The sequence below is a fragment of the Sebastes umbrosus genome, chromosome 8, assembly GCF_015220745.1.
Source record: "Sebastes umbrosus isolate fSebUmb1 chromosome 8, fSebUmb1.pri, whole genome shotgun sequence".
In the NCBI taxonomy this organism is placed as follows: domain Eukaryota; kingdom Metazoa; phylum Chordata; class Actinopteri; order Perciformes; family Sebastidae; genus Sebastes; species Sebastes umbrosus.
Genome location: NC_051276.1, coordinates 33,110,825 through 33,359,621, shown reverse-complemented (window position 1 = coordinate 33,359,621; position 248,797 = coordinate 33,110,825). Strand labels below are relative to the sequence as shown.

The 248,797-nt window shown below is 41.0% G+C and overlaps 1 protein-coding gene across 1 annotated transcript; it reads right to left on the bottom strand.

Moving 5' to 3' along the window:
• Positions 1-127,874: 127,874 nt before the first annotated feature.
• On the bottom strand, positions 127,875-228,745 carry antxr2a (ANTXR cell adhesion molecule 2a). Its single transcript, XM_037777582.1, has 17 exons — positions 228,106-228,745; positions 220,514-220,585; positions 216,854-216,925; positions 215,688-215,769; positions 215,489-215,593; positions 215,167-215,235; positions 212,865-212,945; positions 208,274-208,334; positions 207,320-207,415; positions 202,546-202,615; positions 191,208-191,286; positions 189,992-190,087; positions 183,390-183,440; positions 181,924-182,013; positions 179,716-179,886; positions 178,531-178,611; positions 127,875-130,420 (listed from the first exon to the last, which is right to left on the bottom strand). Exons 1-17 carry the CDS (start codon positions 228,279-228,281, stop codon positions 130,382-130,384), a joined length of 1,491 nt encoding a protein of 496 aa, XP_037633510.1. The 5' UTR covers positions 228,282-228,745; the 3' UTR covers positions 127,875-130,381.
• Positions 228,746-248,797: the final 20,052 nt, after the last annotated feature.

Below are 248,797 nucleotides of genomic sequence, written 5' to 3'. Positions count from 1 at the left end.
CATTGAGTGAAGGGTTAGGATGGTGTGCTTGTATTTAAAGGAATACAATTTTTTTCGGCATTATTTTTCTGAGCTTTCACACCACTAATAAATGCTTCAACCAATCACGTTGTGCGGAACTGACATATTCAGTATGTACACTATAGTGTACAACAACGAGGAGGCTCCATAGTCTGAACCAAGATGGCAAACTTTATTATTCCTTTCAACCTTGACAAAGGCAGCACAGACCAGATCCACTCCTTCTGTTCTTACCTTTCACAATAAAAGCACTCAGAGCATTTTGCTTAAAGGAAAATAAATAAAATATCTTACAGTAGTTTAGACTGTACTACAGTTTACCTCAGACAGACGCTGCTCTGGGTCAATAGGATCCTGCTAGTTGGTCCTCTGCCTGCGCAAATCTATTCAAACCTTTTATTAAAAATGTGTTGCAACTGCCGCAAATTTGCATCACTGTCGGTATGAAAAGTTTCGATGCAAAATATATTGCAGGTGAGTATTTTGCTTTTTTTTTGTTTCATTTATTCGTCCCATCCACCGGTATGTAAAGGTCAAATAAATATAGGACTTTCACTCAGGGGACCGCTGTTCATGTCCTGTGTGAAACCAAAAGTTTAATGATTTTTACTTACGACGTTATGACGTTCATCAAGATACTACGCAATGACTCCAAGGGCTTCTGCCCAAGTACCAAAATATGACAAGTGCTGTAGGGATGACATCACGTTGGCATTGGAGATATATTGCTGAGCAGCAACACCTGAACCCAGTGACCCCACACAGCATCTCTGCTTTGAAAACCCTGCACATTTTGCAAGATTTTTGCTCTGGAAAAAAGGCACCCTCCACCTGTTTTGTACCATAAAAGGATGCAGCATATTTACCTACAAACACAATATAAAAAATGCAGAATGGAGGTCACTAAAGACGGACATTGATTATTTTTCTGATGTTAAAATGTAACATGTAGCTCTGTTAAACAATCTGTTGAATATTCCCATTGGTTCTTTTGGTTTGCCAACATACAGAGGAGGACACGTCACAGGATGTAAACTGGGCTCCACCCTTCCTTCCTCTTGTTTATCATCAGTGCATTGCTACTGTAGTGTGCACAGTGACCAGACTTCATGCTTATTTTCCCTCTTTCAGCTGAACAGAAGCAGTTTGGCTCTGTAGGCATTCAGCTGCTGCTTCTCTATCCGCTGCGATTTACGATGCCTGAAACGGCAGAATGAGCTTCATCTCACAGATCACCAACGCTACAGTACGAGCACGCTCACGCTTGCCTTGGTTTGTATTCGCTGTGACACCCTCGCCCTGTTTTTGTCTCCCAGCCTGCAGCTGGCGGTGGAAGTGCTGATCATGCTAAGTGGCATGTGGCTGAGATGCAGAAAAACACGCTCGAGTTGTTCTACCTTGAAATTTGCTTTTGCTCTTTCAAAAAAGAAAAATGAGACGAGGGAGGGGAGCCAGATTTTCCAAATGAGAGGAGTTACAGAAGCCCTATTTTTAGATTTTAATCATCTCTCTGTGAATAGAGGAGAGCAGTTATTTTGGATGTCCAGGTTACTGGAAATAAAAGTCCCGCATATATCTCCACAGACAAAGTTAGCTGACTAACAGTAATAATAATAAGACACTCAAGATACTCAAACTGCTTTACATACATGCAACAAACATGTGGAGGTCTGTCAAGGCTTGGATCATACTGCAGATGTCATACTAACTTGTTGCGAAGGAGGCTAAATAACGCTCCAAACTTGACCTCTGACCTCCAGATCAGTGAATGTAAATGGGTTCTATGGGTACCCACGAGTCTCCCCTTTACAGACATGCCCACTTTATGATAATCACATGCAGTTTGGGGCAAGTCATAGTCAAGTCAGCACACTGACACACTGACAGCTGTTGTTGCCTGTTGGGCTGCAGTTTGCCATGTTATGATTTGAGCATATTTCTTATGCTAAATAAAATAATTTAATTTAATAAATAAAAAAAGAAAATATGTTTCCCTCAAAACATATTTAGGTTATGCAGTTTAGTTGTATGAGAATATAATTTTGTGGAAAACAGGGTTGGTCTTGGTACTCCTACACGGATAGCATGTTTAATAGATGGCTGCAACTCCTCCCACTTTGCGAAGCTGTCAGCCAATCAGAGTTTAGCATTTAAATGTCCTGACTCTGACGACAGAGTATTGAATAACTACCAGATATACCTCTTTTTAATAAATCATGCTATGACGGATGTAAACATGTTTTCCTGAGTCATAGATATGAATTAGACTGAATATTGTGTTAAAAGTAAAACACACACACACAAACATCCGTATATATCTCAAAACAGCCATCTGTACACGCAAACACACTTGATGGCACACACACTCTGAAGTGAAAATCACATCGCCGTTCTACCGGGAGGGGAGACTGTTGTGTGATTATGATGAACTGGTTAAACTGCAATTACGGCGGCGAGCGATGGGAGAGGAGACGACAGCAGTTTAGACGACAATTTGGGAGGCGGCTGGCGTGGCTGCTGCAGCTGGGGCCTGTTTTAATGCAGTAATTGATAGACTCTGCCAGTCACTAGTGGGTTCAGAATTAAAACTCAAATTATCATCATTAGGGACCCCCCCTCTTAATTGCTGCATCAAATGCACATCAGCGTTTTTGTTTTTCATTATAAAATTACACTTGTGTTATCTAATTTCATCAGCTGCATTGACGGCGTCCACTAAGGTCTCGTCAGTGATTGGAGGAGGATCTCTCCTCACACACACACACACACACACACACACACACTCCCAGATCATCACACAACACAGTTAATGAACATGTGATAGATGTCTGTCAGATGGAGGCCCCCCAAAATCACTTTCTGGTGTTTGATACACACCATAAACACAAAGCAATCCTACTTCACATAAACGCAGTACACACAAGCTGAGAACGCTCTCGTTTGGATGACTTATGGACGGCTGGGAAACGGGAGCGGCGCCCATTTAATGCCTAATAAAGTCCACTCAGTGGTAACGTCTGCGTTCATTGTGGTGACGGCTCTGCACCTTCTCAGATCACGCCGGAAAACAAAAGGACTTGATCCTCACGAAGGCAGCAGTGCGGATGGTAAAATATTTCCTATTGCAGAAATCACAGAATCATCATTTCTTTATTACACGTTTTTGTGGAATACTCGATTCTGATTGGTCAATCACAGCGTTCTACGGTCTGTTATTTCTTTATAACAGACCGTTGCTATGGGCACAAAGCTGATGTCAGACTCTGGCGGACCAGCTAGCGGGTCATTGTTGTGAAATAAACCCTGACAGGGTTACTAGCTGTACATTATCCCTTACTTATAAGACAAAACAGAATCCACAAGACCACCGCTTCCCAAAAAAATCACAATAAAACTACATCGCAACAAGGCTCAAACCAAAAGTAGTGGAGGCAAAAATATCAAACTTATAAAATCAGTCCACATTTTTCATGCAAGAATGTGAGAGGAGGTTTTCAGCCTCTCAGATGTGAACATTTCCTGCTCTTCTCTGTTTTATATCGTGTTGAGCTGGGTGTCTTTGGGTTTTGGACTGATAAATCGGGACGTCTGAGGACGTCGCCGTGAGCTTTGAGAGGCTGGGATGGACATTTTCACTGTCTTCTGATATTTTGAGGACTAAACGATCGGTCGATTGATCGAGAGAATAATCGCCAGTCTAATCAATGATGATCAATTGTTAGTTGCAACCCTATTTATTTATTATTATCGTTATTATTATTGACTTTCTTTTTTAAAGTTATTTATTTTTATTTATTATTATTATATTTTTTAATTATGTATAATTATTTTTATTTTCCTAATTATCTACAATTACTATTATTATGTCTAATTACTTTTTATGTATTGTATATACATATATTTTTCATATATATACAAAACAGAAAAAGTAATTAGACATAATAATAGTGATAGTAATAGTAATTGTTGATAATTACGAAAATACAAATAATTATAGATAATTAAAATATATAATAATAATAAATAGAAATAATTAACTCAAGTCAATAATAATAACAATAATAATAAATAAATACGTAGGGTGTCAACTAACAATCAGGAATGATTAGTCTGGCAATTAGTCTCTGATAAATGTGTATAATGAAAAAAATAAAAAAAATAAAATAAGTCTAAAAAACAACACTGAATCCACAAGACTAGTGCTTTTCTCAACATGCATGTTGGATACATATTTGGGATATTTCATTGGTTGCAATGTCCCTTAAACTTAAAACATATAATACTTGAAAGAAGAAGAAGCCTGCTCAAACTCTGCAGGTGAGAAAATGAAAGAAAAAATCCCGATAAAGCAACAACAAGGATCGAACCAAAAAAAATGGGGACCAAAACATGAAAGTTAATGTGGGCGTACAAGGAATAAAATCAGACCACATGCAGCGAACGTGAGGCCGAGTGGCGCTGACCAAAACAACGGTTAAACACTCTGCTGTCCACACAGGAACAAGGTTACACGTCACTCTGGGAACACAACAGCTAAACAGTTGTGAAAGCTACTTTCTCCTCCGATCCACAGAGTCTCCTTGCCCCCAGCTGATTCTGGGTCTTTGTCTGTGTGTGTGAAGCGTCCACACAGAACATACATACTGGAGGTTTCTGCTGAGCAAGCTGATCTTCCTCCAGACCGACAAGTACTGGGTGCATGTGTGTGTTTTTTCATGGGTGTGTGTGTGCCCTTGACAGCAGTCCTGACCTGCTGTTATCCAGCTGTAACGCAGTCAAACACTGAACAATCAGCCTCTGCAATGCTGCCAAGCAGTTAGCAAGATGTAAATTAGCATATAGGCTGTCACACAGTGGAGCTAAATTGGTCAAATGTAACACAAAACCACTGGTGCCTCCATGAAACCTACATTTCAGACATAAACGGACAGAGCTCTCAGTGCAAGAGCAGATGTTTAGCACCTATTAAAACATACAACAAATTAGGGCTGGGATGATAGACTTATCTCCTGATTCGATACTATCATGATACTTGGGTGCTGATTCCATATGTGTTGAGATTCTTAAGTATTGCAATTCGATATTGCGATTTATTGCAATTTTTATTAACTTTTTTAACACTAGACCATGGGGAAAAAGTTGAATCATACACCTCTAGGGCTTTTACTTTGGAAAATATCTAAATTAATAAAGTAAAAATGTTTGATTTTCAGCATGTATGTAGTCAGAGATGTCCTATACATATATGTATTTTGTATATACAGTTTGTTAACATCTTATTTTGAAAACCAGACGTAATCACACGTGTCTACTTCCTATAACTTCTCCAAGGTCGTCTCTAGCTCTCCCGTCAGCTCCGTTCTCTTTATCCATCCATGGTCAGCTCCATCGGGGCCGTTTGAATGTATTTAACATAAATGTCAGTATCTGGGTGCTCTACAGTTGTAGCATCGGCTAATTTGACCACAGAGATGAGAGTGACAGCCGGCTCGACCGCAACGTTACCGCAATACGATAACGTTTCCTGTCCATGACGGAGTTAGCATGCAGCCTTAGCCGTGATGTCTAGCTCTGCTTTTCCTGTCAATGTGTGAAACCCAAAGTGTTTCCATCCTTTACTGGATGTGTAGTGTTTACCACGCTGGATTCAACATGTGAGGGTGCAGGTCGTATCCACGTGGACCCTCCGCCATTTTTCTATTTTCTCGTTTCGGCTCGCTGCGGTTTGTTTTGGTTGACGGATACGGAACGGATGTGACGTCACATTACTCAGACTACAACAATAAAAGCGGTAACTTCCTCCTACCTCCAAATAGACTCAAATGAAGCAAATACATCAATTCTGGCATTAAAAATACTGTTTCAAAATTGTAAAAAAAAAAAAACAGTAGGTGAATTGATTTTTTTTCCCATCCCTTGTGATCCTTTAAATATGTTTTTTTGTTTTTTTGTTTTCATCTGTCTTCCTACTTTCAAAACCAAACCATCTCAGAGGGTAAAAACGTGGGATATTTGTAAAGTGTGACCTTCAGTCTGTAATAAATATAAATAAAAGAAGCATAAAAAGACGTGGGTAAGGTAGACAAAGCACCAGATTTGTTTGGAAGCTGTTTACCGAGGAAAAACATCGCAATGTTATTTTATTGTCTATAACATAAATCTGAATTTCCACCGTTCACAGTAGCATCTTTCAAAAGCTTCCTGTAAGCGGCGGCGTGTTCAGGGTGCCGCCGTTCTACACTAGAAACACAGAACAGTGTCTGCAAGAGCTCCGAACACAGAGTCCTTCTTCTTCTTCAAGAGTATCTGCCTCACTAAAATCTGGCCCAATTAGAGAATATTAATGATTGTTAAATGTGCATATGCTGGAGCTGGAAAATGGGAAGGTTAATAGACAGGCAGCGTCACACGATCACATTTATCAGTTTCTATTTATCTCTCCTTGGGAGGTGGCAGGTTTACAGTAAATACCTTCTGTCCCCCTAATTTCCTAATGATGGTGATAATGATGGAGAATGGCGCAGTCATTAGCAAGGACAGGCTCTGTGCATCACTCTGTCAGCTACGTCTCTCCCAGGCCCGCAATGAGAAGTGATGGGGCCCAGCTGTTCCCCACATCCTCTCCCCAAACTCAACCTCTCCCAGAGACCCAGAGAGATAAAGAGAGAGAGAGAGAGGGGAGAGAGAGAGGGAGATAAAGAGAGAGGGGGAGGGAGGGAGAGGAGGTAAGAAGAGGACAGAGAGACGCAGAAAGTACAAACATCGAGAGACAAAGAAGAGAAAGGAGACCTGAATACCTGCCAACCAACAGAGGACACAAAATGTCACAGGATTGTTATTAAGGAATTAGCCCATTAGCTGACTTAGCTCAACAAAACCATCCATGTGTCTCCACTAAACTGTTCTCACAGGTGTCCCCTGCAAACACAAGCACACGCCTTGTTCTCTGATAGCAGTCTGCATACTAACGCTTTGCTGGGAGACTGTTGGCTCCATGTTATCATGTTAGTATACGCCTTATTGACTGATAGTTGTCTACAATCTCACATTTAAAAGTAGCTAAAAAATATGTTGACAAAAGCTGCTTGCAAATGCTTCAGCATGCTGAGTGACACTAGCATCATGCAGGGTTTCCGCCAGAAAGGTTGTTAGAAGCAGCTTTTAGTGGCGAAGTGCGGCCAGAGAGGACCCACAGCCAATCAGTCAACAGATCCTGTGACTCCTGTAACATGTGGACCTATATGTTACAAAGAATGTCTTCCCACCTGAAACACATGAATACCCCTCCCGGCCGCAGAAGAATGTAATTATTGTGGCAAACCGCACTTCGCCGCTGCCTGGTGTGAATTTGGCGTAAAACAGTCCATAATTACCCAAATTGAAAGATTTTGTTACCACGATAGCGTCGCGCCCATGCAAGACGCAGTCACGAAATTTTATAAGTGTGTAGTTGAGATCAAAATGAAGGACACGTTTTAAGACGGGTTTGATCCGAGCAAGGGTGCCGGAAGTAGGGGGGTAGGAAGTGGGGACACCCCTGGCCTGAATTGCCGTCACGGATGGTGTGATCCCATTGCAAGATGGTGTCTATTTTGCATCTGTTTTAGAGTATATCAGGGATTTTCATAGTCTGCATGCTAACCCATCAGCATACCTCATGTTGAGTGGTGTTTCTGAGGTGCCTTGAATTTTAGAAAGTTGAATTTTGACATCACATGCCTTAGGCTTCATGCTAAAGTTGCCTTCACATGATAATAAATTTGCTCTTTGCTCACTGTAGAGTGCAGACCTTTGCAGAGGCACAGCACAGCGCAGGTGTAATATGCCATTAAAAAGTGTGTAAGGAACGCCATTCATTGTTTCTAGGTAACAACAACAGTTGCAGCAGTTATCTCGTTGGTTGCGCCGAGTCGGGCGGCACAGCTCTCCACATAGGAAAACAATGGCACAGTCAGCGCAGAGTGATTTTACTGCTGAACATGTGTGTGTGGCTGAACACTTTAGCATGCACTGTATTAAGTAACAGGAGTGTGCATGCTACTGCTTTAATATGCTGAGTGATAGTAGCCTCCTTTATATTGTAGGTTGTAGTAGAAAGCTTTGTACTAACACATTAGCTCATTCTCCTCCTAAAATGTCCTGTTGTTCTGTGCACCTTAATCACCACCCGTCATTTTATTTTAACATCTCCTTCTCTTCCACTCTCTCTCTCTTCTCTCTCTTCTCTCTCATTGCACTTCTTTTTATTGTGCACGCTCCCTTTGTCTCCACCGTCTCAATTAGTAGTCGACACCACATGCACTACTATCAGCCTAGCGGAACATGTTACAATTAGAGCTGATAGCCAAATATTCCTCTTTTCCAATAGATTAATTTGAGAGGGAGGCTTATCGGGGCAGGCCTTCCTTGTCCTGTGTTGCGATAGCTTTCAGTAAAAAGAACGCTGCTGTGAAGTCATCTGAAAGGAAGGCAACCATTATCTGAATGGACGTTAAACACTCGGGATCCACTCTATAAAGAGGAGGAGACTAAAAAAGAACATTTTCATTTGTCTTTCTTCTCCTATTAGCCGTCATTTTTTCTCTCGTTAATCTTTGTGTGCCAAGTGTTGAATCCTTCAGAGGAACGTTCTGACAATTGGACGCCGAGGCGCGGCTGATAATGCACTGTGTAAACCTAAAGTTGAATAAATTATGTCTGCACAAAAAAAATCAGTGTGGCTGTTTTAAAACTGGCGACGTTCAAAAATTTCAAAGTCACCTCTGATGAATAGCGCAGGGTGATTAATTCATGATGGGATACGCCACCTTGTCAGGCCGAGCTCTTCACTGGGTAATGGCAACACATGCATAATAGAACAGTGGTTCTCTGCCTCCCCTCGTTGTCTGAGTGACTTCAGAGGAATTAAAAATGGAGCCATCAAATTACATCTGTTGTGTTACTTTGTTCAAACAGGAAAGTGGATCATATCACTTGGGTTGTCTCTCTCTAACGCAGTGAAAGGCTGAGAGGAATAAAGTCAACAAGTTTGTGATAAAGGCTGTAAAAGGTAAAAATAAGAGGGATTTGATTTGGGTTTTGTAACGGGCTTGAATGCATATCATGTCCACCCACATTAGATCCCACACGGCAGTTTCTGTCGGTATACATCCCAGGAACAGCAGTTTGTGAAATAGTCACGAAATTTAATGTATTGATATACATACAAACGCAAAAGTCTGTCACTGAGAGATGAAGTTACACGATTGGTCGGCTGAAAAAAGGCGGGAACAGTCCTTTATGCAAATGAGCCCGTCCAGCGTGACGCAGCCGGGTCACTAAACTTGGACCAAGCTGTTAAACTAGGCGATCTAGTTGTAAAACCAGATATAGCAGTGGTATAGCCTATTTCTCCCTTAAAATGTATTCAGAAGTAGATTTCGGTGGATTGTTTAGACGGAATAACAGAAAGTTTACGAGCAGGCCACCATGTTGTTTACGGTTTGAAACGGCGAGCAGAAAACCAGGGACCACTCAGGTGCATTCCACGATAGGGTACGTCAACGCTTGAACGACCAGTTAAGTGGAGCAGCGCGTCCCCTAGTGTCCTCGCCGGACCTGGTGGACATGTTCCGCTGGATTTAACATTATAGACATGACCATTGACTATTAGTATAACAGTTTAGCCACAAATTCACAGACTGACCGTACACGGTCTAGACATGTATTTGGTTTTGACCAAGTCTTGTTTCGTGATGGTCAGCACGAAATCAATTTGTATGTAATACATTTAATTGTAAACCAGGAAGTATAAAGAGCGGCGTAGCAAGGAGGTCGGGGTGGATGGGTGGGTCCAATAACACAGGACCTTCACCCTCGTACCCCGTGTGAAAGCACAAACATTTATTTATTTTAATTTATGTCCGTAGCTTAATAACGTAACAAAAATATTTAGCCAAACCATGATGTTTTTTATTAAATCTAACCAAGTATTTTTTTAATTTTGTCTTAATTTACAACATAAATTTGTCGTTTGTCACATAACTTTCGTATTTAAGTTACAACACTTGCGGAGTTTCTTTAACCCAAACCGCAATCTTTTCCTAAACCTAACTAAGTAGTTTTATTTTGAAAAGACTGGAGCGGAAATTGACAAATGCATCACGTGTTGCAGGATATATTCGTAGGAAAATGCACAAAAAAAGATGTTATTGAAAGTCGTGCTGAGCATCACGAAATAAAATGAAATTTGTGTCTATGTTCACGAATCAAATAGATTAAATTTCGTGACTATTTCACGAACTGCAGTGAGACTGTGTTGCAATATATTACACTACAGTGTTTCCTGCATAACAAAATTCACTCTTTGTTATTTAATAATTGCAACAAAATTGATTTATTTTTGCATCTAACATCTTTGCTCTCTAATGTCTGATGGCTGATAAAAGAAGTTCATATTTTAAAATGATTTTTTCTTGTAAAATGAGTGTTAACTGCAGCTGTAGTGCAGCAGCAGCAGTCCGCCGTAATGACTGGACTCCTCTGTACGTCTCTCCTTCACTAACAGACTGAACAGTCAGTTCAGCAGTGGAGTGACCTTTTCTCTAAACCCTCCAATAACTCTCCGGCTGACAGGCCGAATGAGCAGATGATCCCAGACTCCTTCATGGTGTGTTGCGACTGCACTCGGTGCAAAATGACAAGTGAATCAAGCTTCTATTTTTACCTCGGGGTGGGGAACTTGTGTCACTCTCCACCACTGCACCCAAGAAAATCAGCCATGAAGTTTGGTTTTGGGCAATCTGACCGCTGACACCGCGGAGCTGTCACTGCGATGCCCTTCCTCTCCATCACCGAATCCCCCCGCCTCGATGTCGCACCACTCCTCACACCTGACTGGCACCAGGGGTAGCGTGCCGGGCCAAAAGCGTGATTGACACCTCGCCCGATCTTCTGTAAACACCTTGAGATCTCGGCACCTCCAGCGGGGAAGATCGGTGACTTGTGTGAAAGAGGCCTCTCCTCCTGGCCTCGGCTCAAGTCTGCTGGCGCTCGCTATGATGCAGCCTGACTTGTCAGAGGGAGTAACAAGATGCTGAGTGACTTAGCACCTCTGGAAATGTCAGCCCCGGAGCCAGCGGACGCCAGGCTGAGTGGAGTGGGGAGTGCGCAGACCCCACTGCGACTGGCTCAGCTGCTGCCTGTAAGAAGCAGGAAGGACGACACATACGCTCGACGAGACGAGACAAGCAGCAGAGATGAACCGGGCCCTGACGCCGCGCTCTCGCCCCATTCCCCCATATTTCTGCCACACGTCTTACGCTCGCTTCTCTTTTTCGGAGAAGTGCATCTGCTATCGTCCAGCTGCTGCTGCGGCTGAAACGGACCTTTGCTGCCCTAGTGCCCGATGTGCAAGAGGGTACGACAAAGTCCATGCGTGATGATGATGATGATGTGGGCGAAAGCAGAAAACCGGAGCACGCCTAAGTGACCCATTATTGCTCTGGTGAATCATGTTAAAGGAGACAAGGCGCCGAAGAGACACCCAACACAGAGGGGAACTCACGGCGCAGTCTGTCAGTTATTTACCATGCCGACAAACACATTTTTTCTCCCCCCGAGGAAACTCGTATAACGCAACATATTTAGTGCTACATATTTATAGAAGTCAAGCAGAAAGTCAGTTTGGTGAAGCATTAAGGAAGATGCAGAAAAGAAAGCTTTAGCAAAAAAAAAGAGAGACACTTTGGAGCGTGATGATGCTCGGTAAAAATCTAATGGGCTGTTTACTCACCGCCTGCCGAGATCCACGCTGCTACATTGACTCTTGATTTATATTTTCTGATTCATAGAGGCGCATGCATCTTACTTTAATCAAGGTTCTCCCTATCATCCCCCACTCATCCCCTCCATCTCACTGCCTGCCATCCTTTTTTTTTCCCCCACAATGCACATTAACAGCAAAAAATATAATCAGTTTTATGACAGACTATGTTTTTAGCACATGATGGGTGAATATAGCATTTTGAAAATGGCCCGTCTCTATCCTCAATCTCCAAATAGATCCGCTGGGATGGAAGGCAATATCAGCTGAGAGGACACAGTCTCAAGGGTGTGTGTGTGTGTGAACGAATAGCGGCAATCTGATGCCTGCTATTTTTCATGTTTGTTAACAAAATACAATTTGAGGGAGGAATGGAGTACACAGATAAGGACATAAGCACATTATTTGGCTGAGCTGACGAGTAAAGTTAGAAGTCTGCGTCGTGTCTGGGACTAACAGGAGTAGAACAAGAGTTTCCACGACTAAGTGGAGGACGTGTCTCACGCTGTCAAGTGTGTTTTTTTAATTTCAGTGATTGTATCATACATGCAGGGTCTGAAATTAGCATCCACCAAATGCGGATAAATTGTTGGCAGTGACGGATAAAATCCTCAGGCCAACCGCCACTTTGGCAGACAGGGAAAACGCTAGAGATGGGAATAGAGAAAACCGGTTCCTAGTTGTTCGATTCCTTAGCATCTCATACCTCTGTGTCTATCGATTCCTCTTATTGATGCTTTCCGACAGTTACGCATGCACAATGAGGCATACGCATGCTTTATCCTTCAGTTGGTTTGGGATCGGAGCCACGGCAGCACTCAAAAGCATGGTGCTAATACTACTAAATCTGAGGGAAGGTTGCGTAAACAAGGTGCGTAAAACAAGGTGCGTAAAACAAGGTGCGTAAAACAAGGTGCGTAAAACAAGGTTGCGTAAAACAAGGTGCGTAAAACAAGGTGCGTAAAACAAGGTTGCGTAAAACAAGGTGCGTAAAACAACGAGCGTAAAACAACGAGCATAAAACAATCTGAGGGAAGGTTGCGTAAACAAGGTGCGTAAAACAAGGTGCGTAAAACAAGGTGCGTAAAACAAGGTTGCGTAAAACAAGGTGCGTAAAACAACGAGCGTAAAACAACGAGCATAAAACAACGAGCCTAAAACAGCGAGCCTAAAACAACAAGCGTAAAACAACAAGCGTAAAACAACAAGCGTAAAACAACAAGCGTAAAACAACGTGCGTAAAACAACGTGCGTAAAACAACTTTGCGTAAAACAACTTTGCGTAAAACAACTTTGCGTAAAACAACGTTGCGTAAAACAAAGTTGCAAAAAACAACGTGCGTAAAACAACGTGCGTAAAACAACTTTGCATAAAACAACGTTGCGCCATATTTTTCCCTGCTAATGCGACACTGTGAACAACAAATCTGTGTTGTAATCGACAAGGGGAGAGTTAATAACGTTACCTGTTAGCAGCCGGTGGGCAGAACGGTCCTGATTGGCTAAATAATAGAGCTACTAACGTTAACGGAGGTTCCATTGAGTTAAAGTATGATGTGTTCAAGTTCTGTTCCCTAATAATTACTATTGGGCGAAGGTAAATTCTAACTTTATCATGATGTGTTCAAATGTAATCTCGGAAAATTACGTTTTTGGCGAGAAACTTGAATAAATGAATAAGTTGTTTGAAGATGTTTTCACGGCAATATAAACTACTTAAGATATTAGAGAGGGAAAATATGACCTGTTTAACTTCCTAACACTAGCTCTAAACAGCTTATAATACATCATTAAAACTAATACTAAGATTTCTTTTAATCAAAGCAAATATTTAAATAAAAATACATTTATTTCCTTATCATTTTAAATATGTTTTTATGCAAATAACCACTATAGATGGCAATAACAATGTACAGTACAGTACCCTCGCTCCCCTGGAAGCAATGGTGTAATTCGAACACTGTAATTTACCATGCATAAAATGTTTTTCTGTGTAAACTATATTGAACACTGAATGACATCAGATCTAAAATGCTATTCCTTCATTTAGCGCAGAGATTTCAAAAGAAAAATAGGCAGTGAAAAAAGTGAATTTCAGACCCTGTAAGTGTGAAACACACCTGATTAGATTGTAATTAAACACACATCACTGCCTCCAAAATAAATCACAGTGCATTTGTCACGATGTCAAACAAATAGCTGCTACCTGTTCTTAAAGAAAGTTTAGCTTCCTTCTCTCAGGGGTTAAGTTTCAGTTTCACTTCTTGCCAGCTGCTGTTAGCAGATATCCGCGAGGGCTAGAAGGCACAGGTTCGGCAGATTAAGGCTGGGGGATTTCTCTTGACCTTTCAGCCAAATGCCATGCTGTTTGAGGTGTACAAGCATAATTAGATCCGATCGTCCCGTTGTGTTCTAATCTTTGCCTGGACAATTTTTTTGTGCACCGCAAAAAAAAAAAATCGCTGTCGTTCATTAGCAGCGTTTAAGATGTGGAGGGCACAGGCTAATGACGAGAGCTAGTGAGGTTGAAATAATCCTGTTGTTTCTGATGATTCCACATGATGCCCACAACTGTTGCGTAGCTCGCTTTCAAGGAAGCCGCCCTATTAATGAGGAGGATGGCCTTCCGAGGGTCTGTTTTAGTGATGTACGTACATCGTCTGGGAGTCAAAAAAAAAAAAAGCCCAGCTAATGTAGCCGCCAATTCACAGTGACATTTGCCATTAGCTCCATGCTGAATTCGACCGGCGACAAAAGCAGAAGAAAAAGCTCAAATCATTCCCAATTAGCGGAGGCATCAAACAGTGAAAATCCTAGCAGGAGATTTTACGGGCAGTGCACGGAGAAAGGTCAGGCTCCAGTGGAACAAGGCAAAGTCACAGCATTTATTAGAACTAATGAGCGCTTTCGTTAGACCGAATTAACGCCGGTACACAAGCAAAAATAATAAATAAATAAATAAATAAATAGAGGAGTCTGAGCGTAGCATTTGTTTTGTGACACACACACACACACACACAGACTGATCCAGACTCAGACCTAAAGTTAATAATGCCCCCTTAAATATGTTAGATTTGTTAAATTGAACAGTGATACCTGCTTTTAAACATGCTGTTTGAGCTCTACAGTGGATACACCAGGACACACTGCAAACCTAAATCATAGCATTAAAACAATAATCTAAAAATACACAGATTTATTAACATTACATGAATGCAATTTTAGATTTTATTTTATTCAAATTAGGGTTGTCAAATTAATCACACATTTTTTATCTGTTCAAAATGTACCTTAAAGGGAGATTTGTCAAGTATTTAATATTCTTATCAACATGGGAGTGGGTAAATATGCTTACTTTATGCAAATGTATGTTTATATTTACTATTGTAAATCAATGAACAACACAAAACAATGACAGATATTGTCCAGAAACCCTCACAGGTACTGCATTTAACATAAATAATATGCTCAAATCATAACATGGCAAACTGCAGCCCAACAGGCAGCAGCAGCTGTCAGTGTGTCAGTGTGCTGACTTGACTATGACTTGCCCCAAACTGCATGTGATTATCATAAAGTGGGCATGTCTGTAAAGGGGAGACTCGTGGGTACCCATAGAACCCATTTACATTCACATATCTGGAGGTCAGAGGTCAAGGGACCCCTTTTGAAAATGGCCATGAGCGTTTTCCTCGCCAAAATTTAGCGTTAAGTTTGGAGCGTTATGAGTAAATAATGTGCCTGCTACCAACATACCATCACTCTCACATTGAGCAACAGCTTTCTTATTAAAATTACTAACAATAGACAATACTAAAATCTAAAGTTTTAATGTTTACAGATCAGTCATGTCTGTAAATGTTGGTTTTCATCATATTTTCCGGTACATAAAAATGTTTCCTCATAACCCAAAACCACCTGAGCCTCCTTTTTACATCTCCTCATTCTCCTAATGAGCCCCGAGCCCTTGAATAGAGGAGAGAGTATTTATTGAGATATTCAGATGGATTCTCTCCTCGTCTTTCTCTCTCTCTCTCTCTGAAACGATGGAGGTGGAGAGATGTAACGGAGATTGGCTGTGACAGCGCCAAAATGAGGCTAACGAATATGCCTAATGAGGAAATGCCAGCCATGTTCCGTCGTTCCAGCCGCACCGGATAGCTGACAAACCCGAGCTGCAGCCACTGACCTCTAACTGAAACACCAGCATGTTCACTACAAATCCTTCAACACGTTTAGTATGTGTCTGATTGTGGATCAAGAGTTTGTTCAGAGGTAAAACTGCTAGAATCCGGGATATGGATTTACATTTTATTGTTACCTAAAGTTGTGAACCTAAAAAGGAACCATATAAACCACATAAAGTTTTTCTTTGGTTGTTTCGGACCATCTTAGTTGAAGACTGAAATACTCCTCCTCTGTTTCCTGGGGCCCCTCAGGAGTCACATCAGGGACTCCTGGAAGTGCCCAAACCAAACATTTTGACAACCACTGTCCCACCCGGACGAATCACACTCCCCTTATATCACTCTGACGAGGCTTTCTGGATCCAAGACAAGGCCCCAAAGTGACGAGCGATAACATACTGTAGCATGCAGACGTCTCAGGGATCTCTGTGGAAGCTGGATTCCATTAGAGAACAACAGGGACGAGGACGAGGACGGGGACGGGGGCCCCTCGGTCCCTCAGGTCCTAAAGCAGCATATGACACGGAGCCTGAGGGCAGAGGAGGTAACTCAGCCTGACTTAATCCACTGGACGAGCTGCACAGGAGACACACTCACTTAATGTGGGGGAGATATTAACGACAGTCCACCGCAGCAGCGATACCACTAATATTAATAATAATGAATTAATAATATCAGACTTCTAAAAGCCAACTAGAGCTGAAGTTGATTAATTGATTCTCTGATCAACAGAACATCAATGGATAAGAGTTATAAGAGTTAATTTACTTTTTCTATTTCATAACAAGGTGTTTTGGCTGTTTATCACACAACATAAGACATTTTAATCAATGTGTTTAATGGACATTTTTCATTATTTTGGTCAAATTTACTTTAGATTGATAGATTAATTATGAAAATCTACAAATATGTCATATATTTTACATTTTTTTCCATATTTGTTTTTAGAATTGGCCACTCATCATGAGCAGTAATATCCCAAAAATAAACAACAGAAAGTCAAACTATTAAAAAAGAAAGTTCAAGGAAGAAAAGTCAATATACTGATTCATGTGAATTGCTGAGCAGAAACACCACAGCAATGAGCACTTAGGAACAATCAATGAACTTGCAGTGTTTCCATGTATAAATGTTTATATACATGTTTCTATTCTCCTTTAATCAATTTATCATGATGTCATGTCTATATATATCTTGTGTTTTTGTTGTTTTTACTGAACACTGTTTGTTCACCGATCAGGTTTGTAGTGAAGGAGAAAGTCCTGATTAGTGTGAATGAGACTGAACGTACTAAAGGAGGAGGAAATGGAAGCTAGAGGGTGTTTTACATGTGAAACCTTCTTCTATAGCTTGTGTGCATCCTGATGCAGAGACGAGCATGTTGAGGTTGGTTAGGATGGTATAGCGGTAGGAGGAGGAGGAGGCGAGGTGGGGGTGGGGGGGTGGAGGGGTTGGCATATGGTCACATGAGAGGCACTATCACGAGTCGGAGAGCCAAAGCTCTGCCTTGTGTATGATATGCATCGTGGCAAGAAGCATGGATCGCGTGTTTGTGAAGCGTCTAGGTTGTATGCACGGGTGGTGGATGGGTGGAGGGTGGAGGGCTGAGGGGTGAGGGGTGAGGGGTGGTGGTCGGGGGGGGGGTTACGGTTTGGGTACGTGTGACGATGGCCTGAATTGAAAAGAGCCACCTTTTGATTTTGGACGGGGCCCTGTTCCTGGCAGGCTGGCCGGCCATAAGGCGGGGTGGGGCCTGAGGATAATGGCAGCAGAAGGGAGAGGAGGCCGACAGCTGGCGAATTCTGCCCCAATATGTTTCCATGAAAGAGGCGAGGAAATTTCAGAAGACGCGATGCCCGAACGACACGCTCGGCGGCAAAAGGGAAGATTAAAAATAAAATTAGTTAACATCTTGCCCGTTTCACCCCACGATGCACATTTCAGCGCAGGAGGGGGAGGTGGGGGGGGAAGAGGGGGATGATTGCGACGGCCATTCACATTACACCAACAACCACAAAAAAACAAAAACCTTACAGTTAATTAGAGGAAGTCATGTGTCACCTCCTGAAGCTCGTTCAGCACACACAGATGTGGCCTGGAGTGTTTTAAGCCACTTTCCATCATCTCTCTCTCTCTGTCTCTCTCTGTCTCTCTTTCTCTCTCTCCTCTCTGCATACACATCCCGTTTCCCATCCGAAGCATATTGTGAATCTAAAATGCAAATGACTTCCTCTTTTTTTTCCCCTTTCCCTTCTTTTTTTAAATGTTTTTTTCTACCTCCAATCACCGTGTCTCTAATGAGGTGTAAAATATGTGCATTAATGACAGAAAAGTTGTTTAGATCTGGGGGAGAGTTAATTGGTTTTAATCACAGCCTACATCCATCTGGTTACGCGAGACAACAAACTACTTCATCCTGATGCCTCATTAGACATATTGTGAGTCGCTACGACTAAAAGGAGACGCTCGTCTTCAACTAGCTTCCTTTATACAGCAGCATTGTTCAGCTGCAGAGCGGTTGTGATCAGGATAAAACATATAGCCCATGAGCTCTCTGACCAAAAGAGGACACACTGGTAGCATGCTAGTTTTTCATATTGTCTGACAGTTGTCATTTAATGTACTACTATTTATTTATTTAGGTGAACATAACACAGTTTATTCTTTTACTTTAGTGTGTTTTAATTGGAGTTATTACACGGCTTTGTTGAATAGTCGATTCTGATTGGTTAATCACGGCGTTCTATGGTCTGTTATTTCTCTATAACAGACCGTTGCTATGTATAACAAACCGTTGCTATGGGCGCAGTTCTGATGTCGGACTCTGGCGGACCGTTTTTGAGTCAAACTATAGATTTCTTAAGTAAGTAGCCGTGCAATAAGCAGGATAATGTACAGCTTGTTGGTCATTGTTGTGAAAGAATCCCCTTCAGGGTGATGAGAGATCCCTCCGCTTTGCGTCAGGGTGCAGCATCGTCCTGTCGGGGATTCTTTCACAACAATGACCGGCTCTCACTGTACCTTATACCTTACTTAATTAACAAACTGCAACATGCTTTAGTATTGAAATTTTTCCCTGTGATCTGTCCAATAAAAAAAGAAAATGTCTAGTTTCCATTAACACCTAACAGTGACTTTCTATCGAGCAAGGCACCTCAGCCCAAATTTCCCCAGCGGAGATGCAGAGTTCAACTTTACAACACTACAAGATTCCACTGTGAATGTGTGCAGCTGTATGAAAATGCAACTCTGTCTCCTACAAAATTATGTTCCCATACAACTAAACTAGATCCTCAATTATGTTGCAAGGAAAATGCATTTCCTCCCGGATTACGGTCGCAGTTTTAAACCATTTTTAACAGTGTTAAACACGTGGTTAACGTTGTAAATTGATACAAAACAAAACAAAAATGCAACAAAACTCCTTGGTTGTTTATTATAAAAAAAAAAGCATCATGGTTTGTTAGGTTATTTAAGTAAGAGATAATGTTCAGCCAGCCGGTCATTGTTGTGAAAGAAACACAGACAGGGCGATGCAGCATCGCAACAAACATCACTGAAAAACACGTCACAAACATAACTTACAAAATTAACTCCCGGTTGAATGTCCTATGTTTGTTGGACCCATCCACCTCCCCTCCCTCCTTCCCTCCCTCCCTCCCTCCATCAGCAGTCTTTCTCACTTTTTATCCTACGTCACCAGCTCTGAGCGTAGCTTGTTTTTACACAGTGTGTTTACATTGAAGTCAGTACAGACTACATGGCGTACAAATTACCCGCCAAAAGCAAGAACGGCGTTCTTATTGCACACATTTTTTCCTCGCACATTATCGTGTCGTTCATACTCCTTTTCATGGACATTTGTAGGAGAACTTTTGGTAAGATATTATAGGAACTGTTGAATGAGGATACGCTGTTTTACGAGACGGGGTTGCAGAAAAGTTGACAATTATGTGCACTAGAAATGTGATATCTTTGGCCATTGTGATGCATTATAGATTAAAAAAACAACATAATCTTATTCCTTAAAACCAATATTAATGTGTACCTTCTTACAACAAAAGCTTCATAATCCAATAACAACAGTATAGTAGCATCAGGCATTTTATTTTAGACCTAATGATGCTTAAGGGGAGACACGACAGGTGAATAGGGTAAAAATCTTAATTAATACTGCAGATATCATTATGAAACTTCCCCAGTTGATTACTGACATTAAGACAATTATATTTTGCACAAGTTTTCTGAAATTTTATGTTTAAATAAGCAAATGAGGCATTATCTAACGCTAATGTTTGGTGAATTTAGGGAAAATCTACAGACGTAAGTAGACAAACTGTAATAAAATAAACACCAAAACACTCAAAATTGACCAGTGCCTGTAGTGTCTTGCCTTAAAAATACAAACTCTGTGCACAATAAGTTTCCTCTTCATCATCATCATCATCATCATCATACCTACAAGTGTTATCTAAACCCCCACAGAGCTGAACCTCATATTGACCGTCTAAGCTTGCCTTCATATGTCTCAGTTTTCATCTCCACGACATCCCCGAGTGGTCACATAAGTTTAAAAACAGACATTAATTATGCCTCAGGGGAACATACATTTCCGTGTCACCGCCGTGAAGAGTTTGTGTCGGTGTGTGTGTGTGTGTGTGGGGGGGGTCTCTTTAACCAAAGCACTCCGCTATCTCGCTGTCTGTCTCCATCCGCTAAGCCTAAAGATGCTCTCACCATCTGTTGGCAGTGTGACCATGTCCAAAGGACCATGTTTCTGTGGATCCTAACAGGCCAAGAACTAAAATGTGTGAACTGCAGGCCCGCTAATCTGAAGTGTTGATAAGAGGCTTGAAAACATACCACGTGTGACTTGCACCATAAAAACTAGGAGTTCACTGGGGACTCAGCCAAGACCCAGAGGGACTCAATACGCACCTCAGGGTTCTTTAAACACATTAAGCCCTGAAGAATTTCATGCAGAATCCCAATACGCTCTTAATTCTACACGTAGGGATTTAAAGTTTTCTTTATTTTTCAGTTGGCTGCCTGTTAGTTAGAAGATCTAAAAGTTGACCTCACACGGAGGGAATCATGTCATACTAAATGTTTTTTTTTAAGTTTTCAAAATGAAGGGAGCAAACTTTATTGCAGATGACAAGTGCACGTTGGGGGAAGAGTGAATCTGCAGCTAGGTTTACCCATGTGCCTCATTAATCATTAGCATTTGGCTGAGAGGCTGCTTTATATGCCCCTGTGATTCACATTGTCACTTACTGTAGTCCATCTTCATTTAATGCTGCGGGATTCTAATGAGCTCTGCTCAGAGGTGGCAACTGAAATGGTTTCATTCAGGTTTAGTCTCACCTACACGTCTATTTTCTACATATATATATATATTTTCTTCTATCCAAACCGCGGTGAAAGTTTCTACGTTTTTGTATTTGCTTGATTTAAGATCACGCTGCCCAACTCAAACAAACTAGAGTTGCATGAATGAACAAGCAGCTTACTCATTTATTGAACAGTTTGTGTAATCTGTTATTCCACCAGGATGAAACCACCGAATCAAAACTGATCTGACTCTAGTTTATGTGACTTTTAGAACTGCACTTTATTGGAAATTACTATTATTTTGTCCTATTAAATAGAGAAGTTACAAGAAAAACAGCTGAATAACCATTGTTTTTTAAATCACATTACCCCTCTGCTTGCATCACTGCATTGTCTACCTGCATCTTTTAGAATTTATCCTTTTAGTCCTTTTTCTTATCTACAAAGCAGGGCTATCAAAGTTAACGGCACTAATTTCTTTAAAGCATTAATACAATCGATCTTTCATAGCTTGTAGCGGGCTCAGTTTTAAAGCTAGAGTGAAGATACTGGTATCAGATGAAACTAAAAAACCTAAAGAATCCATCGGTACCAACCATGACATACTAGCTTAGTCGTGAAGGAGGTTAAATAACGCTCCAATTTTCAAAGGGGTCCCTTGACCTCTGACCTCCAGATCAGTGAATGTAAATGGGTTCTATGGGTACCCACGAGTCTCCCCTTTACAGACATGCCCACTTTATGATAATCACATGCAGTTTGAGGCAAGTCATAGTCAAGTCAGCACACTGACACACTGACAGCTGTTGTTGCCTGTTGGGCTGCAGTTTGCTATGTTATGATTTGAGCATATTGTTTTATGCTAAATGCAGTACCTGTGAGGGTTTCTGGACAATATCTGTCATTGTTTTGTGTTGTTAATTAATTTCCAATAATAAATATATACACACATTTGCATAAAGCAGCATATTTGCCCACTCCCATGTTGATAAGAGTATTAAATACTTGACAAATCTCCCTTTAAGGTACATTTTGAACTGATTCATTGATTCATTTGCAATTAATCACGATTAACTTTGGATAATCATATGCTTAATGGTGATTAAATATTTGAATCGATTGACAGCCCTAATTGATTTGTGTTGGGTCTGTGTTAGAATATAACATTCCCTGGATTAGAAAGAACATAATCCAGGCATATGTTTCCCCTTTAAACATATTTAACAAAAATGAATTGGTGGGATGGAATGTATGATACACTAATTACTTGTGAGGATGATGTCGTATTCAAAAGCAGGTCAAAATTCACAGTTAAATGCGTCTAAATGTACTGCACATATGGAGGACTTACAATTCAATTAAAGTCCCTGACCCCAAATATAAATGATTGTCCTAAAAAAGGAACAAATACCTTTATGTGTAGTGTTATGTGTTGATATAAACTGGAGCAATGTACAGCTGAGGTGACGAGAACAAGCTTTTATGTCTAAAGAATAAAGAATACTGTATTACTGTATTAATCAGTAGAAATAATATAGGACCAATAACAATAAAAAACATACATCCACAAGCTTTCTGTATGATAAAAGACCAAATGAAAGATACTGAAGCAGAGGGAAGATGAGGAAAAAGATTGCTAATGCAGCTCCGAGGCCTTCTGTTTGTTGTTGTCCAAGAAATCCAGTCTGATTAGAAAAACATACATGTTAATTATAGAAATCAGTATAGTTGCAGGCTTGTGCCGAAGAAGAAAAGTTGTGCAATTTAGTGATTTGCAGGATGCGGCGGTTAAACCAGCAGCAGCAGTGATGGAAATTGCCGTGGTAATAATTAAGAAGACCTTAGCATATTTAGATAAATTAAGCAGCTGGATAGGCTCTATATTTACAGCAGCGTTTCCTGCCTGACTCGCCTCGCGTCCTAATGTGTAGTGTCAGAAATAGTCTCTCTCAGTGTTTACGTTTCCTCTCTCTGCTCGTTCACTCTGATTGACATTTCTAAATGTATAGAGTCTACTGATTCACCAACTAACCACAAACTGTAAATGATGTGTGGTGACAGTCATTATCGAACACTGAACTTTGACACCTAATCATGAAAACAGTATGCAAGTGGTACTGGTAATTATCTGTGGGAGTGTCAGTGTGTGTGTGTGTTTGTGTGTGTGTGTGTGTGTGTGTGTGTGTCTGTGTGGGGGGGGGGGTTTCTTTCTCAAATGCATGTTAGTGCAGAATGCTAATCATCCTCGACTGTAAAAGGCCACAGTAGTTTTAGGAAGCATTAATAATAATCACATCTACAACTATCATTTTAGTACTGGAAGTGAAAGAGTTTCCAAAGAAAAGTCACTACATGAAGAATATAAAGCATCATGTCTTCTATTGATGTAACATCTGACAACCAAAGATTTAAATCACTTAAACAATTTGTTTATATCTTATCTATGTCTTTTTCTGAGAGAATAATCAATGTAAAACTGGACAGATAAAGCAAAGATATCACGACATCACGAGATATCATTAAAATGACCTTCTCAAGGAGGCCGCTAATCTTAACACTAAAAGTGTTCATAGAAGAGACCGGATCCTAAACTGTTCTGGGGAGATAAATTATCACTAACTCTCGTAGGCTACATTCACATTGATACGTTTTCATTTTAAAACACGGAACTTTTGCTACGTTTATGCCTAGCGTCTGCACTACTCCGGCATTTTAAAACCCCTAAAACGGTTTGAAAACTCTGGGGTTACGTTTTAGTCTGGACGGGCTGAAACGGAGACCTTTGAAAACGATGACACAGACACCCACGTTTGCTTCTTGATGGGGTTTTATCACAACTTGTCCTTTCCTGATTTGCCACGGCCCATCAAGTGAACCTTTTCCGGAATAATAGAGTAATTCTCTGGATCATGGTGAAGGCCTCCTCTCAAACAGCATAAATGTGTCCTTGCAGCAGCGTTGCATCATGGGAATGGATGTGTTCAAAAGGTTGATGGGGAGGATGCAGGCAAACACCCAGAGAGAGAGAGAGAGAGAGAGAGAGAGACAGAGAGCACTGAGGCTGTAAACCCACAGTGGATTTTTACATCTGTCTGGCCTCATTGCTATGCACGGAGCCCCGAGCACACATCTCCCTGCCTCCACCGAGGGGTAGAGCACATTGGCTACGCCACCGCCCTGACAGATTACCGCCCTAAACAGTGGCGCCTCCGCCAGCGAGAAAGAGGCCTGCCAGCAACAGCTGTCCTTTAGCATTGGAAATGCTAAGTTCCCCTTTGACGAAGACTGAACGGGAATGAGTGTCAACAATGCTTCGCCCCCGGAGTGGTTGCTAACATCTTGTAACTTTCTGTGCTCCGAACCGCTTCTGTTGGATACTTTTACATCAACACAGCAGCTCAGTTGTAATATGTATGATAATTTCTGGCCTCCTCTGCAGCCTGTTGTAGAGGATAAAGAAAAAAAAAAACACACAGTGTCAACAGCGCTCTTGAACTTGAGCGGCGCGTTAGCCGGCTGCTATGCAAATGAGGTCGGAGGAGAGGAAAGCAAACAAATCTGTTAATTGATACATCCCGTCGGTGAAGGGCCTGGAGGATTACCTGGAAGAGCTGGAGTGTCAGCGCCTGATGGCTGTGACACACTGCAGGAGTTTAAAGTGCATCTAATGGGGATGTTAGCGCTCGTCCTCGACAGGCTAATGGCGACCATTTCGTCGGCCGTGGAGAGGCGCCCAAGCTGTCGAGGGCCAGGCATTCGGAGTGACCGCGGTGACCTGCGGTGACCCCCGGCATGCAAGTGTGCGGGTAAGTTCAACAGCCTCTCCAGGAAAAAAGCCGTCCGTGGCAAGAAGACACTAATTAAGGTAACACGGGCGGCTAAGTCCCACAAGTGTAGCACACAGTTGGAGTGTATACTGAACCTTGTCATGTAGGTCACTTTGGAGCTTTTAGCAAAGCTATGCATATTAATGGAGCTCTGCCGCCGCAGCAGTCACTGCCTCGCCGCTCATGGGGGGTTTTGTGTACTAACTGTGGGGCTCTTTTCTGAAACATATGCATTGCAAATTGAGATTACGGCTGGTTACAGTTAGCGCAGGTCCCCGTGGCATTATTTAGCCACAACAAAAAAAAATTTGAGAACATGATGCTGAAAGAATTATGAGTTACCCATGGATGAAATGATTACAGTAAGAGAGGTGTAGAGAGATGACCGTATGCTTAGTAATGTGAAAATACATCTGCCATATGATCTGTGCACAGTTTGAGTGTTTAAAGCAGCTATTTACCTGAACATCAGGTGGCTTGTTGACTGCATGTTAAAGATATAGGCCACAGGAGTTGTATATGATTCCATATGGTTTCACGTTCTCGAAGGATTACGGCGCTTTTGTCGTTTGGTTTCAGAGATCATGTACAACACACAGAAGGCTGTGAGTGAGTGAGAATGAAATACACAATCTAGCAGTGAATAACTGGTGACTTTTTACTTAAAAACAGTTTGTACAGTAATATTGCAATAATTCATTACATTTCTAGCACCAAAACAAGAGCTTTGTAACAGCTAGATTGGACATAAATCAGTGAAGATTCAACTGATTTAAAGGTGAATTAAAGGTGCTAAATGCGAGATTAGCAGCATTTCTATTGCCTCAGCACGGCTGTTATCCGCAACGGCGCCATCGGTCGGTACGGCGTTATCAGCTGCCGTATGAGATCAGTGCAGAGCGGCGGCCGTGAGCTAGCCAGAGGGGCAGCCGGCTATATCAACAAAGCACAGAGAAGCTAAGATTACAACACACCCAGAGGGAGAGAGACTTCATTCTCTGCTCAGGTAGACATTACTCCTCTATATCTTTACATAGACAATAGTTGTTTGCTGCTATACTAATGCTCTGGATATCAAATAGAGCACCTTTAAAGGAACTCTTAATGCTATAGAAACAGGCCCTCTCCTGTTTAAACATGACAACGCCGCCGTGCACGAAGCCAACTCCATAAAGAAATGGTTTTCCCAGTTGACCGGTCTGCACAGAGTCCTGACGTCAACCCCATCTAACACCTTTGGAATGAACTGGAACGCCAACTGAGAGCCAGACCTGATCACCAACATCTGTGTTGGACCTCACTAATGCTCTTGTGGCTAAACAGGAGCGAATTCCTGCAGCCAAGTTCCAAAATCTTGGTAAAAGCGTTCCCAGAAGAGTGGAGGCTGTTAAAGCAGCACCACATATGGGTGCAATTTTTTGTTGACAAGGACATCTACAGTAAGGTCTGCTAGCATTTTTGCATAAGGTGAAAAAACCTACAGTATTACATTTCTGGTAGTTTCTGATGTTTTTGGTCTTGTTGCACAAATTCAAAATGTGCATTAAAATAGGTGGATTGAGACAAATGTACATATACATATATGTTGCAAACACAATACATGTTAAAGAGGACCTATTATGCTTTTGTGCTTTATCCCTTTCCTTTAGTGTGTTATATAGTTTTTTGTGCATATAAAAGGTCTGCAAAGTCTGCCTGAAACACCTTGCTTGAAGTCCCGCCTTTTCTTCCGTATCATGGTGATGTCACCAAGTAACACATTTGCATAACACCTGCCTAACGGCTAGTCTAGCACGCCCTCAAACAAAGCTAGTCAGAGCGGAATCTGAAGAGTTTAGTAAAGAGAGTTGAGTAAAGCGTCTTTTGAATATTAAAGCATGTAAACATGTTCTAGTAGAAACACAAAATACAAGTATGCACCTGAAATTAGCATAATTAGTCCTCTTTAAATTTGAATTAATCAGAATTTTTCATGACAATACACTAATAAATACAAGGGTTGAGTCGGAGTCAGGAATATGTCATAAAGCTGCATATGAAGTTGTTAATCAGGTGTGGTGTGACTGCTGATTTGACCCTCAGTGTCTTGTTCTGTGTCTGCCTTTACTCTGATATCCCTCAGTTCAGTGGCATGCATGTGGCACGGATCTTCAGCTGAGCCTCACAAATCGTCTGCCGCCGTGTCAGTCAAGCCTTGTTTACGGATCTCCAACATCCTTTTCCCTTCTCGCTTGGCTGTCTCGCCGCGAAAGTCGGTCGGGGACGTGTGATGTACATCATCGGTAATCAGATAAGTTGGGTAGCATCCTCCTTCTTTCTCTCCAAAACAACATGTCCACTGAACTGAAAGCCAGAGTGCAACTGTCACATTAGCAGCCAGAGAGTACTCACCCCGCTACATGCCTGGTAAACAAACCCAGAAAGATGTTTTGCATGACAGACAGACAGACTGACGGCGAGGCTTTCAGGCGAGGCCAGAGCGTCGCCGAAAAAGAGAGCCGCCATCCTCTCCTCTTTGTTGTCAGTTGAAACTCTTTAACCAATTAAAATGACAGAGCAGGGCGCATATTTGAATATGCATGACAGAATGTTGCATTTATGGAAAAAAACGCTAATTATGTGGTCAACAGTCTATCACGGAGCTGTTTTACCTTCTATTTAATTCACTCCTCTCATGACCTGCATTTTGATCTCACGTTGAATTGTGTAAGCTTTCAAGTGTGCCTCTTTAATGAGGCAGTTCATATTTACTGAAAGGGATTCGCTCAAAGAATAGTGATAGAAACCTCCCCCGTTCCCAGCTAACTGTTGTTTGTCACTTTTCATAATGAGCCTCGGCCTTGTTAGCTTCCCTCTTCCTGTAGATCATAATGGAGTCGTCACAGTTTTCCACCTCCCCTCAGCTACGTTCTCCTGTGGAGGCGACGCTGGGCGGTTAAAGTTATCACTTGATGAGTTTTTGCTCGGAGCACTCTGGCAAAGTTGGACAATTATTTTTGAATCCCTGGGCTCGCAGAGGAGCGAACATGAGGGAAACGGCCAATTATGGATGTGATTTATCAAAATGCTTTAAAAAAAAGAAGCAATTTGTGATGTTGTTGGAAATGTCATTAGACCAAATAAGAGATGTTTATGACTGTGAGACTGAATGAGTCATGCAGTTATGGTCACTGAACACGACATTAATGCAAATATTTAATCTATCCTACCAAATTCCAGTCGGTTAGACTGTTATCAGCTCATTAAATGGGCGTTATCAGCCTCATAGATATGAGTCAGAAGGGGCCTGCTACACCCACTAGTATATTTTATCATCGATTCACATGGGCGATCACCGGAAGAAGGAATCAAAGTAGACGACAGCAGCCTCTAGCAACCAAAGTAAGACAGGAGCAGAAGTGGAACTCATGCGCTGTAGTATAGACAGCGTGGAACTCCATATAAGGTGGAGGTCGGAGGTGATGGATGGGACACAAAACACAGGACTTTGACCCAGGAGACCAGGGTTCGCATTCAGTGTGGAAACCACAACATGTAGTTGTCTTTGTGTTCACAACCTTAAGTTTCATTTAAGTTTCGCCAAAGAGTATAGAAGCAAAGACACAAAACTCTGGTGCTTTTTTGACAACAGCCGCTAGATGGCGCTACGGTAGTAACGTATAAAGAGACATCTGTAAATCAGATCATAATTTTTTTTTTAGGTAAATCAACTTCCCAGTAGGAACACTTAAATAGTCTTCATTTAAATTGTTATGTCATAAAAGTTATAAAATAAACTAACAGCTGAATCCAGAATAATTTTCCTCGGCATAATGAACGTGCATCAGACCCACGGGACTGCACTGCCCTGCACGATCATATCACATATACAGCTTCCTGCTAGCTGTATGCGGCTGTAATAATGGATATATTGGCTGTAATTCATCACTTTTATTGTCTTCTAATACACCCATGGGCTGTATGCTGTAAGCCTGTACCGTGGTGGACGTATTAACATCTCTGTTCCCAAACAACCGGCTATCGGCCAGTAGCTAGTAGTGCTAGAAGCACGACATCAACAGAATTTAATGGAGTTGTAGGTTATTTACCTACACGCAGGGCAAAAAGCACAGGACACAACCTCTTATTCATCCATGGTCTGTGGTCTGTGGTAGTCGCTTACAGTCCAAAATAGCGTAAGCGTAGCTTTGCTGCTGGGTGCTGATGTTGCAATTGAACAAACAATTGGCTTTCACTTCTTAGCAATATACGTTCTTTGCTTTCGTTTTAACTTTTACAACGCAGTAGGTGTAGCAGGCCCCTACTGAACCACATCTATGAGGCCTATAACGACTGATAACGCACCTTTAATGAGCTGATAACAGTCGAATCGGGTGCTAATTCAGAAAGTACAGTTAATCGAAAATGTTTCTGACTGACTAGTCAACACTGACGTTAACAAAGCAGCCGTCAAATCACTGTACAAACACAATGTATTTACACAATGTCAATTCCACAACCACAGGGCATCCCACGGCCCAGCTGGGACACCCAGAGCCTTCTTCCCCCGTTTCTGAGGTACGGAGACAAAAAAAAAATTCCAGTCAGACCCGGCGCCGCTTGCCAAAAACACTGCTCATCCAAAGTCATTTGCAGCAAAGTCCATTATCATCATCACTTGTGGTGATGAATTCCCTATGATGGTGGCAGGCCCGCAGCAGCCTCCACTCATAATGACATTCTGCTCTTGTTGGCAGTCACTCCCCGTCAGATGGCTCATTCCCAACAGCCAGCGTGTCAGACAGAGCGCACACACACACACAATACTGGGCCGGGCCTCGCCGCCAGAAACAGGAATGGCGCTTGAAAGGCAGACTTCATTTGTGGGAAGGCCGCGGTGTTCGGTCTACTCAGCATGTTACTTTTAATGTAATCAGCTGTGACATTCTGATACAAGTACGTTTAGTTGAGCTGTTCTCTCACGTTTCTCTAAGTGTTTACACCTACTGCTCTAAATACGGTGGTGATGGGCAGGTATTTATAGGAGGAAATCCTCTGGTACACAGGAAGTGACGCAAATTCTATGACACATTTACTTCCAGGTCGGATTTTTTGCAATGCGACCTCAATCTGAGCAGTCATATCGGAATTCATGCAACTTTTACGTCACTCTAGATCGACATTCGTCACAATTCTGCGCTGGCGAGAGTCATGTGGAGAGGCGCTGACAGATGTAGTTTAAAGTAGTTAAAAGCATCCTTGGCATCCTGAAATGTTGGATGAAATCTGTTCCAGTGAAGCCATTCACATCACGATGCCACCACTCCTGGCTCTGACTCTGCATCCACACACACCTCCGTACAGAAATAGCAGCCACAAAAAGCCATAATTAAAAATGTGGCTCTCTTTCTCCTCGTCCTCATCATCATCTGCTCATGAATTTGCTGGTTTCCACTACACATTAACTTATAAATGAAGCGGTGTGTGACGTCGTTGTTATTGTTCTTTTGTGCATTAAGGATGTTGCTTACTTTGAACTTTAACGTTAGACGGCTGTGTCTAGCCTCTCCGGTCAAACTTTCGCTGCGGGGTCGAAGGTATCCACCTGGCACCGCCGTGCTGCACACACCGGCAGTGACAACTTTGTCGTCCACATGCCGATTGCCTCATTAATGTTATGGTACACTAATGTTCCCTTTTAGCATTGGTTTCAATCAGAAATATTGTGAAATAGGCGCGTTTGCTTGTCGCTTTGACAACAAATCCTCCGCCATCGTCTTGTCTGTCAACTCTCTCTTGTCAGACTCCTGCTGCTCTGAGCTGAGACTCCGTACGAAGCAGACACTTTCACTTCCAGTTTGTAGTGCCTGCTGTCCAACTATGTATAGATAACACGGCAGTAATACGCACAAAATTAACTAAATGGGTTTTATTTCTATAAAAAAAAAGCAAAACGACGGTGGGGGCGGTGGGCAAGTAAGGTAATCGGTGTGTGCCCGAAAACAATTTCTTTCTATAATATCTGCACCTACCAACTATGGTATGGCTGAGGTTTGGGAAGTAATGTGGTTATGGCAAATAAAATATGGTTAAAGCTTCAGTAGGCAACAAGTTATATCAAAAATCCCATAATAACCTTTCAGCATATTGTAATTCAAGTGTTCTTAAGAGATAACTAGACATCTGCACTTCCTCATGACTCTGTTTTCAGGCTTTAAAACATCTAGCCCGTGACGGGAGACTTTGACCAATCACAGGTCATTTCAGAGAGAGAGAGCGTTCCTATTGGCTGTGCTCCGGCTGGTGGGCGGTGCTTGGTATTTCCTCAACTGATCTCAAAATGGCTGCTGGGTCACAAACTTTCTCATTTTACAGCTAAACCGTGCACTACAAGATGATTCTGGAAACATATGAGGAGAGAAATAGACATTAACGTAACAGAATATTGATTCATATTTGATCAGTGCTGCCTAGTTTGATTGACTCGTGGCTCTGATAGACGGCAGACTCCAGATCAGCTCTGATTGCTTGTTTTCCTCCGGTCTGTGAAATCTTGCAGATGCCGTTTGGAGCACCGGAGGACACAGAGGAACATGATTTTTTTCAGATTACCTGTCTCATGCACTACTGTCGGGATGTAGCAACTGTTTTATAAAAATAACTTTTTTTCATATTTGCTCCATTTCTACCCCCTGCAGCTTTGAGGACAGTAACAGTAAACATAAACTGTTAATGGGATGAGAAGTACAGTCTCCAGCATGCGATGTAATCAATATTAAACATATGTAATGTACACAGGGGAGAAAACAACAGTCCCAGTGGCAAGTGGAATCAAATCCAACAGCCACAGTAAACGTGACAAAACGTGTTTCTCTTTAGGTACACATTCAATTCCCAATCCTAAATGAACACTAAATATAGACATGAGAAAATAGGCATCAGACTTATTAATATTTAGACTTGTTATGGAGGATGACTGTGGCAGATAAAAGGTTAAACTCACAGGTGGATGCTTCATAGATCGGTGTTTGACACTCCGACTGAAGCATAAAGAGAGACATCGTAGATGTGAAGTTCTCTCAGTTAAGTGAAAGGGAGGGACAATGATGAGCTTCCCTGGTTTCACTGCTGGACCAAATTAAGGTTGATGCCCCATGAAAAGGAATGTAAGAGGAGCTGCAAGGCCAATAATATTTAAAGCACCATGCGACTAAGTCATCACTTTGGAAATAAAACAGCTCTGTGGACACACGGTGAGTCTGCTCGCTCCAGCGCGCTCCAACTCAACGACTCAACAACTCCGTATAACAAATGACGTTCCCCTTTAAAAAGACCTCTAGAGGCACATTATTAAAGGTGAGGTCAGATTGGGTCTTTTGACGTCTGCTGGTTTGCAGCAAGAAACAAAACTACAGTACTTACACAGTTTTAACAAAAATAGTATTGTGAGCTCCAAGGTATGTCAGCACATGACATAAGAGTTTAAACTTAGAACTTTTCTGTTTTTCATAAAGTTATAGATGATGGTATTTTTAAGATTATAAACACCAGAAAATCAAAAAATCTGTCTCAGTAATTCATGCCCTAAAATTACAAACCAATCCCAAGAGGAAACAGTAGCTGTTTAAGATAAACATCTGAAAAGTAGGGCTGGGCAATATGACGATATACAGCGTAAAACAATATATTGTCAATAGACTATTTATTTATTTAATTACCAGGAAACATGCTATATCATGATATATATCTTTATCCAGATATGAGATGATTTATATTGTAATAGAAGATTTTAGCCATATCGCCCAGCCCTACTGAAAAGTCCAGCCTGACTATTGACTGTATATAAGAAGTGGACGTAGTCACCGTGACGTCAGCCATTGGTTTGTGGACTACGATTTTGAAGCCTAAAGTTCGGCATTTTGGCCGTCACCATCTTGGTTTTTGGAACCTAGCTAAGCGAAGTACAACCAAACGCTGAATAAGACATTTTTTTAGGCGAACAAAATGTTACAATTAACTTTCATGAAGTGAAAACACACTGTGAAAGGGTTACACCTCTAAGACAAAAACACGGACAACTCCCAGACCGGACAACGCCGTGGTAGCGACCTGTCAATCACAAGGTAGCCCCGCCCTAAAGCATCCCCTGCTTTATGGTCTATCTGACTCTAAATGGGACCATAATTTACTAAATGAACATCATGCTGTATTGAAGAAGACTTGAAACTAGCGATTGAGACCATAAACTCATGTTTACAATGTTTACTGAGGTAATAAATCAAGAGAGAAGTAGGCTCATTTTCTCATAGACTTCTATACAATCAGACTTCTTTTAGCAACCAGAGGAGTCGCCCCCTGCTGGCTGTTAGAGAGAATGCAGGTTTAAGACACTTCAGCGTTGACTTCACTTTTCAGAACCGGAGGTTGCTGCTTCACTCTGACCATAATTTTAGGTTCAAAACTACATTCATTTACATATTTTGGCAACTGGGGCCAGAAGAACTTCATATCAACCCTGACATATTGAATTATTAAACTACTATGGCTGACATCTTAGCAAACAGATGACTATTAACTCATCTAGCAGACACGGAGCAGCATTAACATTCATGTGGAGTTGTCCACCTGGTGAATACAAGTCCAATATTCACTCTCCTGTTTGCTCTGGTTTGGTCTCCACCAAACACTGGTAAAAATATGTCTCTTAAGCCGCTAGATGTCCACTTTGACACTTTTCCACTGACATGTAGTCATACAAATACTTATTAGTGGAGCTCTAAGGGTGTAATGGAGGATGTAATTTTCCGTCTTTCTATGGGATGATAATAAAAGATTGACTCGTAAGATAAAACAGGAAATTCCTGGAGGTGCGAAGCAAGATGGCTGAAGGTGACTCTAAGCCCGAGCTTATCGGGGGGATTCGGTAAACAAGAGGCCTGGCAAGCGCAGCGCTCGGCTGTTGACAACTGGTGATGGTGACCAGGTGGGATATGTTATCCTAACAGTCTGGAACTCTTGTGAATTATTTGCTGATAGATATAAACAGCTGTTATTCTTGGTAATGGAAAGCAATTAGAAACATCTGCATACTTGGCTGTGAGCGATGCCTCCGAATGGCGGCCGTGGCTCCCAGGTGCCACTGGGAAATAATTACATCATCAGGACGGGGGCCGGGGCTGGAGGACTGCTAGTGATCTGTGAAGAGCAAGGAGGAGAGCCCAAAGAGGGACACACACACTAATTTATACTAGTAAGACTTTCTGTTGATTAGATACATGTCAACCTTTTCCTTTGGTCCTAGTCCTAATCCTTAAACCCAAGACCTCACCTAAACCTAGTGTAAAATGCATAAAAAAAACCCTGGTTAAACTTAAAACCCACCTATTAAACCAGGCCTCTGATTAAGAATGGTTATCATTTTAACCACTCATTTTATTTTATTTAAGTTTTAAAATGTTATCCTATTTTATTATTTATTGATTCACTTATTGTATTTAAGTTGTATCATTTTATTCTATTTTATTGTTATTTATTTAATCACTTATTTTATTGTATTAAAGTTATATCATTTTAATCTATTTTATTATTATTCATTTAATCACTTATTCTATTGTATTAAAGTTGTAAATCACTTATTTTATTGTATTTAAGTCACATAAAATTGATTCAATTTTATTGGTATTTATTTAATCACTTATTTTATTGTATTTAAGTTGTATAATTTTAATATATTTTATTGTTACTTACATAATCACTTATTTTATTGTATTTAAGTTATATCATTTTATTCTATTTTATTGTTATTTATTTAATCACTTATTCTACTGTATTTATGTTGTATAATGTTATTCTATTTTATTATTATTTATTTAATCACTTATTTTATTGTATTTAAGTTGTATCATTTTATTATGTTTTATTGTTATTGTATTAACGTAGTTTTTACTTCACCTTGTTTTATTACTATTACTGTTATAATAGATTTTTATTTCATTTTATTACATTTTTATAATGTTATTGTCTCATATGCATTGGTCTCAAATGCCAATCGCTAGATCTCAAGCCCATGCAATGGAGTCGACCTTCGCATTATACCTACTATTGTTTATAGTTTGAAGACAACACAAACCTGATCAATATTTCTCAATAGCAGAGAACATCTGCAGCCACACTTTACAGTGTTTCAGTACATTCATCCATAAAGATAAATACGACACATTAATTAAAAAAGTTATAAATTTCCGCCGTAAAGGAGTGAGGAGGATTCAAAATATCCTCACGCTGTAAAACTGTCCTCTCACCAAATGTCTGAAACTCAAACTGCTTCTCACAGGCGGACAAGTACAAGAACACACTTCTAAACACATACACCCACAGACGAAGACAGCAGACATTTGTTATGGTGATAATTAATTCTGCTTTCCAAGCAATATAAAAGGTCTGTGTCTCTCTCTCTCTCTCATATCTTCTGGAGTATGAATTCACTCTGAATGTCGTTAAGTGAAACTCTTCAACCCCGATGAAGCCACATGGAGAACCTGAGCCAGAGGCTGACACAAAAACTGTTAACAGCGTCATTGGCGTGGCGTTTTTGTAGTTTATTTGTAGTATTTTTTGTCCCTTGTAGTACTTCATTTGTTGCATTAACAACAGCCAGCCATTCTTATATCCTTTTGGACAGTAAAAAAAGAGCAAAACAAGAAACAAGTAACTGGGCTGTACAGTCCGTGTATGTTTTTATAGTTTGTTTATTGGATCAAATCCAAAGTTGCAGAAGCAAGAAAATGACCCGCACCTTCGTCTCGTCCACCCCGCGTCCAGGAGAGAGACGGACCCGAGTCAGCGGCTGATGCAACTCAAATTCAGCCAGCACAAACCCCGGCGCCGGGAATCCCAGCAGGCTGGTGGAGTGGTGGTCGAACCTGTGTAACGGCAGCAACAGAAAGTTTGCTGATTGGGCGGGGAGTCGGGTCAGCAGTCCCCTGGAATCAGACCACCGGTGCTATGGTTTGCTCCTGCTGATTTCAAGCTAACTCCTAACTGAAGGTCCTTCCGTCTTCCAGAGCGGCAGCATGCTCTACTCCTGGTGAAGTAGCCTCTTGGTGGCGGGGAGGACGAGGTAAGGGTGCGAGTCGTTTTGTCGTTTCTCCCCCATGGACGTATTATTGACAAGCTCTCGGGGCAGCTCTACTCCTTCGTCCTCTCATGTTGGACAGAGGGCAGACTGGACGCTACAGTGACTCGCTATCGCTTCGTTCAAGTGGTATTACAAGACAGTATGGACCGGACCTTGCTGGTTGGCAGTCGATATCTCTGCAGCACAATACATTAAAGTATTTGACATAACGGCAAAACTATTTTTCTCCAAATTCTTTCTTTTCCTCTAATGGTAGTTCATTTTTTGAATGTTTTAAACTAAAATTCTGGCCAGATCTTACACATTACACGGCTGGTTAAAGGGTTTAAAAGACGGAACAGTAATAGTCACTAGTGCTGTGATGAGAACATAATCCCTCAACAGCTTCCCACAAACACATTATATTGTTTTAAACCATCAGAAACTACTTGTACCTTTATGGTGGATCAATAAATCTGCTTTCCAGTACAGACATGTACTTTTCCTTTATCACTGTTGTCTCTCCTGCCCATACTGTCACTGAGCCCTTTACTGGAAACGTCCTCTGTGATATTTGATTTGCAGTCAGTCACGCCACAGTGTGTCTTCTCTAATTGTGTTGTGTACGGAGCCGCTGACCTTCTGCCCCGGCCTCCTCCTCTCCCTCTAAACAATACTGCGGCTGTGAGAGCCCCGACTGTGCGCTGCCTCTGAATTTACCCCTCCTAAAGCATGACTGTGACTCTCCACATACATCAACGTGCGGGCCCCTACTGAGCGTGCTCATCAGCTGTAAATACCAGCAGTCTGCGCCGCCGCGGTGAAATGAGCAGTCTTGGGGATTTGACCGTGTTGTGAGGTGGCAGGTTGGGCCTGATGGTTGAAGTGTGCGTCCTGTAAGCAGAAGGTCACGGGCATGATCCGCTCTGCAGGCAAACAGTCCTGACGAGGTGTCCTTGAGCAACACACTGACCCCTGACATGGAGCCAACAAGTCTTTGTGCACAATGGCTTTAGCTATATGACTGATTTTAGAAATACAGAGAATGTGTGGAATGATTCAAATAAGCTGAGAGTCCATCTAAAAGCCTTTACACAAAAGGAAATAAGTGAGATGTGGTTGAAAGCTGTAGATGAACTTTGAGTTGAGTTTATTTAGTCATACGCAAATGAAAAAGCTGTCCCTGTTAAAGCATGCCGTTAGGCTTGAATTGGAGAAGATGGGAAGTCAAAACTGCATAAGTGAAGCAGATGGGTAAGCTAATTGCTAAAGTAGTCATCCACAAGCTTTGAAATGTTTTACAAATCCAGTGTCTACACAAAGCCATAACGTCTGTTGGAGAAATATCACTTTGATCGAGATCTACACGAGAACAACACAGCAAAAACAGAGGAGGAAAATCTCCTTTCCTACTGCAGAGTCTCTGCAGCAGACAGCAGAGAGAAGCAGCTCCAACACAAAACATTATGTTTGTGCCTTTGTTTCATCGGTGTTCTGTAATCCCTCGGGCAACAAACAGAAAATATCCGTCAGAGCGGATGAACCTCCGGGCCGGGAGTCGCGGCTGCTGCGGCCGGATATGTTGATGCCGACTGGCGTACCTGTCACAGAAAGCTGCAAGCGCAGTTCAAAAACGAGGTGGCTGGTGTCACATGAGTCTGCGAAGGGAGCCTCTGACGAATATGAGCACAGCAGCGCAGCGCACGGCGAGTCTGTAAACGTCAGCACTTCCTTGTCCTGACTTTTTATTCCTACTTTGTAGTGTGTTTGGGGTTGTTTTACAGTACATGAGGGCTAAACGTGTCCTACTGAGTGCTAATCTACAAGATGCTTTTTGCTTTTAATTTTCCTCCATATCTGTTGATAATCTGTGTTGCAAAGAGCTTGGGCAGACTATGAAAGTTCAGTGCTACCATCCCGTCAGTGAGCGGATCAGTGGGTAGTAAAGGGATTTATTTATAGGAAACCGTCGACTTCAAAGTTGTCTTTTTTTTCTCCACACACAAGCGACTTTTAGACAGAACAAAACCTGTATGTTTACATAAATTCACAAGTCCTAAACAGTGCAAAGCATAAAATTTCAATACAGAGTTTCATATCCACACTAACACATGTATACTCTATGTAGCACCATCTGTTTCCATTTCTTCTTGTACTGATTTCTAGCGTGCAAAAGTGTATTGTTTTGAGCCCAGCATCCCTAAGAAGGAGATACATATCGGACGATTCTGACACCTCATATTTTATGTGCCGACTTCAAGTGTCAGTGCAGGAAGTAGTATGCTCTCTCTGTGGCGAGGCAGAAAGTTACGCCTGGATTCCACAGGGCGCGTCTGCGATGCCTTCCGACTGCGTCGCTGGAGCGATCATGGCTACTCAATGCCGGTGATTCCACTAGACGTGACGTAGCACATTTCAGAAGCATCCCAGAAGCAGCTCGCCGCTATGCTCCCCTAAAAATACTATCGTTTATCTATTTTTGACGGAGCCGCGGGGCGTTGCACAGAGCAGATCGAGCCGTGCAGGAAGTGGAACAGCTAGAGCATCCGGTCAATTTTCAAAGTAAACACCCTTTGCAGACTCCCTATCGTATCACATCACTACAGCCACAAATCCATGCTGTTCAGAACTGGACTTTTAACGGTATTCATGTTTTCAGCACAACAAAGTAGGAAAGAACAATAAACACAATTAAAACAGACAAAAATCAACATAATCTGCAAAATGTCCTACTTCTGAAATGCTCTCGGTGTGGTATGACGCCGTGCGGAGGAGGTGTTAAGGTGTGGATGGAGGTGTAGCATGTTTGACATCCATGTAGGTGATCTTAGGTTACCTCTAGTCACAGATTGATGTTAACAGTCAAACCACAATCTTTCCCCATCCATAAAGAAATACTTTGCTTAAATTATAACCATGCCTCAGCTAGGGGTGTAAATCACAAGTTTCATCATGATGCGATATTATATTGAATCTTTGGACAACGATACGATATTTGCTGATATCACAAAGTCTGCCACGATACCATTTTACAATACCAAACAACTAAAATAGGATTTGACATTGCTATTACTGGTCTCTTCCAGACATTTACATGAAAAACAATCTATTCTTTTAATAAAAAGCATAAATAAGAAGTGGGGATTTCAAAATAAAAGGCATAACTTAAAGATGACTGTGTGTATCAATATTTTCACTTTGCATCAATGATATTGGATCGTTCATCATTGAATCGATCAACCATAATTTATTTGCCATGACAATGCCCTTGCCTAACCTTAACCACACAGTTGTTGCCATGCACAGATAATATAGAAAGAAAGGTGGCAATTAACATAAAAACACATCGTACATATTTGTGGGTGTGATATTTGTGGGCTGAATTGTCCAATATCAGCGTTCATTCTTGTCTGGTGACACTACAGGGTTGCATTGTTTAAGCACAAAAGAGAAGCCTCCAGTCGTGTGTTTTTATTTCCCATCAGTGGCATTTCAGGTCAACAGATTGCTGGTTAACATATAGTGAAGTGCACTTCTGCATGCAGCGACGGGAGATATCAAATCCAGGTTAAACCGATACAAGTGGAACAGCACAATCCATATCCTGGTGTTTGTACCGGCGTGCCCTTTGCGCAGGTTAAGCCTCCCACTCCTACAGTAAAACCATCGTACACGGTGAATAATGTGATTCTGATATAACTCGGACTAGTACAGTCTGTTAATCTATTCATAGAGGCTGCGGTGTCCTCATACTACAAGTCAAGTACATGATCAGATACGCTTTTGTAAATGCTTTTAAAGTGACCTGGTGGTCCGAGTTGATGAAAAACAATAATAATAATTGGTGTACAGTACAGCAGAGCGCAGTGGATGAAACCAAAGTACTTTCCTCCTCCCAGATGGTCCGTTCAGCCTTTTAATAATGAAATCTGCTTTTGTGTTATTTAAAAAATTACAATAACCTTTTCCGCTAATCCCCCGATTTACGACCCCGTACACCTGGATTTCTGCGCTGCACGTACGTCCGTAATCCCCCCGGCTCTTGATAACATATTAGGATTATATCTCGGATATGGTTCTTTAATAAATAGTTTAGATAAGCATATCTGTTTAATTTTATCCCCCGCCCTCCCTGCAGGCAGGATTACAGTGAAAGGGTTGGGTTTTTGTACCACAGTCTGCAGACAGAACATGCAAACATCTGTACAACAATTCATCAGAAAGAATTATGTATGGCAGACTGGAGGGCTCTAAGCTGTGTGTATTTCAACATCCCAGTGTCCTCGCTGACTGAGGCAGACCATAAATAATGGAAGCTGAATTAATTGGTTTATGCTATGAGCATGTGTTATATATATTGATGGCATACCGTTGGTGTGCTGTTGCTCTGTGCTGGACTGGACATGTATACTGCAGCTTCCAGTTTGATGAATGATCTCGATGTGACGGCTGGATTTATACGGTTTAGGTTGAGCTCATATTAATGCATAAAACTGATGAGGCAACAAAAACACTTAAACAAACAAAAATAGGAGCTAGGATCAATACAGATACCAATTCGTCAACAAAACTTTTTTCCGCGTTAGGCTAATCTTGATATTTCAGAAAATAGAGCGCTTTCGACTTTGTGGGAAGAGTTTTTGTGGAAAGCCCTTTCCTGTTTCAATATGTCAATTCCCCCTCCGTGCACAAAGCCAGGTCCATAAAGAAATGGTTTTCCCAGTTTGGTGGAGAACAACTTGCCTGGCGTCCACATTCTTTTGGCCGTGTAGTGTGTTTAAGATTCTCTGCTTGAAATTCATCTGAAGCTGTAGAACATACCGAAGTGGATCAAGTGGATCCTATTTTAGCAACTAAAAACAAGTCCATGGCCTGGCCAAGCCTTTTTAGAGTCCTAAGCAGAATTTAGTCCACCCATAGCCCTTTGAACACAACCGCAGGCAGAGGGAACGGTTAATCATTGCTGCACAGGGGCCTACAACATTACCCTAATATATAATATATAATATATAATATATAATATATAGATATTGAGGGATGCAACCCTACCACAAGACAAGAACTTAAATACTGGGTAATTCTGAAACAAGAAACAAGTAAATTTTTTAGGCTTTGTAAATAATTAACCACTAAGTTTTTCACGAATTTCACACATACAGTAACTTGGTTGAGATCTGAGGTTATGTATCCATATAGCCAGTAGGAGATTTGAGGGGGGGGGGGGATGCCATCATGGATGTATTAAGAGAACTGGATACAGCGTGGGAGGCGGAGCCTCGTTCATTCCTATGAAAGCTGCTCAGAGGCGCATGAAGCAAAAAAAAAGCTTGACTTCACAGTATAAAATTATCATCCGATGATCTTCTGCATCCATTGGGCCCAGAGAGCAGGCGCAGGAGCAGTAGCGTTTAATTTGACCACATCGGATCGGAAGTGCCTTAAACGGTCATTCTTTCTAACAACCAGCAGGGGGCGACTCCTCTGGTTGCTAAAAGAAGTCTGATTGTGTAGAAGTCTATGAGAAAATGAGCCTACTTCTCACTTGATTTATTACCTCAGTAAATATTGTAAACATGAGTTTATGGTCTCAATCACTAGTTTCAAGTCTTCTTCAATACAGCATGATGTTCATTTAGTAAATTATGGTCCCATTTAGAGTCAGATAGATCATAAAGCAGGGGATGCTTTAGGGCGGGGCTACCTTGTGATTGACAGGTTGTTGCCACGGCGTGTCAAGTCAGGGAGTTGTCCGTGTTTTCGTCTTACAACTTTAACCCTTTCACAGTGTGTTTTCACTTCATGAAAGGGAATTATAACATTTTTGGTCACTTAAAAATGTCTTATTCAGCGTTGGCTTGTACGTAGCTCCACCCTCTCGCGTCTGCTGGTTGCAAAAAAACAACGACGGCCAAATGCCGAACTCAAGGCTTCAAAAGGCAGTCCACAAACCAATGGGTGATGTCACGGTGACTCCATCCACTTCTTATATACAGTCTATGGGTGGGGGACATGAACTGGGTCCATCCCCCCTGTTAAAAATTAACAAACCGCCTACTGCATATAATCATATCACTGACTTTGTATAGATACTCTACTGGAAACACATGACTTCCTGCGGGCCAGATATTTTCCCCCCAGGAAAGATGAACTTGACAAAAATGGTTTAGAAACAGCAAAACGCAGAATATATTTATATTTTTCTTATTTTTAACTGGCTATTGATTCAATTAATTGAGTGTTTTTAGCATCGGTAGTAAAAATAGCCTTTCCATTTATATGTAATTATGGATTGGATATGGATTTTACTACCTGTGCATACTTAGCACCATAGTGTTTCATGGTCAAAAGAAAAAGTGTGACAGACCTTTAAATTATGCATGCTGCTCTTGACCATGAGGTCTGAATTTTCTAGGCCAAACACCCTGCTCTCTGTGGGTCGTAACCCCCCCCCGCCCCCTGCTTTGTTTTCTTACCTTGCGTGCCGGGGTAAATACCTCAGCACCTGCATGTTGCACTGATTTCACCCAGCCCCGGCAGATGGTCCTCACCCTTCACTGAACACACACTCCGGCACCTGGGACGCTGGGGAAATCCTTCCGTGCTCTCGCCACTCTGTCAGCGAGCACATGCACACATTATAAACACAGATGCAACGGCATGTATGCAGGCATGCGCGTCCGCGAGCATGCACATAAATGCAACGACGAGTGGGCGCGAAGACGCTAACAGGCATGCAACTTTTGTCTTCCCGGGTCAAAATTGACCTTTTAAAGCATACATTATAAATTATCACCCAATTCTGTATTACACCATTTTGGCCGACTTCATTACAACTCATTACCACAAGTTTTACACTTTTTTTTTGGAATTCATGGTGACTAAACCTGATTTATATGAAATTAAAAAAGATCTGAAAAATAGATCTGAAAGAAGTCTGAAAACAAAGATCTGAAAAATGTCTGAAAAAAATGTCTGAAAAAAAAGATCTAAAAAATGTCTGAAAAAAAAGTCTGAAAAAAAGTCTGAAAAATGTACGAAAAAAAAGTGTGAAAAAAAAGATCTGAAAAATGTCTGAAAAAAAGTCTGAAAAAAAAAGATCTGAAAAAATGTCTGAAAACAAAATCTGAAAAAAGTCTGAAAAATGTCCGGAAAAAAAATCTGAAAAATGTCTGAAAAAAAAGTCTGAAAAAAAAGTTTGAAAAAAAAATCTGAAAAATGTCTGAAAAAAAAGTCTGAAAAAAAAATCTGAAAAAAAGTCTGAAAAATGTCCGAAAAAAAAGTCTGAAAAAAAAATCTGAAAAATGTCGGACAAAAAAAGTCTGAAAAAAAAGATCTGAAAAATGTCGGACAAAAAAAGATCTGAAAAATGTTGGACAAAAAAAGTTTGAAAAAAAGATAAAAAAAAAAAAAAGTCTGGAAAAAAAGATCTGAAAAAAGTCTGAAAAAAAAGTCTGAAAAAAAAGATCTGAAAAATGTCTGAAAAAAAAATCTGAAAAAAAAGATCTGAAAAATGTTGGACAAAAAATGTCTGAAAAAAAGATCTGAAAAAAAAGTCTGAAAAAAAAATCTGAAAAATGTCGGACAAAAAAAGTCTGAAAAAAAGTCTGAAAAATGTCCGAAAAAAAAGTCTGAAAAAAAAATTTGAAAAATGTCGGACAAAAAAAGTCTGAAAAAAAGATAAAAAAAAAAGTCTGAAAAAAAAGTTTGAAAAAAAAGATCTGAAAAAATGTCTGAAAAAAAAATCTGAAAAATGTCCAAAAAAAAAGTCTGAAAAAAAAATCTGAAAAATGTCCGAAAAAAAAGTCTGAAAAATGTCGGACAAAAAAAGTCTGAAAAAAAAGATCTGAAAAATGTCAGACAAAAAAAGTCTGAAAAAAAGATAAAAAAAAAAAGTCTGAAAAAAAAGTTTGAAAAAAAAGATTTGAAAAATGTCTGAAAAAAAAGATCTGAAAAAAAGTCTGAAAAAAAAATCTGAAAAATGTCGGACAAAAAGTCTGAAAAAAAAGATCTGAAAAAAGTCTGAAAAAAAAGATCTGAAAAATTAGGTGAAAGACATCCATATTTATGATATAATGAAGTTTGATAACGTGTCAAATTTGACCCGAAGACAACAGGAGGGTTCATTCTTTTTAACCAGTTGCCCAATTGGGCGAGTTGCTAGATTTAGCTTGCCGACGTAGCATTTTACTTGCCCCAGACAAGCTGGCAATCCTTATTGTTGAGCCCTGGGTATCCTGTGGCTGTTTTTAATATTTTTCTCTAAACTGTAGCATCCGGTCAGGGACAGACATAAATAATGACCCTATAAAACTCATTTCTAAAAATACATTTTATCGGAAATCATTCTCTTAGTTTTACAAGTTGCTCTATTACTTTTATGTCTTTATTATTTTACGGTGTTATTATTTTATTCTGTGTTGGACATTTATTTTTTTATCTTGTCTTATCACATATTGTTTTGCTTCGCTCTGTTGTTTTATCGTAAAGCACGCACACTGTTTTAGAACTCTGTTTAGAAAAGTGCTTTATAAATAGAAGTAGGATTTTTACCATTATTAACTGCTGTAAAATCAAATATTACACATACAACACGTTGGGTTCTGATACCAGAGGAGTTAAATACTACATACACAGCGTACACTAGCCAGCAGCTCAGCTCCAGAGATGCAGGCTGGGTAAGAAACGCTGCTGTTGTTCCCTCACAGAGAATCACACAGTAAACAAGCAGCTGTACTCAGATTCGTTGTGATGAGGAGGAGCTGTTCCTTCCTTGAGCTTAATGTGAAAATATGCCCCACAACCCCATGACTGCGTGCCTGGACGGACGCGACCGCAGGCACAACGTATAGACAGATAAAGGCCTTATGGCGACTGTTGTTGCGCTCCTCGCTGATTTAATTAAAGAAGCCTTCTGTAGCGGCAGTGCGGCACAAAGGAATGTTAATGATGGAATTAATGGCTGCTGTTTACCACACTGGAGCGCCGCACCAGCCACACGCCGTCCGACAAGTAACCCTGAGCTGAATTACAGGCCGGGATGAGCTACTTCATATGGACACAGACTTCACTTTTCATATCTGCACTGTCAAAGTGAGCAGCGGAAAATGCCTTTTGTTTTTAGCGTTAATTAAAACCCCCACCACGCTAATGTGATGCATCGCTTCAACCACAGTCAGACTGTTGAGATGGATTTAACAAGCTGAGTATAAACAGCTTTTGTCAAGTGGAAAGCTAGTTTCTTCTGGGTTAGAGGCGATCACTCTGTTGCAGTTTTAAGGCGTTATTCAGCTGACGCTTCTTTCTGGAGGAATAGATACTGACTACATCATTAATCATAGATAAAGAAAACAAGCAACATGGATCTTTGTAGAATTATAATTCCAGCTTTAGTCACAACTACGTCATTCTTTACACTCAAAACAAGTAATCCTACATTTTAAATTAAAATGTAAGTTTAAATCACGCTACATAAAGATGATCCCAACAAGTCTTCTGAACTAAACAACAAAATTGCTCATTTTGTTATTGCCATCGAAAATGACCTGTTTGTGCTAATAGCAAATAAACATGTCAGAACCTGACCATCCAGAGCCCAGATTCACCTCCAGTAGATTTAATGGGTAAAAGGTGGTGATTCCTCAACATAAAGACGTCATTAAAGGAACAAAAGAAGCCGGGAAATTTCCTCCAAGCTGACATTAAAGTCAGTGTGCAGCCGTTTCCCCCTCTAATCTGGTAAGTGCATTTACCCTTGGCCTGTCTGGGATATTTACACACAAAGTGATGCAGAACTTCACTTCAGCTCAGGTATCATTTTTGTTCAACCTTTCCAGATATTAATGAAACTTCCCACAATGTTTATTCAAGAACTTAAATGAATCCGAAGCGGTAAATCACGCCCACGTGTCTGAAGCCCGCGGACACAGTCAAGGGAACCGGGTGATAAATCACTGGAAGAAAAGGTAATGTGGCCTTATACGTCAAAGTTTAATCGCCACGCAAAGAATCACTCTCTCCTCGCAGACGACCGAGTCAAAGATACTCTGAGGTCCAGACCTTCACTCCTGTCCCACATCAATCACACCTGGGCGTTTTTCATTTTCTGACTGTAGATCTCTCTGCTGAGAGAGAGAGATGTTACGGGACAAGTTATTTTTTGACATTAACTTGACACTCACCAGAGCAGCTGTTACATGTGGAGCTTTTTGTGGAACTACAGTGTAGGTCCCGCTATAAATGGTAAATGGATCTCTGAGAAAGTTCATTTTTACAAACTTACTTCCTCCACTTTTACAACCGTATCTATCCTCTGTTCTCAACTCACAACATGGTAAAAGTGACCCCTAGAAACTGACATAACCCCAAAACAGTACACTCCAATAGCTGATTCATTCATGAAGAGTGAAGAATATTGGAGAAGTATCGTGCAACACGTTTCATTTTGATGGACTTTTACTGAAAAGGCTAACAGCATATCCCGTTAACTGAGCAGTCTGACATACACCCGCTAAATAAAATATGCAGTCACCAATCAGCCCTTATCATTAGCACCATTTTGCTTCCCCAGTCAGATAAAAATGCATCACATATTCATTCACAAATAAGACAAGCTCATGTTTTCAGCCGTTTATAGTCAGTCTCACTCCCAACTCATCAAACACCACCACTCAGCATCGGAGACGGACGCACAGGGTCCCTCTCTTGGGTTCATTTTGGACGGACCAGGGACGGCGTGTCAATATACCCTCGTTACATGCATAGTGTCCTTTTAAAAATAAACTTCCGTTGTCACAGGAAGTTTAGGCAACACAACCACTTAGTTAGGGTTGGTGGCTGAAGCTTCATTGACTAGCGACTCACGTGACTCACAGGATTGACGATACCACCAAGTCACATCACTAGACTGATGCGACAAAATAAGGCAACATTTACTTTTAGTTTCACACGGGACACGAACAGCGGTCTCCTGGTTGAAAGGCTTGTGTTTGTTTGACCCATTCATCCGCTGATGTCGGACTCTGGCGGACCGTTAAGCCTTTGCCAATCACTTTTCTGATGTTGCATTAAAGATCTTTAACCCTAGATGATCTGGACATCATTTATAATCACACACTCGTGTTCTGTCTGAGGCTCTGGCTTCTACATCCGTTTCATCTTTTAAACCACCTCTTAAAACTTAATTTTATGGATTACGTAATGACCTTTTGTTTCACAGATTTGTTTTCATGACTCTGCCCTGTTCATACATTCCCCATTGTTGATTTGATGTTTTTAAATAAGTATTATAGCCATCCTTCTTCATATTATCATCATTATTATTATTATTACAAACTGGCTACAGATGGGAGCTGGGACATCGAGTGAAAACAAACGATAGCACGACAAGCGTTAGATTAGTGGATAATATCTCAAAGCACACGTTAATTTCACACTAACATTTTGTGTTGCCTGACACATGACTCAGTGACAGTTTACTACTCAGTGAAAGTTTCTCACATCTCTGTATGCTTGTGCAGGCCATGCTTTCTGTATCTTTCTCTGCACCCTAAAGATTAACCAAAGACCGCTGTGCCAAAATGATGATGATGATGATGATGATGATGATGGTGCAGTTTGGGGGGTAATAGATTAAAACCCCCTAAGCTATTGACCCATAACTAAAGTGATGTTTGAGCTCATAATCTGTTCATCTCGTGGTAAGTGAAACCCGCTTTGTTGGATTTTGACGGTCAGCAGACAATAGGGAGGATCATTTTAACATGGCTCCATGCTGAGTAGGTTGGAGGGGGGGGGAGGGATGCAAGCAGAGACTGGGGGTGGAGGGGGAGCAGAAGAGACCAATATTCACCTAATTGTATCTATGAGTCTTGGCGTGTTTTCCTGCACTTCCACCACTACAAACTGAGAAAGTCACATCTCATTTCAAATCTCCAAAAAACGCGAGCGCCGAGAAGCATCTTCAACGTCCTCCCGGGCTTTTCCCATTGTGTCTGGCAGCGCGATTGTTCCGATACAGCGATGCAGAGAGGAGGATGCACTGGGGATCCGGGCAATTTCATTACACCGAGTCAAGCTGTTTCAGTTCAGGATCCAGGCCTTTGTGCCGGTTGCCCAGCACTGAGAACTGGAAACATGGCACAAACAACATTATGTGTTATAGCAACTTCGCGCCGGGCCTTGTGATATGTCCATCTGCCGTGACTAGTGTTGCAGATCGCGCTGATGTCCCTGCCTCCCTGCCTGTGTTCCCTCGCCTCCTCTCACTGAAGCTCTCCAGGTTGCACCACCGCTCAGCCATAGTCGCCCTCGGTGCAAACTACTTTTGTTATTTAAAAAAAAAAAGAAGATTCTCAGTGCCGTTATGCTTTTGTGTGGATGTGTGGATGGAGAAGTTGTCACTAGCGAGGTTTAGCCTCTAGTGTGCTTTCTGGCTGCATCCTAGCATGATCATATCAGTAATTATAACTTATTCTGTATTACATATTGTGTCCAATCTGCATGGATGTATCATGAACAGCTGCTAATGTATGTGTGCATGATGGGACATGTAGGTACAGATGGGGCCGTCGCAGAAGTCCAACCTTCTGGTTATACTTGTTTTACTACTGAAGATTTTTTTGATTCTAGGTTTTGCACTCAGTTGGTTGTCAGAGCTTGGACACACAAAGGTTTACAGAAATTACAAATTTGAATAATACTTCTTTGGTTGAGGTTATCATCTTTGACTAAGGTTTGTCAATTAGCCTGATATTCATAAACTGATTTGTTTAAACTAGGGCTGTCAAAGTTAAGGCGACAATAACGTGTTAACGCAAATTTGTTTTAATGCCACTAATTTAACGCATTAATGCAACTTGAGATTTTTAGGTTTAGCGGGCTCAGTTTTAAAGCTAGTGTGAAGATACTGCTATGCTATGAAACTAAAAAACCTAATGAATCCATCTGTACCAACTATGTCGTACTAGCTTGTCACGAAGGAGGTTAAATAACGTTCCAAACTTGTCCACCAAAACTATCATGGCCATTTTCAAAGGGGTCCCTTGACCTCTGACCTCCAGATCAGTGAATGTAAATGGGTTCTATAGGTATCCACGAGTCTCCCCTTTACAGACATGCCCACTTTATGATAATCACATGCAGTTTGGGGCAAGTCATAGTCAAGTCAGCACACTGACACACTGACAGCTGTTGTTGCCTGTTGGGCTGCAGTTTGACATGTTATGATTGGAACATATTGTTTTATGCTAAATGTAGTACCTGTGAGGGTTTCTGGACAATATCTGTCATTGTTTTGTGTTGTTAATTGATTTACAATAATAAATATATACATACATTTGCATAAAGCAGCATATTTGTCCACTCTCATGTTGATAAGAGGATTAAATACTTGACTAATCTCCCTTTAAGGTACATTTTAAACGGTGCGATTGAATATTTTAGTCGATAGACAGCCCTAGTTCAAAAATGTTTTCCTGCTGCTCTAACAATAAAGATACCCAACAAGACATGTGCTTCAAGACACGACCTGATTCCAACTTCCAGGAAAAAATATTCATGGCGTTAATGCAAAATATTTCTACATCAGATATCAAAGTATGATCCAAAATCCAACCACCAGAATGCACCGACTGTCCAAAACCGAGCGAACGACAATCTGTCCCGCCTCTCAAGCTGTCGTCAAAAAAACACAAGAGCAGATCTCCAGCTCGTCACCTTCCAGCTACACTTTGATCTGATTTCATGTTGCTCCCCAAGATTACAACACCAAAACTACACCGAGCATATTGACGCATTTTAAAAAGGAGATGGTTACCAGATGCCTGATCTTTAAATCCCCCCAAAAATGAGGCGATGCTTAATTCATATCATGCATTTATTAGAGAGTATTTTTACGGGGTGGGGGGGTGGATGCGAATGAGGGTCGAGCTGCAGCATCTTACGGGCTAAGCTCACACTGAGACATATTGAGACTTTCATCTTGTGGATTATTCTGTCTTGGGGAGGGATGGACAGACGTTTGTGGGCAGATGATATTTTGAAATCTAAATAAACAAACACATGTCATGGGGTGTAATGGGGGTGAGGGGTGGGGGATGGTCCTAAAGAGCCTTCAGCTATCTGCACAAAGCTGATTATGCTGAAGTAGGGGATTCAACTAGACAAGTTTATGTCTGTATTAATCAAGGAAGAATAAAATGAAAACGATGCAGCCTCTGTTCTATGATCACCGGGTACATAATCAGATATCTCAGAAGGAGAGAGTTATCTCCAGCACGGTGGCACACGGTGATGAGAGCAATAGAGGATGTTCTGGCTGAGTGAACACAATAGTGTTATGATATCACTGCTGGGGCTGTTTTATGGGTTTAGTGGTTGGTCCATACAGCCGATGCATTAATACTACAGACAATCCAGCTCTTAATATGACAAAGCAGAACCACATTAGTAGAACAAGAAATCCTAAATGTTATCGGATCTTTTCTTTTACCCTCTGATAACGGAAATGAGAGCCGTAATCTGCAAGTAAGTCCTTTTGGGGACGGAGACAAAGAGCAGTAATAACGCTGTAAATCAGGCAGAAGAAAGACTTAAATAGTTTCCACATCTTTATCATTTCACCACTAATTAGTCCTTACATTTCACGGAGCCATGAAAGAAGAAGAAACTGACTGCTGTGTACATCCATCCAACAATTCAGTGCAATCCATGTGTTGATTGTTAGATCCAGAGCTCTGTTATAGACATTTACTTTAGTGAGAAAGCTGACAATTTGTACAGCATGTAATAGGTTTAGTTTTGAACAAACAGGAAGTTTAGTAACTGCACATCAGGTCAAACTGCTGTATATTAAAAAATAAAGAGTAGCTGCAGATATATTATCGCAGTAGTAGGGCTGACCTCGACCAACGGAATTCTTAGTTGACTAACACTCATATTTAGATTTAGATTTTAATTGTTTACTCATATAAAAAATGTACAAGTTGATAAATAAAAACATTAAAATGATTTTATCAACTAATCGATTAGTTGATTTAATCGACAGATCTGTAAATCTGACTTTCTCCACAAAGAATCACACAAAATCACCCCTTTGAATCTTTTGTTTACCAGAGATGTGCTCATAAGTTTCTTGAAAATAACGACTAATCAACTAAAGAAATCTCAGTCGAATTAGACGACCAATTATTCAACTAATCGACTAAGAGAGGGCAGCCCAAAGCGGTAGTATATCTGTGCATATTGTAACATATTTGTTCCTGGGGTAGTAATAGGTCTTGGTAGTTCAAAATAGTATATTATGTTATTGTAAGTTCACCATACATTTATGTCCTCTGTAAGGAGAGGCAACAGCGAAGATGGTGGATTTGTTGTGGAAGAATCAGCCTTTGCAGAGTTGAGGAAAAACCAGCCCAGGCTGATTCTAGTGATTCTCCATTTCAATGCATAAAAGCATAAATGTGGTGTGAAATGCATCACTGCCGGCAGAGAAGACCATAATTATTCACGCACATGAATGGACTTTATTGGCATTGTCTACCAGCACAGGTGCGACCCCATAAGCCATAACAAGCTCATCTACATTTCACAGAATGAAAGAGTGTCTCAGCCCCGGCTAATGTGTCGGCTTGTTTTACACTGCAAAAAAACAGAAAAAAAAACTATACATGTAATATTAAATAGCATTTAGATTTGACACTAAATATAACAGCTTTGCTTAGCATGGTGTATATCAAAGTGTTAAGGCCTTTACACAGCGGGGGTGTTTTAATCTATTTTTTCGAACTTTCGGCCTTTACTCTAAAGCCCTCGTCTCTCAGCTTATAGCTCAAGTGTTCTTGGAGCACCACAACTTTAACACCAAAGAGGCGTTGATCATCTGGATGGATTACTGCCACAAAGTGATTTAACAAGACAATCATGGATTCCTGATTATCCCTTTAATACAGCAGAAAATTCTAAATTGTTTCTGTTACCATGATGGAAAAGTGGGTCCCGACACCACCAGTCAAAGTGACTGAAGGAGTCCCCACCCCATCGTCGGGTAATAACCGCCGTCTTCCTCTCCCCAACTTTGACTCTAATGTATCTCCAAAGTCATCAATGGATGAAGCTCATTTCTGCTTTATGTTGGAGTAAGAGAGGAGAGAGGCACATTTCATCCGCCGCCGTAATGACATAAACATCAATCTGTCTGAACTGCTGCTTAAATGACTGTGTAACCTTTACAGCACTGTTAAAGAAAGATGTATAATTTCTGCATAAAACAGAGAAGCCGAGGTAATAAAAAGAGGAGTCTAGCTGATGCACTTTCACTTTACTGGACTTGCAGTCTTTTTTATGCCCAGTCAAAAAGTCGCGCCCCGAGAGTCACTTTGTAAAAGACTCACTGATATTTCCTGCTTTAAACACGCACATTAAGATATTCACTGAATTTTAACAGATTTAAAAATGGCTGGGAACAACAACAGATTGAGAGCCATAAAAAGTAGAATAAAGCCTTTATTACCCTCTGACATTCCTCACATAATGGAAATATTTTACAATGCCTCCCATTTATGGACCTCTAACCACTATAAATTATATTATGCAAGAAACATCATCATGACTGCTGGCATTAACTACTTTATATGAAATAGGTTTCCAGAGGGAAGGATTGACTTGCTATACGTAGCCTGGAACAAAATTCAATCTGCCGCCATGTTTAATGCCACATTTTTTATTATCTTGCAAGCATATGTTGGAATGGCTACAGATGATGAAGCTAGCTGCTGGGCAAAGTGATCATCAGGGCTGTTTTTTTTTTTTAAAGCTCTCTTAATAACAGGATCCGGCAAATTGTTTGTGACCTTTGTCAAGGTTTAGCTGGAAACACAGAGGCTAGCAGCAGCCACTGTGCTAGCCCGCGGCGTGTGTGAATATGCAAAGCTCCCCTGCTTTTATTTATTATTTTTTTTTTTTCCGTGCAAGGTTTCAACATGAAAACGTGAAATTGTTTGGAGACCTTTTGCCTTGCAGGGCCTTCATGGGGAGAAGCCACATAGAGCTGAGCTCTGCAAGAATGTTTGATGCCGCTTCCTTAGTTGAGCATATGCCACATTCTGTTGTCGGGAGGCTGCGTTGGTGTGGTGGCCTTTTTTCACAGAGCTGCAACTCTGGCCACCGGGGAGGAAGGGCTGGTCAGGGACAGCATCTGTCCAGCCCTCCCAGAGCATTATGACATGCATGACCTGACTGAAAACACAAAGGTAAGCAGAAACATACCAACAATGCTGCTCTTCTCAGATTTTACCCCGTTACTGTATGTGCTTTACAGGTTGGGCTGTGTATTGGCAAGAATCTGGCGATACGTATCATGATACTGGGGTAATGATTCAATATACACTCACCGGCCACTTTATTAGGCACACCTGTTCAATTGCTTGTTAACACAAATAGCTAATCAGCCAATCACATGGCAGCAACTCAATGCATTTAGGCATCTAGACGTGGTGAAGACGACTTGCTGGAGTTCAAACTGAGCATCAGAATGAGGAAGAAAGGGGATTTAAGTGACTTTGAACGTGGCATAGTTGTTGGTGCCAGACGGGGTGGTCTGAGTATTTCAAAAACTGCTGATCTACTGGGATTTCCACGCATAACCATCTCTAGGGTTTACAGAGAATGGTCCGAAACAACTTGTTGATGTCAGAGGTCAGAGGAGAATTGGCAGAGTGGTAACCACTCGTTACAACCGAGGTATGCAGCACGTCGAACCTTGAAGCAGATGGGCTACAGCAGCAGAAGACCACCCGGTACTAGCAAGGTGTACCTAATAAAGTGGCCGGTGAGTGTATTGTAGGGATGCACCGATCCAACTTTTTCAGTCACGATAGCGATACCTGGGTTTTGTGTATCAGCCGATACCGTGTACCGGTCCGACACCAGTGTTTAATTAATAAGCTGTATGCCTCACTGTGGAAGTGACTGAAATCCTTCTTTTATGTGTAAGGCAAAATCCAGCTTGACTTGAATATTGCTTTCCTAAGAAATAAATACATAGATATAAATTTACTGAATTGTTATTTATTATTAAAATAATAAATCGTACACCAGCAACTTGTATGATTGTTGTACGATAAACAAATCTTAAAAAAAAACCTTACAATGCAGGAACAAATTGGTCAAAACTTAAACAGGAATTCAAATTCCAGTATATAATGTATATAGTATATAAACATAGAATTGAATTAAATAGATCGGCTCCATTGTTACCAATATCCGATATCCGGTATCGATGCATCCCTTATATATTGTGATATATTGTGACGCTATAAGCAAAGCGATATATTGCAGTTTTTTTTACATTTAATTTTAGGAAAATTGTCACAGTATAAAGAAGACACCAGATATTACATGTAAAAACCACAAAACTGCATGTGATTATCATAAACTGGGCATATTTGTAAATACGAGACACCCATAGAACCCATTTTCATTCACATATTTTGAGGTCAGAGGTCAAGAGACCCCTTTGAAAATGGCCATGACAGTTTTTCCTCGCCAATATTTAGCTCAAATTTGCCAAATATTTAGCCTCCTTGCTTTTTAGGCGAGAATAAAAATGGAAAAATGTAAATTTTCCCTTTGGTTCATTACAATTTACTCAGGCAGAGTAGCAGTCCTCACTGTTACTGACACTGGGGATGAATTCTCTGAGGTCTTACCTATCCATAGAGACCAAGATCATGCATATAGACCTGGTAGTTGTGCTAGAGCTATTCTATGATTTATTTTGGGTATGTCAGTCTAGGGCGAACCACACCTTCCAGCACCCTAGGGCTTAAGAGGTTAAGAGGTTAATTCAAAATCAATACAGTGTTTTGGGGAATAGATACAGTATCGCACCACATAATATCGCGATACTCATTTATTACGATATTCTCTTAAACCCCTTATTACAGGTCCCATAAAACCTCCATGTCGTTCATGTCGTTGCTTTAGAAATGACACTGGGAGAAACATGTGGGTCAAAGAGGTCAAAGTGAAATGTATAAGAAGTTAAACGTACAGTAGACAGGAGGGAAGAGGCTTAATGGAGAGATCAAGAGAAAAGACAGCATGGAGGAAGGAAGGAGGAAGAAGGAGGAGGGAGAGGGAAGGAAGGAAGGAAGGAAGGAGGGACGGGGGGGCAGGTGGTAGGCATGGGCAAGGGTATGCTGGTGCATCTGCCTGCGGCGATGGTATTGACGGACATATTTCCCACAGCTCTGTGTCACGGCGGGATCATCGCACATGATTACGGGGGGGATCAGCATGATCGGCTGTCGCTGATTTCGCTGACATCTGTCGGTGAGGTGATACAAGCTGTGACAAGGATTGCCCCAGACATGAAATCTTGAGCGGCTGTTGAGCCACGGTGGACGAGGCTTCTTGTTCCTTTGAGCTACAAACGACAAAGCACCTCCGTGAAATGTTTTACCTGCAGAATGAAATGAGAAAGGACGTCTCCGTCTGCTTGTCCCAAAAACTTGGACAAGCCTCGCTATTCAGTGGTACTTCGGCACACACTTACAAGAAAATAACTTTAGCATGTATGCATAAAAGATAAGATACAACTTTATTCATCCTCAGGGGAAATGTAGTGCTGCAGTTGCAGTACAAAGTAGGAAAGAGTGCAAATCTAAAACATAATATAGCAAAAAGGTGCAAATCCAAAATATACACAATGCCAGAAAATATAAAAAGGTTAACGGTACGGATCATTCTTGGTTCGCTAGAACAGCTGAAAAAATGAAGTTCCATGGCCTCCACCATTTCCAACAACGTCAGCAAACAACTCGTGAACTCTGAGCTTTCAGAAGATTTCCATTTACGAGGTTGTGAATACAACAAGAGGGGGGCGTTCATATGAACTCTTTATCCGACCCCATTTGAAGCATAAGAACACACTTGACCAGTGAGAGTGAAACCGTCACAGCGAAAGCAATTCACACATAATCCACTGATTGAGCGTCCTTTGCTAAAGCCAATACAGTATCTGTCCAGCTTCAAAAGATGGATTATTAATCCCAGGGTAAGTAATTGCATGGTTCATAACAATGAGATTCGGATTAAGGAATTCATTACGGGTTTGAAGCGGAGCACAGCTTGTATACAATTACCTTTAAGTCCAGCCCAAGAGATGAAAAATCATTCCCTCAATATGGAGCGCCGGGACCGCTTTGATGTGACCCTCAACACAGAAAATGATCTCTCAGCTAAATCCTTTCTTCATTTCATCTCGGAGATTCTTAAACATATGGCTCAAATTGTTGGTAATGGCTCGGTGGCGAGTCATCTGGGGCAGAAGCCTGAGCCCTTTCTCATTTTTTGATGCGAGCTCTATCTTTGATTAAATGTCACATATGCCGGAAGAAAATCCCTTTTTTCTCTCCTTAGAGGGCCGTTCCAAGAATAAGAGATCAAAACTGCACCCTGACCACGATGAAGACATCAGACATAATGCTGCCATGCTTGTAATGAATCATCTTGGAGGTTACATTCAACAAATCAAATGACAGAAAAGCTTTTATTGCTGAAAAATATGTTCTAGTACATTCAAAGAAATAACTCAAGAAACGGTTTTGTTGGGCCTTTTAATGTCCCATGGTCGTCTCGGTTCAGTTTCAGAGGCTTTTCCATCCTGATAAGGATTCAACTTGTAGAAGAAAACATTTGACGGTCATGAATCGCAGTCTATCTCCAAATTCAGTCGACAAATCTGGCTTTCAAACATCAATTAATTGCGAACTATTTCGATAACTGATTAATCAATTTGTTTTTAAGGCAAACAAAGTCAAAATTCTCTGATTCCAGCTTGTGAAATGTGAATATGTTCTGGTTTCTTTACTCCTCTATGACAATAAACTGAATATCTTTGAGTTGTGGACAAATCAAGACATTTGAGAACGTCATCTTGGGCTTTGGGAAACACACATTTTCAACATTTCTTGACATTTTACAGACAAAACAACTAATCAATTAAATAATAAAAAGAATAATCGACAATGAAAATATCCATTAGTTGCAGCCATAACTGTCTTAATTTGCATAAATACAATGTAGAAGTAATGCAGCATTATAAAGTTATTAAGAACGTAAGATCTGCGGCATACTCTGGTGTCTAATCCAGCCGTCTAGAAGGTGTGTGCTTACAATTTCTGAATTAATCTCTCCATTTAACGCCTCGTTTGAACAAATAATGAATAAAGATTTAATCAGCATACATGGTTTAACAACAAACAAAGAGCTCAACTGCAAGTAAAAAATGTCACCACTGATAATGATGTTCCTTCAGAAGAAAAATATATTTATAGGATCCAAGAAATTTGGGAATAAACAGAGATTTATAAAACATCTAAATTAATTAATAGTTGTTAAAGACGTTTTGTGAGAAATGCAAAGCTAGCTGTGAAGCTGAAGGCTTGTTTGAGGTTGTTTATTGTGTATGTGACCAGTCATTTACATGAATAATGTCACCCCGCTTTACCACCACAAGTGTTTATGACAGATTAGAGGCCAGCATCCAACTGCATTTTCATTCCAGTTATTTTTGTTTTAATGCATGTGTGAATCAATTAATGCTGTCATAAAAGGCCACCATAAACTGTGTGCAGAAGTTAATGAGTCCGGCATTACCACATCATTACACCAGCTGGCATAATGGAGCATGTGTTGTTTGTCATAATATATGCTGCCATGCTTAACAGTCATAAATTGTTTGGATTGGGAAGTTTTGTTTTTTTGTTTGATGACAAAGACAAAAGGCTAGTGCACTGAGATTACCGTTCTAACAGCAGGTACGTACATGTGTACGCACAGGTGACTTTACAGCTGATGGGATTCATCAGGGGTGATTTCAAAGACTCAAAAGAAGCTAATAACGATTTAAGGATTCCATATACAGTACTTGATATTTGTAGAGGTGTTGACAAAGCTCAACACATTTTATTATCAAGGGGCTTCTTGAAGATGCCTTATTATGTTTATAGCACCCAATAGCATTGCTAACACCCTTTGAATCTTAACATACATGTAGTTCAAAGCTGCGTTTTGAAACGTTTTGAAACTTGATGAGCAGATGTGTCTCTGGGTGTCTGTTTGAGTTTATTTGCAACATAAATTATGCCATTTCTCTTTGCCAGAATTAGGGATGCACCATTACCGGATCGGATATCGGGCCGATACTGACTCAAATAGCTGAGTCGGGTATTGGTGACAACGGGGCTGATCTACTCAATTCAATTCTATGTTTATATACCATATACAGGTACATTATATACCGGCATTTTAATTGCTGTCTAAGTTTTGAGCAATTTGTTGCTGCTTTAAAAAGGTTTGAATTGTAATTCCTGTTAATTTTTAAAGATTTTTTTACCAAGTTGTTTGTGTACGATTTATTATTTTAAATACTAAATAATTCATTAAATTTATGTATTTATTTGTTTTATTTTGTTTTACAAAGTTAGGAGAGCAATGTTTAAGTCAAGCCTGTTGTTGTCTTACACATAAAAGAATGATCCCAGTTACTTCCACACAGTGAGGCATACAGATTATTAATTAAAAACTGGTATCGGATCGGTACTCGGTATCGGCCGATACACAAAGCCCAGGTATCTGTATCAGGATGGAAAAAGTCGTATCGGTGCATCTCTAGCCAGAATTCACTTCTCCAGTATTTAATCCAGTTAAGAACACAAAATACTACCACTACCATCACTACTAATAAATAGTCAAATATACCCAGAAACCCTTGCGATTTAGGTCGTTTCCTGTAGTTTGATCGCACAATGTCCTCATGCCTATTAAACAGTACTACGGCCTGACAGGGACTGAGTCACCTTCTTGTTTTTCAGTGTCAGCGCTGTTTATAAAGGTATTATTCTCACATGTAAAGACATTAAGACTGAACCTAAGGAGGAAAGGCTCCAGACTCAAACATGCTTGTATTAAATGCATCCTATCTGTGTCCACTGTTAAAGGTGAGTGTTGCTAATAAACATCTTTTCCAGCACACTAACACTGAGCTCAGTGGACCCTGCCACCATAAAGGCAGGTTAAAAATGCATCACAGTGAGCGCCACTCATGCAGCACATGTTTCGTTCAGTCACAAGCCGCACAAAATGTGCCTCCATCCATCGTCTCATAAGCAGTCTGCGGCACAGCGAGGGGGAGGAGCCCGGCCTGTCTCAAGGTCACCGGGCCCTTCACCACTGTGGCATGATGGGTAGCTGCTGCCCGTGCCAGGCAGCCAGCCAGCCAGGATCTGCCCGGGTTCGCCTGGCCGGCCTTACCTTGACTGAAAGGAGGGAGGAAGGCACCGGCGGCCCCCTGCCGCTCGGTAACTGGTACCAAATGGTGCCTCCCCTCTGGGGTCCTGACCTGCGAGCAGGCAGAGTCCCAGGACACCTCAGAGCCGAGCTGGAGGATGGGCAGACAGCTGTCTTCTGTCAGTGGGCCCGTGGACTTCGAAGATCATCTTTCTCTGCACACACACGGTCATTTAGCAGGAGACCTGGTCTGAAACCAGGCAGGTAAAGGACTGTTCAAAAAAAGTTACAGTCGCACTGCAACTAAAACTGTTTCTGTTGTGTACGTTTCCCCCGCAGTCGAAGGGCTGTACACATGAAATCCATGGTGGGTGCACCGCATGTCATGTGACGAGGAACAACCAATCACAGCCGGCAGATATCTTTTCTTTCTTCCGTAAATATCAGTGTAGGTTAAATATATGGATCATTTTAGTGCAGGCCTACCCAGAGCTTTACCATCTTACCATCAGAAACTTAGAAGAAATGTCACTGTGAGGGATTTGTTAAAAATGCATTTATCTTTGTTTTGTTTAGTTTAGTCAGTGAGGCTTCCTGCTAAATTACCGTTACTGAAAAAAAAAAAGCGTCACAGCTGGCGTTTTCAACACGTTTTTAGACGCAGCATGTGTAAGGCATGATTGTTATTTGATAACGGTACGTGTATTCATACTGAACCGTTTGGGAACATGAGTTTGGTTCAGTATGCAACATCTTTTCAGTACACCCTGTAACCCAAACAGATGTTTATGTCTACTACTCGCACATGTGAAATTCTGGAGGATGAGTTTTTCCCAGAAATTTTTGTTAGTGCACCAGTTGTATCGGGAAAACAATATCAAAGACTGGATGCAAACAGAGTAAAAGATAAAGCCAATTGTTTCTGTAAAAGAACAAGTATGCTTGGTTGACTTTCCCCGGATAAATAAAGGTGAAAAACACATCACATTGAGCTCTCTGAGTCCAGGTAACCTCTTTACATCTGTCTGAACAGTGAATGTAAAACATAAATACATTCTCTTTTAATTCTCTGGAGATCTTTCTAAGTAAATGAAGAGATAACACAGCAGATATAAACAGTCTTACTTCCTGTTCTGCTACCTCTACCTCTGAAGCCAGAGAGGCTCTGAGGAACAGTGTTATATGGATCTTGATGGGGAGAAGCTGCATAATTAATTTGTATATTCTAGCATGACAGATGTTTGATTTTGGCCGTAAAAGTAATTAATAAGAGAGTGGAGGGAGAGGCAGATTGCTGGAAGATTATTTATGAAGACTCCTCACCGAGCACATTGGACGGGGGGGAGGTAGGCTGTGTGTGTGTGTGTGTGTGTGTGTGTCGGCCCTTGCTCATGCCCCAACATCACCTGCTCCCCTGGCTGTCCCAGCTGTTAGCCTAGCTGCTACCACGGTCATCTCCAAACATTTGTTTTAATGTCCCTCTACGCCCGAGGTAACAACTCAAATGACTAACATACAACAAACAAACATTGCACCTGTGTATGAGATTTCATAACAACGTCGAGCCGGAGGATTTAATCGTGGTGAGAGGGGAACAAATTAATCAACAAATGTAAAACATACTCGTCTGATTGTTCCAAAGGGCCAAACCAGAACAGCTGCTTCTACTTGGAAGAGAGGAAGACGAGCGATTCAGAGGATTCAGACAGATGTCGACATCTGCCTCACACAGAGGTAGGAGGGAAAATATTTGCGGAGGCCTAACACTAGTGCACAGGTAAATGTGTGATAAGCTGTCTTTTGTGTCAGTTTGGTGTCTTTGGTCTGAACTACAGCAGAAAAGTGAACTGACAGTGCAATTACAAACAGACCAGGGCTGTAAACAGTAATACAGCTTGTATACAGACAAGAAGGAAATCTACTGGTTGGGCAATTATCCTCCAGGTATGACTACAGTTACAACTTTAAAACTAGGGTCGGTGATGCTGACTGCCAGCCCAGTGTTGACAACTCTTTTCCAATGAAAGTAGCTAACAGCACTCCAACAGCTCTAGAGAGAAAGTCACCAAGTCAGCAACACTGACTAGGGATGTCACGAGAACCGATACTTCGGTACCAAGTCGATACCAAAATTCTAAAAAAGTGACGGTACTCTTTTTCTACAGTACCGACAGTACCGTACGATGCCTGCAATGGTCACGGCGGTCGGTGGCGGAGTGTCTGGCCTCTCCGGTAGCGCTTTTGCTGCGGGGCTCCGCTGCGGCGGTCTACCTGGCACCGCTGCTCCGTGCACACCGGCTGTGACGGCTCCATCCACCTCGCGGCGATTACCTCATTAATGTTATGGTTCCCTTATAGCGTTGGGATTAAACGTGAAATATTGCCAAATAGGTGTATTTGCTTTTCGCTTCGACAATAAATCCTCTGCTCCTGCTCCTGCTACTCTGAGATGACGGACCAGATGCGTTCACGGTCAGTATGTAGCGGCCGTCATCTGACTATCGATTGATAACATGCCGGGGATACGCCAAAATGAACAAAATGGGTCAATTCTTTTTATTTATTTCCTAAAGGCTACGTGCCTCTGTTTTTTGTAATGTTGAACTATTTTTAATAAAAGAGTGCGTGTTGAATTACAGTACTGGGGACTTATTGCTGTTTTGTTTTGTTTTTACCGTGGTATCGAATTTGGTATCGAGATCCCCAACACTGACAGCCCGTTGCTTCAGGCCTCCGTCCCTTCAGCATGCGCGCAGGTAGGCAGGTAGATAGGTAGGTAGACAGGCAGGCCATCCATTCATTTCATTGGACGAGCTTATTACAGTCCTGCAACAGCCACAGATACCAGATTTTTTAGATTTTTTTTGTCAGAGCATTTGATTTATTGCTGTCGGGATGTAATGAGGATTTAAACGTTTACTGTAGAAACATGGCGGCCGGCTCCATGAAGAGGACCACAACCATTCTTATTTTCAGGTGATTATACACTAAAGAAAACATATTTATTAATATTATATTCCATTTCTGCCAAAAGATCCCCTTAATTGTTACACATTATTCATTTAAGAAATATGGACTTCAAGCTATCATCTCCTCTGGTATTTATTTCTAAGAAGGAGACAGAGGAAACAAAGCTAAATATAAGCATCTGTCCAGATGACGTTGTCGTTCTAATGAAGCTCATTACTGTTTTCTTGGAAGAGTACCAAGACTTCAATAGGAATTATTCCAGACTTTGAAAAGACTTCTTCAAACGTACTTGCCCTGTACGTTCTTACTTACTTGTGTGTGATGCCTCCTTATCTACTGACTGTCTTTCATGCATCCTGTTAGAATTCATCAACGGTTGTGAAGATATATTCATTTAATGCAACCTCTTATTTCACCAGTACTGTAAACTAAATAATCATATTAATGCAGTAATGTTCAGTAAGTAACAACAGCATGTCTACATGTGTATGCTTCATGTTTATATGCTAACAATTAGCATTTTAGCATGCAAAAGTTAGCGTATACATTTTCTTGGAGATTAATGGAGTTCAAGTAAATACAATGAAAGTCAAAAAGTGGAGAACATGAGTGCGTTCCAATCCACGTACTTCCAGAAGTACACTTCAGTGTAGTGCATTTTGTGCACTCTGCACTCACTTGAGTAGTGCGTAAATTTCAACGGGGTAGGGTCGTCTCAAATCGAATACTCTGCGGCGCACTGACCGGAAATGACGATCGAAACATTTCACCGCGGCTCGCTACCCGCAAAAATATCTTCTGAAAAAAAATGAAAGCAGAGTGGAAATTATGTTTCCAACGTCGTCGCCTACGATGTGTCCTCCTGTTGGCTGAAAATGCACCGGTATGTTTACGTATTGTTTTATTCTGTTATCTACGTATGTTTGAATAGTGGTCGTGGCTCCGCCCCTTCCGCTACGTAGCCAAGATGGCGACAGTTGAGTGTGGAAAGTGTCCAGCGTTCAACACTCAACGATCTGACCGTTTTGAGTACAACATCCGGGTACTTTGAGTGCACTGCATTTTGCCGTACTTCCCAGTGTGAACGCACTTATGCACTCAAAGTAGTAAGTGTAAGTACAGAAGTAGGCAGATTGGAACACACTCCATGAATGTGTTGTACCAAATTTCACGGCATCCGGTACTCGTCAAGACATTTCACTCTGGACCAACAGACCGATGGGCCGACCGGAGCTGCCACTTCTAGAGCCACGCTGCTAGCATGGCTAAAAATAAATCCAATATGAAGTCAAGCGGCACAACTTTAGACAACAAGTACGCCTGGACTTACAGAAAGACAGACCGAGGAGGAGAAACTAAATAATTAGATACGGCCAAGTGTTTTGCAACAGCAGGGACGGGACAATTTATGCCTCAATCTAGGCACAAACTTCCGTTTTTCTTTTTTTCCCCCTTTTTATTACAGAGCGGTACGGCTTCAGAAGATAATAATGAACTGTAATGGATGCCAAACAGTGAGGACAGGGAGTGAATGTAATTTTCTCAATGAGGGCATAAATCTCACACGGAGGCTGTTGCTGGAAAGTCTCGTGGATATTCAAATCTGCTGCTTTGATTGAAGCAGTCACAGTACATCACAGGTATTGTAACTCGACAGAAGGTTAGCGCAGGTGATCTGCCACAATGTGATCTTGTTCATTGCAGGTGTGGATGCTCTCTGGGTTCTTATTAGTCAGCAATGATTAAAAAAAAACAAAGCTTTGATAGCAGTGCAGAGGAAGGGGGCGATTTAATCAAACCCCCTCCTCCTCGCTGTAATATATATACGTTGTTGTGACAACAATAGGGTCTTGTTTCATTTAGCTGTGAAGTCTATGGGCTTACATTAATTCAGACCGCAGCCAGGGCCATGGATTATGGGAATTAAACATTATCTGAATAAGAATAGAGGTGGAGAGGAAGGCATGCATGGACAGCTATGGAGAGATTAAGGTCTGACTGATCTCTCGGTTAAGCCTTGTAGCTGCAACGTGATGAGACCCTCTGGTGAACAGCTTTCTCTACTGGCGTCTGCAGGTGTCACCAATGGTGGTTAACTGGGAGGTGCACCAGTAGTTATACATCTTTATACCTCAAAACCAAACATGTAGCCTCTGTAATGACTCCCTCTTGCAGATGTGGAAATAATGGCATGAAATAATGATCTTTTTTTACCTGTGCTTTCCAGGATTTAATCTAAGGTAAATTAGCAAAAAAAGATTACGGCCTGCAAATACTTAATTTCACCAAAACAAGGGCATGTTAAGACCTGAAATGTGATTGCAGGTTTCTAATATGGATAAAATGAGGAGATGCAAGACAGACACACTTTTGCTCTGCTAAAATCAAAACTAAATATAAACTTTGACAAAATCATCTTCATCTCATCAAGGTAGATTTTCCCCAAATTTTCAGCTGCATCTCACGGTCTTCATCAGGGAACAAGATTTGCTTGATTGTAAACAAGTACGTGGACTTTGAGTTATTATTATTTTGTCAAACTACTATTACCAAAGTCAAGAATGAGCTTTCATGCTCAAACACACACTGTGACAGCACTCTGAAGCAATCAATAGGAAACCGAGGCCAGAGAACTGAGGAGACTTTTAGTGCTTTTGTCTACACAAATCTGAGGAAATACCGGAAATAAACAAGTTGCCATTCCTGCGGTGGCACCTCCCTACAATACGTCCGCATTTGAATGCAAGCTGTCCTATGAAGTGTACAGAATAAAGTAACTCCATCAACTAACTGTGGCTTTATTGTGAAATCTAACATTAGTTGCTCTAAGGGCAACCTAACGATCACAAAGTAAACATCACTTGGTCGGCATCACAAACAGAACACGTAGCGTACGATGTTGTACAGTGTGTAACTGGTGACTCTCAGCCGAATGCGTTGCGGTTGCATGTAGGTGTCCTCGTAAAAGCTTAAATTTTACTTTAAGCAATTTTAAATACACACCCATTTACGTAAGTTACTACAAGCAACCACAGATGCATTTGGCTGAAAGTCACCCGTTAACACGGTTAGCAGACACTGAGTTAGACAGCGGAAAACAAAAAGCGGTTGCCGGATTCGTCTATATTGATATTTGTGTGATTTTTCTGTTGTAAAGAACCTACATAAATAGGTTCAAAGTACATCACCACTTCTACACAATCTCTCACTGGAGCGACTCCCTGTGCTATAATCTGACACAATATAAACTAGGTAACTGTGACTGTTTTTAATTCAGTGGTTTTGGATTATCATCTTTTAAAAATCAGACATTTCCACCCTTTTCATTAAAGTACAGTCTGGTGACAGCAGCCTTTCAACGGCTATTCAATTCATTCATTAGTAGTGATCATTTCACAAGAGGAAAGTACTGTTCACGGTGACAAAACATGATATTACAGTATATCTTAAAGGTATTATACTGTATATATTGTGTTATATTTCATGAGTCATCATGTGATTCACTGAGGTAAATTATCTTGTGTGACCTCTGACAGGGATGTTGAATCCCAGTTTGATCATTACCGGTTTAGTCTGCTGTGTCAGCTCTTTTAATTCCCAAATTTCAAAAACGACGAGCCGGTGAATGATGATAATTGATTTCAAGAACTCTGGGAAGTACTGTATGCGCACTAAAAAAAGTGATAACACTTCAACTAAGTAAAATATCACTTCAAATACTTGTTTGACCTCCTCCGAGTTGTCAAATTAAATGTCCTTGACAGTAAATGTGCGAGATTGCAGAACGGACAGGTACGTTCAGCCACTGCGAAAGAAATTGCGAGCGTATAATTGTACAGATGTGTCTGATTAATGGGTAATATATTTGAAATTAATTACAGAGCAATAAATTAGCGCTCTAACACAAGACGAAGTGAATTGAGTCTTTCTCTTTCTTGAAGGATAAATAGAGAGATGAAATATAATGAAGAAAGAAAGTGATCATAAAGAAATACATTTGCATACTAATTAAACCGGCGTAATAATCTTACCAATATTCTTCAAAGGAGTGTACTCAATAGAAGTCATTTCCATAACTTACTGAATTATTGTGCTACTGTCCTGGAGTACTGTGGGGAACTTCTGGGTAAGCCTTTTCCTCGTTGTTTTTAACTTTCCTGCTACTGAACTTTCATTCATTGTAATTCCCGGCACACCCTGAACACAGGGTTAAATGTCTTTTCAATCTGTTAATTGCAAGACTTTATAATTCAAAGGAAGGGATCCAAGACCTGCGATAAATCAAACAACCACTCTCCGGGTTTTAATGAATTCCTCCCAGTGACATTGCAGGTAGTATCGTCTAACCTGAAGACTCAACAGTATTCAGTAAGCACACTCGTCTGTTAAAAAGGGACTCAAACAAATCATCTACAGACTCAGGTGTCTGTTCTGCAGCACAACGGGAGTTTAAAAGAAGTTCACTCTACATGGATGAAGCAGGTGCTAACCTACATTCAGCGTAGCACCGTCCCTTCAGAGCAGAGGGAACATATGGCCCTCCTCCACAGTTTCCTAAACACAACCTGTCGCCTCCAAAAGGCTCAGCAGCAGACGGGGAATATTCACCTGCACGGGTTCTGAATCTCACCTGATCAGAGGATGCAAAGGATGAAATAACAATGTGACTGTCTTTTGTTTTGTTGACATTGTGCATTGTGTTTTTTCCACATAGTGCATGTTGTTAACTAGGGGTGTAACAATGCGTTTTTACAAAGATACAATACGTATCCATGGTTCCGATACGATTCAAGGATGATATTTGGCTCATATAGAGCGATACGATACGATTCAATGACTTGAAATCGATACAGTAACTTTTTTTTTTTGCCAAAAATTCAAGTTTTTCTTGTAAGGGAATCAGGAATAAATTAATTATGGATATAAACAAGTAAACGAGATACATACAAATACAAATACATAGACAAAAAGTGCAACTTCAGGACCTGCTGCTTCAGCTCTCACGATGCAAGGCAGTGCAATATTTAACAAAAAATAAAATAAACCAACTTCTATTCAAGTTGAATGAATAGTGGTTTAACCTGCTGCTTCTGTCCTCATTTTCAATATAAACAGTAGAGCAATAATATTTAACAAAAAATAAAGTGCATGGTCTCAGTAGTGGCGTGGAAAGATTTGTCACGTTGCTGTATTTTATCTAGCCTTTGCATATTCTGCAAACAGCCAGCGATTTATCAAGGACATCTCCCTTTTTGAAAAAGCCAAAATGTTTCCACACACTGGACCTCAAACGCGGCTTCAAAATGTCTCGCTCGTCTGGCTCTTCCTCGCCATCAGCCATGCTTCGTTTTGTTGGCGTCTTTCTGAGATTGGCGCTGCTGGTGCATGTCGATGACGTCATACCCAAGGAGAGTGAACCGGAATAACATTTAACATTTCTTTACTATTAAAAGGTATAAAAAAATACATCCATATAACGTTTGTAGTGCTTAAATACAAGATGCAAATTCTTAGTATTGATACAATAGATTATTTACCTTGCAAATCAATTTTAGATCGATATACGTCCCCAGTGAAGGACAACTTTCCAAGTACCTATCAATGTAGTTGGATGGTAGGAATATAAAGCAATACATTGATATAGTAGATGAATCGTTACACCCCTACATTAAACTGAGAATAACTACAACAAGCAGTGACATCTGATCAGACTCTCAACTGACTAATGATCTAGATTTTAGACCCCTGCTCTATGACGATGTATTTTAACAATTGTTTTACATTTGAAAAGTTTCTCAGGATACTCTATGTCCTACATTTCAACAATGTCAGATACACACTTTGTCAAAAAAAAGCCTTTAATCACAAAACTCAATCAACCCTGCAGTGTACTATTCTAACAGTTAATGTCCAAGAAATGAATGCGCTTTACTAGTTTGTTTTACAACATGAGATGACGCCAGGCGTGCACCAATGGACGGCAATCAAATTGTGACTAGTGCCATTACTGCTGCCAATTTAAAGCATAAAAAACTGCTGCACTGTCCGCATCTCTTTACAGCAGCTTTTTGTTTCTTTGGTTCCAATTAATAATGGGACATTAGTGCCAAACAAATGTAGTCTACAGCTTCTTTAAAACAACAAATATTGAAGCTTTTATGACCTAGATGTAGATTTAATCACTATTATGTTATTGCAACTGGACAATTATTTGTATGACAAGTCCTGCTTTAATAACAGGAACAGGAAATAGGTGAGTTTATACTGTAGTGAGATCAGGAGGGTCTGACGTCAAGTGTTGTTTGTGTGTGTGCCCATGCATGAATGTGTGTGTGACGTACGTCTGTCTTCTTCTGATATATTCTGTAAATTGGCCTGTTCTTCCTTTCACTTTATCCACATGGCAGTGAACGTGGATGCATTAACGCAGAAAAACTTTCACTAGTTGAGATTAAATAAATCCTTCTGTTAATTTTCTGGCCGTCTGTCCCTCATCTGCAGTCGCCAGGAGCGGCAGTGTGCCTCTCCGTCCCAGCGGGGTAAACCTCTCAGAAGCAATATGTAATTAAACTCAGAGAGCATATTCTTTAATCCTAAAGGCTATTATAGATTTATGGTCAGTGCATTGTCTGAGCTCCACAATGGCTTTTCCTCACTGCACTCTTGTGGATACCCTGAGCCCATATATGTTCTTAACTGGGTAGATAAAGGTTTTGTAACCCTTTTAAATCTGGCTTCGTAATGGGAGTGCTACAATGGCTTACTGCCCTTGTGGGGTAATACGATGGCTTTTGTATTTGTCCCGGGATGGATAGAAAAGCTTAGAAAGGATAGAGGAATCTGTAATTATAATGCATCAGCCGTCATCAATGACATATTTCTGAACCCATTTCCAGTCACATTAGAAACAAGCGGAGCCGTACATGTGAAATTGTAATTATGGTGTATTCATTTTTAGCTCCGGGGGATTAAAGTATTGAGTATGTTTAATTGTAAGTGTTCTACATTTGAGAACAGTGGGGCCCTGATTAAGAGTGACCTATCCCCCCGACAGGATGCTTTGAAATGCCATTAATACTTAACTTAATTGCTACTTTTATTTGCAATATTTTTGACTCAATCTCCGTTCTGTAGCTCTGAGGGGAACCACTGATGTAACGTTTCTCTTGTGTCCTAATAAGCGCTGGTGGAACAGGGTTTTTCTTCTCTGCTTTTTTGTGTCATCTTTTCATTCAGTTTCAAACTCATGTGTTTTAATCAGCTTTAGCATGTTATGATCTAATTACTTTAGATTTTGTGGTTTGTACGCTGTGTTTCTGTTTCTACATATTGCTGTGTCTGTATCTTTTATATTATTTTACTTCAACAATTGAAACGTTCAACATAAATTAAAGTGTTATATAAATAAAGTTTTTTTATTTACATTATCCAACAGCACTAAGTTGCCAAAAATGTGTTACATGGCTTTTCCAAGAGAACTACAATTAGGATGCTAAATGCAGTACCTGTGAGGGTTTCTGGACAATATCTGTCATTGTTTTGTGTTGGTAATTGATTTCCAATAATAAATATATACATACATTTGCATAAAGCAGCATATTTACCCACTCCCATGTTGATAAGAGGATTAAATACTTGACAAATCTCCTTTTAAGGTACATTTTGAACATGTACAAATGTGAGATTGATCGCGATTGACTATGGACAACCACGTGACTAACCACGATTAAATATAACTGACAGCCTTAGTATTAATGGGAGCAGTAGACAGATGATTTGGCAGAAGCTATTTTTTGTGCTCTGACATGTCCTCAATATATAAACGTACCTAGAAATAAACAAAATGTCTTGTTCCAGGTGAACTATATGCATTCCAAGCCTACTATAACAAACCAGATCTACAGTCTTGACCGATCAGGTACGTAGCCTCTTATTACCCGCATGACTTTAAGCACTTAACTGTATCATATTAGGAGAGACCACACATTCAAACAAGACATAACATTCATCATACATCACAAAGTTGCAACACATAGTTTGCCCTAATCAGCATGTCTTTGGACTGTGGAAAGAAAAATAGTACAAGGAGGAAACAAACTGTAAGAAAACTTTCAGAATTAACCACTTCTGACTTTTTTTCTTTAGTGATACATGAACGCCACAAATTTTTTTTTACAGCCAAGGTCAAGACTGTCCTCTCCAGAAAAATAAGAAAGGTTTACAATCTATAGTAAAGAATGAGGCATAAATCATAACTGAGATCTTTCCCCAATTTGTTAAGTCATTTTAGTTGCCTACACCGATGAAGTTTGGAGGGCCAAAACACCTTTTCCTGTCTTCAGTGTTGATTGCAACCCTCATTATCAGTTGTCTAAATGTGATTATGAGGCAGCAGATGAGATATAGGGGTCGTTTTGGAGGGCTCTACTAAACTACCTATTTTGTGCTCTGGGTTAAAAGACTTGTTGCAAATATCATAGAGACTCCTTCAATTCTTTGCCAGAACTACAGAGACTTGACTTGGATTTATTTTGTCATCTACCAGTAAAGTCTTGTTGGTGGAAATTTACCAGAAGCCAATAATGTGAGGTCACTAGACTTTAGTTTACACGCTCTAGTTCTCCAATAACAGGTATTTGTGAGCTGTAACGGACCAATTTCAAGAATGCAACCCAGTTAATTCCATGGATTGGACAAAAGAAACCATACCAGGTGTGATCACACCCTTTATGTGCCACAAACAAGTACACCCTGTTTGTCTTTTTCCAAGCAGCCGTTGGACCTCTTCGTCCTTCTCTGTCACACACACACAAGTGAGAATCATCAGGTCCTGGTGCCTCAATGATAATGTATTCTCTCTTATTTGACTTTTTAATGGGCTTTCACCTAATTATCATCACATGGTTCCTCAGATGTGTGCTGGAGAGAGAGAGCTCAGGAGTCGGGGAACAAAAGGAGGTCAGATTCAGAGGTGTTGGCACATGGCCTGATCCGCTCCGGTACCCCCCTCTGCCCGCTTGTGCCTGATGATAAATTTTCCCCTTGAACATGATGTCAATATGTTGATGTGCCTTCCTTTATTAAGATACCATCCAACTGATAACAAGTCCTGCTGTGTGTTACCAACATAAATAATTAGAACAGAGACCAAGGAACGGCAGGTGGCTTTTGGCACAAAGAAATAATCATACTTGATGTGGAAAATAAAGTAAAAGGACCCATCTGTTCACGGCGGGGGGAGGTGAAAAAACACGTTAACATATTGTCAGTTACATTATGAAATACACAGATAATAATTTAGTCATGGCACATGGCTCTGGACACTTGTTTGAGATAATCTAACAGAAGCGAGCCAGGGCCCGCTTCAAGGCTTCAAATTAAACGCACATTTGCGCACTCATGACTTGTCCACCGGCCATTTCGTAACACGCTCTGCCAATCATTCACCCAAAGGGTTGATGAAGAGAGAGGTAGCAAAAACATGTAATGCTGAAATAATCATCTCTGATATAAGATCAGCCAAGAAGCAGCAGCAGAAGGGAACTGTTGAGCCCTGAATTGTCTGTCTGTCCAATACTCCGATTGAACACCCAAGAGCTTAATTGTCTCCAAGAGCAAAGTGCATGACTGGTAACTTACTCAATTTAGCAAAGATTTACTTTGAATTATCAGATGTCACCTTGTTGAAAAGCTGCAGATGAAACCACTGAAAAATGTTTGTTAATTGTAATTCCTTAAAAGGGAGATTTGTCAAGTATTTAATTCTCTTATCATCATGGGAGTGGACAAATATGCTGCTTTATGCAAATGTATGTATATATTTATTATTGGAAATCAATTAACAACACAAAACAATGACAGATATTGATCCAGAAGCCCTCACAGGTACTGCATTTAGCATAAAACAATATGCTCCAATCATAACATGGCAAACTGCAGCCCAACAGGCAACAACAGCTGTCAGTGTGTCAGTGTGCTGACTTGACTATGACTTGCCCCAAACTGCATGTGATTATCATAAAGTGGGCATGTCTGTAAAGGGGAGACTCGTGGGTACCCATAGAACCCATTTACATTCACTGATCTGGAGGTCAGAGGTCAAGGGACCCCTTTGAAAATGAACATGACAGTTTTTCCTCTCCAAAATTTGGAGAGTTAGTTAGCCTCCTTTGCAACAAGCTAGCATGACATGGTTGGTACTAATGGATTCCTTAGGTTCATATGATGCCAAAACGCAACCCGCTACAAAGCGTTATTATAGCGTTAACTTTGACAGCCCTAATAAAAATAAAATATCAGATTAAACCGGGTATTGGCAGACACTTAGTAAAGGATCGGGTGCAAAAAATGTAATCATGATGTCTTTACTTTTGGCTGAACCCTGTTATTTTCTAATAAGAAATGTAAATAACGGTTTCTTCAAACAGATGCACCAGCTTTGGGACCCCTGGAGACCTATGGAGTGTGCGATATTCAATAAAGCAATACTTAAATGCATAAAGGAGGGTTTTTAGAGACTAATCTAAATGCTACATCTGTATGCACCCAGGCTCAGAGGCCATTTTGGATACACTGGAAAACTCAAATTACCAAAATGAAGAGGCCGTCTAGGATGGCCACTTGAGCCAATCAAAGTTCAAGAGGCCTCCAGTCAAGAGCTTCTCAACTGTTGTGAGGAAGCACTGGCACATTAAGGCCACCGCAGGCGCCTGCATTGATATCATTTCCTCATATTCTGCCGTGTACCACAACAGGTTCATCTGTGGACGGCCGTTCTGCAAATGAGATTTATTTACTTGCTTGTTTGAGATGATCAGTTTAATGTTTACCGGTGTGTGGAATCATCCTCGGTATATAAATGAGATGATTAAGGCCGCGGGGCTTCCCCCGCTCGGGGAGTTGAACAGCCGCCTCCAAACACAGCGGCGCCTCCACTATGAGACTAAACTTCCAATGCGCATCGTGTGCCTATCAGCTGGCGTCTTCTCGCAGATTTTTCTCTGTGAGGCTGCATAAAGACGCAGTCATTTCACTTTGAGAACCCTGCAGCCAGACCACTGATTAACAAACCTCTGCAGATGACATTCGGACTGAGAGGTTATAATCCACTCAGGATTCATGTATGCGTCTCTGCAGTATAGTTCATTTATCCAAAGTGTTTATATTTAAGGTTAAACAGGGAAGATGGGAAAAGAAAAAACAAACCAAACCTTTAAAATCAGTAACAGCTGCTCCACTGGATGTCTGTCTAAGATCAGAAATAGCGGTTCAGCTGATGCATATTCATCCTTGTTGGTGCTCGACTTGGAATAAAGAAGGTGAGAGCCAGAGCTCTACACCGGTGGGATTATTTTATAAATAGTTGTGGATTGTTTATTTTCAACTGTGTGACTGTCAGGCCGTGGTTACTCTTGTCTTTTTAATGAGAATTTTGTCATCCGATCATGCCAGGACGCATTAACTGTCAAGGCTGTACGCTCTGAGATTGGATTTTGCCGGACCACATGCCGGGGTGCCCTTCTGACCCAACATCCTTGGCGGAGATCTCATCATCTGACTTAAAAACATTTATCTGCACCTTTATTCATGTTTAAAACCATTTACATGTGTTAAGAAATGACCAATGTATAGGCCTATGGGAACTGCCAAAACGCTTAAAATGTAGATATAATTCCGGCACGAAAACTTTTGCGTGCACCTAAATCATGTGCTAGTGTCCCTAAATGAAAAAGTGAGGCACACCAGTGCAACCAATGTAAAAAGTTAGTCTGGAGCCCCGTCCTTTGTATGAGAAACATTTACAAACGCTGGACTGATGCAGTCTCAGAAGCTGCTTATAAATAATTTAAGATCATTTCAGACGTATTCAGGCTGTCAAAGTTAACACCATAATAACTCATTAACGCAAATTTGCTTTAACACCACTCATTTCTTTAACGCAAATTGCGATTTTTCGGTTGTAGTGGGCTCAGTTTTAAAGCTAGAGTGAATATAATGACACCAATATCATATGAAACTAGAAAACCTGATAGATCCATTGGTACCGACCATGTCATACTAGCTTGTCGCAAAGAAGGCTTAAGGTGCGCTAAATTCTGGCGAGGAAAAACTGTCATGGCCGTTTTCAAAGGGCTCGCTTGACCTCTGACCTCCAGATATGTGAATGTAAATGGGTTCTATGGGTACCCACGCGTCTCCCCTTTACAGACATGCCCACTTTATGATAATCACATGCAGTTTTGGACAAGTCATAGTCAAGTCAGCACATTGACGTCCATTGTGTTCTACGGGGTGTTAATTGACACAACGCTCTGCAACGTAGCCGGTGTGTGTTGAAAAACTCTGGACTCATGAAACCCTTTTAAAACTGTTGAACTCAAACATGTCTGAGCATGACACTAGAAGAGTTCCTTACTTCCATGAAAGTTTAGAAGACACTGGTTAAAGATATATTATATAACCAGATCCTTTTAAAGAAGAACCACTGATGAACCTCTAAACGCTCATACAATGACTATGTGCTTTCAATTTAAATTCTAGGGTTCTTTATCAATTCATTTATTATTAAAACTATTGGCTGAAAAAAGCAAACAGACAAAAGCTCAACAAGCTCGCCGTGAAAAGTGCTGTAGGACTTGTCTAATAGCTACATCTCCAACATGAAAGTTGTTATTCTCCTCTAACTCAGCTTAACTCATTATATTAATTTCCCCTTTAACAACACATTCAACTCAAGGCTCTTTCCAATCTTGTTTCAATTAAGGATGACATGTTCAGACAAGATGCTGAGGTGCAACAGCAGCGAAAAGGGGAGAAAAAACCCAGCCCTAAAATGTCTGCTCCTGTATCCCTCGCAGGGAAACATTATTCCTAATAAAACTCTTTAATAAATACTTGAGGTCCTTGGAGAGTTCCTTGAACCTGAAAGGAAACACTGTCTATACCCAGGAGCAAAGAAGGCCATTACAGCTTGTACTGGAAGATTTAATAGGTGTCATAATTTATCATGTAAACCGAAAAGTGTTTCTTAATTAAGTGCGAGCGTTAATGAATTTTTTAATTTGATCCCTGTAAGTACTTTGCCATGCTAATTGCAATATTCCACACATTAGTTATCGGCTATTGCCCTTGGCTATTTGCTGTCGTGAGGAGGGGAGCCCCCTTCTCCCCTCAGCTTAAGTTCATTAAAGCCGTGTTTCCACTGCTCGGTACGGCTCTGATTGACTCGACTCCACTCACTTTTGATACCAGGTCCTTTTCTCTGTGCCGTGTTTCCACTGCAGATAGTAACCTCTCAGTGTACGTGGGATTCTCAGCTGATCGCCGTAGCGACGTCGCATGAAACTGCCATCACCTTCAACATGACACTCACTGAATCTTTTCAACGGCAACTAAACAGAGGAACGTGTGCATTTCGTAGAATTGTACGGCGTAGTGAACACTTACTGTGTCAGCCCGGTTGCACGAAAAGGTAGTCTGTACTGACTGCAATGCAATGACGTAGAATAAAAGGAGAGAAAGACCCTAACGGCGAGCAGGAGGAGAGATGAATGGGTCTAACAAACACTGGACTTACAGCCAGGAGACCGGTGTTCCAGACCAGTGTTTTGTTAGGTTTTCTGAGGTTACGTTTGTGATGTTTGTCACGTCTTTTATTTAGTTGAAGTACTTATTTTAAGCCAAACCATGACGTTTTTCCTAAACCTAAGTGTTTTGTTGCTTTAACCTAACTAAGTGGTTTTGTTGCCCTCTGCTGGTAGGCTACTGCACCTTCATACACGCTTGTAATATTCACGCCTCGGCGAGGCAAAACGTGACGCTGACACGCTATAATCTGGTGGCCCGGCAGGTCTATTACACACTTTGGTGTAATATTGGGTTGACTGTGTATGGCAGTTTTGCAAGCTGACATTTTTAAAAATCTGGGTCAACTGAATAAAAAATTGCGGTCGCTATTGACGGGAGTTGGGCTATTTAAAAACGGCATGTTGGTCCAGGATGTCCTGTGTCCTGCTAGTCATGATTCTCTAAGTGTTTTAACTCCACCTTCTAGTATCGGCTCAGCTCGCTTGGATCCATAACCGAGATGGTACCAAAAATGGAGTGATTCTGTCGGTACCATCCACAACCATTGCTAATAGAGACGCAAAATACAACCGTTCTAATGTGTAAAGAACTGAACTGGACTGCTCGGTGGTAACGTGCAATAACAGTCTGAGCCTCCGGCCCACACTACTTTGGCAGTAGTGATGCGCAGGTCAGGGATTTTTATAACCCGCACCCACCGACCCATTATGAGAGCCAATCTGCACCGCCCAACCCACATAAATATGGGTTAATCGACCACCCCAACCCAACCGGACCTGCAAACCACCAACTTTAAGCATTATAGTAGCACAATATCAGGACTGAGGTCTGAGACAAGGACAGAGACAAGTGGACTCGAGCGCCGCGGCCCACGGTTTGTGTGTGCAACGTCATCTCACAGGCATATGTGAAACGACCACGACCTCTGGACAGCGCAATACGTGGTGGTGGCACAGAATGTGTTAAAATGAGGTGCCACCAAATTTCAAAGTGAGTGTTTCAGAGAGAGGAGAAGAAAGGTGGATTATTGCATGTTTCTATAAGTTATTAATAACTTACTTGGACAGTGCTTTGTCAATTTGTCACCCGAACCTGCCCGACCCACGCATCACTAAGAGGCAGTGCTGAAAGTCATGTATTTGGGTCTTACATTCTAGTCAACAAACAGAACACAAGTCAGTGTTATCTGATTCTTTTCTCACTGACTGAACTGACAGTGAGTGGATTTTACTGATGTAAACGTGTTTTGTATTGATAAAGTCCAATCAGTTGTACTTCCTTTACTAGTTTGAGCATCTGTGAGTTCATAGCAGCACATCCCCGTACCTCCGACTGAAATTGTACACGAGAGTAATCACTGAGTGAGCTATTTAAAATGACTAATGCGATCCGGGCTCAGTCTTGATGACTGCCTTTGTATCCGACGTCTCGCTATCACCGGTGGCAGGCTCATATTGTTCACTGCAATTAATCTGTTTGAGAAACATAATAATGGAGTTGCCAACTGCTGCCCGCGCTAGTATTTTATTAATCAACTGCAATTAGGCAGTGCCGCTATGTCCTTAGGATGACTTTTCATTCGCCTGCGAGGGGGAAACTGTTCGCCACCACAACAACAGTGCACTCAGTGAGATATACAGCTCGCTGCCACAGAGATCACAGATGGGCTCAGACAGACATAAAGTAGCAACAATGTGGGGAAATTATCGTCAGCCACAAACCAAATGCTAGTGCGTTTTGGCTGTGGCTGTAAAGTTTGTCTACTTTATCAGTGACTTCAGCAAATAACAGACGCCATTTTGAGGCTGACTTACACTCTGAAACTCCAGCTGGCGGCTGAGTTTCAGAAAGTAGCAGCACTACTGTCGCCCGCAGATCAAGAGAGCTTCACATCCCACACTGCAGTTTAGCAACTCACTACAGCTTATAATCACGGACGGATTATACGATGATACCTTGAAAACTCCTACCATCTTTTTCAGCACATGCTGATGATGCAATTTGCTGTTTTGTTTTAAGTCTATGACTCGTCTATTTTATGTTTTGACTTTTTGCTGTTTTGTGTTTGAGTCTGTTATTTGTGCTTTAATGTCGGGATGCACCGATGCCGATACCAGTATTGGGTATCGGGTCTGATACTGTACTCATGTAACTACTCTGATGCAAGCGATACCACTTTACGGCAACATGACGTTAACCAACAAGATTAATTAATTCCCTTAATCCCCTGGTCCCTATATCTCCTAGATTTTATTATCCAGCACTACATCACTTTTTGCACTATATTCACATTTTGATCTCAGTTGTTACCCTGCACTATATTTCAGTTTTCTTCATCTCCTGGTATATTTCTTTTATACTTTGTACTACTTACTTGTGCCTTTTTACTAACATGTTTGCACTATGGAACTGAGATGCTGGAAACTTGAATTTCCCTCAGGATCAATAAAGTCACTATCTATCTATCTAATGCCTTGCATGCAACAATAACCGATGCACAAACTAAATCCGTCATTTACCACCAGCTGCAGTGTATGAAGGGGTTAACCCCGAAGCTAGCAACAACTACGGCTCAGGCTCACTTAAGGTGGGCTGACCTTTTAAGGTGGATCAGCTATTCTCCTTTAAGTGGCAAACAACTTCTCTGAGTTTTGCTCAGCTTTTTTAATATTTAAATGTTTAATTATTAACATCCCTACTGCAAACTATGCTCTGTTTGCATCAGGAAAACAGAAAGTTAAATCTTAAAATGTCAGCAACAGCTTCATGTTATACATTTAATTTGTTACAGTCAGAAAGTGAGGAAGAGCTGATGAAAATAAAAGATGTTTTCAAAGTCACTGCTATAACTGGAATGGTATGGTATCATTAAGTACTCGTATAAGGACTTGTACTTGGTCTGAAAAAAGTGGCATCGGTGCATCCCTACTTTTATGTGAAAGTCTGTTATTGGTGCTTCTGTGTGTGAAACTTTTATGCTGCTGTCAACTGGACGATCCGGGATAGTTCAAATACAACAATAGGACGGAATAATGAATGTAAAAGATATTCAAACTAATTGAATTAGTTGATACTGCGTACTGAATGAGACCTTCAGAATGACCACACTTGTATTATTCTGCACAATGCTGCAGTGAGTCTCTCCTCCCATCACCCCTCGCAGTACAGTCACGGTTAAGATGGATTTGCTAAGCCCTTTAATTTAGCCAAAGCCAAAGGAACACAAGGCCATTAACACAGATTCTATCCTCAAACCCCACCCTCTCTGTGTCATGACATTCAAGCATAATGGAGAACTCAGCAAAGGCAAACGCTTCCCCATAAATGTTTCACAAAGTAATTCCACCCATATGAAGAAACTCAGAAAAAAATCTGTTGACATTATCCCGTCGATGTTGTCGGAGCATCTGCAGAGGAAACGTATTTAATATTCACAGGCCGTCTTACACTCTGACATTAGCCGAGGAAGATAATCCCTCAAAGATTAAATTAAATGTAGGCTGGAGTGTTTAGTGCTGCTATTGTTTTCATTAGTGCAGAAAGGAATTGTACTCGCTGCGTATGATATTAAATCGTGCTGCTGGGCGAGCACTTGACATCTATTCTCCCCCACCCCTCTGATAAAACATAATGTCATTCAGGGTCCATAATCTCCAAGCAGCAGGTTAGCATTATAGTTTTTAACTACACTTAGCGGTTACTGAATATGCATTTGTGGCATTAAAATAAATCTCCTGTTGAGATAAAAGCAGAAGGTGCACTACACTCCCTGGCTGCCTCGAACCATTTGTTCATCTTCACTTTGTGGGGGTGGCGTCGGATTGCGAGGATGATAATGCAACATTTCACTATTTATTCAAGTAATCAGATGTTCTCTGTTGCAAAGGCTTTTTGGGGAAATGTCAACAGGTTGCAGGAAAGCAACATCTGCGAATGTTGATTAATTATGGTTTGACAGATGTTACTAAATGTCTGCAGAGTCTGGGATTTGAGAAAACAGTAGAAAGCCTCGTCCAATCCTGTAATCCACACTGAACAAGTCGGGGTATAAATGGACATCAAGCTGCAGCACAACTTTCTTTCACAGTTAGTAACATGGGAACTTTTGTGCACAGTTTATGGTATATTCTATTATTTGATTAAATATGTACGTTTAAATTTAACACCATTGTTCCCTATGAAGAATGAGGGTCATTACAGTAGCAAGTAACCAGAAGTAGGACAAACCAGAAACAGTTAAAGAGAGCACATAGGGCTTATATAAATATATATTTATAGAGATAAGTATACAAATGTAGATCTAATGCAGCTTAAATGTATGATTAAATGTTAAAAAGGTAGGATTTCAGCTAACACAGGATGTGAAAAAGTAGTCTAAGCAGACAGTTTATAGGCGTTTTTGACAATGACTACGTTTACATGCACAAAATATTCTGTTTTTTGCCCTTATTCCGAAAAAGACAATATTCCTACTAAGCTGTTTACATGACTAATGAAAATGAATATTCCACTAATATTCACGTTTACATGCAGCAGTGCATACTCCGATTAACATAACCGGTGGCGAACACAGCCTCCCTCTTTCATTCCTTCAACCACCTTCTTGAAAAGGTCGCCGTTGCGCCATTTGCGCATATAAAAAAAACTGTTTATATCCAAGTTTTTCATGATGTTTAAAAGTAGGTGTGTTTCTCCTTTTCTTTTGGGCATGCATCTCTGCAAACTGTCGGCTAGTTGGTTTGTGTACAACGCACAAAGCTGACCGTAAACAAGCGTGTACAAGTTGTCAATAAACCTAAGGTAAAAGTAGAGTAAACTCCGGTGAAGTTGCAGGTCATTTGAGTGCTGTGACACCTGACTTTCTGAACACTTCAGCAGCCCTGGTTTTCATGCTAATTTTTAAAATCATGAAGGAGAAACTGAGTTTTTCAGTTCTTAACCAAACGGCTCCCGAAGGACTCTTTAAAAAGCCACAAAAAAAAAACAATGACTCAGGCAAATTTGCACTATAAAAACGGCCCTAAAAACCATGTCCTTCCCTTCTTCCTGAAGATGCTCACTAAAAGGTATCTTCTGGGGACACAGAGAGTCTTGATTGACATCTGTGAGAAAGCTCAAGGTGCAGCACTGCAGGCCAGTTTCAAGGTGATGTGAACACACAGCTTTGATAGTTTGTCTCTGACTCGTCGTGCTACTGAATTCAGAAGGAGGCAAAGTGATCCCAGCAGGTCAGAGCATGTCAGTAATTAACTACAATCACATTTAATAAATGCAGGTTTTCTATTTACTTGTTTATTTGTTTCTGTATATCATACTGCTGTTTTGGTGTTTAATCATTAAAGATGTAGGAAGCAGACACTGTTAAACTCCAGTTAAACGTTCTCCTACATTTCATTTTTAATGTTTTCAGATGCATTTCAAGAAGCATACTTTAATAGCAGTATACTTTGTAAATCTAAATCTTTTGTAGCGTGGCGATCTACTGTGCATGTGTGGAACGCGTCCTCCAAGCCGACAGTCTAAGCAGAACTACTACGCATCTGCAGTTGTCCGCAGTTATTTGTGTATGCATCCATTGGGGAGTATAATCAAGACTTAACGCGATACAATTCAACAGTACCACCCCTCTAAATGAGCAGTTTCAGGTTTCAGATGAAGGACTGATGTTTTATGTTGTTATGTTACCAAAGCAGGTGCAGATGACTTCCCTTTCAACAGAAGTTTTAACTTGACCTTGAAATTGGGGGTCAAACTCCTGTGGCCCCTCATGTCTCAGACAAATACAGTATCTTTTCATTCTGACATGAAAACCCTTGTAGCGGACACTCACCTTGGGTTGGTGGACTGTTGGTAGTCCAGGCGGGGTACTGGACGGTCCACCCCCGTCACCAGGGTCGGTCTCTTCCACCTCAGGATCCCTGACATGGAGGGCTGCCCCCTCAGTAAGCCTGGCGTGGCTGATCAAGCTGTTCCAACAACTGGAAGACATCACAAGTTAAACACTCATTATTTTAATTTGATGCTAATCATGTGTTAATGAGACTAATCCTCGCAATGATTCAGGTAATTTGCTTAATGGCTCCAGTCCAGATTACAGCAATCAGTCACGTTTGATAAGACGTCTGTTGTGGGGCAGGGGGGAGAACTCGGTGGAGGAGCGGAGGACAGGGAACAGGTGAAGGCCAGCAGGCCTCCGGGAGACTGAAGACATGCTAGTTCACCAACCCGCTCACCTCTGAGCCGTTAATGTCTCCGCTCTGCAGGAAGGGGAGAGCTTTTAGATAGTTCCTCTTGTTACAACGCAGAAGGCACCAGGAGTGAGGGAAGCAACATAACTCAAGCGGGTAATTTAGCACCATTTAGCAGTTTAAATATCAAATACAAAAATACACAATTTAGACAACTGAGACCAGTAAACAAAGGGAAAGGGCTGCCAGATCAATTAAATACATATATCAAACTCAACTCAGTATCACATACCTGGACATACTGTACAGTATAGTGTACTATACAGACAGTAGGAAACAGTGGCCCAACCGGTGAAGAGCATCCCTCAGCAGAGCACATGCAAAGTCCTAATATATCAATTTTCTATTAAGTAGAATAGAATATAAAATGCTTTATTGACTACTTGTTTGCATACAAAAGGCAGACATTTGTTTTTGGTTGGCATGTGCAAAACCTGCTATTAAAAAGGGTACATTAAAACACAACATATCACATCCAGACAGGACACAATAAAACACATTTACATAACAACACAATAGAAGCTAGATTAAAGGGAGCACCAGGTACTTGGTGGTGAGGACTGACTCAAGGTTAAATAAATAAGATGTCCCTCAACTGCCCTGCTGTTTATCATAAAGACAATTATGTACAATCAGTTTCTTTAGAAAATACAATAGCCTTAATGGCTTTCATCATCATTAACTGTATGATTTACTGTAGTCATAAAGTGACATACTGTTCAAACTTGCTTAAAGTTACCACACTGTTCCCTTTGATGTGGTCAATTAGACAATAGAGTGTTATATTCTGGAGATATATCTAGTAGTTTAAATGTTATTTATTGACATGTCTTGTTATCAAAACTATTGATAAGTATATCATACAATAGTATTTTTCACATTTTATATTAACATTATGCCTCTTTTTACCCAAATGTGAAAAACCCATTGAGACATGCTGTATTTCTTGAATATTATTTACCAACATCACTTCACTATATATTTTGTTCATTGATTTTCATAGAAGGAATTTTATTTATAAAATATTTCAGATCAGTACTGAAATCAGAATTAATAACATTGATTAATTTAATGGGCAAAATAACAAGCCAGTACATCAGAGTGCAAGTTACAACTAACTACATTTAAAAAAAGAGAAATGGCAGTGCCTTTTTGGATTCATTTTATTCATACATGCATTCAATATTTGTGTTTTGCTGGCCATAAGCTTCATAATATGAGTTTCTTCATGTCTTACCTCTTGACTTCTCCCATCAGGCTTCAGTCCAGGCTTCACATGATGATGTAATCAGCTGCAGCTGCTACAAAGTTTCAGCTAACAAACTGCTAACAGCACAAGTTAGGCAGTGCTAGCTGAGGGGGGAGGGACTTGTGTATTTAAGTGACTGGGTCGACTCCCATTTACTCAAAATACAGTCAATATAAAGCATAATTTTATATTTCGTATGCTTTTATATGTTCTTAATGACTAATTTATTTTATGAAAATGGGCTCTGTGGTAATTTAATATCAATAACTCATCATTTTAGGAGTGTGTCTGTTTGATTGACAGCACTATCAGCCAATGACAATCTATGGTTTTTTCAACGCACCTCAGCTGCACCATCTTTCCTCAAATTATGATTTTCTGGCTCCAAAAACTGTATTCTTTATTTGGAAGTGGTTGCTAGTCCTTTTGAGGTCCACATAAAAAAAAATATAAAAATCCATTTTAATTTAGTTCAATGGAAAAACAAACCAAGCATAAACATTAGAAAACAATTATATTAACAGGTAAATATTCAAAGTTTCCACTTAAAAAAACAACAGCAAAAAATATCATTATTGTTAATGTTTATTTATTAACACATATCAAAAATGTAAAATATAAAATATATAATTTGCAAGAGGATGTGAAGGAGAATTGCCTAAAAACATTCCAGGGGGTTGAAAAGGGGCGGTAAATATACAGTAATTACAAAATACACAATTTATAAGTATCTATCATCATCGGTTATGCAAATATCAAGAAGACTCATTCATAATTCCCTGTCAAAGACTAACTTAACAAACTAAGCTCATGCATGATATGGCATAGAGTTTTCATAAGACAAGAAAGATAACCAAAATCAAGAAATACTTTATCCCAAAAAGCACCGCTGAGATGGACGTGAGGTGTAAAATCATACAGTAGTATTAATAAATAAATAAATAAAGCGTAGGGCTCTTAGAATTACAGATGGACCCCCGGTGGGAAGACACATTGCCGAGCAGATCCGTCCATCCTGAGAGGAGAGGAGGAGTGAAAGAGTGAGCTCTCTTCCCGACTCAGATCAAGCAGAGGATGATGCTATACGCCCCTGACAAATGGCTACAGCATAATGACCTGTGAGTGCTAACAAATATAAATCGTTTTCTCTTGCATTTTTACTGTCATCAAAACAAATGCTCATTAGCCTTTTATGAGGGATTGTGTGAATAATAAATAGATCCTAATTACCCCCTATCACAAATGCAAATGTGTGAATTAAAAGCAACGGGTAGTAAAACAATAGAGCTTCCATCCCGGCCTGATATTATATGTACACTTACTGAGTTATTGAGCAATTAATGGTTTGAATTAATTTTTATGTCCAGTTGCTTTACTTTATATTATTGTATTCACTGATTTAATCCATCCCACTGAGTTATAACCATTTTAGTCTATTCTAATTGTTATAAAATGTTATTGTTGCTATTGCTCTGACCTTCGACCTCCTGACGATTAATAGAACAAATGTTTTCAGAAACATTATGTGCCTAAACATGTATGTATTAAAAAGAATGTGGTTTATGATATTTGGACTTATCAACCACAGCTATTTGCATATTCTTCACCAAACAAACAAACAGCGTTATAATGGAGGAAGCTTTAAAACAATGGCACTTAGTCAAATCGCCATCGCATTTCTACGAAGCGCATTTGTCACCTAAATCAGAGGATAACCTATATTTTACACACTAAGCTGAGCTAAAGCATGTCAGATGCCTTTACAGGGGGCCCGATCCATTGTTCAGGCCGAGGGCTTATCCATGTTTCACATGCTGAGTGACAATAGACTTAATATGAGTCAGCCCAGTTGGCCTCTGCAGCTTCTGACCACGCAGTCACCAGCTTCTTTTCAGTGCTGCATGTGTTAATGCACACACACCTTCTGGTGATGCCTCATCCCACTGCAACAGCTAAGTTCACTTAGAAACACACACACAGAAATAATGCAATCTTAACTTTATTACAATTCTCATATACATACATGCAATCTGACCTTTGCATTTAACCCATCCTAAGCATAGAGTGCTCCAGGGATGAAGTAGTTTATTTTTGTAACCTCCTCTAAAATGAAAATTATCTTCTGCAGGTTTGAACAATGCTTGTTCTGCACGTTATGATTTAGCGTTTAGAGATCTGAAGGCTAAATGTGCAAAAGACAGGGAATTAGATTTTGCATGTGATAATCAAGTTGAAGCTCGGGTTCAAACAAAGAATCTATCCGATGAATGACACCGCTCAGCCAGCCTGTTTTCATTCCCAGGGTGTCAAATACCGACACTTTGTCGTGGCTGTCGGCGTTAGATACCGACGCAAAAGGCACCCTTGAGCGTCGGTATGAGACAGCTTTCCATTAACTACAATGCAAACCCATCTGCAGCAATATTAAGGGGAAAGTGCTCTAGTGACGTAGTTTAAAGAGACAAACAGGGCGAGTGGGAGTGGAGGGGAGGTGGATGGGTCCAACAACACAGCCTTTCATCCAGGAGACCGCCGTTCATGTCCCGTGCGTTACGTTTCACTTTCACGTCACAATCAGCTGTCGTCGTCGATCGTTCGTGTCCTGCGTTCACAACGTTCAGTGTCATTTTCACTGTACGAACGTAGTAGTTTTAAGCCCAACCATGTAGTTTGTTCCTAAACCTAATTATAGTGGTTTTATTGCCTGAACCTAAGCAAGTGTTTTTGTTTAATTTACAACATTAAGCATGTGTTTACTGCAACAGAAAAAGTGACGCTGAGGGGTCTGACAAAAGTGTGTGTGATGAGTTGGGATGAGAACGTGTTGGCTCAGCTTTGGTATCAAATAATCAAGATGAATAGATATTCTGTATCCCATCTCGTGCATGGTGTTTGCCTGTGAGAGGAGAGTTAATTTCATAGTTGGAACTAAAATCTGATATTCATTTAAATGTGATGAAAATGTGTTGGAGTGAAAGTAAAACCTCTCTGACTGAGGTGATAAACGCTGACACTATAAGGTGCTTTAGATAAAAGCTGATATAAATTCCCTCAGAGATGACGGAGTATCTGACTTGTAGCGACCCCCCACCGTCCTGCAGATTACGCTTTGTCCTACAACACAAAGCTCTTTCTCTCACATTTTAACACATCACAGGGATTATTATTATAAAAAAGGTACGACTTCCGTCTCTGCTATTGTTTGTGAGGCAGCTGACCCAGCTCAACTGTAACTATGTGTGGATTAGATCTGCCTGATCCATTAGATGGATTACGATTATTACTGCGTCACAATATCATTTCAGTTGTCACACCGCAATACCTCGGTCTACATATGGGCGCTTGATTTATCTAATGGGCAGACTGAATACCACTGATATAATGTGCAGGACAGATGTGGCTGTTTTAGATGAAAAAAGTTGTACAAAGTCTTCTGTAACTCTGGAGGGAGATTTCTGAAATCTAAAATAATAGAGTGCTGCAGGAGTGAGTCCTAAAACCCGGATATGAGTTAGCATTTTAGCACCTCTGGTTCTCTCGTCTGGAAGTCAACGGGGTTTTAGTTAGATGCCTGAAATAAGGTCTGTGGTGAACACGAGCTGATGAGATTTTAATGTTTTGTTCTACGATATAAAATACATCATTAAATACCCCATTCGTGAATTTTGAAGCCGTGTAGTAGTGCAGTAGCGTCCGCTCGGTCACATGACTCTGTCCCAACATCACACCGTCATCACAGCTTGCGCTCCATCCTCCGTCTGGGTCTCAGTCACATGAACGGAGGAAGGGAAATAACTCCTGATTCAGCTATTAGTGCATTTTACAACTTTTAGGACCTAATGATTTAAATAAGGACTATTAGAGTGTTCGTACTGGGAAGTTGATTCACCTCAAAAAAAATTATCCTCTGAGTTACAGACGTCTCTTTCCCAATGTAAGTCTAGGGGAAAAAGTATTTTTGGCCACATTGGCATCACGTGACGGACACAGAAGTTGCAGTACCGCCTTTTGGCCACTACAAAAGTTGGGATCGACAACCGCGCACTCCAGAACGGACAAATCAAACACTGGCTCTAGAGAGAGACTTTCACGTTTTCGCATTGGCCACCGTTGTTCTTCTACACGCTTGACACACGGTAGAAGTTTCAGTTGGTTGTAATCTGCCACCTCACCGCTAGATGCCACCAGATCCTTCACACTGCACCTTTAAATGAAAATAAAAAGGGAGAACAGCGAGAGAATCTTTCCCCAACTATCAGTGCCAAAAGTAGGTAGTGTATTAAACAGAATACAGCCCTCAAATGACGGTTGGTTACCTTTTGTGGCACCGAACTAACATCCCTCCTGTAGTTAAACCCCAAACGCTGAGAGGCAGAAACACATTCTCCTCTTGTTGTGAATGTGACGCCGCTCCCTTCACAGGTCTCTGCAGGAAATGCTCTGCAGCTTCTGCCTCTCTGATCACTGGCCTGATTAATAGGAGGCTGAATTGGAAATTTAATTGGATGTGGTTACAATTATAAAGCCGTGCTCTCCCCGGAGCGCCAACTCTGACTGTCGGACGGCGCCGACGGGGGAACAAGATATCAGCGGGGGGAACGTGTTCTGTCACACAACCCCCACGTTACTCCAGCAGCGAGGGACGTGAGGTGTGTCAGATCGGTGTCGCCCACAGTGGAGCCGTTAAAACAGCCAGACTGCTCTCATGATGGCCGCCGTTGACCTCTGTGATGGTCTCCCCTCAATGCCCAATTTATCACCGACGGCCGGCGTGGAAGCTGGATTTCAACGACTTTTTGCACATTTGGCAGCAGGTTTTACTGCAGGTACAGGTGACTTTCGTGGCTGTCGAGGTGGAAATTTGTACAATATGGCAGCATGAAGAGCAGAAGCAACACTTTACTTCACATCCAGCAGAGGTGGAAGAAGTACGCAGATCCTTTACTGAAGTAAAAGTAGAAATACCACAGTGAAGGAATACTCCAGAACGTAAAAGTAAAGCCCTGAATTAAAAATGTTACTTAAGTAAAAGTAGTATCAGCAAAGTGTACTTAAAGTATCAAAAGTAAAAGAACTCATTATGCAGAATGGCTCCTCTCAGAGTGTTTTATGATTATATTATATTATATTATATTATATTATATTATTCTGTTTTTATCACTAGGTTCAAGGTTCTTTATTTGTCATTTGTCAGTTCCAGCAAAGCAGTCATTGGCAATAAAAATCTTTGGTTCCTTCAACAATGCTCATAAACTATGTATATATAAAAATGGAAATCACACAAGTAAAATCAAAATGATAATCTAAGGCATAAAATAGTGAAGTTAAAATAAATATATACATAATTAAATGTAAAATAGTAATGTAAATGTAAATTTGTTATTTAGTTGAAGACATTATTTCAGATGGGAAAACTGAATGTAAACAGGATGTAGTATGTAATAATGAGAAGTACGAAAAACATATATACAGAGGTGTAAATAGGAATGTGGTATGTATAGATAAGTAGTATATATACACAGAGGTGTAGCAGTTTGCAAAACAGTATGTAAAGTATATAAAGGTAAATAAAGGTAAAGTGACGAGTAATGAGCTCTAACGAATACATGAAAGAGTATTTTAATGATGTAGTTTGTCGAAGTGGAGCAAATTTATATACTTTGTGTACTACTGGGCGGATTAGTAGGATGGTACTGCATCATATCATGTGTTTCTTTATGTGACAAGTAACTTTTTTTACATGGTTAATTTGATAGGGACAAATACAATGTACGTAGACAACTTAAAAACGTCTTTCTGATGCAAGTAACACAGTGCTTATAGCGGATGCTAATTTGCAACACCTGTCTCTAGAACTAGTATCTATATCGGCAAATAAATATTTTTTTTATGTAAAATGTTAATCTAATAAAGTTACTAGCGACTACAGCCGTCGGATAAATGTAGTGGAGTAAAAAATGTAATATTTAGCCTACCTCTGAGATGTAGTGGAGTAGAAGTAGAAAGTAGTAGAATATGTCTGTACTCAAGTAAAGTACAAGTACCTCAAAATTGTACTTAAGTACAGTACTTGAGTAAATGTACTTAGTTACTTTCCACCACTGATATCCAGAAAACACAAAATGCTCTTATCACCAGCACAGTTAAACACATCATCACACCTGAGAGCTGCAGAGTACAACATCTTTAGTTTTATAGCGAGCCGCTGAGCAGCTCCTCTGAACCAGTGATGTGCTGCTGTGCTCACTTGGAGCCTCACTGGGAGCCTCACTGGTAACCAGTATGCTAAGCAGGGCTTGTGCAGACATGCATGTTCTCTCCCTCTCTGCATCATTTTCTCTCCCTCAACATTTCTTCATTATGAGTATATCTGATCCATCCACTCACATTTTCCAACCCATAAACCCTCTTCCACTTCCTCTCATGCCCCCCTCCCCTCAGGCCTCCGGAGGTTGAGAGAGCCCTCTTTTGGTGGGAGTCAGTATCACACCGTCACCACAGTTCAGATCTCATCAGTGAAATGGAATCACTGGGATCATTCCACCCACTTCTGACTGGCACAACCATGCGTGCTGTTAGTCCAGCGTACATTATAATCCCTGACATATGTAAGATCCGTGTCATGCTTCTTTTCTTTTTTTTTCCTCCATAAGCTAAAAAACTTAAAGAGGATGAATTTGAAGCTCCCCCCGTCTATAAGCTGCTTTTAGCAGTCTGCAGCAGCAGCAGCACGGACAAATGAAAATGGAGCAATTATTAGATTGAGGCCAAAAAGTTTGTCTGTGTCAGGCTGGATCTCTAGCTTATACTGCACTCTAGAAAGTAAAAGGACTTCTAGGAATTTATAAAAGTTACTCAGATTGCATCTCCTCTATAACAGACTTTTCATCTTGATTTACGCATGGACGTCTGAGTTATTTGAGGAGATTCTCGTCTTATTCATTAAACCTTATTTTTAATGTGTAAAGTAAGAAAGACTGAAGGTGGATGATCCTGCTGTAAAGCCAACCACATCAAATTTGCTTGGACTAAAGTAAAGGTTAAACAGCTTAAGCAAACTTTTTGGTATGGTTGAATAGGGCCGTCAAAGCGTTAACGCTGAATCCGTTTTAATGCTACTAATTTCTTTGACGCTTTAACACAACTTGCGATTTTTAGGTTGTAGGGGCTCAGTTTTGAAGCTAGAGTGAATATACTGGTATCATATGAAACTAAAAACCTAAAGAATCCATTGGTAGCAACCATGTTAAACTAGCTTGTTGGAAAGGAAGTTAAATAACGCTCCAAACTAACGCTCAATTTTGGGGAGGAAAAACTGGCATAGCACATTTTGTATCTGTTTTGTATCAGTGTGTCAGTGTGCTGACTTGACTATGACTTGCCCCAAACTGCATGTGATTATCATAAAGTGGACATGTCTGTAAAGGGGAGACTCGTGGGTACCCATAGAACCCATTTACATTCACATGTCTGGAGGTCAGAGGTCAAGGGACCCCTTTGAAAATGGCAATGCCAGTTTTCCCTCGCCAAAATTTAGCGTAAGTTCGGAGCGTTATTTAACCTCCTTCACTACAAACTAGTATGACATGGCTTAGGTTTTTTAGTTTCATATGATGCCTTAGTCTGAACATTTATAGTTTACACTATTTAAGTAATATTTTTTTGGGAGAAATTATAGTGAGTTTATTGAAGTTTGATCCTTCTTCACTAAGGCGGGGGCTCTAACTCCATATGGACGGAGAGAAGCTTCAATGTCAGTCAGAACAACATGAGGCTGAAGCAACAGTGTGAGTGTGTGTGTGTGTGTGTGTGTGTGTGCTGCAGTGTTTACATCCATGTGTGCACAGACAGTATGTGTGCATTATCAAGTGACTTCTGTGACCGGGCTCATGGCTAGTTAACCATGTGTGTTCCTCAATGAATGTCTCTGTCTCTCTCACCCCCCCCCCCCTCTATTGTTGTCATGCCAAGCTGATAAAGAGAACGTTTCATTTCATGCCCGGCGTCGGCACCACGGCTGCTCTGCATGAGCGGCTCGTCCGTCAGAGCGTACGACAAGCGAGGAAGATCCTCGAGCAGCCAGAACTGCAATGCACAAAGTGAGATACTAAACAAATGGGCCAAATACAAGAAAGAGAGAGAGAGAGAGAGAGAGAGAGAGAGAGAGAGAGAGAGAGAGCAGGAACCAAACATATGTGCACACCGGAAAGTCATGTCCTATTTAAGTGACTATTATTAGAGCGGGTCACCATCTGCAAGACTAGATAAAGCAAAGGGGGGGGGACTGCAGAAGATTATGCTCCAAAACAAACAAACATATTAGCACATGCTAATGCTAGCTTGTTAGCAGACAAGCTGAAATCTAACATATGTCCTAAAGTGACTTCTCAGAGACGGCAGCCACCTCTGCAGAGGCCTCTTCGTGCATTTATACGGCTTATATTCAGAGTGGTAGACTTTTTTCTTGGATACTAGAAAGCTTTCATTGAGCTGAAAACAATTTAATCATAAACATATTAGTTGTATATGAATGGAGATGACACGGCAAAAAGTCCCTCCCACAAAGCGTGGTCAACAAGACGGGGTCTGTGTTTCCAGACAAGGCGTTGCCGACATCGCTGCAGATATATCTACATAGAGGGTCCTCCTCACGGAGTCCGCCATCTTGCACTGCCATGTTGCTACCAGCCTGGTTGCACCAAATGGCGTATGAATGACACGGTAATCTGTAAGTCATTAAGTGTGCAATAACAACGTCTTTATTGCTGGTGTGTCATGTGTGCACCATGTAGTCTGTACTGACTATCTGCAATGCAAATACATCCACGTAAATATGCTACGCTCAGAGATAGTTATGTTGCCAGTCTAAGGCGGGTGGGTCCAACAAACACAGGACTTGCGATCAGGAGGCCGATGTTTGTGTCTCAAAGTTAGTGATATTTCTGAAGTGTTTTCCTAACTTATGTTACATTGTTTACGTATGTATTTCACTTAGTTTACGTACTTATTCTAAGCCCAACCATGACGTTTTTCCTAAACTTAACTAAGTGGTTTTGCTGGCTAAACCTAAGCGCGACCATTTGGACGTGGCGTTGAATGACACCCGAAAAGCGGTTTCACAACGTTAAGCCCGTGGCGTATAAATGACACGGGAAAAACCTAAAATGCGTTATCGTTACACACGGAAATGTTGTGCTATTGAAACACCTTCCTATGAGATTGGTTTCTACAGTAGCCCAGAACGGACAAACCAAACTCCGGCTCTAGAGAGAACCTTTCATGTTTTTAATTTAACCGAAGGACACCGTAGTTCTCCGACAAGCTTGTGAAACTGTGGTAACGTGAGCCGCAGAGTGCAAAACCGTGGCACCGCTAGCGGTCGTCTGACTTACGTTGCTCCTAAAGTAGTGTTGTTATGGTAAGGATGACCTCAGAGCGAGGTGAACGGCGTTACTACGATTTTACACTCGCCGGCTCACGTTACCACAGTCTTGGAAAGGGAGGAGTGAGCGGAGTGGTACTCAGTTGGTTGCAATCTGCAGCCACACCACTTGATGCCGTAATCCTACAGACAGTACCTTTAAAGCTACTAGCGAGGGGAAACAAGATGGAACACTGTATGTTATGGTGTCAAAAAAAACGTGTAAGAAAAAGTTTGTTCGAATAATAAGCTTAAGGATTCTTTCTTTTTGCCCTTTAGGTCTGAAATAATAAGAAAAGTCTGTCTAACCCCAAATGTAAATGATATGAAAATGAATTCATTACTGAATGTTTTGAAAATGCATCAACAAAACTCAAACATGTATATTTTTTTTCCTAAACGATATCTCTCGGGTATACATGGAGTCGGATGGCAGCAGCAGCAGCTGAGCAGCGTCGCATTAAAGAGTCAGACCTTTGCAGCGGCTCCAGTGTTGAGCTAATCGGAGTGGGTATGTTGTTCTCAGAGCTAATGTCACCTTGCTATGAAGGCACATATTGCGCAGTGTGAGAGCAACTGCTTTTCAGCCCACACAAACAAAACAGATGTTGTGGGTGTCAGGGGTCGCCGTGCAAGCTGCACGGGCCTTAATCAACTATTTAAACAGCTGAGAGCTAATGACGTCATTACAAACACAGATTTACAGGCACTTTCAGCTCCCTCTGGTGCGACCGGACACATTTTCATTTTAATTCATCTCATTATTTTTGTATTATGCCCACAGTGTGTTTACTTATTCTAGTGGCCAGTTTATGTTCATGTCGGTTGTCTTATCTGCTGTGTGAGGTCACGTTAGGCATTTCTCAATCATAGTATGATGTGTCAGCACCCATTAACCCAATACGTTTATTAATATGTTTGTTAATATACAGGTTTTAGAATTAATAACAGAAAAACTGAAGAACAAGGTAAAGTTAGTTAGTTAAATTGAAGAAAAAAAGCTGTCTGCATACATATCACACATCACAAGTAGTCTTTTTTTTATGTCCGACCCAACCCGAGTTTGTGTTACCCTGTCACGCAATTATTGTTACCATGGTTACAGCTTGCCGGTATGCCCTGGTTACACACATGTATGAAGTAGCCCAACCCAGCAATTTTACACTACAGTATATACTCACTAAAAAGAACTTGAAGCACCATGTCAAGAAGGTCGAATCCGATCCGAACCCCAATATCATCAACACTGACAAAATATCACTTTCTAAGTTGACACAGTGCACTTGAAAGCCGACATGGACTAACATTTGCATTCATTTTGAATCATGTTTGTGTCCACCTGGTGAATGTAAGTCCAATAGTAACTCCACACAAGATATATATAATCCCTCCAGCGTGTTCTGGGTCGCCCCGGGGCCTCTTACCAGTTGGACGTGCCCAGAACGTCCAGACGTAATCCTGATCAGATGCCCGAACCACCTCAGCTGGCTCCTTTCGACGTGAAGGAGCAGCGTCTCTACTCCGAGCTCCCTCCGGATGTCTGAGCTCCTCACCCTATCTCTAAGGCTGAGCCCAGCCACCCAATACGGAGGAAGCTCCTTTCGTCCGCTTGTATCCTCGATCTCATTCTTTCGGTCACTACCCAAAGCTCATGATCATAGATGAGAGTTGGAACGTAGATGGACCGGTAAATCGAGAGCTTTGCCTTCCGACTCAGCTCCCTTTTCACCACAATGGTCCGGTACAACACTTGCATAATTGGTGACGCCGCCTGTCCATCTCCTGCTCCATTTTACCCTCACTGGTGAACAAGACCCAGAGATACTTAAATAAATACAAACAGCCCCAGTGCGTGCTGAAGGTTATGGTCTAATGGAGCCAACAGAACCACATCATCTGCAAAGAGAAGAGACGCAACCCTCTTATTCCCTGGGGTCTCCTTTTAACTAAATTATGCTCTCCATTGACTTGTACTGTACAGTCTGTTTTACTGAAAACAGTGGTCTGCTTGATGAGAGCTGGTGAGACTAAAACCAAAACAGTAAAATTTGAGGCCAGAATGCCAAAACAACAAGCTTAAAGATGCTAAACCACTCCAGGTCAGTTTCATCCTGGTGGGTCTTTATGCAGCAACTGTGATTGAATTCTAAGTGGATCAGTAGACGGCCTCTGTTGAAACTCATCGCTCTCAGGATGCTCGTAACCCCGCTGTACGCACCTCCTTCTCCTTGTCCTGCCTCAACTTTTATTGTAATTGCACCCTCTTCTCCTTTAAAGCACGCCGCTCTGATAAGTGCTTAGACAGCAGCACCCATGAACACAGAGCAGGTTGTGTTTTCCTGAGAATCCCACCGCAACCTCAGACAATTAAAGACCAGATAGAGGAGATGGACAGGCAGGCCGAGCCTCCCATTGGCTGCTGCTTCAGCAGCGATGGCGGTGGCCTCTCGTCTCATTAAATGACAGGACAGTGTGGCGGTGGCGGAGGAGATATCAGAGAAGTGAGACGGACAGATAGAGAGGAAGGGAGAGGGAGAAAGAGCCTGGGGGTTTTGCAGTCAGTTTGTCAGAGAAACTTAACGGCCACCAGAGCTCCAACCTGCGTCACTTTGAATTCCTGGTCTCGCCACATGATATCCCACCCCCCTCCTCCCAAAACACCCTCCCTACCCCGTCCTGTCCGCCTGGAGATGGAGGATAGATGCCCTGGCTGCGAAGTAAGGCCGGCTGTAACAACATGTAGGCCCCGACAAATGATTGATTCCCTCCTAATTCCCTCAAATAGGATGTATGAGGATGAGGAGGGTGAGGGGGGGCTGAGGAGACTGAGTGGTGGTGGATTGGATGGGTGGAGCTGCAAAAGAAGAAACGGGGCGAGAGACGATAAGTAGGCCACCCTGTGTCAGGTAAACTTTGGGCTTGTAGCTAACTGGACGTGTCAGGGCAGCTAAATGTTGAGCTGTCGCCGTGGAACAATGGGGTTAAAGATATATATGGCCTAAAAATCTTATGCTAGCACCACATAGAGAGAGACATGAGGAGGGAGTGGGAGATGGGGGATGGGAGGAGGGACCATGCAGAGTCATGCAGAGAATTACTATTATAAGTTCAGATGCACAGGTTATTTGTTTCGTAATCTACTTTTTAACACATTAAAAAACCTCGAGATCCTCTGGAGAGTTATCCTGATAATCCAACCTGATCTCATGGGAAGGTGTATAAATAACACATCATTTCAAGGACATTTCACGTGTCATATGAACGCATTTTAGGCTTTTTGCGTATCATTTTTACTCACAAACGTCACTTAAAACATGTCACAAACGTCACTAAAAACACGTCACAAACGTCACTAAAAACACGTCACAAACGTCACGTAAAACACGTCACAAACGTCACGTAAAACACGTCACAAACGTCACTAAAAACACGTCAAACGTCACTAAAACACGTCACAAACGTCACTAAAAACACGTCACAAACGTCACTAAAAGCACGGCACAAACGTCACGTAAAACACGTCACAAACATCACTAAAAACACGTCACAAACATCACTAAAAACACATCAAACGTCACGTAAAACACGTCACAAACGTCACTAAAAACACGTCACAAACGTCACTAAAAGCACGGCACAAACGTCACGTAAAACACGTCACAAACATCACTAAAAACACGTCACAAACGTCACTAAAAGCACGGCACAAACGTCACGTAAAACACATCACAAACGTCACTAAAAACACGTCAAACGTCACGTAAAACACGTCACAAACGTCACTAAAAACACGTCAAACGTCACTAAAACACGTCACAAACGTCACTAAAAACACGTCACAAACGTCACTAAAAGCACGGCACAAACGTCACGTAAAACACGTCACAAACATCACTAAAAACACGTCACAAACATCACTAAAAACACATCAAACGTCACGTAAAACACGTCACAAACGTCACTAAAAACACGTCACAAACGTCACTAAAAGCACGGCACAAACGTCACGTAAAACACGTCACAAACATCACTAAAAACACGTCACAAACGTCACTAAAAGCACGGCACAAACGTCACGTAAAACACATCACAAACGTCACTAAAAACACGTCAAACGTCACGTAAAACACGTCACAAACGTCACTAAAAACACGTCAAACGTCACTAAAACACGTCACAAACGTCACTAAAAACACGTCACAAACGTCACTAAAAGCACGGCACAAACGTCACGTAAAACACGTCACAAACATCACTAAAAACACGTCACAAACATCACTAAAAGCACGGCACAAACGTCACTAAAAACACAACACAAACGTCACGTAAAACACGTCACAAACGTCACTAAAAACACGTCAAACGTCACGTAAAACACGTCACAAACGTCACTAAAAACACAACACAAACGTCACGTAAAACACAACACAAACGTCACGTAAAACACTTCACAAACCACAAACCACAAACAACAAACCAGAAGTCAACGTTGATTTATTTGTCATGTAAGTTACTGTTTTGTAAGATATCATCCTACATTTCCTTCAGGATCAATAAAGTATCTTTCTATCTATCTATCTCTATCACTCTATCTACGAACCTTTGTCTGAGTATACGTTGCAACATGGAAAGGCTGAGGGATAAAAGCAAGAAGATCTAACCCACTGTACTGTAAAGAATTAATCATTTAGTCTATAAAATTACCAGAAAAAAGTGAATAATGCCAATCACAAGTCCCCAGAGCTCAGTGGGATGCAACCAACTGTCTAAAAATATTCAATATACATTGATATAAAACAGAGAAAAACAGCAAGTCCTCATATTTGAGAGGTTGGAATCAGAGAATCGTTGAAATGTTTCATTTATAAATGACTTTATGAATACTATAAACAAACCAACTGGTCAATAGTCCTTTCAACCCTTTGACTGTGACTGTTTTTATGTTCCTCTTCCCTCCAGTCAGCGGCCTCTAGCTGTTCTAATAAGTCATGCAAACGTATGGGACCAACAACAGTGATCCGGGCTCCTCTACAGAGACTGGGCATCTGCCTTCGTTAATCAACAGACCCTTCCCCCAACCCCAGTACCAATCGGTATAATGAGTCAATTAATGTGCTAAAACGTCAATGAGAGATAGCAGAGAGAGAGAGAGAGAGAGAGAGAGAGGGGAGGGGAACTGGAAAAGACAAGAGAGAGAAGACAGGGACGCCATGTGAGAAGGAAGGAACTGAAAGGGAAACACAAGAAATAGACTGTTTTATTGATAATTGACTGTCTGTGTATCTGTGTGTGTGTGTGGCAGCCAGCAGTTGTTTGCAGTTCTTTTTATATATATATATATATACATATATATATATATATATATCACATCCACAGAGCCACACCACAGCGTCCATGCATGACTGATGGTCTCGGCTGACACCCGCCTCCCCCGGCCTGTCTGTCTTAAGTGAGGAACCCCCGGGTTTAATTGCAAAGGGCACATTGGAAATGAATCATCAGAGAAACGAGAGAGAGAGAGAGAGAGAACGAGTGTGTGGTAGAAAGCGACAGTAAAGTGGTTTCACTTTAAGTTAACCAGCTCTGCCGTGTTTATTTTGGAAGCATTTTGTGATTGTGATGTCTGAAAAGACTCAAATGTTTTATGTTTGACTGATATATTTATTGTAAGAAGTAGATTATTAACTCCGCTGGGAGGTTATGTTTTTGGTTCGGTTTGTTTACGGAAAAACTACAGGCCCCATTTTCATGAAATTAGGTGGAAGGGAGTGTAGCATAGGCCAAGGAAGAACCATAGACTGTATATAAGAAGTAGACATAGTGACTGAGAACCCGAGTTCAGCATTTTGGCCGTCGTCATCTTGGTTTTTTGCAACCAGAAATGACACGAGAGGATGGAGCTAAGAACAACCTGAATAAGACATTTTTAGGCGACCAAAAATTTTATAATTAACTTTCATGAACTGAAATCCCACTGTGAAAGGGTTAAAGTTGTAAGACGAAAACACGGACAACTCCCAGACTGGACAGCGCCTTGGTTGCAACCTGTCAATCACAAGGTAGCCCTGCCCTAAAGCATCCCCTGCTTTATGGACTATTTGACTCTAAATGGGATCATAATTTACTAAATGAACATCATGCTGTATTGAAGAAGACTTGAAACTAGTGATTGAGACCATAAACTCATGTTTACAATGTTTACTGAGGTAATAAATCAAGAGAGAAGTAGGCTCATTTTCTCATAGACTTCTATACAATCAGACTTCTTTTAGCAACCAGAGGAGTCGCCCCCTGCTGGCTGTTTGAGAGAATGACAGTTGAAAGCACTTCAGCAGTTGCCCACTGGGCAGAACCCATTATATTTTGGAGCAGATCTGAATCACGGGGCGGATACACAAATTATTTTTCACTTTTGTTAACATTTCGAGATATGGCATGGCCTTGGCGGAGGTATTTTCTTCTCCGAGTGCCCTTCTAGTTTAATTAGTAAAGCATTTAATCTGAATCCATACTGTACAACACGATGTTGTGTGCAGAATAGCACACAGAATTGTGTTGTACCACAGCTGAATAGTTGTGTATTTGGAAGGCTTAATGTTATATTTCTTTTCTGGCTGTAGTGAATTCCTGCAGTGACACATTATGAGGAGATTCTTCTGATTCAGTTCATCATCTGATGTCACCACTGTGGCAAGGAGGAAATGAGGCACTAATTGGTAATTTCTGACACATTTAAACAAGGTGACCAGTCAATATGGAAATATAACGGAGGGGTCAAACCACAGCAGGCAGTGGAGAGAAATGATCCGCTATCAGTACACTATCACTACAGTAGTTCGTATAAGACACAAAGCACATTTCTAGCTTTATCATGAGCTAATGCTTTGGTGCAAAGGAGTGTCCCTCTTCCTTCCTATGCCTGGTAACCCCCCACGTCTTTCAAACCTTCGCCCCAGTTTGAAACACAGCCTTTCTGTTATAAATGTATAGTCCCAAAGCTCAAGCAAAGATGACATCACAATGACATCATCAGGGTTATTTTCTGACCAAACTAGTCCTCTTCATGATGAGTAAACTGACCTTTAAAGATACTGTGAGGAACTTTTAATTGTTTAAATGTAACACTGAAGCCTCTATTTGACCTAAATAAGTAAACGAGACCATCAGAGAGAAGATTGGTTATTTCTATATAGTTACTCTTAATGCTTGTCATCAGGGAGCCAACACCGACACCATGCTGCTGGAGGTCCAGGCCGTATTGCCGGGGCCCGCTAGAGGGAAGGAAGCCACGGAGAACCAGAACCAGAACTGTGAGAAAATGAGAGGTTTTCTAAAGGGACTCTGGTGCTTGGAAACACGACTGCTTTTGTCCACAGGGACCGCCAAAATCAACACAAAATGAAAGTTACTCCTAGTAACTTTAAGTGCATGCTAAGAAAGCAGAACAATAACAAAAGTTATATCAATAAATAATTTAACAACAAAATACAAAAAAAATAATAACCTGTTAACGCAAATTTGTTTTAGCGCCACTAATTTCTTTAACACATTAACGCAACGTGCAATTAGGTTGTAGTGGGCTCAGTTTTAAAGCTACAGTAAAGATACATACATATATGAAAAATCCATTGGTACCAACCATGTCATACCAGCTTGTCGCGAAGGAGGTTAAATAACGCTCTATGGGTACCCACGAGTCTCCCCTTTACAGACATGCCCACTTTATGATAATCACATGCAGTTTGGGGCAAGTCATAGTCAAGTCAGCACACTGACACACTGACAGCTGTTGTTGCCTGTTGGGCTGCAGTTTGCCATGTTATGATTTGAGCATATTGTTTTATGCTAAATGCAGTAAATGTGAGGGTTTCTGGACAATATCTGTCATTGTTTTGTGTTGTTAATTGATTTACAATAATGAATATATACATACATTTGCATAAAGCAGCATATTTGCCCACTCCCATGTTGATAAGAGGATTAAATACTCGACAAATCTCCCTTTAAGGTATGTTTTGAACGATATTGATGTGCAATTAATTTGGGATTAATCACGATTAATTATGGACAATCATGAGATTAATTGCGATTAAATATTTTAATTGATTGACAGCCCTACAATAATTGTTAACATTAATGATTAAAACCAGGATGAGTGTTAAGACAGACAAGTGATGAACCAGCCAAAGTAAATTACTAATAATTGCTTACATCAAAGTTAAAAATATAGACTATTACTGACATTATCATTTGCATGATGTGTTATCAACTGATTCACATTTACAGTATTAACACATAGAAGCTGCTCAGTCAAACTACATTCTCCTGCTGTTAACCATTGAATGATTAATAAAGTTTATGCTTATTATACGTGGTCCCTGTCAAATAAACTTGCAAATAAAAATATATAAAATGACTGAGATAATCTGTGTTTAAATGCAGAGTAATCACTGCAGTTCTCTTTAACCTGGAAATAATAAATCTGTTGGGTTAAAGCCTGATACTGCGTGCCGACACCGCCGTACACATGTGGCATTAAGAGACGCTGGTATTACAAATTGGCTGTAAGTGTAATTACCCCTGTTGCTAATTGTCCCCCGTGAACGCGGCACTGCCCATGCCATTACAATCCGCAGCCACTTCAACCTCGCTGATCAATTATTTCCACTCTTGAATAATTAATAACTGCTTAATTGTCCACATCGCTGGCGAAGAGTCGGGGCCTCATTTACATCGACGGCAGCGGCTCTGCAGGACAATTCTTTATTCATATTCCTGTTGAGCGTGATGTTTCTGTGAGAGACGCTGTTTTTCTTTACAGCTAAACACACAGACGGAGATGAGGAGAGTGGTTATAATCCACCGCCACGGCGACCTGACCGATCAATTATTCAGAGCTATTTGCTTTTGACTCAGTCACTGACACACTGCTCCGACGACTGGAACTTGTACAGCTAGTAGGAGAACACCAGGGGGTCCGGGCCCCAGCGGAGCTTCAGGTTCACTCGCATGCACTCTTACTCTCAGCCTGTCACTAGGAGTCACCGACGACCTTTAATGCTCTCACCCCCCCACCACCACCACCACCACCACCCCTCTCGACGCTAAAGTAAATTAGCATGTGTCCCCGAGGAGCTCCTTTACAAGGCGAGGGTCTTTTAAGATACAGCGTGTCTGATGAACGTGTGATTGTAAAATGGAAGTGGAGTCGCTGTAGCGTTCAGGAAGAACAGGCAGGCGGGAGGTGATAGCTACAACACTGCAGGGTGGAGGATAATGTCTGGTTAGGAGCGGGACGGGAGGCACCTGAACGCAACATCAATGAGAATCAGTGTGTATAGCACCACACATATTCAACCCGGTCACACTCCCAACTCGTCTGATACTGACGCTTTGGTCAGTGGCCCTCGGTGTCTGATACCGACCCACCCTTTAGCGTCTGTATAAGACGCACTGGTCCACTGGTCTAACTTCAATGTAAACCCATCCATGTTATTATTAGACGGTCAGAGCAACTGATGTAGTATAAAGAGCGAGAGAGTTCGCTTAAGGTGGGATTGGAGGTTGGATGGGTCAAAAAAAGCCAGCCTGGTCGCACCAAATGGCGTATGAATGAATGACACGGTAATTCCTGAGTCATTCCGCATGCAATAACAATGTCTTTGTTTTAAGTTATTTTAAGCCCAACCAAAGACCATTTCATGATAACAACGTGGCGTTAAATGACACATGAAAAGCCTGAAAAGCATTATCATGACAAACAAAAATTACATAATGTTCATACGCCTTAACATGAGATCTGGTTGAGCACAGGACTTTCATCCAGGAGACCGCTGTTTGTGTCCTGTGTGAAACCAAACGTTGACTTATTTTACTGTAGTTTTGTTCAGTATTTGAATGCTACGTTTTTTTGTGTTTTTTTTTTTATATATAAGTATGTAATAATAATATATAAATCCCAAAATTGCCCAGAAAATAAGGAATAATCTCAGAACATTATTCATTATTCATATTCAACATAAGTTATCATTAGTTATTCTCAGATGAATATCGCTGTTTGTTATGCGAAGAGGTGCGTGTGTGTACAGTAGTGCGGCCGTACCCTTCCTTTGAACGCAGAAGTTTATTTTGAAAAGCCAGTGCATGTAACAAGCGGAAACTAACATGCTGTCAATGAGCAGCTCCATGTCAGGTAAATGTCACGGAGCATGCTTAGCAAGAATATGCAACTGTATGTTTTTTTCATGTGCTTTTATACATTTATATTAAACATATATATATATAATGATTGGCAACAAAGGCAACACCCCTTATTAGGATAAATATATTACTGGTTTTGTTGATTAAATAACACTAGTCTTATGCCTCCACTGTCTGTCATCTTAACAGCAAACAGTATAATTTTCTTTTCTTCCAACCAGTTTACTGTTTAAACTTTTAGTAGTAGGGCATCTTGTACACAACACAACTCATCCCTTTCAGCTTTATTCACTCCTTAAATAACGCTCTCTGTGTAATTTCCTTGTTTGCATTCAAACACACACAAACTACCAAACAGCAGGACAGAGAGGCCTTGAAAGCCCTTCTCCTCGTCCAGATGTTGGTGACATCTCCGAGGCCATTCAAGCCTCACACAGACCGGCTGAGTCGCCCAGAGACGGCAGTCAGAGGGGAAATTACACGAGGAATAAGAGCCAGTTTGTGTGCTTTTTTCCATGCAGGCTTAAGGGAACAGTGGGGCGGGCGCTTTAATAGACAGTGCGAGAGGTGGTGCGATGGCACTGGATCCATGGCAGCTGTTTCCTTCAATGTTTCATGCTCATAGCCACAGCTGCTCTCCAAATGAGAGTTAATATTGCAGGGGGGCCGTCCACCCTGGGTCGAGCCTTGTCGCATGGTCTGAATGTCAAACTCCGCCCAGCAGGGTGACACCGGCTCAAAGGACACACTGTGTGTTTTTTCCCCTTCTCTCCTCTCCTGCCCTCTCCTCCCTGTTGATGTGTCTTTCTGCCTCATTGGATCTTTTCCCCCTCAAACAGACAAGGGTGAAATCTCTATTTTTCATGGCACACCAATGTGGTTTCAGCTTCAAATGAAAAATAAATGAGGAAATCAAAGGTGGTTGTCTGGCTGTAGCCGGGTGTTGGTATTGGCATTGGACTGGTATGTGATTCTGAAGGATGTCACTGATACTAACGTTGCGTAGAGAAGCCTAAACGTTGACCCTGCAAAGGATTTATGTTCTTATGCAAAGATTCAGTGTTTCGTACATACATTTGAACATGTGGACAAACTTTTGGAAAAAATGGACATGAGTATTGGGCACCTTATAGGTTTACTGCTTCACACCATAAAACAATAATAACAGTAGAAGCATGTTATTTGTACAGTTATTAACTGCAAGACTGCCACCCAAAAAGCACCTCCTGTGATTCACAACCTCTCATGTATAGAGACGGGTCTAGCTGCAGACGTCCGGGCTTGCAGAAGGAAGTGAAATTGTCTTTGCCAGAGACGATCATCAGGATATGATAACATACGTACATTAGTTTGAATATCCACCAATAACACCAAGGTAAACAATAGCCTACAACCTTAATATTTAGATAGAACTGTAACTTATAAACTTCGGTATTGTAATGTTAAGCAGCAACTTGTACTAACCTTATGAGTTGCTAATGTTGTTAGCAAATTAACATCAACTTTAGCTGAAATAATTAGGCTACATTAAGCTTTTTTTCATTCAGGTGCAAAAGGGTTCCTTATGCATTGATATCACACGCCGAGAGGCGTGACAAAGTGTTGGTATTTAACGCCATAGGAATGAGAATGGGCTGAAATATCATTTGGCTCAGGTGGGACAGTTTGCACAGGAAAAGTAATCTAGTAATCTAGAAACTGAATGGAAACCAGTGGGGGAAATTAACATGACAAACATTCATCTTTTGAGCTAATCATTATATTTTATACCACCTCTGTGAAACAGAATGACATTTCTGGCGGGATAGGATGCAGGTTATTCCCACTGAGGTGGTTTTATTGATGTGACTTAGCTTTTGTTCTGGATATATGAGGAATAAAAGCATCCGTGTCAACACAGCTAGTGCCACGCTCCTCCCACACATAGAGCAGACCTGCGTTTCCTCTGTGCTGATAGTATCCGTAGTGATAGATGTAGGGTGAACCCTCGACTCTCTGTTGTGTCTCACTGCAACGTCGGCCACTAGATCCCTCCGGACTGCCACACACACAGTGGTGGCAGCGATGAGCATGATTTGAAGTGTCCTGTCTGCGGCGGTGCAGCTGCATAAAGGAAACAGCTGCTGAAATATCACAGGCGGCCCCCCCACGTCTCCTGGTATCTGTCACACACACACACACACACACACACACGCACACACACACGCACACACACACACACACACACACACACAGTGGCCAGCTCAGCCTAGAGAGAGAGAGAGGACACAACAAAGACATCTGCAAGATGGCCTCGGACACACAACCCCACTGATGTGTGTGTGCACTGCTGTGATGTCGTCTTCGCTGGGCGGATGACAAGCGCACCGCTGTGATGTGCTCTTCTCCGGGCTTCATCCCGCTCCTGCTGTGTTCTCTGTGTGTTGTGTGGAGAGAGGATGACACGCAAACAGGGAACGATGTTCAGAGTCTTTGTTTGGAGCATGAAGGAGCTTTTCTGATGCTGCTGATCTTTGTCTGGTTTAAGGATGGTCCAGGCCTTCCTGTCCTCTTCCCCTCTGCTCCTGTGTGTCTGATTGTTACTACCTCTGATGGTCTAGACCTCCTGGAGATGCTGCTGCAGTTCATGTATGTTTACATATTGAATATAAAAGCGACCCTGTAAAATCCCAACTAATCTTGACTACATGGCATGCAGCAAAAGTGGATGTCAAAGCAACACATTCTCACTCCAAACTCATTAAATATCATTAAATAGCAGCAGGTCAAATATCTCCCCAAAAGGAGCACAAGGAACGCCATTCACTGTTTCTAGTCAACAACAACAGTTGTAGCTGTTATCTCATTGGTTGCACTTTGAAAGGTCAGCGGCAACCAAGGTCAAAGTTGAAATAATTTGAACTTTGAGCACAGCGCTTGGTGGCGATTTTGAGCGATGCACAACCTAGTTGGCTGGCATCGCTCTCCCCATAATAAAACAATGACACAGCCAGCGCTGAGAGATTTTACTGCTGAACATGTGTAGACGACTTAAACGTTCAATGTAGGTTTACAAACACAAGGAAACAAAGAAACACAAGACATTCAATCAGGAGACAGCTGTTCATGTCCTGTGTGAAACCAAAAGTAAAGTTGACTTATTTTGTCCCGTCGAGTCGTTAGTCACCTGAGTCGTTAGTATCGTCAGTCCCGTGAGTCGCTAGTCAGTGAAGTTAACATGAACTACGACCGTTTCCTAACCCTACCTAAGTGGTTGTGTTGCCTAAACCTAACTTCCTGTGAAAACAGAAATTTAATTTGAAAGGGTACTATGCATGTAACAAGTTTATATTGACACAGCGTCCAAAAGAGGGGTACCCCGTGCGTCGGTCTCCGATGCCGAGGGGCACTGACAAAGCGGCGGTATTTGATGAGTTGGAAATGAGAATGTGTTGGCCAGCAACATGGACGGAAACATCGTTCATTTGAAATCTGCAAAGTTTCCCTTTAAAGCACTTTAGAAGGTGTTCTCCACTAAAAGAGAAGATGTGAACATTCAAGTTTTGAAAATGTTTTATGAAGTAGAACGCGTTGGTTTGGCGTTAAACACAAAATCTGATTTGGGCAGAAACACTGAATGTAAACAAAACCATATCTGATTCCAGTGGAAACTCCTCAGGGTGCCTCTAATGATACGCTGCTTATCTGGTTGATAACAATGAAAAACAACAATAAATCACCAAACATCTGGTTACTTTCAGTTAATGACTCACGTCCCATTACACTCCATCATAGTCCAGATAGAATAAAGATCAGATTTCTCCAGGAAACACTTGAGGTTTACGTTTCACCTCATCAGCTGTTTAACTCTCAGTGGGAGTTTCAGGTTCCTGGAGTCTTTCAGCTTTCACAATCTACCGTCTTATCACACAAACCTCTGCCAAGTTATTTCTCATTGACACCCCCACACCTGTTGCCTCACAGCTCCTTGGGGGATGCGCCATAATATACTGCTGACAATCACCGACATAAAGAAAAGTCAACGGCATATGGATCCTATTTGGTGGAGTTGAGCTCCACCAGATGTTTTGGCAATCAATCCAACATGCTGGAAGGTGGAGTGTGTTATTCAGACAGATGACCCCGTGGCCTACACCAGCCAACGCCTTCAATCATCTCTGAAAAATGCTTTTCCATATTTAAAAGTTCCTCTCACTTCTAGCAGAATCCCTCCTTTTTTTCTGTCTGAGAAAACTGGTCTGTTCATTCATGCTTTTACCTCAAAACATCTGTCCTGCAGCTATTTTATTGACAGAAAGTTCAACAATACAATACCAGATTCTCTCACAACAGCTTTTTCTTGGGGCTGATGCAAGGATGCTACAAATTTAGGGTTTGAAAAGAGGAGTTTCTACACTGGATCCAAGCATGGTTTCCAGCTGATTGAGCAGTCAGATGTGGTTTAATGTACTCTCTCTCTCTCTGGCAGCCATATTGGAGATCTCAGGTCTGTGGCAACAAAATTACTTTTTCATGACTGAGCTTTTTTGTCAAAGGTCTACTGTTGGCTGAAGTCATGCAATTTTTACCAACTTAGCAGTGGAAACACTGCTTGTGGAACAACACACTATAAGGAACTATGCTGGCAACATTTGTTATCTGCAGACTTCTCATAATCAATGTCTTGAAAGCTAACTAAACATGTTTTTGATTATGTTTTTGATGTCAATTGTATTGCCCTAGCTTTAGTGCTAACCACAGAGTAACAATGGGACTTGCACACCCTATATTTCAATAATTTCCCAATTTGGGATCAATAAAGTACATCTATCTATCTTTCTATCTATCTATCTATCTATCTATCTATCTATCTATCTATCTATCTTTAGCCTCGCAGTCTTACAAAACAGGATCCATCCATCCATCCATTTTCAAGATTCCTAAATTCTTTGGTTTTGGCTCTTTGACATTGCAGCAATAATAGCAAAAGACTATAACAATAGAAAGACATTAAAGGGGACCTATTAGATTTTCCCTTTCTTTTAGTGTGCTACATAGTTTTTTGTGCATGTTAAAGGTCTGTAAAGTTACAAAGGCCAAAGTCCACGCCAAAGGAAGTTACTCTCCCCCACGGACACACTGCTCAACACTGCTCCTGAACTGCCGGAAATGTCTTCATTGAAGTGCCGCCTTTTCTTCTGTAACATGGTGATGTCACCAAGTAACACACTTGCATAATACCTGCCTAGCGGCTAGTTTGGCACGCCCTCAAACAAGACTAGTTAGAGCGGAGTCCGAAGAGTTTGGTTAGAGTTTGACAAATCCCAACAGAGTGAGCCAGCTGACCAATCAGAGCAGACTAGGCTTTTTGTGAGGGAGGAGCTCAAACAGAGCGTTTCAGACAGAGATGAAAAGAGGTGCTGCAGCACAGCCGCTAGGAGAAAAAAATAAAGCGTTTTTTTAACATTGAAGCAGGTAAACAAGTTCTAGTGGAAACCCAAAATACAAGTATGCACCTGAAAATAAGCAGAATAGGTCCTCTTTAATCCATCTGTCTATGTAGTTTGCTATCTAACCAGCTAGCTTACAGCCATTGTTCACGGGATCCTGCTGCAATGATGGAGCCGGAGACAATCCGCTGCCATTATAGCCAGCGTGTGTGTGTGTGTGTGTGTGTGCGTGTGTGTGTCCATTGTGTCCGTGTCCTGAGCATCTTCATGCGTCGGGTCTATTTTTGCCGGAGCAGCTTGAGTCACTGAAGTGTGAAATCCACTTGTGAATGTATATAAATGCTCAACACAGCTACACAGATCTGAAACCTACATCGACCCTAACAGTGAGTTCTAACTGCACAACATCATTGACGGTTTTAAAACAAATATGTTGACTACATGATATCAATCCATATTTTCAAGTAACCCACCAACCGCCCAGTATATCAGAGATATATCAGTGAGACTTGTCCACTGTCTGTCTGCGTCCTAGAGGACCGTTTGTCTCCCGTGTGCTAATCTCTCCATGCTACCTCTCACATATGGCCTTCCTCAAAGAACCACATCTCTGCTTGGAGCCACTCTCCCATCTGGCAAAGTCATATCGAGCCTCTCGGAGCAGAGCTCGCAGAGGTGACGCTGAGCTATATCAACAGTGACAAAAGTCTATTGAATAATTATCTTTGGAATTAATACATTAGCCCAAACTTAAGTAAATGTCAGCAGATGAGGATGTGGGCGAATGAGGAGGGCGAGCGGAGGAGAAATGTGAGGGACGCCGCGCTTCATTAATCCCGTCTTCTGCAGTAATGTAGGCAGATGAAATGATTCTTACAGAGAGCTGTCATTACAATCACACTGGTCATTCGAGATATCTAATTCACCATTCACCACCGCAATCTCACTAACTAGATGGGGGGCAGACAATTAACTCATTCAGTGCCGATTACCTCCGAGGAGGATTTCTATCCTGTTGACACGCAGGCATACGTGGATCAGAATCAGAATCACCTCTATGGTCAAGTATGTGAACAAGGAATTTGACTATGGCTTTTGTATTGTTCTCAATATACACAGAAATAACAGCTAAGAACAAAGACAAGGTCATATATAAAGGTAAAACCAACCTGGTCTTACGTGAAGGAGAATAAATAGCACAACATTACACGGACATTCTGCGTGTCATGAGCGCGCATTTAGCCGTTTTGTGTGTCATTTGTACGCCACGCAAACGTCCGCAGTTAGGCTTAAGCAAGAAAACCACTTATGGTAAGGGAAAACGTCATGGTTCGGCTTAAAATAAGTAAGTAAACTACAGAGAACACGTCACAAACGTCAATAAAAACGTAACGTAACGTAATGTAACGTAATTACAAAGACAGCCTTCTATCACCTGAAGAATATAAGAACAATTAGAGGACTGATGTCTCAGCAGGATTTGGAAAAACTAGTCCATGCATTTATCTTCAGCCGACTTGACTACTGTAACGGCGTCTTTACTGGTCTTCCTAAAAAATCGATCAGACAGCTGCAGCTGATTCAGAACGCTGCTGCTGCTAGAGTCCTCACTAAGACCAAGAAAGTGGATCACATCAGTCCAGTTCTGAAGTCTCTACACTGGCTGCCTGTCTCTCAGAGAATTGTCATTTTGTGAGTAAAGTATTCCTTTAACCACCACACCTCTTACAAATGTCATCCAATCTTTTACAAATTTACTACAAAATATATTTGGATGACACCCAAAACTTATTTATTTGTTTTCTGATACACCCCGTTGTTTTCTTTTTATTAGTTGACAAATGAGTTAAAAATGTTCCCCCTTATTGTTAGATTTCTTCACTTGATGTAAGATAACAACTAAACATCAATTAGTAAGACAACAGTATTGAATAGGTTACTGTCTTGAATTGGACTCAAACCCATTTGGATTTCTGATTTGGACTTGTCATGGACTCAACTTAAGCATTGTTGACTACCGCGCTGTTTCAAAGGTTGGAAAGCACTAAAAAGAACTTGAATGTCTAAAAAGGGACGAGTGTTGTCTGCATCTGTATACTCATCCAGAGTTAACCCCCACAGTGAAACCTGATTGATATCTCCTCTGACACAAACATCAGTTTGTCGTGAGCTGAACTGAGTCGCACACGCCCGAACCAGACCCCGCTCGCTGAAGAAGTGTGTTTCCATTATTCACTGGTATGAATAAATCACTCCCGACTCTTGATTGTGCAGCATATGTGAGGCCTAAGTTGTGTTCATCTGCCATTCCCAACATCTGTTTAGCCGCAGCTTCGGTAGTGACCGAGCCCGAGCCGCCGGGATGAAATATACATGACGGGTACGGAGAAGAAAAGACAGAAGTGAGTTGAGGACGGTGGGTTATTGATGATCCTCCATCCTGTCTCCTGAGCTGCTCTCCCTCTTATTCTGCTTCCCAGAACTTCTCCATATTACATGACGGCTCCGGGGTCACAGGGTCTCTCTTACATTTATGATTACACTTTAGTATCGGTTGCACGCAATGCTGATAATCTATACAACGTATCCTCACACAACGCATCCTCATACAACGTATACTCATACAACGTATCCTCACACAACGCATCCTCATACAACGTATACTCATACAACGTATCCTCATACAACGCATCCTCATACAACGCATCCTCATACAACGTATCTTCGTACAACGCATCCTCATACAACGCATCCTCATACAACGTATCCTCATACAACGCATCCTCATACAACGGTTCAGATGATATCTTATGAAAAGTTGTTGAAAAGACAAAGACAAAGATGAAGACGAAGAAGAAGAAGAAGAAGAAGAAGAAGAAGACAAAGACGAAGAAGGAGGAAGAGAAAGAGACAAAGACAAAGAAGGAAACAAAGACGAAGAAGAAGTAGGAGAAGAAAAAGACAAAGACAAAGATAAAGACTAAGAAGAAGAAGAATAAGAAGAAGAAGAAGAAGAAGAAGAAGAAGAAGAAGAAGAAGAAGAAGGAGGAGGAGGAGGAATAGAAGAAGACGAAGACAAAGACGAAGAAGAAGAAGAAGAAGATGGAGGAAGAGAAGAAGACAAACAAAGTTATTGAATTGATCCAAAAGGGCCTCAGTTAAAGCTACTATAGTGTGTTGTGTAGAGTTTCCCTGGATTGAAACGACGGGGTAAAAGTAAAGAAGCCTCTCTACATGAATCTAAACTATTCCTGGAGGAGGAAGAAGAACCAACATGAACCTGATCCTGTGAGATAAAGCTCAGTATGAGCTGAGGGAGCAGCCAGACAGACGGTCTGCAGTGTTAATTCATCTAGATGAAGTTGTCTTGATCCTGTTCAGAGTGTGACCTCCTCCATACAGTACAGCAGGTGCTGAGGCAGGTAAAACGCTCCCCGGATGATTGATGCCTTTTCAATTAGTCACAATGTGAGACCTTCACACGTCACTCTCTCTTCCTTATTAATGACATGCTGAGTTAATACTGGGCGTGTCACCGAGCCTCCGAGTGAGGTCGGTAATTAATGTTCAACGGCCTTAAAGACATAAGATCACTGAGGGATCATCTGATAAGAGCTGGAGGGGTTTTAGACACTTAATTATCTACATGTACTAGTTCAGATATATGCACACAGCTCCACAGAAGTCAGTATTGACACGTACTACACATCATTTATAAGAATTATTTTTTATGTTTAAATAAATTAACCCCCAGTTTTAACGTTTGATTGATGAAGAAAAAGTTCAATTTCCTGTCTCCCTGAAGCGTCCTATAATCTCTGATGCATTAACATTAAAGGGATAGTTTGGGTGTTTAGAAGTGGGTTGTATGAGGTACCTAGCCAGAGTCACTGTATTAACTATAGTAGATGACGGTCGGCACGCTTGGAAAGCGTTGAGACGCCTTCCGTCAACGGATCTGGTGGAAATGCGCTGTAATACAACAGCCTTGGCTGCAGCTTGTGATGCTGTTGAATTGCATTGAGTTATACCAACACAGAAAGAACTAGCAAACAAATAAAGTGCCATGTAACAAAAGCAGCATGTGCCTGCGAGTGACGAGTCGCTCGTCTCCAGTTTCATATAGAAAAGACAGATTTTAATCTTGTCACATTTTTAACACAAGAAGTCTCTTCCTGTATGTTTTCCAGGCATTACAGTATTAAGAATATACTAGAAACCAGTTAAGCTGCAGAGATGCCCCCCTCCCCTCGCGTGACTTCCGACCACCACTAAGCTGTGTAATATGTCAGCAACAGATTTTCATTTGGGCCTCATGACAGCATCAGTGACCTGATAGCCATTGATCCTCCAGTGGAAGTTTGGAGGTCACAGAAGTTTGGTCACGCTACTGGAGATTACAGCAAGATCTCCAGACAAATAAATATACTGGATTATACAGTACATACACTACAAATGAGAAACAATATGTGTTCTCAGTGCACACTGTTAGATAATACCACAGGAGACACCTCTGACCTCTTTACAGCACTGGCTGAACTTCTTAATGCAATCAAGACTTTGGCTTTTTCATTGATCCTATTGGCTGAAATCCTCTTAGGCAGAAAACGCACAGCACTGCATTACACTCGACATGGAACCAAACGTGACATGGCAGACTCAGGTACTGGTTGTGTTTGAAATATATAAGAGTCTGCTAAAAATGTTAAGACATCCATCCTTTATCTGGGTTTAAAGACGTGTGAGATGTTTGTGTAGCCGTTTCAAACCAGCCTCCGGTTGTCAAAGTTGGATCAACCAATGTTCTGTCTGACACGCCGGGCCTCACAACACAATGCTGCGATTAGGAAACGGCACACGTTGACTCCTCTACAAACCTTTGTGACCTACAGTTACACATAAAACCCTCCGCTGTGTAGATGCTTCTTTGCAGGACTACAACTACAGCCTAAAACCCATCGCACACCTAGTCAGTACTTTTCATCTGCACTTTTAAAAATAATTACGACCTTGCCGCTGTAAATGCAGATGCCATCATCCAAAATGGCATCTGATAAACTGATTCATTTCGTTCGTTCGTCTCCCAGCAAAAAGCACTCTACGACAAACAAAGGAAAGAATACAGAGATGCAGAATTTAAAGATAGATTGTGGCAGGTGATCGCAGAACAGCTTGAAATCGGGGATGGTCGCAAAATGAAGTATTTAGGAAACACAGTAGTGATTGTCCTCCAGGCGGATAAACGAGAGCTTCCTGCTAATGCCATTCATTCATTAGCCCCGTTTGGGACTAGCACTGTCCATTCAGCTAAAAATTTAAATGTGAAAAAAGTTTTGAAGGAAACCTATTTTGTTACATTTGTTTTTGACGTATCACAAATATCTTCGTAATGACGTATTTTACCAAACCTCACCAAGTAGTTTTGTTGCATTACTTTGTTTTGTTTTGACTTACATTGTTAACTACGTGTTTAAAACTGTGAGCGTAATCCGGAATGATCCATTGCACCCACGTAATTAATTCAGTTCTGTCTTGTATTGAGGATTGAGACCTGGTGTGCAAGGCTTTAAGGCTGTGTTTAGACAGACAGTACAGCCACGTCAAAGCTGCAGCCTCACCACAATGGTTTGGCCCAGCGTGGGTCCAAAATACAGGGGCTCCTCAAAAAAAGTCACACCTGGCTTAACTTTTGCAATGTGTTGGCAAATCTAGTATGTGAAATCTCACCTTCCTGGTAGATGACTTTGTAACAATAACAGTGTAATGAGGTATTGTTCATGATCATGTAGTCATCTATTACTCAAACTGGGCTTCTTGGATCTTGACTTTTAACGTTATTTTAGGTCTAAACATGGATGAAGAGTAACCCCGACTGATATTCTCAGGCCAAAAAATATATAATTTCCCCACAAATAACTTGAAAGTGAGACGTCCTGATCAGACGATGAACTACTTGTTTCAACACTAAAGAGCAGTCTAACTCCTCACAGTCTGAAAAACACTATCTGTCTTATAATAAAGAATTACATGATATTTATTTTCCTGGTGTGAAGGAGCTTAACAACTAATCCTATTTGAGCAACTGAGTAAATTGTTGCATGTTTGAGCTGGATTCAGAAGTCGGTTATTTCTTGAAAATTACACATGGCACCTGATAACAATAACAAGTTGATGCCGGCTGCTTTTAGGGTCCAAAAAGAGGAGCCATACTGGTGTCGGATCTTTACAGAGGACTGTAGAGAAGGCTTCATATCAGTGACTGAGTTTCTCTCCAGCAGAGACGGAGGAGTGACGGTTTGGTAGTGAAACGAGTGGCTGCGGAGGTCGACCGGTGCCCGGAGGCTTCCTCAGGTGAGAAGACGTCAAGGAAAATCTGGAGCCGGAGATGGATTTCTTCACCGCGGAGCCATTCGGAGGCCCCCGGGGGCCACTCTCACTTTGTCTTAATGTCATCCTCTTTCATGCGTCCAGGCAGGTGAGATGATTGAGGCTGTCCCAGCCAATTGTCCGAAAAGGATTTGATAGAAGAGCGAGTCAATGAGGAGGAGAAATGTACTGTAATATGCAGGCAGGGGGAAATATTCACTGTCACTGGGAATGTGACAGCTGGATGGTAGTTATGTGTAGAGTAAAGGTGTATTTGTTACTTATTAATGCAGGAAAATGACCAGATATCTGTTGATATTGTTTTACATCCCCTCGTATATTAAGGGAACAGTTCAACATCTTAAGAAACAGTTAGCCTGACTCTTTCCAAAGTAAAAAAATGTGCCCAACACCTCAAAATCTCACTAATTAAAATGTTGTATCTTGTTTTTTGAAGCCGTGCACAAAGAGACATGGTTGAGTTACGTGGTGGAGATCTTCAGGCTGTTCTCATTCACTGTTTGTACTTATACTAACGAAAAGTAATGCACTCTAATTCGTATATATAACACTTAATCGTGAGCCAGAACGTGCAGGGCTGCCTCTATGGAAATCAAATGACGTAGTATAAAGAGCGACAAAGTCTGCGTATGGAGGAGGTCGGGCTAGATGGACGGGTCAAACAAACTCAGGACTCTCACCCAGCGAAAAAGCAACGTACTTTTTTCCAGAACGAGGTAGATTTTCTGAGCTTTCGCACCTCGAATAAAGGCATCAACCAATCACGTTGTGCGGTTGTGCCAAACAACAACACGGAGGCTCCGTAGTCCGAACCAAGACGGCAAACTTTATTACTCCTTTCAACCTTGACAAAGGCAGCGCAGACCAGATCCACTCCTTACGTGGGACAGATGGGGCTATGTGGTTGGTTGAATTACATGCCTGGTGAACAGCACGTCTTCAGTATTTTTTTAAATGTACATCTATGTTTCAGTCAGTTCTTGTGCCGTTCTTTAGGAAAAGTGTAAAAAGTTGGTCACATAAAACCTAAAAAACATGGATTCTGATCTTCAGTTTTAGTCTAACTTGGTGACCAAAATCTGAACTCTCTGAGAAATCCCATCTTGTACTATCTACTGTTCATATATGTTTACGAGCATATAAATCCTCTGTAACTATTCCCTCGTAATCTGCTGGACTGCAAAACAGGATAATCAGGAGGATAATCTCAATTATTAATATGATGGTACAAATATGATTCACTGACCGATTGTTTGGACACACGACAGAGTCGAAGCCAAACAAAGGCGGGCCAGCGGGGTTAGAGAGGGAATTATCATGTATGTGTTGAACATGATCAATCTGGGATCAACACTGGGACGTGTTTGGGGAATATTTGCCTCTGAAACTGGCGCTCTATTGGTCGACTGTTGTGTTGTTGATGTGGGAATCTGACCTTGTTTGATTTAAGGTACTTTTTCGAAGGATTTGAGGATCAGATTTTAAACGTGGAATTAAATTGATTCTTCTATACGTCGTAAAGAAATACTGCAAAACAGAGCGGGATTCAGTCTTCAGCACACACTTCAGATGGTGGCACCCGACATGCTGCCAGCCTCATGAATAAATTATTTCCCTCCTCGCTGCCAAACTGTGCTACAATGAGCTAGACTGTATTTTTGCCATTTAAATTTCGGAGCCCATTTTCATGCAAATGGGAAATTTATTGTCACAAACCATGTAACGCTGGCAGTAACACCTTATCTTAATGAATATCAAGTGCGGCTGTATTTCCCCGCTGCAATAGCTCACTAATCAACTTTTAGTTGGAATGTGATTCATAAAGGGACGATTCATGGCCTCTCGACTTACACTCAAGACTCCGCGGCCTTGTACGACGGCGTTATCAGGATTGATGAAGTCATCCGTCAGATTGATCGCCAGCATTCTCCCAAATGAAAATGATTATCGAATTACTGCGGCCGAGCCGTTAAAGGACCCCGGACTCGTAAAACTGGGGAAGTTAGAGCTTCTCTGAACCCACTCAATTAAAAAGTACGAGGTAATCGCTTATACATGCTGTTAGTTTGAGTTATGGCGGTTAGCTCAGTCTCTCCTCGCCGGACTCTATTGTGCAATTACTTTAAGAAATGAAGCATTAAACCTTTAAAAAGTACCAAAGGTTTAAGTTCAGGTGACCTTTACAAAGTGTAGTAAAGTTAAATAGAAAGTTGGACTGTGAGGTTTTTTTTTTCTATTAAAACGGCTCAGCTGCTGATGTGAAATATAATCCTTAAGCCTCCCTCCGCTGTCTGTAGCGTGACATCAAGTCTTAGTCCATAAGCCAAATATTGATATTAATCAAAACCTGAAAATGAATTAAGCCTCTTTACTTGTTTATCGATTTGTTTTTGACCTTTCAACAGTCGGCCTGACTTCATTGTTTGATCTGAACTAAATACTGAAGATACGACGCAATAAAAATGTATTTAAAGGATACTCTTTTATCCAAATGTAAACAAAAACACCCTTTTGGTGTCGTAGGCAAAATTAATTATTAGGTGAAAAAAACAAAACTCTAACCCCGTAAACCGCAGCACACACATCAGACATCACAATGGTTTTAAGACAAAAATTAAGCTTTTTATTTTCATAAATAACTGTATTTATTATAATTTAAATAAACAATTGGTCCCTGATATTGTTCACTTGAAAGTCAGTTTCATTACAGCGAGAGTTACAGGGGTGAAAAGTGTCTTTTTTTCTTTCTATTTTTTTCATTTGTTACCTCAGTGTAGAAAATGAGGAAGACGCATACTGGCATTTTTTTTTTATTTATTGAAATTTATTTATCAATTTATTTTTGTATTAGAAGGCGACCAGCGCCCCCCAGAAGGTGGCACCCCTAGGCGACCGCCTATATGGCCTTAAACCGGCCCTGGAAACAACAGGAATAAAGAACATCCACCAGCCTGACTTCCACACCTTGCTAACAAAATTCATCACAAAAACACAAACTCAACCTGCTGGAACTTTCAGAATAGATTGACGGTCCTGTGGACAGACAGGTGAACACTAGAAAACAATTAAATCTATATTAGCAAAATGTTCTAATGCTGTCAAACATTATTATTTGCGAACACAGCAGTAAAACATCTTTTTTTTTTTTACCCTTTCACTTCCTGCCACGACACTCCTCACTACGTGTTTCCTGCCCAGTATATTCACATATGAAGTCTAAAATGAAACCTAGATTTTCAGTCTCCCATCATACAAGTCTCTTCTCTATAAACCATCACCATCAGATTTTAACAGGAGATCTGTTGATTTGGTTTAAAATGGTTCTCCAAGTTCAAACAATACAACTGGTTGAGTAGGATTTCATCTTTTTTCTTTTTTTTCTTTATGTCAACACAAATACAGCATGTAACAAATACAAACTGCATAGTCCCCTGCATAGCCTGTATGTAAGAAGTGACTGTGGTCACCGTGACACCGTTGGTTTGTGAAGCCTCAACTTCAGCGTTTTGACTGTCACCATCTCGCTTTTTTGCAACTAGAAGTGACACAAGAGGGTGGAGCTAAGTACAACCAAACGCTGAACAAAATTAACTTTGATGAAGTGAAAACACACTGTGAAAGGGTTAAAGTTTCTAAGACGAAAACACGGACAACTCCCAGACCGGACAACGCCGTGGTAGCGACCTGTCAATCACAAGGTAACCCCGCCCTAAAGCATCCCCTGCTTTATGGTCTATGTGACTCCAAATGGGACCATAATTTACTAAATAAACATCATGCTGTATTGAAGAAGACTTGAAACTAGCGATTGAGACCATAAACTCATGTTTACAATGTTTACTGAGGTAATAAATCAAGAGAGAAGTAGGCTCATTTTCTCGCAGACTTCTATACAATCAGACTTCTTTTAGCAACCAGAGGAGTCGCCCCCTGTTAAGTTTAAATTTGAAGGCACTTCAACGTGCGTGGGCTTCACTTCTCAGACCCCGGAGGTTGCCGTCTGCCTGGTCCCCTGTTAAACTATTCTGCTTTTACCTAATTTGTAAAATCATTATTATTGCTTATTTCACAAACTAATAATATCTAATTAAACCTCCACAAGTAATGGCTGCCTTTACTATTTCGCAAATACAAACATGTTAAAGTTAGTTACAAATTTGTTAAGAATTAAAAATATTTGAAGTTAAAAATATTTACTTTGATGATTGAAACACATAATTACTGTATGCAACACGGCCTCATTAATTAAAGTTCTCCTATGATGGTCTTTTCTGCAACCTTAATGGATACATGCTGCCTTTTTGTTCACTCCCTAACAAGAAATCAAATCTGGGTTACAAGAAAACATCTGCTACCAAAATATTACAGCCATTAGAATATAACAACATTATGAGAGCCTTCTACAACAACAACGCTACAGCAGTATATGAGTATGTGAGAACCACGTCAGGTTGAATGCAGATATTTTTGAGAAAGATTTCAAGTGATGAAAAACAAAAACATTCACTCTCATAAAGGCAAACTAAGCTTTTAAGTCCTGTTTTTGGTTAACAATCAAACTGATCTCACCTTTTGTCAATAAACATGCTGCTCTATCTGAAATAAGAGCTTTAGCGTCAACACAAATGATGATTGGAGGTGGACGACAGCAGCAGTAATTCCCTGTAGGACTTCTGTCCCTTTGTTTCTGACAGCTACTTCAATTACCAGCATACGAACACTGGGGACAAGGTGACAAACATGTTGTTGTCTTTGTGCACATGGAAATTGTTTGTTTGCTTTTCACAAACCACCAGGTTGAGCTAATACCTCGCAGCCTTCGCTAGATTAAACAGTCTGGGAGGTGTCGGTCGACGGCCCCGCCTCCTACCTGACCTGTGGACCAATAAGAACGCAGCGAGGGGAGCGTCGCCCTCCACCTTTCCCCCCCTTTCACTCTCTCTGCCTCCCTGTCCTCCTCTCCCTTCATTCACTGAGGATCAAGCCTCCATAATCCCAGGATTTTATATCCACCAAAACAGCTTGGGCCCATCAGCAAATTGCAATGGCATATGGTATAGGTTTATGATTCATCTGGCACATGCATAGCAATGAGAGCCTCATCATCCGTGGGCAAACACCGGGAAAATATTGTAATGTTAAACGATGCCAGCCACGGAGAGAAGTGGCATCGGCCGTGTGGGAGAGCTGTGTTTGTTCGGCCCAGCGAGTGCAGCAGCTGAGGTTGTAAACAGCTTCTCGGATCTGCCGTCCCTCCTGCGGTCCGGGCCGGATTAGAGACTGGGTCGGACGCTCCGACGAGAAGAATCTCCAGAGGGAGGACAAGATGGAGAAACAGGCACGACAACAGGACTGAATATACTGTATATACATATATACAGTATATATATATAAAACCCCCAATACCAGTGTTTCATTAGCAACATTTTGGCCGAGTTTTAAAGTTTTAGATTTATAATGCATTAACCTCAAACCTCAGTTTAATAGAGTCACTGATTTACAGCAAGATCTTAAAGATCAGATATCTATACAGTAGCAGTAGAAATACAGCGTTCATGTTACAGTAAGGTAAACTGTAAAGTTAATGTACAGTACAGTAAAGTAATCAAACCAGTCGCCAAGAAAAAATGTTGGTATTGTATGTTTCTGCAAACCACTAATACATTAAATATCAACGTTTTTGCATTTGGTCAGAGTGAGTGACGTAGTATATCAAACGATTATTATTCAAACCGTTATTATTTGGTATAATAACGAGTATAAAGGGCGAGAAAGGGCGTGTGGGAGGGGTGGTAGATGGCTATGTAAGAAAGTCAGCTAAGGGCGGTTGTTATTTATTTAAAGTAGTTACATTGTTACATTGCGTTGTTACGTTACGCTGTTACGTTGTAACGTTACATTGTTACGTCAAGCTGTTACGTTACACTGATTAGTTACACTGTTATGCTGTTATGTTGTTCCGCTGTTACGTTCCGCTGTTATGCTGTTATGTTGTTACGTTCCGCTGTTATGCTGTTATGTTGTTACGTTACGCTGTTATGCTGTTATGTTGTTACGTTACGCTGTTGCGTTACACTGTTTGGTTGTTACGATGTTAGTTTCCGTTGTTAGTTTCCGCTGTTCCGTTCCGTTCTTACGTTATGTTATAATTTGAACACAAACAGTGATGTTTTGTAGTTTGTAGTAGTGTTGTTGCCTAAGCCTCACTAATCGTTTCACAATGTTAACCACGTGCAAATGTGCGTTTCTGCAAGCACGATACGAGGCTGATAGGAAATGTATTTATGCTTGAGAAACATCGACATTCATCTGTGGTTTGCAGAAATGTACAATGCCAAAAAAAATTCTGGCAACTGGGTTGAAGTAATCTAGGAATGTGTGCTAACATGTATCTGGCCAAGTTGAGCCTGGTTCAACTCTGTGTTGACACCCCCACTGCGTCCACGGACTGGATGAGTGCATGAATGAGTGATGAATGATATGAATGAGAAGTTCTGCAGACTAAATGCATTTTTAAGAAGTTATGGTATAGGCACGTAGCCACTATAGCTAACTGGCAATTTTCTTAAAATGCAACCACACATCAGAGCTGTAGAGGCTACACAGACATCATGTGGAGACAACAAGACCTGTGATTGGTCAGCTTGGACTGCTTGTGTTTTCTAAATCGATTGTCGCTCACATTGCACAACATGTTGACACAGAGCTTCAAATTAGCTAAAATAGGCAGGTCAATTTGATACCTTTCTACTGCTTTCTTAACTCTGGCACCCGGAGGAGCAATGAGCCAAATAGGTCGTGGTAGAATTCATTTGAAAATGTAAGTATAATGGAATAAATTGAATTTTTACTCGGCCAGTAAGTGTAATTTGAGTTAAATCAAATATAACGCGTCACTGGAACAGCTGATATGATTACAGTAACGCTGCTTATGAGACATATTTTATGCATATATTTCGGTTAAAGGCACATTTCACCCAAGCAAACTCAGTTGTCATTAGTATCAGTGTTGTTCACCCACAGACATAATCCACAACATTAGCACCATTTCCAAACATCTGCTGGAGAAGTCAGAAGCGATCTGCTGCCTCCTCTCGCCTCTCTGGAAATGTGACATGATTACACACAAACACCTCCAGCCAAAGTTTCCCTCTGCCTTCATTAAAGCGCGACGCAGAGCGCTGCTGGCAAGGTGACTCGACCCGGCTCTGCCAGGGCTCCACCCCCCCGCCGGGCCGGCCCGGGCTCACACGGCCCCACGCGATTGGCTCAGAGGGCCTTCAGTCAGCCGCCGCGCCGGGTCAGCGTGGGTTCAGACGCGGAGCAGAAGCGACCGCGGCTGCCCGCGTGGATCTGCAGCTCGGAGAAGGCCCGCCATGAGCCAGTATGTTGGAGGTTTATCATTAGCGGGCTCCAGACGGCCCGTCGGCCCCTCCGGCCGGACAGGTGATCTCGCTCGGCCGTCTGACTCAACATATGCCCCCGCGGAGCTTCAGCACACATATTGTGCCATCATTATTTCATACCTAGCAGGAGCATCTCTGAGCGCGGCACAGATTTAGGTGCAAAAGCAGGTTGCTGTGAGAAGAGTTATTTATTTATCTCTGTGTGTGCAGCAATAGGTGGGAGAGGGAGAACGGCATCTGCAACCTTCTACATGTGCTCACCATCTGTTCATCTGAGAACACGCTCACATAACATCTCAAACATTAAAGTATTCTGAAGGAAATGAATTTAACAAAACAACTAGATCTGCTCTTTTCCAGTGGGAGAAGTAATCAGATCATTTACTTGCTGGCTTTGCTCTGCGGTACATCTCTGACCTGCCTATCAATTATGATCCTCTTCTATGAAATATGACTTTCTACTGTAGGTCATATTTTAGTTGTTCCAATGGCCAAATCAAAATCTGGTGAAGTGGCTTTTAGTGTTTAAGATCCTAAGAACTAAAGCACACTGCATCTACCCTGGAATTAAATTTGCGATATAGATCAAGTTTTGTCTGCTTGTTACCTCAGTATAGCAATACTACAATGTACAAAACAAGTACAGTATGTTTGGTAAAGCATTATGTACTTATCAAGGCTAAACGTAGCCTACTTATCATGCACCATGGCACCTTTCAGACTGTTATATCGTATACAGTTCTGGTCCGCCAGTGCCTACATTGGTATTTTTGCTTATTGTGATGTCATTTCTTGGAGTATCTTCAAATACTCCATATCCCTAAAATCTGAACAACCTAAGTTATGTACGTTTAAACATTTTTTTTTTTTTAAATCGGACATGTTTTTCATAAAATGTTGCGGACTTTCTTACATAACAAGCGTAAAGTCAACACTTCATTTTGGTTTCACACGTAACATGAACGGCGGTCTCCTGGTTGAAAGTCCTGTGTTTGTTTGACCCCTCCCTGTCACCTTTGTTGACTTTCTCGCTTGTTATACTCGTTATAATACCACTTAAAGGCAGGGTTGACGATGTTCTCCAGTCTCCACTATCTGTTATATTGGTTGAAATGGTCTTTACACCCCGACAGCTGTTTTCCTAGTGAACTGGGCTGATGTACGCCGGCAACGTATCCTCATATGTATGAAAGCTTTCTTCTTCACAGGAAAAAAACGTAGTTAGGTTTAGGATGTACGGAAGTTATGTGACAAACTAATCAATGTTGACTTTTTGTTTCACATTGGACCTGAACGACGGTCTCCTGGGTGAAAGTCTGGCGTTTTTGACGCACCCCTCCACCCCGACCTCCTCCCTACGCGGCGTTCGTCACTCTTTATTCTTCCTGGTTCACGATGACGTGGATTACATACAAATTGATTTTGTGGGATATATATACGAATTATAGTGCATTACCTTTCATAGGTCTAGCTACCAACAGTGTATGAGAACAGCGTGACCACTGCATTTCATTATATATTTACATTTTTTCTGCATGTACAAGTACAATACTTGGGTAGAAGTACTTAGTTACAAGTCTGTTTTCTAAGTAAAGCGTTTGGAAATACACATTTTATCGTCTCACGGTTCATTATGATTATGTTTTATTGTAGTGTGCACAATCACCCAGATCCTGCGTGTAATAAGATTGGACTTCTATTACACATACATATGTGGGTTTCCGCTTCCTCGCATGCTCTCTTGAAATAACTGTACACCATCACTGACACACAGTCTAATCATCTTACAGGAGTCCTAAATCTTTATCAGCATATATAGTATATTGGGCTTTAAATTTCACAGGGAGCTCACAGAAAAGAGCATCAAGATAAAGCTCCGAAATCCCGAACCGCCGAGCTCTCCTAATCCCCCCACCTGCATTCTCCGCAGCCGTCGCTGAACAGCAGCCCTCCGTATCGCCTGAGAAGGGGATTTAGTTGTAATGCTCTCAGAAATACAATGCATAAAATCAAGTGTCAACTCTAACAAGCTGTTCTTAGGGCGCACGGGCTGCCCCTCCGGATCCGACGGGGTCTGGGCTCAGGCTTTTCAAAGGTTAGCGGGAGTATTTGATCCCACAGTTACCCAAAAATTTCAGAGACAACTGTGCAAATCGGGATAACCTGGGAAAGCCAGACGGGCTTTCGGGGAGGGGGGGGCAACAGCTGCTTAAGTCCGTTCGCTGCCTGCCAGAGAAACTTTATCAGGGGAAGTGGAGGTTGAAATTTTATGGCGGCTAAGCCCCCTCCATCAAATTGCGAAAACAGAACCTTGTGGCACAGCTCAGGATGGATTTAAGAGTTTGCTCGGTGTTTTCTTGGCTGTGAGCGTTAATATAAAAATAGAAGAAGGATGCTGCCGTCCTCATGTGCCTCTTTTATTCCAATCAGTACGTTAGACAAGGGATCAAACTCGTACAAGAGTGAATTGTTTTCTTCTCAAAGTTGCTGCGGCGATGCCTGACGTGTGAGGGGATGTGAGTTTAATCAACTTTAGTCATAAAAATTAATTTTCTTTTCTACAAATTGATCATCTTGTTTCTGTTTTGTTTCATATTTGTGAATTCATTTCCTGCTGAAATAAAGAATATTCGCAGTGTCTAAGCTTCTTTAAACAGGCAACATCTTTTTGGGTAATTCAGCTGCTTTATTCTCCTTTCAGATGTCTTTTCATCTCCAAACTATTCTGTTTGTTCTGGTACATCAGTGTGTCTCTATGCACTGAGCCCGTTTACATTACACATGATGTATAAGCTTGAATGGCAGCGTCGTATATGAGACGGCTCCATTGTGACTCTCTCACAAAAAGTTGTCGCAAAAATAACGTTTTTATTTGCATTGAAAGTTTGTTAAAATTGTAGTTACAGTTTAGGAGTTATTTTTGTCTTTTAAAGATTGTTTTTATTGACTATAAGTAATTAATTAAACAGTAAATGTACAGTGAAAAGATTTTGTTTTGCCTGACAACTCGCAAATCTACTCACAGGAGTTATTTTTTGAGGATGAATGAGTTGTTTCTTGTCATATTGGTAGTTTTTACCTTCTTTTAGTTGTTCTTTATTTGCACTTCTTTCCCACCAACTGTTCACCCACTTCATGTCTTTTGTTTCAGTCCATTTTTATTTGTCCCCCCTGTGTGAATACATTCATCTCGTCTGTTGTAGATATTCTTCGTCCACTTTTTTGGGGGGGATTTAAAGCTGCAGTAGGCAGAATGTTTTTGGCATCATTAGGCAAAAATTCCATAATAACCTTTCAGCATATTGTAATTCAAGTGTTCTGAGAGAAAACTAGACTTCTGCACCTCCTCATGGCTCTGATTTCAGGCTTTAGAAAATCTAGCCCGTGACGGGAAACTTTGACCAATCACAGGTAAGTACATTGAGAGAGAGCATTCCTATTGGCTGTGCTCTGGTCATGTGACCGGTACTTGACGTTCCTTTACCAGATTTCACAATGGCGGCGGCGTCACAAACTGTCTCATTTTACAGCTAAACCGTGCACTACAAGATGATTCTGAAAACATCTGAGGAGAGAAATAGACATTAACGTAACAGAATATTGATTCATATTTGATCAGCGCTGCCTAGTTTGACCGTTTGGTCGGAGTTCAGAGTGATTGACAGCCGGCTCTCATAGACGGCAGCTGGACAGCAGACCTCAGATCAGCTCTGACTGCTTGTTTTCCTCCGGTCTGTGAAATCTTGCAGATGCCGTTAGGAGCACCGGAGGACACAGAGGAACATGATTTTTTCAGGTTACCTGTTTCATGTACTACTGTCACGATATAGCGACCATTTGTACGTCATTAAAGTTTTCAGAACAGGTTCTATTTTCTGCGTTTTTTCGCATCTGTCAAAAGGCAAAAGAGGGTTGTTTGACTCCGAGCCACCGTCCATTCCAGTGTTCAGGAGATAAACGTGTGCAGTGTTGCAGGCGAAATTATAGAGATGAACTTCTACCATTCATGAACTTCCAACTTGTACATCAACTTATAATGCTGCTAGTAACAGTAAAGTACAGTAAGACAAGGACGGGTTACGTGATGTCTGCACAGCGGTCGTGCACCAGACTTCAGTCTAGAAACGTCATCTTTAACAGGATGAATATGAAAGTGTTTCCTGCAGCCAGCTGTGTTTAGCTGCTGATCAGAAGCACAACAGGGAACAGAGCAGATAAGCAGATATTAAAATAAAGCACTTTATAAAAGTCTACGTAACGTCTCCGATGCTGGTGTTGGTGTTGTGTGTGTGAACTGGTCAGCAGTAATCAGCTTACGGTGGCGGTTTAGTTAGTGAGCGTGGAGCCGTCCTGTCTGTGGATCACAGTGACACACACAGTAGAGGATGTTTTTAGTCCACTTTATACAGAATCAGCATTATAGCTTCGGGGAACTGTGAATACCCAGACTCGTGACTCACTGGTTTTATGAGGTTTTTCTGGTTTCATGCAGCTGTTTGTCAGTAAAATGTTTGTAATCAAGACTTCAGCAAACTAACAGACTGATGACTTCAGTTCTCTACTGCTCATCATACAGCTGGTAGAACGACGACGCAGCGGCGTCTGTAGGAAAGCTTGGTTTGAAATATGTATACCTCACTTTATATAAGGTAATGTGAGTACAGTGCTTTTTGTATGTGATGTTTGAATGTATCTAATGTGTGTCAGACCCCAGGCAGCCTAGCTGGCGTCGTGGCGTCAGCCAACGGGGATCCTAATAAACTCAACTAAACTCATTTATTGAGACTTTTAGTGTCAGAAATGAGATGAAAACCTGAAACAACCTCTGTGAGAGGAGAGTTTATTCTACAAACGAGTGGGATCTTTATGACATCTAAAGCTCCAACAACGAGACATCGCTGTCCCTCGCTCACTGCCAACATGGAGGAGGGGTTATTGCACGCACACACACACACTGACCCCCACACACACACACACACACACACTGACCCACACACACACATCTCAGCTGGCATCTTGTCACAGCATGCAAACATGGATAAAGCAGAAGGTGTACGAGCGCATATTTTTACTAAATGCAAGACCTCATTTTTGGGGCGTTGAAGACCTCGGAGGGATGCTGTATGTGTGTGTGTGTGTGTGAGTGTGTGTGTGTGTGTGTGTGTGTGCGCGGTGCCTCCGGTGACTGACTTCACAGGGGGAAGCGAGGCTGCACACTGTCCACTCCTCTGTCCACACACACTCCGTATAATCACGTTCCCTGTCGGGCCCTATAAATCTGTGAGGGCCCAATTAAAGATGGCCTTTAGCATGTCCACCCCTACCAGCACACACACACACACACACACACACACACACACGCAGACACACACACGCAGACACACACACGCGTGTTGAAAAAGAAAACCACAAAAAAAACACTCTTTGCTTTTCATTGAATGTATATTTGACACAACAGACTGCAGTGTAGAACAAGAACAGAATAAAAACAGTGTAAAACTCATAAAAAAAGGCTTTGATTTTTGCTATTTTTGGGTTGCAGCTCACACACATTATGTGCAGCCTGTGTGGCTCCAACCTGGACTTAAAGGTGCAACTGTACGTGGATATAAAAAAGGCACAAACTGTACAATTTTAAAGAATATAAAATGATAAATTACACATTTGTTTTGCACCGTAAATGAGCTGATAATGATGTACTAAGCAGAAAGTAGTGCATGCAAATTAATCTGTAATTTTGAGAGATGAATGAAATGAAGATATATCAACAATTATGACTATTTTGTGTGATTAAAAAAAACTCATTTAACAAGTGCAGAAATATAAAAAAATACTTTTAAATCATTTGAAAAAAAGGCACAAAGATATTCAACAATTTGTTTTAAATGTACAACACTAAAAAGTGAATACTGTGGTGTGTAACGCTGTGTGGAGAGGAGGGGACGGGTGACGTGTTATTAGCAGTGTTGTGACTGCTATGTAAATATCTCATTAGTCGGGTTAATACCGTTCCTCTGCTCTTGGTTGTAACATTAAAAAAAAAAATCTAAAAATCTCCTCGTCGGTCCAGAAAGAGGCTGACGAGCCCATTAAATGTCAGCGGGAAAAAAAATTATGCAAGAGGCTAAAAGCGTTTAAGTCGGACAGAAATACCAGCACACCCCGAGGATTTGATTTGGGATTATTTACGTCCCTGCGATCGGGACGAAGACGAAACAAAGGAATAATAATTAGACCGGCGTTGTTTTGCGCGCCGCCCCCGTCCCGCAGCGCTCGCCCGCCGAATGCAAGACCCGTTCCCCCCCTCAAAACTTGATGGTTGTTGAACTTATTTTTAGTGTCATTTGATAAGCTTCCCTGCTTGCACGGAGACATCCCACTGACCCAGCCACTGGTCATTGTCTATACCGCTTCCCGTCAAAGCCGGCCGCGCTTTGTCAGGTTTCGACTCGAATATCCATTTTGCATCTGAAGTACGGTATCCGAAGTGACTGGATCATTCGAGCCTTTTTCTTCAGCTGCTGCCCCCTTTTCCTCCCCCACAGTGTTTCCGCTCACACTAACATCATTTGGAGATTGGCGTCGTGACAGCGCGCTTGACAAATCCACAATATATATATATAAATACATATATACCCTGCTTTGCTTTTTTGGGGGGTGAGGCAGTTGGGGGTGGAGGAGAGAGAGAGAGGGGGGGTGGGACATAATTTCTGGAAATGAACAATACTTATCCGTCCATCGCATCCGTTACTTTGGGTTTGCGTTTTGGACGTGGCGCACCGTCACCGTGGCGCCGTGTCCTCTTTTTCCTGTGAGTAACGCAGTAATAGGTCATTCAATGTCAAAAGACATAAAAAACAGACAGCCAGGTCTTCACAGGCTGCTGCTTGCTGTTGCCTTTAATTATTTTAATTAAACTTTGATATTCTGGTGAACTAGTGGGTTGTGACGCGGCCCGGGAAGCCCCCTCGGAGGATTAAGACGGTGGGAGCCGAGGAGCATTGCGGCGGCCGCCGTATCTATATCTTAAAAAGTCCTAACTGATGGGCCTGTTTATGGGCGGTGATGTGCTACGCCTTGCTGAGCAGAGAGCAGACTGCGCTGAAAAACAGGGGCAAAAAACACCAAGCGCCATGTCAAGGTCTTGAAGGCATCAATCCCTCAAACGTAGCTGGAGATCCTCCTTGGTCCTGCGGTCGAATAACGCTCTATTAATTTTCTTGTCCTGAGTGCATAATGAAAGGGAAGGTGTCTTAAAAAAAACAAAAAACACAACAACGATAAAACTACAGGGCAAAGTCTCGGTGCCGTCCAATACCTCGGGGGCATCCTGTCTACAATTTGTCATGCGTGTGCACTTCTCAGTGTTAAAATGACAAGATGAGCCAGTCAGAGGGCGGCCGGCGGGCGTGCAGCGCCGCTGAAGTTGGAGAGGATCTGTGATGAGACATTGCCAAGAGGCAACGGACTTCTGCACTTGTGAGGCCCACTGGGATTATTCCGACTTCCACGCCAACGGCAAACAGCCCCCTTCCTCCAGCTTTTTTTTTTTTTTTTTTTTCTTTAGATAGCTTCCGTCTGTGTCCGTGAAATTAGGTTTTTCACAGAAGGCACAATATGGTCAGAATATGTTGGGAAAGAGTTCTGGGATGCTTTTTTTTTTCTTAATTTAAAAAAATGGTCTCATATATAAAAAGGTAGAAAATAACTTAATGAATAAGATATTAACATTTCACCCGGTGAGCAGGAAACCAGAAAGGGAAACTTTGTGCTTATAGTAGAGCGGAGTGAACAGATAGTGGTTTCAGCTGCAGGACGGAAAGATCTTCAATAAAAACAAACTGGAATTCTCCTTCTGTGGTCCTCAGCGATCAGCACATGGTTGGTTTACACACCGTCGTCCTTCTCTTCTTCTCTTCTCTTCTCTCCTACTGACGCTGCACACGGCTGAAATTAATACACCGACCCTGCAGAGCACACAGAGACACAAAGAGAGAGTATTACTACTTCTATAATCAAAACGTTACTGCAGTTATTCAAGTACTACTGAGTAATTAACACCTTTTGTTTTACATGTGCTAATATTTCTAATGAACATCTCTATTTATTTCCCTATAATCTAATTTACATAAAAAGTGTAGGCATCATGATTTGATTATTGGCTCTTTGATAACAGATATTTCTATTAAAATAATACAATGATCTTTATTGTCTTTATTGAAATTTTGCAGGCTTCTCTCATTGTAGTTAAGAATAAAAATGAATAAATAAAAGCAGCGATTAAAGCAGAAATAGCAAAAAGATAGTTAACTTAAATTTGAATTTACACTTTTACATATTTACAGAGGTACAAATGTGGAGGTTAATAGATAAATGTTTAAAAAAACATATTTGTTTATAATAATTACAAATAAAATATAAAGATAAAAATAAAGAAAAATATTTATCCATATGTATTAAATGTCTTCCGATGCAAGTAAAATCAAACCAGGAACACAATAAACACAGCTTAATAATAAGAGGTCGTACATAATTAACGTATACAAAACTAAAAGAATAGAGAACACACTTTTCAGTAGAGCTGCAACGGTTACTCGACTAATCAATTAGTCGATCGACTAAAAAATAATCAGCGACTATTTTGATAATGGATTGATCGTTAAAGTCATTTTTCCTGCAAAAGTGTCAGAAAATTCTGTTTTCAACATCTCAATTATGAAGATTTGCTTTTATATCATATTCAATTGAATATCTTTGGGTTTTTGACTGACTAAACAAGACATTTAAAAACATCATCTTGGACTTTGAGAAATTGGGAAGGACATTTTTTACTATTTTCTGACAACTTTGTTAACTGAACGATTAAACGATCAATCTAGAAAAAAGTAGGCAGATTAATCGATAATGAAAATAATCGTCTACTTTAAATAAAAATAATTAATGACATCATAATTTCAGGACAAATAAAGTCAAACAATCAGCAGAAATCATATTTAAATCACATCAAATGAAGAATCAGCTGGTGAAGCAGCAGCACGATTCTGAGAATACTGACAAAAAAAAGACGTCTCACTTTCATCCCTGTGTGCATGGTCTCACCCAACATGTGTACTTATACTGTATGTGTGTGTGTGTGTGTGTGTGTGTGGGCAGCTGTCTGAGCGTCTCGGTGCAACAGCAGCAGCGTCCTGCTCACCAACAGTAGGCCGACTGGCACCAAGAGGGAGCTCTCGCACAGCGAATCCCCAGCAGCCAGCCGGCCTCCAACCTCCAACACACTCACATAGAACTCTCTGACTCTGCTCCTCTTCATCTCTCTCTCTCTGTCTGTCTGTCTGTGTGTGTGTTTACATGTGCTCACTGTAACCTGGTCATCACATCATGACGGTCTTTATTCATTAATCCTTTCTGGGAACTTTGGTCCTCTGCCTCCTTTGACTGTAAATATTTAGAGGCGGTGAGCGGCGTCATATCTGCAACAGCAGGAGTGTTACTAAAGGATCAGTTCACCCAAATCACAATAGAAAAACCCACTTTGTTTTAGTCACATCCATCCATACAGATCACCATTCAATGAGGGTGAATGGAAGTTTGTTACTCAACAGCAACATGTTTTCTCACAAACAATAACTGTTCTTACAAAGACAATTTCCTGATTCCTCAAAGGTTTAAAATCACAAGTGATAAGAGAGATGTTTTCTGACCCTGTAATGTGCAACACAAACATCCTTTGAGGTGAGAGGAAAGCCACACAATCATAGGCAGAAATTTCAAAATAAAAGCCCCCAATTGGCTTTGAATTCTTCACAGCTGTGTGTTTGAGTGCAGGTTAAAGGATCAGAGAAACCAGCTTAACAGAGACACATTTCTGCTGGAGAACCCGTTTGTTTTTGCTCACATAGATGCATAACTGAATCTCTACTAGGGAGGGGAATCGAGAACCGGTTCCATATTGTCCGATCCATTGGAATCGTACGCCTCTGAGATTATCAATTCCTTCTATCAATGCCGCCACGTTTTTCTGACAGTTGTGCGTTGCAAAAACTCTGAGTCACAACATCAAACTCAGCGTCTACGATGCTGGAAACTTGCAACAGGAAGGAGTCATGACGGAGAGGAAGACACGGTCCAAAGCGTGGCTTCATTTCACGAGTAAAGATGACAACAGTGCTACTCTTAATATCTGTAAAAATAAAGGGTGGAAACACAAAGCAATATGTTGAAACATCTTTCGATGCAACATGGGCTGAAATACTAGGAATGCCAAGTATTTGACACTCTACGCACGAGGGCCCATCCATCACCGAGGGCAAATATCCTACGTTATAATAACGTTAGCGCCACGCAGACAGGCTTCGCAGATTTATTCTTTGACAAAGAAAATTGTTTATTTTTCATCAGTCAGTTTTATATTTGTTTTCCAAGTTATATCCTTTATAGAAAAGGAGCATTGCAATTTATTTTAACACGTGCAAATGTTACTAGGCCGACATTCTACACGGTGTTCAATAAAACAGCTGAGTAGATACTGAAAACCTGTGTAGGACTTTTTCTCCTGTCACAGGAATCAATAAGGGAATCGATAAAGAATCAAACCGATAAACAGAATCATTCACTTTGATATCAATAAATCCTTATCAATCCCCATCACTCATCTCTAACTGGTATTGTGTAAGTGCACATGTACATGATAAAGACTTCAGTGTGCCAGGATGAGGGAAAAGACTCGTAGCGGTGCATCCTCAAAAATAAGACGATCCAAAGTCCCACTGAAACTGATATGAATCAGTCTGAATGAGACGGTGTGCTCGCTCTACAGAGAAAGAGACTGTCCTCTCACTGTGTCCAAAAAAAGATCAGGCTGCAGCGTCATATCACAAAAGCAGGACACCTTCAAATAGACTAAAAATGAGCCAATGGTGGTTCAAAATGAGGGAAACGTCCTCACTGACTAATGAGAGTAAATCCAACACGTGTAAATACGTCTTCTGATTTCCTCACTGAACATGATTTCTCTCAGTAACCTGGTTTCTGCTTCCTGCTCTCTGGATTTACACATTGATTCACTCTCATTATCCAGGCATGATGTCCAGAGACTCATCGTGGTTGTGGACGCAGTACGAGTGTTTAACTGATCACAGCTCAAGTTGCATTTGAGTTGATGAGGAAAAAAAGTAAATTTGGATTTTAATTTGGGTTTCAGAGGTATGACAGGACATTTGTAACAGGAAAGTTTCTGAATTAGCACAGAATTTGATTTTAAAAACATCTGATTCATGTGCTGAATTTGCATTAAATTGTGCACATATTAGATCTGCACATCTCTTTGAGAAATCCTTGCACGTTCAGGCCTCCCACAGCGTCCCGCTGAGGGACAGAAATGACCAGGATGTTGTCTCCAGAGCTGCAGAGCGACTGCAGAAGTCAGCAGCCGGTTCCTCTGGTGTGGGAGCTCTTACAGTATATCTGCACTACAGTCTGGCTCGGGAGCAGAAGTGTGCACGGACCGACTGTGACGAGGGCTTTAGACAAGCTGGAGAATCTTCCATTCCTCATTATTTGGCAGGGCTGGTGGGTGTTTGATGGAGGGGTGGGGGCTTCGCTCCATCTCTGCATGGTAAGCCCCTCGACGTGTACCCTCTGCAACTAATCTCACACAGTCAACAAATAAGGCACATCAGATGCTGTTTTGGCCGCGGCCATCAGAGCGGCTAAGTTCAGTGGATTTTACGGGTTTTGCGGCGCGGGGGCTCGGCGAGGGGAGAAGTGCTCTCCGCGGCGGGCAGAATGGCGAGGCGAAGCAGGGGGATCTGGTGCGAGGGCGAAGCAGGTGCAGCACAATACGGTCAAACCCATTCCAGCTCCCCTGTTCCCGGATGAGCGGGGCCTGACTTGGCAGGGAGCGCCGCCTTGTAACTGGGCCATGTTGGAGAGACGGAGGCCCACCTGTGCCACCCGGAGCGGCAGAACAATAGTCTGAATATGTCAGCACGGGATGTCAGTGGAATCTCATCAGACGGACGCGAGCGTGACGGCGGATAGACGGGCGGATGAGTCAGGTGGGGAGATGGAGAGGTGAAGAGACAAGAGGAGGGGGGGTCAGAGAGACTTCCAAATGAAGACTGTGATTAATAAGGTTCATTACTGACACTCCACCGGCTTCCTATTCAAACTAATGGAAATATATGAAACCCTGATATCAAACTACACTGATTAGAATCCATGTTGATATATCGGACACGTCCAACACATAATAGTAGATAGTTTGCTGTACGGCTGCACGATTATGGACAAAATGATAATTATTTTGATCAATATTGAGATCATGATTATTCATTGATTTTCGGTACACAATATTTTTATTGCACTTTCACATTTAAATCAACAGAGTGCTGCTTTCACTTTTACACTCTGTTATATTCCTGCTAATGCACAAATTTTTGCATCAAAATAAAACTTAAAATAAGCTTCTTCTTCAACTGAATTCAGTGCATTTTGCCCCAAAAATATGCGCAGATCGGGCATTAAACCGCCCCAGATTGAGGCCAAAACATCTGGATCGCGCCCTGGTTACTGGCTGTTAGTTTAGGAAGGGCTTGATTTGATATGCAGCAAAGTTTTCTATAAGAGGAGCACGAATTTTAAACTAAATATTGCATGTTCATTTAATTGTGGGAAACCAAAATCGTGATTTGCAAAATTGTGATAGTTTGCAGCAGAGGTATGAAAATCAATACTTAAACTAATGATTAGCTATATTATCAATCAACTCATTATTATTATTAGGGCTGTCAATTGATTAAAATATTGAATTACGATTGATCAGATGATTGTCCATGATTAATTGCAATTAATCACAAATTTTGTATCTGCTCAAAATGTACCTTAAAGGGAGATTTGTCAAGTATTTAATCCTCTTATCAACATGGGAGTGGGTAAATATGCTGCTTTATGCAAATGTATGTATATATTTATGATTGGAAATCAATTAACAACACAAAAAAATGACAGATATTGTCCAGAAACCCTCACAGGTACTGCATTTAGCATAAAACAATATGCTCAAATCATAACATGGTAAACTGCAGCCCAACAGGCAACAACAGCTGTCAGTGTGTCAGTGTGCTGACTTGACTATGACTTGCCCCAAACTGCATGTGATTATCATAAAGTGGGCATGTCTGTAAAGGGGAGACTCGTGGGTACCCATAGAACCCATTTTCATTCACATATCTGGAGGTCAGAGGTCAAGGGACCCCTTTGAAAATGGCCATGACAGTTTGGAGCGTTGTTTAACCTCCTTCATGACAAGCTAGTATGACATGATTGGTATCAATGGATTCTTTAGGTTTTCTAGTTTTCTAGCCCCAATTATTATTATTATTATTATCATTAATTAGTCTGAAAATGTCAGAAAGTAAAGTAATATTCATTGTCAAAAAATAAAAAAAATCAATAAATGATGATATGAGGCGGAAAAAAGCTGCAAAGTGCCACGCTGAAGAAGCTGGAACATTCTGTACAAACGTTGGCGTTTTATTGGATGAACTACTTAAAACGGTTAATCAATTATTAAAGCTGTTGATGAATTTTCTCATCAATTCATTGACTGCCCATTGCAACACTAATAATATCTTTAGTAAGACCTTTTTTAAAAGAACTCACAACGTAACAAAGAGCTAACATGCTGCCAAAAATCACAGGATTCCTGCACCGTTTATTACAAATTGTTAAATCTTGTGTTGTCAATAATCTCAGCGTCTGAAATAATCCTCTCAACAGGAGTCCCAACTCATGCTCATGTTGAGGAATACTTCACTATCTGACCTGAGTTGTTTTTAGCCACCTACACTGAAGCGTGTTGACACTCTCAGGAGCTGCAGAGGTCCACGTTTGCCCAGTCCTCACACAACATGTTTGTCACTGGGACCGCTGGCTTGTTACTGGAGGCAGAGCTCCAGAAGTGAAGTGAAGTAGAGAGAGAGAGAGAGAGAGAGTGACTGACTGTGTGTTTGATTTTCATTCTCATCTCTCATCGCAGCGTTCACACCCTGAGCAGCTTGAGTCCCCCTGAGCTGCAACTCTCTGAGGAGCTCTGATGCAGCAGCAACGTAGAGCTCCGACCAAACTCTGGGCCTTTTGATGTGCTTTTGTGCTCTTGATACACAAACATCGTAAATATTAATTATACTATTGTTTGGGAAAGAACCGTGTTGGTACAGAGTAATATTTTTCTTTCTAGTTGTTGAATATTTGAGTGAAACATACATAACAATCTCACTACAAATCGGTTACCACATGCATGGGTGGGGTTTTTAAGACCTATAACAAGATCATTTGAACATCTGGATCCTTCACTTCATTACAGAATATTTCATTTTTTTTATATTCTGCATAACAAACAGGGGATGTTTAACCCAATGAGACCGGTCCGACTGGCTGTAGCAGGTTCATTTTAAGAGCTAGATATCATATGAAACTAGAAAACCTAAAGAATCCATTGGTACCATGTCATACTAGCTTGTCAAACTAGAGACCTAGAGCATTCAGAAGATGGATGGATCAAACTAGAGACCTAGAGAATTCAGAGGATGGATGGATCAAACTAGAGACCTAGAGCATTCAGAAGATGGATGGATCAAACTAGAGACCTAGAGCATTCAGAGGATGGATGGCTTTCCTAGCTAGATTGACAATAAGGGGGTTTATGATCAGTTTACACAACAGAAGCGCTCGCCATCCAATCGCCGAAAAATGCAATTCTTGCAGAAATCTCCAAAATGTCAAAAGTTTTTGAAACCAAATCACAGCATGGCTTTTTCTACGGTGTTCCTCAAGGTCTTGGTGTCTTAATGTGGTATTTTGGAGGGATTATTGATCATTTTTAGCATCTCAAGTGGTATAAAATGGTTACATTTAGCACAAAATCTGTGTAACAAATGGTTTCAACCCAAACATTGCTATAACAATTTATGAGACATAATAGAGCATGGGGATGGCCGACATATACTACTTATCATCATGTTATATGCTATTATACACCACTTCTATGTGATGTATACTGTTGACCTGCTATCTCCCCCTAAAGACCCCCTATACGGGTCTATTGTGGGTCTTTCCAATTTCCTGCCCTCAACGTGGGACTTGGGGGGGAAAAGATCACTTGAGTGAACAAAGGCTGGAAGGATGGTAAACGTTTCAAAAGACGTCATACAGTACAACCACAGGAAATGCTGGCTGCATTCATGGGTTTCATGATAATTGTGTACAGCACAATCATTCCCAAACTACACTGCTTCAGCTGAGCGCACCTGTTTAAAAAGCCACATGTGCAAACAATCATCCAGGAAATGACGTAAAGTGAACAATGCCTCCGTCATTGACACGAATACAGCTAAAGATGAAACCTGAAGCGTTTGAAATGTTTGTTCAGAGTGCATGAAAAGCTTTTAGTGAGCGAGCACAGCTGCAGGTTGCAACTGGACACAACTTCCAACACGCCAAAGAAATGGAAAACGAACATTAGTTATGTGAGCTGAATCCATTCATTGTGTGCAGGTACTGAATCAGAGGGGTTTTAATACAGCGGTGGATGCTGCCCAAAGTGTCGGTTCACCTTAAAAACTCTTCGGTCATGTTGTAGTCTGGAAGGTCCAGTTCAGAGTCAGGCCATGGAAGTTACTTGTGTGTTTCAATGGATGTTTTTCTCAACTTTCCATCTAGAATTTAGAGAATAATCTAGAAATCTTCTCTAATCTATTAGTTCAACAAAACTACAAGTGAAAGAGGAAGTTGCCATGTGTTCGTCTCCTCTCAGAACCAGTTTCAAACGAGTCTCCACAACCACTTTTGGGAGGCAAATAAAAACACAGCTGATGGCGAGTTAACTCCCTTCCAAATATTTGTATTGGCTTGTCGTATTAATTGATTGTATAGTTTGTCACATTTATCAAAAAACACAGAAAAGAGATGCACCAAAGAAGGCACCCATTTTAGGTTACAGAACGAATCTCCCATCTGGACTGTAGTGTGAAAACACTTGCAAGCATGAGAGTTGTAATCCAGTTGCAAGATGCTTATTTTGCAGTGATAAGCTAACAGGCTTTGAAAGATTTTATTACCAGAACAGAGACTTTTTTTCCTCCACATTAGAGCTTTGCAGCCTATACAGTATCTTAGTTAATCTAGGGATTACTTAATCCAACAGCAACAGGACGACTGCAACACTCATCACATTACTCCAACACTTGTTGTGTTGTTCTGACAAAATGTTAGTGAGCTCAACAGCAACTCCATACTGCATCATATAGCTGCTGTACACTTTGTACTGCATGAAGTACCTACACAGCCTGTTCTCATACATCGTTCGTAGCTATACCTTCAAAAATGAATGCACTGGAATTCGGATATATTCCATGAAAGCAATTAGTATGTAATCCATGTAATCGTGAATCAGGAAGTATAAAGAGCAACAAACGCCGCGTAAGGAGGAGGTCGGTACGGAGCCCCTCTACACCGCCAGGAGAAAAATGTATTAACTCGTTCCCTCAAGTTAGTTCCCTCATAGTGCACTGCCTCCAATCATTCAGTCAACTCATTGACTTCGGATCAATAACTCATAACCGAAACGTTGTTAAAACACAAACGATAGCTCTTTCTAATCGTAGTAAGGTGGACAACGAGCTACAACCTCATTTTAATCAAAACGAGCCGTCCTCCGATCTGGACACACTACATTGGTCTCTATGTGCAGCCGGCTGTGAGACGGCTGGTCAGGGACCATCTACAAAATGCAACGCCGAAAAGAGATGCTATGAAAATATTCCATAACTTCACTATTATACAGTGTAGTACCACCAACATTACCTCACACATCAATGATTTACTCATAGTTGTACTACAACACTTAGTTTGGAAAAATATGCTTTGCATAATTTTGGTAATTTTTTAATTAATTTAGTTACTAACTTGAGGGAACGAGTTACTAAAACTTTCTCCTGGGGGGCTGTAGGTCGGGGTGGATGGCTGGGTGAGAATAAAACTAGACTTTCGCCCTGGAGACTGCTGTGCGTGTTCCGTGTGAAACCAGAGGTTAATGTTGGTTTATTTGTCACACTTCCGTAGTTATTTTAAGCCAAACCACGACCTTTTCCTAAACCCAACAAAGTAGTTTTGTTACCTAAACCTAACCAACTTGTTTCCTGTGAAGATGGAAGTTTATTTTAAAAAGACTGCATGCATGTAACGTGCGGAAATTGACACGTGTTGCTGGATATTCGTAGGAAGATGTGCGAAGATATCATACGAATCGTTGTATGAGGATATGTTGACCTACAGTATAAACTACTGCTACACTTCAACCTGAAAAGGGTTGAAATAACTTTTGGTGTCTCATCGGGTTGCAGAACCAAGTTTACACAAATCTTTCAGTGCTTTATGTGGCTATTAAATAAAGTACAAATAAATAATAATACTTGACTTCTCAGAGGTAAAGCAGGGAACTCTTTTCTGTTCAAGGAGCACACAATCAATGTTGTTGATTTTGGGTAAGGGCGTTTTCACATTAGGTGCGATCGATCCGTACCGTGCCCGAGTACGATGCGGAGCGTTCACACTGATCAATCGAACTGGACTTTGGGGAAAAGTGTACTCGGATCCGGGCCCGGGTCTCTAATGTGAAAGCACCCTGAAGATACTAAGGGTGTGTTGCACCTATAGACTATATATAAGAAGTGGACGTAGACACCGTGACATCACCCATTGGTTTTTGGACTGTCGTTTTGAAGCCTTGAGTTCGGCCTTTAGGCCGTCGCCATGTTGGTTTTTTGGAACCAGAAGTGACACGAGAGGGTGGAGCTAAATACAACCGCTGAACGCAGAATAAGACTTTTTTAGGGTGACCAAAAGGTTGAGCTGCAGTTTGCCATGTTATGATTGGAGCATATTGTTTTATGCTAAATGCAGTACCTGTGAGGATTTCTGGACAATATCTGTCATTGTTTTGTGTTGTTAATTGATTTCAAATAATAAATATATACACACATTTGCAGCATATTTGTCCACTCCCATGTTGATAAGAGGATTAAATACTTGACAAATCTCCCTTCAAGGTACATTTTGAACAGATAGGAAATGTGAGATTAATTTGCAATTAATCACGATTAACTATGGCTAATCGCGATTAAATATTTGAATCGATTGACAGCCCTAATTTAAACTGATAACTGCTGGTGCAATCCACCCTAAAAAAGTGTGAACTGTCCCTTTATCAGATTAACATCCATCCTCTGTGGTGGAAGCAGCAGACTTCTACAAGTTAAAAATAAATAACTCCACACTCGGTGTCATCGTCCCTCTCCGCGTCCCTCTCCGCGTCCCTTCCTGTCGAGCCTCAGCCACCAGACATGTGTTCTGTTTTACTCCGTGTCCTCTGCCACATATTGAACAAATTAAAAGTTCAAGTTGGAGGGAGAAGCACAGCTGCACGGGGACAGAGGAGAGAGCCAGGGTGTGAGCAATCCTCCCTCCACGAGGCTGCTGGCCCTCTTCACACAGCCCCTCGTCCACACACACACACACACACACACACACACACACACACACTGCCCACACAGCGCTGCCATCTGGCCTGCTGGGAAATCAGAGCCACCTGAGACTCGGCCAAATACATGATGCTCGCTGACAACTCAGGCAGTTCTTCTCATTGTAAATAGATGAATAAAGATTATACAAGCACATAAGGTACATGGGAGGAAAACATTTAGAGAAAAAAAAAAAACCCATCCCTTTCACTACTATGAAGTTTAACAGACATGCTGGAAAAGAAAGGATGCCTTCAGGAAGATAATTTGTTTCCTGCTCCAAAATAGAAAACAGTCTATGCTTGAAATCCATGTTATAAACGCATCCATGTTCATATGTATACACTAGGGCTGGGACGATACACCTATCTCCCGATTCGATACCATCACGGTAGTTGGGTGCCGATTCGATATGTATTGCGATTCGATATTGCGATATATTGCGATTTTTGTCAACTTTTTTAACACTAAACTATGGGAAAAAGTTGAATCAAACACTTCTAGGGACTTTTATTTTGGAAAATATCTAAATTAATACAGTTAAAAATGTTTGATTTTCAGCATGTATGTAGTCAGAGATGTCTTGAAGTCAAATATATCAGTTATAGTCTGTGTTCCAGTTCATCCCAAAGGTGTTGGATGGGGCTGAGGTCAGGACTCACTTATCAGCTCATTAAATGTGTGTTATCAGTCGTTATAAGCCTCATAGATGTGGGTCAGTAGGGGCCTGCTACACCTACTACGTTGTAAAAGTGAAATCAAAACTTAAAAGCAACACGTTTTAACACGTAAAACTGAATGAAACACAAACAAAACAGCTTCTTTAGGTTTAGGCAACAAAACCACTTTGTTAAGTTTAGGAGGAAAGAACATGTTTTGGTGTTCTAAAGGTACAGTGGGTAGAATTTTGCGGCATTTAGTGGTGTGGTTGCAGATTGCAACCAACTGAGTATCCCTCTGCTCACTCCTCACTTTCCAAGACTGAGGTTATGCCGGTCGCCTCGCTCAGAGGCCATCCTTACCATAATCATAGCAATCATAACTACTATGACTGCTAGAGGTCGTTGTTGTCTTCTTTCATTCCTTCTTTCGGTGATCGGTAAATGGGATTAGATGACGATACCTACTAATGGGTGTAGTAGGCCCCTTCTAACCCACATCTATGAGGCTGATAACCACTGATAACGCCCCATTTAATGTCCTGATAACAGTGTAAGTCAAGTTCTTCCACAACAAAGTGGGAATCCCATTCCTTTATGGAGCTGGCTTTGTTTACGGGTACATGTCATGTTAAGATAAGATAGAGACAAACTTGATCATACTATGCAAGATCAGAGTAATGTTGATTCAGACAGAAACCAAATCCTGAGTGATAACAGCAATAATAAAGATTCACCATCAAAACATATGATGGTATAAAAATCCAACCTCTGACTAGCATATTTATGTCTCAGGCCTTTCAAACAGCAACACAGCCGAGTCACAGTGTGAATAGAGTGGTGGCTGATGGGAAACCGGGCTCTGATGGCTACTTCACTGACCCTGGGAGCAGAGAGGGAGTGAGTGACAGCTTGCAGTAAAAAGTTATGCTAGCAGGCAGCAGCATATGGTCTGCAGACTGTCAGAGCATCGCTGGCTCCCGTTTCCTGCAGACAGGAGAATATTTTACTGAGTGGAGAAAAGAGAAGCTGGTGGTGAAGAGAAAGGTCGGGTGCTTTGGTCCCAACCATCATGCTAGTGTTTCATCCATTTCTGTTGGTTGTTTTCTTGAGGTTTCCACGCCATTTGGAGACAATGATGATCAGACTTCAGCCTGTGTAGCTTTCGCTTGTTGGTGCAGCACTCTGTTATTTCTCTTCTTGTTCGATCATATCAGTCTGAACTGTATGGGAGCTGAATACAGCATTAGTAGCAGTGTTTCCATTGAATTGTAAAGCAAACTTGAAGCATATTTTTCAAATGACGTAAAAAAGAAATGCAAATTAGGAAAATTTCCAACAACTGGTTTGGAGCGAATAAACTGGGCTACAGCGTAGTTTGGTCAGAAGTCGGTGCTATAGGCTACGTATGGCTGTTATCCGCCAGTAAACAGAGTAGAAGAAGAAGTAGACGTTGCAAACTGTAAACCAAACAAGTCAACTTGGTATCTATCCATCTAATGGCTGGTTCAGACTACATGATATCAGTCCCGACACGGCTTTCGTAGGCTGTCGGCTCTAATCGGGTACGACAATGAGTCATGCACGACAATCGATCGTTTTATCCCGTGTAGTGTGTCAGAGTGTCACAGAAAGTCTAGCATGTTTGATTTTTTTTTTGTTCCGTCATGGCCGTGACTTGCTGCGCAGGCTTGCACAATAGTAAACAATGGCGATGCGAAAGAGAAAACCATATTGGTGCTGTGAGTCTGAATTGTGAAAAGAAAAAGGAGGAAACATTTGTGGAGCTGTGGCAACACAAATCCAGCCTTTTTGATGGTTCCTCGAGGGACTAATGTACCGCTACAAAAAGCTGGCGTGAAATAACAGAGGCACTTCAGCAACCCGGTGAGTAGGCTACTGCCATTAGCATGAAGCCTCCTTCCTGATGACATCACACACTTCGTGAAAGCCAGTGATGATTGGTCAGGGACCGACGTCTTGTCACGTCTTTTGGCCATGTCACGAAGGAATGATAGGAATTTGTTTCAATTGGGCAAGTTTTTATTGCTCTTTCGTGTCAGCTAGTATTGGCCATGTTTCACGCTGTCTGGAGACGAAGACGAGCATTCGCGCATTACGGGAATATCCAAGAACACGCCGACAGCAGAAACAGCTGATCAGTCATGTGAGTTAAACGTTTCCTACGTCAGAATTTATTTGCCAAAAGCGTTTCCATAATCCACGAAGGCACAAAACAACTCAAGAAAGCCTAAAAACGTTTTTGCGTAATTGAGGAAGTTTTATCGAAATTTGCTTACTTCAAGATGCGGATAAAATTCATGAATGGAAACACGGTTATTGACTCTAATATTTGCATCCTTGTGTCACTGCATTTCCTGTAAACTGATCTGAGCAGCATCGAGTCTAATCCTAAAAAAACATGAAAAGTCTGATCTGCCTGTCCAGTTTGTATCCCAGGTATTGTGCATCAAGAGCAGGTTGCCAGAGAAAAGGATGAATCTGTTAAAGGGTTAACCATATGGCCACGTCACAATGGCAGCATATTATTGGTGACATGGAGTTGTCTGCTGTTGTGAAACAGGAAGATGATTAGAATGCTCGCTTGATTTCAGAACAGAACCGTTTACACCTCCTGATGCACGATGACCGGGTGGTTTGCAGGTTTCATTCCGTTTCCTGTTGCAGCATCTGTCAACCTGTACCTGCTCACTCGTGCAGTCATTGTGTGCAACACTGCCAGCTAAATGTCTAAAATGACACAGCTCTTGACTCTTGTATCAGCTGTCTGCTGTTGCAGGGATAAGTGGTATCTCCTGAAGCTTGAACATGGACGCCGCAGTACTGTAGGTGCAGCTGTTTCCTGCCGGGGCCTCCTGCTCGCTTCCACCCCCCCACCCCCACCCTCTCTGTATTTCTTTTTTTTTTTTCAGAGTAAGTGCACATCATTGGCAGCTAAAAGCTCTGGGCACCGTCCCTCTGGTTGTTCCAGAGAAATGCCAATCGTTTTGGCGTCGACGGGGCCCTCACAGACGGCGCAGGAAGGCACAGATGGCACTAATGGACGAGCAGAATCCAACCGAGGGACCGGGACAGAGCCACACCGGAGCGCCGTCCAAATAACTGTAGTGTGAATGTACTGTATGGCCAACGCGCCGCTCTGCTCTAGCGGGGACGATGCCACGGCAATGCGGCATAAAGAATTCAAAATGATAAAATAATCATAAGAGAGGGAGATCGTGGGAGGATCGGCGTGGAGCGGTGCCAGGAGGATCAGACAGAGGAGAGATTGTTCTTGGGCTGATATGTGCATGAAGTGAGTTAGACAGACCTCGTCCAAGTCAACCCACTCCAGCTAGACAACTGGGTTTACAGCTAATGGACTGACTGAGACGCTGTCTGTCAAGGAAGAGCCAGTTAATCGACTGCACCTTCATCTTCATACAATGGTACTTTTGTACGACGTGTGAGCCAGCCTGTTTTTACGACCTGTGAGGCGACAGACTTTTTTTTTTGTCGCCCAAATCTTTCCCTTGCATTTCCCAACGTGCTGCACATTTGAACATTTGTTGTGCAAAGCATTCACAAAAACATCCCTGTGTCTTCTTTTTTAACTTAGTAGTGCTAAGCAGATGCTTGTAGGAAGAACTAGTCACAGCTTTTTAGTGGTGCCACTGAAAACCCGTTTGGAGCTCCGTGTTCTTTTGATAAAAGTTTAAATACTTCTGAAGGGTCACGGTACCTTAAGTTTGAGCCATTTTCAGCCTTCTGTGTGGTTGCTAAAAATGCGAGCGGCCTTCAGAGCCGAGAGGAAAAGCAGATAGGTGGGCAGATTGGGAAAATTGTAGTGTGGCGTTTTAAAACTCTGCAAAACACCACAATGTAGATAAAAAGTTTGTCAAGCTGGCGATAGAAAAATACAGTTCAAAAAGCAGTCCAACATTAAGTAAGTAGCACACTACGGATGAAAACATGCAGCGCCCAAATTCCACCCAAAAAAAGGGAAAAAGAAGCCAGTTGTGCAGCGGACACACAGCTGTTCAGTGTCCCAAAAGCTCAGATCTGCCGTACAACACGTTCAGACAACATGTGCAAGCTCTCCGAAACAAGGACGCCAAACACAAACCCAAAATAAAAAAAGGGGGCCATTTGTTAATTTTTTCTTCCGGGTGCCACAGCGTATCAGCGTCCACGGAGAGCCAGTGGGCTCATCTGTACTTTTAAATTACGTGTCATCGGCCGCAACTGTCCTCCCAGAGAGGCCAGCAGAGACGCCACAAACACTCAGAACTGCACTTAAAACATAAGCTCACATCATGTCTCCAGGCCGCCGCGGCCGCCGCCCCGTCAACCAAACACTATACTCTGATATTCAGTTAAATAAAGTATGTGTAATATTTTGCCTGTTAATACTGCACCGTAAAATGTTTCTGTTTCATGCTAAATGGAATAAATCTCACTCGCTGTTGCTTAAACCTCCGGGTTTATAGATGCACACAACAACACTGATGATGAAATATGTATCAACAGCATCCAGGATTTCAGTGTCACACAGGACACAGAGCAAAATGTATCCCCCTATAGCAAACAATGTGTGCAGAAGAAGATCCTCTTTTCTGATCATGTGCACGTTCTCAACATGTTATAAAACTGCCATCTATATTATAAACAGCAGTGACAATGATCTGCTGCAGTCGGAGCAAAATGTAAACACCAAGTCTCACAAAAGGCCTCTCCCTGTGATGAACAGTCTTTCTCTCCCTGTGATGAACAGTCTTTCTCTCCCTGTGATGAACAGTCTTTCTCTCCCTGTGATGAACACAGTCTTTCTCTCACTGCTGTAGAAGATAGTAGATTTCAGAACTGGGTTTTTTATGTTAATTTGACTTCTGTTGTATAAACTAGCAGCTTTTTTTTTTTTATCCCTTAGGTCGATATAAACATCAACATGTTAGAGTGGAGAAAATTCCCCATGTAAAAGGAAATGATTATGTTATTGTTTTATTATTTTTAAGAACTACTGTTGAAGGTACTAGTAACTAACTACTGAAGGTGACCGGGCTTTAGTCGTCCAGGCCCCTCAGCTGTGGAACTCAAACTCAGTATCTTCCTTTAAATCTCTTCTTAAGACTCACTTTTATATTATGTTTTTTTCATAACTGATGGTGCATTGTTGTAACTATTTATCTGATTTTATTTTGTATTTATATGATTTTATTTTGTTTAGATTTTAAGTTCTGGGTGTTAATTATTTTTTTATCATGCTTTTATTGGAAAGCACTTTGTAACCTTGTTTTGAAAGGTGCTATATAAATAAAATTATTATTATTATTATATTATTACTGTCTCACACTCAACATGTGAATTTAAGGATGTTCATGCATGAGTCTATGTTTGATATATGTTCTATGCATGTACTGTATGTACATTGTGACGTTGGTATGTTGTGTGATGCAGCGGCTTGGAGCCCAAGACAAATTTCCCTGCGGGACAATAAAGTATATCTTATCTTTATATTAATATTAATATTAGGAAGCAAGAACAGAGTTGTTGGCGCCTCTTTGTTAAAATGTTAAGGTGATGTTTGCCTTTATGTTCAGGGACAGAATAAGTGTGTATTAAAGGTTATATTTTTATTCTAACCTTATAATAAACTTTGAAAACTTGATAATAAAATGTAGCTATTTGCTTTTCAGACACATTTATGATGTGATACGGAGGCTAAAATATGAGTTAAGTAGTTGTTTAAGTTGTTAAAGTTATGTCTGGTTAAAGGTGGGTGGATATTTGGGTTGTATTTATTTTTATCTAACCTTTATCAGGCAAGTTATTAAGAACAAATTTATATTTGCAATGGACACGTAATATTTAGTTATGTTTATTTATGAGCATTTGTTTATTAAGAGTTTGCTATTTGTTTACTGTTCATTTTATTTATTTATTTATTATTTGTTACATGTTCTAAATAAATAAATAAATAAATAAATAAATAAATAAATAAATAAATATATATATAAATAAATAAATAATAAATAAATCCATTCAGTGAATGCAACTAATGTTGCTGTAATTTAAGTGCGTGGCTTGTTACTACTGTACATGGGTTTTACTAGAGGACCTTCACTATTAGCAGCATTTTACCGTCTGCGTCTTCAACGAGACAGCCTTTAATATTAATCACTCGGAAAAACAAACTGTTTCCTTCCAAAAATAAATATGCTGAATATCCATGTGGTCTAAACTTTGTTGCCTTAAATTCATCTGTCAATATTTAAAAAAAGACACAGATGATTCAATCCTCAGGAAACCTATTAGTAAACAAAGGTTTTTTAAGATGACTCATTAGCAGCAATGTGCTTTACTTTGATGCCAGTCAGAGCGAGCGGAGAGATTTTTCAAGTGCTGAAGATCTCAGTTTGGAATGAAGCTCTTTGATTGGCCTCATTTTTTTTTGGAGAGCGTCCCTTCGATGTGTGAGTGTGTGTGTGTGTGTGTGTGTGTGTGTGTGTGTGTCACTACTGCGGTTCCCTGCATGGTTCCCCCTCTTCCCCCCTCCACCAGCGGCATGCTGGACGGGGTCACATGTGATCTGCTCTTAGCGGAGATGCAGGCCATGCGACAGGGAGGGCCAGTAATTGGAGTGAGCTGTCAAGACGGGGCGGTGTGTTTGTGTGTGTGTGTGTGTTGTGCACGTGCCAGGGAGGCTGCCCTCCTACAGGGTGGCACATATTAAAGTCCCTGATGAGACTAATGCAGGAGGAAATGGGTTTGGCGTCGCGCCCGGTCGAGAGGTGAAAGGGAAGGCTGCTCTGGGTCGACCCTGACCTGAAAATGAATCTGGAGCAAGAAGAAGAAAACGTTGATTTGTTTGTTTCTCTTTCATGTAAATTGTTTTTTAATTGTTCCACCGGATTTGATTTGCAATGAATATTCATATTTAAAAAAAAAAAAAAGATTTTCCCAAATCTAAAAAAGCAACATCTCATATTTGTATCATTACTGAATCATTGATCCTTCAGACGCAATTAGCGAGAGAGAGATCAGCGCCCTCGTTTTCTTCTTTTAAGAGTTAATCAACTCATTAAAGATGCAGATTTTGCAGCTTAACGACGCGCCGACACGAACTGCCAAAAACATGCAACGCTTTTCCTGCAGTTGACATGATTAACTACAATTACAGAAAAAGGTAAAACAAAAGAATTAATGTGTCTAATCAAAGACACAAAAGGAGATAATTGCGTCGCGGGTTGATGAATTAGTTATTATTAGTTTCTCTGACAATTGTGGTTTGTTTCATCTTCGCCAGTGCGTGAACATCTGTAGCTGCCTTGTTAGAAAGAAAAGTTACTTCTTTTTAAATTGTTTAATCAATTCTTTAAGATCTTTAAGGTCTTCTTTTTTTTATTATTTTATCTTTTGATAATTATGATAAGCCCCGTTTATTCTTGTTCAACCCAAAATATAAGGATTCAAGATGTGAAGTATGGTGTTAACATCTACTCAATCTTACTCATCTTTTGGTGTCAGTGTGAAAAATCTTGAAAATGACATATCATCTGTGAAAAAATATCAGTTTAAAATTGCATAATTCCTTAATTATATTAAGTGTTTTGACCCATAAATGAGATTTCCGTCATTTGAAAAGATGATGACTTTGTACCCTGTCAGGAAAAATAAATAAAAAGCTTAAAAAAAGCACCAAGTTTAATGCAAAACACACACTTTTAATGATTTAACTACATTTTTTTTCATCATTTTGAATATTAACTCTGTTGTTGTGCTGTATATTCAAAATGTGTTCTGCTTATTTAGCAAAGCTCATAGTTGATTTACACCAAAGGTTCTAGCTTCATAATTCACAACCAAAATCTGTCTTCATGTTCAAAGTTAAATCTGATTTTACAGCAAAAACTCCAGCTTTAAATCTCAACAGGAGAAAAAGTTGTTATTTACGAGGCTGTAAACTAACGGTGGGGGGAAATACGAGCGAGCGGCAGCGGCGGTGGCGGTGACGGCGGCCTGCTACGCCGGGTGGAAAAGGCTCGGTGATAAAGCATCTTGTTAGCTCTACTGAGGAAAATATGCTTATCAAGCCGCATGTTAATACAAGCAGTAAATAATGTGATCATCGGCCAGCGATGCTGGAAATATAACAGCGTGAAGGAGCCTGAAGCCACGCTGACAACAGGGAGGTGTTGTGTGTGTGTGTGTGTGTGTGTGTGTTTTTTAAAACATGAGCTACAAACTGTGAGAACTGGGTTAATGTGACCTGAGCAGTGAAGACATGAGCAGCAACACACACTGGGTGGACCGACAACAGGCAGTTTACCAAACACACGCATACACCGAGCTCACAAACCGTCATACAACTGTGTGAAGACAGGATACATCATTAGAAATCAATGTAACATGATAAATCAATGCACAACACAAACTGGTAACTGATGAAGTTGTTACTGGATGTCTGCTGCTGCACTGTGTTGTTTTCAGGTGGAAGTGAAGCCACAAAAATGAATAAACTAATACGCAAATTTGCAAAATCTTATACTGATCATCTTCATGCCATTTGTATACGTGATTCAAGCACATGTGACCGAACTCTGTCTGTTGGATGTCTTCTCTTTGTTCACGTTTCCTTGATTAATTAAAGGTTATTTATGCCTCAAGACTGCATCCCAGTATGACTACCCACCCATGTTTGCATAATGCACAAGACAAAATAAGCCTGGAGGACACCACAAGCACAATATCTTTAACACTGACAACTACTACTCTTTCTTTGAACTCCTTGTACTGGATGATATTAAGAGCTATGAAGCCATTTCAACCATTAGGAGACAGAAAGACTACAAAACCATCTCACAGAAAACACGGATGCACCACTGACTTATTAAGTTGTTATGGCTAACGTGTTATTACTCAATCTCCTTTTAGTCTCCACCAGCTCCTGAGAACAATATCTAACTCTTTAACTGCTGGAAGTTCCCTTTTCTTCACCAGCTAGTCGCCAACTTTGTCTGTTGTTTGGTGCTTGGTTGGTGAGAACCTGAAGGACTCAATCATACAGTCTATGTGCAGCCGCAGTCACAATAAGGAGGTCAACTTTGCATAGAGCTGCTGATTGATTGGAGCTCTTTAGTTTTGATTAAAATAACCACAAAGCTTTTACCATCCTGTCGCACTAACCTCCCATCTTCTCAGTTTACGGTTGTTACGTTACGGCAGTTACGTTACGGTTGTTACGTTACGGCTGTTATGTTAGCCATCAAACCATCAATTATCAAACCATGATCTTTTTTCTAACCTTAACCAAGTACTTTGTTGCCTAAACCAAACCAATCGTTTCACAACGTTAACCACGTGGCATTGTGTCTTTCTACAAACGGGCTGATATGAAATATATTTATGAAACGTATTTTTTGTTTTCCGAAACGTTGACATTGAACGTATCCCGCGGTTTGCAGAAACGTACAATTTTTTTTTTTTTTTTTTCTGGTGACTGAGTTGGGAAAATGCATGTAAACCTTACATTTAAAATAAAGCTTCATACTTTACTCACGTTTCTCTGTAACACTCACAGTGATCCTGAATGACTGGAGGGTGGAGTGAAGTAGTACTCCTCCTGTCTGTCAGTAATCACGCTCGGATCCTTTCCAGATCAGTGTCAACGTAAATCATCAACGAACCACCATGTGATTTCTCAGGTGATGGAGCCAGATTCTCACCTTGACTTTCTACTTTCAATTACACGCAAATTAGTCTGTTCTCACTTTCCAACATTTTCTTTTAAAAATGTGGAATCAACAAATAAATGTTATTCTGCGACAACTGGGTTGGGAAAATACATGTGACCAACTAAAATGAAGCAATCACATCTGTTTTTGGTCTTATTTGCCTCATCTTTATGGTTATTCTTATGTGCTTGAATCACTAAAACAACATGCAAAAAGGACTCTAAATTGCTGGTTTAGTTAGAGTTTGGTACTTCTTCATTTCTGGGATTGTTTGGTGAAAACGTTCCACCACACTCCCTGATGTTTTATTTTGAATACTACCCAGTAGTCCCTTCAAATTCTTTAATTTCCTCCCAGCTCACTGTTGATGAAGTGAGACAAAACTGTGAGAAGTTATGCAATTTAAGAAAGCCACAAGGAGCCACACACACACACACACACACTTAGCGGAGGTCTTGGAGTGTGCAACATCTAAATCAGATAAAAATAATACATCTGCTTTTTTAAGGAGCCGCCCTCTCGAGCTGAACTGACTTTCTCATGACCGTTCTTCGTCAACGCTCCTGGCTACGATCGTGGAAACAACGACTGTGAACTTGAGTCAACTCCGGTTGACCTGGGAGTTGGTAGAAGAATGAGGGTGGGGGGGGTCGGAGACTTCATTTGCAGGATGCAGAACTGTCACACAGCATGCTCAAACCTTCCCCGAGGCCCAGCGGTGAAACTAACTAGCTTGGCAGGCCGACGCTGCCCTCTCAGGCAGCTCGCACTGTGTTGCTTTGCGAGAGGAGGGCGGGCACTGCCTCTTTGTCTCAATGGAGACAAATCTTGGGCGGACTGTTTGTTTGGGGAAGGGGGTGTGAACGGCGCACAAGTCCATCAAATCAATTAGAGTCTTGTGCAGAGACGGCCTGGCTTGGCCTGGGCTGAAGGAGCTTGGCCAGATCTTTTGTGAGGGGTTATGTGAGTCAGAGTGTTGCCACAGCCAACAGTCATGACTCGTGTACTCACAACACCAGTATCAGTGTGGGGAGGAGGGGTGAAAAGCTTGCATATGGCCAGAGCCAGTGTGTCACATTTGGGCTAGAGTTCACATTGGGCTCAGATGCTCACACCAATGAACTCGTGAGAATTGTCGGGCTGCAGCACTGCGGTCGTGTTTGAGGGTGAGATTTACCAGCTTAGAAGCGACGGGTAGAAAACTGCACTGCGTGTACGCCGACATCCACTGTGCAAGTCCAACTGCATGCTTTATCCTCCATCTTCTCCTTAACTCGTACTGCACTCGTTCTACGCATGAATCTTATATTGTGAAAGAAATTCAGAAACCTCTGAGGAAGAGTGGACAGTACTCTTTTCCACCTGTCATTTTCTATGCTTTGTCTTATTCTGAATGACTTATTTCCAAGAAACGTATGAGCACATCTCTGGTAAACACAAGATTTAAAGTGGTGCTTTTATGTGATTCTTTACGGAGACACAGTTTCACAGATCTGCTAATTAAAGTTGACAAAATCGTATGAGAATTTCTTTGGTCGAGGACAGCCTAACTCTTTTTTACACTGTACACTTGCACAACACCTGCTCCTAACTATGGGAACAGTTCAGCTACTGATCTGTAACACTGGAATAAATACTATTCTGAAGTATTTATGCAGGATGAATGTTAGTATATACATTTTCTGAGTGCATTTCCGTAGAATCAGAATGGTTTAAAAAGGAGAGGAGGTTATGTAGGAATAGCAAACAGTTATGAAGTAAACTGTGTACCTTAAAGCACCTGCAAAATGATTTAGGTTTAGGATTTTATATGCAGAAACAAGCATACATGTAAATGTCAAAGACTTTTTGTTTATATCTCCTCGTGTAAACCAGAACTAAACGTTGACTTTACGCTTGTTATGTAATGTTACGTAAGAAAGTCCGCTAAGGATGGTTGTTATTTATCATCAGTAGTTTTGTTGTTACGCTAGGTTGTTACTCTTATTTAAACCTTACATGTGAAATAAAGCTTCATACTTTACTCACATGTTTATGTACCACTTATTGTGATCCTGGATGACTGGAGGGTGGAGTGAAGTAGTACTCCTCCTGTCTGTCAATAATCACACTCGGATCCTTTCCAGATCAGTGTCAACTCAATACATCAACCAACCACCATGTGATTTCTCAGGTGATGGAGCCAGTTTCTCACCTTGGCTTTCTACTTACACAAATAAGTCTGTTCTCACTTTCCAACGTGTCGGATTTTCTTTTTCTCTCTTTAAAAATGTGGAATCAACAGATAAACATTATTCTGCAAGAAGCAAATGGCTGCATTTCATGAGCAGATGTGTGTTGTAGTGCAGCAAATGCACTACAGTGCAGGGATGGACATTATGGATGTAGTTACTGGGATTGGTACATGTTTTGATACGTCTTCCTCTTTGTTGATTCTGGTGAAGAGTTTGAGTTTGAGTTTGTCTTTGTGTGGTTCTAATGGTCCATTTAGGTGTCAGCCTCCTTCCTAAGAGGTTTTGTGTCACTAATAATAATAATAATAATACTAGTCCATCTTTGCTCCTGACAGACAGGAGTCAAAATCCACACAGCTAGATCTTAGTACATAGAAGTTTTTAAGGCATTTCAACGAGTCACTGATGTTTTGTTTTTCTTGTGAGGGCAGTCTTAAGATAAGATAAGATAAGATAAGATAAGATAAGATAAGATAAGATAAGATGAGATAATCCCTCTCGCTTGTTTATATTTTCTATTATCTTGTCTTTCTAATGACTGTTTTTAATTGTATTTAAATGTCCTTATATAACGTGTTTCTTTTGCACTTGTTCTCGATGCTTTTGATGTTTTATGTGAATTGCATCGCTGCTGAAATGTGCCATATAAATAAAGTTGCCTGGCCTATAATATCTGCTGTAGTGCTGAAACTATTACTCCGTCGTCACCTATTTTCATAATCATTTTAATCATTCTGATCATTTATCAAGCAGAAATGCAAGGATGTGCTGGTTCAGCAAAATAATAAAAAACAAATAAAAAGAAGAAAAATCAACAGATTAATAAATAACAAAACTGTTCTTTAGCTGCAGTCTTGGTTTGCTGCGAAAAAAGCCAATTAACAAAAATATGGGTAATAATAATACCATAAAATGCTACTTTTTTTTGCCAACATAATAGGCTAATAGATAGACATTATTCATAACGTTTACCGCTACAGCAGCTTACAGCAATAAAGACAAAGATAATGAGCAATATTGATACTGAAATATAATACTGAAACATCTATAATAAGCCAATATCGTCTGATAAATCAGCCGATCTCCCGTTAGCAACTCACAACTTCTACATGAGAAGAAGAAGTTTGTGCCGCTGCTCTTTTGGTGCTCTAAAGCCCGGCAGTAACACTGATTGCACTGTTTAACTAAGCAGGTTTTCGTGCTCTGCAGTCGGTCAACACTCGTTTCAACTTCTGCTGCTGCCATGAGCACAGATCGAGAGTGCGATCTGCATTATGTTAATTTATTTGCATATGTTGGGGAACTACAGACATTCACAGTCGCCTGAAGCCTCATCTCAAACACTCAGTATTAAGTGTAATTATTCAACAGTGTGGCGCGGCTCCGGTCTCGACTGCACGGCATTAAAAAGGCTAATAGAACTGCTGTTTTCCTAATGGCGAGGTTGGTGGCCATGTAATTCATTTACTATGTGCACATAATGGAGGATATTTCACCAGGAGGACCCACATATGATGTTACGTTAACTGGCCCCGAGAGCGTCTCGTTGCAAGTTTCCAAGTTTTTCCGGGGAGTCAAGCTGTACTGTTAGGGTGACATGCATGCTAATCAGCGACGCCTCATCCTCTAGTCTTTTATTATGCGCCGTGTCAAGATGATTTTGTTTGAAGGAAAACGCCAGCTGTCATGTTTTATGCATTCGCTTTTCAGTTCAATTTCTCGTCGGCGTTGCTGTTGGAAAATGCGGCTTGACTCGTGCTTCAGCTTTTATTTTCCACAGCGTGCAGGTTTCATACATTCGCTGCAGATGCTTAGGCCTTGATCGTACGCCAGCAGACCGGACGCCATACAGCGGTGATGGGATATGACACCAACGTAGCGTGTTGGGATACAGCTTAATTTAGTTGAAATGATTGTGACTAAACAGTTTGTTTTTTCCTGAATAGGTAAATGCTTTTCTGGGTCACTTCATAATTCAAAGATGTTACCTTAAAATAAAAGAATGACAACAGGTGAGTCTTAAATACAAATGTTTGTTTGCGGTTTGCAAACACTGAAAAAATAGTTTTAACCCCAAAGTATATCTGTTGTAGTCCATAAGACCGACCAGTCATCTTCCCAGATATTATTGTGATGTAGTCTAACACCTGGAAAGAGCTGTGTCTGCTCAAAGTACAACTTTTTGACAGATGATACGAAGGTGCTCGCAACCAATATTTGTGGCAGTTTTTCAACAAACACACTGATGAATATGTTTGGGTGATTGATATTAAAATCAATATCGATGACGATACAATACCTACGTTTCAGTACCGTTAGCAACACACTTTAAAACTGTTTTCTAGGCTGGAACCTCAATACATAGAAGTATTGAAAAATCATGCGGAGTAAGCTGGCATTAAATGTTTTGTCAGGTCTACTTTACATATTCTTAAATTATACATTTATTGATTTAAGTTCTTGTAATAGAGAGAGAGAGAGTTATAACAAGTCGGTTTTCTTGAAAAAAGGAAGTTTAGAAAAAGAGTTTGGAAATAAAAACTAGAACATGTTTGTATTACTCACACTCAGGTATTCAAGTATTGTTTCTTTACCAAAACTCTCAAGACTATCGTGTTGACATCAGCATCCAATTTTTGTTGATGTGGTTATTTACTTTTGTATTAGGTTTTTCTTTTAAACACAGTTAAACAAAAGTGGTGCATATGTGCCAACTGGACACAAAAAAACACACTTTTTGTAAAAAAACAACAACAGGGTTGCTATTGCTATTTGTAGGTTAGAGACAATTTTGCCCAAATTTGTTTGTAACATTGAACATGACTTCTTTTGTCTCGTGGTGGAGACGATTGTAGAACAGAACTGGGAAATATCTGCCGTTTCTGGGCGTTTTTTTTTGTGTTTCTCACTCTGCAATGTACTGTCATTCTACTGCCTTGATTCCCAGTTTGAAAAACTTTTTTGCATAAAATACACCGAGCCTGGTTATGCATCTCGTTGTAGCCGTTTCAGCTATGTCGCCAAATCTTGGTTATTTAGCCAATATTCGTTGGATTTGCCTTTCCCCATGTTGTCCAATGTACAGGGACAAAACGATTAATAAAAATCGTACTACCCACGTGTTTGCATTTTCTCAGCCTTTTGAAAGATTTATGACATTTTCATACCAATTAAGGCCCTATTTTTAGATTAATAATTCAATGCCTTTTAAGACTTTGTAAGGAGCCACAGGAACCCTGGGTGAAAAGTTTCCTGATATCGGAAATATCAGTTCAAAGAATAAGTAAACAAGACTCGGACCGAGCATTTACTGCCAACTTGACTAAATATCCAGCTCGATTCACAATATTGGTCAGACTATTTCCACTATCAGTATACTGTATATGACGATAAGCATGCAAATGAACTCCTCACACGTGCACTTTGATAACTATTTATTTTTTAACTTGTGCATTTTGTAAAGTATGAATCACATCATCATGATAAGATCCCACTGAAAGTCAATAAATGATAATATTGATTAATCATCACTGAGCCATTAGAGTGATGTAACATCATGAGAGCAGCGGACAGCAGGACGATCAGATAGACTGCATGAGAAAATGGACCGATCAGTCTCAGTGCAGGGCAGCAACTCTCACGTACTCGATCTGTCTAATTGACTCAAATATTCTGCCCTGAAATCCCAAAAGGCCTTTAGAGCCAAACCTGCACACACACACACACACATATAACACACACACACCCCCACTCACACACACACAGAGGCCCCCTGTCCCCTTCTCTTCCTCCTCCATAGCCCCGGCTTCATTAGCAGCGGTTTGCATCATCCCCGGTGAAAACGTCACATGTCATCAGTGACTCCATTCTTTATCACTTCCTGCGGTATAGACAGTGTAACCTTCAGAAACCTGCTGCCCACAGTTTTACGTCTTAATTAGGAGCACTGTCAGAGGCGCCCGGCAAACCCTCGTCCCGATGCGAGCGGACAGAGAGCGATGGAGACGGAGTGTTAGAGACGCAAGAGGAGGACAAAGTCAGACACCGAGGCAGCAGACAAAGACGGCAAGAGAGAGAGAGAGGGAGAGAGAGGGAAGGAAAAGATGTACAGTGGAGGAAAGAGAGAGAGAGGAGAGGAGGGGGACGAGGGCGAGGAGACGAGACTGGAAGTTGTGACAATAAAAGGAGACAAGAGGAAGTAGGTAAAGAAAGAAGCAAAGTTTCATCACGGCTGCTGTGATTGTCAAAAAAGAGGAATACAAAAACCTCATCTTGTGATGCAGAAAGAAACACTCAAATAAAAACTACAACTTCAAAGACATGACATTTGTAAGGCCAGATATCATTTGAAATTTTGGATACTTGTGTCAATACAATACCTGAATTTTGGCGCAATACTAGAAGAGTACTTTTCATATTACTGTACTTATTAAATACCAATTTTTATACAAAAATCAAACCAAAGTTCTTAAATGTTTAATGTTGTCTCAACACAAACATACAAGAACTTTGCTAAATGTTTTATTTAAATCAGGTGGAGCTGCAAAGATTCATCTATAATATCAACTATTAAATTAATCGCCAACTATTTTGATAATCGATTCATCAGTTTGAGTCATTTTCTCAGTCTAAATTCTCTGATTGCAGCTTCTTAAATGTGAATATTTTCTGGTTTCTTTCCTCCTCTATGACAGCAAACTGAGTATCTTTGAGTTATGGACAAAACGAACTAATCGATGAATCGAGAAAATAATCTATAGATGAATCGACAATGAAAGTAAGTGTTAGTTGCAGTCCTAAAATCAGGAACTATTTAATCAAAGAATATAAAAACAAGATAATAGCTCTGATCAGATTTTACATGCTAAAGTGTCGGTGCTTGACAGTTTTCACTTCAACAGGCACATTCTGTCACATTTTTTTGTACCAACAAAGTATCAAGGTTTAATATGTTCCAAAAAATACATAAATCTCAAACATCTAAACATTTAAAAGACAAAAAAATGTCCTCCAAACACACAAAACATGCAGAGGCCATGTGATGCAGTCCAGGAACTTTAAGGTGCTGTTGAAGTTGAAAAATAATTGGGTGATGAAACCTTGTGCGGTGTTTTAAACCATTATGTTCAACTAATTACAGGCTTCTAATATCATGTTTCTCCTTGCTCTGGCAAAGAGTGCCTGAAGGATGTTTTGTGTCTGACCAAAAACAACTTTAAAAAAATAAATAAATAAAGAATAAAAATGGAAAAACATCACATCTGGAGTTTCTTTTAGTCAAAGACAGCAGCAGTGAGCAGGAGATACAGAGAGAGAGAGAGAGAGGAGAGGAGGATGATGGGAGACGAGCAGAAGCGAGTAGGAACTTGTGTTTGGCTACTCGCTCGGGCGAGAAAAAGAGAGTGAAAATCCGGCTTAGCGGCAAAAACACTGGAGACGCTTGTGTCCTCAGTTTGGGGACAGCTGACGGGTTAACACTATTAAGACTGCAGAGAACACAGGACTGAATGTGCATCTGTGCTCCCAAAACAGTGGGATTGAACGGCGCTTTCGAGGCGTTCGCTCAGACACAGATAAACAGACAGACGGACCGCAGAGAAGCGACGGCAACGACGACGACGACGACTCGGGAACACAGATACTTTTTGTTTTCTTTTGTTACCACGCTTCTACGGCGGCTTCATCTTTTTGGGGGGAGTTCATCAGCAAACACAGCTTTAAGATGAATTAAAGATTTCATCTGATGAAAGTAGAGCATCACAGTATGCTCCGGTTTAAGCTGTTCTGGCGTTTGCCAGTTTTGATTTTGTTTAATTTGAATTTTAATCACCTCTAATTGCATTTTTTAACAAGTTTTGTTAATTGGGGTTTCATTTACTCAAGCATAATATACATTTATGTTTATCAAATGGTCAGAAATAATAGGAATATGCATAGTTTTCTGTCAAATTAGGAAACACAAACTCATTGCCTTTGCCACTGCTTCGATCATGCTTACTGTCGTGCATAGTCCCCCCACAAAAGGCCCATTCTGAGGCAGGAAAAACCCTGATTGCATGTACAGTATTATGCTATATTTCATCTTATTTACGCCCTGTACATCTCTACCTTAAGATGGGTGAATATCTGCTGTTGTGACCCAAACAAACAGTAATATAAATAAACCAGTGGAGCTGGCGAGCTGCTGTACAGCCATGAAAAAAGCCATTAGAGCACTTAAGCATTAATTAAATCTGTATCATCATTACTCAGTATAATTGAAGGTGAGACAACCTATCAATTGTAAAAGATCACACTGTCATTAAGGTTAATAAGCTGTTTTATAAACTATCGTCATTAACATCAGATACATCTATTATAATGATAAATGACATATTGATAAAATAGGTGGAAAAAATTGTTCTTCAAAAGATGGCGTACGGCGGTGGACGGCGTGGACGGCGTGGACGAGGTGAGACAAATGAGACCGACGGAGATGATTCTGCATTTTATCATTTAAGGCTTTTTTTCCTGCAGTAATGAGGATGTTTCACGAGGTGGGACAGAAATGACAACTACATCTGGAACCCCTTCAAGAATGTTTTCAATTAGCCGCCGGGCCGCTTTGCCAACTATTGTCACATCTGCATCTTTTTCTCTCAATCAATTATGAAACACTGTAATTTATTCATGGGGATACTCAGTCTCCAGTTGTGACGAAGAATTCAACCTCGCGAATGAGAGGAAAAAAAAAAAGAAGCATTCAGCAGCATCCTTAAAGAAGACATCTGTTTAAATCACCAGACGTGGAGTGAGGAGATTGTTTCCAGTAAATAAAAACACTTTTAACGGTGCGACCGCAGAGCTGCTGATGTGTGTTTTCTAACAGCTGCACTAATGCCAGAGGTCACTTTTGACTTTTTATTCCTTTTCTATAACAAACATATAGAAGTGGAAATGTCTCTCTTTTCTTCTCAGCCGAGGTCACGTCACACTAAATTAATCAGTGTCAAACAGGAATTAAAGCGTCTTTAAATAGCTGTTGAGCCTACAGTTTAGGATGAAAGAGCTCGGGCCATTTGCATGCTTAAGCTCATTAGCATAATTAAGCTCATGTTTAAAAAAAAAAAAAAGAAAAAGCAAAAGGGCTGGCGTTGAAGGAGTTAACGAGGTGGAGCCAGTAATTGGACGAGGAGTGACCCCTTTCACCGCCGCTGACGGGGACGCGGCTAATTCACTTAAATGGTCACTGGAGGCCGATCCAAACGCATACAATTAACATCTCGGGGTGTCGTAACAAAAATATATAAATAAATAAAATAAAAAAGCACAAGTAACCACATCTGTCAGCTCAGCGTTATCGAAACGGATGTCTAAATGTTTGTCTGATTTCAATGTGTTCATTTTCATGTGGTTGCGTGACAGTAACTTGTTACTCCTCTTTCAAGGAAGTACTGCAGAAATATACAATAAAATGTCTTTAAAATAAGCTCATAGCCGATCCATTTGGCATTTTTGGGTAAAGACAAAAAAAAAAGTCCCAAAAGATGCTCTGAAGAGCAAAGACATGTTGGACCTCGGGGTGAGTGACGTCAATCAGTTCAGAGATGTCAGGCCATTAATCTACAATGTCAACATTTACCTATTTCTGTGCTGATTGTGTCCTTATACCAAATCTAGGATTCACTGACTGTAAATTATTAGATATTTTCCACATTTGAGTGAAATGATCTCAGACACTTTGAAAGCAACACGTTCTTATATACTGAGGCTTTGTCAGGACCCCTCGGTGTCACTTTCTACGGTCGCCGTAAACACGTGGTTAATGTTATTAAACAAAAACACTTGCTTAAGTTTAGGCAACAAAACCATATAGTTTTGTGTAGGGAAATATATCATGGTTGGGTTTAAAATGATTACGTTTGTACAGTGACAAATGACACTGAATGTTGTGAACACGGGACACGAACAAACAGCTGATTGTAACGTGAAAGTGAAACTTAACGCATGGGACACAAACAGCGGTCTCCTGGATGTCTCTTTCACTCTTTAAACTTTGTTACCACAGCGCTCTCTCTGAGCGTTTACTGTTGCCATGGATGGGTTTACATTATAATGAATTGAAAGCCTGGTGTGTTTCATACCGCTGCTATAGGGTGCGTTGGTATCACACGCCGAGGGGCGTGACAAAGCGTTGATAACGGGATAATGCCCTGGGAACGAGAACAGGCTGGTGTGACCCGACCTGCCCACTAGCCTTGACAGCGCTTCAATTCTGTGTGTTTTTTTATACAACGCTTATATGGACAAGATTTTTTTTTCAAATGAAGGAGGAAAATCCCTGTTTACAAAAATCACCTTTGTATGTGCGGACACAGCTGGCTTACATTCAGTATTGCTATGTAGGGATCATCCCCAAATCCCAGTCTTTTTATTTTGCATAATATGTGGAGGCCTGCATCACTGACTGCTTGACTTTGATTATTGATCGTTTTATTTGGCTTGTCATTTTTTAACACATTAATGCAATCGATCTCTCTTTTGACCTCTGACCTCCAGATCAGTGAATGAAAATGGGTTTTATGGGTACCCACGAGTCTCCCCTTTACAGACATGCCCACTTTATGATAATCACATGCAGTTTGGGGCAAGTCATAGTCAAGTCAGCACACTGACACACTGACAGCTGTTGTTGCCTGTTGGGCTGCAGTTTGCCATGTTATGATTGGAGCATATTGTTTTATGCTAAATGCAGTACCTGTGAGGGTTTCTGGACAATATCTGTCATTGATTTGTGTTGTTAATTGATTTCCAGTAATAAATATATACATACATTTGCATAAAGCAGCATATTTGCCCACTCCCATGTGTATAATAGTATTAAATATTTGACAAATCTCCCTTTAAGGTACATTTTGAACAAATAAAAAATGTGCAAATAATTAGCGATTAATCACGATTAATAGTTAAGCTTAATAGTTTGCTAGTTTAAAATGTTCAGATGGATATTGTCATACAGTAGTCAGCCATATGGACCGGGCCTTTTGCAAAGTGAAGCTACGATGCTTCGAATCAGATTCACCTCTCAGAAAGTGAGTGACCTGTAGGAGTTTAATCAGCTAGCAGCTTTAGAGGAGCAACAGGACGACAACAGAGAGACGGACAGAGGAGCAAAGAGGAGGAGGAGGAGGAGGAGGAGGTATGTGAACAGACTCAGGCCTGCAAACCAATGAATAGAGCCACATTAGTGACACTTCACTGCTCTATTCACAATAGAGGAGAGAGGCTCGGAGGGGAGACGCTGACAGTGTTTTCTTACCAAAACAGATTTAAAAACAAATATGTATCTCTAATAAGCTTGACAATTAAATCAAGAAAAGAGAACAAGAGACTCAGATTAATACATTATCAGTGATGGTAAAGCTTGAGGATTAAAGTACAAAAAAAAAAGTGTCATGTTGTACATTCAATATGAAAATTACAATCTGAGGCTCACATGTTTATTCATAACGCACGTCTGTTATCAAACGCAAACATTTGAGGGCGGATCGTATTACATGTAGCTTCATGCGAGGGCCCTTCACTACATATTAGCCGCCGCCGTCACGCCGTTACATTTATGTATACAAAATACGAGCAGGCTAATTGAATATTCACTGTGAACATATTCCCTGCATAACATGACTCCCCGCTTCCATCTTTTTAAAAATTCAAATCGATGGGAGGAGGAGGAGGAGGAGGAGGAGGAGGAGGAAGAAAGAAGGGGGGCATTAGAATACATTACTGCATGTATGTGTGATCCTCCTCCCCTCCTTCGCCTCCCTCCTCTATATGTCTGTCAGGAGGTGAGGCGACGAGGAGGAGGAGGAGGAGGAGGAGGAGGGCAAAGTGCACGCGACAGAGCCGGCCTCGGCAACGCTGACGTTAACAATAATGTAATTTAATTAAAGCCAAGATCCCAGCGGTCCTCGCCAAACGACCGACGGGGCTTTGATTTTAATAGGTGATGAAGAAAAGGCTCGGCACACGGCGACACGGCCGCCGCCGCTCCAACCAGTCTGAGGGGTTCTGGGAAAAAAGGCACCGGCAGGACATCAGTTTAGATCGTATCAGGATGGAGAGGAGGGAGGGAGGGAAGGAGGGGAGGAAGGAGAGTGGGTGCAGGTACCAGCCCCGGCCACCCAAATACAACAACACCGATCAGCTAATGGAGAGGAAAAGGGGACACCTCCAACACAGGGGGGTGGCAGTCCCAAAAACAACACAGAGAACAACAACGATGGAAAATACTTGATTGGATCTCAAAATACTTTAGTAGCTGAATGTATAAATCTGCGTTCAAAGTGGATTTCACTGCAGATTTAAAGGGAAAAACAAGAGCTAATCCAACACTGACTGAGGAGAGATCAGAGTCACAATCTTCACATGCAGATAAATGACATTAAATCTGGAAGGATATTAAAATATCCATAAACAGCTTGTTTTTTTCTTTCTTTTTTGGGGGTGACGTTGCTTGACAAACTGATTTGCTTTGTTGTTGTTGCTGTAAATCCAATTTTATAATAATACTTTTTAAAAAAACAACATAAAACCTTAGAAAGAAAAGATTTTTTTTGTCATATTTGTCTTTATTTAATGACCTCACAATACGCTCTAAGTCTGGGCTGTAAAATATATGTGCATATGTATACACGCACACCCTATTTCATTCTGATTTAGGTGTTTATATGGAGCATTTTTATTCTACAATTCTTCAATTTTATTCTTTTTATTATACTTTTAAATCGATTATAAACGGATACAATCGGATAACACAGATACATCAACGTTGGAAGATCTCTGAATATCATACTGTACATTTTATGTACATTCAACGAGCTGTTTAGTAGCTGCTTTTTCAAATAATTTAACCACAATTAAGTGTTGACAATTAAATTTATACAAATTTGAATGTGTGAAAGTGTCGTTTTTTATGTAAAGACTTAAATTTGTGAAAAACTAAATGGGATTTGGTAAAAGATATGTGCATATGCATACATGCACACCTTATTTCATTCTGATTTAGGCGTTTATATGGAGCATTTTTATTCTGTTTGGGCTTTTAAAACTAATATAATCTGACAATACAGATACATAAAAGTAGGAAGATGTCTTAATAACATACTGTACATGTACACAAAGCTTTTAGTAAAACTGTAGCTGTTTTTTTAAAATTCATTTTAACCAGAATTAAGTGTTAACAATTGAAGTTATATACATTTGAAAGCATGAAAGTGTTTCAATGGTCGTAACAGGAGGTTTTTTAATGTGAAATCTTAAATTGGTGTAAAACTAGATGGGATTTGGTCGTGACGTCTCACTAATCATTTTCTCATTATTTTTCTCTTTTTCCCACATTAGGTTACTTTTCACTTTACTCCTCCAACCGGCCGCCACCAACAACAATTAGCTGCCTTTCTCCTGGTCCAAGACACACACACACACACACACACACACACGCACACGCACACGCACACGCACGCACACGCACACACACGCACACGCACGCACACACACACACACACACACACACACACACACACACACACACACACACACACACACACACACACATGGGGAGGGTCCCCTCATTGGTAATCCTGTTACCAGCCAGGTCCCAGCCTGGACTTGCCGTGCGGGGGCATGGATGAGGAGGGGAGGATGGAGGGAGGATGGAGGATGGAGGGAGGATGGAGAGGGGGGGGGGGGGGGGGGATTAACATGGCGGTCATTATCAAATTTACAACCAGTCATACAGACATCTGCCCTACTTTTCCTCGGTTAATGTAAAAAGAACTAATCTGGTTAAGAGAGCACGGGCGCGGCTCATAAATCGGCGGTGCTCTCCGCCGTAGTTAAAGCTGTCACTTCTCTTGTGGGGGGAGCGGCGGCTGAATGGAGCTGTCAGCTGGCTACTTGTTAGGGCTAACAAGGCCGTCCACTGATAGGACTAATGAGGCCCAGGGCTCGCCGCTATACCCCGCACAGCCCACCGCCACCGCCACCGCCACCACTACTGCTGCTGCTGCTGCATTATGTGCTAGATAACGTATAAAGAGCTGCAAGGTGTGAGAAAGAACAGATCAATCCTGATTAATAGGGACAAATAAACATACTTATAATGCATTATAGCACTGTATAATTATAGTTATAATAATCAAAAATAATCACCAGCATCCAATGATCACTTAGAGTAACCTATAATCACATTATAATGCCTTATAAAAGTAATTATAAGGCATTATAAGAAGATTATAATGTATTACAACTATGGGAATTATAATACACTATGATCCTTGCACAAAAATATGTCAGTGAGTGACCAGCAATTCTGAATTATTAAGATACTTGACGTCAAAGTCATTATGAAATGTTTTATAATGTGTTATGATAATTGTTATAAATTAATATGATGAATATTTATGAGTGCTTATAACTATATTCTACAATGGCATAAGAAGATTATAACACATACGTATGTTTATAATGTATTATAGACATAGGCGTCATAGAAAGTGTTACCAAAAAAATATATAAATGTTCATCCGTCTGAACAAGTCATTTCATTTCATGAGGAAAAGAAACAATAATAAAGCAGATCACTGCACATGTAGTATCAATAGTTTTTTATTGTTATTAGAAAAAGGGGAGATAATCTGGCATAACGTTTGCCTTGATTTTGAGAATGATTAAGACAGAATGTCATATCAAAAATACTGTAGACTAAATTAGTTAAGGAAATTATGTTTTGCAATGCACTCAGTATTTTTACTGTAGAATAATCTGCACAACATATGACTTGAAACAGCTTTCTTGAGCACTTAATACCTTCATATACAATGAAATGTGCCATGAAAAATTGCTTTAAGTCTTAAGACGCTTCTTGTTTTGTTTTTTTGGATCATGTCATATGTGGGAGATTTTCTGTTGTGTATTCCATATTGTCGCCTGGATGGAGGTTCATTTTGGGATTGTTTTCAGTTTCTTTTAAATATAATATTTTTTCGTTATCTGAAGAATGCGTGACTATTAAAAGGTTGCAGAGTATATTCATGGTTTTAAATGCACATAATTGGTATTTTAAAGTATTAAACTCTGCAGCTGCACACAAATTGATGTATGTTATGTTATTAGAGGTGGAAATTTGAAGAACCGGTGTATTTGAAATAGCAAAAAGCCCCCAGGAAAAATGAGACAAAGCAACTAGGAACTTCAAAATCAGCAGAAACCCTGCATTAGAATGTGATTTTACAGTGGCGGTCAGCTATTAATCCTGCTGTAAACCCACACAACATTTACGCAGTGCAACAAAGAAGCAAAAAAAACAGTAAATAAATTCCTCCCCCCGTCAGCACGGTGAGATCAATGTGACGCTGGTGGTCGGGGGGTTAAAAGTCAAGCATGAGTAGCGTCTGATTGTTATTTTGAGCTTTGTTTTCCAGAGTCAACTCCAGCCTTTCCCAATGAAGCCTTGTCTCTTCTCCCAACGCTTCATTATTGGCGACGCTCTGGTTTAATTCCAATTACCCCTGTTAATTAGGAAATCTCATGCTCTCTGATCCAGGGGTTCGTTTCAACTTAATGTCATTTGCCAGGTTGTTTACTTTCCATTAAAGGCTTTTATTGTGAAATTAAGTGTTACATTTGTCTCAGCGAAGGTATTTATCCGTGTGATGGTAAACATCCTGACTGATGTCAACATGTACATGTCCTCCCGCATGCATTAGCCATGTGTTTATTCTGTATTAGTGCTGCTGTCGACTCTTTCTATAGGAATATATTAGAACTGCATTAGCATATTGTCTTATCAGACGTTTAGGTACCAAATTATTCCTCTCAACGGCTGTGGAGAGAGCAAAACGTGGGCCTTCTGCAACGCCGTAAAAACCTTCAAGGATGTGTCATCTTTTGGCTCTTCTCAGGCATTTATTTCGGCACCGAACAATACAGTTTGACGGCTTTTATTAGTTACAGGAAAGATGTTCTCACCATATTCAGCGTGGCATTGTAATGCGACGAGATGAAAGGAAGCGTGAAAGGATGAGTATGTGTGCATCTGTTTAGGTTTTTTTTTTTTTTTTTTACATTACAGAGCAAATGTTTGCTCCGCTTTACATTCTCGGATCAAGTGACAAAAGATGCAAAGAAAGAGGCTGCTAAATACATCCCATAAGTATACGACTGAATAAACAGTCTGTTGAACGGATTTCACTGCTGAGCACAGATTCAAACGTTCACCCATTCTCACTGTTCTTTAAAGGTTCTATATAGGAAACTCAGAACCACTAGATGTTGCACTCTCAGACCAAAACAAATGGGCGTGTCGGACACATTCCCGCCCCTCCCTTTGTAGTCTCACAGATAAACGCGTTAAGCACACTCGGCAAGCAAGAAGATGATGTACATCTTGGCTATTATTTCGTTGACTAGATTTTTTACAGTTATTTTAATAATATTAGTAACATATTTAGTTCGGTAAGCTTGGTAAGGACCTATTTCTTCGATCTGCCGACCTAAATCCATGCAACATCAACACGGTCTCACTCCCAGCGCGTTAAGTACCGATGCTTGGTCAGTGCCCCTCGGCGTCTGATACCGCCGCACCGAGGCACCCTTTACCGTTTGTATTGGACGCACCGGGCTTTCAAATAACTCCAATGTAAACCCATCCATGTCATTATAGACGGTCAGAGCAACTGATGCAGTTTAAATAGCAAGAAAGGGAGGACGGATGGGTCAAACAAACAGTACTTTCACCCATGAGACCGATGCTCTTGTCCCGTGTGAAACCAAGTCAAGGTTGACTTATTTTACCGTAGTTTTGTTACGTAATTTACGTACTTAACTAACCCCAATAAACATAGTAATTTTACGTAACAAACATACTTATATTACCCCGAACCAAGATCTTTTCCTAACCCTAACCAAGTAGTTTTGTTTTGTAAGTAAACCTAAAAACTAAGCAAAACCTCCGTTGGAAGTTTATTTTGAAAAGAGACTGTACGTATGCATGTAATAAGTGGAAACTGTACATTTCCTGTGAACACAGAGGTTTATTTTGAAAAGACATTATGTATGTCACGTGCGGAAACTAGACTAGAGTATATTTCTTTTGATGAACAAGTATTCTTCAATGAAGGAAAAACCAAAACAAAGCAGAAGAAGCTCTGACTACAACACACACAGAGGGAGAGTGACTTCATTCTCTGCTCAGGTAGACATTACTCCTCTATATCTTATATCTTATATACAGTAGCTCCTTTAAGATCCTGTGGCCATCACAGCTATTCCACCTCTTGTATTATCTAAGTGGGTCATTGTGTATCTCTCAGGCCACAATCAGCCTGCCTGATTTCCTGTGAGGCGGCCATTTCCTCTCTTGGACCGTTTCCATGTGACCAGCCTGCTCAGTACATACTGATACACCAGTGCAACCAGTACGGCAGCCAGTTTGTTGCTGATCCTATGGCATGGCTGCAGTCCAAGATGTAAATCTGTATTTAAATCTGATTCAGTGGAGTAGAGAGTTGGGTTTAGCTAGTCTACTGCTGGTGATATTAGTCAGCCCGTATGTCAGTACAGTATGTCAACAGATCAGTGATACTCTGCTCTTTAAACGGCCAACATGTTGCCTTCCTAAAACCCCTATATCTACAATTTATATCATCTTTTTAATGGCACATGTTTTCACTTGTAGAATATTTTTTGCAGACTCTTTTGTGCAGTCTATGTGTTGCCGCCTTCAGCCAATTCATTCTGAACGATTTGGCTTAAAATTCATTTGTGTCTCTATATGACAGATGACACCATGTTCATCATGTTCCAAGTAAATATTCACACCAGCAGAGTTGCATGTTCACTGCATTCAGTCCACAATAAATACAAACTGTGTACATTATTACTGATGATCTTCAACAGCATACCTTACATTACACAACCACTAACCTACTTTCTACTAAATCACTGATTTTAGTTAAAGGGATAGTTTGGATTTTTTGAAGTTGGGTTGTTTGAGGTACTTATCCATAGTCAGTGTATTACCTACAGTATATGGAGTTTGGAGAAACAGACAGGAGTACCAGCACTGAAGCTGTATTCTATGCTCTCTTCAAAGCCACCAGACTCCATTGACAAAAGCAGTAATTTTACCTCACAGAACACGTGAGTTGCTGATCTACCGCTACATCGATCGTTAGTTTGGTTGTGCTACTGTGTGTCTTTGGTTACCACTGCTTAACCACACATTAACCATTATTACCACTAGTTTTACTTGCTTTTTGGTTTGTTATGTTCACTTGCAACTACTTTAAGCTGTGTTGCTCCCGGTTGCGTGCGCACAAATGCTGAAACATCCAACTTTTCATAATTGGCTACCATAAACAACTGCTGACATTTAAACCAAGAACACAAATAATATTTACCTATCATGGATGTAATCAAAACATAAATTTAAATTATAAAGGTTGCTGCATGGCTCTGAAATGTTAGGTGTCTGAGCGTACTTGAACGCATCACAGGAAGGGTTTCAAAATGGTCTATTGTCACAAATATACGACAAGTAACATTATAAAAAAACATAAAAGCGACTACTTGTTGTTCAGTGATGGATTACAAATCTCAAGTCAATTGAATGAATAGAAAGTAGAAGGTAGGAAATCAGTTTAAAATCATGCCTTGCTTTGGAGACATGGTAGACATTAATGTAAAGTGCACGTGTGTTTAGAAGGTATTGCTCCTAAAAGACTGCATTTCCCATAATCCTCCTCAGCTCTTGTTACAAAGATGAAGTCAAAGCTTTCCTTTCTGAAGACGATTAAGATATTGGAAAATATTTTTTTTCCCTCCACCCATCAGCCGTTCACTCCTCCACCATCTGCCATTGAGAGAAACTCTTGAGAGAAACTTGAGCTTCCATTTCCCACAAAATGTGACCCGGTGGCTCGCGATGTAAAAAAATGCAGCGTAGAGGCCAGAGAGAGGCTGCCAATCCTCTCAGACACGGGCTTGTTTGTTTACAGTAATTATACTCATGGTAATTACTGATGACTTACTGATGTTAAAGAGCTACATGCAGCAGCACCTTCATGCCAGTCAAATATTGAAACTGAAAAGCAAATATCTCCGTTGCTCTTGGCTCTATTTCCATGCAAACAATCACCTCGCAGCATCCTAATTAAGCCCTGAGAAACCGAGACTAGAGCTGCTGAGGAAGGAGGAAATAAACCCAAGCATGTATTGCCGTGACCTCCAAGGACAGCTCTGCCGTGCCATGCCGTGCCACGCCAGGCTACGCCAGGCAAGCAGACTGTCACCTCTACCCTCGGTGGCCCTCGGCTCATGCCAGCCATGTCCTCGTTTTTTTTTTTTCCACCTCCCTTTTACATCGATCCCTTCCTCTCTGTGACGGGACTCTTCCAGAGCAGGTCCGTGGAGTCCCTCTGCTCACAGTCACTTAATTAAACGCTCCCACAGCACCGTCTACAACGTGACCGACGGCTGTTAAATTAAGACGCTGTCACAGCTGGGCGCCGCCGCCGAGCGCTGGCAGGGGCGAAGGAAAGATAAACCAGCTGAGGGAAGAAGAGGAGGAGGAGGAGGGAGAAGAGACACAGAGAGGTGGGAAGCTTTACTGCCTCACATGTGTTCTTCATTTGTACGGTTTCTTAAGAGGCGGTTTAGGGGGAAAATCTCAACTGTCTCACTCATGAATAGCCTCCTGCTCTACTTACTCTAACTTCTCTCCTGATATAAAAGAATAAGGTCATACCATCCTTCCTCACCTCTTATTTCCTTTAGTACCACTTATATAATAATTGTATTGTCATGGGAATACTTTGTTGCCTCTAATATTAGAGTAAAGACCTTTACACACTGGGGGAGTGACAGATAAATGACACAACATTGAGATTCACACAGGCTATTGATCCAGAGCAACGTCCGGCAGTCTCTCCGAGGTAAAAGTTATTTTATTGAGCATTAGATAAATGTGAATTTGAGGACTTTTATTGTGAAAGGTAAGAACGGAAGCAGTGGATCTGGACTGCACTGCCTTTGTCAAGGTTGAGAGGAGTAGAGTAGAAAGGAATTTGCCGTCTTGGTTCGGATTACGGAGCCTCCTTGTTGTTGTTTTACTCATAACCCTCGGCTACACTTTTTGAATACGTCTGCACATGATTAGTTGATGCCTTTATTCACGGTGCGAAAGCTCTTTATGAAAAAGGTTGCTTTTTCGCCATGTAATATTGGCATTCTGTATGAAAGTATCCATGACAAAAACAACTGTTCTAAAAAATATATTGACATGCGAATTAAATGGAAAAAAAGGTTGATTATTTTCATTATTGATTCATTTCTTGTTTTTCATTTAGTCTATAAATATCACAAAATAATAAAAAAAGAGAAGAGCAGTGAATCTTAACTTTTGAGAAGCTGCAAACATGAATGACTTTAAAGATTTATTATTATTATATTATTATTATTATTATTATTATATTATTTATAAGTATAAACATTATATTTCCCACTGACCGACTAATCAATTAATCCACAACATTGTTTTAGCACTATATACTAATAATAATAATACTAATACTAATACTAATACCTTTATTGTCAGGATGCTGCAGCTTTAAATCCTCCACACTCTTCTACTGGTTGTTTACAGTCCAGAGATTTACATTCTTTCTGCTGATGCACTCACTTGTGTCTTTACGCAAGAGGATTATGTACATGTAAATATGTCCTTGATTCCAACATCGTTTCCACTTAGTTGACACTCTGTTATTTAAAATAACTAATAGTATGATGTCACATGTTTATCTGCATTTAAGACTGCACATATTATGTACAAAGCAGGAAATAATTTACTTCCTGGAAAAATAAAAAAAATGTTCTCAGACAAGTAGGGGGGTTAAAACCAAAGAGGATAAATTAATCCCAAAAAAACATTGTTTTCGTACAACTAGGAAGAGTATTTGTACCGGTATATCAATTTGTGGGGTGAATTTATGGAAAGATTTAGATGAAGACACAAACATAAGTTAGTACAAACATAAATCAATTAAAGAAAATGTATTTAAAATATGCGGAGGAAGGAGCCGTGTCTCCCTCGAGACTTTGATTCTTGATGTTGATGTTATTGTTTTTTTTTTCTTGTTTTATATATTAAGATGATTATTTATGTGTATACGGTAAGTGATAAACATTAAGGTCATTGTTTAAGTTACAGAAAGGGGTAGGACCTCATAAGTGTTTCCCTCTGTCTACTCCTTTTCAAATATTTAATATTGATTTACTTTGTTTAGAATTTGCTGTTTATGTTTACTGTTCATTTTATTGGCTATTTTTTTGTTTTGATTTCTTATTATTTGTTACATGTTGCAAATAAATCTAGACAGGCTAGGACAAGAGGAACGAGAGTTACTGAGAGGTGGAAGGATTTGTTTTTTTTCTATTTGGTTTAATGTGTGCAGAGGTTGAGCTAAAATGACGTTTGAGACCTTGAGAAATATCCAAGATGCTTGTAGGAGGAGACACACTGCTTCTGTTTTTCGTCTGTGTTTTCACTCTGAAGGATCAGTAACTACTGTATCACCTCATCAGTATTTTAAAGATTCACAAAGGAACCGTCCCCATAACAAATACGCTTTAGCAACAGTATAAAAGTCCATCAGTTAATACAATTAACCTCCACACACTCGGCCCACTCGTCCTCCTGGTGAGGAACAGATGAGAGCGAGAGGAACAAATCCAACAGAGGGCTAAGAGGAAGTTTCTGGCTTTCCTACCATGGTGAGTCTTCTTCTGTGTGAGGGTTTAATGTATGGTGGTGATGCATCATTCAGTGCACACCTTGTTTGGACATTTTGTGGACAGCTGCTTTTAGAAAACAATACCTAGAGCGTGAAGAAAAAAAATGCATTCACACCACCGCCTCTTCAAAAAGAGCCTGATTGAGCACCAGAATAAGGCCAACCTCCCTCCCTCCCTCTCTCTCTCTCTCTCTCTCTCCCTCTCTCTCTCTCTCTCTCTCTCTCTGCCACCTTCCTCTACCTGCTGTCCCCAGTCGATCCCCGGCAAAACTTGGCGGCAGATGTTGCCGTGCTAAGTTGGCTCTGAAGTGCCTCCCCGGCTCCCCGGTCTCACCGACAACACAGTCAAACCACATTAGATCTCTTTATTTGTGCCTGGGGCAAGTTCGGCACTGCAGCTGTGTCCACCCCCGCTCTACCTTTGGTGTTGAAGGCCCTCGGGCGCTAAATGTGAGACCACAAAAAAAAAAAAAAACTGTTTCACTCTCATTTTTTTTTTTGTCTCTCTGTCTCTCTTCTGCATCTGCTGACAATCCAGCAGTCTGGCTCCGGGCGGCAGCACTGAGGGAGGGAAGAGGGGGTAAGGATGGGAGCTGGGCAAGGAGAGGGGGGGGGAGAGGCGTGGACACCCGGGTCCCCGTGCTGAACAGATGTCTGCGACAACCTGCTTCCTTACACCTGTACGAGTCCTTGTAACCCCGCGGATGCAGCCCGCTGAAAAATTCATGACCCTGGAGGTTTCCTGTCCGCCATCAAAGACCGCTGCCCTCCCTCGCCTCCCCTCCTCTCCCTTCACCACGTCACCGCTGACCGCTCTGCCATCTACACCTAACCTCCCACCGGACAGTTCACACTCCTCTCACTTTGATCAAGTCAAGTTTATCTGTTCAGACCAATATCACACACACAAGTCTCATTGAGGACCAGGCTGGAGGCCAACAACAGAAGAAGTTACCTCGGCTATACTTTCCACAAGGTCGGTCGCACGGACATGAGCTGACGTGGAATCGTTGCGAGGAAACGTATGGATATTTTATACTCTCCGCCCATCCGCATAGTTAGAAACATTTGGATGTGCACAGACAAACCTGCTGCAGAAAACCCCCACGAAGGGCCGTGTCTGATGGTGTGACGTCACTTTGATTTCAAAACCCTGCCTGCGACCCGCACGGATGCTGCAAGCTTAAAGTCCAGCAAAATGTGTCCAATGAGAGTCTAATATCAGGTAAATGAAAAGAGGAAACATGCTGACGCACGTATCAGTCTTACACGTGTTGGTAATACATCATCGGACGGCTCTGATTTGTCTTCCACTGATTTAAAAACTCTTATCTTGGACAATGAAACCACAGACCTGCATCAGTCATCGTGGTTTGGTGACTGATGCCAAGTTTCCATACTGTATATCCGAGTCTTTGTTTGATGCTCTGCTCATTTAAACCACACGCTATCTTCACTATGGAATTGTGTTAATCTGCAATTAATCTGACGGTGTTGAAAATCTATAATCTGTAAAGCAAACTAAGTAAATTGCCTGAAAGTAACATAAAAATGTTCTCTATATGTACTTCAGAGCATTTTTATTGCCTCCACACAGCTCTCAACATGGTGACGGCTGATCCGGCAGCTTACAGCTGACAGCGCTAACAGTGTTAACCTGAGGGGGGAACCGGAGGGGTTGGTGCTACGCTTCTGCGATAACGCGCGTCGGTTGGGACGGCGTTATCAACTGTAACCACCATATGAGTGCAGAGCGTCGGCCGTGAGCTAGTCAGTGGGGAACGCTCACATTCACGTCCCGGCTTTGTCAACAAAGCACAGAAAAGCTCTGATTACAAGACACAGAGGGAGAGTGACTTCATTCTCTGCTCAGGTAGACATTACGCCTCTATAGTTTTACATAAACAATAGTTGTTAGCCGTTATATTAATACTCTAGATATCGTATAGAGCACCTTTTCATCTATGTAAATCATAATTTAATGTAAATTTTAGGCGTTTCTTACAAAAGATATTTAGTTGAAAGTAGTCAAAGTTCATTCTCTACCCTGGAAACAGTGTAACAGTACATTTAATCTTTGCTGAAAGTCCAAATACAGTTGGATTAATCATAATTTAGATGTTTGCCTTTTAATAAAAAGTATTTGTATTGCTCATTGTGATGCTGGGAATAAGCTGATGGGGGATTTAAAACATCATGGCTCACTTAGAAATAAATCATTTCACTAATATTCAGTTTCCATCCACTGTTGTCTACTACTCTGGTTAAGATGTAACTTCAAACACACACAGCCTCCGCGGCCCGCTGTTTGATTCTCCGTGTCCGCCGTGTCTTGATCAAAGACTTAGACGTGGAGTTTGGCGCAGTGATCGGCATGTGAATGAAGAGAGCCGGCGGTGCCGGGGACGCCACTGAGAGCTTTCCTTACACATCCCCCTTTCTATCCAAAGTGCTCTGACACAACTGGTTTACTCACCAGTGGGCTTCACTCTCCGTTTCCTACTCTTCCAAACAGTTTGCTCGGAGCGACTGAGGTGACCTCTTGTGCGGGAACATCTATCATCTTCTACTCAGCGGGGGCTGCAGCCATGATGTTTCCACATTCTGCCTTGGATGAGTGCTGGGCAGGGGGATTGTTGTCATTTCAACATGAAAACAGGAGACTTTCCAACAAGCGTACTGCAGGAAAATATGCAAGTTTGGTCGTCTGATGAAAACCTTGGCCTTATCACTAAGCCTCATGACACTAAATAAACAGCACCATTCCATTTAACAAATTATTAACAATTTATCATGGTAGTGAAGCCAACTCACATCACACTTCAGTCCTTTCTGCCCTCACAGAGAGAAGTTTCAACAGTGACTATTAAAGGCACTAGTATTGCTTGAGACTAACAAACAAAGCACTGATTCAGTGATTCTTAGGTCAAGAGATGTCTTGATGACATCTAACTATTGTTGAGAGCACTTCAGTAACTATAGTTTAAAGCAACATTATACAATAATTGGTATTTTTGACGATCTGGCGCCCCTACAGTTTCACTGTCAGAAATAAAAGACGCTGGGTAGCGTGTTTAAGCTGCAGCGACGGGGACCGCAGGGGATGTCGGAAAAAAAAGAAACAGCAGTGCATGCGGCAAAAAGTTGAAACAGAATCAACTTTTGAAGAAACGCAACCCGACGTCACGTAACCAGCGATCCAGAGCTGTTCAACCCTGCCATGAAGGAACAAAGACGCTAATCACCGTGCAGTTGCTGGGACATTAATAAGTGACACTCCCAAACCGCCACACAGCGCTGCGCTAATAATTTACTATTGCTCGGCCGCTCTCTTTCTCTTCTTTGCTTCCTCCGTCAACGCCCTCTTCTTCGGTCTCTTTGCCTCCGCTATAATGTCCATACTGAGAATACCAAGCTAGCTTCTTCTTATAGCTAGCTGGTGGTGTGTGACGTAATGCCGTAAAGCGATCGTACCCGCTCACCAAAGGTACACAGTGCAAGAACAGGTGTTTAGGGTTCGTAGTGTGAGTGAAAGAGGTGCCATCCTCCCTATTACGAGTCAGTCGAGCATCAAAATGATTTTTAAGCTGTTATTGTAAGGTAAAAAAAACAAGTTTCATAATGTTGCTTTAATGTGTAGCAGGTTCTCACCACATATTGAAATATAGTTACTGACTGAAGCAGTTCAAAAAACGGTGATATGCGACCTACATGTCTAAAAACTTTAACATTTCAGCCAAATGGAGCTAATGTTAACCCTGATATCTGGACATCTTTCCACCAAAAGAGGTTGATGTTTATTTCTCATGGTGCATCTTCTGGCAGTTTATCTAAAGAGCACTGTGACGCCCGGAGTAGCAACTGGCAGCCTCACAGCTGGCCCACCGGCTCGTTGCTTTTTGTTCCCTGTTCTTACGTTATTTCACTAGAGACGTTTGCAGTCTGACATCATTCTGTGAATGTTAAAAAAACCTCTTATGGTTCCTGTTCTCAGAGCTCTGTGAAGATGATCAGCAGTGCCCACCACAGCGGATAAAAGACACCAGGGACTTAATTTATACAGTAGGCATGTACTGTATGTACAGATGAGTCATTTTTTCCTGTAAAGCTTCTGCTATATTTTATCAACGAAAATCTGTTTCTAATAAGAAATGAAAACTTAAACGCTCCGTCACTTCTGCAAACTGATTCTAATGTTTGAGATATAGCTCAGTGTCCAGAGCAGATGGTGTGGTTTGTTAGATTAACCGCTGCTTAAGAACATATCAAAACTTCTGGTTAACTTGGTGGCGGTTTTGCGAGCAGCGCGCTCTCCTAACCGCCTGCAGGGCGTCAGGTTTCAGTGCGTCGGTTTGTGGAGCCGATAATGCTTCCTCTTCTCAGGCGGAGGATGAGAAAAGTCAAGAGTTTGACCATATTAGGTCGTCCCCTGTCACGCTCCTCTCAGTGAGCCGTTGCAGCTGCAGCTCACATCGGCCCGGTTAGGGAACAACAACACAACGCTCAACTCAGGCCAGCAGCTTCTTCCCCTGCTGCAGATTACTGCACCTCCACAGCTGTAATTCAATACTGCAATAAAATAATGAGCTGTAATTGTGGTGACTCAAAAGATTTGGATGGATAAAAATACTGTCATGTTGGGGATTTTAGAGCTTTTATAGAAGAGTTACAACAACATTAAAATGTCCACACTGCTGACTGATGCAGGAAATCCTCTATTTATATCCGTGAATACGACAAACTGCACAGGTGACCACTGATGAGTCTTTGACTCACTCCCTTCAGGCTGCAGGTCCATGCAGCTAAAAACACAACACCACACTCTGACTCTGATTTACTGTATCCCACACACACACGCGCACACACACACACACCCTACAGTAAAACACCCACGTACTCTTCACTGTTTATTCAATCCTGCGTGCCTCTGCATATTTTCTATGTTCCTGTATTTTAGGCCTCTCTCTGCAAAATAAATTCTCCACTGGGAACAAAAGTGTCAGGAGCTGGAAGACGCTGAGGTTCTGTTCACTGACTTACCTTGTCTGCGTCTGTGGGTCGCATGAGGGAAACTCGGTCGTACTGCCGCCCCAGCAGAGCCCACAGAGCGTCCAGACGACCCTGATGACAAAGAAAAATGGGATTTTAGTTTAGCAACATATATTAATATGAAACTTTGAGTACTGTAGGTCATTTTTAAAGGGGACCTGTTATGCTTTTTTGCTTTTTCCCCTTTCCTTTAGTGTGTTTTTTTGTGTATGTAAAAGGTCTGTGAAGTTACAAAGCCGAAAGTCAACTCCAAAGGGAGTTACTCTCCCCTACAGAAACACTGCTCCTGAACGGCCTTGCTTGAAGTCCCGCCTTTTCTTCCGTAACGTGGTGCTGTCACCAGGTATCACATTTGCATAACAGTTAGTTTGTCTTGCCCCCAAACAAAGCTAGTTAGAGCGGAGCGATGGTGAAAAGAGATGCTGCAGCACACCCGGTATGATCATTTTTTTTTGCTTTTTTTGAAAATTAAAGCACGTAAACATGTAACCCAAAGCATACATATGACATAGAAACCCAAAATACAAGTATGCACCAGAAAATGAGCATAATAGGTCCTCTTTAACCTTTGGAACAGAATAATCTAAGCTCAAAGGACCACCTACTAGCTTTTAACCGCATCTAAAATAGTCTTTATATTCAGGTTGCCGTTAATGGAGCAGGCTCATCACATGACTTTAGTGTGAAATTTTGTAACCTCTGTCTCGATTCAAAGATGATCTTTAAGGTTAAGATCTCTCCCTTCATATCAGAACACTTCTTATCACTTGAAATTAAAAATAAAAAAACATTTGAAAAAAAAAATCACTTGACCGAAATTCCACACCGGGGCCGACACGAATATTCGCATTCCGTGTATTCCACCGAAAATTAAAGTTTGGCGCCGTCACACAATTAATGATTCAGTTGTTAAAGTAAAGTTAAAGTGTAAAGTTGTTTATACAATAATAAACAAACACTCCAGACTGAAGAAGAGTTAGAATGTGGTCCCATTTCCGTTTACATGAAGACACTAGAGCCAGCTCCATTTTCTGAATGAAGACCACGAGAGGCTGTTTAAAGCTAGTCAGTGGACCTCTTACATAATATAGTAATATATCAAGTAACATCATTAGTTAGAGGGAAGAGAACTGAAAAAGAACACATCTTTTGCAGGTACATGTCTGTAGCGCTCACCTTGATGGGAGTGTACCACTTGTTCTGGTTTTGATGGTGGGTGGGGGCGGCCTTCGGGGGTGGACGTCTGATCATCGGCTCGTCTACATCCTCTGGTATGGACACGACGGCGTTCTTGGCTTTCTCCAGCCTGGCCCCCTCCTCGGTCGAGCCCTTCTCGCCCCAACGCACCTGGACAGGTAAAAACCACACACAGAGCAAGCTTAAGAGTCAAGAATTAAAGCTCATTATGTTCATTTTACATTACAAAATATCAAAATGACATTAGTGTTGAAACTATTAGTCCAGTAACTGATTAGTTAATCGTACGACTGGGCAGATAATCGTAATCTTTTCCTAGTTCCAGCTTCTCAAATGTCGGGATTTTCTTGTTTTTATCTGTTTGATATAATTGAAAAATGAATAATATTTTGGTCTGTTGGTTGAAAAGAAAACTTCTTGAGGACATCTGCTTGGAGTTTGGCATATATAATGCCAGAAAAATTAAAAACGGCCAACACCATTTCCCAAAAAGTTTACCAATTAATAAAAAATAAAAAAGTGGAACAACCATATTGCAGCAAATTAGAAATTAGAATTTAATGTGAAAGTGCAGTAAAAATATATTGTCGCTAAAATGAATGAATAATCGTGATTATCATTTTGGCCATAATCGTGCAGCTCTACTATGTAGATATGAAGGGCTCATTCTAAAGTAACGTAAACACAAAGATTCTTAGTTTCAGGTGATTATACACTAATGAAAACATAGTTATGGATATTATATACTAACAGAGCCCCCTAAATGTTAGACACTGTCCCTTTAAGAAGGGAATTGGACAACTGTTATCACTATATTATCCATAAGAATATGAAATGACCTGAAAACCTGTTTTTGCTTTTATTAATAAGCCCATTTACATGTGGTATAATGTGTTACTGTGTGAGCGTGTGAATGCAGGCCTGTGTGTTAGTTAAGCTGTCCTGCTTTTTAATTGAATTCATCACATCTGTTGCAAGGAGGAGATAAAAAAAAAAAAAAAGAATCCACCATCACATGAACGGGGAGAGGTGATTAATTAGCGACACAGTTTTCAAGCTGTAGGTTAAGCCGTGACAATATAGAACAGCTTTTCAGACTCATCTCTGGGATACATCCCCGGCCTGCCGCATCCAGTAAAGGAAGAGAGGGCCGCGATGAATAAAAGATAACGTTGTCACCTCGGCCCGACTCGATACGCGTTTGAAATATTGGCAAGCGGCGAAGCGGCGGAGGTGGAGGTTGTTTTTTCTCAGCGTGGCGTCTTAAATGTGGATGCTAGGGGGAGAGGGCAGGTTGATCTTAACAAGCACCTCGCTCTCCCTCCGCAGGGGGGAGGCTTCAGAAGTGGAGACGGGCCTGTCGGTGGGAATCAACCTGCTGCAGGAAGAAGACAGGAGAGCCGGGCTCGCAACACTCGTGGGGAAAAAAGTCAAGAGATAGGAGCTCCCTGAGGATGCTGGGAAATCCCTGCAACGCCACGAACTTCCTCGAGGCTGGGAAGCGGTAGGGGGTAAAAAACAAGCGAGAGGAGGGAGGAGGGGAGCTCGCCTTTAAACCTGGAGTCCCTTCGGAGGAGGCGGATAACAAAGAGGTTTGGGAGTTGAGACGGGGGGGGAGGTGGAGAGGAGAGGTGGCTGAGGTGGATATGTCAAGTTGACAGCGGCACTCAATCCTTCATCCTGGAGATGACTTGATCCAATCAGGCTCGCACGGCCAAGGACGAGATGGCAGGGCCTGTCATGTCGGAGGCATCAGTGGACTGACGAGGACAGCGGCCCGGCCGGTCAGTCAGCCTCCTCCTCCTCCTCCTCCTTCTCCTCCTCCTCCTCCTCCTCCTCCTCCTCCTCCTCCTCCTCCTCTTTCTCTTCCTCCTCCTCCTGCTGCCTATGTAACTCCACAAACTTGTAGCTTCAGATAAAACACCGACTGTCAGCACTTTTTCTCTAAACGTGGTGCAGGTTTACATGATAACAGCTGTCAGAGTCCGGCTGTCTGGGACTTTGTAGTTCTTTTTTGCGGGAGAGAAGATGCCCTCATGTTTTAACATTTGCTGCTCACATCGACGAAGCTTCAAAGAGCCTCGTGTGTCAAACACAATGGAGGAGACGCGTCTTTGTGACTGCGATGAAAGTGTTTCGTGTTCCTGAAAAGCAATATGTCGGGGGGGATGATATTTAGGCTCTGACCTCCATGCGTCTGATCCCTCCAGCTCCTCTTCCTCCGTAGTAGGAGGCGTCCACAGTTGGCCACTTCATCTTGGACAGCTGCTCCGGCTCCTTAAAAAGAAAAAAAGGGAAATTAGGAGAGTCATACTTACATATATGCAAACTGTATTCTTGTAAATGACTACGTTAATCACCTCTACTACAGAACAGAACAGGAAAGACTCATTTAGGTCATTTCTGCAGGAAGGAAGAGACACTCATGTCCTGACATCAGTTCTTTCTACGTGGTGCAGATGAATCCAGTCTAGCAGAAGGAGCTCCTAACATCTAGTGATTATTAAAGACCAAAACCTGTTTGTGCATATTGCGATGACGGAGATATGAGTCAGATTTCTTTGATATGATGATACCATTTTCCAGAAAGGACAAACGGCTTATTCAACTTAAAAAAGGTCATAAAAAACAAACAAATCAGCAGAAATGTCTCAGTGAAATGTCAGCAGCAACTTCTCAAATGTTTTTTTAAAGGAATAGTTCAATATTTTGGGACGCATGATTATTCATTTTCTTTGAGAGAAGAAAAGATCTCGAACTTTTCGCGTGGCATGATTACATACAAAGTCAATGCAAAGAGGCGAATAGATGCAAAAATGTGCGTGACGCTGTGTCGCAAAGGTCTATCAGTGTTGAGATTCTCCTCCTGTCGTCATTGACGTTCTGACGTTGTTGAATCAGATATGGTGGAAATAAATGTTGTATGTGTCTGTGGTCACCCGGAGCTATGATAGTACATCATATCTGCACAGAGACCAAACTCTGTGTATAAACCACAGACTGTCTATGGTAGGAACAACAACGTCGCTGCTGTTTTTATGCCTAGATGACTTTATCTTGGGTGTTGATGCAGCAGCTGTATATCCTGGAACTGATCGATCCAAACTCCATTCAGAAAACAAGCATTTCAAAAGTTGTTTACTTGTCCTCTGGTAGACAGACTTCACAAATCATGAATTCACACTTTTTTACAAATCAACATCATCATGTAGTTATTTCGGCATCCTTTTGGTCTGTTTATTGCAATTACATCTCAGTGTAATCTGTTTATTTTGGGTTCATATCGCAATAGCAACGTGTGGCTTTGCTAGATACAGACATATATGTGAAAACAGCTCGCCGCTTACCTTTCAAATGAGACCAGATATATGCATATAAGCCTTATGGTTGAGGAGCAAGTCCTGATTTATGTTGGGAAGTCATTTTAGGCGTTTTAGACGAAAATATACACCCGTTTTTATAAAGTTAAGAAAAATGTCAAAGCTACATTTGTGTTGTGAGTTATATCCCATGTGGTAGCCTATAATGAAGTGCAGTATTTGTTGTGTGATATTTGCTCAATGACTATTATGTTTCATCTACAATAGTGTAATGGTACACACATTTTATAGAAATAGTCTGGTGTTGTGGCAACACTGTAGTGATGTACTCACAGGTGGTGGAGGACGGGAAGGTGGAGGAGGCGGCGGCGGGTCTTTGATGACCTGGATAAACAGAAAAAGCAAAAGAGCGTCAGCACAAAGTCCATCAGGGGACGTACACACACATACACACACTGGCTCGAATCTTGTCAAGCACAGATGAGGCTGACGGAGGTGATTCGTGACAGGTGACTGAGTCAAACAGAGACGTCCCCGAGCTCGGCACACAGCGGAGACACCGCCGCCGCTGCTGCCAGGCTGCTTTGTAACTGCAACTGGCACCCCGTCGCCCCGCTGACTACTGATTACAAGGATTCTGCTTGTAAACCAACATCAGGGGCCCCCCGTGCAAAATAAAGAAAAGCTGAAAATCAACTTGTTGACAGGGGAGTCTTTGGGGCGAGCGCCGCTGCCCGTTTAGCTCTTAATTAATTGGATGGGGTTCAGTGCTCCCAAGCAATCCCCCCAATCATAAAGTCCTAAGGAGTTAATTAGCTCCAATGAGATACAGAGGAGGAGGCTCGGGCTCGGCTCCAAGCCCCGTCTGCGTGGAAGATGAGTGGCGGTGTACACACACACACACACACACACACACATATATAACCGCGGCACACCTCTCCCACGGCAGAGTGACCAGCCCGGCGGCATTGTTCATGACAACACCGGATGACATGGCACCTGAGGAGCAGGTTGTCCACAATGTGATTCCACTCAAGGACAAGATGCCTCTACTGGGTTTTTACAGATGTGCACCGCAAAGCAAAGAGCAGCCTGACAGCGACATTTGTCAGGTGTCAGTCAGATGCTTCACATACTGATGTCCAACTTTTTACTGCAGGATTGCTGAAGACACCACTGTCTGCCACTCACTGCAGCCGTCTGTGAGAGGGAAAGATGGAGATTACGCTTCTGTGTTTTCAGTGTTCAGGAGATGTAAGTCAGAGTCACTACAGAGAGCAACGCTGCAACTGAAAACTGTGGGATTTAAGTGACCGTACATGCAAAGAGCTGTATGCTACAGGAGCGCCCCATGCCGAAATTATAAGTTCATTAATTAATCAGTCAATTGACAAAAAACTATTTTGATAATCAATCAGCTAAGTTATTCATCAAGAAGAAAATGCCAAACATTATCTTTATTTGTATCTTATTTGATATGTATTTGTATTGCTGTTGCTCCCAGCATCACTAGAGCATGTAATTAACTACTAAATGAAAATTATTAACAATTAAAATATACTATAGGTGCAGAACAGAGCAGCCAGACTGCTCCTGTCTGTGTTTTTAACTCACACACACTCACTTATGTCAGTTTTTTTCAATACCATAGATAACCAAATGTACACGGTATGATAACCGTCAACTTTCATACAACGGTATACTATTACAACTGATTTCTTTCTCTTGTGAAGCACTTTGAGCTGCATTTTATGCCATGAAAGATGCTATATAAATAAAGTTTATTATATAATTATTACTATGATCTTGTTCAAACTTCACAGATGTGAGGATTTAGTCCTTTTTTCCTATTTAATATAATTTGAATTGAATTATTGTTGGGTTCTGGATTGTTTTTGGACAAAGGTACAGTAGCAACTAAATATCTAAGGTTTATTGCAGACATGTCAAGTCAGGACAGTTATATTTATATAGCTCAATATCATAAATCACAAATTTGCATCAGGGGGCTTTACAATTTGTGCAGCACACGACATCCTTTGTCCTTTATGACCCTTGCGGTGCATGAGGAAAAAACTTTTTAAACAGGGAAGGAGGAGGGATCCCTCTCCCATAGTAGATCCTAGATGACATCACGTTTATTGACAATGTTTATTGAAGATGATAAGGAAATGAGGTTTAGTACTTTGACCATCAGCAGAGAGCTGATAAGAGAGGAAGGAGTGTTTCCTGTTGGCTTCTCCGCCCAGATTTTGCCGGGGTCGGTCTGAGATAAGCCTCCTTTCTCTGCTCCCCCTCTTACACAATACAGAGTACAGTAGCTGGCCTATAAATATACTGTACATATAATTACAGCGAGGACATATCTCAACCCGAGGTGTGCGGTAAAAGTGGACGGCGGCAGACCTTTGTCCATTAGTCATCAAAGACGGAGACTTCACCGTCATCGCTGGTTGTGCATTTGCTAAATTGGTTTTGGGAGGAAAAAAAGGAGCAATGTAATAATGGCGTATCATAGATCCTAACAGCTGTTTCATTCACTGGGATACCATCACACTCCCCACATACTGTTGTCATTAGAATAATGAGAAATAATCAATTAGGGTTAATTAATTGCTCTCTGACACACAACTGGCTGTAAGCAAATCCAGTAAAGGTCTACTGGTAGCCTCTCCATACGCTGATTAACGTCACACCTTACGCTGACAGGATTATCTCTTTTTATTAAGTAATTACGCAGCAGATTTCCTGGACATATTGTGGGATAAATACAAGCATTATATTAAATGACGGGGCTCTGCTGCTCTTTTCCCAGCTACCTGATGGACAGATGTGAAGAGAGGAGCGCTCGGCAGCGTAATTAAAAACTAAAACTGCGGGAGCCGTCTGACACCAGGCCCCGGCGGCTCGCCACCGCCGCAGTCACGACTCCACGGGGAATCGGACCAATCAGAGGGGCTCGGGTGGGCCATCGTCCCCCCCATATGGCTGCCTCCGACCGACTGGACTTGATAATCCGTTCGTTCCCAAGCTCAAACCGTGTTGTGTCAAGCTGTTTCGGGAGGCTTATCGTGATGGATCGGTGGCAGGTAGCATATTTAGAAATTTAATTTGTGCTACAAAATAAAAAATGATTGTGAGGGGAGCAGAAAGTAAAGATCTGCATCGGAGAGAAACGCTGACAACTTCTCACATGAAATCAAATGAAGTAATCTGAGATTATTAACATATTAAGCACCAACTGAGTTGAAAATGTGTCCAATTTAGCAGCGATTTGGATAAACTGGCGATGTAATTCAAAACCACAACTCCGATCCTGAATCCTTTGATTTGAACTAAAGGCTACGCCACTCTGAGTTTAATTTCCAAACAAATCATAAACAAAGAAATTACCACTCCACAGCTTGTGTGACCTCTCGCTTGGCATCAATCCATGTGGGAGAGAGAGACACAGAGAGAGAGAGAGAGGGATTGTGGGAAAGAGGTTGGGCATGTGTGTGTGTGTGTGTGTGTGTGTGTGTGTGTGCGTGGCCTCATCCCGACTGCTGAAACCTGGCAGACTGGGGGTTTAAATATTAACAAGCCACACATGGCCCTCCTCTTCTGCCGCGTCCCTCGATGGAAGGCAACAGCAGCTCTCTCCACCAAGACAAACACGTCCGCGGCCAGACATGCTGCAGGGGGTTTACATTTTAATGCCTTTGTTGGTTTTCCAAAATATGCTTCCATCTCATCCTGGATGGGCTCCCTTCAGGTCCACAAAGCCAGGTGACGTCTATCATTTAAGGGGCGGCGCGCGGGGCGAGCGGGTAAGCGGCGGTGGAGGGTAAATTTGCCTTTATCAGATCTCAGTAGAAAAAAAAAAGACAGAAAAAGAGCAGGGTGCACCATCTGCAGCCCCTCGCTCGTAGCCCCAAACGATAATCTGTTGTGGATTTTTGTAAACGGTTAAGTGGGTGAGGCTGTTTTTCCAAAGGGGATGAGAGCAGTTTTCATGAATATCCAGACTAAAGAAAAGTTTAAACAACGGATTAAAGGAAGAAATACCTTCAATCAAACTGGGAGACGATGAGGGAGAGCTCAGAGTTTCATTGCAGATTCAAGGTTCCTTAATTACACAAGTTGCACCTGTTCACGTGGGACCAGGAACATGTGGCGATCTGTGTGTGAATTAATGAAGAACCTTCGAACCTCCACATTTGACCTTACTAATGAAATTCTCTTTAATCACCAACAGAGCCTCTGGACTTCAGTCAATATTATACATTTTGTCCTCCAAAATCTCCTGCACACTGTCATGTATTTATACTCAACGTTAAAAAGCCTTCAGTGTCAGATCCGTCATGAGTAGGGATGGGTATTATTAAGGGGAGACACTACAGTTACCTCCTCCCTACGCGGCCTTTGCCACTCTTTATACTTCTGGTTCAAGATTATGTGAATTACACAGGAATTGATTTCATGGGATATACACAAATTACAGTGCATTACTTTTCACAGGTGTAGCTACGAGTTTTTAGCAACATGACGTAATTTTTACCTCCGCCAAGGCCGAAGGCCTAGGAAGGAGGTCTTGTTTTCACCGGCGTTGGTTTGTTTGTTTGTCCGTTAGCAGGATTACTCCAAAAGTCTGCGATAGATTTGAATGAAATGTTTTGGAGGATCATGATCCGGATTCAGGAAATTTTTTAAGGATTCCAATCAGCCAGAACATGAAGACCTCTGGGTATAACACGTGCACAGTGTAAGTGATGACGCGTTGATGAAGCATGACCCCGCCTCTTTCCTTCAGAGAGAGAGACAGCGAGAGAGCGGAGGGTGGAGTGGGGGGGGAAGAACTGTAGATTCTGCGTTTTTTTCACATTAAACTTTTTTTTTGTTTCTGTCCAGTTTGAATCAAGTGTTTTACGATGCTCCGTTATGTTCAGCTGATACAGTGGATGATGGCGCAAGCTGAACGGAGAGGGGGGGCAATCGTACTCGGGAACCTTGGCGCTCTCTGGGCGCCATTGTAGTTTCTATATGTACTTACTGTAATAGAAAGAGCTTCGTACCATTTCTATTGACCTTCATTTGGATGGATGCCAGGAGGCGGGGTTGGTGTGCTCTGATTGGTGAGTTTCTCCCAAGTCAAATTTATATATACACCGATCAGCCATAACATTATGACCACTGAGAGGTGAAGTGAATAACATGGATCATCTTGTTACCATGACACCTGGCAGTGGGGGGGATATATTAGACAGCAAGTGAACATTTTGAACTTTGAACTTTGTGTTGGAAGCTGAAAAAATGGGCCAGTGTAAGGATGTGAGCGACTTGGACAAGGACCAAATAGTGATGCTAGACGACTGGGTCAGAGCATCTCCAGAACTGCAGCTCTTGTGGGATGTTCCCGGTCTGCAGTGGTCAGACTAAAGCACCAAAAGTGGTCCAAGGAAGGAGAACCGGTGAACCGGCGACAGGGTCAGACCCGAGGCTCATTGATGCACGTGGGGAGCGAAGGCTGGCCCGTGTTGTCTGATCCAACAGAAGAGCTACTGGAGCTCAAACTGCTGAAAAAGTTGATGCTGGTTCCAACAGAAAGGTGTCAGAACACACAGTGCATCACAGTTTGTTGCGTATGGGGCTGCGTAGCTGCAGACCGGTCAGGGTGCCCCGTGCTGACCTTTTTACATCATGTGGATGGCAACGAGTTGGAGGTGTTGACTCGGTCTACAGACCTCAATCCAATGGAGCATCTGTGGGATGTGCTGGACGAACAAGTCTGATCCACGGAGGCCTCACCTCGCAACTTACAGGACTTAAAGGATCTGCTACTGACGGCTGGGTGCCAGATACCACAGCACACCTTCAGAGGTCTAGTGGAGTCCATGCTTCCACGGGTCAGAGCTGTTTTGGCGGCAAAATAGGGACCTACTGAATACTAGGCAGGTGGTCATAATGTTATGGCTGATCGGTGTATATATGGTGCCACTGCTGTTTGATAAAATCTTACTTGATGAAGAACTGAAACATCAACAAGAGCTTTGTTTAAATAGTAAGAATTTGCCTAACCCTGATTTAGCAAAGATTTCCTCTCTAGATTTAGATACCGCCTCCATCCTTGATGAAGAGAGGAAGTTAGTAATCACCAAAGAAAAATAATAATAATAAGTGATAAGGCCTGAAACAGAGTGCAGCTGAAATGAAACACTCTGACAGGATTAGTAAAAGAAGAATTCAGTGTTTACTAAAACAGAGTAAGTATTTTAAGCCGGGCATGACAGATTCAAATGTGATTAAACCATAAATAATCTCTGTGATTATTATTAATCACTTCAGTCCCCAGGTAGGCCCAATGTTAGTCCTGAGCAAACACAGATTCTGTTAACGTTCCTGCAATCTGTCACTCACATTCTCCTCCTGCTTATTTATCTCTTGTTTTGTTTTTAACTCAGTTTGTTCACATAAAAACTGACTTCATCTCTTCACAGAACTTGTCACGCTGATGCTGTGCAGGATGTGGGTTTCTAACTTCCTGTTTGAGGTTCTTCCTCTGTGGTAAATGGGAGGTGACGGGGTTGAACGGATGTTTCACACCACTTCCCTTCAGAGCCCGCTGGCTTACGAGCAGCCTCGGTTAACCTGCACCGACCTGCTGGTTAGCTCTGGTTTATGGTCTTTCTAAGTGGCCATAAACTTCATATGCTTTGCACCACTTCCCCAACTATATTTTGATTTAAAAAATACAGTTTTCAGTTGAATCGATTTCGTAAGACGAGCTGCGTTTGCAGCAACAGGACGTTTGTCATCATCAGAGCTAGAGAAAATAGCAGTGAGTATTAGTTCTATATTAGGCAACATACAGTATCAGTTATTTGGCAGGTTTTGCCAGCACTCAACCTGCTGTTATCTCCACGTAAAACCAGAGTAAATGAATCTTCAACACTCACCACTTTGCAGCAAAGAGGAAAGAACCACCACATGAGGGCCAGAGCGACGAGGAGCAGCAGCACCAGGAAGACGATCGCAATCACAAAACCATTCGACTACAAGGAGAAAATGACAAAACGTTCATCACTTCATTCATCCTAAAAATAAAGTTTGGTTTTACATCCAAAGACAAAATGAGACTCAAGTCACTGCTGTTTGTTACTGGACAGTAAACAAAATGTCTGGTAATTATCTAGTGGAGAAATATTAGCAATGATTTTTAATGGCCAATTTTAACATCAGGTTGAGGGACAACAGCTGAAAAAGAGCCTTTTAGACTTATACTGGCACATTTAGAGTGGTGTTGATCAATGTGCATTCAGAATAAAAACAATAAAGTAAAGATGAGATGCAGAGGAAGAGGTTAACAATCTTTCAATAAAATAAAACTCTAAAACCCCACAATCGTTTGGTTTTAGTTGATCACACACAGTGATGCAAAATGGCACAAGTAGAACTTGGTACTAAAAAAAAATAACAATAAAAAATAATAATAATATTATGGATATAATATGTATACACGTAGAGGCAACTAAATGAGAAAAAAATTATTAAGATAATTATTTTACAAAGTTTTATTATTATTATCATGTAAAAAACTGTCTACCGTGTAATAAATAAATATAATGCTTTAAGGTGTAAATGTAATTTATTGGACATATTTGACCTTGTTTGACTATTTTATAACGTGAGAAAAAGTTTCAGTGTTTCCATATTGTGTGTTCAAAATGCAGTGAGAAACTATGAAGTCACTGTTGGAGAACTCATCACATGATAAAGATGGATGAGAGGCTGATTTAAGTTGTAAATTTAATTTATTGCAGTTTCTTTCCCTTGTATTAACAATAGATTATCTTCAACGTGAGAAAAAGTTCCAGTGCTTCCATATTGTGTGCATGAAAATAAAAAATAAAGTGAGAAACTACGGAACAACATGACAGGAGAAAAAAAGACTCATCACATGATGAACATGGAAGAGAGGAGTAGGGAGGGACGGAGACTATCACATACTCAAAACCACAATATGAGCAATGTGAACTGAAACAGGATATCAGGAAATAAGGCTGAGGTTATGAAAGAGAGGTGTGAAGGAACATGAAAGAAAGCTGTTTTCATGTTAGAAAACATCTCAGATGCTTCATTTGGTTTCAAATATGGAGGTTAACTCAGACTCACACAGGTGGAGGCAGTGATGGTGTAGGCGCTGGAGATGAAGGACTTGCCGTGGTTTAGACTGATGAAAACGTCCATAGTCCTGCAGAGAAAGTAGAATAATTAGTGTCACTGTAATATGTTCAATTAAACTGCAGAAACTGCAGTGCAGACATATTGTTCTATGTTGCATTTGTATGTATTTTGTGACTCTTATTTTGCTAAATAAAAGGATCGGCTGTGGCTCAGGAGGTAAAGCTCCTCCTGTCCTCATGTCCAAGTGTCCTTGGGCGAGACACCGAACACCAAATTGCTCCTGATGGTCAGACCGGCACCTCGTATGGTAGCTCGCTGCTACTGATGTGTGAGTGTGTGTGTGTGAATATGTGTGAATGAGAGTCACATTATAAAGCGCTTTGGATATAAATGCAGCCATTTATCATTTCAAAAAGCACGTTGTATTTTATCTATATTTGCTCTTTATAATTAATTAATTTCCAGCTTACATTGTTTGAATTTACTCATATTTTTGCTGTCATATTTTCAATCTCCAAGAAGGACACACACATTCTTACATTTTTCTTTTTATCCGCACAAAAATGCTTCTCTTTCTTTTGGATAGAGACAACAGCAGTGGACAAACAGGTATGGACACAAAAGGCTTTGTCAATCATGTCTACATAAATAAAAAAATCAAAATAATAGGTAAGGAACAAGGAGATGTCTTTGTCACAACTCTTTAACAACTGAAATATGAGGGATAATAACCACAATTGTTCGTGTTTTTGAGTAAAAAAAGGAAACTAGCTATAAATACTGCAAGTGTTAAAAAGGAACATTAGCTGATTTATTAGCATTAGATTTACTTTTTTCAATATCAATATCAGTAATTTTCCTCGGTAGCGTTCTACAAAACATCCCTTATGACTTCCAGTGACAGAATAAAGAGCTAAACTGTTTTATTTCACAAGGAAATCCTGTTAAAAAAAAACGAGTAACAAGTCGGGTGCTCACATTATCACAGCGCTCAGTAAAAGAACACAATGGGTACAAACTAAACGGTCAAACTCAGAGGGAGGAAATCCTCTCATTATCACGGCCGTCAGCGCGTGTGGATGAAGTAACCTGACTGGCGGTAACAAGCCTCGTGAACTCCTATGACTTATTTAGAAGGGGGAAAAAGGCGGAAGCCAAAATGGGCACAATTAAAACCCTAATGATGAACGGCACCGCAATTTCCATATGTCTATTACGCCCAATCCAATTACGGTAGGTTTAATGAGAATTCAGGATACGGAACGGCTGAAATGCAACACAAAAAGAGAGAGGAGAGAAAGAAGTAGGCAGAGTGGCATTGTGTGTGTGTGTGTGTGTGTGTGTGTGTGTGAGGGGCCAGCTGTGAGTGTGTGGTAGCGTACAGGGGAGGCCGCCATTAAAACTGGTGCTGCGGAATAATAACAAGAGAGCTCTTTGCTTTGCTTTGGATTTCGCCCGAGGCAGCGCCTTGGGCCACCAATTCTCCCGTGGTTCCCAACAGATGAGCAACCAGACCATGTGTCCATTACTATGCAGTGGATTCTAAATATTCTAAAACGACTCCTTTGCACCTTTCCTGATTTACCCACGATAAATATTTTAAATGCAATTCATGGAACTTTTAAACCGGATCAACTTTGACACTTCACTCAACTTGTTGATGTCTCCACTTATCTTTTTATTTGTTTATTCTATTATCACTGTTTTTAATCAGGTAGTCTTTGTAGAGATCAATATCTCTTTTTCATTCAAACCATTTAAGGTGAGACACTACGGGCAAAAACATAATTTTTTAAATGCAATTTGGGTTCATTTAGATATTTTGGGCTATTTTGCTTCTTTCAGACAAGAAGACAATGACAACAATGTAGTAGGCAGTATATATTATATTATAATTCAAGTGTTCTAAGAGATAACTAGACTTCTGCACCTCCTCATGGCTCTGTTTTCAGGCTTTAAAAAATCTTTGACCAATCACAGGTCATTTCATTGAGAGAGCGTTCCTATTGGCTGTGCTCCGGTCATGTGACAGAAACTTGGCGTTCCTTCACCAGATTTCACAATGGCGGCGACGTCACAAACTTTCTCATTCAGCAGCTAAACCGTGCACTACAAGATGATTCTGAAAACATCTGAGGAGAGAAATAGGCATTAACGTAACATAATATTGATTCATATTTGATCAGCGCTGCCTAGTTTGACCGTTTGGTCGGAGTTCGCGAGTGATTGACAGCCGGCTCTCATAGACAGCAGCTGGACAGCAGACCTCAGATCAGCTCTTACTGCTTGTTTTCCTCCGGTCTGTGAAATCTTGCAAATGCCGTTAGGAGCACCGGAGGACACAGAGGCACATGATTTTTTTCAGGTTACCTGTTTCATGTTCTACTGTCACGATATAGCGACCGTTTTATAAAAATAACTTTTTTTTAAATCATATTTGCTCCAATATCGCCTACTGCAGCTTTAAGTAAAAGATCTGAGTACTTCTTCCACCACTGATGGATGAAATGATGAGGCAGCGTCACAGTGACATTAAGCGCAGACATAAACGTTTTATAGTTTAGAAAAGACATAAAAGCTTTCAATCTAATACAGAAAACATGATTTTATTTTGTGTTAAACATTAGGTTTGAGTATTTCTACATCTGTGTTTACACACACTTTGATCTGCTCTATGTGCCCTATTTCTATGTCAGGTGTTTGGTTCGTTTAAAATGTTTACACCTGATCCTACCGACCTGTTTAGAGTAAGTTGAACTGTGCATGCCCATTAAAGAAGGCACATGTGTGATTTCTACTTTTCTTAATTCTTTTGCAACATATTCATGTTTAATCATGAATGTTTAAATTCCCAACAAATGAGAACACTATTTTAAAACTAATTCTGAGTGTGAACCAGTTTTCTTCTATCAGAAAACGTCCCTTTGTGTCCGACGTGGACCCGTGAAGCGCCGCACGCCTCTGCGGCTCAGCGAAGCCGTTCCGGGTCCGTGCATGTTAACGAAGTGCTCGTGCTGAATGGGTGAGGGGAGAGGCTAATTTAGCTGACACCCTCAATCCGTGATAATGGTGGGCAGGTTGTTAATCAAGCTGGAGGTGTGGACCTCGGCGTGTGAAGGAGGAAAGCTCCCAAGCGAGTTACACTGACGAACGCCCGACCCCCCCACCCTCCCTTCCCTCGCCTGACATCGCTGGACATCCTTAACGCACCACAACCCAACCACAGTCAGCGAGGCCTTTTCTCTTCCTCGCTGAGACACTGACTGCTAATTTAACGAGTTACTGTTGAGTAGGCAGAATCTGCTCCAGCACAGAGGCATAAGTCATATTAGGCTCTTCTCTTTTTCACCCTTTTATTTCCAGGAAGATTAACAAAAGAATGATTAGTAATTGGGTGACAGCGTCTATTTAAAGTGGTTGTTCTGTGCCACTGTATTACAATTAGCCAGTGGCTTGACAGAACATTAATCTACAACTATTTTGTTAATCACCTAATTGTTTAAATCATTTGTCAAGAAAAAAAAAATACTAAAATTTTATAGTTTCAGATTCTCAAATGTGACGATTTGCTGATTTTCTCTGTTTTGTATCACTGTATATTAAAAATCTGTGGAGTTTGTTGGTCGAACAAAACAAGACATTGGAGGATGTCACCTTATGTTCTGGAAACTTGATATGTTTGCTTTATTACACGACTACTTACTTAAGAAATCAATAACTTGACACAAAAATGGTCCTTCAGAGTCCGACATCAGAACTGTGCCCATAGCAACGGTCTGTTATACATAGCAACGGTCTGCTATAAAGAAATAACAGACTGTAGAACGCCGTCATTGACCAATCAGACTCGATTATTCAACAAAGCTGTGTAATAAGATCAGAATAGTCACTCTTATGACTCGTATTCACATTGGACTCACTTCATTAGTGAATTATAAAGTACAAATAAACTATTCCCCATTTTTCTGGAGACCCCTGGATCTCCCTCGATGACCCCTGGGGGTCGCCGGACCCCTGGTTGAGAACCACTGGCCTAGATGATTAAACACATAGTTTAAAGTATTCTTGATTCTTATTGGAATTTTTACAGCCAGGAGAAATTACCTTCAGCAAAATCCATCACAGTATCATGAAACTGTCTGAGATAATTATGACTAAAACATTGACTAAAAAAAAAATCTATATTACTATAATATAAAATCGTGGTTAAAAAACCCCCAAAAGACTAAAATGTGATTTTCAGTAAGCGACTAAGAGTAAAACTAAATTTAAAGTTGTTGTCAAAATGACCACTGTGGTGCACCAAAACATATTTTCTGCTTGTTCTTTTTTTGCAAAACCACAATGAGAGCCATAACTGATGTAACACAGGTAACATCAAGCACAAACAGGAAGTAAAGCAGGTCAAAAAGAATGAAAAAGAGGCCACTGAGTGACTTTAAAAAGGAGTCGGATGAATAATTGAAAACATTGCTCGCTGTCATTCAACTGTGCCGTGGTGAAAGCCAGTGAGTGACACCGAGGAGAGAGCTGCAGCTGCTTGGTGGGTCGCTGGTTGTGTTTGAATAAATGGGAGATGAGAGGGCAGATTGTCACGGGGCCGAGGGATCAGTCAAAACCTGGGTAGAAAGCGACACAGGCTCCCAGGGACACCAGTTGAATGGCAGAGGGCTTCTTCCCCGCTGCAGATCTCTGGCTCCGCGTTGGAAATAACTTCGTCCCCGGGCTCGCTATGATCTGTCAGAAAGTAAGGCCGCCGTGACACTAAGCTTTGGTGAAGCGATACAGCTGGAGCGGCTGACAATGGTGACGCTAATGGCTTTCAAACTTCCCTTAAAGATGTGGAAATTGAGGAGGCTGAATAATTCACGGCGGAGCATATGCAAGGCCTGTCACTCGGCATCCAGGAGTCATCACTCTGCAGCAGTTTGTGTGGCAGAAGTTCTGACGGAGGGGAAGGAAACTCCAGGCCTCACGAAGCCTGGGGACCAGATCTGAGAAGTTGTGTTCCAGAGTGAGACATCCACCATTTGGAAAGAGTGACATGCACTCTAACAAACTGACTGATTAAAAAGAAAGTGATGGTTTTATGGCACGGCAGCTGGTAACTTAAAGGGCCAGACCACTGTGTTGCACGATACAACTCCTGAACCACAAATCTTTTACTTTTTTTTGGGAGTATTTTCCAACACACGTGTACAGTTTTTGATTTCTGGATCTATTTTTCCTACAAATCCAGGTCGCCATTTATTTCTATTGATTTATATATCAGTTAACTGACTTACTTCGTCTTATTTTTGTCAATATAACGTTATTATGTGATAATTCTGTGAAAAAAATGCAGATTGATTTGAAAAGATTGTACTGCATTAACTTAGAATAATAGTGTAATGACAAAAATTGCCCGACATTACACAACTCAAGCAAATTGCTAATATATTTTCAGATCATACAGAAATGAATGGAAACCCAGCTGCATGATGATTCCAAACTGATTATCTGTGATGTTAAGTTTTGTTTCATAGGGGTCTCAAGATAAATCACAAAATGATTAAAAGGGGTGAGAAAAAGAAAACTAAATTCTGTTTTGTTTTTTCAGACATACAGGGCACTACTTTCAGGCCTTTTAAACTATTCACAATCATTATTTTGGATTTGAAAAACAGTCTTTGGTTGAACTTCTCATAACTCATATCCACTCTAAAAGGCAGAACTCGTGATGAGAGGTCACATGTGGACATTGCATCATTCAAGAGGTCACAAGCTAAAACATGTTGGGAACTACTGATGTGATTTATAGTCAACAGGCTGAAACAAGCATCCTTTGCATTTGTGAAATGTCACAAAGTGTGTTGAGTTCTTGTACAATTTTAAGTCTTTAGTTGATGAAAAAATAAAAAATGTTTGTTACTTGGTGCAAGTTGAGAATTTTCTGAGTTGTATTATTCAGTCTATTGCTTATTTTTTGTTTTCCAGTACCAAGAAGAGCTTGAATCATCCAACATTGCACATTTAAAGGTGCAGTGTGTAGGATTTGGCGGCATCTAGCGGTGAGGTTGCAGATTGCAACCACCATAAACTTCCCCCGTGTGCCAGGCGTGTAGGAGAACTACGGTGGTCGAGACGAAAATGTGAAAACGCAAATGGCTAGAGCTGGTCGTATCTTAGAAGGTAACCCGCAAATTGCGAAATCTGATCTGAGATCTGCATAAACTTGCAAAAAACTTGCTGCCCGACAACCTATACTAACCTTAACTATTCAAGATCAATACCTAACCTCAACCATCTCGCGAGAGTTTTCCCAATTTGCGGGTTCCCTTACAGACACTACCATCTACAGCCAGTGTTTGGTTTGTCCGTTCTGGGCTACTGTAGAAACATGGCGGTGCAACATGGCGGCTGTCTCCGTGAAGAGAGGACGCGCTCCCTATGTAGATATAAACGGCTCATTCTAAGGACATGCAAACACAATGATTCTTAGTTTCAGGTGATTATACACTAAAGAAAACATACTTATTAATATTATATTCCAGACCCTCAGACACACGTTGCTCCCTGCATTCTTCAATCAAACAGAGTTGGCTCCAGTTTCATCATGCAGCAATCAATGCACATCCAACATGTCTGTCCCACAACATGGAGGACAATCAAACAACAGGACGTCTTCATACCCCCACCGGAGCAGATGGAGCGATGCCGCTGCTAGCAGCAGCCCTGGGACAGCCTGTTTAATTATTGACTAGCATTAGCATTAGCTACTGTACCTGCTTTGTAAAGCAGGTGTCGACTTCCCCCTCAGTTATTTTTTGCCCTGCACCGTTATTGTGAAAACACCAGGTGAGGACATGCTGCTGCAAGAGCGCAGCCACTTAACCTCCCGATCGACGCCCCAGCAGGGGATGCTGGGTCTCCTAATGGGGATACACAGAGGGGGGGATGGAGGGAGGGGAAGGAAGGGTGCCAGCAGATGCCAGTGTTTCAAGCCTGATGCCGCAGCTGTCAGCACAGATGATGCCTCCGCCGTGAGTGCTCCTACACAGCTCGATGACCGACCGAGGACACTGATTCCTGGACATGGAGGCTGAATGTGGAGCCGCCTGCTCAGAGTTCCCGGTGGGACAGGAAGCTGCAGCTGAGCACCTCAACTCCAGAGACCGCTGCATCTGAAATATGCTCCGCAGCAAACCATGTTTATGAGGTCAAGAAAGTCGAACAGCACTGAGGAGAAGGCCTCGCGTGCAACGAAACATGGTTGAAAAAGGGGGAAACGGGGAGAAGGAATGCGCAGCGACGAGGCGATTCTTCTTTCGGCTGAGTAGAGCCGTGTTAACGGAGCGCCCTGTGCGCCGGTAGCGGTGATGGAGCAGAAGCAGACAGATGGACGGAGACGGAAGTTTCCGGGCTCCGCTGTTCCATGCAGGTGGTCCTGGGTGCAGGGATTGTCAGCGCATGGTGAATTATTTAAATGGGGAGCGTGGAAAAGGGAACGGCTGCATCTGTCGCACATCCTTTTAAAGCCCCTCCAGCAGATGTGTTTACTCACCGCCCGTACCAGCTAACTACTTAATGGGTCACCGTCGGCAGCCAAGAGTTAATTAAGCAAGGCCTTTTGCAAATGGCGGGCACGTAGCATCAGCATCAGCATCAGCATCAGCATCAGCATCAGCTCAGGTCCTATCAGGTCCTATCAGGTCGTAGCAGGCGCTGTAGGTCTGTGGTTTACAGATGTAGTCGCTCAAGTTCATCTTTTTGCTGCATCCTTGTTGAGTTGGTTGAAAGATTCTGTTTTGCTCTCCTGATTTCTGGAGAAAGCAAGATGGAGACGACTCCAGTAGCTGCTACTGTAACACTGATAAGTGAGGAGAATCAGGTGACTGCAATCCCACTGCATTGTGTGAATGTCCTATTTTACTGAAAGAGATGCCAGCTGGAGAGAAAGTGTCAAATATAGTATCGCTAGCAGCTGGAAGAAAAGAAGCAGAGACCTGCTGTGAAACCAAAAATGGAAGGACGAACTCTGAGAGCAAAAACCTCAGAGGATGCACAATCTGTTTAATGTGTTATTTCATTAGCAGAAAATGTTAAGAAATTTTAATCTGCATCAAAATGCAAAGTAACAATAAAGGGACACGTGTCAGTTTCAAAATTCCATCAAAGTCCATCAAAATTAAATAAAACATTGCAAATTTTTTCTCCGTACACCATGTTTTATTCATTGTTTATTATTTGTCTGTCTCCCTTCATTAAGCTGTTTTTGTGTTTGTTGTTTCCTTATATACAATGCATATATTGTATACATACGTGATGCTTTTTTCTATGTAAACTGCTTTTATATGATATGGTGCTATACAAATACATTTGAATTTGAATCTAACAAGTGACTTGCAGTAAACCTTAGATAAGTATGCAAAACAACAACACCATTACCTTTTTAGAATCATTTTACAAAGTACTATATTTACTCTCAGTGATAATTCTGATGGATTTGCATCGAAGCTCAATCTGCTCCTTTTAATGTGTGTATTCTCAAAGTTAGAAATAATAGCAAAAATGTTTAAATGTTTAAAAATGCCCCTTCTTGTAATGTTTTTATTTTTTAAGTTTTTTAACTCCCAGATCTAAACCAAAAACTAAATATCTATTAAGGGGAGGTAAAAACATTGATATTGGTCTATTTTGAGATTGCTATTTTGCTTCCATAACATCTTCTTTCAGACTATTGAAAAAAAAAAATGCAAACATTTTTGCAAAAGTCTAGTTATCTCTATTCTCTCACTCTGAGCCAGAAATACACCAAACTTTCCTGTTTCATTTCTCTCTATATTTTGATGGTTTGTGCAGATTTATATAATTTGTTATTCCTAAAAACACAGAAAAAAATTATTTATTGGCTGATGACAGTATTTTCTGATTTCTGAAGCGATACAAAGAGATATCCATAATTAACTCTAATATGTCGACAAAATGAAACAAGAATTTTTAACCGTGCTTTATCCAATGTTCACATTTCTATTCTGGAAATGGATGCAAATTAGCTCATATTTAATAAAGATTCTGCCTCATTTGCATATCTAAACATAACATTTTAGAAAACTTGTAATACAAATAATAATTGCCTCAATATCAGTAATCAACTGGGGAAGTTTCATGATGATATCTATGAATTAAAAATTTGAACGTATCCACCTGGAGTGTCTCCCCCTTAATTTGCTCGAGGCCTAACTTCCCATTTCTGTTTCCTATCTGTTTATTTAACAGGGACAATACAGGTAGATGTGTAAAACGTGTATAAAGAACGTGTAGCTGAAGCTAATTTGCAGTCGTGGTCACCGGTTAGACTTTTGAATATCGGGTTAAAACAACTGAACAGATTGATTGTGTGAGAGTTCAAATGCTGTATTCACAATATGCACTGCACAGGACTGTGTGTGCATCGACATACAGGTGCAGAAGAGTGTTTCTCTGTGTGAGAGTGTATGTTGTGTATATAGTGGATGTATGCATAACTTATTCAGTGTTCAAATGTCTGTTGTTGTTCAAGCCATTATTTCACTTGTGTATTAAAAACTGTATTTGAAGAAGGTTTAGCTAATCTGCTCACGAGCAAAGAAACAAATAGAAGTGAAAACATGAAAACACGTCATGTTTTATTTCCCTTCAAAAACTCATGTTCCTGTTTCGGCACCGCCGGTCGGCATCTGGCAGAAAAACATGTTATCATGAGCAGTTTTGGACGTTGAAATGAGAGGATTATGTGAGGTGAGGTTCAAGTTGATTGGGGAGTAGTTACAGCATCGCCGTCGTCGTACAGTATGATACATAATCTGTTTTAGAGCCTAAAGGCCTCCAGGAGCCAGCGGCACTCATAATCATACATTTTTGATTGGATTGGAGTCATCGAGGACATTAAAATCTGTTGTTCCGTCTAGAACGCCTTAGCGATCATCTGTTATGGTTTGGGATTATAAGAGATGACGTTAAAAATCAAACAATAGCTGTGCAGCCAGGAATAAATGCATATTTACACTGTTTTCACTTAAATCTTTGTGGGTTGTATATATACGTATGGGATGTTTTCTTTCCGTCGCGCTCCATCTACAATGTTTACTGCGTCTCTACGCTACACCAAACTCTTCATCCCTACGTCTACTGTTTTAACATACAGCTAATCTATAGGTTTAGGAGCTGTTTATTTGCACAAAAAGAATAAAGAAAAAAAACTGTGCACGTAAGAACAAGAAGAACCCAAAGGATTGAAACGTCTTATCTAAATATAAGCGGTGCGTGCGATTTAAACAGGAAAACAAATCTAAAGCTGAACACAAAAATAACAACACGCCTGAAGAAAAAGGGGAAATTAAATAGTTGTGAAAGAGTCCTGATGATGGTAAAGTACAAGAGGAAGTATCTGTGTGTGTGTGTGTGTGTGTGTGTGTGTGTGTGTGTGTGTGTGCGTGTGTGTGTGTGTGTGTGTGTGTGGTTGCATAGAAGAAGAAGAAAGACATGATTCACTCCGCCGAGATAAGCTTCTTGATTTCTAGATTCAGCTGAAAAACTGACAATGTCCAGACATTTAAACGACACAATACTGCTTTTCTTTTCTTCACTTCTCCATGACAATATAACGATTTATAGGAAAACTATTATTGTAATGTATTGTTTTGTATTTTATTGTGTGTATGAAATCGAAGTGTGCTTGACGTGTAACTTTGCTGCCTTCTTCGCCAGGTCACCATTAAAAAAATGTATTTTATCTCAATTAGTTTTATCTGGTTGAATAAAGATGAAATAAAAATTAAAACAAATCTATTTCGATGGTCCTATTTGAGTAGTCATTAAAATATCACACATTTCCTGTTGTCCACGTGCCAAAATCAAAACTTAAACGACAGCAGAACGAAATGAACAGAAACGATGCCCTCATATAAACTACATATCAGTTATTTTAGAAAACTTACTTCATGAGAATATTGCTATATTTTCCACCGATACTTTGCATATTTCCATCCATTTATTAGTTTGTATCAAACTTACTTTATAGAAATTTCACTACCGTTTATACCCACTTAATAGCAATATTTAGCTGATTAAATGCAAAAAAGAAAAATGAGAAATGTGTGTCTTTATTCTTAATAAATAAAATCTGATCAAATAAAACTGCATTACATGTTAACCCTGAGTTTTTTTCCTGTGTCTGTGGTGATGGAGAGATCTGCACCCCTTCAGCAGTCGACCACGTGATATCTGACAGTGATAATATTTAATTAAAAGTCACCATATGCAACATTAACAAGCAACAGAAACAGAAATCCAACTGGTTACTTACTGTCCCACTTCATAGAGCTTCGGTGCAGGACACAGCAGATAGTCATTACGCACAATGCTCGGCTTTTGAGCTGTAAAAAAACATAAAACAGAAGACAAGACAGCGTGTCAGAATTTGTTCTCAATGAGCTCTGCATCAGGAAATGTAAACTACAACAGCATTAAACCTGTAAACAATTCTCAAAATGAAATGGAAACTTCATTTTCATAACATTATGTGAGCTATAAAACTTTAGTTTTAGTTGAATGACAGAAAAATACTCGCCAACATTGTGATCATTTATTAATCGTTAAAAGTACTTTTTTTTATACTTTATTTTTTCCCCTTTTTTTTTAGGTTGTTTTCTTCTATGCAATTTATAGTTCTTAATTACAATAGTTTATAAACCAATTTTTAAGTAATTGAGCTTAGAAAGAAACACAATAAGTACACAAGAGAAAACATCAGCATTCAAAATTGAAATACAATAAAAAAACAAAAATTGAAAATAAATAAAAGATTATTATTAATAATAATAATAATAATAATAATAATAATACAAAGAGAGAGACAGAGAAAAAGGGAAATAATACAAATAAATAAATAAGTTAATAATAAAAAAAGAAAAAGGGGGGTTGTAGAGATATTTTACTACTTATGTAGATTTTTTAAATATCTATATAATGTAATTTGCTTAATGAATTGTATATATACAGTATGTCTTTGCTTTTATTTTGTTCTTTTTATTTCTTATAATTGAATTGACGCTTTGGCAATATTGTTCACCTGCCAATCATCATGCCAATAAAGCATATTGAATTGAATTGAATTGAAATATAGCAATATAATTTACATAAGCCCACGCATGCGTCCGCCTTCACATGTAAGGTCACTTCCAGGCACATGTTTATGTGTATGCGTGCTAACACATGTACAAAAGTACATTTTCATGCAAAAGTGGCAGAAAATGTTGTTTTCAAACTCTCAAATATGGAGATTTCCTGCTTTTCTTGGTTTTATATCATATTAAAGTGAAACTACAACTAAAAACGAGACATTTAAAGACATCACCTCGGACTTTGAGAAACTGGGATGGACATTTTTCTCTATTTTCTAACATTTTATTAGAACAAATGATTAATCGATTCATCTAGAAAATAATCAGTAGATTAATAGATAATGAAAATAATCTTTAGTTGCAGCCAATGCAGCTATTTGCACCAATAAGTTGATTACTTTGAAATATTTAAACCCTAAATATCCTTTAATATGAAATAAAACCACAGTTATTATGACCTTATATTGTAAACTTATTTTACTTTAAACTTAATTATGATGCAGTCAGGAAAGTCTTATTAATACATTGTGTCATATGTTTGATATTTCTATCGCTGGGAGTTGCATGACGGATAAAAAAGAGAGAGAAAGATGACAGACTGTGTTCGTCAGGTTGACGGAGGCCTGAACCGTCTCCAGCGACGGAGGTCGTTCAGATTATTGATATTTTTTTTCCCGCTCGTCAGCTCGGAGCTGCGACTGGTTCGGTGATGGAGAAGACGGTAGCATCTGTTCCACATATGCGCTGTGTGTGTTCCATAGTCGCCATGATGCCTGTCCATAATTATAAGGTGCCCCCACTGTTAGAAAGGTCTGGGCTGAACACATGCAAAAGCCAATAAGGGAATAAATAGCCCCAAGTGGGCGAATGTGAGACAGCCTAAACTGAGAAAGGACTAACAGGAAGACATCTGCTAATGGCCACTTCCTGAGTCGGATGGAGTTCTTTTTTAAAAAAGGGAGGAAAAAAAAAAATATGCTCAAGTGTTTTTTAGTCAAGTTGAAATGTTGAAAATCAAAAATAACTTGTCAAGGAGGGAAGTGTTGTCATTGGCAGTCGTCGATCCCACAAATCCCACGGCCAAATGAGAAGCTTGAAAAGATTGGCTCTCGGTGCCAAATCCCGTTTGCTTCCTGAAAAAGGATTTCTCGACAGAACAGACTGCGAGCTCAAAATAAGGAGCACAGTGACCTACATAGCCTCCTTTCTTCTGTTCTGATCGTATAGATATGGAGCTGCTAGGAGATAACAGATATGTTGGGGGGGGACATGGGCTTGTTTTAGCCTGGTCCTTCCTTTGAACACCATCAACTCATAACGTTCAATAAGAAGATGTGGAAAGAACAACCAGCAGGTCTGACTGGTCTTGTTTGCATGTCTAGCAGGGATGAGAGAGACAGGTCACTCATATATGAGTGATGATGAATAAGCCATCGGACAACGATGGATATCGGTCTCCACAAGCAGTCCGTTAAGCCGATAGTTGTGTTCAGTGGGATTTGAGTTTTGTTGGTCAGCTCAGATCCAGTCCTGTCAGACTGTGTTGACTCTTTGAGTTCTGTTTACCGTGTCACCGCTCTGGCGGTCACCACTTCTCTATATTGTCTATAAACAGATTCTGCATTCATATATAGAATCTTTAGGCAACTGGACAAGATGTTGGTATCTGAAGCATTCTGGTTTCCATTTGTAGTCCGAGTAGTATTGACCAATCACGTTCAAGCAGGATTTGATTGAATGCACATTATTTTGTTCGGCCTAGTCCCGCCCTACTGGGTTGTGACTGGCTAGTAAGCGTTGCCTCAGTGCGTCCTTGTGATTGGATGTTTTTCTCTTGCTGTCGAAGCAGTGAGACTGCTGCCGGGCGCAGAGCTCTCCACCTCCAGCCAGAGCAGCGAGGCTGGATCTGGGTCTCTCCGCGGTGGAATAGTTCCTTTTATAAACCACAAAGTGGTGTACAGTTATTGTAACTGTGTATACCTGCCATGCTCTATCTATTTAAACTCCAGATTTAAAGTGTTAGGAGCCGTGAGCCACGCTGGACCGGGTAGTTGTGACACAGGGAGAGAGAGCACAATGACTGCACCTTTTAATGTATACAGTAATATTTTCCCTTTTCATATAAATAAAATTGTGCATTTTTTGATTAGTCATGTCTCCAAAGCATCCAACAGTTGCTCTTCAATTCCTACCTAGGATCATCTCAAGCATAGCTTCTTCATGTTGACGCAATGCGTTCTAGCCAATCACAGCACAGCAGGGCGAGGTGTTGAATGATGGTAAACAGTCCGTGTGGAGAGCAAAAGAGGCAGAACGCATTAGCTGAAATGCAATCTGGGAACCCACCGGCTATCGGCTGACGGTGATTTAGCTTTTTATGGGCTTGTAAACTGGCTACTGAAACAACCTGGTCGTACACGTCATCTCTCAACTCCAACTCCAGTCTCACATCTCAAGTTGCTAATCAGACTGTAAACAATGAGCAGCACACAGAAAGGGAAGTCTTGGGCCCAGAAATAAAGCCCCTTTACCCCCAGAGGCTTATCATCATCAAACCGATAGCTGATGGGCTCAGAGAGCCGTTTCTCTGACTGCTGAGCTCCTGAAAAGCGTGTTACTATGACAACCGGCAACAGTGAGTTGTCATGAGTTTTTTAATGCGGTGATTTTGATAGTTATTGACTTTTCCTGTTTGAAAACATTAAACATAGTTGATGTGTTTGTGTGTTTTGTTCCTGACGATATTCCTGCACCGATGTTTTTGTGGTGCGCTGCGCGGACAGAGTTCAAATTTGCTGCGTTGACCATTTTGAGCGCAACTAATGATTGAAAACTGTGCCGTCATTTGTGCCGCCAGTTAAGGCCCTCAGCTCTGAACCCTTAGACACTTTAACGGACATCACATGATCAGCAAGAGTCAAAAAGGAGGCAGCGGCTCCAAATAATTTACATATAATTAATAGGATAGCACTTTGTGAAACTAGAAGCTATCTGGACGGATGATGATGCCGTCATATTCACAGTGCTTGCTGCTGTGAGCATGTAAACTTCCCCTTCTCTATTTCTAATATTAGGACACTATGAATCATGGGTAATCCCCTTCAGAAAGTCTTCAGTTCTGCAGAAGAAAAATCCACATGAGTCCTCACAGATTTATCGGTAATGCGTGACATTGAAACCGCACTGTTGACTCTGTTGTTTGATCATTTAATAACAAGGAATCCTTTTACTCAGTGACTGTAGACATCATGGCTGAAGGCAAACTGTGGGCTCTGTGTGGCGATCAGCTGGGTAACTAATGCGAGGCACGATGGGGCTATGTTTTGGTGAAAAAGATGAAGCTTTATAGACACAAACATCTGTAGAAAACTTGAACTTCAGGTCTGAATCCAGCTCACACGGGGTAGTTTACTCATCCAGTCAAACGTCAGCTCATATCTGATAAAGTGACAGCAGTGTTGAACAGAGATATTGTATAAAATGTAAATGCTTCATTATTGCATTAACAAACCTCCTGCTTTTACAAAGACACATTACAGCTACAGAGTGGCATTCTGGGTTTTCACTAAATTTAGGCATCTCCATAAATACCAACCAGTTTTTTTTTCTCACTGTCTTTTGTTGTCCTCCGTGCTCGAGCTGGCCCAGCCTGATGTAAGATTTATGGTTTATTTATTGTCATAACAACACCCACTATTTCCAGTTTGACTATTTTAATTTGTGCGTGCTTTGAGATAGCGATTTAGAGAAACATATCAGCGAGGGCCAGACAGGAATTATTATGTGACTCCACATTTGGCTTGTTTGCTGTTCATAGTGATTAGAGAATATCAGAGGAAAGCTGAATGAATTCAGCCTAAAGGAGCCCCGTGTGGTTAAGAAGAGACTCTGCTGTAGATTTAGACCAACTGAATGCAAAGTGTGCTACGGTCACTGCTAGTGACTCCCACCACTTACTGAAGGTCTGCTGGTCGACTATGAAGCTGCAGACGACGCCTTCGTTGCTGCGGCCGATAGCGAAGCCGTTCCCTCTGAGGACGATGTCGAAGGACTCTGAGGGATGGAAACAAACGGGAGATAAGACTGAGAGGAGGAACCTACGTATAGTATATACTGTATGTATGGAGAGTAGGGCTGTCAATGGATTCAAATATTTAATCACGATTAATCGCATGATTGTCCATAGTTAATCGTGATTAATCGCAAATTAACTGCACATTTTTTATCTGTTCAAAATGTAGCTTAAAGGGAGATTTGTCAAGTATTTAATACTCTTATCAACATGGGAGTGGACAAATATGCTGCTTTATGCAAATGTATGTATATATTTATTATTGGAAATCAATTAACAACACAAAACAATGACAGATATTGTCCAGAAACCCTCACAGGTACTGCATTTAACATAAAACAATATGCTCAAATCATAACATGGCAAACTGCAGCCCAACAGGCAACAACAGCTGTCAGTGTGTCAGTGTGCTGACTTGACTATGACTTGCCCCAAACTGCATGTGATTATCATAAAGTGGGCATGTCTGTAAAGGGGAGTCTCGTGGGTACCCATAGAACTCATTCACATATCTTGAGGTCAGAGGTCAAGGGACCCCTTTGAAAACCACTGATTTAGGTGGATCACCCCTTAACGGGTTTGGCGTGTCACGCTGCAAGATCTGAGAAATCTGAAAGAATCTAAATTTTCTGAGGTTCTGTGGAGAGTTTAAGTGTCCCCCTGATGCCCTACATGATTGATCTACCACTCATCTCTAAGAAGACTTGCTACCTCACCACTGCTTGACAGTGTTACATGTTTCCAAAGATGTCATAAGTTCAGTAAGGAAGACAGAAAAAGCAGGATTCCTGCAGAGAAAGAGCCGACAGTATCTGACTGCAGCAGGAGGATCCACTCACGGTTCACACAGACACTGGAGGGCTCCACACTCAGGATCTCTGTGCACGATCGCTTTAATATCTGGAGGACGAGAAAAAAAAAAAAAAAAAAATGAAATGGGTACATTATCGCTCGAGGGCCGAGAATAAATACATCAAGTCCAGGCCGTTATCGGCTCTGTCAAGTTTAGAAAACAGATTAGGGTGCAACACCTGAGAAATGTCTCACTCCTGATCGGGGCCTGGCGGCTAAAGGAGGGCACTGAATATCAGCGGCGAGGAGAACAGGGAGGGAGAAACGGCAGCTGTGTCAGCCTTTATGGAAAAATTATGCAAGACTATTACATTCCTCAGTTCTATTAAAAACCTCCGGGATCCTGCATTATCATATAAAGAGGCCCGTGTGAGCCCACTGTCATAGAGCCGCACTATCCGCTGTGATTCAATAAATCAACAAAGGACAAACTATGCAAATCCCAGTACACAGTCAGTAAAAAGAAGCATATTAACTGCAATATAGGACACTTGAACCTTTCATTTGATGTTGGGCGAAACTTCAATCTGAGGAGAGGAAGAGGGAAGTGTTTACAGCGGCCTTATTAACTATGATGGTTTGATATGGAACCGTTAAAAGGGGAGAGGGTTGTAGATGACAGCTGGGAGGAAAAGGATCTGCTGCTGTTCCTCTGAGCCACTATTTTCCCCGTCTAATTACTTCCTTGGCAGTGCCGGAGAAAAAAGGAAAAAAAAAAAAAATTGACTGTTTGCCTGCGTAAGCTTAAAGTGATGAGGAATGACATTGTTTTCCCATTAAGGGTAGAAATGCGAGAAGTTCTGCTCTGCATTTACTCTTAAATATAACAAAATATCTAGGGTTGGGATGATCCACATATCTCCCAATTCGATACTATCACGATGATTCGATATGTATTGCAATTCAATATTACGATTTATTGCAATTTTTGTTAACTTTTTTACCACTAGACCATGGGGGAAAAGTTGAATCATACATTTCTAGGGACTTTTACTTTGGAAAATATCTAAATTAATACAGTAAAAATGTTTGATTTTCATGTCCTGAAGTCAAATACATCAGACTTTGTCGGGAATTATTTAAACAAAAATTCCAGCAACCCAAAAGAATCAAAGAATAAAAGCATTTCCCTCACAAATTAGTGGTATTTGCTTTTGAGTTCATAAGGGACATTTAATGTTTTATACTTCTGGTGAATATAATCCAATCAATCTTATTTCCATAGATGTATTTTGTAGATACAGTTCCCTTTGTTAACACCTTATTTTGAAAACCAGACATAGTCACACGTGTCTACTTCCTCTAACTTCTCCAAGGTGGTCTCTAGCTCTCCCATCAGCTCCATTCTCTTTATCCATCCATGGTCAGCTCCATCGGGGCGGTCTGAATGCATTTAACATAAATGTGGTGCAGGACGTATCCACACAGACGATCCCCCATTTTCTCCTTTCTTGTTTCAGCTCGCTGTGGTTTGTTTTGGTTGACGGATACGGAACGGATGTGACGTCACGTTACTCAGACTACAACAATAAAAGCGCTAACTTCCTTCTACCTCCACATAGACTCAAATGAAGCAAATATATCGATTCTGGCATTAAAAAAATCTATTTAAAAAAATCATGATACAAAGGTGAATCAATTTTTTCCCACTCCTACAAAAATAAATATATTACTTTTTTAAAGAATTTTGGGTAAGTTCCTGTACAGGGTTAGAAGACCTCAGTGTTTTGGAGATATTAAACTATAAGCTCTGAACGCTGAGATTAGAGGCCTCAGTTTGGTTGAACTCAAACAGCAGCTCTTCATTTCTCTGGGATCTGGTGACAAACACTATTTACAGGCTGCAAGGGGAAAACGGAGGCAGTCGTCCAAATACTCAAAGTCATCCGAATATCTCAGCCAGCGCCGTAACTGGTGGGGTTTCTGAAAGGATGAGGCTGGTTTAGTCATTGAGTGGAAATAATTAGGGTGGAAAAGTTGGTGAGGGTTTTTCTGTCACACATTACTTAACAGGAATGCGTCACAACAATGTTGAAATCGGCGATACGGTGCAGGTTGCTAAAAGGATGTTAACAATAACGATGTGGCTACTTTGCAATCTGGGGTTTTTCCCAAAAGGTTCCCAGCTCAGACAACAAAGGTCCAGTGTGGCACAGACTAAAAAATAAATAAATGACCTAACAAAGGGTGCAGAAACTTCAGCGAGCTCTTTCTGTGAGTTTTGTCATGCCGGTCAAAGAGACCGGGGTGGATCCTGCAGCAAAAGGCTACACAGATGATCTCAAATCCTCGAAATCCAACAGAGGAGTGAGGAGGCCAACTAGTCAGGAATCCAGTATTACTAATCAGAGAAGAATGCTCCATTCGGATGCTGGAAGCGTCACTGTGCTCAGAGCCTCTGCAGGACTGATGAGCTCGTACAGGCTTTAAAACATTCAGAAAAATATGACTTTAATGGGAAGGACGACCTTGTGTGTGCATGCTCTTATAATAAATAATAAAAGATTGTCTTAGCTCAGCACCAAACAGATTAGAAGCATATTTTCTTCTAATTATAAATAATGAAATCAACCCTTTTATTTTAATGTTAATTATTACAAGCTGGATTCGCATGCTCCTTAGAGATGATAATAATCTAGGTCATTTTTTTCCTTTTGCCTTTTTCTGGGTGCTAGTCGTGGTTACTCATGCTTTATAATGATCCAACTATTACACCTGTTTTGAATGAATCATGGTTGCATTTTTTAAATAACTTTTTTATCATTTTGCTGCAAAATATATGAAAGATGCATCACCTAGACTCAGTTTAGAGCACGCTAGGTGACATTTGGGGGTCATGCAATTGTTAGAATAAAAGATATTTCATGCCATGTTTTAGAGGAGAGGAGAAGAGATTTCAAGTGTATAGTCTGCACATTATTTTCTGCACCGAGGCGTCGTCACACAACAGACTGAGAGAACAGAAGACCCTCCTTCGACAGTCCTGTTCAGAGCAACATAATCAATCATAGTTGTTGTACTTTGAATCCCACAACAGAAACAGGACACGCCCTTTGGCTCCGCGTCGCTCCAGCTGCATGTCTGACAGCTTCGTCTTCGAGTTCTGCCTCTTTTCCTAAACACTGCCGGCCTTGTCGGCTCTCACACAGATGCGAGTCCAGCTCAGGTCAGTTGAGCTCCGCCGGGCTCCGGGCTCACATTCATGTTCAAAATGTTGCCATACAAAACCCCCGCCTTGGCTGACAGCGTTTAGGCTAAAAGCTGCAGCAAATGGAAACTATCACTAATTGTCTGGCAGCGGACGAGGAGGGAAACTTCATATAAACACTGTTTAGGGGACTCTTATGCTCTGACAGCTATTCAGTGATTACAGCATTACACTGACAAGATTATGGAGGACGGAACCGAGGAAGGCCAGGGGACCCGCTCCCACACCAACACAGATTTGATGTTTTATAATATACATTTAGATAAGCCTCCATTTCACTATGCAATTTTGACTGTCACCGGGCACGATTCTGGAAAAATAAAAGTGAGCTAGCATTGCTAGCGCACTAGTTTATCCAATGGCACGCTTTGTTTGAAATGCAAAGGAAAAATAATGCATTAATAAATAAATAAATAAAATAATTAATTAATTTAATAATTAATTAATACATTTAAAAAATACATTTAACATAAAAATAATTAAAATGTATTAGTTAATATAATTAAATAAATAAATACATTTAATAATGAATAAATACATTAAAATAAATCACAAATAAATAAAAAATAAATGCTGAATTTAATAGTTAATATAAATAAATAAATAAATAAAAGGGAAAATTAAGTAGAAGAGTAGATCAATAGGGGAATTGATAATAATAATAATAATAATAATAAAAAATATTATTATGTATTATTATAAAAGCAAATTAATTTATATATCAAGTCTTTTATTTATTTATTCTTTATTTTGGCAGGTTCCGTCCTCCATACAAGATGGGTTTGATGCGTTACGCTAGCTTTAATTCTGAAGTTTTCATCTAAAATATAAGCATTAAATGTATTGAAGCCGCTGCTGCTGCTGAACTGTGAGTTTTGACACTCAACACAATAAAAACACTGTGAAGAAGATGTCATATGGACAGTGACTAACTGTCAAGCTGCTCCCATTGCAGCGTCTTAATTTGCTACAGTGTGGCGAAGACATTTCCTTCTCCGTCTACAAACTGAGGACACAACGAGCAGTTATTTCCACAGAGGTTTTCCATGCAGCGTAGCAGGAAGTTCACTGAGGTCTTGCTTTAATTTGTGACAAACTTCAATGAAGCAAAGGCGGGGAACTATTTATTTGCCCATCTACCCACCTGATCGCCAAATTAGCCAACAATCTGCACAGTTAGCACCTTCAATTATGCTAAAATAAAGAAAAAACATTTAAATGATTACCAAGTTTGTGCATAAGTTTTAAATTCTGCTTATTGATCTCATGCATCAACCTCAAACCTGAGCTGACTGAAGCCAGTCCAACAGCACACACACACAGACTCACACAAACCAACGCCAACACCAACAGAAAGTAGGCGAACTTACAGAATTGACGATGCCTTTGAGTGCGTGGAAGCCATCTTTGACAGGAAACACTTGGTCCTTGGTGTCCGCAATATCAGCGAGCTGTCGGAATCATGAAAGAGTGGAGTAAACAACAAGTACTGCTGATTTAACGCTGCTTTCTTCTTTTTCTCTTTTCCTCCTTATGACTGAGCACTGTCTTTCCTTTCATATCATGGGCAGGAGGAGACATAGCAGATGGCATGACTGTGGCAAACACTTTGCTCAACCATAAAAAAAAAAAAAAAATCACTGCAACACAAACTGGGAGCAATATTGCCTTTGTTTTTGACTTAATAAGAGCTCATCACAGGATGGTTACCAATGGTTACAAGGGACAGGCCACCATGTTGGAAGAGAGACAGTGAAACTACAGACATCAGTGACACAAGGAGGAAAAGATTCAGACTGCAGCTCAGACTGTCTGACATCCTTCGTGTGAACAGTGAGATGGGCAAATAACGGATTTAACAGCCAACAATGAATCAATGGTGATGCCTTTAATCAAGAGTTTCTACTTAAAACGGCTCACTATGTAAATGTTCACAGTACGCTTTAATAATTACACATCAGAGTTTAACAGATTCTTGATAACATGACAATGCTGGCCTGTCCATGTCTAAATAATATACAAAACAAGGACCTACACTCTTAGTGAGTACTGGAGACCATAGATGTGCCGGAGCAACGGAGCAAGTGGAACAAATGCATACCCATTATTCAATTAGGAGGAGCACAATTATAGTCTAGCATTGTCTTTTTAAAAAATCAACTTATCATACAGTTTTTAAGCAGAGTCAACGTTAGCTCGCTGATCGGACAGGATTCGGCTGTGGAGGTGGGATGTTCGCAAAGGATCCAATCAAAGAGTCATCTCTTATAAGTGTAACTATTAATATTTTGCATTAGCCCTTTTGATTTGATTATTTGGGATGTAGTGGAGGGTTGATCCAAGAAGTTAGGTGGTGTAAAAATGCAAGAAATTTGTTTTAAATTGCAATTTCTTTTTCTGAGTGAAGACCTCCCCGCTAATTATATAATGTACTGTATATCTTTCCAAGTTTGCTGCCCCATTTTAAAAAAATAACTAGGTGCCCACGCTGGAGACAATATTGGGATTTTTATCAGGAAATTTGTAAAATAATTATCTGATTGAAGTAGGGATGCACCGATACCACTTTTTTTCAGACCGAGTACGAGTACAAGTACTTACATTTGGGTATTCGCCGATACCGAGTAACGATACGAGTACTTCTCTGTGCCTAAAGACCTTCGTTAACAGCCAGCTGGAGGGTTTGAGCGACACACGGCAGGCTGGGGAGTCCCGCATACGAGGCGGTGTATCGCGCCCAGCTCTAGGTCGGCTTGGAAAGGCTTGGGGCGAAGGTGGCTCGCGGCCGCAGCTTTACAGCGCTCCACACCCAGACCTCGCCGCACTGTGATGGGGCCCCCTGCTCCCAATGCCGCAGCCCACGTAAAAGGCGCCAGGGGTCTGTGGCGATGTCTGCAACCCACCCGACACGTCTTGAAACACGGACCAATGAGTCTAACGCACGCACGAGTAAGAGGGTGCAAGCAAAACCCCGTAGCGCAATGAAAGTAAGGGCCGGCGCGCGCCGGCTGAGGTGGGATCCCGGCCCGCGGGTTCGGGCGCACCACCGGCCCATCTCGCCCGCACTGTCGGGGAGGTGGAGCGTGAGGACCCGGAAGATGGTGACGAGAGGTTAACGTTGCGCTGCTGTAAAGTGATATCGGTGCCGTTGTATCCCGATATCCGATAACCGATACTGGTATCGGTATCGGTGCATCCCTAAATACAATTATATATCTTTCCAAGTTTGCTCCCCCATTTTAAAAAATAACCAGGTTCCCATGCTGGAGACACTACACAGCAAAAAAGTATTAAAAATAAATGAATAAAAGCAACCACTAATCACTGTAGCTAACAGGAAACCAGGAACTAAACTAAAATCAGACTTTATCCTGAAGAAATCTCCAAATATAGAGATACTTCCTGTCCTGGCTGGGAGCTATTTGGAGCATACTGAAACATGCCGATGAACATCTGAAAAGTGGATTATGCCGCTTTATTGATATCACTTTAAGACGTGGATTTTCCATACAGGTAATAATGGCACTCGCATTACACGTGTTTACCTTTCTTGACACTCTTCCAACACGGCAACGTGTCTCTCGCTATGAAATGTAATCGTTCAGCATACATTCAGAGACAGACGTCACCGGTGTTTTTACCGCCGCAGATTAAGACGGAAGCTTTTCTTACCTGCTGCTCGTCGAAGTCCTTGATACCCACACAGTAAACACGGGCGCCATATTTCCTCGCCTCCTCAGCCTGCACATCAAACAAATGTGTAGATGATGTAAAGAAAAGAAAAAGATGTACCCATGCAGGATGTCCAGGCACCAAAACATTCAAAAATGAATAAATATGCCACTAATTAAATACATTTTAAAAAATGGGATGTTTTTTCTGCTATTTTCTCAAAAATAATAAACATATATTTAAAAAAATATAATTTAAATATTAAGGAAAATTGAATTTGTATTTGCAGTTAGATTACTGTTTGAGGATATAATAATCTCACCTCTTTTATTGTGAGCTCGTGAATGTAAACGTCAAGTTTCCCGTCCGTCAAAGCCAGGATGATGCTGGACGACTTGGTGGTTTGGGCCCGTATCTGAGTTGAGGCCTGCAGGTGGAAATGACACCAAAACATTTCATCACATCTCAGTCGTTTTCTATATTTGTTAAAAAAAAAAAAGCTAATTGGTTTTAAAACTCACCGCTTTTATTCCCTCGTGCATGTAGGTTTCACCTGCTGGTTTCACCTCCCGCAAGCGCTTCAGACCCTCTTCTATCTCATACCTTAAAACGCACAGAAAATATATGTAATCATATCAGAATTACAAGTATTGTTTTCACACTGTAGGTTTCTGTATCATGTTACAGCTACTGTACTGTAGCTACATGCTGTGGTGGAAACTTGTGGTGATGGTCGAGCTGGAAAAGAGACTTTAACAAGTTGTTCCGGTAATAAAAGGTGAAAATAGAAGCTGTTTATCCAGTTTGGCATTTAGAGGCCCGGTGGGAATTAAACCTCCAACTTCAACCTAATGTCACCACGCAAACATGTTCAAGTTCATTTTAAACCCAAATCAACTAAACACTTTCATAGTATGTAACTACAGCAAGGTCAAATATATAGTATAACACATAGTCTGTAAAATATTATAATAATAATATAAAATGATGTTATTAGCTGATGATATTATTATATAAGCGCATACTTATATGTGAGATCACAATTTATTATAACTCACAGCAATTTATCTAATGAGCAAAATCTTACCATCAGTTTAATGTTTTTAATATTATTTAATACTATTGTACATATCTTTAGTTTGTCAAACTTACTAAGAAACAATATCTGCTGCTCTTCTATTATTTTTGTTATTTACAATTGTGAAGATTTTTTAAACAAAATTCATTTGTTTCCTTTTTGCTGGTTTTAGAAGTAAATTAAGGGGATTTGAGAGATAGAATAATAGCAAGTAGTAGGACAGGGCAATATGGAAAAAAAACAACTTTATATCAGTTTTTTTAATCAGTTGAAAATCTGTTAATGTATCAAGCAACTACACAGGAATGTCGTTTTGGGGCTAATCTAGTTAACTACCTGATTAATTAAGTTACTTTATCACAATGATGCAAACATTTTGTATATTTCCAATACTGCTACAAAACAGTCCCAATCATTGGTTTACAACATTAGAGACTTTAGATGGGAGAGATACAAGGGTTCACACGGTACAGCAAAATCTGTAACAGCTGACACATTTATGTCATCTCACAACTGTTGCTGATAAAAACAAACATATATTAAAACAAAAGTAGACAGAATTGACATATTTAGACCATGTGTTATTTCACAGTTTCAGAGTTTCATTACCTGTCTCCAGTCAGAGGCAGCAGGACCTTTGCTTGGGCCGAGAACACGATGAACGACACTCTCATTCTGGGGCTGAAGAGGAAAACAAAAGTCAAAAATTAGGAATCAGAAATGAACGATGTTGATACGTTTTACACGTAGTGACTCCCCGGGACCAACAGGTGCTCATTTGAGTTGGTCCCCAATAAAATGTGTTCCTTTGACACTTTGTAGCGTTAAACTCGTCATTTCCTTCTTAACTCAGTTGCTTCCCCTTCTAGTCTCTCACACATTTTATCAAATCAGAATATCAGTATATTATTTAATAATAACTTTATTTGTATTCCAATCAACATTTTGTAATATATATAATTCTATATTTTTTTCAGAATCTAAAAAAGATAATTTAAGTGATTCAATCCATAAAAATGTAAATAAGCTACTGTATAAATGTAATTGTTCAACATTTTGAGAAATATGCTGATTCTCTTTCTTCCTGAGAATAAGTTTTACGTTTTCCTTTCACTCTATGAACAATCGATCTCATCGTCTGGCACGAGATATACAGTATGCGCAGACGACAAGAAAATGGAGGAGACATGAGTGTATACAGCATTGATCAGCGGCCACGTGATAATTTTTACCAATGCCATGTTTGTAGTTGTGATTGTTGAAATGAAATCTGTGCGGCGAGGATTGGTCTTGTTGCAGCGACGGCGTCTAGTCTCTACTGCGAAGACTGAGACTATGAGAACGCGATCTTGTCTGCGCTAGATAGACGCTCAGACGATGGTGGTCGGTTTTTGGATTACTTTTTTGGACGACAAGGTTTCTTTTGTTTACATCTATGAGTTCAACACAGCATTATCATTAAAAAATGTTATGATTTTTCAATGGAATAACACTAAGCTGAGACAATATGCTATACTATTGTACTATTTCCTCAGGTTTTCTCCTTCCTCACTCCATAACGTCATCACTTCCGCTCCGTCGTTCATCCTCTTTATCGACCGCCCACACAGCGTGACATGTAAAACACTCAGGATGGCTATTAAGGAGTCGGTGTGACTGACAGTTTTATATAAAGCTCCTACATGGGTTCAGCTCAGTTCAGGAGAATGAAAAGAGGCATGTATAATTAACCAAACAGAAGGGGCTCTTTTAATGTCAACTAATATTAGTGTACGACTTAAAGCAGCTTCTGTGGAACTGGGGGAAGTGATTAATCAATTCACAGACAGGAAACATGTTGTGCTGATGAGTCACGCATAAACACACACACACACACACACATCCTGTTACACAAATATATACTTTGTACCTGTGAGTGTTTAAGGGTGTGAACTGACGCTGGACACTGAGATCAGAGTCTTCTCTGTACAGCCAGCACTGTTTACATTCAGTATCCTTCTGTAACATTACAGCTGCCTCATAAATATTCTGTTGAGTTTACGTCTTGCTGAAATTTGTGAGCACAGAGAGAAATAAAATGTCGTTTCTCTCATCTCCCACTGTAAAAAATGGACCTGAAAACGTCACCAAAAACTAATAAAACTGTTCTAGCTGTTCTATTATTTGCCTTATATCCACATTACTGATGATTATTTATCAAAAATCTCATTATTGTATAATAGTCAACCCTACAATATCGTTGCAGTATATTGAGGTATTTGGTAAAAAAATATTGTGATTTAATTGAATTTTCCATATCGCACAGCCCCAACGTATAGTTGCTGAGGTTAATAAAAAGGTAACAACGCTATCTGAAAAATAACGGAGATGCAAAGATGAATCGATTAGTTGTCAACTATTAAATTAATCGGCAACTATTTTGATAATCGATTTGAGTCATTTTTTAAGAAAGAATTCTCTGATTCCAGTTTCTTAAATGTGAATATGTTCTGGTTTCTTTCCTCCTCTATGACAGTAAACTGAATATCTTTGAGTTGTGGACAAATCAAGACATTTGAGGACGTCATCTTGGGCTTTGGGAAACACTGATTGAACATTTTTCACCATTTTCTGACATTTTATAGACCAAACAACTAATCCATTAATCGAGAAAGATTAATCAATAATGAAAATAATCTTTAGTTGCAGCCCTAAAACCTAATATAACAATATAATTAACATTTGCACAAGCCTAAAAAGTGTGTTAGATACAGTACATAGTTTAATCTACAGCTTACACACAGAATAATAATACCAATCATGTCTACACAGTTTACCGATTTTAAATTTAAAAAGAAAGAACAGCACTGATATATGAGAAGTGATATATGGAGAGAAAAAGTAGGATCTGAGCATCTCTATTTAACATCTTAAATGATATAAGTAACCAGTAAGTAGTCTCCCGAATACAGTATTAGAATACTGAAGTACAGGACTTAGATATACTCCGTTACTTCCCATCTCTCGTCACAAACGCACAGCACACGGATGCCATCCCACAGAGCGAGTTTAAACTTCAGATAGTTAAGCGCACAAGTGTTTCCTTCAGAGAGCCGAAGCCTTTCGGAGCATAAGGAGAGGTGCTGATATTTCTCACCCACGTGACACATGGCCCAGTCGCGATCCTCCCCCGCAAACATAGCACAATCTTTAAGCCACACGGCCAAATTTGGCTGGTGGCGGTAGCAGCCCGTATACATCCACATCCTGTCTGCAAGTTTTCAGAGTCATATGTGGTCTAAAAAACTAACCGCGCTCAAGTCAGAGATGATAAACCGTGGGTGGGGACTTAACGTCAAACTTAAAGGCTTCCAGTGGAGCCTGTGATTGTATATGAAGCAGTATGGAAAGAGGACGGATAGAGAGGCGGCGATGCCAAGGACATATCAGAGGGTGGTGGTGGTGGTGGGATTCTTTGGAGGATGGGAGGGTGAGGGGGGGGGGGTTGGTGAAGTAGTCCAGTTCGCTCCACATGGCGCAACAGAAGAGCTCTTGGTGAGCGAGCATTGTTTAGCAGATTGTCCTCGTCGCCTTCCAGTGTTCTTTTGCTTTACTGTACATTGTCTGCCTGTCAGCCGTTCTGTGGTGGAGAAGCAGGGGATAAGTGTGGCGCCGGACCCCCCCGGTGCAAATGGCCATTCTCACAGCCCAGAAGACTGCTCCTCTCTGCCACCCACTCCCACCTGGTGCCTTTGCTATTTTCTTCAACCAACCACTTCATTCTGGCTGGGTCGCCACCGTCTGTACTGTGCTGGCAGGCGCCGTTTGACTCAAACGTTATGCAAGCCGAACGTTTCAAGCCGGTTTCTCCGGTTTTTAATGAATTATGTGCAAAAACGGGATGTCGTAAATTTTGCAATTTGATAGTTTGTAAAACAGGTGGGAGCTGCAACGAATGTCATAAGCTCTTAAATGTATCCGACAAAGCAGCCATGATAATATTAAATATTAAACACATGTAAAATAAAGGTATCTTGTTATGGATTGTATTATTTCTGCAACCAATCAGCTCATTTGACTTAATTTTTAAGAGATGCATGAATATCTTTTCTTATATTTTCTGCTTTTTTATATGCATTTTAAATCATTGCTTGACCTCTCTCCATGCAATATCTGCAGGTCTAAGTCTGCAGAGTAGAATTTCACAAAATATAAGCATTATGAAACCCTGAAACTTTTGTTTCCAGAGAAAGTGTATGACGTTGACTCTGTAGCGACTTTTGCACTCACCTCACAAATCTGTCGGTGAGGTTCCTCACAAACGAGTAAATCTCGACCCAGTCAGCGGAGACACTTCCAGACCTGAAACAAGAACAGCAACAGTCAGTTTGCAGCTCGTCAGCGGCAGCAGATTGTGTGCTGGGGAGTAAAATAACTGTACAGTTATTTGTGCTTTGTAGCCCAACCACAGTTGGACATTAACACCAGCCACATGCTGGATAATTGTGCTGATAAGTCTGTGTACTATAGCAGCTACTTCAGCTGTTAGAACACTCACATGTTCACAGAAGCTTTGTCTTTCTACAGATCTAGTTGGATGGTTCAGTTAGAATTTATTCTCCTGAATAAACATAGAAAAGTCACCAAAGTGATACGTCTAAACCAACATTAGCAATGGGTCCCAATAAGGCTGTTAACATCAGATTTTCACTAAATCGTGGCCAAAACAATTCATGATAACGATATTATTGTGACGTCTATAGAATATTTGATAAAAATAACAATAATGCTATCAGTCTAATTCATCTTTCTCTTTATTTATTGTGCATTTTGTCTCTATTTTGGCAAATTAATTACACTTAAAATACGAGTGTAGGGAGGTGGAGAGTCCGCAACCATGATTGTACAAAAGCATGCCTAAGAGGTGCTGGATTATTTACATGATATTATTGCATGTGTTTTATTAACATGGTTAATATGGTTATTGTCATACAGGTATATCATGACACCCCTAGTTCCCAACTCCGTTACGCTCTCTAAAGCCTGCCTACCAGACACTAGAAGACTTTGAAAAGACTTTTAAAAGACTGAAGTCTGACATTCTCTCACATCTAAAGACATAAGTCACAGAGTTTTTAGTCACAGACTATAAGATTTTGAAAAAACTGGGTAATAATATTAAACATGTTTGATTTTATCGGAACGTCAACACAAGAAAAAGACTAGAGACAGCTTGAACTGAGTTTTATGACCACCTTACACTAAATGATCAGGATCACGCGAACGCGCCACAACTCTAGCAAAACTAGGGCCGCCCCCTCCTAGTCGATTAGTCAACCAATTGGTCGATTTGCTCTTAGACGAGATTCTGTGGGCGGTCGATAAAGAGAATGAACGAAAACGGAACGGATGATTTTATGGAGTGAGGAAGGAGAAAACCTGAAGAAATATTACAATATTATAGTATATTGTCTCAGCTTACTGTTATTCCATTGAAAAATCATAATATTTCTTAGTGATAATACTGTGTTGAAATCATAGATATGAGATTTCTTCAGTAGATTAGTCGTTATTAATGCTGAATGACTTATTTCTAAGAAACGTAAGAGCACATCTCTGATAAACACCAGATTTAAAGTGGTGCTTTTGTGTGATTCTTTTGTGGAGAAACTCAGTTTTACTGATCTATCCATAAAATCAACTGATGGATTATTCGAAAAAATCGTATAAGTGTTAGTCGACTAAGAATTTCTTTGGTCGATGTCAGTCTTAAGCAAAACTCTCATGATTTTCCTCCAATGTTGGAAATATGTCAGTGATAGTTAAATTGCTTGAAAAGTTGTTTGGTGTAAGGTCGGCATAAGACGACATAAAAACTCCTCAAATAAAAGAGAGCATGAGGTCAGAGAAAGATGGCCAGATGTGCAGGAGGAGCCTCGGGCAGGAAAAGGCCATTACAAAAGACAAACAGGAAATGTCCTTCCATGTGCTCTTCTATCAATCCTTCTTTCCTTTCGCTCTTATGAATGAATGAAAACTGCAAACAGGAGGTTTTCCTTTGAGGTATCTTTATTTGAGTAAAAGCACTTCTTCCACCTCTCTTTCGTCTCATTAAAACTAATTAAGACTTAGTAATTGTTGAAAGCGATGCATAAATTTCCCGCTGTAACGAAGGACAAACCAATGTTAGGAGGGTGTCACCCTGTAGCCCTTGGCCCTTCTCACCCCTCCATAAGTCAACCTGACCACAGTGAACACGACGTGTAAAATCATGTGCCCTTGATGTTAACGACAAAGAGGTAATTAAAGCAATAATTACAATTCAATGTATGTGCGGAGAACATAAAACAGAAGGGTTTGACCATTAGGAGGCTCATCTTTCATGCCACCTCTCCGCTGCCCAGAGACAAGGTCACACAGAGACGGCCGCGAGGGTAAAGGGAAGTTACACTGCACTTTGACAACATGGTGTCAGCGGGGAATAATTAGCGGTGGTTAATTGAGTGTTGGTGCGGCAGTTAACTTAATTTTATTGCTCCAGAACACATCGGTATGGTGTTGATAGCATTTAAGCTGCTCTGGCTTTTTAACTGTATTCTGCATTTCTATAACTTTCCATCCCACTTTACCAGTTGATTACAAATACGCCAGGAGCTAGACAGGGGCTATAAATCACTGTAAGTTATATAAAGTATAGTGATAAAAGATTCAATATCATCTGAGATTTGGTTAGCGGAATTTCAAGATATACTTTAAAGCTGTAGTTGGAAACTTTGAGTAAATATGATTAAAAATAAAAAGTCATTTTTATAAAACGGTCACTATATCCTGACAGAAGTGCATCATGAGACAGGTAATCTGAAAAAATTCACGTTCCTATGTGTCCTCCGGTGCTCTTAATGGCATTTGCAAGATTTCGAAGCCCGCAGCTGTCAATCACTGCTCGTGAAACTCGCAAACTCTGATCAAACGGTCAAACTAGGCAGCGCTGATCAGATAGGAATGAACCCGACATCAAAGAACTAGCAGCGACGAAGGCCGACTGTTGAGTCGCCTCGCTTTGCCTTTGTCTTGGCCAAAAAGTTGCATTTGAACACAGACTAGAGCCGACGGTGCAAGACACACCGCAAAAACTAGATCAACAGACGCTCACTGACGGCCCCAAACTGGCCGTCAGCTTGGTGTGTGTCAGGGGCTTTAGACCCCGACGCTGCAGCTCAGTTATACCAGCACATCAGACTGGGAGCGTACTGGTCAGCTTCCAGGTGTGAATGTGTGTAACCGTGTGATCAGGGCGTTCCTGAAAAAGGGAGCTTGGCTCTCAGTGAAACTTCCCTGAAGAAAGACGGCTCAGTGACATTAGACATGTCACCTCACAGGACGTTTCCTTGGAAAGAGTGTTTAGAAAAACCAAAACAGTGAAGCTTTCATTGACTGGCCTCAGACTGAAACACCATCACTCGGTGTTAGAACACCAAAACCGACGTTTCTTTGTACAGAAACTTGTACTGCTGCAACAAATCTTGCAGCACAAATTGCTGACGTTAGGATCTTAGTCTTATCGGTACAATCAGGAAGTCTGACTGTGGAGCTTCTTTATCTGCAGGGATAAAGTAAACTTCCTTCAGAGAGACGTGCTACTACTTGACACACTGACAAACTGATGACTTGGCACAATCACTGCAGAATAGGCTTTTTTGTGTTTCACAAATATAAACATGCATATGTAAATCAAACAGACCATCAATTTACAAATGCATACATGCACTTGGTCAAACTTTTGCAAATAATCTCAGTCATCATCCTGTAATTTAGCAATTTAGAAATAGGGTGGAGTAGCTTGGAAATGGGTCAATGTTTCAACTCAACGGCCCTGAGTAATGGCACGAGTCCAAGCCGGGGGAGGACAGGATTAGAAACAGTTGCTGTCAAGGCCGTAAACTCTCTGAAATATATTAGGAGACCTTTTTTTTGCATGACGCTACTGCAAAGTGTTGCTGAGCTGACTGAATGTGGCTGTGTGCAGCAGTATCTGTATGTTTGACGCCTGAAGCAGCACTTTGAGTGCATACAAGAAACAGGAAGTGGTTGCACTGCCAAACGGTGATGCAATTCTTTCTTGGTAGTTTGCATGATTAACACACAACATTCAAGGACTTCTCAGTGATGATTAAGATCCTATTTTGGGTCATGTTTGAGGACTCAAATAGTCATACGTTACGGTGATATACTGCTAGTTGATCTTATAGGACAGAGAAGATTCAAAGACTATTCATTTAGTAAAGTACTTTAAAGTAGTAAGCATTTTCTTTGTCATTGTGTGGGAGGAAGAGGTGACAAACCTCTATTCTTCTGTTTTCATGGTCATTTCCCGACATTGGCAGTATGTCTCATGAAAGAGAGACAATATATAGACAAACCTCATGACACCATGTGACCAACTATCAGTCCTTAGAGACAGCATGGTTAAGGCTTGGTTAAAACTACTTGGTTAGTGTTAGTGTCAGTGAGTAGTCATGGTCATGGTTAGACCTGTGTTGTGGTTCCATGAGGTTTTGTCAGAGTACTCTCTTCCTCTCATGAAACCACTGAGCATCACATGTCACCAGCAAATCAGGGACAGGCCTCGGGTATCTATCAGATCTGAATAGTCACAAGACAGACTGGACCAGATACAACCTGACCAGTTTGAGAAGGTTTTAACTTTCCAAGTCAGGCGTAAACATGCACACCTATCTCCAACTTTGAGGGACAATACAGGTGTTTTCATGTTGTCTATACTCACTTAGTATACGTGACATTACTGCTGTTAAACATTTTTTGAAGCGTGCATTCATTTCAGTTGGAAAGTATAACTTGAGCCTTGAGAAAAGAAGATCCAGCACATTGTTCTTGCTTAGCATCACAATTTATTGATCATAATAACGTTTCCTCTGGACCTTCGTCAAGACTATTTACACTATTCATACAGCATTGATCTTAATGCTCCGCCCACTCTGTGTGCACAGGTGTGGGACAATTACTCTCCTGTGGGAGTGTCTCTCAATAATTGACAGCAGCAGGTAAATAATCTGCCACAAAGTTCCACATTTAAGAGATGCTGTCTTGACGAAGGTCCAGAAACATTAGTATGATCAATAAATTGTGATGGTAAGCAAGACCAGTGTGCAGGATGTTCTTTTCTCAAGTCTCTAAACTAACGTCCTGAAACCTTCGCAGATCTAAAAAGCGTTAGCTGAGTTTGTTAATGCGTCCTCATAAAGTAAAGATCATGTTTGTTTGTACTTAGCCAGAGTTGCTGTGGCTGCAGATGGATTTGAAAGGTCAGAACTGTATTACAACACGATTATAACGTCACGTTCACATAGCTGCTTTGTGTACTAAATGAACTGAAACCAAATACGGTCACCTCGTTATTCAGAAACATAAAACACTGTGGTGGATGAGAACATTATGGGAGTTGGGTTGACTTTTACTGCTATTATACTTTGTTGTGCTGTGTTTCATGTAATTCATTGTCTTTTCATTGTTTTGTAGTACATAACCCTTACTGTGTTGTAAAGCTGCAATGATTACAATCAATTAGTTGTCAACTATTAAATCAATCGGCAACTATTTTGATAATCGATTGATCAGTTTGAGTATTTTTTTTAAGAAAAAAAAAGTCTCAATTATCTGATTCCAGCTTCTTAAATGTGAATATGTTGTTTACTTTTTGTGCGGCACTTTGTAGGCAGACGTTTTACTGGCGTCCGACATGGATTTATTAAGAGAAGTGGATACAGCATTGGAGGCGGGGCCCCGTTCTTTCCTATGAAAGTTGTTCGGTGGCGCATGATGACAAAATGGCTCGACTTCCGAATGGAAAAGTACCCGGATCTTCCTGCGTCATGCTGTCGTCACGGATTGCTAACTCCGCCTCCCAGCCCTCCCTCCATCCTCGGTCTGGGTCTCATTCACGTGAACGGGGGAAGGGAAATAACTCTGGATTCAGCTATTAGTGCGTTTTACAACTTTTAGGATGGACACAGAAGTTGTAGTACCGCCGTTTGGCCACTAAGAAAATTGGGATCAACGGCCGGCGCTCTTCCTGGGGGCTTGGCGTCCGGTAGTTGTTTGCAAACCAAAATAGCGGAAGCATAGCTTTGCTGCTGGGTACTGATGTTGCAATGGAACGAACAATTGACTTTCATTTCTTAGCAATATACGTTGTTTGATACCAGAGCCCACATCCACCTAAATGGATCAGAGCCATAAATAATGTTATTAATTACACCTGTGTTCACCCTGTAATGACATGTCAACATGGCTAATGTGAAAAGGGCCTAATCCAAAACTATGGGCAAAGAACGTATATTGCCAAGAAGTGAAAGTCAATTGTTTGTTGCATTGCAACATCAGCGCCCAGCAGCAGAGCTACGCTTCCACCATCTTGGACTGAAAACGAATACCTGACGCCAGTAAAACATCCGCCTACAAAGTTCCGCACAAAAGTAAAAGTAAATTATTTCTATTCTATTGTCATATAACACATTGTTATATACATATAATAAGCATTCAGTCCAAAATGGCGGCAGCAGCTGCTGTCAAATAAACACTGGAGTTGTGTCTCTTTGCTTCTATGCTCTTTGCCATGGGCATTAATCTGCCGTTATAACAGCCTCCACTCTTCTGGGAAGGTTTTCCACAATACGTTGGAACCTGGCTGCAGAGATTTACACCCATTCAGACACAAGAGCATCAGTGAGGTCCAACACTGATGTTGGAGGATCAGGTCTGGCTCACAGTATGGATTCTAGTTCATCCCAAATGTGTTGGATGGGTTTGAGGTCAGACTAGTCAACTTCTTCCACACTAAACCAGGAAAACTATTTCATTATGGAGCTGGCTTCGTGCCCTTGGATGTGGTCATGCTGAAACAGGAAATGGCCTTCCCCAAATCATTGCCATCTTGGCAAACTGCAGCATTTACACTTCCTCCCTTTATTAAAAGTAGTGTTGACACCCCTACCATGACCACATGGTGGCCATAAGTCAGGGGTCAGCAACCTGTGGCTCTTTAGCCCCTCTCCAGTGGCTCCTTGTGGATTTTTAAAAATGGAAAAGAATAACTGTTTTTTGTTTACATTTTCATTTTTACTTATCATTGTTGTAGGTGTATGGATCTGAGATTTCGAGAATAAAGTCGTAATATTACGAGAATAAAGTCACAAGTTTAAGAGAAAAAAGTCATAGTATTATGAGAATAAAGTCAATATTATAAAGTAGTAATTTTACTACTTACTACTTTTTTTCTCATAAAGTTATGACTTTATTCTCGTAATATTCCGACTTTATTCTGTAAATCTCAGATGTTTTTTCCCCTCAATGTGGCCCTAATACTCCGTAGTACATTTGCTCTTTGGCCATCACTACATCAGACTTATATTCTATATACTTAGGCTATAAACTGTGTTACCGTCATCACAATGCTCAAATGTTTTGCGGCTCCAGACAGATTTATTTATTTATTCTTTGCCTAAAATGTCTCTTTTGATGGCCCATATTTATTATTCAACCTAACACTGTGGTGTCACCATTTAGGGTTAAAAAACAAACATGCAAACACGTGTGCAGTGACAAAACATGTCCTCATCCGGTCACAGAATCTAACGGGGCACAGAAACGGTGGCACATCTGCAACAAAGTCTCACATCTGCAACAAAGTCTCACATCTGCAACAAAGTGTCAAATCTGCAACAAAGTCTCACATCTGCAACAAAGTCTCACATCTGCAACAAAGTAGCACATCTTTTCTCCCTTTCCATGCAAACTTAACAGCTTTAAAAACAAAAGTAACAACATTTGAAGATGACTAACTAACTTGTGTTGGTGTTCCTTACTTGTCTAAAACGAAGTAGAGGTCGTAGGCTCCGTGACAGGAAGCTTCTTCTGCCCAGCAGGTCGAAGCGAACATACCGAGGAGCAGCACCGCAGCCGCCGCAGAACTCCACCGACTCCTCCGGTGGAACACTTCACCCTCCTCCGGGCTGGAGGAACGGGGACACTTTTGCAGCATTTTTGCAACAAAAAAACAGTTAAATCTCGAGTTTAAAAAGCAAAAACTAGTCTTCAGAGAGTTTCATATAACACAGTTGTATCTGAAGAAGTGTGCATCCATCAGTGAGATCAGCTACATGTCAACAACTTCCTCCAACAACCAAGTTAAAGAAGATCTACGAGCTGAAGTAATAAAGGAAACCACCGCCCTCCGTCATCAGCTGTGAGCTTTCATCATCTTCCTGACTCACCGTTCACTCACTGACATCCTCAATAAAACACAAACTGAGCTGCTGAGCTCACATCGACCAGGTTTAGTGAGGAGATAAACTAAATCACTGCTACAGTAGAAACAAACTTCACCATGATAGTCTGGAGAAAAGTTAGGCTGCTTTCAAGTGCTCCTCCGAAGCTCGGACTTCTGAGTGCTGCAGGCGGTACTTTTTTCACCACAGCTGGAAACTGGTTGGAAATTATAAAAAAAAAAAAATGTGAAATGCAATGAAAAGATATTTTTATTAAGCATGAAGCATTTTAAGTGGTTGAAAAGTGAAAAAGATGCAATACTTTATTAATCCCCGGGGAAACTGGAACCTTACAGTTACTCTAATATAAAAGCATAAAGAGAAATAAGAAATAAAGTAAATAAAAGTAAAGTATGTCAAATTTAAATTAAGTACATAATGCTACAATATATAACACAATATATGTAAAGAAATGTGAATAAATAATAAATATGTACAAATATGTGCATCAAACCATATAAAACCATAGTGTAAATAAGTAAATACAAAATGCTGAGAAGTGGGATCTATTAAGTGTGTTAAATATAAATGCAAGAAAAGTATAAATATGAGAATATTTCTTGAAATGTACAGTATAATTGCATTATTAATGACAGAGTATTGCAGAGTTGCTGTACAATTAATAGTAGTTCTCTGGTAGAGTATGAGCAGAAGTACTCAATTACGCGCATTGTTTTTATTGAATCAATAAAAAAACATATAATAAAATATTATTAAATGTAGTTAAGCATCAACATTAAGAGGTTCAATGTTCAGCTTTATTGTCATTATGCAATACAGGATTGCACAATGAAAAGCAGTCATTGTGAAGAGCAGCTCCTTTCAGTGTGTCACATTATTGATGCTTTAATGTGTAATCAGCATTTGTTTTTGTTATGGATATGTATAATTACTGTATTTTATATAATTCAAGGTAAAAGTAGTGATACAGTGTTCACAAGTTGTTTGGGTCTTCACGTTTTCCAAGTTTCAATCCAATCTTTCAATCCAATCTTTCCTAAAGCACATGAAGGCCTCATCAGTTTTCCAGTCTACTGCGCATGCCCGAGCTGCAACCACCTGTTGGACTTCTGCAGAGGTCCTACAGTGCACACACACCCAATAACATCTGGATCATCTTCTGTACAAGGCTACTTCATAATAATAATAATATAATAATGTTCACACAGGTCAGAGGTGAGATACTTGAGATCATTTTTTTTTCTGCAGACTGTTCAAGAGCAAGGCATTACCAGTGCAGGGGTTGAGGGTTTGATTCCCATTAGGCTCATGCATGAATGTTGAAATCTGTTCACTGTCACATGCGTTACACAGTCATTGTATATTATTGTTATTTAAAACTATTTGATAATAGTTCTGCCTCATATCCTATATATTTCAGGCCCAAATTATTATTATTTTTAGCTGAATTATACATAAGGTTTTATACTTATATGTATAGACAAAGAGTTATAGTATATTTCTAGACATTTGGACTATAAAGATTGTGTCAGTCCTCTTGCAACTAAAGAACTGTTCGTTCATGAAACAGAAATTGCATTTGTGTTGGTTAAAACCACATGATTCTTGTTCATTTCTTTCCTGCAAACTACAAAACTTCTTGTTGGAATTAACACAGAGAGGAAAATGTTTGATACTAAAAGATGATTTCAATTTCCTATTTTTCAAGCTACGATTGATTACATTTTGGAAGAACCACACAGTCTGCACAGGAAATGCTTCTCTTTTTCCTCGTAATTTCACAGTTCCCCCAAATATTCTTTGACATCTCTCAGATATCATCTTGGCTTGCACTATTTCTGTGACAGATTTTATTTAAAACAGTACAAACACGTGGCAAACAAAGCATCCAAAACTCTTTCCCCACTACAGAGAGAACAGTCAATCTGATAAAGGAAAAAGTATCTTGGCAAAATGAGACCAGGAAGAGGCTGCAGATGTGAGGTCTGCCATGTGTGAACTCAAAGAGGTTTCAGAAAAGATGTTGCATTAGGACAAATTCTGAGATGCAGCATTAAAAGTATTCCGTGTAAATTGTTTTTGGAGGATGAGGTGTGTTTTTATAAGCATCTTTGTGTTTACTTTTTCATCAAGTTTGTGTTTCTTCATTCCTTCCTTTTCAGTTTTTATAACTCACATGTGAAAAGAGGGTGACGACTTTCATACGTATCCAAGAAATAACTTTGGCGTGTGCTGCTTCAATAACACACAACAGAACAGACCCCCAGAACGCAATAAAACAGTACGCTCCTTAACGCTAACAGTGATTTACAGCTGTTGATCAGTCGTGTCTTGATGTACCCAGACACACCAAGACAACATCAAAGAACTAACGGTGATGAAGGCCACCAGTGGAGTTGCCTCACGTCTCCTTTGTCTTGGCTCAAAACTTGCACTTGAACACAGCACAAAGACTACAGCCGACGACCACCACTTAGCTTCATTCCAGATGTTCATGTCGCTGTGAAAATATCTGTGTGTTGGATTGATCAGATGAGATGAAGATGAAAAATGAGAAGAGCCTTCTGTGTTTGTCCTCTTGACTTTACTCGTCGGTTTGCTTTCTTCACGTCCGTTTCTCTTCTTGTGGACTGATTTGCTTAAGCTGAACAGCCAATCAGAGTGATTTCTCTCACCGACGAGCACCGCCCGCAATTCAACATACTGAATCGGCAGAAAAGTCTCCAACACGGGCAGACTAGAGTCGACGGTGCAGGACACACCGCAAAATCTAGGCTGACAGATGCTCAGCGACGGCCCCAAACTGTCTGACGGTCAGCCCTTAAGGGTTTTTAAAAAGTTCTTACAGTCTTCAAGTTTTTTAAAGTTTTTAAGTTTTGTTAAGTTTTTAAGTGTGTAGGATTTTGTGACATCTAGTGGTGTGGTAGCAGATTGCAACCAACTGAGTACCCCTCCACTCACTACTCCCTTTACGTGAACCGCTGAGTGCTTAACCGTGGTAACGCCGTTCGCCTCGCTCAGAGACCATCCTTACCATAATAACATTACTTCAGGAGCAATGAAAGTCAGACGGCGGCTGGCAGTTCCACAGTTTAGCATTCTGCAGCTCTCTCTCTCTCTAAATCCTACACACTGTTCCTTTAAGTTTAAGAAACACGGATTTTCGTTTTGCCGTGGTAACACAAAATAACTCATAGAAAGCATTGAGCACCACAGATATGTCATGCAACAGTGTAAGAGCATGGGGGGATTTTTCAGTTTAACATTTAATTAAATGTGCCTTTATATTCCAGGCACATTATGGAAGCTGCAGGTGCCTCCATCCTCAGCATGGATGGCTCATTGTGTGATTTAAATCCCCAACGCTGGCAGACTCAGTGCATCGCTCTACTCATTGATCTACGCAGGGAGCTGAACCTCTAAACCTGGCAACGCACCGCGGAGCTGGATGCATAAAACCGAAGCCTTCCTCGTCTTAGTGCTGCCACGCTCCACCCACCGAGCTACACACCACCATTTAACCAAACGCAATATATGAACATGTGGCCAAGTGGCTTTCCAAAAAACAAAAGTCTTCAAGGGAATACCAGGGTGGATGATGCAAATGTTGTCACATCTATAGATGAGTAACTCCTGTGTATCTGTCTATCTTCCCCTCAGGTTACAGTAAACACTAATCATACCTTTGTTCATGTGGTAGGAAATTCCAGGTTTGCTGTTATCTGATTACTCAACAAGGTGTGCTGGAGGAGGATAAGACTTCAGGCTATGGAATCAGGTAAAAACACTGACAGGAGCTCAAAGTGAAAACAGCTGTTGTTGAGCTCTACCTGGTTTACCTGTACCTGCTGCAACACATGTCCTCAATAAAAAAGGGTTTTATATAGTTATTGCGATTTCTGTAATTCATGTAGACATATTTGTTTGTTGGTTTTTAAAAGTTATGTCAATATTATGGATGGCACCTGCATTGAAATCCATACAAATCTTGCAGTAAAATGAAAAAAGTTTGTAGTACATATTGAGTTAAAGCTGCTGCCTGCAAATTTTGAGGAAATCAACAGCTATATTCTGTAATCACTTTGACATATTCCTAACTGTCTCGTGTCATGACATACTGGGAACGTTTTCTACTTACAGAGGTGGGACAAAGTCATTGTTCTGCAAGTCTCAAGTCCCGAGTCAAGTCTCATGTCCTGAAATGGGTGTTTTGAGTCAAAACAAGTCAGTACAAGTCAAAAGATGTACTTTTGCAAGATCATGTCCCTTCCGGGGGCTCTGTAATTTTGTGCCTTTCACCAAATTAAGCACCACTTTAATTTTAAACGGCGTAATAATTAGTAAATTAACACAAATAATTTACTGGATTATAAAATTTGTATTCATGACCTCCAAATAAATGTATTAAAATTTGAAAGCAACCTGATGAAGTGTGCCTTGGTGTGTTATTCCTGTGATGCAATGAAAGATAATTGTATTTTTTTTTGTCAGCCAAATATTTATTTGTATGTTGCCGTGTGTTTTTCATTGACCTCAGAAGAGTCTTAAAACTGAATTCACACCAGAGCAGCGGCACATGCGGCCTTCAGCGAACTACAATAAAAAGCTACGGCGGCAGCTGCGGCCATTTGATTCTGCGGCGAAGTGTGACCAAACAAAATCTGAGAAAGTTTAACTCTTAGCAGCGAAAAGCAGCCAGAGAGTTTCCGCAGCCAATCAACAATGATGTTTCCCGCCTGAAACACATGAACACGCCTCCCAGCCGCGGAAATATGAAACACATGAACATACCTCCCAGCCGCGGAAATATGAAACACATGAACACGCCTCCCATTCGCGGAAATATGTAATTATTGCGGCGAACTGCACTTCGCCAAAGACATCTCCCTCCTGGTCACACAACAGATTTATCCACGTGAATGGTCAGAAGAATGAAGAGTTGATTTGCTCCACACTTTGTTCAACATCATTTAAAACATTCAAAGTCAAAAGGCTATAAAGTCCAAATTAAGTCACAAATCATTACTGTTAAAGTCACATCTAAAGTCATCAAATTCATGTCACTCGACAATATAATATATGACATTCAAATATATTTAAAGGTTATAATCAAGTCGATCAATTCAGATGAGTTTCCGGTTCATTTGACACTGTGACCCCAGGCTGGGGCAGTGTAAAAATGAATGCTAACACAACAGCTGTACACGGTATAGTGTGTATATAATCTGAATATTACCATAAAGATGACATGTATGTTTATATTTTCAGGCTAAAGTTTGGCAACTTAAAAATGTAAGCATATTGAATATTGAAAACTGACAACAGACAACGCTAATATAACTGCATTTTGTTTAAATCCTGATTGCTTTGAGTTCTTATTTCTTTCAGGAAGTCCTCACATCGTTTTCCTCAAACCACAGCTTCTACTAAAACATGGATTATATACAGAGGAAGAACATTTTCTTTTGTTTAGCCTCCGTGTGAAAACTGCGCTGTCACACAACTCCATATCAGCGAGGTAATTACCACTAACACACCTCATCAAATCTGAATAGTCCAGAGAACAGCGACACACGAGTATAATTATCTGGCAAATCAAAGTATAATTAGATTTTAATTAGAATGTTAATTCTTTTGCACGCCGTTTGGTTTCAGTATATGCTACCTAACTCGGTGTATCCTGAGCAGGGCTCCATAACACAAAGAGAACGGGGTAAAAAAACAACAAGCATGTATTTCCCATTATTGGGGAAATGTACGTGGATATGAGAATCCAGTGGATTGAGAAAATAGTTGTAGTGCATGAATTTGTCACGGAGCTTTTAAGCTGGAGGAGGAATCAAAAGTGACGGTTAAAACAACAACACTGATTTATGGAAGCAGTGAAGTGTTGAAGCTAATCAAGAGATAAAGCCATGACAAAATGCAAAAGTGCAAGAACAAACTAATATTTCTGTTTGTTAACCCTTTACCATTCTGCCCTCTTTTTGAGGGGGACAGGGGATGTTCAGAGAGATAAAAAGTCAACAGTAGATGTCACACAGAAGTGGTATACATCATCTGAAAGCTGGAAACCTGAAGATTAATTTGAGATATATGAATTAATTGAAAGTATATAAGGGCTTAACATTATGATAGAAGTATATGATGGTCATCCCATTTGTGGGTTGATACCATTTGTTACACAGATTTGGTGCTAAATTTAACAATTTTTACCACTGAAGAAGTGATAAAAATGCTCTATAATCCCTCCAAAATACCACATTAAGACACCAAGACCTTGAGGAACACCATAGAAAAAGCCATGGTCTGATTTGGGATCAAAAACTTTTTGACATTTGGAGATTTCTGCAAGAATTGCATTTTTTGGCGATTGGATGGCGAGCACTTCTGTTGTGTAAACTGCTCAGAAAACCCCTTATTGTCAATCTAGCTAGGAAAGCCATCCATCCTCTGAATGCTCTAGGTCTCTAGTCTGATCAATCCATCCTCTGAATGCTCTAGGTCTCTAGTTTGATCCATCCATCCTCTGAATGCTCTAGGTCTCTAGTTTGATCCATCCATCCTCTGAATGCTCTAGGTCTCTAGTTTGATCCATCCATCCTCTGAATGCTCTAGGTCTCTAGTTTGTGGCTGTAAAGTTTCATGAGGATGTGATTATCCTAGAGGTCACAACAGGTCATTTTATACAGTGAGGTCAAGTTTCAAAAACATTCCAATAATCCAGTCTGGATGATACAAAGACGTGAACTAGGATCTCTGCATCAGCCATGGATAAAGAAGACCTGATTTTAGCGATGTTACGTAGGTGAAAGGAGGCGATCTTGGTGATATCTTTAATGTGCTGATCACTGTACTGTAACAACTGATGAACAACAACAATAATTACTGAATCACCTTCCTCTGTTACTCAGTGTGATTTAGTGCATAGTAAATATTTCTGTGGGACGGACACTTTACTGCTTTGTCCTCTGAAGGTCCTTGAAGTTCAGAGCTGCAGCATGTTGATGATGCTTCATCAGGAGTAAACCTCGTTATCAATAATGTGAGAGGCGTCAGAACATCAAGGCACCCTCAAAGAAAACCAACCAAAGAAATATTAGTCATGATAACAAAGATCCATGGAGCCCTAATGGCATCTATAACTCATAATTACCTTAATAACTGTTATTTTAGCTTGTTTTTCCTCCTTTGAGAAAGCATTGTTTGTCACTAATGGCATCTTAAGTTGAAATTGAGTGCCTTGCCCACAAGTAAACAGCATCTATCAATCATGACTTGAGGCCAAGTGTCAAAACACACAAAAGCCAAAAGTGTGTGTGTAAGAAGTGTGTAATGAGTGTGTAGACAGCTCCTACTCCTGCCTGATATGTGTAAATGGTGATTGCACACAGAGACCATCTTTTCTTGTTTTTAACATGTGAACTCATCAGCTGTTCCGCATCAGCTTCATCAGTTACTGGTGTTACAGAAGACACGCCGCCATGTTGGAAGATCTTAATGTGGTCTTCATATTGTGCTATAAGGGATTGGATTTGTTATTCTTTCAGCATGGTGGTTTGTCCATTGCAATTCTTCATGACAGTGATGTAGTAGTGTTTGCTGCTGCTGCTTTGCACAATCCTTCTGTACTTTTTATCGCTGATATATGGCTAAATGGAGTGGTAGAGATAGTATTTTATATTTGTGTTAAAGTCTTCATAAAGCAACAAGACAGCTGTGAACAGGTACCGGTCACATGGACACATGTGTCGCCTAGGGCACCCTCTAAAAAAATAAATAAATTAAAAAGAAAAATGCTGGTATCTAGTATTTTCACATTTTATTTCTTCAAAATGAATAGGTCCAAGCCTTCAGGAAAACGGAGAAAAGAGGAGGAGGAAAAGAAAGCCCAGTATAGAGGTATGATATTGGCCGCCGGCGGCGGTGGGATGGGCTCCAAATCCGAATTTTGCCTAGGTCACCAAAAGGGCTAGAGCCGGCCTTGCGGTTCCATTCATACTACAATTGATGGTCCGCATCGGTCTAGTGTTCCACGTATGCGCATTTTCCGATCTACGCTCCAGTCCAGTTGGTAATGGTAATGCACCATAACGTTGTTTGCCAGGAGTTCAACGCCATTTGGCTGTCTTTATTTTCCTTTAAATAGAAATTAAACAATGTGGGTAATGGCGGATCTCCTCGCACAACCTCTCTTCAAAACAAGCTTCCATTTTGTTATCTTCTGCTTCTTCTTGGCAAACCAGTTAAAGGTGCATACGCCACCAACTGGACTGGAGTGTGGAACAAAACTAGAGCATGCATACAGTCCACGTGGTCACAATTTTTGTGCGGCAAGCGGACATGGACGATGACGACATTTACATCTCGCAGATGCAAATGCGGAAAGTATGAATTGGCCTTATGGTACGTGTCCACATGGGCATTTTTGGTCGCGAGGGACTGCTGCGCTTCGCAGCATTGGACGCTTGATGGGCTGCTACTAGGCACTAGGCATCTGATTGGACGAACGTTTTCACCTGTGGGCTGCTGCTCCCAGCTTTCATACCAGAACCAACATGGCGGCTCTTTTGGAAACTTTCTCGTATATTACGAAAATAGTTTACTGAAATGTGTTTCTGAAAACTTTTTAGACGACAAATAAGCCATGCAGTTGCTGGATCTGTCTTCATTTGAGATCGACAATGGTTAATTGTTGTTAGAAGTTTTTCGAGAGTTTCCAGAGGCAATGAGTCGTGCTGGATGCCCCCGATTTGCATAAAGTAGCCAAGACCTCAACTTTATGCAAATGAGGAACGGTCCGTCTCTCAAATCGAGCCACCACGCTACCAGAATGCATTGCACGGCTGTTGTGTGCACAATGAATGGGAAGCCTGGAAAGGACGGATCCTGTGGACACGTTCCATGAAGCACTCTTCCAATCCGAGCTGCAACACTTTCAAGACTTTCTGCCTTGACGTTTGTTCCCCTTAGAAGCCCGAGCATCACAGTTAACAACAGTTTGAGAATGTGTCAAACTGTAAATTCACACTATGAAGATGTATGTTTGAGCTGACTTCTTGTGGGTTCTTCCTCCACTCCATCCCTGCACGGCAGGCCTCAGCTCAAGCACACATCTTCACCGACTCTGTGCTCCTCGGAGGCAGACGTTAGCATTTAGAGACGGACAGGCAGCCAGGCATCGTCCAGATAATGAAATGAATCCACGTTTGATCCTCTCAGCATCTCCCGGTAATTGTTCTTGATTCCCCCTTTGTGTTTCACGCTTGACTCCCCACTCATATCAGGGCACGCGTATGAAGACGTGCTCGTTCCCCCTATCAGTGACAGCAGAGTTCAGTGATTAACAAATTAAGGATCTTCTTTGCCTTAATCTGTCTCGAGGCTTTTATTCAGCTGGCTCCCTGCAGAAACATGTTTGGCAGTGACAGCACCTCTGCTCCCATGTTTAATTGGATTAGAGGGAAATCGGGATAAATACAATCTCAGACGGGGCGTCGGGGAGGGCTGGATGAGGGAAGAGCAGGTGATGAAGTCGTCTCAGAATTACCTTTTCAACTTCTTTCACCGCGCTGTTGAGACATCAAGGATTTCTTTGGCGTGGAGTATCATGGGAGGAAGTGAAAGCCTGCGTGAGGACGTATGGATTAATTTCGGGAAACATTAGGCTGAACAGATTAACGTCAAAGTAGGAACACTCTGCTGATGTTCAGCAGTGGGGATGGGGCAGTGCAAGCTTCTATTAAAGTCTTTAGATTAGTTAGTCCAAGACTGAACATGACGGGATAGTTTGCACTGTTGTTTCACATCTTTATAATCTAACTATTTTCATGTTGCTATGCGATGAAGGTTCTATGTTTTTAGGCTGTTTGTCAGTCCATCACTGTGGTCAAGACTAAAATATCTCAGCAACTTTTTAATCAATTGCTGTGACATTTCAAACAGACATTGGTGGTTTCCAAACAATAAATCCTACTAATTTGAATGATCCTTTCACTTTTCATCTCATGCCATTGTAAGGTTTACATTGGTGGTTTTGAGTTTAATGCCTCGACAAGTATTGGATGGATTTAAATGTGGTACATGTTCCTGTTCCCCATTCTCACTCCTAACTCATCAAATACTGACACTTGGTCAGTGGCCCTACGCTTCAAACCAGGTCTAGGTAGTCCTCTAGCATCAAGGCCGGTGTGTCAGTTTCAGCGATAGACTGTATATAAAGATGGACGATGCGTCTCCACTTCCTCCCAATGTGCAGAAATGACGCCAAAATATCCTGGATATGGGAGCTTGACATCATTTGGAGCCAGAGTCTGCGCAGTGGTGATCGGACGGTGGCTCTGTGGAATCGAGGTCACCCGCCCGAACCAATGGTGAGCTGAGCACGGCTGCAGCTTGTCAATCAGGACGTCTCACCCCCTTTTTATAGCATCAAATAACTAATTAAACACTTGAAAGACCATGGATGAGATCCAGGCTTCATTAAGGACAATATGGAGTGACAGTCTAATCTCTAGTCTTGTCTCTCTCTTTCTGTTTGGGTTAAAAGAAGATGAAAGAAAGGTTTAAGTGAACATCGTTGCTTTCTGTATACCTCATTCTTCCTGGGTTCATGGGTTTGTTACCAACATTCAAGTCATCACTTACATTTGTATTCATAAACAAATTCAGTCCTGAAAGATTTCTTGGTGGAAATGAATATTTGTCATAATTTTGGAAGGAAAAAGTAAACAATGAATTCAAAAATATTTATTATAGTTTGATTGTTGTGGCACAAGAACAAAAGCGTTGAGTTGTGTCCTCAGTGGAGTCATAAAAACAGTTGGGCAGCAGATTTCCACAAAGTGTTTCCAAAGTTCATAACAGAAAACTCAGTGGGATTCATTGTCAGAGTCACACCGAACACACCAGACACATTTTAACTGTCATGCAATACAAATGATGCTCCTGGTTCCTGTCACAGATTGAGATGGTTTACTGAAAGCTGAGAGCAATCGCCAGTAAAACATGTTGGCTTTGTAGGTTTCTGCAAACCACGGATATGTTGAGCAAGTGATGTAGTGTATTGAGGGGCGTTATTGAAAGTTACATAGTTGACTTCACACTTGTTAACGTAACATTATGTAAGAAAGTCCGCTAAGGGCGGTTGTTGTTTATTTACGTGATTACGTGATATTTTTCTAACCTAAACTAAGTAGGCCTAGTTTTGTTGACCAAACCTAACCCATCGTTTCCCAACGTTAACCACATGGCAATGCGCCATATATATCAGATCAAATATGAAACATATTTTTGTTTCAGAAATGTCAACATTCAACCTCTGTGGTTTGCAGAAACGTACAATGCCAAAAACATTTCTGGCAACTTGGCTCAAAACATAGCTTCTATTTGTGGTTAACTTAAGAAGCTAACAGCTAAATGTAACCAGCTGACCACCAGTGACAAATGAGAGCTTTAAAACTACTGAAAAACAGTGAAATCGCTGTTTGAATACATTGTACTGTATTGTTTATCCCAAGATAACGACTAACTGCCATCTTCTGTGTAGATTTTATTTAATTGTAACACTTTAGATTGTTCCTGTTTCCATTTTGATAGATAGATAATATTACCCTCAACACCTGCTTTCCTAAAAACTGACAAACTGAATACCTGCTTCCTCTCTGAGTTCACACACCGCCGCTAGTCTGTAAAAACACAACCATCAGTTTGCATCCATCTCGCTGCTCCGTCTCGCACTCCCACCGGCCTCCTACCCCCCCACTCCCCTCTCTGTGTTTTATTTACTTGGCTGACATGCAGCCTTCGCGCTGGCAGCCTTGTCCATCAAAAGGCACCTGCTCCTGGTGATTGTTTGCTCACCTTCCTGTCCAGAGCGCTGCACATGAGTGTCAGCAATGTTTCGCTCTCACCACCTTTTTGTTTTTTCTCCTCCACTCTGATGAAATGTCTTCTGGGCTGACGGGCCCGCCTGTGCAAACATCAGGTCAGCGCGGCGTCCCGAGGCGTGCTCGTCTCTGGAGAAGTCACTGGATTTCATCACTGCGTTACGTTTAACATATTTCTTTGGAGGAGTATTTTTGTTGAGACTCCCAGCGTGAGTGTGTTAGTTGGGAATTCAGAGTCTTGCTCAAGGACATTTCATCATGTATGACTGTTGATTGACACACTGCTTATTATCTCAGAGCTGAACCTGTCAACTTCCACGTACAAGACACTGCTTTTTATTTCAGTGGTAAGAATATTGGCCCAATGGATGAGGATGTTGCACAGAAACACATGTTGACACAAGCTCTCCTTACATGTCCTCAGGCACGTTGTCTTTAGCAGCTCTGTTTGTCATCTAAAGCAAAAGGTTCTTTTTCAAGAACTCAGTCACCCCATTCCTGCTCCAAAACAAGTGTTTGTGATCAAGGTCTAGAGCTAATAATAGATCTAGTTCTTTTAGTGGGATATGAACAAGTGGAGTTAGCAGTGCTGAACATCCCTGACAGGTAAACATGAGTGCCAGTTGAAACGGCTGGAACATCTAGAAGAAGAAACTCTGAATACGGGCTGTGTATTTCTCCGTATGTTGAGCGTTTTGATAGTTTAACAGTATTTATATAGCACTTAAACCTGCTTTATAAATATAAAATGCATGAAAGAATCTTACTTTTTACAATATGGGACCTTTAAGTAACGGCGGTTACGCAACCAACGGACTTATAACCCAAATCACGATCTTTTCCTAACCCTAACCAGGTAGTTTTGTTGCGTAAATAAACTTAAAAACTAAGTTGGAAGTTTATTTTGAAAAGAGACTGTATGCATGTAATGAGCAGAAACTGACACGCCGTCCATGACACATCCAACACTGACGCTATAGGGTTGTACTTTAAAGCGTAGGGCCGCTGACCGAGCTGACGTATTTAACAAGTTGGGAGTGAAAATGTGTTGCAAAAACAGAAAGAATCATAAAGCAAAGACCACAATGATGAGTTGCACTTCCTCCTACTGTACCTGAACCTAAACATTACAACATCATGGTGGGAAAAAACACACGAAATCCACTCAATCAGAATGTTTAGTTCCTCAGCTTTGTGTGACTTAAACTTTTAAGTTCCTCTATTTCCAGGATATTTTGGTGGAAAATGGCTCATACTGGTGACAGACGTACGTAGATGGGGACTGTGTGTTTGTCTGCTTCACTTCTTCAAATGATGAGAAACAACGTATTATACAAATCAATGGGATGAGGTCACAGGAAAATGAGTTAGAGGGGCATTAAGCAATATATACGAACTGTATCAACCTCTATTGGCAAACAGTTGCCATTGCAACAACAAGAGAAACTTCATGACTTGAAATCTTCTCACGCTGCCACTGGCAGGATCTTCCAAAGGAGAGTACAGGCTGGAGAATCACCACTGAAAGCCTTAAAATAGTCCCAATGCAGATTTGTCAATGCTACAGTATTCTCTTGCTATAAGGAAGCACATTTGTTGTTAGCTGCTTCTTTAGGTTTAGATTCAAAGACAAAATTGTGATTGAATTGAAGGTTCATGCTATAAATGTGCTGTTTGGAGTTAAAATGTTGCTCTGCGAGTTCAGAAAAAGTAGTCAATGGTAGATTAGGGTTACTTCACAAACAATCCGAGTGCGTGTGTTTGACTGAATGAGTACATAAGAGGCCGAGAAGCAGTGAAGCGGAACAAAGAAAGACAAAGAGAACGAACAGCCAGAGCGCAGCCGCTGATGTGAAACCAAAGTGGACGAGGCTCTCCAGTAGCTGTTGCTTCACGTGTCAGGCTGCGGCGCTGCTGAACACTGACGGGGGCTGATTGGTGGGCGCCATCCCCTTCACAGCTTAATGACTGTCCCACAGCGCCCTGTCCCCTCGGGGGGGAAAAACACTTTTTTTAAAGAAGAAGGAAGTGCATGAGCCTTGCTGTCGCTTAAGTTGGCAGCAGATAATCCGTCCAACCTCGTCACCTCCAGTTGCAACCCACAACCCTCTCCCCCTCTCCCTTGCCGCGCCTCCTTCCACCAGCCCCGGTTCAAACATGCCCCGGGCGCTCCGAGCAAGATAGCGAGGAACAATTGCCGTGTTCACAGTTCATCTTGCCGATGTTTTTTCCAGCCTGTCATGGGAGTCTTTGCACTTTTCCAGCGTTAGAAGAAAACTTGCTGGCACATTGTTGTTTTCTCAGGAGAGGGTTCGACCTCACATGACCTCGCAGCGGGAGAGGTGCTCCGGTGAACGTATCGCAGCACAACACGCTGTGTAAAAGGGTTGCATTAAACTTTAACGTAATGCATGTACAATAAGGATCACATACATGTCTGAAGTATAAACTGTAGGCCTTTTGATCAGGCATAATCTTTCTGTTTTAACACCTGTGGGCGGTGAATTATCTTCACCTCTCTGGTTCTCCTGCTGGTTTTTATTTCTTGTGCCATATTGTATCTGATGATCCTTTTTCTTTCAATGGTTTGCTTGGTTGTTGCTAAGTTAGAAATGTAATATTATCATGCACTTTCCCTCTTTGCAAAGAGATTATATCTTCAATTCTATTTGTTTGTTTGGCAGCAGCAGAATTACAATAACAGATTTTAGTTAAATTTGACTGAGTGTTCGACCATTTGCCAGCGAGCAAGTGATTGGTGCCGATCCAGGAGTTTCCCAAAGATTTTTATATGTTGAAGGCATTTTTTGAACAGTTTTCTCGTGACCTATTACACTTACTACTTGTTTTAAATCGCTCTATCCTGGCTGGTTTCATATAACTATACCTACGAACAGTAAAGTCTGCGGGGAGTGTGGTGACGTAGTTTAAAGAACGAAAGAGACACACTGGGCGAGGAGGGGAGGTGGAACTATAGTGGTTTTGATGCCTAAACCTAAAGTGAAGCCAAGGGGCGTGACAAAGCGGCGGTATGTGACGAGTTGTGTCAAGAATGTGTTGATACGAATTAAGGTGCATTACTTTTCATAGGTATAGTTATATGAGACCAGCCGGGATAGAGTGATTTAAAATAAGTAGTAAGTGTAGTAGGTCACGAAAAAACTGTTCAAAAATGCCTTCAACATATACAAATGCCGCAAAGGGTGGAGGTCAGGGTGGATGGGTGGGTCAAAAACCACCGGAGACCACTCTTCATGTCCCATATGAAACCAGAAGTCAACATTGATGTATTTGTCATGTAACTTCTGTACTGAAGTTACGCCACTTCCAGAGTTATTTTAACCCAGATCACCATCTTTTCCTAAACCTAACCAAGTAGTTTTGTTGCCTAAACCTAACCAAGTAGTTTCCTGTGAAGATGGAAGTTTATTTTGAAAAGACTGGAGAGGAAATGCTGGACATTTGTAGGAAAACGCACAAAAAACGAGGAATAACTTTTCGTAAGATATCATATGAACTGTCGTATGAGGATCCGTTGCTCTATCACTCATCTCTAGCACTTTTATTTTCTTTTGCTTGTATTGTTCATACCTCAGTTACCCATCCACTTCCTCAAAAACCACCTTAAGTTAAAGGTGTTTCAGAGTTTACTCTACTGTTCCATATTTATTTGTATTCTATATCTTGGATGCAATGTGATGTTAAATATGATGAGATATGTGTATCATCTGCTCTCCTGGCCTTGGCTGAGTAAATGAAGAAATCCCCCCTGTTCTCAGCGCTTTAATGGATTTACCTAAGCAGTCACACTTGAGTTCATGCACCGACATACCTCCTCACTCAACTTGACAAGCTTGCCGCTCCGCATTTACTCTGACGACCAGGAGTATCTAACGCATGTGACAAAGTCCTCAGACAGACCAGGAGAGTGGTGGTGGTGGTGATGGTGGTGGAGGTGGAGGGGGGTCGGACCTCGCCTGCTCCCCCCTCAGCGTCACATCTCTTGACAGCTGCCATTTTCAGTACCGTGCTTCGCCCTCGTAGCCAGTCGACCGCCAAGTCCCCATCAACTTTGCTTTCTCGCCGCCTTTTCCCGCTCAGGTTTCCAGAGCGCCGACTGGAGACAGCGGAGGCAGTTGCCGCGGTGTCGCCAGAGATTAGCAACACGGGGCCTTGAGGGCCAGCAGGCCTCCAGCCGAGCCTGAGTGATGGCTGCAGAAGACAGAAAGATTAAGTGAAAAACATCCTGAACTTACTGCAGAGTCAGAAATGAGGCTGAGGTGGAGAGGATGTTCTGCCTGATGCTGATATGACTGCTGCCACCAAGAACCGAAATAGAATAGACACTACTGTGCATCTTTTGTCAAATCTAACCCTGACATTATTGCAGAACAATCTTCAAAGTTTTAATATGAATTTTGATCATGCATGAATGTACCATTTCAGGGCCAGGGTATGATGATGTTGAACTTGAAGACGTCCCTCCTCAAGTTCAAACCGATATAACACAGTCTCACGGTAGTTTGTGAAATAGTCCCGAAATTTAATTTGATACGTGCACATAGACACGATTTAACTTTTTTTCGTGACGCTCAGCACGACTTTCAACAACGTATTTTTTGTGCGTTTTCCTCTGAATGTCCAGCAACAGGACGCACGTGTCCATATCCACTCCAGTCTTTTCAAAATAAAACTACATAGTTAGGCTTTGGAAAAGATCGACTTGGTTAGGTCCAGCAACTTGTGACGCATGTGTCAGTATGTTTGTGTTCAACTCAGCCTCTGACTGAACTCACCACAAACTATTTTCTCTTCTTTCTTCTTTCTGTCCCTCCAGTCTCTCTCCTTTTTCCTCTTGTCTCTGTACGTTTATGAAGCAGATTCATAAAGCCACGGAATACGCGCAAATGCTTTTTCACGTCTTAGCATCAGTTCGAGCCACCATGGGCAAATTTGTGTCTAATCGTGTCTTTCCATTGACTAGTGTCATCTCTAAAATTAGTTTTGTGTTGTCTGAACATACTGTATAGTAATGACTTTTCATATTGTGTCATCGTCAGGTGAAAGTATTCATTTGTCCCATACTTGGCTTATGACCAAATAGCTTACCTGCAAAAGGACATCAGCTATACTTTGTGCTTGGTATTAATTAGCAAATATGAGCATGCATGCGAAACTAAGATGGCGAACATCAGCATGTAACATGTAACATGCTGATGTTAACATTTAGCTCAAAGTACGGTCGTAGCCTCACAAAGCCACTAGCATGGCTGTAGTCTCTAGACTTGTTTAATAAAGTAAACTATAACACAGGAAAACTAGAAGGGCACTTCCACCAAGGCTGTTTCCATAAGTGAAAAATAATGTGTGTCTGCCCCGTGATTCAGATCTGCTCCAAAATGTACTGGGGTCTTCCTTGGTCCATGCTACACCCTTCCACCAAGTTTCATGAAAATTGGGCCTGCAGTTTTTCTGTAATCCTGCTGACAGACAGACAAACAAACAAACCAAAAACATAACCTCCTTGGCGGAGGTAACTCAATACTTTCATGTTGAAATTGTTTAATTTATATAATCTGTGGTATTCAAAGGTCTTCTCCTGACTGGTAAGAAGGCAGAGGAACTACTCATGGAACAAAAAGTGATGCAACAAATGTGTCTCATTGATAAATATGCTGGAAACATACCATTTTGAAAGGAAAAATGAGGCTCTAAAGTAAAAGACCGAGCCAAGAATTGAGTGTAATATTGGACAAAAATTGACAGAAAACTCTCCCCGCTGTGACAAACTGACAGTGTTGATTAGGAAAGTCAGCGCTCATATGAGCTAAGATACTCTGGCTGAGACACAAGTGGATCTGTGCTCCCTGCAGCTCTCACAAGTCTAATCAATAACCTCAGTGCAGAATTCCCTCTTCGCCAAGCCCGGGTGAGAGAAAACACATGTTTTTATTTAGTAGAAGTATCAGAGCATTCATGAAGAGTCATTCCTGGCCAGGCCGCAGAAGTGAACTCAGCCGTTGTGGTGGGAACTTTTTGTTTAGAGGACAGAAAACACAAAGATTCTTCCATCATGAACTCTTTTAACCCAGAAACAAACAGAAAACACAATGACAAACGTCACCTTCCCTATTTCACATTCTTTCGTTTAGGAGGAGGCAGCATGACGGGAACCATCCTGTTTGTTTCTGCTGGGAACTTTTTGTTTAACTTTCGCTACATTGGCATGAAATTGTTTGTCCTCTCTGGACAGTTTATTGGGCTCTTCTTGTTTATAACGTTCTAGCCGTTGTTGAAATTCTTTTCGTGTTTATCTTCTATGCTATGTGTCACAAAAACATAGTTACTCTTCTGGGCACCATGAATATCTAAAATATCAGAATTTCATGGTAATTAGGCTAATAGTTTTAAAGATACTTTCCCTTTGACCAAAAAGATGGGCAAGTTGAAATTCTAACTTGACAGTGGTGCCATATGGAAGATCAGGGGTCACCAAAATCATTAGAAAACATCCTGTGTGGATGGTTTCTCAGAGGATGCTTCCTCTGGCCAGTTTCTCAAATGTAATGGCAATTTGGCCAACGCTCTAGGTACCCCTCTTGCGTTACTTTTGGATGTGTCAGGGACGGCGTAGGTCAGGGTATGATGTTGAACTTGAAGGCATCCCTCAAGTTCAAACCGATACAACACAGTCTCACGATAGTTTGTGAATAGTCACGAAATTGAATCTATTTGATTCGTGTACATAGACACGAATTTCCCTTTTTTTTTCTCGTGATGCTCAGCACGACTTTCAACAACACGTGAAGCACTTGTTAATTTCTGCTCCAAACTACTTAGTTAGGTTTATGAAAAGATCGTGGTTTGGGTTAAAATAACTCTGGAAGTCACATAACTTAAGTACAAAAGTTACATGGCAAATAAATCAACTTTGATTTTGGTTTCACACGGGACATGAACTCCTGGGTGAACGTTTTTTGACCCCACTCATCCACCCTGACCTCCTCCTTACGTGGTGTTCGCCGCTCTTTATACTTCCTCTTTCACAATTACAATTCACGAATCAACATATTCAATATCGTGACTATTTCACAAAGTGCTGTGCGACTGGGCTGTATGTTGCCTAAGCCTAACCAATTGTTTCAGAACGTTAACCACCCCACATGGCATTGTGTTTCTGGAAGCGAGACACTGATACGAGACAAACATATTTTTGGTCCAGAAACGTCAATATTCAACGTATCCTGTGGTTTGCAGAAATGTACAATGCCAACATTTGTCTCTGGAGACTGGGTTGTGCAGGGAGTAGCACAAGCAGGGAGGAACCTGCAGAGTCAGAGACTGGCAGATTCAATTAGGATACTTTTAAACAAGCAGGTTAGGCCTTGGGTATAGACACAGCTGGCAGATCACAAGCAAACAAAACTCCATGTAGCAACGAAGGCAACAAAGACAAACTGACCACAAGAGACTAAATGCACAAAGAAAGGAGGGAGATAACGAGGGACAGGTGACGGCAACAGGAACAGGTGAAACTGATCAGGGCGGGGCAGTCAATCACAAAGAGGGGAAACAAAACCAGACATGACACATGGGGAGAGTGAACTCACAAAATAAAACAGACAACAGATGAAGAGTCCCAGGACCATGACAATTTAAAGTTCTTGATGTGGTATCAAGTTTTTGTTTATCAGCCTTCTATGAACTGAGTTCAAGAACCGTTTGTGAGAAAGTGAAACCTATATTCAAAGTTTAACTCTGTCAGTTTTCAGTTCAGCGGGCGGTCGTATCTTCTGTTAAAGTCCCCTCAGAGTCTCTACAGAGCATCCATAGGACCATCAGCTAACAAGCTCCCTCTCAAGCCCGGAGTCATGTCCCTGTAATGTACACCGGAGAGCCACGTCGTCTCCCTTCACATGGGCTTCCTTCGAGGACAGCCACAGCACAGCGCAGTTCTTTCATCTCGGACCGCTGTGTGAACTTTTAATGCGATTACGGGCCACATAGGATGACACGAGTCCAGGCCACGGCGTCCGTTTTCCCAGAGCGAACATAAGAGGTTTGGATAGATGGTGGGCAAATATACCCTCCTGGCAAATCACTCCAGCCTCCTTCTCTGGACTGTCCTCTAATTTCCAAAGGGTCACTAATCTAATATTAAAGGGCTGTGACAGTAATGAGTGCTGCGGATGTGTTGGTCCGAGGCTGCGGGATTAAATGAGCGCACTTACAATACCAGTAAACTCGGGCCAATCTCAGCAATATTTAGCCGGACGTTGAGCTGCAGTGCCTGAGCCTCAAGTCATGTTAGCTTAACACCAAACGCCACTCAAGTACAGGGGGTGGGGATGTGTATGTGTGTATATGTAACGCTTCGTTGC

Coding starts and splice junctions, on each gene's coding strand:
- antxr2a (XM_037777582.1), bottom strand. CDS start 228,281: ATGCTGCAAAAGTGTCCCCGTTCCTCCAGCCCGGAGGAGGGTGAAGTG. Junction 215,594..215,687: donor TGCACGAGGGAATAAAAGCG/GTGAGTTTTAAA, acceptor TTCCACCTGCAG/GCCTCAACTCAGATACGGGC. Junction 212,946..215,166: donor AGGACTTCGACGAGCAGCAG/GTAAGAAAAGCT, acceptor TGATTCCGACAG/CTCGCTGATATTGCGGACAC.